A 243,793-nucleotide genomic window follows, 5' to 3' on the forward strand; every position below is an offset into this window, starting at 1 on the left:
GTAACCATATTTCTTTTGCAGTGCAGTGGACAGTCGACACCGTAATCTTGAAGTGGCGTGATTTTGAAATATCGAAAGGCATTCTGCTCGCACAGTTTGACATCGAGCTTGCAGAGATGTCCAACTGCACCAGAGAATTCGAAGTGGGTACGTAGAAACTAAGTGAACAGGTTTACTGATTTAATTTTGTGCAGAAACATTCGATTTCAGCAGTTCTTGCGAGCACCCGAATTATTATGGACTCGAAGTCGTTAGTTATCGAATTTCTACCGAATACAGATATTCCCAAGTGGCCCAGTGAAACTACTTCCTGCTGTTTGTATTGATCTAAAAGCGTGCAATTATCTTGCTACAGCAGCACAAGAAATTAGTGGATTGTCTTGGGATATGATTGTATGATAGGAGCAAATTCACTGATACAGAGAAGCTGTATAGCTGTAAAGAAATTACACAAACATCAACATTAAGAAAGGTGGTTATATTTTTTCTCAGTTTCTCCATTCAATTTGCATTAAATATTAGCCTTTCTTGAACCGAAGACACCCTAGTTCTTCGTGCGAAATATATTAAAATATCCAGTTATCCTTTCCTAGTCTCTAAGATGTTTTCAATCTTAATTTTATCACACTGTAGACACCTGCGCAGCACTTTCTAGGCGCTTTTATAAATAAGTAAAGCGCTTTTTTGTTTATCTGGTCTGTCAGTCCATCTGTCTGTCTGTCTACACTTATAAACTCTATTTTCAATCGGAATTTTTATGAAATTGTAAATATTCATTTTATAAGACTGTAATGATGATATATTCCCTGACAAACTAACCTACGATTTTGCAACCGATGCGAAATAGCATACAACTCCCAATTGTCAAAACTCAAAGAGATCTGGGAACAATATTCGACAAGAAACTCACGTTTACAGCTTACAACATATTCAGATATGTTGTACCGTGCAGAATTGTGTGGCGTCGGTCACTTCTATCCACCTTAGGAAAATATACTCTGGAATTCTGGCAACTAAAGTGGGCAAAGAATAAGCACCATCTTCTCCACCAATTAAGGATCACAAAGCTTGCAGAACAACTTCAATTACAGCATTGTTGTTGTAAGATTTTACACGCATCAGCAACTTAGGCCATATTGTGCAGTATGTAATAGAATATGTCTGTAAGTTCGCGTGTTCTGTGGTCGATTTGTTGTTTGTTGGAATAAACACCGGAGTTTCGTTGAACAAACAACCATGCTATCATCGCCTGAGACCTAACTCAGCCACTTCGCGAAAAAGACCCATAAAAATTCCTCGCGTTATTGGCGGGATTTGAACTCAGATCTTTTCCATCCGGTGTAGAGACAGTGGCGCGTTATACCTTCATGGGGCCCAAGGTAAAATGGAATATGGGGCCTCATCCAAAGAAAAAACTAGTAAAGAACATTTTCAATTTCGTTTTATTGAAACAACAAAACATACAAATTGTATGACGTAAGAACTAAATATAAAATTTTATCAAAATCGGTAAAACCATTTTTGAAAAAAAACTTAATTTTCAAATTAATCTTCAAGTAAAGTTCATTGACCTTGGCAGGTAGAAAGCTTCCGATAAAAACCACTTAAAAATATTAGTAAAAAACAGCAATGAGTTTTTGAAACAGTGATTTTGGGCCCCACTCGGATCGGGGTCCTAGCTAGATGTTTATTGCCTGGGAACTTGTGGTAATATCAGTAAAGATGATGACTGGTATGATATATTATCACTGTGCTTCTGGCAGCTGTGTGAGTGGCTCATCCTGCCATCAGCCTTAAGGGATACAAAATCCCTGAGAATTAAAACCAACAGATTGAGGATAGCAGATAGGCTTATACTAGCCAGGGCCCTGAAGTCAATATTATTTTACAGGGCGATTTATGTGGTTCACGTGGACAATGGCGTGTAAGCATTGTGAGTTTTTAAACTTGTACTGTAGTTAATAGGAAAATTATTCCATTGTTCCTTTATCTATTTTGTTGCATATCAGTCCACTGGAATCTGCTGCGCGATGGTAATTTGTCTGTTACCAATGTGTATTTATCTTCTTATTTTTATTTTTGGTAGAATAAATAAAGAGTTATTATATGAGCCTTGTGGGAACATCAGTGGGGCCGCCCTAAACATTGAAGTATGTTTCTAATATTTGGGAATTGCTTGATAAGTAAACTTCAGATCTCACCGTATTTTCAATATGTTCTGTTAGTCTTTGGAAAGAAATTTAGGATCAATTTTAATTCAATAGCAGCCGAGTTCTCTCCCTTAGAGAAATCTTTATAGGTTTCCAACATTGAGCATTCGAGCACATGTAAGTATGAAGGAAATTAAAGTCGGATTGACACCATTTTTAGCCTGTTTCGTTAGTCACTCGGGACGTTTCAAATCCGATTCCATAATATTCCCACAATTCACCTCCTTCCCACCACCAAAGAAATCGCAAAAAAATCTGGAACAGAAGTTCCCATTTTTATTTCAAAATATTAGGAATTATAGTTTTGGGCCTGTGCACCAGAGCGCATCACCCTATGATACACGTGGTACAGCTGCACCATAGCTCTGGGTTCAAAAAGATAAGAGAAAAAGTTACATTTAAAAACAATAATTTATTAAAAATATTATTAGTACGCTTTTTTTTGCGAATCATGACAGTTTCTTCAATTGTTTTCTCCAAAGAGTTTTTAAATGTTTATTTTTTGTTGCTTACAAACACACCATTCTACCCTACCAAAAGTAATGGGACACGTAGTTCGGAACACAACGTAATTTATTAAGAAAATTAATACCTGAGTTGAGTTATTTTTGGTTGAGAGTGCGTGAAAATTGGCGGAATGCTTTCTGCCAATCGCTGGTAAAATGTGTATTGTTCCTTAAAAGTTGCAGTGAGTTCCAAAAATATAGAAGACCCTTCTTGTGCATTCCGAATCTGGACCTGTAATTCATATCACAGCTGCTTTATTGAATTGAGTTCGGAATCAGTGATGACCATGGCGTTATTTTGATGATAAGTTCCCAAACTGTGAGTCCAAAGGGTATTTGTGTGTCCCATTTCTTTTTAGTAGGGTAGAGTATATACATAAAGGACAATGCCTTCATATTTGTTGCATGTTTCTTAGGTACCTTCTCCTGCATTAACGGAGGTCTACGCCTGACAAGAAGACTCGGATATTTTATAATCAATTCTTACGTACCAACTTTTCTAATCGTGCTAATGTCCTTCATCAGTTTTTGGCTACCGGGTGAAGCGTATCCTGCTCGAGTAGCTCTTCCCGTGACCTCCCTGTTATCACTGGTGACCCAACTCCACCAAACATCTATGCCAGCAGTGTCGTATGTCATGGCAATCAACATCTGGATGTCCGTGTGCATTATCTTCATATTTCTGGTGTTGGTCGAATACGCCGTTGTTATCAAAATTATGGATATTCGAAAAGGACATGAACTTAGAGTTTTACGGGTAAGTAAAACTTTATTTAGTATTCTGATAGTGTCAAGCATCTTAATATGAGCGAGATGTAAAAGGATTCTTTTTAATATTAAAAGTATGTAGTAGGATAAACGAACGCCTACTGTTATGTAGGCGCTCTGAACAAGAACTTCCTTCTTGTTTTACAGAAAGAGAGACAAGATTTACTGCTTCTTTCTTTCCTTCCTTTTTGCTCCTCACGAAGATGAACTTCCTCGATGATCCTTGCTTTGTTTCGCTTGCCCTAAGGTCTTCAAGCAAAATCGCTTAGACCTTTAGTCCCATGCTAGGGACAGTGAACTTTTCGAGATGAATTCCTATAAACGTTAATGTTCCCAATAAATTTGTCTTATGTGCTACTTCAGGTCCATAAACAGCTTTGCTAAAAAAAATAATATTGAGAGAATAGCCACACTGTCCTTTCCAAAATTACGGTACAAACATCCCATGACTTTTTTTTTTCGGATTGTGTATGTGTTATGTAATGAAAAATGTCAAGTTAAAGGAATTTGCATTAACTACTGCTTTGTTCCAGGATTACTGGGTTGTTTAGAGTATCCGAAGTTGGTAATTTAGGTCGAAAGTCCCAGAAATAAAAGAAAGCGTGCCAAAAACAGCATCAGCTTTAAGGAGCTCTGATATCTTGTGTAGATAGAATGAAAAAGTGTTTCAAGCTTAACCCTCTATAAAGAAGAAGTTTGCTTTATCTGATCGTTATCTATTCGGATCCCACAGAAGCCGCTGCAGCCAAACTTTCCATGGTCTCTTCTTTCAACCAGAGGAAGATAGAAAGTTATCTTTGAATACAAAATTTTGTCCTTTCCGACTTCGGAAATTACTTGATCAGAAGTATTACTGGATCATGGTTAGGTTTGGATCTGAAAGTTTTGTCTTCCGGTAATCTATTATACCACACTAATTAAATGTATTGTTAAGTGAACTTTTATTCTGTTTAAAAATACAGTTTAATTAATTTCTCTCACAATGATAATGTATTTACTCCCTGTAGTATGCAAAGAGGAACAGCGAATTACATAGGAATATTCATAACGAGGAATTCGTCAGGACTGCGAGTTCAACCACATCGACTGAAGAGGTTCATATGAGCCACATAGACATCGATCACTTCGCCAGAATTTCTTTTCCAGCTTCATATATACTTTTTGTTTTCATCTACTTTTTAGTGTATGGTATATAGTTATATTAAAGTAAATGATACTCAGATACTGTGTGTTTATATTTATTTATTTTGAAATATCCTGCAAAGTTATGTTAAATGATCACACAAAATTTCAGTAATTAGCATTTCCTTCATTAAACGATTTCATGCGTTCAATTGTAAATGGATTTAACAACACTAGATTCTAAAATCATAATCCAGACTGTTTCATTGAAATATTCAACTATTATATAAATGAAATCTGATAGTTGAACATCGATGAGTTGTATATCTAGATGGGGTGTAATCCAAAGAAAGTTCGGAGACTGATTTGTGGCATCATAGCGATTTGCGACTTGTATAACATTCGGTAACTGATCTAGAAATAGTGATGCGTGAATCACCTGTTTATCTCCAATCAGTCAGTCTGCAGATAAACAGCTTATTATCTAGTGATAACTGTCTGTTTATTGAAAAGAAGGTGTTTAATGTGTTTCGTCGCATTTTCAAAGGAGTGATTTTACTGAGTAGTCAATTTGCATCAGATGTTGTTTAAAATTAGAGAAAGGTTCCAAATAAACCCAATAAATGTTAAAAACAGCTTTAAGAGAAGATGTATTTGTTGTTTAAAGACTTTTCGGTGGTTTCAAAAGTTTAAAGAGGGCCGCTGGTCCGTTGATGATGATCAATGATTCAATTGCTCGTGTTCGTTATCTCATCAGGGGTGACTGACATTTAACTGTCCCCGAAATTGCTAGTGAAATTGGTAGTTGTTACGGAAGTCCCATCCTGCTCGAGTAGCTTTCATTCGATCATAACCACTATACTACCGCTCGGACATTGCAATGCGTTTCAGCCAACTTTGTCCTCCATTTCCTCAATGTCCACGTGGGTAGTAAAGTGGTTATGATAACTGTCCTCCTCACACAGGTTGGAAAAGGCCCTCGTTCGAATCTTGTTAACGAAGTGAGGAACTTTTATGGGATTTTTTCACTCGTTGCTCAGTCGGTCTCAGGTGTAGCCAGCAAGGTTTCCCCCCCCATCTGAAACTGGTTTTTCGTCCAGAAAAACAGCCAAAGAGACTAGAGAACACGCGTAATTTATTGATATAATACATATCAATATGGGTAGATGACACTGTTCACAGTTGGCCCTAATATGACAGTTTTCCACATTTTAATTGATGATCACAGAGAGTGGCGAGTTTCTCGCATGTCAGGATCTTCGCCAACGTGCTTTTGCTAACCCATACATGGGTTAGCAAAAACTAACCGATGAGTGTATGGCAATGACCATAACAAAGGCCCAGTCCTCTGAATGGAAGATTCTGGCTTCTCCAAAACTCAAAAGAGCAAGATATCTTGGATTAAATATGAAGTTCATGCTTATTTTTTATTTATTTATTTTTTTTTTTGACTAACAGACAGAGCATTGTACATTATTACGAAATTACTTAAATCCTTGAAAAATAAAAGATTTGCAACGACTTAAGAAATTATTCCGAACGCGACACAGGAACTATCAGTAATTCCCGAATAAGCATCAGAAATACATCTAGAAGTTGCAGAAGTGTTGTAATCGGTGTATATAGTGTCAAGTAGACTACTTGAAGGAGATCGATTCGAATGTCCAGTCTGTTTCATAATTTTCCAAATATTTGGTCAGCCCTCCACCTTTTTATTTATTTTTTTGATCACATCTTGTATGTTTTCAAATGCTCTTCTTCCAACATGGCAGCTGTTTTCAATATTGACGGCAGTCCTCTCAGAAGTAAGGGAAATGAGCCTGGAGAGCGAAAACACGTTCTTATTTGTATCACAAACAAGCCGTGTGACCCTGAATGGTCTTTCAAGTGTGAGTACTCGACGAGGATAGGCGCTTAAGGTTATGCATTTCATCACTGATTGGTCTTTTAAGTCGGTGTACTCGACAAGTCCATTGGAAACAACGTCTAACTAAGGACATTTCAACGCTTGTGAAGATGACGCACTTGCAACAGATCCGTGTTCATCTTCTGACTACAATTTACTGATGAGAATACTTCCATGGTCTGACTGCAATTTACTTTGGGGAATACTTCCAGGATGTGGAATTCAGCTTTCCGGGTTATATTTCATTTATTAAGAAGACTTTTTTCCCAGACTGGACATTACATTGAAATTGTATGCACTGATTGCAATTTCTCATTAGCTGCTTTTCGTAGCAGGGACTCCAAATTCATTTTATATGAACTGCAACGTTTCAATGTCTTATAATGGTGCGGTTACACGAAGCGCAGAACTTCAATATCTTGTAATGGAGCGGGAATTAGTGCTTTAAGTCTGTAATTATCTGTACAGTACTGTGATTAGCGGCAGAAATGCCAGGAAAACTGGCTGGGACCGTCTAGTACAATAAATAAAGTCATTTGACAAGCGAAAAGTTATGCATTCAGACGTTTGGTGATACGATCATTAATTTCTTTACTTTCCAAATGCCTCTCGTATTTATTAGCCTTAATAAGATCTAAATGAACCAATTAGCTCTGAAAATAAACAACCCGACAAATAATTAAATATTCATCAATTTTTCATTAATATACTGTATGATCATTGAAGCAGCATTTTCAAAGTGAAATTAAGATGATTGTTAATTAAGCTGGCATTCCCATAACTGCCAGAACACTCCACGCGTCCAGCATTTCTCTGCCTATTGACGATTCATCCCACAAGAAAATAGTTGCCAAGGTGAGAAGTCTGTTATGATTTGCAGCTTGTTATTGTTTTAAATTTTCTAAATTTGCTTTATATCTGTTCTAAACTTGCTTAGATAGCAATAATAAATTTCCGTTGTTGTTTATTCAGCTCTATTTGAATAAAAACATAAATACTTCAGGTAATGCTTAAATTACCAATTGCACACCAACACTCAATTCGATCAATAAATTTTATTCAAGACCTCAACGCTTTTATAAATACTTTTTTTTTCTTTTCGTAAGCATCTAGATGAATGCATAACTTGAATAGAGCTGAATGTTGTTATGCTACATATTGCTTCCGTTGCATGTCATGTTAAGAGTAAAAATATATCATAAATGGGTGAGTTTCACATACCAGAACGCAACATGGCAGACTTTGAAAGACTTTTTAGTGTACCACGACTCATTACGCAGTTGCATTATACAAATATGGGTCCAGTATTTCATTGATAAAATTTTAAGAGTAAAATCCGTTTAGCTATAAGGGTACTTCTATTTTGTGTGCCTTCACGAGTATCAGAATCTGAATACGGCCGTTCTCCTTCCATACAATATAGAAGCAGCTTGGGTTCCAATCCTGTTAAAACGGGAGGAATTTTTATGGCCGAGTTAGTCGGTGTCGTACGACGTAGTAAAATAACTAACGAATATAATAGATATATAATACAATGCAGCCTCATGACCTTAGTTGCTTCTGCACGGATACAAAAGCAGCAACTTTGTTTACCTTCTGTATGAAAAGCTCGAGATTTCAGAAGAAGAACTCATGCAGTCTTCTTCCGAGACCGACTAACTAGGCCACATTGGTAAAAAACCACGACAACTCCTTTCGTCCTAACAGGTAATATTTCTCACCTTCGATTTTCCGCATGGTGCGAGAGAGCAGCAATACTATTCACTTCACTAATCGCTCGGGCAGTAATTACTCTGTAACAGTGCATATTTCAAAAAAGTACGAAATGTAAATGGACAAAGCAACTTTTATAGCAAAACAAAATTGTTATGATAAAAGAATACCGATGAAATAAATTATGATTTCATTTTTTAACAGATCCCAGCTGAAGCATGTCATTGACATAATTTTCTTTGCATGATATCCAAAGGAGACTTGAGTTTGACCAATACGAAACTTGGTTACCTATGTGCTAATATTCAGGTCCCACATGAAAGTGATCCTTGCAAATATTTTTCCATAATCCGATCATTCTATTGTATCCAAATCAGTTGTCTGTATCTTTCATTGGAGAGACTGTTAATAACCATGGATTTTGTCTTACTCCCATGTGTAAAGCCCAAAGTCAACAACACTACAACCTAGCACTCGTGAGGTGCACACGCACATTCGACCTGGGTGGGCAGCTCGCATAAACAGGGTTACAGGTGTTTACATTATCTCACAGAGAAATGTCCACATCTCTGTAGTACTGCTCAACACTAGATGGAAGGTGATTCTGTTCAGAGCAATTCATGTATAGAATACACACATTATATCTACTGACACCTCATAGCTTTACCTTCATCATAGAAAAAACTAAACTAATCAGTTGTTCTTAAAACCTGATGTCCAAAAGTTAACTACTCTTTTATGTTTATATTTTACATCTCTTGTTCCATTGTGCGTAAATTTGCCAATATCTAGTCGTTTCCTAAAAGGATAAAAAAAAAAAACAGGTTAGAGGTGGAGATGCTTGTACAATAGAGATAATTATAGGACAGTTAAGATATAATCAGAACCTGATTATACCTATCTTTTCTACCATCTCGGAGCAGCATGCATTAATGGCCCATGAGTCTCCCCTTATGAAGCTGCGCCTGAGGTTCGCATCACCCCGATCAAATGACTGCCTACCACTTCTGTCTTTTTCATACGGTGATGCAAAGCACACCACTATGATAGATTTTTAATGGCTTTATCTGCGTATCAACACACGATTCAGGCATGAATAGATCATTGTGGTATTAGTTTCGTATTGCCTACGAATACAAACAGGTACTATTCGTACACATCACGTGGGTGAGCACATTCCTGTACCACAAACACGTTTAGCTAACTTGATTCAGCAACAAGGAGACGGGGAAGGAAATTTGCTTTTATTTTCTTCTGTTATCGGTCAGAATTAAGAGGCGATATCGTTGATGGTAAAACTGACTAACTTAGGTCTATTTAGACTGCCCCAATAAACAAGGATTAATATTTATAAAGTAATAGTGTACTGTATTTTAATATCCTGGTTAATACCCCAGATATTCTTCTTCTTTCCATCTGAAAAAAATACTTATGACATGTTCAAGGGATGGTGTAATATTAAATGGATTTGTTGAACCATAGAAAAAGTGTAATTTCTGAAAAAGAGAAACCCAGTAATTTGTTGAACCATAGAAAAAGTGTAATTTCTGAAAAAGAGAAACCCAGTAATTTGTTGAACCATAGAAAAAGTGTAATTTCTGAAAAAGGGAAACCCAGTAATTTGTTGCATCTGTGCCTAGATTTCTTATTTGAAACAGTTAACTGTAAAATGCAATAGAATTATTTCCATCGAAGCGCCATCTACTTGGGATATTTGATCTGTTGACATTACTGTCTATTCAGTTGTTAGTAGACTCGTACTAGTGCCATATATTTATTTGTATTTTCGACTGGGCTTATGTAGAATCATAAGCTAATACTGATGTTTGAGAGTAGACATGAATTTATATTTTATAGTAGTGACGATTCTGCTCTTGTACCTAATTAAAAGAGCTATATGCGAACTTTCCTTGTTACTCCCACATGAGAAATGGTCTAAATCATCCTGTCAACCCCTGTTTAATTTATCTGAAGTGCAGCAAGCTGGGGAAGAGGGCCGTAAGATGTAAGTTCAGTTTAATACTTAGAAGTTGTTAAAGACAATTTATACGCCCTGTCGAAAAAATTTCCTATTATCTCATATGAAGACTTAACGATGAACTTTGATACTTAGACAGTGATACTATCTTTTTAGGGGGGGGGGGAGCCCCCCCCTAAATACAGATATTAGGCCTTTGCGAAATTAGGGTTTCTCAATGCCCATCCTGGTTAAGCTCTGTTATAAATGAATAAAAGTATGTTCTCAAATTTAGAGACCACTGGATGTTCAATCTCAGAAGGATGTATTTTCAAAACTAGCAAAGAGCCAATGCCCATCACCCCTTTTAAGTTTTGTTCGTGTATTTTTCACTAGGTTGTGCAGTGTACGAATATAAAACACTACACCGCAGGAGCTTAAGATTTTCTTTATTAACATCAGAAATTTGAGTTGTATAATTTCGAATCACCTCAGATTAAGGAGATTTCCTTTTAAATTCAAGAATGAGGTGTAACACGATAGGTGTTTTCAGTTAATCGTGATTCATTTCGACGTCTTGAGGCGAGAAACACTACAGAAATGCTTGGAAACTCGGGATTATCTCTTAGGCTAAACTATCTGAGAGACAGCGATAACTGTTAATTTAATTTTAATCATAATTGAATTTGAATATATCAAATTGCAGAATTCCATAAAAACATAATGGAGTATTTCATCGTTTTTATCTGTATTTTATTTTGATTATCAAAGCTGTGTATTCCTGTGAAATTTCTGCGCACGTTCCTGGACCAAAGTGACAATTTCAATTTGGCAATAAAATTTAAAGCTCTCTTAAATATGAGAAATAAGATCCTCCAGAACATTTCATGTTATACCTAACGGTTGCATATGGAAATCCATGATTAAGGAGAGTCCTGCAATCCGAGGGAATTCTGTGCACTGACTTCCCTCATACAAATTAAGGGATTCCCCCCTTCCCTTTAAATAGGCTGCTTCGCTCCCGAACCTCGAAATGGATCCTCCTTGAGGTGTGGGTTTTTCGTGGTTTATTTTATTTAACTACTTTAAAGTGCTGTATTAGCCGATAACATTTAACTATTTTTAAATTTAAAGTTATGTTGTGTAAAAATCTTTTTGGAGAGATTGAAGGATATTGCTGTACTTTTCCTTGCTCATTTTATGCAAGCCTCGCGATGTCACATTCGCGACCAGCTTGTAGCAGCTAGGTATGTACGCCTTCATTTCGTCTCGGTATATTTGGTTTTCAAACTACTTCTCCAGATGACATTTTTGTAACCAATTACCTTACCTACACTTATTATTTGTTAATCTTGTCTTTATTACAGGATAGCAATCTTGAGTTTCCACCCAAGTTGTCACTTATAGCCTTCTCGTGGTTGCTTCAAAAGTGCTCATTATTATAATGATACACATTTGGGAATGCCGACCATGACTCAAAGGCTGGAACTGAATAACACAAAGAGAAAAAAAATATATAGTATTTCGATTAAAAGGCACCAAGTCTGTTTCACATATTTCAGGTTATTTGTAGCCTTGTCCTCTTTTGGTTAAACTTCAGTATGTGAGGCTTGCCCATGGATCTGTGCGACAGCGGCTCCTGGCTACTTGTAGCTCCACCCACTACATAAGATTAATGCATTTTTTCTTCTTTTGCAAAATAAAACATGAGAAAAAAGAGCGGAAAATGATAGCGAATGAAACGTATTATAAAAAAAAAAGCGGAAATTAATAACCCATAAAACAAGCCTTGTCCTAACATTAAAAAAAAAACAGATATTACAGCGAAAAACGCATTACAAGCAAATACTAGTCACCAAGAAGCAGTGGGCAGAGCTACAAGTAGCCAGCAACCGTAGTCGCAAAGATCCATGGTTAAGTCTCACGGAGTTTAATCCCCTCCCCTCTTTTCCCTGTCCTATTTGGACCAAAAACTTCGTGAATTTAACATTAAAATTGCACCAAATATTGCCATCTATATTTTACGATTTATGAATTTAAATTTCGCTTAATCAACTGCGTTTTCATCAATTACCGATGCGTTTAGTATAAAAACACCACCGTTGTACTTTTGAAACAAACGTACACTGATTTTAGTACTGTATTAGTAATGGCCATATGGTGCAAGGCTGGAACGAGTACAGAGAAGGGCAACGAGATTGGGGAGTGAAACAAAAGGTTGGTGTTATCAAGAAAGGCTTAAGTTCCGTAAATTGCAGCTTCTGGAGACTAGGAACCTGCGAGATCTAATTGAGGTGTATAAGGCCTTGAATGGATTGATCAAGCTCAATGCTAATGGATTCTTCCTCTTGCTCAGATTACTCACCTGAGGGAGCATGAATTCAAATTGAGGAAAGACAGTTGTAGAATAGATGTGCGGAAATTCGCCTTTAGCCAGCGGTAGTAGTTGGAACAAACTTCCATCTGTTGTAGTGGAGGTCAGCAACTTAAATAATTACAGGGCAGAACTAGACAAACATTTGGAGTGAATGGAAGGGCGTTTTTTTTTTTTCTGATGCCATATAAGCTTGCATTCTTGCATCATATACCCTGCTAAGGCTTATGCTGCACCAGCAAAAAAATAATAATAAAATAAATATTGATAAATAATAATAAGAGAAAAGGAAATAGACAACCTATTAATTTCCCTCCTCCCATAGGTAACTTTGAAATTTGAATTTCCCCAAACAGTCAGGTCAGCCTCTACCACTAGGTAATTTGTAACTCTCTGGCTAAAATAAAACTTCCTGCAATTAAGTCTAAACATCGCTCTCCGTGACTTGAATTTATGGCCCCTAATTCTAGAATCATTTATAACCATGAAAATTTCATCCTCATTCATTTTAATATCGCCTCTGTGAGCCTTAAACACCTCAATCAAGTGGCCTCCAAGGTGCCTAATTTCAAAGTTGTCCAACCCACATATTCGAAGTCTTTCCTCATAAGGATGCCCTCTTGCCGATCTCACCAGGCAAGTTACCCACCTCTGAACCTTTTCAAGAAGCTCGATGCCTATTTTTAGGTGCAGCCTCCACACTTGAACACGGTATTCCAAGTGTGGTCTAACAATAGCCTCATATAATGGGATTATGACGTCCTTATCTCTACTAGCAATTGTTCGATAAATCATCAATAGGACACCATGGGCTTTCCCTGCACCCTGTCGACGATGCTAGGAGAACTTCATATCTGACCGTATCGTAACTCCCAGGTGCATTTCTTCCACTACTGACTTCAGTGATCCCAATTCTTTCATCAACCCAATCTGAGGAATAACCATTTATCACAACCCTCTGCCTCCTGCCCTGAAGCCATCCTGCTATCCATCTAAGGATTTTCCCCGTGGTTCCAACCTGTTCTAACTTATAAAGTAACCGCTCATGTGGGACTGAGTCAAATGCTTTGCTGAAATCCAAATAAACAATGTCGAAATTATTCCTCAAGTCCAGCTTGCGAGTGACCCTGTCAAAATAGCTAAGCAGATTTGTTAAATATGATTTTCTATTTACAAAACCATGCTGAGTATCCTTCAGAATTCCATTTCTATCTAAATGATCCTGAATTCCACCCTTGATCATTGCCTCCATGATTTTCCCTACTACTGAAGTTAGACTGACCGGTCGGTTAATGTCCCACTTCACTCTTAGAACCGCCCTTATGTATAGGAAATACATTGGCCGTTTTTCCAATCCAACGGTATTTCTCGTGAGTCCGGTGATGCTGCCATAATTAGCTTCAATGGTTCAATGCACTGACTTGCTGCCTCTTAAGATTATAGGGTTTATGCCATCGACCCCAGGAGCTTTACTGGCCTGTAGGCTCGAAAGTTTTTTTTCATTAAATAAATATGTGAAATTTCAATATCATTAATTGCATATTTTTCAACTTCACTCTCATAATTTCTCTTTGACATAAACAGTTTTTCTTCTGTAAATAGATGTAAAGTAATTGAGTTCATCTGCAACTTCAGCTGGGGTATCTAATACTATCCCACGTCCATTACATAACGGTCCAATCTGGTTTGTCCTTCTCTTTGTATTTATACACCGATGAACCAAAACATTATGACCACCTACCTAATATGATGTTGGTCCTCCACGTGCAGCCAAAACAGCTCGTACCCGGCGAGGCATGAAGACTACAAGATTTCTAAATGTCTTGCGGTATCTGGTACCAACACGTAATCAGCAGATCCTTTTAATTCCTGTAAGGTCCGCGGTTGAGACGTTGCAGATTGGAGTTGCTGTTCCAACACAAACCACAGATTTTCGATGGGATTGATGTCTGGGGAATTTAGAGGCCAGGGCAATACCTGGAAGTCTTCCTCGTGTTCCGCGAACCAGTCTCGAACAATCCGGGCGGTGTGGCATGGCGCATTATCCTGCTAAAATACGGCACCGCCAGAGCGGAAGACCGTTGCCATGAAAGGGTGTACCTTGTCAGCAATAATGTTTAGGTCAAGGTGTATTTGTTTAATTGCGGTCTCCAGGGTTCTCCTATATACCGCTGTAGCTTCTGAGATGGCAAAAGGCCAAGGCCGGCAAGTGTATGTATGTGTGTTGTGCGAAGTCCCCAGCTCCTGGCTACTTCAGAGCCAGATCACACTAGGTCCTCTGACTTCCAAAGCTGGCCACGAGAAGGCGCGCCAGGGTCTACTTTCAACCAAAGACACTTACTGGGGCTATCAGGCAAGCCTGGGAGCCCGAGTTTTCAATTGAAAGGAAGATAGGAAATAGAAGGTTTAGTTAGGGAGATAGGAGGGGAGGGAAAGCAAGAAGAAGACATCCCCGAAAATGAAGTTAAAAAAAAAGTTTTAAAGTGCAAAGTTTAAAGCCGTTAACATAAGCTAAACTTATAATCAATTATACAAAGGTTGCCGTGTGCTACTATCATTACTAAATAAAAACTTAAATTACAAATATACAGTGGTTGCCTGTATCAAAGCCATGGTAAATACAATTTAACAGCTGAACGGGAGAATTATCCTCTGCAATTAGAAACCCTCGTAATGTAAGCCGTTAAACAACAATGTCACACTTATAATAAAATAGACAGCAATTACAAAAACACATTTCAAGCTGAAACATCGACACAACTGTGAAGGGAGAACAATCCCAATATTTTAGGCAAGTATCAGTTCTAAACTAATACAGTCCAAAAACGGTGAGAGGGATGTCAACTAAAGATTCAAACTCATATGTATCTTACAATACATAAGTTACAATACTCGACAACAGAGTATCAAGTAAATAGGTCCTAAAAGAGGTTCATACTCATGGTCCTTACACATAACCAAACTGCCAAATAGTCTGCGTCAGTTTCCAAACTAAAACAGTCCAGAACCTCTAAGAGAAATACCCATTTACTATTCAACCTCACGCATAACATATAACTCTAATGCAGAGTAATAAGCTATGCGTGAGGCACAGTCTTTAATGCATAATACTAAGTATACAAATCCCAAATAGAGGATCTAACAGAAGACAAACAAGAGTGCTAGCATTCCAATCTATGTTAGCACAATAAAATACTCCTGCCTAAAGAACTTTAGGACAGGAAAAATCAACCAGAACAAGTTCAGGAGAAAATGAATTAGTACTAAAACTTATTATATTAATTTGTTCATGATCCAAAACAAGTAGCAACACAGAATTTTTATGCACCCCAAAAGGCAAGTTCAACCTATTTTAGATAGGTGGTAGATGTCAGAGTGCCCGGCACATGGATGATTGGACCCAAGATATCTCAGCTGAACATCGCCCAAAGCACGACACCACCGGCTTGTTTTTATCCCAAGGTGCATCCAGGTGCTATCACTTCCCCAGATAAACGACGTGCGCGTACCGGGCGTCCACATGGTGCAACAGGAAACGTGATTAATCGGACCAGACGACCTTCTTCCAATCACTCAAGGTACAGTTTCGATGCTCGCGTGCCCATTGTAGGCGCTGTCGCAGATGAACCGTGGTCAGCACGAGCACTCGGAGCGGCCTGCGGCTACGCATACCCATTTTCAGCAGGGTTGGATGTACAGTGTGTTGACACATTACTCCCGTCACCAGCATTCCAATTACCGGATAGTTACGCCACAGTTGCCCTTCTCTTGCTACGCACCATCCGGGAGAGCCTTCGCTCAAGTCGAGTATCGATGAGCCGTGGTCGTCCAACACCTCGCCAGCTTTCGTTGGTTTTCCGTCCTTGGACCACTTTTGGTAGATACTGACCACGGCTGACCGTGAGTATCCCACCAGCCGTGCCGTTTCGAATAGGTTCTGACCCAGTCGTCTGACCATTACAATTTGGCTTTTGTCAAACTCGCTTAAGTCCGCTGCCTTTCTCATCTGAAGAACAAGAGTAACACTGATTAACGGAACTCAGTATCAGGTGTTTTTATACCGGGTCCCGACCTGCGCACGCGACGTAGTTCACCTGCAGTTGCTTCGATTTGCTTTACGACTCACTGGTCAATGTTTTGGCTCATCAGTGTATATGCGAATTCCTCTTCGCTCTCTTTTCAGCGATTTCTCATAATCTGCCTTTGCCAGCTTTTTTTGAAGACAAAAAAATCTTCAAATAAGGCTTTGTCAGCCTTATTTGAAGAAATGATTCGGTTATGATAATTTATTCGATTAATCAAATTATTTTATTTTTAATGTATTGATTATATAATTTGAATGATTCATTCGATTATGGAAAATCATTCCATAATTCGAATAATTCATTAACTCGAAATAATTAAATGATTCTTCATGACAGAATAATTGGTTTTTCATAATAGTGATTTGTCATAGTCGAATGAATCGTCAGAATATGAGTAAAATCGAAAAATCAATTGACTTCTCGATTATGTCCATCACTACAATAAGATACTCAAGGAAGGCTACCATTATATTGACAGTATAGCGAATGAGTGGGCAACTGGTGCAGCAGTAGCAGAAATGTCTTTTCCAATCTTGTAGTATTTCTTAAGTTACTCATTAAAATCTTCTTTTCCAGACAAGAAGAGCTATGGAATAGTCTTGAACCTGAGTTGAAGGAACTCGGATTGTCTATTAAGCTTGACGATCCATTCTTCTACGTTGGATCGGAGTTCAGTCAAAGACCATTAACTAAAAATCTTTCTAAATTGGCAGTAATAACGGAAGCCACTGCTAAGATTCTCTTAAGAAAAAACTCATTGACCAAGCAGCAAATTGCTCAACTTCCGGAAGTGGATATCAGCAATACCTACATTGGTCAGAATTGTAAAAAAGAAGAGTATTCCTGCAAAACGAACTACAGAAGAGCGGATGGAAGTTGCAATAATATTATGCATCCCCAATTGGGTACGGCTTACAGCGGATACCTCAGATATCTTCCAGCCGAGTATGCTGATGGTAAGTGATTTGATTAACCAAAAAATTAAATCAATAAAATTTTTGGGTAATGGTTACTTATCTGGGAAGTACCAGAAAGCAACATTTTTATTCCTCCCAGTTTTCGGTTATAAGAGATTGTGATAGGAAAGGTTTACTCATTGGTAGAACGTTGGTATGTCATAAGAGCTACAGATTCGTTTCTTTGATTGGTGGCCGGTGATTTGGAATATTAGCACTTCAAAGAAAAACGCAGGCGGATTAAAACTGAAGGGAATTTATCCCAAACTTTCTTGTGCAGTCTTTATTTTAAAGATCTTTGAGTGATATGCAATAACTAATCGCCTAGTATCAGAAAACATGCTATGACCAATGAGTGAACATTGCTAGCATAATCAACAGTTTTTACGAATACCAAAAATTTGTTCCAGGTAGGTCCAAAATAAGTAACTATTGCCCATAGTTTGAACTTTGAAACATTAATGTGGTTCTTTTTCTATCAAGGAATTCAAAGTATAAGGAAAACTTTCCATGGGAACTCTCTACCAAACTCGCGCTTAATTAGCAAGGCTGTACTTACAACCCAACAAGTTCCTCCTAGTGGTATATCTCAGGTGGCTCTCCTCTGGGGAATAATGGTGTTCAATGACATCCGACACACAGCTCAGTGGAAAGGTAGGACGATTACGTTTTTTCTCCACCAATGTGTAATTATGATTGAAGATAATTTAAATGGCAGTAATAATATTAACAGGAAGGTATTCACGACAGCAGAACTTAAATCGCATAATAATTTAAGGGAAGAATGAAGTGGGGAAACAAGAAATCATTTCTACTTAAATGATCGGTTTTAACTTTTATTTATTTACAATTTGCAGAAATACTTAAGCATTATTTTTGCCACCATAATAATAGAAAGATGGCTCATGAAGATAAAGAAGTTACAAATCCCCCTGATTGAAAATGTTTAAGTATTTAAATGAGGTATAGTAGGTTTCTGTCTAAATTGAGGTCAAGACGTTGAGGTATATATATTTTAAAATATAGAAACTGATTATGAACGGAATTTTGGAGTTTACAGAATTGGGGCTCTGAAAAATCACTCCAGATTTTTTTCTTTTATTTTTCAACAAATCTAAATTATCTTAAATTAACCTGACATAAGCAAGTTGGGTTACATCACAGTAATGCCATTACTGTTGCTCTCGATAAGTGAATAATTGAGTTTAAACATTTACGCATCGTAGTTGTCAATCTGACTATTAATGAAATCGATAACTTTGATTGACAGGTCAAAGACGTATCGAAGAGTAACGGGAAAAATTGTTCTTGTAATGTAATATCGGCTATATTGACATTCATCTCCTTCAAAGACATGGGTCAGCTTTATTTTATTATAGAAATAACACTACTCTAAAATTTCTGTACGCAACATCCATCCTATTGACATTCCACCTCTTTTCTCCATGTCTTTAACGTCTTAGTGAAACCTCACCATGTTCTCACTAACACTTCCTACATTTTCTGGGAAGTAGTCGATGTGGGAGTGCAAAAAAATGTACCTTTGCATTCATGGTACAACCCAGCTTCTTGAAGTTTGCCAACATACTTTAAACTATATTCTTGTAGAATATAGATATCATTAAAGAACAGACCTGAAGTTAATCCATTCCTATTTATATTCATAATCCCATCAAAATCTTGGTCCCTCATCAGTTTACGAATTTGAAGTTCAACAAAAATACCTTGTTTTATCTTCTCTTGGGTGATTGGCGGGAATTTAATACAAAGTTATTGTAGCAGGAACCTTCCTAAGGTAAAGCTTTCATTCTTGTTCTCTATGTTCTTTGATGTTTCATTCTTGTTCACTGTGTTCTTTGATCCAGGCAACAAACTGCCTCTTTGTCCAGACCTTCTCAACCCAGTGCTTACTCCTTGCCCAACTGTCCCATTCATTCACACAAAAAGCAAAGCATTTTTGTGTAGTCAGATTGCTGTTCAAGTAACATGTCTATCACTTTAAAGTCAGTACAGACCAACCAACCAACCTTATTCTTCATACTTAATATTTGTCAACAACTTCAAGTTCTCATGTTTCTTTCAAATGCACAGAGTGCGCTACTGGAATTGACCCATATTTATTTCCATTGTGGAGCAACACACCTTTGAGATTCCTCTCTGATGAGTCAATAAAAAGTCTTTGCTGCGTAGGATTGTAACTATTTCCTAAATAGTTCATTAAGTCATTTATATTACTGTAAAAAAACAAAAAAAAAAAAAAACTAATTTGCTTCAGAAAAGTACGGGACTAGTTCTCGTTCTCTGGGTCTGTAACATAAGAAAAATGGCCCATGTGCTAGAAGATTTAAGTTAGGTCGAGAACCAAGGAGTTCTGGAGATTCCTTTGGTAAATTTAAATCTCATAATCAGATCATTGAGTTCATGCTGTGAAAACAGTTGAGGGCTGGACTCAATGTTTCCAGGTGTGTAGATTTCAGTTTCGTCTTCAGAAGCTTCACTTTCAGCACTCTTTGCTGATTCATACTGCAATATAAGTGGAGGGCATGGCATAGGCAGGTTATCTCCATGTGGGATTGGTCTAATGGCAGATGGAATATTAGGATACGTAATGTTCCTAAGTCCTGCCGAATCCAGGCAGGATCATTAGGCTTGTGGATCACGTATCATGACTCGTGACTCCAAATTACAGCTTCCGATTAGTGTACTGTGCAAGAACAGCAGGCCTTACACCAAGCTACACGATGTGATCTATCCAGTTATATTAAAGGAGGAAGCAAAGGAAGCAAGCAAACCCCTAGCCATAATTATGAGAGCTTCTTTGGACTCAGGGGAGGTACCCATGGACTGGAGATGTGCAAATGTAACCCCAATTCACAAAGGAGGATCAAAGGCTGACACAAGTAATTATAGACCTGTTAGTTTAACTTCGGTTCCAGGAAAATTAATGGAGGCACTGGTTAAAGAAGCACTGCAGGATCATCTGGACAAGAATTCAGTTATAGGTCAGACACAGCATGGTTTTGTTAAGGGCAGGTCTTGTCTGACCAATTTGATTGGATACTATGATGTAGTCACAAAAGAACTGGATGCAGGGAATAACTTTGATATTATATACTTGGATCTTAGAAAGGCTTTTGATACTGTTGCGCATGGAAGACTGCTGCACAGATTGGAGAAGTGTGGCATTGGAGGCAAATTGCTGCTATGGATAAAGGGATGGTTGAGTGGCAGAAGACAGAGAGTGGTAATCAATGGACACTGCTCAACGTGGACTAATGTTATTAGTGGAGTTCCTCAGGGTTCAGTGTTGGGTCCATTGTTGTTTTCTGTATTTATAAATGATATTGATGATGGTGTATCAGGCTTAATGTCCACGTTTGCAGACGATACCAAGGTTGGCAGGGTTGTTAAGGACACTACTGATACTATGCTGCTGCAACAGGATCTGGAAAGGTTGAGCAGATGGGCTGAGAGGTGGCAAATGAAGTTTAACATTGACAAATGTAAAGTACTACATATGGGAAACAGTAACCCCAGATCAACGTATCAACTCTGTGGTACTACGCTGACAAGTGGTAGAGAATGAAAAGGACCTGGGGGTAATTGTGCAGGCAGATATGAAGTTCTCTGAGCAGTGCAGACGAGCTGCAAGAGGAGCTCATGGTGTCTTGTCAATGATATACAGGAATTTTTCTAGCAGGGATAAGGATGTGATTATTCCCTTGTATAAGGCATTGGTCAGGCCACACCTTGAGTACTGTATACAGGTCTGGAGGCCTCATTTCAAGAAGGATGTAGAGCTGCTCGAACGAGTACAGAGAAGGGCAACAAGATTAGTGAATGGAACAAAGGGTTGCTCTTACGAAGAAAGGCTTAAGTTTTGCAAATTACAGAGCCTGGAGACGAGTCATCGGCGAGGTGATCTGATAGAGGTGTATAAGGCTTTGAATGGCTTGAGCATGCTCAATGCCGATGGGATTCTTGCTCAGAATAATCACCTGAGAGGGCATAAATTCAAATTGAGGAAGGACGGATGTCGGATAGATGTGCGGAAATTTGCCTTTAGCCAGCGGGCAGTTGGTTTGTGGAATAGACTCCCATCGCTTGTTGTTGAAGTTGATAGCCTAAATAAATTTAAGGCTCAGCTGGACAGGTATTTCGAACGAACGGAGGGGTGAAACGGGAGTAGTGGTTTTTCTTTTTTTTTTTGGCTGATGCTGAATAAGCTTGCTTTCTTGCATCATATGCCTCTACTAATGCTAATGTCTGACATTAGTGGGTACTCAATGTTTTGTGGAAGGCTGCTCAAACCTGTTTTTTTTTTTTTTGTAGTTGTTGGCGCATCGGCTTCTGTGGCCATAATGCAACTCCCAAGGTTTTTGCAGTACTTTGATCCAAGCCCGAGGCGGGATTCGAACCCACGACCTTTGGGTTGCCAGGCAGGCACTTTACCCACCCAGCTAGCCCGGTCGGCTCAAACCTGTTAATCCATATCTTGCGGTGTCTGTGCTGGTGCTGACGTGTGTTCCAGTTTTTCACTAATGGCTTGTGTATGCTGCGATAATTGTACTGCGTTCTGAGCAGACAATTCTTTTCAGAGATCTGCTGTTACATTTTATCATCCTTGGAGGTTTTGAGGGTTGTTTGGTGGCAGTTTCAGCACTACTTCGTTCCATTTGCAGATTCCATCACCAATCTTCGACCTATGGATCATCAGTGCCATTGAGATGCCACGTACAGATAGATTGCTAATATGAAACTATATTATCATTCCGTTCTGGAAGTCTAACTCCGTCGAAGGCGGCATCTTGCATTTACAATCCTGCTAACCTCGAAGGGCAACGAGCATATTTAAAGTTGTCTGATACATGATGCTTGGGACGGGGCCAACTATCAACGGAGGTGCATTCTGGATATTAATGGTAGGACAGTGTAGATCACAATAAGGACTGTATCCTCATGCCAAACCACATTGATACTAACAGTAGTAATTATCTTAACTTATACTTGAAGATCACGGAGATATCCTTGACAACAAGTGTGTTAATAAACTAACTGGTCACTCATTAACTCGCCCGATTCTTAGAAAGAAAGATTAAACTCCTGTTAAATTCTCATAGATGTAATAGTTGTATATATACCCCCAGCACCGTCATATGAAGCTATCCATTAAATATCAAATTGGATCATCAACCAGCTTCATCCTTCAGCCTTGCACTTTGTCTGTGGAGACTAAGCTTCCTTTCCAGCTAGCTAACCTTCTGTATACAATAAAGAGTTCTCAACCATAATATTTTTTTTCCTTTACCCCACTTTAAAATGAAATTAAGTCATAACAATCTTAACATTCTAGGGCCGGCCTAATATCTGATTTTCTGTGTTTCTTTCAGTATTCTTTTTGCTATATTATCCCCGTTAAAATAAGAGATTCGACAAATGTGCCATCTTTCGTATTTTGATATACCCTACAGTTTAAATCATTTCATCAATAAAAATATTAACTTCACTGAATTCTTGGTCATTTTCTAAATAATAATATCCATTTCTTTTTCAGGTTACCACGGAGACCGGATTATGTGCTGTTCTACTAGCTTTTCAGTGCAACATCCAGAGTGCTTGCCAATACTTCTCGACCATTCAGATGACTACTACTACAGCTACGATCATCGCTGTTTGGAGTATATTCGCTCGGTGCCCGCTTCCCGCGAGAACTGCTCTCTTGGAGCACGAGATCAGATGAATCAGGTGACACCATTCTTGGATGGGTCTACTTTGTATGGTTCTTCCGACTCGGAACTTGCTTCTCTGAGGTCTTTTAAAGATGGTCGTTTAAAAATCCAAAAGAACCCTGCAGGTGAAGAGATTCCTCCGGGTCAACCGCAGATAATGGAGTGTCGAAATACTAATAAAAGTCGACCATGCTTTCTGATGGGTGATCCCAGGATGAACTGGTTGACATCTCTTATGTTCTTGAATACCGTTCTGTTGAGAGAGCATAACAGGATTGCAAGAGAATTGCATGAAGCCAATCCAAAAGTGGAAGATGAAGCTCTTTTTCAAGAGACCAGGAAAATATTGGTAGCTGAGATCCAACACATTACGTACAATGAGTTACTACCTATTTTGCTGGGTTTGGATGGAATGCAAAGATATCGACTGAACCTTAAGCAGGATGGGTACTACAGTGGTTATAACAGTGAAGTTCAGCCGGGCATTGCGAACGTAGTTGGCTCTGCTGTCGCCGCGGCCCTTCTATCAGCGCTACCCAATGCTATGGAACTGGTCAGTTCCCATAATTTAATGAAAGTAGGGCAGTTTCTATTGAGGAGTTTAGTATACAGACCCAATGGGATTTATGATGTCAGCTTACTTCACTATTTAATCCAGGGGTCAGTTATGCAGCCTGCAGAAAAAATCGATACACATTTTAGCTCTCAGGTCACTCAAAGCATGTACACTTTCGGATCTCAGTGTAAGTATGTTGTATTTCGAAACTTGTTAAGTTCACAATAATGGTTTATTGAGGTAGGTCAGTCAATCTCTCATTAATATTTTAACATAATTTCTTTACAGTTCCCGGTGTCGATCTACCTGCCATAGTCAATCAGCAAACACGAGACCATGGAATTCCACCTTATGTAAAGTGGCGCCATCTGTGCGGTTTACAAGTCCCTCACACGTTTGCCGATTTGAATGATATAATTGTCAAAGACACGGCTGAGAGATTCAAATTATTATATTCTGACTTGAACGATATTGATCTGTTTCCAGCACTGTTAGCCGAAAAGCCAGTAGAGGGAGGTATGGTTGGTCCAACTATGGTTTGCCTGTTAGGTTATCAGTTCCACCATTTAAGGATATCTGATCGATATTGGTATGAAAATGACCTACCACCTTCTAGGTTTACAGAATATCAACTTGCAGAAATCCGCAAGGTCAAATTATCTCGACTTCTGTGCGACAACACCTTTCCTGAGCTGCGAATTCAACCAGATGCCATGTTAGTTCCAGATGAATATCTCAATTATCCCTTATCGTGTTCTGGTAATCATCTTTTAAAGATGGATTTATCCAGATGGCAAATTGAGATACCTAAAGAGGTGGTTCCAACTGACTTGCTCAACGATGTGTTGTCTACAGTGCAGGAAGAAAAATTATTGCTTAATTTTCCTAACCAGCAGGATGAGTCCACTTTATCAAAGAAGTCAGAAAGAGGACTTCTTCGAGCTACTGCGCAATCTGCATTAGTAAACCAGCAGGCTGTAACTCTGGAGGCATTCACAAGGACTTTAGTGGGAAAGTTGTTTCACAAAAGATTGGATAGTACCACGTAAGTAATATTTATCATTTGTAATGCACTTTGCAAGTGTCCTATGATTGACATTGAGCTTAATATATATGTATTAGATGCTACCATCCAATAGTTTAATTTTATAATGAATGAATATCATTAATCCAAGATAGACATATTTGAACATGTCTATGCAGGTAACCTGTTACAATAACATTTACTTCATGATTGTACCTTGTATTGTGAAACCCAAAGAGGTAGATTACGAGGGTGAATCAACTGTTTAATGTAATGCCCTGTAATTTGGAAATAGATCGAAACGGAATCAAAACAGGAGTTAGGCTTGACTAATATTTTTCTTTCTTCTTACAGACGTGATACTGTTCCGTTTCTGTCACGGCTTCCGTTGTCGCACTTTTCCGCTACATTTCGGGAACCAACTAGGTGTGAAGATGCAACTTATCCCTGTGACTACACAGCCCCTTATCGGACAGCATCGGGAAGTTGCAACAACTTGCTCCAACCATCCTATGGACGAACATCAACCACTTTCTTGAGACTTCTTCCTCCTAAATATGAAGATGGTATCTCGACTTCTCGTTCTAATAGCATTACTGGACGTCAACTACCTTCAGCACGTTTTATATCTTACGTAGTTCACCCCAATGCTAATGTTCCTCATGAGATCTACTCGCTGATGCTGATGCAGTTTGGACAACTGGTTGATCATGATCTGGCCCACACACCTGTGTTTGAAGGTATAATGGACTGTTTATTATTCTTGTAAACGTATTTCTATTACAAATAACGGGACATGTGTAACTTTCATTCCACAGACTGTAGAAAATGCCCTCTTGTAAGCGGAAAATTTACTTAAACACGAATCCACGATCTATTTGATGAAAACATGTATATGAAAATAATAGCGGGACATAAAGTTCACAGTGTATGTTCTGTTGGTCCCTGGCAAGGTGTTCAGCCCAATCTCGATTGCATAGCTCTCACATATGCACACAGAAACGTTACTATAAATTTCAACAGCAGCTCAGATCCTCTAAAATTTCATGAATTACGAGTATTTAGAATATTCTTTACCAAATTTCATATCATTTCTCTTGATTAACCCATTTCTCTTGTGCCCTCTCCCCCTTTATAAAATTCCATCTCACAGCTACCAGTTACTTAAATATCTGGTGCAGTTTTGGTAAACTCTTCTTGAATACAATATAGAAGTTTTTAAACTCAAAAGAGGTGGATTATTTGATAACGTGAAGTTAACATGATTGTGAATATCTAGCAAATTAAGAAAAATAAGAGGGGAGTTTGAAAAATTCGTTGCCTGAGTATGGAAGGGTAGTGGTGCAGTGCTAAAAATTTCTGTAGTTATCCAGGATTTGCGCACCATACCCCAATCTGTACAGTTGAATGCAATGGAAGAAGGTTAACATCACCTAGTGGAGTCTATATCCAGTGGAATCGTTGATATATTATTCCGTAGAATAACAGAATTTCATCAGAACTGCATTCTCCTCTAGGTGTGGTATTTCTAATAACTGAGTGTACAACCATCTTACACAAGTTTCAGTTGTTTTCGTTCTCACCATTAAAATTTTCTGAGTCTTACCACAAAAGTTTCATGTTTTTTCAAGTATTTTGTCTTTTCAATTCCTATCTATCTCTCTCTTAAATAGATGGCAACAACACTTCTTTTTATACATTCAGAATATTCTTAAATATAGCTGTTTGATAACGCATTCTGATTAGATCCTTAAACATTTTTGACCTTTTAGAATGAGTTTCTTGCGTCTTGGTATAACGCGAACCTCAATTTCCTCATAGGGCCCGACAGAGAGTTTCTGAACTGTTCGAGTTGCGATTCTCCCAGAACTGTACATCCTGAATGCTTACCAATTCCAGTGCCAGGCGGTGATCCGTATTTTCCTCTGGTTGAGAATCCTCATAAATCTAAGTGCTTAAGATTCACAAGGTCTATGGGAGGACAGAGAAGTCTTGGAGCGAGGCAACAAATCAACCAGGTAAGGATTAAATTTCGCTGTTAACTCCAGTGTAAGCCTTCAGTATCACACATCATTGTAATAAAATAATTTAGAAAATTTGATCTTATTTAAAAAATATTTAAGAACGTGTTTGGTAAATGTTATGATTTAGTACTGTAGTGTTTAGCATTCTTTAAAAAAAAAAAAATCCACATGCAAAGCAATACTTTAAATCTTGCTAAGCGGTACTCTGGGTTAGGTCAATTTGAATTGTATCTTTGCATAAGCGAAATATTTTAGCCCTGCACTGTTCAAAGAAACGCACCACAGTTAATTCCATACATATAAAGCGCTAAAAACAAAAGTTCCTATTTTTAAAAAAAGATTAAAATATACTTGTATTCCTGCTAATAATCGCGTATGGAAAAATACTCCGTGGGTATAATTTCTAGGTCTACCTTGACCATGCACAACTCTTTCCCCGCTCTAAAATTCCACAACGGGACACCACGCTTCTCTTCAAACTTTTTAGCTTTATATATTGATGCGTGATGTTCCATTGTGGTGTCCAAATAGGCATGCTGTACACAGAAATGCCTATTCTTGGGCGAGCTCACTGCACAAGCACATGTTGTTCTAGTAGGGTTTTAGGAGCATCAGCGACTAAGGCCATATCGCTCTGTATATTCTGTCAGTAAGTTGTGTGTATTCTGTGTGGTAAATTTTCTGTTTGCTAGATGAAGCCCGAATTTCCGGGAGAAAAAACTATTCTATCCTCGCCCATATAGTGTATATTCCTCACGTTATCGATAGAACTGGAACCCAGGTCTTTTCCACCCAGTATGGGGAGGACGGCGATTCTTTCAACTGCTGCACCAGTACATGAAAGAATAGTTGGGACTTGGTTACTTTAAGTAATGCAGCATCTAATCTTTGATGCAGGACTGATAAAATATCACTGATATAATGCCTCGTGAGACAGAGCGTGTGGATTATTTATAAGCTAAGATCTAATTTTTTCCATCGCGACCAGAGGGACCTCATGGTCGGTGGTCATCGTAATGGGTTAGCAGGAAACGACGCACAATATTCGCAGAAGTTAAACCCTAACTCTTTCACATGATGGGAGAGTCCTTGTGTATCAATAGCTAGCAGAGCGCTTCCACCATATCTTCGTGCGCTTATGACGTTTATTCTTTAGAATATACGGCGTACAAGTTGACCTGTTCAAAAACTCTTAAGTTTCTACCAAGTGATCAAGTAAGAATTAAGATTTTTCGAAATATCGAAAAATTAATTCTCGATGAACATCCTGAAGAAAAAGCCGCTGAAATTTATTGTAAAAGTTATTGAATCACCATTAAATGAGTTGTGCTTGCATGTTATGCATAGCCTGATTAGCATATTCCATAAGCAATTACTGAAAACTGAATATGATCCTCTCAATGTTCACTGGTTAGATGGAAGAAATCAGAAGAAAGCATCTGAAGGCAAAAACCGTTAATGCCATTTTTCTCGAATATATTAATATAATAATTTTATGATATATTTAAACCGTATTTTCTCTTTTGTAAATATTTCTTTCCTTTTTTAAAGCACACCAGCTTTGAAGCTGAAAAGAAAAGCCGGACTGTGTGTAAATAAATTTTGTATGCATATCAGTAGGTCATTGAACTAAAACATGGCATAGAAAAACAGTGCCCAAGCATGCCATCGTGTTTGTAAATATTTTTGTTTTACTAATTTGCGTTCATCTTTATCACGTGATAACTATATAGTTGGATAGTACAGTCATACCATTAGTGTACACTATATACTACGTAGCCTTAATGAGCACAGAATGCTGTGGTATGTTTGAAGTGGGATAATTTGGCTGGCACTAGTGGCTCTTGTGATTGTACCTCCGACTGCATTAATCTCTGCTGGTGTTATAATGGCATTTGAAATTATAGACTACTGTTGACAGTGCTTCTGAAACTTATTTTTTGCTTGTTTTATTCCGTTAACTTCAGTTTTGATCATCTACTTTTGCAGCAGTATCAGATTTATACAATTATTGTAAACACAGTAAATTCATTCATACTCTGGTGTTTCCGAACAAATTTTTTGTCTTCAATATTTGCACGGTTTTTTATTAAATAAATTAATCCACACTGGACCAACGTGACAGATTATGGTCCATTCCCTCAACATGAATCGTTGAGTAGACTTCCATCCTGCAGTCGGTTGATAAAGGCTGCAGTTTATTGTACAGTGTACCATAATTTAATATTATGGTCACAATATTAAGGGACAAGGATTAGACATCATAGGATATCATCAGGTTACCAGCAATTTATTGATGAACAACTCCATTAGGCATCATGATCTAAGGTTGTATCAGTCAGTGCATCTGGTTGGGCAGGAATGCTGTGATAATTTGGCTGAAAAGATCAATCGACGTGTTTTCCATAGCATTTTAAAATTATTTGAATTTAATGAATATCATTCTAATAGAACTTTTAAGATTCATTCTCCATGGCACCATGAAAATAAAAATGAAACTGATTTTACAGGTCACTGCATACTTAGATGGTTCAGCGATATACGGATCAGATGAATGCGAAGCTCGCGGACTGCGGACACTGCACGATGGTAAACTGGTGATGAAAACACATCCTGAAGATGCAGCCCATGGCGAGTTTCTACCCGAAGTTACAACTATTCATGATTGTGTTAGCCCCAATAAAATGTGCTTCATTGCAGGGGACCCAAGAGCCAGCGAACAACCTGGTTTAGCAGCCATACACACTATTTTCAGCAGGGAACACAATCGAGTTGTGGATCAGTTGAAAAGACTAAATTCTTCGTGGGATGATGAACGTCTATATCAGGAAGGTCGACGTATAGTCTCCGCTGAAATTCAACACATCACTTACAACGAATTCCTGCCAAGAGTCCTTGGCTGGGAAAACGTCGATAATTACCATCTGCGTCTTCTTCAAGAAGGCTACTATTACGAATATGACAGCAACTCCGAAACTGGCATCTTCAATGAATTTGCTGCTGTTGCTTTTAGGTTTGGGCACACCCTACTTCCATCATCGATTCCTAAATTGGATGCAACCAATGATATTCAGGGAAGAATCCATCTGAAAGGTGCTTTCTTCAGCAATGAAGCGATGAATGAAGGTAAGAAATGCAAAAATCTTAGTTTTAATGCGCTGTTATTGTATTAAATTCAGAATTTTAAAACTAATGATTAATGAAATCAGAATAAAGTTTCAATGTTTTCCAGGCACATTTCTGGATGATATTCTAAGGGGAATGTTGGCAACCCCCACAGAGAGCTATGATCGCTATGTTACAGACGCAGTCACCAAACATCTTTTCGAACGAGATCAGCTGCCGTTTTCGGGAGTAGATCTAATATCGCTGAACATTCAGAGAGCGAGGGATCATGGAATACCTCCATATAATGATTTCCGAGAGTTTTGTGGTCTAGCTCGTGTTAAATCCTTTATTGATCTTAGGAAGGAGATACCTCCGAAGGCTGTGGTACTTCTAGCCAGCATCTATGAGTAAGAACTTAGTTTTGCTTTTGAATTTGATCTTTATGATATTATGGTCAAAATTCATAATTACCCACTGTGATAACTTTTAGTTTTGCACTTCTGTCGTTTACGCTTTAATTAGTTTGCTAAAGGGGGTTAGGAAACTCAGAATTCTTAAACTCGTTACATTTCTGCTTGTTATCTATGAAAGCTGTGCATTGATTTTTTTTTTTTTCTTTTTTAAACGACTTCATAATAGGAAAACAATGTTTACGCCCTCTCTCCCCATTACAATTTGCCACCTTCCAACAGTCATAGTTAATATTTTTCAGGAGGGGACCATTCATCAATGATAGATGTAATAAAAAATGTATGCCCAACTAAATACGTAAATTACAATAGCTGTCGCTTTGTTTGTGACAGCTGCTCTGATAGTATTACAAGTCTTATATTATGGAGCAGACTTTTTGGGTTATTTCAGATATGCATTTTGTTAAAATAAAATTTTCTCCCAGCATTAATACATCAGTCCTATTGTCACTAGATGAGACACACACACCCTCGGTATGAATCTTGACAGTGAAATCGCGTGTGATGGTCTTCTTTCTGATCATAGAGTAAATCTGTTGACTTCCCGTCTTTTTTCAGACGATATAGTAGTTGCAAGGCGACCGGTCAGGGCTAAGGTTTGATGTGGCACCACTTTGCATCTGTACACCTGCAGCTGAGCCTCGATGTCAAAGGCTGTGAGGATTTTGTCGTCCTACAGGAACAGTATGCATTAAGTTTCCTAGCCACATTACCTTTATGATCTGCTGTAGCCATTATTTTGTGACACTATGAATACAACCAACTATCAGCCTGCAGTATGGCAGCACGATTCGTCACCATTTGGACTTGATTCGGATGCGAAAAGCTTAGGTAGACTGCAGACCTTGAGTTGGCTTTGGTATTGGAAGACCATGGCACTTTTAAAATGGTTCATGGAGAACCGTATTTTGATCATGCGTGGTTAAAAGTTCCCTTAACTCACTCAAAATATTTCAGCATGCTGGATGCATTTTGGACATATCTATGTTTTTTTCGTATCACTCATTCTACAGCAACCATTTTCCCCCTTCACACTGAGAATCTCATACTTGCATACCTGTCGTAGATATTATCTGTACTGCAAGTACGGCCATTCGTTCCCTGCACGTCGAAAAGTATTTTATTTGAACGGCCTTTAGGACAATAATATTTATAAATCTGTGTGATGGAGTAAACATTACTTAAACTTATTTAGCCACACTAGAATAACCAATCATTAATCCAAATTAATAAGTTGTTTCTCACTGCCAGCCTGAAGGGAATTTAGCATCAAAACCTAAGCTGTCTTCATTAGAAGCACTTTGGGCACCTTAGAGACCCACTAACACCATTATTGAAGTAAACAGTCTTCAATAATGCCTTGAAAAGCAGTTGTATGTATGGCTATGGGCTGTGTTCATTGGCACTACACTTAGGACACATTCTCTGGAATGTCAAATAAATAGTTAAATTTCGGTGGTCTTTACTTCTCCCTTTCGCAAATGTATATTGCAGTTGAAGTAAACAGTATGCCCAGAAGTTCCAATTATTATATTAAAGTTCTGTGACATCTTGATAACTGTAAAAATAGTCACCCACATATTTGACCATTCTTGTTATTGTTAAAATTTTCCAAATATTTTTGGAGAAGTGTATGTTTTGCTTTTTTTTTTTAATTTCAATTATATGCGCTGAACCAATGAAAGCTTCTCATTTTTTTAGACATGTAGATGACATAGATTTATTTTCTGGAGGTCTCTCGGAAGTGCCGATCCCTGGGGGAATGCTGGGTCCTACTTTTTCCTGCATCATCGGCCGACAGTTTTCTAGGTTAAGGAAAGGCGATCGGTTTTGGTACGAAACTGGAGATTCTTCAATAAGGTTCAAGGAAAAGCAGTTAAAGGAAATAAGAAAAGTTTCTTTAGCAAAGGTCATATGCGACAACTCTCGTCTAAGGAAAATAAATCGCAGAGCGATGGATGTTTATAATTATTTTTCGTAAGTTGTTTCACAAAGCTCGACTTCAGTGAGATTATTTTTAAAATTTTCTTAATTTTTATAATAATTACATTAATTTTATTTCAACGAATATAGCTGCATATCTTTTATTCAGAAATCCAAGGGTCCCTTGCAATAGCCTTCCAACTCTGGACTTTGCCGCTTGGAAAGAACCAACTTCATGTACAATAAAAGGCATAACAGTTGAGCTAGGAAAATCTCGTAGGGTGTCACCATGTACGTCGTGTACATGTACAAAGGATGGATCTATTTGCCAATCAGTAAAAGTACCTAACTGCCTTCTTCTTGTGTATACTTATCCAAAGTCAGAATTGTTAAAAGATCGTATTTGTGGTGTACAGTGTACTAATTTAATTAATATCAGGTCTAAAGCTAATTATTAAATATTACTATAAGGTGTTTCAACACACTTGTGCAATTATAGTCTAAATATACTGTATCTGTAAACTGGCTGAGCCAAGAGATAAATAAATCGCCGAAAAATGTTTTGAAAGTGTTAGCTAATCTTCAGTTGTATAACAGCGCCATCTGTTATCTGAAAAAGAAAGTAATATGAGGCATCTATACTGCAGCATATAAAAAAACAAGTTGAATATTTTAAAAATACATTTTATTTAACACAGTATTTCTGATAACAAGAAGTCTTTTTTTTGTATTAATTTTCAGAATAAGCAACAAATAAAGCAGTAAAAGTAATTAGCATATAATTACAACAAACAAAGCGGGTTCATCTTGCGTTTCCTTGTAGCATGTTTAGGAATAAACCATTTAGATATTAAAATAAAATCAATTTAAGATTCTATTCTGCGTATTTCCTTCCACACGCTTGCCTTTATTTCTCTTGGATGTAAGTTTAATTACACTACTAGAATGGTAATAAATATGTTTATTCATTTTCTGAACGTCACAAGTATGACTTCTTAATTAACGTATGTAATTCTTGTATTTTTTTTTTTTCGTTAAAGTTCCATATTTCTTATTCCTATCACTAGATGTCGCTGAAGTTTCTGGCTCCTTGTATACTAACATGAAAAACATTTTAATTGCATATGTACAGCAACTTATATTTAGTAAGATTAACCAGATAAAACAAATATACAATGATTTCTTTACAGATTAGTTATATGAATAACTTAATACCTAAATTAATTACTCATTCTTTCGTTGTAGAATAGTATTTTTCTAGCAAATCACGTGACTGTAATAAAAGGCTTTTTCTAGTTACGCCTTACCGGTAGAGGGCAGATGTTTTTTGAGATTTTAATTTCTTCAGATCTTGTGTTCGCTTCCATTTTACTAAATGGAATAAAAATAAATCGCACTCTAAAAATAACGGGGGAAAGATTGCGTGTTGTTAAAACTCATTCGTGCTAAAAATTAATTAATTTTACATAACTTCCTCCCAAGGAAATCCTGTACAATACATAAACAAGGGAACAAATTTATAATTCTGTTATTGGCGAAAAGGATACCCATGTTCCAATTCATTATCAATTTGTCAAATCCATTCCATATAAAAAAAATTAAAATTGCTTACTCCAAATTCAAAATCATTCCTCGTATTACCTGCAGAAGTTTTGGAACAACCTTCCTTCATACGTATTTCCTGAAAATTACAATCTACAGAAGTTAGTCAAATGTCAACAAATATCTTCTTTTTAAATGGTTATTTATCCACTTGAAATTAGTTGAAAAACTAATTCCAATTCTAACGTCAAGTTTCTTCAGCACTTGAGAAAGGTGAACTATTCGAAACGTTTTATACAATATGTGACCATTAAGTACAGGGTGTCTGAAGAGTCTGTAACCAATTGTAAAAATGTTTTTCTGTACAGGTGAAAGGGTGGAGATAGTCCTTAGTGGACTTTGCATTTTGGGAATTCCTGAAGGCACAAGTGTATGCTGTAAAACTCAGATCTTCGTCATCTTAGGGAGAGAATTACCGAAGTTTGTTGCTGTCGATCCCAATATACTGAGAAGAATCCAAACAAACATGGTACACTTGCTGAGAAAATGCGTGGAGAGTCAGGGTGGACGCATTGAGCACATATTGTAAATGAGCGTAAGCATACATAGTGTTAAGTCCCATTGGTTCCAGACTTTTCGGTCACCCTGTAGAATGAACTGTTCTTCATATCTCATGAAAATACATACGATTTTCGATTGAATGAGCAGTGAGTTTTCCAGGCATTGTCTTTCATTTCTAGTCTATTTGGAATATACAGTTCTCACGACTTTATATATTCATAATTCTATTGGGATATATACTAAGCTCTTTACCACTTCGGTTTAAATTGTTAAAAAATTTCATTTGTTTCGTACTTGTAGGAATAAAAAGTTCAAAATCTTATAAAAATTTCCTTGTGATTTTGATTCGTAGGAATATACAAATTTGTCTATAATTATGTTCAAAATTGTAGATAAAAATATAGCGTTATTGACTTACAAAACTAGACATTTCATCATAAAATATCAAAATTGTACTGGTTAATACCACTACATAGGCAACAGATAATAACTCTTAAAGAGTATTAGAAATGTCAGGAAGTTTAAGTGGAAAAGACCGACATTCGATTTGAATGCAAATTTACTAAACAGAACTACCACAGTCGATCGTGTGACATGTTTTTGGAATAATGTGTTCCTAGTAATCGGGGAAAGCTTTTGCTGAAGAATTTTACTTCCATTGGGCGTTAGGAATGCTCAAATTGGAGCACTTATCTTGATAAGACGGCCCTTTCCACAAGTCTTCTGTGTTGGATATCTGAGGACACTTGGGCAAGATTAGAAAAAAAAAAAAACTATTGCTTTTTATGCTATAGTTACTCCAAGTATTATTCCTAATATAACTCCAACGGTGACCACGGCCAAGATGATCCACAACACTATAAGATGACCTTTGCAGCACACTTGATCGACACTGTAAGGATCTTCCTCTTCTTTGGAATTAAATCCGGGTGGTGGTGTTCTCATTTTAAAGGGATCACGAACAGGTAAGGGTTCTGCGCCTGCTGGAATCACCATAGGTCGGGGTCGTAGCATAGGAGGAAGTAGGTGAGGAGGAATGTGAGAAGATGGTATTCCAGGAGGAGGTGGAGGCACAGGGAAGAGAGGCCCTGTCGGTAGCATTTGCAAGGAACCATGAAAAGATTTTTTATCCATCACAGAAGGCGGTGGTGGAGGGGCCATCATCGGATGAGGGTGATGGTGGTGGTGATGAGGAGGAGGAAATCCATTAGGATGATAATATCCTCCTCTGACGTCAAACATAGATCCATGTCGACGAAGTGTACCTCCATTCACTGGAATAGGCAGACCGTGCCCATGAACTGGACAGGGTTCTCCATCCCATGTGGCCAAAGCTAGAGCTGGAACACTGCGTGTTGACCTCAACGTACCATTCCGATAACCTCCGTTGCTGACTGGTCCAAGGGTGTAAGTGTCCATCGGTACAGCTGTGAACTGAGAGTGACCGTAAGTGCGGTCCATAGTACGCAGATGATCCCGACTCTGCGACCTGCGAGGAGGATGTCTCACCATGGGTACTTCTTCCCTTTCGTCAGTAGATGTTGAACTTACAGAAGGTGATGACGGTCTGTGAGATGGACGAGATGAATGGTGGTGAGGGTAGGGATGATGATTGTTGGTATAATTGGTATCTCTGTGACGCCAAGCCATGGGGCCACTATGGTCCCTGTAGTTGGTCCCTGTATTATTATGAGAATACTCCCTCATCGATTTGACTTCCGACCAAAAGCGGGTGAACAGAGTGTCCCCAGTCTGGAAAATAAAAACAACACAATTATTTAAAGCGAAATCTGAAAGACAAACTGAATAGAAATAGCTATTAGTTACAAAAAGTTAACTTAGTTATCAAGAAACAATATTTCTGAGCCTTGTATATGTCATAACATCTCATGATGTATATATATCAAATAAGGTCCCAATAATATGCCATTGCTGGTGCGCAAAATTATCGCAAAAATATTTGCACACCCCTATTTCCATAATCCGTGGGCCTTCTGAGTTAAAAAATGAAAATATAAGGCAGCGTATGACTTAGTTTAAAGATGGTATTATTGCTAGAAGTCATATTGCTTGCATGTCGAATCGTGCAATTTCTGACAGTCCATTCCATACCAATCAACCATCGTTCTGTAACACATGATTACCACGGAAACTCACTCTACGTGACCAGAAGTCGCTCACAAGGGTGGTATGACAACCTCATCACATGAACCTGCAAAACATTAACCAGAAGTTTAAGGCATCAACTGGAGTTGATGTCTGTATGAATGTGCTATGTATAGAGCTCCACAGCCACGGTTTTCATAGGAGAGCGGTGGCGCACAAACCAAATATCACCAACCACAAGCAGAGATTCCGCACTGCATGGTGCTACAAACGCAGAAACCAATCCAGAGAGGAGTGGAAATCGGTTGTATGGAGTGACCGATTATACGGACTATACCCCGATTAGATGAGCGGCTTTGAGTGTGTTGGACTCTTGGTGAACGTCTGTTGTCAGGGTGCATTTTGTTAGCAATGAAGTTCGAAAGAGGTGGAATTATGGTGTGGCCCTGTTTCTCATGGTATAGCCTGGAACTTTGGTGGTTGTAAGGAGTATCATGAACGTTGACGCCTGCCATGTTTTAGACAATTCCATACGCGATACAGCATGGCGCATCTTTAGAATAAGCTCATGTTTTTTTTTTTTTTTTTACAATGGGATAATGTCCCATGCTATACAGGCAGTGCTGTTTGAGAATGGCTCGTGGACATGAATCTACAAAGGTTGGAATGTCTCGATTTGAATCCTATGAGATGAACCTAAGTGATAAATTAGAACATGGGGCGAGGGACAGAACAACACATATTGATAATTCAAATGGTTTATCGTTCTACCGGAGGAATTGTGACTAGTACCCACTAATCTATCATCTCTCTTTGGCCACTGCTGAAGTTCATGTCAGGGATGTCAATATAAAACCGATGTGTCCAGATACTCTTTTGGAGGGTAGTGTGTTTGGTCGACACTGCCTATTACATTCCTAGTCTCAACTGAATTAATTTACTATAGAAATGAAACGGAATAATTTGAATGCTATTTTCTTTTCTTTCCAGGGTTAATCGAAGAACAATATTTACATAAGTTATGCATTTGGTAGAGAAAGAGCTGCAATGAAGTTGAACAGAACCAGTAAAATCTAAACTTATTTTCTAGGTATTGTCGCAACACTATTACCATACGCAATTAACAATAGTATTAGGTCAAAGCCAACTGTGGAATTTAACAAAAGATCAGAAGAATATTTTGCATATGCCATTGTGAATTAGCTTTTCTAGAACTATATGAGCAACACTTCCTTTGACCTAGTCTAGGTTTAAATGAAACCAGGTGTAAGTTTAGTGCAAGTGTGCTCACCGAAATTAGGACAGTTTTTTTTGATTGTGGAACTGGTTAATCTGGTATTCTATATTTGCAAAAAGATTTGACCTAAGAAGGTTATTAATATATCCAGCCTAGTAGTAAAGGAAAAGTCAAGATACTTTCCCGAGCAAAATACCTCCTTCAAACGAAAATCTGAATTGGTAGAAAGTACACTTTTTGGGTTCATACCATTGTTTTGATATAATAAGGATTCCTAATAAACTCTGTATGTTTAATATACAAAATATATACTAATTTGGATGGACTGGAAAACTTTAGCATTAGCATTAGTAGAGGCATTTGTGCAAGAAAGCAAGCTTATGCAGCATCAGCCATAAAAAAAAAAAAAAAAAAAAAACCCACTTCCACTTCACCCCTCTGTTCGTTCAAAATACCTGTCCAGCTGAGCCTTAAACTTATTTAGGCTATCAACCTCCACCACAAGGGATGGGAGTCTGTTCCACCAACCAACCACCCGCTGGCTAAAGGCAAATTTCCGCACGTCTATCCTACATCTGTCTTTCCTCAATTTGAATTTATGCCCTCTTAAGTGATTTTTCTGAGCTAGAAGAATCCCATCAGCTTTGAGCATGCTTAAACCATTCAAGGCTTTGTACACCTCTATCAGATCACCTCGCTGGTGCCTAGTCTCCAGACACTGTAATTTGCAAAACTTAAGCCTTTCTTCGTAAGAGCACCCCTTTGTTCCATTCACTAATCTTGTTGCCCTTCTCTGTACTCGTTCCAGCAGCTCTACATCCTTCTTGTAATGAGGCCTCCAGACCTGTATACAGTACTCTAGGTGTGGCCTGACCATTGCCTTATACAATGGAATAATCACCTCCTTATCTCTGCTGGAAAAATTCCTGTATATCATTGACAATACTCCATGAGCTACTCTTGCAGCCCGTCTGCACTGCTCAGAGAACTTCATATCTGTCTGCACAACCACCCCCAAGTCCCTTTCATTCTCTACCACTGTCAGTGTAGTACCACAGAGTTGATACGTTGCTCTGGGGTTGCTGTTTCCCATGTGTAGTACTTTACATTTGTCAATGTTAAACTTCATTTGCCACCTCTCAGCCCATCTGCTCAACCTTTCCAGATCCTGTTGCAGCAGCATAGTGTCAGTAGTGTCCTTAACAACCCTGCCAACCTTTGTATCATCTGCAAACTTGGACATTAAGCTTGATATACCATCATCAATATCATTTATAAATACAGAAAACAATAATGGACCCAACACTGAGCCCTGAGGGACTCCACTAATAACCTTAGTCCACGATGACCAGTGTCCATTGATTACCACTCTCTGTCTTCTCCCCCTCAACCACCCCTTTATCCATAGCAGCAATTTGCCTCCAATGTCACACTACTCCAATTTGTGTAGCAGTCTTCCATGTGCAACAGTATCAAAAGCCTTACTAAGATTCAAGTATATAATATCAAAGTTATTCCCTGCATCCAGTTCTTTTGTGACTGCATCATAGTATCCAATCAAGTTGGTCAGGCAAGACTTCCCCTTAACAAAACCATGCTGTGTCTGAGCTATAACTGAAGTCTTGTCTAAATGATCCTGCAGTGCTTCTTTAACCAGTGCCTCCATTAATTTTCCTGGAACAGAAGTTAAGCTCACAGGTCTATAATTACTTGTGTCAGCCTTTGATCCTCCTTTGTGAATTGGGGTCACATTTGCACATCTCCAGTCTGTGGGTACCTCCCCTGAGTCCAAGGAAGCTCTCATAATTATGGCTAAGGGTTTGCTTACTTCCTTTGCTGCCTCCTTTAATATAACTGGATAGATCCCATCCACCCCGGGTGCCTTTCTTGTGTTTATCTTCAACAGTTTCTCCTCCACTTTACTCCCAGTTATTTCAAGATTCTGTAGCTTACTGCTAGAGTTGAATTCACCTCTGGCATTCCCCTTCCTGAATAACTCCTCATGTGTGAATGTCGATGCAAAATATTCATTTAGTTTGTTAGCTACCCGAGCAGAATCATCAACAGTTGACCCATCAATATCAAGTGGACCAATCTGATTCATCCCCTTCCTTCTAGAGTTTACATAAGTAAAGAACTCTTTGCATGCCTTGACAAAGATTTCTCGTAATCTGCCTTCGCCTGCCTAACCTCCTTTGTAACTTGGTTGCATATCAACTTGTATCTATCATAGGCTTCTGTGTCATGTGTTAATTTGTATGTATCCCATGCATTTTTCTTCTCTGCCATATGCCTCATTAGTTCATCTGACATCCATTTTGGCCTAAACCTTGAACAATATTTCTTAGTTGGTATGTAAAGCCTAGTAGCTTCCAAGATAAGTTCTTTGAATGCTTCCCATTTTGAATTTGCTGTTGGTAACATCATCAGTTGGTCCCACTGTATAGAATTTAAATACTGTCTCAGTCCATCGTAGTCGCCTTTACGGAAGCAATAACCCTTCCCTTTACCCCTAATGGTAGTTACCTCTTTGAGTAAATCCCACTTCAGCACACTGTGATCACTGCCACCTAGTGGTTCATTTATCTGCAGATTCTTAATGCATGAAGAATCACTGCTGATAATAAAATCAAGAGTATTCCTCCCTCTCGTTGCCTCCCGAACATTCTGATGTAGAAAACAATCATCCAATAAATCTACAAAAGTCCTGCTAGTGTGTGAGTAACCAGCCCCCAAATTCCAGTCAATATCTGGGAAATTAAAATCTCCCATTATAAGACTCTCTGATTTACTGGCCCACTCTATTTCCCTGTACAGTTCCTTATTATACTCATCAGAGTCATTAGGCCTATAGCACACTCCTATTCTCAATTTTGATCTCCCAATGCTCATGTCACACCAAACTGACTCAACACTGCACTGTCCAGCGATGTCGACTGGCTTCACTTCCTTGGTTTTTATGTGTTTCTTAACTAATAGCATAACCCCTCCCCCCCCTTCCTATACTGTCTATCCTTTCTGTAGACGTTGTACTCCACAAATTGCAGTTCTGCATCCCTTATATCTGTGTGACACCATGTCTCTGATATCCCAACAATATCTGCCTTTGATGTTTTGAGCAATTACTCAAATTCATCAAATTTATTTACTAAACTCCTAGCATTGCTGTACACGCAAGTATACCTGCACCTGTTTCTATTCTTAGCTACCCTAACACAACCCATGTGTTTACTTGTACCGCAATGGCTCCCAGCAGTCTCTGAAATTCCATGCATCTTGTTTTTCAGGCTTCTGCTCATTCTAATAGAAGCAGTGCAAGAATCTCTTTCACCTCTGCCAGTGGCTACTGTCAATCTATTGGTCTTTGTCTCCCCCCAAGCTAGCAGTTTTCTGACCCACCTAACACTGCCTCGATAGCATCAGCAAATATTCTTGCACCCTTTCTATTTAAGTGTATCCCATCCCTGTAGAAGCAATCTCTCCTGTTATTCTTAACAGTCGAAGCTGAAAAAAATTCTACCCCTTGAGCCTTGCACAATCTTTCCAGGGCCGAATTGATCGACAAGGCTCTCATCATATACTCCCTCCTATCGTGTCTGGGCAGAATTGCAGACACTTTCAAATTCAACCCTAATTTTCGGCTTTTGTTCAACAGTGACCTGTACTTGTTAAGTAATTCTGCCGGTCTCCTACTCTTAATATTATTAGTGCCAACGTGTACAACTATATCACCTTTTGTGCCCTTAAAAGATGATATTTGCTCCACAACGTCATCAACCTTTGCCCCTGGCAGACATACCCTGGTCCTGTTCCACCTATCTTTTTTACAAAGCATGTTCCCCGTTTCCCTGACAATAGAGTCACCAACAACTACTAGTTCCTTCGGGACCAGCGCATTCTGCCTTGGGGGTTGTCTCTGTGTCACGCGAAGCCCAAGTGCAAGCTCTGGCGTTGATGTGGGCAGCTGAGAGCTTGATGAGCCCCTCAATTTAGTTTCTTCGAGGGCATCCACCCTGTCCTTCAAGCTCTTATATAGGCCCACAAGAACGCCGAGTTGTTGCCTGATATCGATACACTCCTTGCATCGCGCACACACAAAGACATCCCCCTTGGCAGTATCATGTCCCGTACCCGATTGCTCTGCAAACATCAAGCAAACAGTGCATTTTATAAGGCTGTGAGTCAGAGGACAACTGCCCCCCTCAGTTCTGCTCTGAGCCACAGCACTTCCATTAGCTTGAGCCTTTTAAAATATGAGGCGGTTCATACTCATCTTAAAGTTATGGTCTAAGTGAGAAATACAAATTTAAAGGTGTTCTGATGTAATTTTAAATTTAAAAAAATATTTAAAGCCTCTAACAATTAAACTACATTTTTCGGTTGCATAATTACATGGGCTAATCAAAGCTAAGAAATCCTTGAATGTGCGCACTGGATCTCTTTAAATCGAACTGAAATTTTGCACATGTGGTAAACCCAGTAATACCAATAAGGAATATGTAGTGTTAAATAGAACCGTCTGACTCTGCGTCACCCTGCTCGATTTGGCACACATGCCAAATATATTTGAGTAAGTTTCGTGGTGTAATGGCACAATACATGTTATATCCCTCAAAATAAGTATTATTTCAGTGTTCTAATTTAACGTTGCCGTTGTTGGAGGTTTTATGGAGCAAAAACTGCTTCAGTTATATTGCGCCTGTCCAATTTTTGATGTTACCGGTTGTGTTGTTACTGATGTTATTGTAAGAGATGCGGTTGGTAGTATTTATTAGTTTGAGGAGGGTTAAGAGTTCATTTACGCCTGTTTGGTCTCCCAGAATAAGTTGGAGTTAATGGTCAAATCGTGTGCGTGTAATTTGACAGATGATTGGCGTGATGTTTGGTAAGTTGGTCACTCTACGATTATGTGCTTTAGTGTGAGATGGAAATGATACTGAGGCTTTGTGAAGGATCATCTTTCATTAGGGCGCCTCCGTAGCCAGGTGGGAAGGAGCAGCAGTGCGTAGCACACGCTTCTTGATTAGACCGGGGTTCGAGCCCGTCACCACCAAATACGGAGGATGCGGAAAGGTCAGGGAATGACCACCGCATATCCCGGAGCAATATGGCCTTAGTTGCTAATGCTCCTAAAAACCAAATAACAAGAACAAGAACAATCTTTCATTAGGAGGTAAGAATGCGTCAAATATGTGTTAATTCAAAGCCGGGCGATTATAACCTCTTTGTCTGATCGAAAACTTTATTCAAAGCATTTCAGCTGCTGTTTGTTCTGTTTTAATTTGTTGCATGTTTGATATTGCCAGGTTTGGGTCCATGTATTCTCAGAGACTTTTCTAATGACATGGATCAAGTTGTATTGAATTTTATGCATGAAAGAGAAAGAGAAATCACATTTTAAGAATTTTTTTTTTTTTTTTTTTTTGTAGCTTGAATAGCATGTTCATTGCCCAGAATGTCCAGGAATCCAAGCGATTCTAATTGTTGTTTTGTCCTGAGGTTAGATAAGCAAGAAAGATTTTTTCCTAGATATGGAAGGGTAAGATGATCTTCTAGCTGCAAAGCATATATTGTACTTAATGGGTCTGTAAAAATAATACTCTGCAAGAGAAGTTTTGTCAATGTGATCTAGTACGATATCTGGCAAACAGTTCAGTACTGCATTTTATGGGAGGAGATTGAGAAATTATGCTGTTTGGCACGACCACTGATACAGCTACGTGTGGATCTGTTTTGGAGACATCGGTGTACAGATGAGTAGTCAGAGAATTGCTTTACATGAGGAGAATGTAGCTGTTTCATATGTTGGTTTGGGATGGCGTTGTTACCATTGTGCGAGATCCATTTCGCAATAGACCACACCGATTTCCTGCAGCGGGAGGGGCTGTGGGACTGTCTTGTCAGATTTTATCCACGCTTACGTTCCATTTCAAAATTATTCCTTTTAGTTGGATACCCGCTGGTTTACATATGCTAGATTTGTTATTATATAAAGTTTCCCATTTCGGATTATATGGATATTGCCATGTTGGATGTCCGGAAGGCTTTGGATTTTTGCAGCGTAGTTCAGCAGAAGAACTTGTCTACAGACTGAGCTGGAGTTCATGGCTATGTACACATGTGGATGTACAAAATGCTCCGGAAACAACACGTAAAGCGCTGTAATGATGATCAAACAAATTTAAGACACTTTCCTTCTTTAGAAGTAGATGAGGGAATCATAAGCTAATCTAGATCTTATCACTGCATGATAAACGTGCAGAAGTGAAGAAAGATCAGCTCCCATTCATGACGAATGTTGCTCGAAGAATGTTTAATTTATTTAGACAGACTATACGTAAATATTTTGTGTTCTAGGAAATTTGTTACCCATGATTAATTCAAGAAGTCTGATCTATGTTTATGATGGTTTGAGTGGGATTTGTTGATTGCTTATTCTTAGTTCTGGATCAGGATGCATCTTCGTTTTTGGAGAGGTGTATTGCCACTGTCTTTTGCACCGAGATTCGATATCCATTTTATTCTTGATTGGATATTTCAGACAGAATATGATGGTAACGGACTTAAAAGTTCTTTTACACATGAAGTTGTAGACGAATTTTGGTATATGTCCTCGCAATCACAGTTTCTGCAATTCATGCAGGATACCATAACTCCAGGTACCATCGAAAGCCTTCTCAATATCGAGACATATCACGACGAGCTGTTCGTTTCGGAGAAAAGCATTGCGTATATTTTCTTAGGCCTTGTCATTGTGTTTAGTTTTGATCTGTTTTTTCTGAAGACTATATTGACTTTGACTGAGAAGATTATGCGAATCAAGGAACCATGTTAACCGCTCGTTCTGCATCTTTTACAGTTTTACCAAAGCAGCTAGTGAAAACAACGGAGCGGTAGTTTTTGGATTTGAATGGTACTTCTCATTTTTTATTTATTATTTATTTATTTATTTTTGAAAAGTCATCACAAACGAGTGCTGCCAATACTCTGGATATAATCCTCAAGATGTATTATGTTATAAAGCAGCAAGAACATGTATAATTTCGCTCGCAAAAGATATCCAGGACTCTTTCTGACATTTCCACAATACGTAACGGACCTTTGCTCTGGCTTTCTTATATTTCATGAGATTGGTAGTCGTGGAGAACTTTTTTAATTGTCCAAGTCATAGTTTTTTTTTATTTATTTGCCTCAATACATTCTTCATTCCACCATTGTTTAATGTTTATGGTATGGACTGTGGGTGCCTTTGGTATTGGAATATTTCATGCAGAGATTTGTGATAAACACTTGCAGAATTGTAGATAGAAATGAGATCTTCGATATCTTTAAAGTCAATTTGAACACCACTGAGGTTACTGACCATTTCACTGAAGGAATGTACGCATTTTTGGACTTAATTATTGATTCGGATGATTTACGATGTATTGCCTGTTTGAACCAATTTGTTTTGACTCTTCTTTTTTCTAGGAAAAGTTGGTCGACTACCAGTGTCCATATTATCTGTTGCCTAAAGTTCCAGGATTGTTTCATCTTCTTGCTCCTTTTCATCAATTTCCATACAGTCAGTACATTATTTTTCTGTTTTATGTCTACAGGGTTGGTGGTTTTTACATTGCTTGTTGTTGATGTTGAGTCTTCAACATCTGGTGAGAAAAAAATGGGTATGCTATTTGCCTTGTCGACTTTTTGTTTCGTTTTGGAGAGGACTGTCCGCTATTGAGATGTCAGTTTGTGTTCCACTTGCTTTTGTTTTCTGTACTGCCATTGCTGCTGCACATGTTCTCATTGTTGGGTAAAGATATCTGCTTTTTAGCTTCCTGGTATCTGACCTTATATTCAGTTTTATATTTCTGAATTTGCTTGTGTCTTTTCTATATATTGCAATCTCTGGAAAAAAGCAGGGTAGTCTCTTTTGCAGTTCGGGCATCAAGAAGATTGTGTATTGCATTCATCATTACAATGTTCTTTTGAGCCACAAGTTGGCGAAAGCAGCTATCCATCTACATACTGTTTGGGAATGTATGACTTTACCTGGCAGTTCAGGTAGCCTGCTTTCACTGATGTGGTTGGAGTCGGGGTGTCAAAAGTAAGTATTATATCGCGAGTTGGTGTCAGTTTTCCATCTTTTTTTTTAATGAGAATTCTTTTGGCTTGTATGACATTTTGGTTTTGTATTTCTTGTATAATTTATTCTTTAGAGCTGTTTAGTTGTTATTTGTCCCATTCCACAACGATCCCTTTTGATGTATTTAAAATGGCACGCTGAGTGACTTTAATGGGAGTCCCACCAAAAGCTCTGGGTTTTTTTTTAAGAAGCAGCTCTAAATGTCGATGATTTGTAGTAGCCCTCATGGGTAGTAGTCAGTATAATCACCGTCCTCCCCACACCTGGATGGAAAAGACCTGAATTCGACACGAGGAATTTTTATTGATCTTTTTTCTCAACGTGGCTGAGTTATCAGTCTCAGGGGAGGGTAACATTTTTCTCCTGGAAACTCGGGCTTTTCGGCCAGCAAACAGTAAACCAACCACAGAACACAATTTACAGACAAATGGCGCAATATAGCCTAAGTTGCCAATGCTCCTAAAAGCCTACTACAACAAGTACTACTACAAGATTTGTCGTTTATACAAGCAGGTCACCTTACTTCAAACGGCGAATCATTTTTAGTGGATCAACTATATGTTCTAGACACCGTTGTATGATAAAGGGAGAAAGTTTACTAACAGGTCGATCTGCTAAAGAGTGGAAAATCAGGAAGTGTGAAGAGATGATTTGGTTTAAATCTCTTTTGTCTTTTGAAACCTGAAGGGGAAAAAAATAATCCTTTCAGGTTTCCGGCCCTGCTACTGGGAGGCAGGAGCGATGCCACCTAGTGACCATGCAGTTGGAGAGGTTAGTTGGCTAATAAACAAAAAGAAATAAGAGAAGATGGCCTTCCTTGAAATCAGTAAAGTAACATTCTTTGCTGTATAGTTAGAATGTATTGAAAGAATGTGTAGGTATAAACGCTTATAACTTCAAAAAGAAAATTAGAATATATACAAAATATAAGATCACCGATTTATCGCTTTTAGAAACGCTTGTATCATTAATCGCTTGCTACTCGGGGACTTAATTCAACATCTAGCAGTTCCAGCTACACAGGAATTTTAAACGGATGCACTGAAAAAAGATTTATGGATTATTTCTTATTCGAAATACGTTTTAACCTCAAATACTTCCTTGATAGACCTCCAGACACATTCACTAATGAAAGCTCCAAGAGCCTTCATAAATATCCAGTTCTCAACTAATTAATGCCACCCTAAAGTGGGTCAGTACTGACATATTTTTCATTCTGCGCCTTAGAACAAGAACGTAAGTCTTACTTTCTTCCTCTTTTAGCAAGAGTCGCTAATCCGGTCCCTCTCGTCAAACTTCTTTCAATGGCTCACATAAGTTTTATTGTTTTTAGTTGGATAACCTTGGCTTCTTTGCGGTTAATTTTGTCCGCCATCTGATACACTAACAAAACCTTGGATGATCCTTTATTTTTGGTTAAAACATATCGATGTACGGTTAAGAAAACATCCTCGGTGTTTCATCCCAGTAAGTGTGCAGAGAGAGGGGAAAAAAACGGGTTTTTTTTAAAATTAAAAGTTACAGCTTGACTTGGATTATAATATATTTTGCTATTTCTAAATATATTTGGCATGCTGCGCACATAGTGATAATCTCCATGAGAGGCACGTGAGACTATTTCTAGTTCCAGACAAAATACAGAGCAGCGTTATAAATCTGGAAATCTAGGGACATAGCACATGCCAGTCCGCCTATTTCCCCTCTGCCCTTGTACGATCAACCCTTCTAGACCTTACAGAAATATTCAAAATAGTGCCGGATTTTTGAGTGTCAGATTTACGAAGTTATTAATGAAAAAAAAAGTTATTTTACCATAGCAAGAGCTCCCTGAACGAATTTTTGAAAACAAAACTAATGCCCTTGTGAAGATGATAGCATAAAATACCAACTGGCATTCACGAGAACATAAAGTTTTATTGGACCTCCAGACAAAAACTGTCCAACATCGGAGATAGAATAGCTAATCTTTTAAATTTTTTGAAGTGATCAGTGAACAGTTCTCGTTTGATGTCGAAATTTTGGGAGGACGTTGTTGCAAGGTCATCGAGGTATGATGAACAGTACTGGGTCCAGAGACTGGTCCCGAGGCACTACAGACGTGATGGTGAAGCCATTTCCAGAACATTTACTTATAAAAAAAAAAAAAAGAAAAAAAAACGGATTAACTTTTGTAAAGATGTAAATGAACCATAAGCTAATAACCTAAAAGGTAAACTACACTGTGACCTTGAGTTACCCTATAACTATGCCTAAAAATAGAGAATCAATTTGATAGCCTTTGAGCCATATAAGATGACGGGGCATGAGTTTTGATAAATCGCTTGTGTAAGAATTCTTAGAATGGATTTTATGAGCCTTGTTAGACATCAAGTGAGGAAAAGCCTTCTCGCTCTGAAGAATTACGAGTTGATCCTTTAAATAATACAAACCTTTGCTCCCAAGTGTGTGAGGAATAGTGTATTGTGTTTGTAAATTGAGTGTAAGTACGACTGTATTAAAATTTTGGCCAATACGTTCATAAATGCGGTTTATCTTCCAGTAAATCTGGATTGAATTGATTTCGCAGATTCAAACCTTTAGTGCTAGATGGTTTGCACAAAGAACCAATAAAGAGAAATAGAATCGCCTGGGTTAACAAATTATCAAAGGATATACTGCACTTTTTCGTAATTTACGTTATGGAAGAATTTACTGAAATAACGAGGAATCTGTTAAAATTGTTAACATTCTTAAAACTACACCATTGAAAACAATACAACCCTCCCACCAAGCAAATCTCAATATATTTGCTCCATTTATGGTTTTGATTAAAAATTAACCTAACCTAAATAATATCTAAGTGCATGAACCTTGAAAAATTAAGCGGTATGTTTAGTCACAAGAGATTTATTAGCCATATGACACAACTCAACTTGAAGATTTGTTCCAACCCGAATTTGGTTTCACGTTGAGCAAATATGACGTTATACCGAATGTGTAAATAAGTAACCTGAGCGTATCTTAGGAGTCATGTCGTTAATTGACTGAGGTAGCATGTTTCAGTTGGTGGGAAGCTGCCTACTACTGAGCTGTGGAAGAATGTGAGGTAGGCTCAAAAACACTTCTAGGATTGGTTAAAATATCTATATATTTTAGAGGCGGACCAGATTTTTATAAAGGTTAAGAAAGGTTGATCACCTTTATCAAAAAATCACAACAGAATTGAAAAATCTTTATTGATATTTATGGCCTACATTGGCAACGTTAATTCTATAATTAGCTATCGGTCGAAAGGGTAATATTTCTTGAAGAATAACTTTTACAAAGAGGTAACATTCTCAAATTCTGCTACTCAATTATGATTAACGAGTTTCACCTGGGATTCACAGTTCGCGTGAAACTGTGGGTTCACATCGGAATACCCCATGCTATTGACGTGCGATTAATGCAGGGCACCTTTTCTGCGCTGAATAATTATCCAGTAGAGATAATGTACTTCATTACACAGAGTTTGTTTCCCGTTATGCCAACAACCTCCAACGGGTTTATTATTGCTATGTGGTCTGACTCCATCATTGATAACGCTTGACTTGGTTGCATCAGGAAATTCTCCAAAACAAGGTCACGCATATGGTTTTCCCTTGTGAGGGAGATGAATATTTGCTTCACATTTCACCCTCGACATTTGTTTTACGAACTTCCTTGTGGTAGATTCTGGGGGTTGTTCAGTAACTCTAATACCAGCAGAGACGCATGGAAATGAAGACAAAAATTAGTTTGTCCTTCTAATTCTCCACAAAACAAAAGGTGTCGTCTAGATGGTAGCTATTCCATAACCTGAAAACAACTTTAGCAGGTGCCACTGTCTTCATTTTGAAGATTGTTCGATGTTTCTGTAGATAACATTATTCTTAGTTTACTTATTTTTTTAAATAGAAGGCCAACGATGTTAGGAATGCCTTTTGGAGTAGGCTGCATTGGTGGAGAAATACAAGGCTTCGGTTTCCGCAGAATAGAGTTCCTCAAGGCTATGTCATACTGATTAGCAGAGCAGGTGGCAAAAACATTGACTCACATCACTTTATAACCTCCTTGGAATTTTTCTCTTCGAAACGACCAAGAACAGACCGCATTTTTCGGAACCTCACCTTTCATCACGTGACATAGTTGTAAGGAAGGTCGGGCAACCTGTTTACCTAGAAAATAGACCCGGTATGACGGGGGGAGGGCAAATTAGCAGACGTGCGTGGGAGCGACAACTAGCTTGGACACTGAAACTTCATCTTACGAAATAAGAGAATTTCTAGAACTGCAAACAATAATTTTGAATAGTTATAGTTTAATTTGAAATTTTGAAATGTTCACCCGATTTTCATTTAGCTCCGCGGATTTATTAAAAAACAATGAAATGTTCAGTTAAAGAATTGTATATTATTTATATCTTTGATGCCTGATTTCTGATAAACATTATACCAGAAACACAGGATGTAGCTTATTATAAATATCATGCAACCAGCGTTATAAACCTGGTTGTGCAATACACCTTCTTTTTGTTGAAAGGCTGATGAGACTGTAAATGTAAATTCCTGCCTAGATGAGTTCGTTTTTTTTTTCTGAAAATTCGTAATTATCTTTCTGAATTTTAAGGTTAAGAAATGGAGTACTAACCTCTTGCTCTAATTCTAAGATGTACTTTAAATGTTTGTGAGAATTGTTGATTTTAATTAAAAGGTCATCGATGGTTTGCAAATTCGAAATTAGCAGAACATTGTCTGCAAAACGAATGAATAGTATATGAGGCATATTAGAAGTAGATTCAAAACTGTATTCTCAATTGCTGAAAGGTATGCATACTTCCTTCAGCGTGTGATCTTGTGGATAGCACAGTTGGTAGAATCGCCGTCCTCTCCATACCGGTTGGAAAAGAAATGAGTTCGAATCCCGTCAAAGCAGGAATTTTTATGGGTCCTTTTCACAACGTGGCTCACTTAATCGGTTTAAGGCGAGTGTTGCATGGTTTTTCCAACAAACCAGCAAACACCAAATCAGCCGAAGAATACACTCAAACGTTATATATGGCGCGTTATGGTCTAAATTGCATATGAGCCTAAAGCCATACAACAACAACAAACCGTTTCATAGGATCAGCAACTATTCGATCCTCATAGGATCGAATAGTTGCTGATAAGTGCCTTTAATACCGAAAATGTCTAGTTTATACTAAAAATGTCACCAAATTTATAATGCTGTCTATTGAAAAAGATGTATATTGACAGGCAATAACTAATGTATGACTTATAAGATGTTCAGGTCAACGCATTTTCTGGCCAAAGCATAGTTGTAGGGTTTTAGGAGAATCAAAGACTACGGCCATATTGCTCCTTGGATAATGTCTGCAAATTGCGTGTGTTCTGTGGTCGATTTTCTGTTTGCTGGATGAAAAGACTGAGTTTCCGGGAGAAAGAACCATGCTATCCTCACCTGAGGGGGACTAACTTAGCCACGTTGTGAAAAGGCACAAAAATTCCTCACGCCATCGACGGCACTCGAACTCAGGTTTTTTCCGTCAATTGTGGGAAGGACGGCAGTTCTACCATCTGTGATATCCACGAGAGCAAACCAAGAGCGACCTGTCCATGAATTCTCCCCTCTATTTATTAGATATAGATGAACATGATTTTTTTCACATTCCCTTTGCACGAAATATGAGGAAATTTCTTTACAATTTGGAGAGCCAGAAAAAATCGAAGTAGCAAATCCAAGTTATGGCTAAATGGAGAATATAGGCTCCTCTCGTGAGCAAAATACTGTGCATTTTTTTTTTACTGCTACATGTTGATTAAACTTTAATGATTTTTCGGACAGTTCTTCAGTCCCCCTTTAGAAAATCGTGGAACCGCCACTGAAAATAATGAAGTATATTACAAAAGAAGGGCTTTGAAATTGCTTTCAACAGAATCACTGAGTTTGTTGTATGAAGTCTTGCAATCGAGGAAAGAGATTACAGATATGACATTGTTAATAAACTCGCACTGGATGTTTTTGCCTCACCTTAGGTGTCGTTAACTTTCATTGTCCTCATGGGCTTTTGAGGAAACTTCCTCTCCTCTTCCTTCTCAATAAGTTTACTAATTATACATCTTGACACCTTAATTAATAAGATGGAACTTATTATTCTAGACGAAATCTGAATTTCAGAGGAAAGAAGGAATTTCATGCATCTGTGAGGAGTCAGTTCAAGAAGAACTTTTATCGAAAGTTAAGTAAACAAAAATCAGTGAAAAGCTTTTTGATTTCCTTTTTAAATTACAAAATGTGCATTTTTTTCTGTTTTATATACAAAACTGGCAAAATTGTGAAATAAAAATGCTAAAAAGAATAAGATTAAATATTTCAGGATGGTGATTCTTGTCTCAAATCAACATATTTGATGCCGGGGTCAGCAACCTCAAGCAGTAATGACAAAGGCGCCAGCCGAGAGTGTCCCGAATGGCACCAAGAGACAGTTTCATTTAATTAAACCAACACGGCATTGCCACAAAAGACTCCACAAGGACAAACGGGTGTGCCCGTACTCCAATTAATTTCAAATGAAGCCTCCTGAGGCATTTCAATTCCATCCACCGCTTAATCTCTGTACACACATTTTTGAAAAATAACAGGTAAATTATTTTCACATAGTTCTTTTACTTCAAAAATTCACCAACAGAAGAACCCCTCTTCTCCACATACTGTAGTGAACAGAGCACATTATCGCATCATCAGTACATATTCGGTGTACAAACATAGTATTTTATCTTAATCAAAAAGTGTACTATCCGCATCAGCAAAAGATAATAGTAATTTTTGCTGCTGTTATTGGGTTTTAGGAGCATTGGCGACTAAGGTCATGTTGCTCCGTGTATATTGTCTGTAAATTGCGTGTGTTCTGAGGTTGATTTTCCCTTTTTATGGGTAAAAAACCCGAGTTTCCGGGCGAAAAAAAATCATACTATCCTCGCTTGAGTTTTATTAACTCAACCACGTTGTGAAAGAGACCCATAAAAATTCCTCCTTCATCGACGGGATTCGAACTTAGGTCTTTTCCACCCGTGGAGGGCTGTGATCCTACCAAATGTGCTACCCACGAGGGCAGAACAGTAGTAGTTTATACATTAAGAATGAATCACGTGAACGTATTACCATAAATATACCTTCCAAAATGAGGCTATATTTATGGTAATATGCGAGTGTATTCGAAACGTATGGACAACCAATCTGACATATATTGGATCAGTCTATTTTGCTGGACAATTTTTTGACAACCAATCAGGTAAACTATATAATTTAAGTCCTCTGTTTGATAAAGTTGAATAATGATTCTGAGGTCGATTTTCTGTTTGCTGGATGAAAAACCCGAGTTTTCAAGAGAAAAACTATGCTGTCCTCGCCTGACTAACTCGGCCACGTTGTAAAAAAAGGCCTATACGAACTCCTCCAGTCATGGATGGAACTTGAACTCATGTCTTTTCCACCCGGTGGGGGAGGATGGCGATCCTACCAATTGTTCTACCCACGAGCGCAATTTTATAAGATATACGCTTCTTAAATGCTTTACTACCTATGGAATTCAATGAAACGTAGAATATAAAATTCAACTGTTTTGGTGTTTGTGTTCTAGACATCTATGAATATGAAACGGCAGCGTATTGTACCTTCTTTTTTGGATGAAAAACCCAAGTTTCAGGGATAAAACAACAGAAATAACTACGTATTCCAAATGTAGTCTTTAAGGCAATTAATTAACTTCTTCATTATCAAAATCCTTGTGTAAATTTTTTAACCTTACTGAATATAATAAAAAAGATATTTAATTACAAAATTTAAGTTGTGACCAACCATCAAAGCCTTTGTGGGTAGCACAGTTGGTATAATCACCCTCCTCCTCCACCGAGTGGAAAAGATTCGAGTAAGAATTCCGTCAATTTGCGCCTGTTTTTCTTCACAACATACCTGAATTAGTCGGTCTCAGAGAAAAACAGTATGGTTTTCCCTCCCGGGAAATTGGGTTTTTTGTCCAGCAAACAGCAAATAGACCACAGAACACATTCAACTTACAGACAGTATAACGGCGCAATATGACCCAAGTTGTTGATGCGTCTAGAATCCTACAACAACCATTAATAACCTCTCTTTATCACCTTTGTTGATTCAGAACAAGTTGCAGTTTAAATTCATATGAGTTGTGTTTAAACCTCAAGAAATGCAAGGGTCCAGCTGCACATTTTTCAACTTCTCCTGTTAGAATTTCATGCATATATATTCCTTGAAGCGTGCAGTTATTTGAATGTCTGCAGACTGTGAAGTGCTTGCGCCTGTTCTTACGTACCAAGACTATTGACCAATAGCTGTTCTTCATTCCAGACATTACTAAATTACATTTATTCAAAATACGAGTTTTTAGCCCCCCTGACAACAGCTGATAACTCTACAATAGGGTTCTGTCAGTGTATTCAACACCCTAAACTCTGTCACACGTCAGTAATAATGACAGGAACAGAACTACGGAAGTTCTAGATGAGATCACAAAACTGAAATAATTATAGTCTTCACGTGTGACTGTTTTTCAACAAAATAATTCTTACAGTAGAGCTGCGTTAATTATCCGTGGAATTCTGGGAACCAAACAAGGCTGTAGGAACGAATTTGAAATCTTTCATTCTGGTACGAACTTGACCTTGACGAGGGAAAAAGGACACTCCCACGAGCCATGTAGGCACAAACGAAAATAAAATAAATTAGTTGAATGGCAGCTAATTTACATTTTCGATTTGTTGCAAGCTTTTTTCGTTTTAAGTTTTTCCATCTCAATTGAGTTGGCCTCGGGTGGTTTTAAAAGGACATTTAACGATCTAGACGCTTCGAACTAGTACACTTTCAGGAGGTGTAGGGTTTTCCCCTATGGCTTTTTCTTTTTTGTAAATCGGCCCATGAATATGTGGTTGTCCACACACTGTTAGAACTCAAGTGGGGATCAAGGCCGTTTAAAACAGAATCCTTCGAAAGTAACAAACAAAATGTGGTGATTAGGGAAGTGGGATCCAGGACCGTGTCAAGGTTGTTAAAGTCAGATATAGGATCATGCTTTTCGCAAGAGGAAAGAGCAGATGTTAATTCCCCCTCCAGGAAATCTGGAGTCTGCGATGAAAAACAGTTATACAGAAATACCTTGTATAGTGCCCTCGTGGGTAGTATAGTTGGTAGAATCGCGTCTTTCCCCGCACCGGGTGGAAAAAGACCTGAGTTCGAGTCCCGTAGATAACCAGAGAGAAATTTTATGGGCCTTTTTCACAACGTGGCTGAGTTAGTAAATCTCAGGAGAGGGTAGCATGGTTTTTACTCCTTGAAACTCTGGTTTTTCATCCAGCAAACAGAAAATTGACCACAGAACACAGGGATAAAATTACAGAATTTATAGACAGTATACACGGAGCAATATGGCCTTAGTCGCTGACGCCCCTAAAACCCTATTACAACAACCTTCTTTAACACGGGATTTCAACTTTGAAAACTATTTATCCTTTTAATGGAAAATCTATTGATCTGCACTCTGGTGAAATGAAAAATTAAAATACATTTAGGTGAGGGGATGGTCGTGTACAGATTATATCTAATTAATTACTTCCGCTTCGGAAATTTAGCTATTTTAGATAAACTACTTCATGCGAAAAAGCAGGACATTGATGGTAATCAAAGATTGAACCAGAAATAACTTGAGGAGATGCTATCGATCCCTTGGTACCTTACTTTCACTATGTCATATTTCAATGCACGAAGGACTGTTGCAATATTTACTCACGTATGTGTGTAGTTCAGCGATCCAAAGAGAGGAGGGAGTGGGGGGGTTATAAAGGTTCGTTGGTCGTTCAGTCGTTCTAACTAGCTAACCTCAATAGCTCCTTCCGGTTTGTATTGGAAGAATTGGAGACAGGATCCGGATGTTGGCATTGATTTTGTAGTTAAATTGTTAAAGCCTTCAGGGCCGGAACATTATTAAAATACAAAACTCGGTGTGTGAATGCGATGGGATGCGGACAATGTAATCTGAATGTCAGTATTTTCCCACTGCGTTCGAATAACGCGGATATTGTTTGCATCCTGTTTATGGATCATACGAAGAGGTCCTCAGTAGCCTTAAAGAATGGTACACACTAGAGAAATGCTGCTCATTTGTTTAGGATTTCATCTGGTTTTAAGTTTTGTTTTATGTTCGAATCGAACTCGTAAATTAAGAATTGTGACTCCCCCCCCCCATGCCACCCTAGGAAAAGGAGGAAAATTGAAGCTTGGCACACAGAAGGGTCGAAGTGGCGTCATGGGTAGATGTTTGTGCGCATAACGTGCAATAATTTTTGGGTTAAGGTCTACTGGATCTTTTTTTTTGAAGCTTCGCAATAATTGTAACCGAAGCCCAAATACACCTGTGTTGTCATGGCAACGGTGTAGCAATTACCCGCCCCCGACTATAAAATTGAAATGGTTAACTCGGCGCAATTTATTTATGATAGACAGAAATGTAACGCAATAGGGTCACTGCTTTGGATAACGAGGGACAAACTGCGCCGCTAACGACCAATTTCTTTCTATTTTTAAGATTAAATTACCCCCACTTATGTACGCTGTAATAGCTCGCGATGCATTCTACAACACATTCTTCTACTTTATCCATTGTTCTTATTTCCATTTTCGATTTTTTTTCTCTTCTTATTACAGAATCGTGTGGTGATCGGTGTAGATACAGGACAACAGAGCGGTTTCGATTTCAACACTTCGGTTGCCTTTAAACACTTTGTTTCTTTCTTCCACACTAAACTGTAGATAAGTTAAAAGCGAATAAGACGAGATTTAGAGAGAGAGAGAGAGAGAGAGAGAGAGACAGAAAGAAAACAAGACAGAGAGAGAGAGAGAAAGAAAGAGCAAAAAAGATAGAAAGAGTAAGAGAGAAAGAGAAAGAAAGATAGAGAGAGAGAGAGAGAGAGAGAGAGAGAGAGAGAAAGACAGAAAGAAAACAAGACAGAGAGAGAGAGAGAAAGAAAGAGCAAAAAAGATAGAAAGAGTAAGAGAGAGAGAGTGAGAGAGAGAGAGTGAGAGAGAGAGAGAGAGAGACAGAAAGAAAACAAGACAGAGAGAGAGAGAGAAAGAAAGAGCAAAAAAGATAGAAAGAGTAAGAGAGAGAGAGTGAGAGAGAGAGAGTGAGAGAGAGAGAGAGAGAGACAGAAAGAAAACAAGACAGAGAGAGAGAGAGAAAGAAAGAGCAAAAAAGATAGAAAGAGTAAGAGAGAAAGAGAAAGAAAGATAGATAGATAGAGAGAGAGAGAGAGAGAGAGAGAGAGAGAGAGAGAGAGAGAGAGACAGAAAGAAAACAAGGCAGAGAGAGAGAGAGAAAGAAAGAGCAAAAAAGATAGAAAGAGTAAGAGAGAGAGTGAGAGAGAGAGAGAGAGAGAGAGAGAGAGAGACAGAAAGAAAACAAGACAGAGAGAGAGAGAAAGAAAGAGCAAAAAAGATAGAAAGAGTAAGAGAGAAAGAGAAAGAAAGAGAGAGAGAGAGAGAGAGAGAGAGAGAGAGAGAGAGAGAGAGAGAGAGAGAGAAAGAAAACAAGGCAGAGAAAGAGAGAGAAAGAAAGAGCAAAAAAGATAGAAAGAGTAAGAGAGAGAGTGAGAGAGAGAGAGAGAGAGACAGAAAGAAAACAAGACAGAGAGAGAGAGAAAGAAAGAGCAAAAAAGATAGAAAGAGTAAGAGAGAAAGAGAAAGAAATATATAGAGAGAGAGAGTGAGGGAGACAGAAAGAAAACAAGACAGAGAGAGAGAGAGAGAAAAGCAAGACACAGAGAGAGAAAACGAGAGATCAAAAGAGAGAAAAAGCAAGACAGAGGGAGAAAACGGGAGAGAGAGCAAGAGAGAGAGAGAGAGAGAGAGAGAGAGAGAGAGAGAGAGAGAGAGAGAGAGAGAGAGAGAGAACGAGAAGGAGAGGGAGAGTAAGCGACAGAGAGAGAGAGAGAAAAAGCAAGACACAGAGAGAGAAAACAAAAGAGAGAGAGAGAAAACGGGAGAGAGTAAGAGAGAGAGAAAGAAAGCAAGCAAGAGAGGGAGCGAGAGAGAGAGAGAAAGAAAAACAAGACAGAGCGAGAGAGAGAGAGAGAGAGAGATAGCAATTGAGAGAAAGAAAGAAAGAGGAGAGTAATGTGAAAATAGCAAGAAAGAGAAAGAAAGGGAGAGAGAGAGAGAAAGAGAAAGGAAGCCAAAGAGAGAAAGAGAAAGAAAGAAAAAATAAGAGGAAATACAGAGAGAAAGAAAAATGAGAAAGTGACAGAAAGAAAGGACACGAAAGTACAGAGAGAGAGAGAGAGAGAGAGAAACAGAAATAAAGAATGAAAGCAAAGCGAAAATAGCAAGAAAGAAAGAGAGAAGAGGAAATCTGAATTTGCAAGAAGAAAGAAAAAAGGAAACAGGGAAAGAGAAAGAGAGATGAGAGAGAAGGCGCGAGAAAAGGAGAAAGAAAGAATGAGAGGAAGCCGAAAATAGCGAGTGGAAAAATGAAAGAAATAATGAAAGAGGGAGCCAAGACAGAAATAAACAAAAAAAAAGAGAAAGAATGAAAGAAACAGAGAGAGAGAACAAGCGAGAGGGGGGGAGCAGAACAAATAAATGTAATAAACAATATAAAAACGAAATAAAGGAACAGAAGAAACTGTAGGCAGGGGAAATTCAAAAAGTGATACTGTATTAACATGCATTTGTAGAAATTATATTTGAAAGGGAAAAAGAGAAATGAAACGAGTGATTGGGATGCGATCCCCAGGGGAGAAAAAGAAAGAAACAAATCAGTGAAATGGGAATACTGACAGAATGGAGAATAACTTATTACTATTTGAAGGGCGTTTAAAAGAGGACTCGTTTTACGCCTTTGGGGGGGGGGGGGGGTGGAGGAGGTGGAGGAGGAGGTGGCTGCTCGATAGAGACGTCTCACGCTCACAAACACCGCCTTCCGCTGTAATTTCAGCCGCTTTTAAGTAAGCGAAGACATTCCACGATGCGCATTCACTTTCGCGATCCGGATGGCCGCTTTCCAACGAACCTCCCGGAGCAAATCCGCTTGACCCGAGGGAGGAATGCGACACACACACACGCACGAGACGCCGCTCACAGACAGACGGTATACACCGCCGCTTCGATTTATACGACACCCACCGATATCCAAATACGTGGCGAAGTTTACGCGAGCATCCCTCCGCCCCCGGCGGGAGTCAAAAAACTGCGCACCCGCGGTACCATTAAACCGATGGCGTCGTGGTTTGTCGATTTTTCAGGGGTGGCCAAAATATCTCCGAGAAAGAGTCGGCGAAACAAGTTCGCTTATTCATATCGGCAGCGTGGCGGGCTCATCGGGAAAGTTGTTTAATCTATTCACCGCGGAAGTACACGCAGAACCTGCTTAACAAGTTCCCCAAGTGGACTTCTTTTTATTGATGCAGAAATAATCGAACGGTAAAGGGAATACCAGGGATAGACGAGGGCCCAGTCAGAGAGAGAGAGAGAGATTAGAACATTTTGCTTAAAACCATACTTTCATCAACATTTATGAATAATTCGATTTAAGGTACCACTACCGAATAATTTGCAATTATACTGAAATTAGTATTAGTAAGAAAGTAAGAATGTAAGAAAGCAAGCTTATACAGCATCAGCCAAAAAAAAACCCCTCCCATTTCACCCCTTCATTCGTTCCAAATGCCTGTCCAGCTCAGTCTCAAATTTTTTTTAGGATATCAACTTTCACAACAAAAGATGGAAGTTTCTTCCACCAACCGAATACCTGCTGGCTAAAGGAAAGTTCCCGCACATCTATTCTACAACTGTCTTTCCTAAATTTCAATTTATGTCTCCTGAGGCAACCAATCTGGGTAAGAGGAAGAATCCCATCAGCATTGAGCCTGCTGAAACCTATTCAAGACTTTATACACTTCAATCAGATCACCTCGCAGGTGCCTAGTTTCTAGACACTGCAATTTGCAGAAATTAAGCCTTGGCAACAGCAACCGTTTGTTCCATTCACCAATCTCGTTGCCCTTCTCTGTACTCATTCCAGCAGCTCTACATCCTTCTTAAAATGAGGCCTCCAGACCTGTATGCAGTACTCAAGGTGTGGCCTGACCATTGCCTTATACAAGGAGTTAATCTTCCTGGCAGAAAAAGTCTTGTATATCGTTCACAAGACCCCGTGGCCTGCTCTGGCAGGCTGTCTGCACTGCACAGAAAACTTCATATCTGACTGCACAATTACCCCCAGGTCTTTTTCATTCTCCATCTCCCTGAGTGTAGTACAACACAGTTGGTACGTTTCTCTTGGGTTACTTCTACCCATACGCAGTACTTTGCTTTTGTCAATGTTAAACTTCAGTTGCCACTTCTCAGCCCATCTGCCTAACTTTTCTAGATCCTGTTGCAGTAGCAAACTATCTTTACTGTCAACAGCCCTGCCAACCTTTTGTATCATCTGCAAATGTGAACACTAAGCCTGACATACCTTGATCAATATCGTTAAAAAATACAGAAAACAATGGGTCCAACACTGAACCCTGAAGACTCCATTAATAACATTAGTCCACGAAGAGCAGGGTCCATTGATTACCACTTTCCATCTTCTCCCACTCAACCATCCTTTTATCCATAGCAGTAACTTGTCCTTAATGCCATGCTGCTCAAACTTGTACAGCAGCCTTCCATATGCAACAGTATCAAAAGCTTTCCTAAAATCGAAATACAATAATATCAAAATAATAATACCGAATAATTTGCAATTCTACCGAAATAATTGCGCCATCTAGCGAAATAATTTGCAACTACAACTACACGCTATTTAAAATTTACTTTTCTCGAAAGGGCAATGAACCGAGCTGACACAAAAATATGAGCGTACGTCGAGGCGTCTCTACTTAAAAATTCTCGAGGAATTTCGCCTAATATTCGGCGTTTCTGTATCGGAAACGGTTCATCACCCGACAGTCATTTTATAATCGCTTTTCGCTTTCATTAAATGCTGCCAAAATACGCAGCATGCAAATCGGCCCGCTGTGTTACGAGTAACTGTACAGAAGTTTAAGCAAAGAAGGTTACGCCTCCTCCTTCGAGTCAGAAACGAGCGGACCTTAAAGACAGAGAGAGAGAGAGATGAACTAAAACCGGATGTAACCTTCTTACTCCAGGCACGTCCCTTGGTATGGGGGGAAGGGGAAGGGCATCGAAGCTAGAAACAGGAACAGGAAGGCATAATCGTGGTTTTGGAAGAACTCCACCGAAAGTATCTTTGGATTATCTTGCACGACAGGGACCTGAACCGATAACGAAGGAGGGTTTTGAGTCCGGTTCTAAAAGGTGGTTTAGTCAAAAGATAAAACTATAGAAGGGTTCACTTTAGAGGAAGCTATCAGCCCTGAATTGATCACGCTGATCTGTTAGGCCTAGTTCGACTTCTTTATGGATCAACTACCTTGTGGAGTATTCAGACGATCTCCTTAAGGGGGAAATATTTTTAGACCGTTCTCGTCTGATAACCTTGTTTTGGTGTTGGTACGATTTAATACACATCTGTACGCTCACCCCTTGGAAAAATGCAATGTTCCTCCGTTTATTCTGATTGATTGACATCCAATTTAAAGCGTTTGACAGGACCTTGTGAATAGTGAAGATTAATAAAAGATGGAGGCGAGAGAAATGACTTATCTGATTGTCACGTGTCTCTTTGACGTCTCCTAAGAATACCATACCGCCCAGGTATTCGGCTTTTGTATCTAACACAGCAGTGTCTTTAAGATATTAATATAGATTATTCTTTTTTGTAGTTTAACTAAAAATAATATGTTTGGAACGAGTGGGTTGAAAGAAAAAAAAGAGATAATGAAACGAAGATGGGATAAAAATGATGTCAGTAAAGAAAAGCGGAAAAAGGAGAAACAGAAATATAAAATACAAAAATAGGAAATAGAAAACAAATAGACAACATAAAAAAATAAATAGAAAATAGAATCAGAAATAGAAAATAGAATACAGAAATAGAAACTAGAAAAATAAAAAATAAAAAAACAGAAATAGAAAATACGAAAATAATAAATAGAAAACAGAAAAATAAGATATAGAAATAGGATATAGAAAAACATATTATTATTATTGCTGCTCTTATATTATTTCTCCCTGATTGGGGGATTCCACTCCATGACGGGTACTGCTACCAAATATACAAGGTGGTTCTAATGTCTGGTGTTACTGTTGGTCGAGGAACTCTCTGACTATCCTACAGGTGTTCAGGAATGCGATTCTGGAGTTCCTTGTAGGTATTGGCTGGGAGACCTATTGCTGCTAGGCTGTTATGTAAGGTTTGGCACCATACCTGTGGTTGACACGATGATCGGGATGGTCGTTACTTCTTGCATATGCCACATCTCCTTGACTTCATGTCTCAGGTTCGTGTACTTCCTAATTTTTTCCTCATTGGTTTTCTGGACATTGCTAGTGTTGGTCGCCGCTATGCCAATCAGGCAGGTAGCCTTTTCAATCGTGTCCACGAGGGTTATGTCCGGATCTGTTGTCCAGGATAGTCTTATCCATTATTATGGGGCGATCCCAGTACAGCTTGTGGGTTCGGGTGTCTAGTACTGCCTGGGGTTCCTACTTGAAGTACGGTACACTTTCTTTGATCAACTCGTATTTCCTTGCTAGCTTGTGATCCTGGCTACCTGGTCGTGTCTACGAGCGTACTCAGTCTGGGTGATCCAACACATCACCCCGTTGGATCGTTTCTGAGGCCAGGTGGCATCGTCGACATGTGTTATCACATTCCAGGCTCCTTTGCGATGTACACTGTGCTGCCACTTTATTAGATACACCTCTGCTGTGCAAACAAATGGTTGTCTCACAACGTTGCAAGTCACATGATCACAGTTGTGGATGTAAATGCAGCAGAACAACCTTTCTAGTATCAGTTAAGCGTACAAACTGCAGCAAGATTGGGAAAAAGGAGTGATCTAACGGACTTCGAACGTGGATTGGTAGTAGGTACAAGACGTGCTGGACAAAGCATCTTTGAAACGGCAGTTCTCCTGAAATTTTCACGCACCACAGTTTCAAGAATGTATCGAGAATGGTGCAACAAACAGAAAACATCCTCTCAACGGCGCTCCTGTGGAAGAAAATTGCTTGTTGATGAGAGAGGTCAGAGGAAGATGGCTAGAATTGTGCAAGCAAACAGAGGGGTCACAAGGGAGAGATCACTAGAAAATTTCTCCCCAACGTGGAGAAATTGCATCCGAAGGCCCCGCTGTGGTTCTCACCGGGCCTCTATACAACCTTTCTACTTACCGGACACGGAGCATTCAAGGCAAAACTCACAGCCCTGGGCATCACAGAGGACCCTGCCTGCTGCTGTGGAGAGTCTGAGAGCTGGCAGCATCTCATGTACGATTGCCGGCTCTACGATGACCTTCGCTGCCAGCTCATCTCCAGGATCACCTTCTTGCCCAGAGACAGAGAAAAGCACCTACTCGACAGTAAAGAGCAATACATTGCATTCTCCAAATTCGCAGAAGACCTCTACAAGAGGAGACGTACCCTCATCGTACAACAACCAAACCATGACCAACAGCAATAAAACTAATTCAAGCTGAGAATTAGTTTCTCATGACTGCCGCATCGTGGACCCTACAAGGAAACCGATTCTACTAAGAATAAAGGACACGGCTTACAACCATTAGAATGACCACAACCCTGGACTTGTCAAAGGAACACACCGACCTGGACCGTGCAGTTCGCTGCCACCAAGCCATATTGGCGAACAAAATCGAGCACCTGACTCGATTACTTTAAACCCAAACCCAGGCGGGAAGAGGGGAGACACCCTGTTCCCCCCCTCTCTCCGCCGACCCTCCTTTTCCTTCTGGTGAGGCATGGACATGCCTCACTGACCACCTGGGGACATCTACTCTGTCGCCCCCATACTTCTACCTTTCCCCCCCAGCCTTCTGCCTCTCCTCCCCCACTCTGCCTATACACGACGCAAACGCCCTACATCCTAAATTAATCAAATCCAAAATAATTTTCGCCCAGTCTCGGCCTATCACATGCATTGCCCTGCTTCTGCAGTTTGAATGCATGGACGCTATGCGCTGTATGCAAACATTCAAAAATAAATTACAACTTCAATTTTTTTTATTATTATTATTATTTTTTTATTATTATTATTTTTTTTAATTTTTTTTATTTATTTATTTTTTTATTTATTTTTTATTTATTTTTTATTTATTTATTTTTTATTTTTATTATTTATTTATTTTTTTATTTATTTTTTATTTTTATTATTTATTTATTTTTTTAAGGTCCTAGTCGCCGAAATCTCAGGAAATTAAGCGGCAGGACCTGCTAGAGTAACTTAAGTCAAGTGAGTTTCTGGTCTGCCTCCACGGGGCGAAAGTGGGGCAACGTTGGGCCTCAGCTGGGGTCCAGCGGCTAAATGACCAGATGAACAACGGTACATGACACCACACAAATACAATTCCCACACACTTTTAAATCTCTGGCTTTTCCAGTCAACTGGTTCACCCCAATGTAAACTACGCGGAGATGGGGGAAACCCCTGGTGCCGTTGGACCCTAAACACACTTTCACTTTCACTTTCACTGTCGCACATAACGTCAGAATACAACCTTGGTACGCAGAACGAAATATCACAACGGACCACTAGTCGCACTTTGTCGCGAATGGGCTACAACAGCCGACGGCCACATCACCTACCTTTGCTATCAATGAAGAATAAGAGAGCACGCCTCCAGTGGGCACAGCAACACCAGCACTGGACTATCGAGGATTGGAAAACAGTTGCTTGGTCTGACGAGTCGAAGTTCCTGGTGCATCATGTTTATGGAAGGCTCAGAATTTGGCGAAAACATGAATCCATGGACCCGTCATGTCTGACGACTACTGTGCAAGGTGGTGGGGGTAGTGTTATGGTGTGGGGGAGGTTTTCTTGGCACACGTTGGGTCCATTGATACCCATAGATTCACGTCTGAATGCCACATCATACCTAAACATCGTTGCTGACCAAGTGAATCCGTTCATGTTGACAGTTTATCTTCAGTCAGATGGTTACTTCTAGCAGGATAATGCACCGGAGCAGAAAACCCGTATCACTATGGAATGGTTCCAGGAACATGACAATGACTTTTATTTGCTGCAGTGGCCTGCTCAGTCCGCGGATTTTAATCCTATTGAACATCTTTGGGATGAGCTGGAAAGGGCTGTTCGCTGCAGGCATACACTCCGTCGAATCTCAAGGAACTGCGTGACACACTCATGTCTGCATAGTACTCCATTCCTGCACAACGTTTTCAGCATCTTGTTCAAGCTATGCCTAGACGAATTCAGACTGTTTTGAAGGCTAAAGGAGGCTCAACACGCTACTCGGTAGGTGTACCTAATAAAGTGGCAGCACAGTGTATATTCCGATGGAAAGTTTTTATAAATTTCAGCGAATCGGTCCACCTTTAGTTCTGAAAACAACCTGGATTCCTCGTGGCATGAACCCAACGAGGTGTTGAAAGCGTGTGTCATAGGGATGCTGGTGCATGTTCGCTCAACTGCTCCTCGCATTTTTTTTTTTTTTTTTATTTATCGGATTAAGCGGTTCCTGCCAAAATTTGGCAACACCATTGTTCAATCTACAGATAATTACTGTGTACTCTCCTCTGTTCTTGCCCAATTTCAGGGCGGGAAGACCCTCTAAAATGACACATTAAAGCAACACACTCACAAAAATTGACAGTTCAAAGTCCTGGTGTTGAAGATTCCAAGCCGGATTTAAAGTGTCCGAGTACAGATTATAAATAACTCTACTCATTTCATAGTCCACAACACCATCAATTAAGATGGCTACAGCAAACCACACCAAATCACAAATCAAAGAACGGTGAGTAAAGAGTTCTACAAGGATATACATCCCAGAGTCTGCAGGAACCAGGTAATCTGCTGAGAAAAGCCTGCACCACAAGTAGCTGTCTAGACCAGAACTGCCATGACAAGAAGCTTGAGCTCTACAGTGTCTCTAACCAGCACACAAGGAGCTGCCGTGACAATCATAAAAATGCTGATAACTTCCATGAACTGCCAGTGGATATCAAGAGGAAACAGAAGGTGCCCATTGTGTGGATGCAGAAGTTTTTGCAAATTGGATGGTACTGAGAACAGTGTCCATATGCTTCTGGTAAGGAATCCGTTACAAGATGTGTTGGTGTGTCCCGTAAGGATTTGTTTTTTGTATGACTTGCCAATGCATAGTTGCGCACGCCTATACGGGTCAAACCATGGAAATCCCTTCTCTCCTTAAGATGTAAACTTTGCAAGTTTACATCTTAAGGAGAGGAGGGGATTTCCATGGTATTTGGCTGAGTTCCTTGGTGGGAAGACCGCTTCCCATATGTTAGTATTAGTAGTTAAAAAATCATGAAAGGAAGCAAGCTTATACAGCATCACTCACTTAATTTTCCAATCTCTTCTAATAATGTTTTAAATCTTTCTGTTTTTTTTTTTTTTCAAATTTATTCAAACTACTCACAACACCAAATTGAAGTTTATTCCAATAATCAATTATTCTCAGCTGGAAACAAATCTTCCAACATCTGTCCTTCTTCAATTTAAGTGTATGTCCCTTTTTGTTTACCCAATCCATTTAAAGCTTTAAACGTTTAGACATAAAAGACTTTAAACATATAAATAAATAAAACGTTTAGCAGTCTTGGGCTTGAACCTCGATCACTCAAAGCACGAGTACTTAACCCTTCATCGACATCGTAAATAAATATTAAAAACAGTCAGGGGTATAGCACCGAACCATTCATAACATTAATCCACGAAGAGCAATGCCCATTGATAACCATCTCTCACTCAACCATCCCTTTATCCATAGCAATAACTTTCCCCAGTGCTGCACTACTCCAATTTGTACAATACTGTGGGACAATATAAAAAGCGTTACTGAAATCTAACTGTATTTTGTGAAAATTAATTTTTCAACCAGTTCTTTTGAGATATATCATAATACACTGCTCGAACAGAACAAATTGTTTTTCATGAATATTTTATTGTGAACAGTGTCGCTGAATTCCGAGTATCCAATAGAAATCGATCTACCACCTTACAGAGCCGCACATTATGCAAATTATCCATGCATATAAAAACAAGCGTGGTGATCACGTCACTTCATTCCCGTTTTTTTTTGGCTTGCTCAGTGGGACAGCCACATCTCCAGTACTCGGGATGGCAAGTCATCATCGTTTAGATGATTCTTTGAAATGGCGAGCCGTTGGACCAATTGAAGCCGGGCAGTCCCAGTTGGAGGTGGCACATTGACTTAATGTGTCACGCAGTGTTGTCTCGGCACTATGGAAGCAATTTCAAGAGGCAGGAACCATTACAAGAAGAGCTGGCCAAAGTTGCCTGAGGGTTACGTCAACCAGAACAGACCGCTATCAGGCTCTAATAGCAAGACGGAACCCCCTACGTTGTCTCGTCATCAAGCGTCTCTTGAGGTTGCTGCAGCCACACGTGAAAACATTTCCAACCGGACTGCGTTAAGGAAGCTCAATTCAAGTGGACTGTACGCAAGGATTCCAGTGGTTTGTATCTCCTTAACGCTAAACCACGGCAGAGCTCGTCAAATCTGGCGTCATGAACATGTGACTTGGAATCCTGACAAATGAAGTACAGTTCTGTTGTCTGATGAGTCACGCTTTAGACCATAAACAGATTCTAGATTTTAATTCATCTGGAGACAACGAGGATTGCGGTACCATCTCGCCAACGACAGAAAAAGGGACGCTAACGATGGAGGCGATGTTCTCGTGTGGGGCGGAATAATGAGCAACAGCCTCACCTGACTTCATGTTTTTGATAACTTCCTATGTGACTGTTAGGGGGTGCGGTTAACCCAGGTTTTCTTTTGATGCACGACAACGCCACTGCATATTGAGCTCAAGTGGTTGAGGAATATCTTGAAACTGAAGATATCCAACGACTGCCAAGACCAGCACGATCACAGACTTAAATCCGATCGAACATGTGTGGGACTCTTGAGCGTCGCATTGCACGCAAACAGCCAACTCCTCTGTCACTTGGTGAGCTAAGGTCTGCGCTGGTGGAAGAATGGGATTTGTTGCTGCAGAATCTTATAAACACCTTCATATCGAGCACAGTTCATTGCTATCAAGCCTGTTTAGCCGTTTGAAGAGATCATACGCCTTACTGATATCATGTGACCATATTTTCGAGCATCTTGTATTGACTTCTGCAATGTGACTTTTTTGGTAATTCTTATACAGCCCCTCTAAAATGTCCCTTATACCTGTCCAAAGTTTCTCGCTGTCTCCTCACTTCATCGTTATTCTATGGTACCGGTCATACCAAGTTTTGTCCAGCTTCATCTCAAGCTGCATGAGTAACACCACGTTTTCTACGTGTTCTGTTAATCTTGTCGAGCAGTTTGGCTAACCAGACTGGTCAAACAAGTGTGATATTAGGGGCCACCCCGAGAACTAACTAATCAACCCACACGTATCACGATGTGTTGTGTCCATAAATTATATGCGTTCCCTGGTCGTTTTGCTGGAGATTTTAACAAAACAGCTTCTTAAGCATATCCTAACATTAATCTTATCTTTCTGCATTTCATTATTAATAAACTGATAAAATAAACGTCTTTCATGAAATTTAAGGAGGGAAGCGGGCAGTAAAAAAAGCAAGGAGAGAGAGAGAGAGAGAGAGAGAGAGAGAGAGAGAGAGAGAGAGAGAGAGAAAAGAAGACAATTAAAGAGATATTAAAGTAAAAATAAATAAAAAAAAAAAGAAGGCGAGAGAAAGAGACAATACCTAGAGACGTTCCAGGTGGATGTTAAAGATGCTCCTTTGACTGAATTACAATGAACAATCTTTTGTTACTGAAGCGAGACAGTCTTCAATAAGGTCACACCCCTCCCCTCTAAGCAGTCCCTTCTTCGGGCATTCAAAAGCAACGCGCTCTATAATACCCTGTCAAAATATCCAGCTGACGTAATGAACGCAATTGTGCCGTTTCAAAGTCAGAGGGCATTTGTGACGGTGGCTACGACCTTTTTACGGTGGCTTTGATACTTGAGGGGTTATCTTCAACGACCTATCACGTGTGCACATTCTTTTCTTTTTGCCTGGTCTGACAGCATCTCCGTTACGAACGGTACCTTACATGTATTCTGACTTCCCCCACCACCACCACCCCATTTCCTCCAAAGATACACTCCGCTGGCCTCAAGATCCTGTTTGGCACTTACTGTAATCGGGTATCAGCGGGTCCCCAGACTGCACCAACCAGTTGCTTTCGGATACAAAAGTTGGTAGTTATTATTAGTGACAATATTAAAATTGATAAAATAAATCCTTAATTTGTTTAATTATGAACTTGTCGTAATACTGCGTAATTATTTTAATTTAGGTTACTAAGTGATTGTTTAACTTTTCTTTAAATTTATATCAACAGGATCCACTTGAAGAGCCCTCAAATGGAGCCCAAAGAAGTTGTAATCACCTAAACAACAGTTATATTCTGAATATAGTCCTCATATGCTGTTCATTCACATTGTATGCAAAAGACCTTGGTTCGAATCCTTGAAACTCTGAAGGAATTTTTATAACCTGCATATTCACCGTGGCTGAGTTAGTCAGTATCGGGCGAGACATTCCGCGCAGCTCCTTCATCACCGCCTCCACTGTCCCTTTCTCTTATGTTTGAGGGATGGTACCTCATTCCTCGCTGTCTCCAGATGAAATAACGTCTAGAATCTATTTGTAGGCTAAAGTGGGACTCGTTAGAGAACAGAACTACACCACGTTTTTTACGTGTTCTGTTAATTTTAGAAGCATTGGCAACTAAGGCCATTTTGCTCCGTGTATATTGTCTTTAAATTGTGTGTTTTGAGGTCGATTTTTTGTTTGCTGGACGAAAACCCTGAGCTTCCGGAAAGAAAAAATTATTCCACCCTCGCCTGAGGCCCACTAACTCAGCCACGTTGTGAAAAAGGCCCATAATGGTTCCTCACGTCATCGACAGCACTCAGATGTTTTCCACCCGGTGTGGGGAGGACGCCGATTCTACCAACTGTGTTACCCACGAGGTGTAGATGGAAGGTGGTATCCTTTCAAATTAGATTTTCAATTGCTCTTTGATAAAAAAAAAAAAAAGAAAAACTAATATATATTCAAAAATTACCTTGATAATGATACATTCCAGCCAGTCTAACTGAATAACAATTTTTCTTTCAACCACATTCAGCTTGAAAGAGAAAACTGAGTAAATTGAGGTTAAAAAAAAAAAAGCAGGAAAGACACGAAAACATGATGTCATGCATGTCTGAGTAGACAGATAAGGCGTGTCCTAATTACATTTCTTTTAAGATAAAAACGAATTCGTAAAAATCATGTAACAGTGGTCTCATATTTATGTGAAAGCAAAGTTTCCTCTAAACTTTCATTTGGAATCAGTAACGATTCAGCCTCATAAAAAAAAAAGTCAGCCTTTTTAGCGGCAAACAATAATTGTTTTGCGCTTTTAAAAATATAAAACAAACATAGGAAACAAACAATCACATGACTATCAGCCAGCTCTGATATTCAACTGCACGAGCGCCACCTTTAATAATTTTATTAAGCAGACTATCTTGTACAAGAAAAAGTATTAAAATTAAATTTGCAAAATAAAAATTAGAAGCTTTCAAAAATAATTTAATATGTATTCTTAGGTGACTTAAAATAAGCAAGTTTTTTTAAAAATGAAATATATTTAATTAAAACAGCATTAATGTGTCTACAAGAAGTTGAAATATGATTATGCACATAGGCTAAGCCACGAACAGAACAAACAATCACGTGACTACCAGCCAGCTCTTAAATTCAACTCCACGAGCGCCACCTTTAATAATTTTATTAAGCAGACTATCTTATACAAGAAAAGACATTAAAATAAATTTGCAAAATAAAAATTAATTTAATATTTATCATTCAAGTGACTTAAAATATGCAAAGTTTTTTTAAATAAAATATATTTAATTAAAACAGCGTTAATGCGTCTACAAGAAAATTACTAGACTGTTTATATTTATTAAATATTGAAATATGATTGTGCAGTCAGGACAGGCTAAGCCAATGGTTTCTTTTGCCACGTGATCTACCATTCTCATTGATTTCTCTCTTAAAATTTATTTATAGATTGTCATAAAGCTGAGGCATGAGATGTAAGTAATTCAGTCTAGAATGCCGTGAAAACACATCTACCTACAGTAGCAGATAAAAAAACGGAAAATAAAAGAAACATCAAAAGAAATTTCGCACGCAAACAAATACTTGACACGCATGAATTCGCTAGGAGAAGACATTCACCGAGATGGAACGAACATCTACTATAATTGATGTGTGATTATTTCTAAGTACACTGTTTTCGCGTCTTTACGGCTACAGGAATTGGGGATTACTGGTTTCTAGCGTGTGTATATTTAGAGACGTAAAGACATAGCAGGAGGAGAAAGAAACAAGAGCTGAACAGCTTCGCGGATCTGGTATTTGTAAGGGGGATGGATGTCTTACTGCTTGAATTATTGGGATAGTAGTGATTATTCGCTTTCAGGAAGACGGAAGAACGCTTTTTTCATTTCTTGAAAAGAGTGGTAAAAAGTACGTGTTGTAATTGGGGTTTACACCATAAGAGAATGTGGCATCTACTAGCGTTTAATATTACACTTTTCGATCATTAGACCTCATCAGGTTCAAATTGATTACGTCATCACTCAGTCGAAACTTGACAGACAAAGACCAGTTTTCAGTAAAATCTGAGGTGGTTCATTTTCATTTACGTATTTTGTTTTCATTCGAAGTAAATAAGCAAGCGCTTACATGAGCAGAAGTTGGTGTGGACGGCATTCACTCCGACTATACACGGTTCATTTACTCCAGAAAAGAAATTTTGCACGACTTTCATTCCCACGGTAATTTTCCGTCTTTCCAGTTTTTACCTTCCTCGCTTTTGATCCTTATAGGAACGTAATAGCTGTCTTTAAGATGCGCTCTCTCACCATTTAGTCTTATAACCTGTCTGGTTAATTTTCCGTGACCAACACACACACACACGAGGAAGAAAAGGGAATAATTTTTGGAGGGGAGGGAATTAGAATACTTTATCTCCTAAATAATTCTATTGTAAAATTTCCCACGTTTAGTCTTAGTTGGTAATTTAAATTCCAGAATAAGAAATCGCCTTCTGATATGATAATTTATTTGCAGCATAATGGAACGTATTTTAATCTTCTTTCAAGATGGATTAGCTAAATGAAAATGAAATCGTTAGAATATCACTGGATCCCCTTCCATGAACTGCAAAATTTCCTTTATGTGGAACTGTAAAAAAAAAGGAGTTCTAAATAGGAGACACTTAAATTTGAGTTTCGAAAATCTTTAAAAATTGAATGCAATCTTTTACTTCCTCTCATTATGATTCTAAAGAAGACAAACAGAACAATACCGGTATGTAACCGGAATACTGAGTTTTCGGATTACTGAAACCCTTCTGGGTACAACACATTATTTCAAGCTAGTTCTAACCAGTATGCGTGAACAGCGTTCCCATTTCTATTTGTTTATGCGTTACCTTCCATTTTTCAATTAGCTAGTAAGGACATAGCCGTCTTCGTTAATGGAGAATCAACTTCCTGGATCTAGTCATGTGTAATAATAATAAAATAAATAAATAGTTTCACACTCAGTAGAAATATTTAATGATGGATTAAATCCATATCATACAGTATAGTTGAAAACACAGATTTTTAATAATGGATAAAACCATTGGAAAAATTATATTAATAATTAAAACTAATTATTAATATAAATTTAATATATTTTATAATTTTATTTATCAATTAATATTATAAAATTCACTTGTAAAACGAGAACCGATTATAAAATCAGATCCTCTTTGATCACCCCATGAGAAAACCCCATGTACTGTCAGCAGAGAACTCTTCATATCTGATTGCACAATTACCCCCAGGTCTTTTACATTCTCCTAATATTATCCTGACTGTGGTACCACACAAGTTGGTACGTTAATCCGAGATTACTGGTCCAATATGAAGTACCTCGCAGTTATCAATGTTAAACTTCCATTGCCACTTCTCGGGCTATCTGCCTAATTTTTATAGACCATGTTCCATAGCATACCTTGATTACTGTGATTAACTATCCTGCCAACCTTTGTATCATCTGCAAACTTAGAATTAAGCCTGATATATCTATATCATAGATATATCTATATCATAAATAAATACTGTAAACAACAACGTTCCCAAAAACTGAACTCTGAGGTACCCTGCCAATATTATTACTCCACGAAGAGTAGTGCCCATTGATAACCACTCTTTGTCTCGACCATTTCTTTATCCAGAACATTCTTCCTCTTGCTCAGATTACAAACCTGATGGGGGATATATTCAAATTGAGGAAAGACAGTTGTAGAATAGATGTGTGGAAATTTGTCTTTAGCCAGCGGGTAGATGATTGCTGGAACTGACTTCCATCTATTGTTGTGGAAGTTGATAGCTTAAATAAATTCAAAGCAGAACTAAACAAACATTTGGAGTGAATGGATGAATGAAATGGGAAGGGTTTTTTTTTTTTTTTTTTTTTTTTGGCTGATGCTGTATAAGCTTGCTTTCTTGCGTCAGCTAATGCTAATGTAAGGAAAGTTAATGCTTTGGGTCAAAATTATTTTTTTTTTGCACCCATTCCATTGTTATTGTGTCATAGCATCCACTCAGATTGGTGAAACAAGACAGCCCTTAACAAATCCATGCTGTGACTGCAATATAATTGTATCCCTGTCTAGATGGTTCTGCATTACTTCTTTTAACAGGTGATTCCATTATTTTCCCTGGAGAATGGATCCTAGAACTTTATCCCCAATAACTGTGGTCAGTGGTTAATTAATGTTTAGAGGATCTGCTAAAGGTTTGATTTTCTGTATACTGTAATTTAATGTTTAAATTAGGTATTTAAGCTTGACGTTATTCGATTCCCTTATGTTCTGTTTTCTCCAATGCGTATTTAATCGGGAATGCGTAAAAGTAGCTGTTCTAATGCAACTGAGAATTAGTTCATAAAAACAGTATTAAATTACACCCCACCGATGTTTTCCGCGTTCTATCATTCAACTTTTTTTTATAATTTTACGATTACAAAAGTCGTAAACGCCAAAATCAAACATTTTTAAAAATAAACTTTCACTATTATCGTGGCTTTCGCCTTCCAATAATTTTAAATTTTGTTTTTTTCCTGTGAATATTATACTGATTAAAGCCATCAGCAGGAATGTCCTCACAAGTGAAAAGAAGGATATTTTCATCCCGCCTTATATCCCTCCATTTTATTCCTAAGTTTCGTTAAATAAAAAAAATGTTTTGCAAACAGATTGGAGTCTTAACATATCTCATCTATTTTCTATATATCATACATCTTTCTCACTCAACGTATACTGCCACTAAGACTTTACAATAAAAACCATGGCACAGCTGACCAGGCGTTAATCTTCATAGAATGTATGTAGAGTGGTCACATGACCTGGTTTTTAGAGAACCAGTTTCTCATGTACTTAGAGGCTATTGTTCTTAATTCTTCATTCAGCTATTCATTTTATTCGATGATGGGTGAAAATAACCAACAAAGAAACTGTAGGACTAAAGGATTCCCATTCTGCATTCTCAAGATTTTCAGCCCCTTTTTCATCAATGTACTCCTCCAATTTTTCAACAGAATTCTTCAATCAGCGTGCATTCATTAGCATTAGCATTAGTAGAGGTATGTGATGCAAAAAAGCAAACTTATACAGTATCATCCCCCCAAACCCCTTCCCATTTTATTTATCCATTCCCTACAAACCATTATCTGGTTCTTCCTTGAATTTCTTTCAGCTATCAACAGATGGAAGTTTGTTACACAGTCAACAACTCGCTGGCTAAAGGCAAATTTTCGCACATTTATTCTGCAATTGCCTTTTCTCTAATTGAATTTATGCCTCCTCAAGTGAGTAATCTGAGCAAGAAGAATAAGTACCATCAGCGCTCAACTTGCTCAAACCATTCAAAGCCTCAAACGCCTCAATCAGATCACCTCGCAAGTGCCTAGTCTCCAGGTGCTGTAATTTGCAGAAATTAAGCCGTTCTTGGTAAGAGCATCCCATTTGTTCCCCTCATCAATCTTGTTGTCCTTCTCTGCACTCGTTCCAGCAGCTCTACGTCCTTCCTAAAATGAGTTCTCCAGACTTGTATGCAGTATTCAACGTGTAGCCTGACTATTGCTAAAGTATAATCACTTTTTCTTGCTAGGAAATTTCCTGTATATCACTGACAAAAACCCAATGAACTGTCCTGGCAGCCAGTCTGCACTGCTCAGACAACGTCATATCTGAATGCATAATTATCCCCAGATCTTTTTCATTCTTCGCTACCGTGAGGGTAGTACCACACAGTTGGTACATTACGCTGGAATTTCTGCTAAGCATATGCAGTATCTTGCATTTGTCAATGTTAAACTTCAGTTGCCACCTCTCAGCCCACCTGCCCAACTTTTCTAGATCCTATTGCAGTAGGGTACTGTCATTAACAACCCTGTCAACCTTCGGATCGTCTGCAAACTTGGACATTAAGCCTGATATACCTTCGTCAATATCATTAATAAATACAGAAAAAAATGGACCCAATACCGAATCCTGGAGAACTCCACTAATAACATTAGCCCACGAAGAGAAATGTCGATTGATTACCACTCTCTGTCTCCTCCCACTCGACCATCCCCTTATCCATAACAGCAACTTGCCCTTAATGCCACTCTGCGCTATGTGCAACAGTATCAAAAGTTTTCCTGGAATCCAAGTATATCATATCAAAAATATTTTTTTGCATCTAGTTTTTTCTGACCACATCTTAGTATTCAAACAAATTGGTCAGACTAGATTTTAGCCTGACGTAGCCGAGCGGTCAGGATCGAGAGTGCATAGTACGCGTTCCTTGAGTGGACGGGGTTCAAGCCCGTGACTAATAAATACGATAAATATTTGTATTGACGATTTATTGTAAACTCTACTGACTTGGTTGTCGTGCCGGAGTATAAACAGAAAATTTATTTTATTTCTCTTTAACAAACTCATGCTATGTCTGAAATATAACTGCATCTCGTCTAGATGATCCTGCAATGCTTCTTTAACCAGTGGCTCCATTATTTTACCCGCAACAGAAGTAAAACTAATAATAGGTCTGTAATTATCATGTCACCCTTTGATACCGCAATTCCTTGGTACATTCGTACGTTTCCAGTCCGTGGGGACCAACCCTGAATCCAAGGGAATCAATGCTTGACAGCGTAAGACGTAGAGGGAGACAGGAGTCGGGGTGCTCCCCTCTTGCCCTCCTAGGGCCAGAGATTAATGTGGATACCGATGGAGCATCAATTCGCCTCGTTATATGCCGTGCAAGCCTGAGGACATTTTTTGTCATGATGATATGTCTCCAGGGAGTGGTGCCCAGATTTGCTTGTAGGATAGATCTGGAGATAGTTAGGGGGTGGCCTTCCACCCTGTTCATCCATCTAAGCAACCAGTACTCTAAACTGAGATACTTCTGAAGGTATGAGGCAGGGGCAGATGACCAAATTTCTGAAGCATAGAGAGGAATCGGCGTAATACACCTCAGGATGTGCCGAACAAGCAGCGCTGGCTGATGCACACCAACGAGCTCTTATATCTGTGTGATACCACGTTTCTGATATCCCAACAATATTCGCCTGTGATGTCTTGACCAGCACTTCAAATTCATCAAATTTATTTACTCTACTCCTAGCACTGGCATACATGCAAGTATGCATGCACCTATTCTTACTTTTAGTTACTCTTACACAGCCCATAATGTTCCATGATGACTCCCAGCAGTGCTGTTTGAAATCCCTGGCACCTTGCTTTCCAGCCTGCTGCTCGTTCCAATAGTAGTGCAATAATCACTTTCACCTCTGCCTGCGACTAGTCTGTAAATCCCCCCAAGCTAGCAGTTTTCCAACCCACCTAACACTGCGTCGATAGCATCAGCAAATATTCTTGCACCCTTTCTATTTAAGTGTATCCCATCCTTGTACTGTAAAAGCAATTTCTCCTGTTTTCATGCTAATTCTCCCCTTCCTTCTAGAGGTTACATAAGTAAAGAAGTCTTTGCTGTTTTTCTTTGCATGCTTTGCCAAAGATTTCTCCTAATCTGCCTTCCCTTGCCTAACCTCCTTTGTGATTTGATTACAGACTAGCTTATATCTACCATAGGCATCTGTGTCTCTTGATAATTTATATGCGTCCCATGCATTTTTCTTCTCTGCCGTGAGTCTCACTAGACCGTCTGACATCAATTTAGGCCTAAACCTTGAACAGTATTTCTTAGTTGGTATAAAAAGCCTAGTAGCGTCCAAGATTAATTCCGTGAATGCTTCCCATTTGCTGTTGGTAACATGATCAGTTGGTCCCCTTTATAGAATTTAAAACTGCCTGAGACCACTGTAGTCACCTTTACGAAAGCAAAAACCCTTCCCTTCCCTTACTCAAAGAGGTAACTCTGATGGGAGTTACCTCTTTGAGTAAATCCCACATCAGTACACTGTCATCACTGCCACTAGTGATGATAATGTACATCACGAGATCTGTGTCAGAAAATAAACAAAAATCGTATAAAATTTACAGGCCAATTCCAATTTCCATTCGATGTTATATTCATTTTTTAATCATTTTTCAAGAGCTGCAACGACCACTGTATCCGCCACAGGTCAAGTTACCTACATTGAATCTTGAAGGATAAATCGATAATTACCAACCTCACTTTGGTATGGTTCAAACCATTTGGAAAGATCCAAAGCGCATTAACAGAGCCAACAAATCAATGTCGTGATTCATCGACACCAAAGCAGCGTTCTGGATGACTGTTGCTGTCCTAGATATCTTAAGAAAATTGCTGATTAACCGAGAAATCCGCATAGCTCATGACGGAGGCTCCTACAATCTCACCGTGATAGAAGCTCGCTGGGGGTAGTCTTTCTGCCAGGAAGGGATTAAGGGCGTACCCAAAAGGGAATTTTGGGTACGCCCTTGATCTCTTCCTGTCTCTGCACAAACGCTTCATCTCCTATGCAGATGATCTGATGTTCGTCACCACACAGATGTTCGGAATCCTCCAAAATGCTTCTGTACAATTCTCGGAGTGACGAACATTAGGTCATCTTACATAGGACTGAAGTCCCAAGCATAACAGAGATGCTATCACACCCAGTGTGTTTTACACTCAGAAGTAATAACTGGCATCTTCAGTCCTAAGCAGCCCGACTTTAAGTGGCTTAAAAGAATACTACCAATTCTTTGACAAGCTGGACATTGTCAGCAGATGTGAGTACGCAGACAAGGACTACAGAAACGTTATTTCTAGGAACGTATCTCCTTTGCCAAGCCGTTCCAAGTTTTTCCTGTGTTCACAATCTTCAAGATCTCCTAAGTGGTATTGCTGGGAGTCACGATTGGAAACAGTTTGGTTGAGAAGATCTAGATTGATTCCTGAGTGCCTCTTTTTGCCTCGTTCCAGCTCAACACTTGACTTTATTTTTTTCGGTTCTCATAATCGGTTCACATTAGTTTTTGATATACTCCAAGTTCACTGAACTTGGAGTATATCAAAATGTAATTTCCTCATGTAAATAAGAAACTGCTGTTTCTGGGAGAAGTGTTTCCTTCAGATTGGTTTCTATATAAAAAGAGAAATATATTAATGAGTTTGGTAACGAAATAAAATCGCGTTTTATTTATTTCAGGCGTGAGCAAATAAGGAAGGGTATGCACTAAACACCCGGGAGAAACAGGCTAGAAATAGGTTAATTCGCTGGGTCAAAGACTAATTTTTAACCAAGTTGGCGCTTATGAAATATCGCCAAATAATAAAAAATATTTTGTCACTTTGATAAATGGAATTTAAATACCATTAAACGTCACTAAATAAAGTAACCTTTACTAAATAAAAGTTAGAACACAGTCGTATAATAACATGGCTTTAATATTTGGTAAAATTTCCCAAATTGAGAGCTAATTTAGTAATACAGTTAATTCTTAAAAAGGAAACTAATTCGTATATTACAGATTATACTATAATTTTTCATAACCCACTTTTGCTTTCAACCTCTATCTTGGAATCTAAGATGTAAAGAATTCCTTCTACCACTGTATAATTATCCGTTATATCTGAGGGAGGAAGCTTATTGTACTATTTTACCTTGTACAATTAAAATTGTGACCAAAATCGTAAAAATCACGTGGTGGCAAATCTCAGCTGTAAGCAAGACGTCTGAAAACCCTCCAGCGCATTTTTAAAGCAAGGTCGGATTCAGGATGGAAAAGTGTGGTCATTCTTTATCACGAAATAGGATGATTCCTTCTGTCACTTGAGTTTGAATAATGAGCGAATTCGAACTGCTGGTTAAAACAAGTAACGCGGACATAATAGGGCTTACGGAGACGTGGTGCCACCCGGAAATTGGGGATGATGAGTTTCAGTACGGCTTGTATAATGTATTTAGGAAGGATAGGTTAGATAGAAGGGGTGGTGGGGTATTGCTTCTTATCAGAAGCAGCCTGAGTGCGACGATAGCTTTCCCAGATTCAGACATTTCACATGCTAGTATAGAGTCTGTATGGTGTGAGATAGTTGGAAACAAAGGTACAATGCGAGTAGGCGTAATCTACAGACCAGGTGATTGTGAAGACTATGACAAAAGCCTCTACATGCAAATGGAATGGGCAAGTAAGCGTCAATGCCTTATTATGGGTGATTTCAATTTGCCTCTAATTGATTGGAGTAAATGGGAAGGAAACTCGACATGGGGAACAAAATTTTTAAATCAACTAGATGACTGTTATTTGTATCAACATGTCAGGGAAAGTACTAGAGAAAAGAATATCCTAGACCTCATCATCACACATGAATCAGATGGCATAACAGGGCTGACAGTAGAGGAACCAGTAGCAGGAAGTGATCACGGAGTTCTACGGTGGATGATGACGAGAGAGGTAGCAGAAGTAAAAGGCAAAGGAATGGGTTTTAATTTCAGAAAAGGAAATTACGATGCCTTAAGGTACTACATGGCCTCTATTAACTGGGTAGATATCGCGCAGAGAATGAATACATTTGAACTGTGGTACGCTTTTAAAACATTAATCACCGATGCCTTGAATGCGTATATACCATTAAAAAAATACTCCACGAGAAGGGTTCCAAGTTGGATGAATAGTGAAGTTGCCACGTTACTTGAGCAGAAAAAGGTGGCATGGAAACGTTACAGAGCAATAAAAAGTACTGAAGCCTATAACAGCTACAAGGTGATGTGTAATAGAGCCACAGAAAAGGTTCGACAGGCAAAGGCAGTTTATGAGAAATCACTAGCAAACAGAGCAAAGAGGGGGGATAAAGAATTCTTCACATATATAAATGCCAAGAAGAGCAGGACAAACCAGATCGGACCTTTACGTAAGGGAAAGGGGATAGTAATAAATACACCAGCTGCCGTTGCAGATGAACTCAACAGTTATTTTGCATCGATATTTACAAATGAAAAGCCTTTTGTGGCAATGGGAAATTGTGGGAGCGAAGTTAAAAAATATGTAATTAATGATATTGAAATTTCGCAAGATTATTTAATGAAAAAACTTTCAAGCCTACAGACTAGTAAGGCTCCTGGAGTTGATGGAATATACCCTATAATCTTGAGAGAGGCGGCAAGCGAGTGCATTGAACCACTGAGGCTGGTTATGCGAGCATCACTAGACTCTGGGGAGATTCCCTTGGATTGGAAAAGTGCAAATGTATCTCCCATACATAAGGGTGGCTCTAAAAGTGAAGTGGGAAATTATCGACCTGTCAGTCTGACTTCAGTAGTAGGGAAAATCATGGAGGCATTGATCAAGGGTGGAATTCAGGATCATTTGGATCGAATTGAAATTCTCAAGGATACTCAGCATGGTTTTGTAAAGGGAAAATCATGTTTAACAAATCTGGTTCGCTATTTCGAAAGGGTCACTCACGAGCTGGATTTAGGGAATAATTTCGACATTGTTTATTTAGATTTCAGCAAAGCTTTTGACTCAGTCCCACATGAGCGGTTGCTTTATAAGCTGGAACAGGTTGGAATCACTGGAAAAATCCTTAGATGGATAGAAGGATGGCTTCAGGGCAGGAGGCAGAGGGTTGTGATAAATGGCTATTCCTCGGATTGGGTTGATGTAAGAAGTGGGGTTCCCCAAGGATCAGTATTGGGACCACTGTTGTTTTTAATTTTCATAAACGACATTGATGAAGGGATAGAGGGCGTGATGTCTAAATTTGCAGATGATGTTAAAATTGGTAGAGTAGTTAATGATCACTGTCAAGCTGAGCTTCTTCAGAGAGACCTAGATAGACTTCAAGAATGGTCAGAAAAATGGCAGCTGTGCTTTAATCCAACAAAGTGTAAGGTATTACACCTGGGAAACAGTAATCCCAAAAACACTTATTCACTTGGTGGAGTTCAACTAAACCCAGTACTGGAGGAAAGGGACTTGGGTGTTACGATACGGTCAGACATGAAATTCTCTGAGCATTGTAAACAGGTTGCAAGGAAGGCCCATGGTGTCCTATCGATGATCTATCGAACTTTTGCAAGTAGAGATAGGGACGTGATAATCCCATTATATAAGGCCTATGTTAGACCACACTTGGAATACTGTGTTCAAGTATGGAGACCGCACCTAAAGAAAGACATCGAGATTCTTGAAAGGGTGCAAAGAAGGGTAACTCGCCTGGTGAGATCGGCAAAAGGGCGTCCGTATGAAGAAAGACTTCGAATATGTGGGTTGCAGAGTTTGGAAACTAGACACCTTAGGGGAGATTTGATTGAGGTGTTTAAGGCTCTGAGAGGCATCAGTAAAATGAATGAGGACAAAATTTTCAAGATTATAAATGATGCTAGAACTAGGGGACATAAATTCAAGTTACGCGGGGAAATGTTTAGATTGGACTGCAGGAAGTTTTATTTTAGCCAGCGAGTTATAAATTACTGGAATAAGTTGCCTTCATGGGTGGTAGAGGCCGACAGTTTGGGGAAATTCAAAGGTCATCTGGATAGTACTTTCGGGTAAGGGAAGCGCATAGGATGATAGGATTAATTTCCTTTTTATTTAATTTTTAATTTCATTTTATTATTTTTATTTATTTATTAATTATTATTATTTATTTATTTATTTAATTTTTGTTTTTATCATTGTTTTGTTCGGATTTTTTTTTTTTTTTTTTTTTTTTTGGCTGGTGCAGCATAAGCCATAGGCTTTCTTGCATCATACGGCCGTTACTAATACTAATACTAATACTAATACTGAGGCGCAAGTGTTAAGTTCCAGCGTATAATTTTAAGCTAATCTTGGAATCTACGAGAGTTCTTTGAAGTCTAACAGCAAAAAGACCACTGTGGTTGAAGAAAAGAGTCAACGTAATCTTTCTTGCAGAGATCTAAAGCACTGGTCCGTTTTTGGACACGCTGTCTACATGAAATTCCATTCAGAAAATTACATACACAACCGTAACAAAGAGAAAATGAAACGACAAAGAGAAAACATAATAAAAAATAATTATTTATGATATTTTATATAATATTTTATGATTTGTAATACCAATGCTAATACTAATTTAGATATTTCTATAATTACATTTTCGTGTACGTATACACTGATAATCGCATATATATTTCAGATAAGCACATTTTTCAATAGGAAAAAGAGTGAATCTATTCTGATTGGCAACTTTATTAGATACACCTATCTAATACTAGCGAGTAGGTCCCTCTTTAGCGGTATAACAGCCTGCATTCGTTATGCCTTGGTGTCGAAGCATGCCAAGGGCTCCTTAGACGAAAGATTTAAGACTCCTTTAATCTTTCGTCTTGCCTATTGTGGTACTTAAATGTACACATGCAGCATCCCTACGAGTCCACCTGCTTGATATTCCGTAGTATGAATAGTTGTTATTGAACTGCTCCATTTCATGAAAAGGGTAGGTGTACATAATAAAGTGGTCATTCAGTTTATTTTAAATATATCACTACGAAAATATTTGCAGCTTGGACATTTTATCTTATCTGGATACTTAGCAGTAACGCCTTTTATTGTTCTCTCATACGCACTTTGATTGTTCTGGCTTCCTTCCCATTCCACCTACTCAGAAGACCCGCCTATGCTAAAATGCCTGCACTATTTCTCGAATCCGGTTGTGTTCCGGTTACTAAAAGTAGAATAATCACAAAGTGTAACTATCCCTTCCCCCAGAGACAGAGAGAAAGAGAGGGAGAGATTTTCTTTCAAAGGTTTAAAAATCTATATCCATTTAAAAGAATTTGCATAAATTGATGGACCTATCAAGTATATTTAATGTTCAGAAGAGCAAAATTTTGAACTTATGTGCCTTCAAGCACGTATATTACCTCAGTTGGTTTCAATAAACATAACTGGTATTAGTATGAATAGTGGCAAATAATGCAAGGAAGCGGGCTTGTACAGCATCAACCAAAAAGGAAGTTCAACAGTTTCTATCCATCCCTCTAACAATTTGTGTAAATAACAAAATTTCAGCGCTTATCAATCCACTGCAGGATGGAAGCCGCTTCAACAAGTTATGTTGAGGGAAATGGACCATAATCTGCCATGTTGGTCCAGTGGGGGGTTAGCAGATCGACCGTATTTAGCAGTGAGGGGCTTGAACGCCGGTCTACTCAAAGAACGTGTGCTACTACACTCTCGCTTCTGACTACTCGGCTACGGAGACCTATTCAATTTGTATAATTCCTTCTTAAATTTATTCAAACTACCCACTTCTACAACACCAGATGGAAGTTTGTTCCACCAATCAACTATCCACTGGCTGGAAGCAAATTTCCATAGTCACAGCAAGAGGAAGGATGCCATCGGCATTTACGAGTGACTTACTCAATCTATGCAAAGCTTCAACCGTTACCATTTGTAGAAGCAAAATTAGATATAATGGCAATGAAGTTTACATTTGCTACTTGGTATTACCTATCATTCATGCGGTAGAACACAATGGTTATAATCAGTATCTTTCCCCACATTGGGTAGAAAAGGTCCAGGTTCGAATCCATCAATGACACGAGAATTTTTTGTTTGTTTGTTTGTTTTTTTGAACTCTGTGGCTGTGTTAGTTCGTCTCAGGTACTCTCATCTCTCAATTTGGTGTCCAAGTAATTTCCTGCATGTCATCTGTTCACCTGTGTATTTTAAAATAATAAATTTTTAAATAATTCTTTAATAAGCAGCGCAACTTCGAAATTAAAATGACATCCAATTATAGAAAAGCATTTTTATTTTCAAAATTAATAATACATTACGATCAAATATTATAACATGTCATATTACTAAATTAACTAGAAAAAAATTTAATATAAGTACCGTATTTATTTAATTCCCATTTAACTTAAATAACCAAAGTTTTTTATATATAAAAATCAGATAAAGTAGCCAAAATTCTTCAAATTAGAAATTAACTTTACAAACTAGCATTTGATTGTGACAAAAATAAAAGCAGTGAATTTATATTCAGTATTCTTTGACTTGCAGCGCCCCCTTTTGAATTTTAAACTTTAGCAGAATAAACGTTTATAATTATCAATCCATGCAATATTTATTCATGGTAAACGGAATAATTTTAAACAAATTGTTCAGTTAGATTAATAATTACATTAATTAATTAGACTGATTAATAATTACATTAATTAATTAGACTGATTAATAATTACATTAATTAATGATTTATGAAATATTTGCTATTCTGTCTGAGAGATATATTTTAATATACGATATTAATATTTCAAAATGGTGCCGAATACAGTTAGTAATAGAGACTAATATTTAATTAGGTACAACTTTTAGTTTTATAACTTTTACTGTGTGTACAGCTTTTCATAAATCTTGTCTATACCAGTTCATACCAGAAGTTCGAGTTATGAAGAGAGTTCCTGGAAAATTTTCCAGTTGAAATGCGATCGAAATGGAAGGTCATCAAACAGGTGTTCTGTCGTATAATTTCATACCAGTTAGTGAGGAATGCAAAGTGTACAACTAATTCCACGTCAAGTAAGCGAAATATATTGAATGAATACATATACATATTGATTTATTTGGAATAACACGTTTTGTATGATTTCCATATGTTGTTTGTCAGCAATTTTTAATGGAGATGGATTAGAAACTATTCTAATCTTTTGATCTCAGTTGACAGACTTTTTTTAAATATAGGAGGATACGAGAATTGAGAATGCCTTAGAAAAACATGCATGCGGCAAAGTAAAAACTTTAATTTCTAGTTGTGTACTAAGAAATGTAACTATTGAAGCTTCCTGTTAGACACACGCAATATATATACATATATGTATGTAGAGATAGAGAGAGAATTAAACTATTTCAGCTGCAATAGCCACAGTTAAAGGTACTCTTCACTTTCCAAATGGTGCAGCAGGTAGATCATCTGGAAAGGTCAATAAACTTAATATAATTACGAAAGAGAACTTGAGCACAGCAAACACTTCTTACCTGCTTCCAACACGATATCCAAGACAAGAGGAAAAACTATCAAAGACAAGCCCACTGGAAGCTACATGTTCGTAACGAGCACACAAAATTCAACTACACCGTCCTGTTTACACCAGGCCTTCAGCCGGGTCTGCCTCTACTAGAATACTTACTGCCCTCAGGTCCTCGTGAATACAGCTCTGTTCCGGTTGGTGGCCAGGTGCGCCTCTACAGCACGCTCTACGCATGCGTACAACAGGATAGGCTTTCATTTTTTTTCCATCATTCTCTCTATTAGCTTCTTTCACTCCCCCCAGTACTAAATCTTTCCTTAGGCTAACAAGAAACAGGGGGTGGGGAAAGAACTTGCCGGTACAATGACACTAGTGATCGCTGCACGTTCTGCGTGGTCAGCCTTGAGTGCATGCGCTGAAAAGTATGAGGAACGGGCAGAAAACGTGGGACAGAGAGAGAGAGAGAGAGAGAGAGAGAGAGAGAGAGAGAGAGAGAGAGACGTGGATTTTACGGTGAAACTTGTTTCGTCAGTCACCCCCAGCAGATTCGTGTCTTGGCTCTCCGGGAATGTCTTCTTGTAGGTTAGACAGGGATCCATATGTAGGCATGGTCACACTCGAACAACGTATATGGATTTTTTAAATATTATAAAATATTTTATTATTTAAAACCTGGAACTTTTAATTAATTATCAAATTACAATTTTAATATAAAGTAAATTAATTATAATTGCAGTTATTTTTAATTAACATTATTTTCGATAAACAGGAATCTTTCTGACAATACAATAGTCTGCAACTGTTGCTCTACCCCATCTGATTTTTTCTCTAATTACTTGTATACATTGTCAAGTCCATGGCGATTCTGTTTCCATTCCTTAAAAGATGTGGAGTGTGTTCTACGATTAAAAAGAAATCAGATCAGTACTGCTATTGGTACTACCCTTTTTAGCAAACTCAGTACTCAACATCAAAATATTCCCATTTGTATCTGTCTGGGTATAAGCATATCCAGATTATCTTTGACCAAAGTTAACTTTCTTTTAAGAATGTGAAATTATGTTATCCTTAGATTATAAAAGACTAGATTTAGATAGGCAAGTAAGTATTTTTGTTCCAAAATGCTTATCGGATATCAGGTATTAAATAAATAAACGAGTTAGCAGCATCTTCGATACTCCAAGGAACACGTGGAGCTGTCTCATTTATTAAGAAAACTTTTCCCAGAAGTGTAAAAATAAAAGACTTTACATTTTAAACGTGCATGGCCTCAATTTTGTTGATGGAAACTGGTCTTTATATTCTCTGAGCACGCCATCCTGATGTAAATGCGGTCAACTTAATTTCTTCCTCTCGTCACAGAACTGCAAAGCATTTTGATACTTAACAGTTACTAAACACGTTTATTCTTAAATGTCACCGTTGCAATGGCAGGGAAGATTTTTAATGGCTAAAAACTTCCACTCTCTCTACCAATTGAAGATGTATTTGATTGGCTTTAGCGATGATCATTAAAGCAGTGAAGCGGGGAGAGAGGAACAACTTCAAAAGCCGTTAGTTTTTGAGGAAATTACGGGCCAGCGTGTTTGACCTTCTGTGTAGGTAGATGTAGCGATTGTCCGACCTGAAACCAGTTTCGCTGTCAGCTCCTAAGTGGATATTACAACCTTGTCGCTGCACTTCCTCTACAGAATTAGACATACGGGTCTTTGTCATTAGCTTCGTATTCGAGTGCGTTGCTTTTGTGCCGACTTGCAATGTTCTGTTCAGGGATATGCGTGAGTAGTGTTTGGAAACCCTTGGAAACCCACATATCATTCATCAGAAAGAGAAAACACGTAAGGGGATTAAGCCATCGTCAATTCCTCTTTTGTGTTCCATTCTTTTTTTAATCCCCTTGTCCTACAGAAGTTTATTTATTTATACCAGGCATACAAAGGTTGTATAAGTTACTTCAAATGTAATAGTGCAGGATCAACGTGAACCAAAGATTAGAGTGTTAAAGCCGGTTTTGAGGTTTTTCATGCTGGCCACTTTCATCCAAAGCTACCAAAAACAAACGTTGCTGTCCACGATTTTGTATTGTGTTCCTGTCAGGTATTTGCTCAAGGTTGTAATCTACATGACTGTCCTCTTTTCGTTATATTAAAGCTCAAAAAAGTTTAGAAATAGCTGAAAACCTATTTTATAAATTGATGAAACAGACACACACACACACACATGCACGTGTTCAAATGAAAATCTGAGAACTCTTGTGCGTGCATTTTTAAATGTACAGAATCAAGCATGGAAATGTCTAAATTTCCACAAACGGCGTAATTCGGGACGTTGCCCGACTGAATTTCTTCAGAAAGGTGCAACAGCCAACGCTTAAGATTCTGCAACACCCTGAGACCTTTACAACAGACAATAAATGCCAGTTTATTATTTTTTTCCCACGAAATTACCTAGTCCCACAAAGAGGTAAACTTAAAACTGGTTTGAATAAGCAATTATAGAATCTATTGCCGTAATCTTAATCTATTCCCTTGTCATTTTCTTTCAACCTTTACGTTTTACCTCATTCTTGGATATACAGAGTGGAATGTTTCCACTGATTAGGGAATTCACCAAACAGAGGAAATTTTGAGAATCCATGATAAAGTCTGTGAACAGTGGAAATCTCAGGCTGGGACTAAAGGGGCTATATTCTTTCCCCCCCCCCCATGATCAAAATAATATTGATTGTTTTTTATTGCTACATGATGATTAAAGTTGAATGATTTCCCGAAACACGGCTTTGGAGAACAACCCACCACTCACCCGGCCAAACCGAATCAAAAGGCAGGGTTGGTGTGTTGTGGCGTGAAACCTTCAAAAGATTAAAGAAATGATTAAACAAGCCTTTTCCTAAAAACCTGTCACTCCTCCATCTTTAGCATCACTGGTTCCTAAGACTTCCCACTACATCAAGAGTTCACTTATCACTTTGTACTGGAACTTGCTTTGGTGATTGGGTTTTTCATAGTAAATTATTCATCCCGTGTAGTTTTGTACGATTTTCACTAAACTTTTTATTGGACTGTAAATGAGAATTAATTGTTAGGTTTTTCAGATGTCCGACTTCTGACCTTCACAAACTAAGAACCTGAAATATTTGGAACCACGTGGTACGAATTTTTAAAGTTCCCAATAAGTTTCCAAATTCATTCCTTATTTTGAGGGATGAAGACATTGTCCTTTCTCCAGTTTACCTGCCTCTGGTCACATGCAACAATTAGCGTTACAACCAGACTGTTAACATAATCAAACGGACACAAGAATGTCCACCATAATTATTGACATAATGAGATGCGGAAACATTAGCATAATTGGATATAGATAATAACGGCTTGTTATTATTCTTTACGCATGTCATTATCATAATAGGCGTAGATAAAATGGTCAGAGTTAGATGTGATTATTTTCAGTTTAACAATTTGCGCTCTGGTGGTGGAACAAGTCATTAATTTTCACTTTTGGCTCATCACGGTGCCATTCAAGCTGTTGGCGTTTCATTGTCATGCGGATGACCTTCAGAAATGCCCTCCGAGCAAGCTTTTGAAACATCTGCCTTGAATTCGTCGACAGGTGACCTATCTGCCCACGAGACGGCATAATGAGGGAAGATTGTAACACTCGGTGCCAACACATCCCTAAACTCGTGGGTGGTTGAGGGAGGGGCTGATGCGGCTGCTGCCTGGTGATTGCTTCTGTTAAAACAGGAGCAAAGGAAAGGAAATGAAGGTGATTTCTCCTTTCAGTTTAACAGTACGCTTTAAAATGATTGGTTTGGACATTGTCTGGTAATGGGTTTTAGGTGGAAATCCACCTGAATCTCCAAATGGAGTTTATACTAAATTCATCTAAACAGAATGGTTCCATACAGAATAGTCCCCCTTATGGTCTGACAATAATGTAAGTAAGTTAATTACAAATGTTATCAAACAGCAGTATCGCTGTCCTGCCTAAATTGGATATTTGTATTTCTCTAAAGAACACGTATTATGTTTCTTTATCTAGATATCGCATGGTCAGTGGCAGTTTGTAAACATGAATATCCATTGCTCATTATGGGGAAACTAGTTCACATCACACCACGAATGGTTTATGTATGCGAAAGGTGTAGTGGAAGAAATCAGGTCGCTACGGTGTGAACCAATATTAGACAACATAAGTTATCTCCAACTGGTCCCACATAGTTACTGTAACCAACGCGAATAAACATTTTATTAACCTTCTCACTGGGTAAAGTAATGGGTGCTAATCGTTAGGGTGTACGCAAGGAAGTGGTGGGGACTGGGAAGTATACACTTTCGCAAGAACTACTCCAGTTAGATAATTCGATCTTTACGACTTACATGACTCTTTCGAACTCAGAATTATTAGTCTGTTAAGTAAACCAGATACACATCCCTGAAGTCCCTGAAAGATTCTATAGAGATGCCACATTTTTTAATGTACAACTTGTTATAAAAGAGACATCACGCATGCCTTACAATGCGGAATTTTATGCTTGATTAATGTTCATCTACCTTCCCAAAATATTCGCTTTAGGGGATTACCAGAATGACAAATTTATTCTAGTAAATAGCTCCAAGAATATGAATTAGTTGAAGGAATCTAAAACTTCAGTATAATTCCATAAAATTGCACCAAACTTGCAACTTCAAATAACGATAACAGCTATAACCAGTCCAAAAATAATCCTCCCATGACAATAAATCAAGCAAGTTTGGTTTGTATTTTAGGCGCGTTCGATTTTTTATCTGATTTTTATTTATCTTCGATCAATGGAAGTGAAAAATAAATACCTAATTATATTGTTACCAGTTAATTACTAATTAATTAATGATATATAAAACAAGCATCTCAGATCGTAGATGTGGTCAACGTTTTTGTAATGTATTTTACTTATTTATCAACATGATCAAAAGCATTGGAAATGTTAAAAGAGACTGCTTGAATTTCTCTGAACTGAGTTAATCAGTATGAGTTGGAGGTTGAAGAATTGAACTATCAGTATGGAAACAACTGAGATAACAATGATACAATAATTGGAATGGAAGGATTTGCGGATAGAAATAAACTTGCATGCAGAAGGAAGAACATTAGTGGAATAAGAGGATGTAGAAGGTGACACAAAACAAGAGTTAACCGTAGAACACAGCTTATAAGAACAAGAGGAGAAATGCTAACAGAGCTTGAAGATTTCATGTAATGAAGGATTCTTGAAGAATTAATAAAGGATTCTTGGTCAGATCATTGATGAAACAGTTATCAAAATAAATTAAAATGCTAACGACTTTTTATTTTTTAAATGAGGATGCAATTAAACCATTTAAATGTAAATAGAGTTATGGATGGACAAATGTTGCTGCCAATCGTTTTGCAATGAGACCAGAAGGCTCGACTACAGTTTGGACAAGTAATAATGTTCCTGCCCTTAGGATTTTAAGAATCTAGTTTGGATTGATCAATGATAAGTCAATGGCAATATGGCATATTTTTTATTAATATTAGGGCATTTTTTGAAAATAATAGTTTAGATAAAGGAACGCACGTTTAGGATGGAATGAGAAATAAGGGATTTAATAATATGTTCTTCATTCACTTGATATTTTCTCTTAAAAATAAATGCAGTGTACTGTTATTTTTTTTTTATTAGCTTTTCAGTGGTTAACATTGTGGTGCAGATGTTCATAAACTTGAAATTTAGTATATCATTGATGAAACATTCCTGAAGAATTGTTAGCATTGGTCAACTCTGGTCAAATTTGAATTTTACACTCTGTTCTAATACAGCAGTAACTGTGCTATCAATCCCAACCGCTCCATTCAAGAACCAGAAGGGTTTCTTTAAAAATATATATATATATATAAAAAACTAACAAAATCTACTAAACCATTTTTTTTCTATTGAAATTCCAGTTTATCTAAGGCTAAGAATAGCCATTGAACTGAGACTCCAGTTGAGAAGAAACCATCGCCAATTTGTGATAGGTATCTGAGGATCACTAATATTAACCGTCTACTCTGTGCAAAGGTACTTGGGAGCCCGGATGCAAAAGGGATTAAGGGGCCTCCTTTATTTATATTGAGACTTTGATGGTTCGCTCGATTGAGGCTCCCTAGATCGGAAGCCCTTGTGAGGCGCATCCAATACACCCTCATTTGCATGGCCCTCTCTGGTATCCTAGTAGATAAATTAACAAGTTATGTGATATCATTAGTAATGGTAAGAGTATCATCATCCCCTCGTGGGTAGCACAGTTGGGATCCCGTTGGGACCTCAGTTAGAATCCCACCAATGACGCGAGGAATTTTTATGGGCCTTTTTCACAACGTGGCTGAGTTAATCGGTCTCAGGGGACCTGAGCATAGTTTGTACTCCCAGAAACTTGGGTTTTTTCGTCCAGCCAATAGCAAATTGACTACAGAACACATATAATATTAATAAAATAACAACAGTATATTACTAATAATATGTGAAGATGTGGATAAAACGATAGGTGATGGTACTGCCATCTGGTAGTCTAAAATAACATTATTTAAATATTCAAAACAAGTTGGGAGGAGAGCATTCATTTGAATTGATTATATTTATCGCTTTTAGAATAAATTCAATTCACTGGGAACTTTTACTTCAACAGTTGTTCTATACTTGAACAGGAAATTGTAGCAGAGTTTCTCTTTAAAAAGTTAATGAAAAACTTCAATAGAACACTATACTGATATTTTATTTTGTCAACGGTTATTCGTGTTTACAGATCGCGCCATCTAGTGTTCTATACATGAATTTTTCCTGGAATGCTATGCTCAAATGCGATTTATAAAATTAATATAGTCACATAAAATAATTTTATTTCAACTGAAAATCAAATATCACCTATAAACTCAATTATAATAATATTTTAAACCACAAATTATTAGTAAAATGTATTTAATTTGTTTAAAATTTATGGACATATATTTCAAAGCTTCGAGTTTATTAGAATAAACTCGCTCTGCAAAAATATTACAATTTTATATTAGAAATATTAGAATTTTTGTGATAAATTTCAAAAATGTGCGATTATGGTGTAGATTATAAGAATTTTCGAGAATAAACTAAGGTAGGTAGATGGTAGAGGAGGCTAAAAGTCATAAAAGAGTAAAGAAAAGTCAGCTCCCATGGGCCGGTCCTAAAATTCAAGGGTCCAGAGTGAAAGAATTAATTGGTTGGCTTCCCGGGTCTGAGGTCCTCCCATTGTTTGGATAAGGAGTCCTTTTCAAACTGAGGCCCGATTAGTTGCTCCTACTGCAAACATCTCCAAAAGGACCGACCCTGACAGCTGTGATTCAGACTACAATAAACTGGCAGAGAAAGGGGACAGCTTTGTGACACTCGAAATCATTCCATAAATATCCCAAATCTGCACTCATTACCACACACTCTTGAGTTCCTCCACTGTCATTTGGTTGATCTTTTCCCCACAGTGAGAAATCTTCAGAAAGTAGACTTCCGTCAGTATATCGAAATGCATCCGAGCCATTTTTCTGGAGGCCAATCCAAGCATGAGGGGCGGTTGCATATTTTAAGAGACTCTCAAGTTCCTTGTGAGCTTCCATGGTTTTCGGAGTGGCTAAGATGGCACCTTCCATCTCGCAAGCTGCTTTGGCCTCCGAGAAGTTTTTGTTAGGAGGAATAAACTTGTATTTTGCTGTAAAAGAGAAGAAAAATGTTAAATATTATCTTGATCTTTATCCCTTTTGGATAAGGTTAGAGGATTTTGGAGTAATATAGAACTAATAATTGGAATTTAGACTAGAGATTAATTTTAAGAATATATTCAAATAAAGGTTGATCCTTGAATTCATTCAAACTGTCAGCCTCAACCCGCGAGGGCAACTTGTTAAAAACCTCAGTCAGGTCCCCCTAAAGTGTTTGGTGGCCAAGCTCTGTAGCCCATATGATCGAAGTCTTTTCCTCGTAAGGTCGATTCCACCTTTGCCGATCCCACCATGCGAGTTGTTCTTCTTTGGAGCCTTTTAAGAAGGTCAATGTCTTTTTTCAAATGAGGCCTCGATACTTAGATACAGTATTCGAAATGCAGTCTTACAACTGCGTCTTATAAAGTGGATATTGTTCAATAAATCGTCGATAGGACACCATGAGCTTTCCTGGCCGCCGGATTACACTTCATATCTGCTCATATTGTAACTTCTAGATCCCTTTCTTCCTCTACTGTTTTTAATTCATCTCCACCAAGTGCATTCCCCAGGTGTAGGACTTTGCATTTTGCTGCATTAAAATCTTCCACTTTACTGACCAATCTTGAAGCACGTTCAAGTCATCCTGAAAGAGTGCTGCTTGGCACTGTGCATTAACTACTCTCCCAATCTTTACATTATCTGCAAATTTTGGCATCACGTTATTTATCCCTTCATCAATGTTGTTTATAAAAACCAGAAACAACTGTGGTCCAAGAACCAATCCTTGGGAGACCCCACTTCTGACGTTACACCAATCTGAAGAATATACATTAATTATGATGGTTATGTATCATATTATATAGAGGTCTTTCTAAAACATTAGTTCCAGGAAATATGACCAAGGCATCAATAGTATACCAATACGCTGGGTAGTTACCTAATAGCAATTATGTTCTTCCCACCCCCAATTCCTTCAGTCCTCAGAAAAGCGCATGGATTCATCGTGGAATGGCCTGCAGAAGGTGTGGAAATCATGCCACATGAATGCTGGTCCCTGGTGATTCAATCGTACAAGACACAGGTACGTCTACTGACACAAGATACTGGTGCGTCTGGCGCAGACTACCAAGCTAGATTTAAATTATTATTATTTTTTTTTTTCTTAGACCTTTGCAACGAGTTGCCTCTGTATGGTACTCTTAACTGTAGATGCTGTGGCCTAGACTCCAGCGACTGAAGCTTAATTTTAGATTCTTACCTGCCTTTGGACTCCCTGGAATCCTGGAATCCTTCCAGGATTCCAAGTTGTAAGGATTCTTGAAATACGTGTAAAGTTATTTAATAGCAGGACTACAATCAATTCTACAATTGATTTCAATATTGAAATTATGACATCTGAACATCCAGTCGTTAAAACCAGCATTTCATTCTGCCTCTTACATCAACACGTTCTCAAAAAACAGACCGCCGAAGCGGTCTGTTTTTTTGAGAACGTGTTGATGTAAGAGACCTGCCCTTACAGTTTAAATGTGTTTCAAGAAAAAGACTGAACCACATGACAGCGTCTCATGCGTGTGAACGCGTGTTTGGGCATGATACCGATTTAAGCTCAGCAAGACAGCTGTGTGAATAATTGGAAAGACGTATAAAGATTTGTCCACGAAGACCAACATCACTTTTTACATTAATTAAAACTGATGGAAGAATTGAGAAATAAAAGTATTTCCATCGAAACACATTATAAATTTCTCGAACCGGTTTCACAGACTACCTACAGATGAAAAGAAGCCGAACGTCGCGACATCTGTCCCAATATTTTGGTAACATATTGTATATACACTCAGTGATCACTGAATTATGACAGTCCCATTCCTAATGGCCTAGGTCGCATAGCTCGCAGTATAAAAAACTGAACAGCTTCGTACACTAGGGGAGTGGTAATTTGCATCTGGTCCTGCAAGATAAAGTAGCAATTGTGGGACAGTAAAAGATATCAGGAAATTTTAAAAGGGCATGATTGTACGATTGGCTTCCATATTGGAAACGGCTCGGTTGCTCACTGCTCACTATGGTTATGGTGTACAAAGAATGGTACCGAACGGGTCTAATCAGCTCCCACCAACAAAACTGTAAGGGATTGAGCAAGATGGATGTTCGTGGTGAGCGAAGGGTGCAGCGCGTTGTATCGGCTCGACGGCAGGCCATTGTGCGATAGTTGGCATCGCGATATAATATGGGCAATACAAAAATGATATCCCAAATAACGATGCACCACGCACTTAGACGTATGATGGTTCCATAGCAGATGACCAAGAGACGCCTTCTCTTCACTGATGATCATTATCGACGGCAAATGCTCTGTTGGAAACAACACGCTATTTAGATACTGAAGGACTGGGAACAAGAGTGCTGGTATGTGTTGCGCAAGCAACACGAGTCCCTGGACCTATCATGCATGGTGCCCACTACCACGGCAGGTGGCGGTGATTGCTTAACATGGGGCATGTTTTGCTGGCAAGAACTAGGACCCTTCGTGTGTATTGACCAACGTTTTGCTGGTGAGATTTGTCATTGTCATTTGGTGTCTGCACAAGTAACACAGTGGTATCGTCACCTTCACCCCCACACCGGGTGGAAAAGGCCCGGGTTCGAATCCCGTCGATGACGCGAGGAACTTTAATGGGCTTTTTGCATTCGTTGGCTGAGTTAGTCGGTCTCAGGTGTAGACAGCAAGGTTTTTCTCCCAGAAACTGGGGTTTTTCGTCCAGCAAAACAGACAAATCGACCAGAGAACACACGCAATTAACAGACATAAGATGCACAGCACAGAGATGAATTTAATTATTAGGGTGGCCTAAGAATAATAGTTTGGCTTTGTCCTAATTACCCAGCTGGCAGTTCCGCCCATATGCCGCTAGTTCTCAGCTTCAGTTGTATTTTAACCTTTGATGGTTAATATATAATAACTGAGAGCAAAGTGGAGGAGAAATTGTTGAAGTTAAACATAAGAAAAGCACCTGGGGTGGATGGGATCTATCCAGTTATATTAAAGGAGGCGGCAAAGCAACTAAGCAAACCCTTAGCCTTAATTATGAGAGCATCCTTGGACTCAGGGGAGGTTTCCACGGACTGAAGATGTGCAAATGTATCCCCAATTCACAAAGGGCTATCGAAGGGTGACACAAGTAATTACAGACCATTTAGGTTAACTTCTGTTCCGGGTAAAATAATGGAGTCGCTGGTTAAGGATGCATTGCAGGATCATCTAGACAAGACTGCAGCAATAATTCAGACACACCATGGGTTTGTTAAGGGAAAGTCTTGTCTGACAAATTTGATAGGATATTATGATGTGGTTACAAAGGAACTGGATGCGAAAAATAATTTTGATATCATATATTTGGATTTCAGGAAAGCTTTTGACACTGTTGCGCATGGAAGACTATTGTACAAATTGGAGCAGAATGGCATTAAGGGTAAGTTGCTACAATGGTTAAAAGGATGGTTAAGTGGGAGAAGACAGAGGGTGGTAATCAATGGGTGCTGCTCTTCTTGGACTAATGTTATAAGTGGAGTCCCACAGGGTTCGGTGTTAGGTCCACTGTTGTTTTGTATATTTATCAATGATATTGATGAAGGTATATCAGGCTTAATGTCGAAGTTTGCAGATGATACAAAGGTTGGCAGGGTTGTTAATGACAGCAATGGCAGTGTGCTACTGCAACAGGATCTAGATAATTTGGGCAGATGGACTAAGAAGTGGTAACTGAAATTTAACCTTGACAAATGCAAAGTACTGCATATGGGTAGAAGTAACCCCAGAGAAACGTACCAACTGTGTGGTACTACACTTAAGGTGGTAGAAAATGAAAAAGACCTGGGAGAAATTGTGCAGTCAGATATGACGTTTTCTGAGCAATGCAGACAGGCTGCCAGGGCAGGTCATGGGGTTTTGTCAATGATATATAGGAATTTTGCTAGCAGGGAAAAGGAGGTGATTATCCCTCTGTATAAGGCAATGGTCAGGCCACGCCTTGAGTACTGCATACAGGTCTGGAGGTCTCATTTTACGAAGGATGTAGATTTACCTGAGCGTGTACAGAGAAGGGCAACAAGATTAGTGAGGGGAATGAAGGGATCCTCTTACCAAGAGAGGCTTAAGTTCTGCAAATTGCAGTGACTGGAGACTAGGCACCTGCGCGGTGATCTGATTGAGGTCTATAAGGCCTTGAATGGGTTGAGCACGCTGAATTCTGATGGGATCCTTCCACTTGTTCAGATTACGAACCTAAGGGGGCATAAATTCAAATTAAGAAAAGACAGAGGTAGAATAGATGTGCGGACATTTGCCTTTAGCCGGCGGGTGGTTAATTGCTGGAACAAACTTCCATCTGTCGTTGTGGACGTTGAGAGTTTGAATAAATTTAAGTAGGAACTGGACAGGCATTTGGAGGGAATGGTGTGATTTTTTTTTTTTTTTTTTTTTGGCTGATGCTGCATAAGCTCATACACTTGCTTTCTTGCATCACATGCCACTACTGCTGCTACTACTACTACTATATCAAAGTTCAACAACATAACTTAATAAGAAGGACGCAACGACCTTTTGCCTTGCGGCGGGGATGGTGTCTGCGCTCCCACCACCAGGAGGTAGGTCGCCCCATCCAGGAAACCTCTTCCTAATCGATCAACAACTCGTTGATCAACTAAAAATTAACACTGTAATCCACCATTTCTGAACTGCTGGAGCGAGTATCCCTTACCCCAACCCCACTCCAGAGTCCAACTCAAGCTAGGTGGGAGAAGAGAGACTCGCTCTCTTCGGCATAAAACTTGGCAACTGCTATCTGCAATCACAGCATAATAACAGACTTGTTAACAATTCCTTTAATTTATAGGACATTTATAACTACGAACTATCTCGAGTTCATAGTACAATATTCGACAATTCCCATCATGGAAAGCCATCACCCGTTGTTCACATCAAAGTCCCACACTAGGCAAGGAACACCTCCGACACACAACCTAGCATTCAAAACTTAACAGCAGTCTAGGCTACCAGCAGGGGCAGCCACCCTTCAAATCATGCATGATATTAACACCTTTAGCCTTACCCTCCAGCACCAATCAAAGGTGGAGGTACTTCCGAGTAACAACCGCAGCTTCCATGTCTAATCATCATAATCAGTTCGTCTCTTTATGATGTCAATTGCCCTAAGATAATCAGGACATTTTTTATCCACTGCTGTGTGCTCTGAAGGACATTTTTTCCTCTAACAGTTGGCGTACTTTGGTGGCTCATCTCTCTTGCTGTATTCTTTGAATGCGTGGCCACGCCCCGCACAATGGCTACAAAACATGTCTGCCGTGCGTGCCTGGCCACATGGCCGAATGTCATACATCTATAACACTGCGTCGGCATCAGGAGATCCCTCACCCGATGCCATGGCCAGTCTATAAATCGATGCCATGACCCGATGCCATGACCAGTCCATGATTCTGCGAAACCCCGCATTCCACCAAATTTCTCTCAAAAAGCTCTTCAAGAAAATGTTCTTTAGTCACACTTTTCTCGATTTCAAACACTACAAGTTTCGGGCGTCTCCTGAGAGACGCCCGAAACTTGTAGTGTTTGAAATCGAGAAATCGAGAGGCCTCTCCACCTTCAGGCCTAGTTCCCTTACTTCTGGACATTCTGTTATCTGTGCCACATCGTGGTCCGACGCTGCTTCAGTAGCAACGCCTCGGTCTCTAATCGGTATACAGAGATTAGTTTTGTCTTTGGAAGAACAGGTCAAATACTCTCCAAAATCCATGCTTGATCTGATCACTGAAAGTACATCGTACAGATTTCGACTTCACTATGATTGTAGTAGTAGTAATAATTGAACCCATGTGATAGAAGGAAGCAAGCATATTAGCATAGCAGCATCAGTCAAAAAAAAAAAAAAAACAATTTCACACATCCACTTCCCTAAAAAAGTTTATCCAGTTCCTCGTTGACTTTATTCAACCTATCAACTTCCACAACGACAGATGGAAGTTTGTTCCAGCAATTAACCACCCGCTGGCTAAAGGCAAATTTCCGCACATCTATTCTACAACTGTCTTTCCTCAAATTGAATTTATGCCCCCTCAGGTTCGTAATCTGGGAAGAATCCTATCAGAATTCAGCTTGCTCAATCCATTCAAGGCCTTATACACCTCAAACGGATCACCTCGCAAGTGCCTAGTCTCCAGTCGCTGCAATTTTCCGAACTTAAGCCTTTCTTGGTAAGACCACCCTTTTTTCTTCTCACAAATCTTGTTGCCCTTCTCTATACTCGCACAGGCAACTAAACATCCTTCCTAAAATGAGGCCTCCAGATCTGTACGCAATACTGAAGGCGTGGCCTGAGGTGTTATCCCTTATACAAAGGGATAACACCCCTTTTGGTGTTATCCCTAATAACAAAGGGATAACACCCCTACTAGCAAACCTCCTGTATATCATTGACAAAACCCCATGACTTCATATCTGACTACACAATTACTCCCGGGTCTTTTTCATTTTCTACCACCTTAAGTGTAGCACAACACAATTAGTACGCTCCTCTGGGGTTACTTCTACCCATATGAAGTACTTTGCATTTATCAATGTTAAGTTTCAGTTGCCACTTCTCAGCCCATCTGTCCAACTTTTCCAGATCCTGTTGCAGCAGATACTGTCATTAACAACCCTGACAACCTTTGTATCATCTGCAAACTTTGACATTAAGCTTGTTATATCCCTCATCAATATCATTGATAAATATACAATACAGCAGTGGACCCAACACCGAAACCTGAGGGACTCCACTAATAACCTTAGTCCACGGAGAGCAGCGTCCATTGATTACCACTCTCTGTCTTCTCCCATTCAACCATCCCTTTATCCATTATCGCAACTTACCCTTAATACCACACTGCTCCAATTTATACAGCAGTCTTCCATGCGCAACAGCTTCAAAAGCTTTCCTGAAATCCAAATGTATGATATCAAAATTATGTTTTGGATCCAGTTCTTTTGTAACCACATCATAGTATCCAATTAGATTTGTCAGATAAGGCTTTCCCTTAAGGCGCCTCCGTGCAGGAGCAGCAGTGCGTAGCACACGCTCCTTGATTAAACCGGGGTTCGAGCCCGTGACCACCAAATTCGGAGGATGCGGAAAGGTCAGTGAATGACCACGGCATATCCTCGGAGCAATATGGCCTTAGTTGCTAATGATCCTAAAAACCAAATAACAAACAAACAACTTTCCCTTAACAAACCCATGCCGTGTCTGAATTATTGCTGCAGTCTTGTCTAGATGATCCTGCAATGCATCTTTAACCAGTGACTCCATTATTTTACCCGGAACAGAAGTTAAACTAACTGGTCTGCGATTACTCGTGTCACCCTTCGATCCCCCCTTTGTGAATTTGGGATACATTTGCACATCTTCAGTCCGTTGGTAATTCCCCTAAGTCCAAGGATGCTCTCATAAGTATGGCTAAGGGTTTGCTTAGTTGCTTTGCTGCCTTCTTTAATATAACTGGATAGATCCGATCAGCCTTTCTTCTGAGGAGCCTTTCTTATGTTTAACTTCAACAATTTCCCTTCCACTTTGCTCTCAGTTATTACAAAATCATTAAGCACCCTGTTAGAGTTTTATAAATTGCTTGCATTTTCCTCTCTTAACAACTCCTGATGTGTGAAAGTAGATGCAAAATACTCATTCAGATTATCAGCTATCTGAGCAGGATCAGCAACAGTCGATCAATCGATATTAATTGGACCAATCTGATTGAACCTCTTCCTTCTAGAGTTAAAGAAGTCCTTGCTGTTTTACTTAGCATGCTTTGCCAAAGAATTCTAGTCTTCGGCTTGTAAGATGTAGATCTTACAAATTAAAATAGAAATATTCATTTTGCTAAAATAAATCCAGGAAGGGCGATGGAAAGTGAGAATTAGTATTAATGTCCGAGTATTAATTTAAATATAGTAAATATTAAGTTTGAATATTTAGGTTGAATGTCATAAAAGTTAAAGTTGGAAAAACACTGGATTTAGGAATGGACAGTTTTAGATGTGTGAATTAAAATAGTGGCAAGGTAAACAAGTAATTTAAATAATAGAAGAGAACAAACAGAGAGAGCGCAATGACGATAGGCAGTGAAGGCGGTGGTTAAGTTTAAGGTTAATGCAAACATGCAAGAAAGAAAGCCTGGTCCAGCATCGGAAGGCAATGATATGGCCAGTTGTGCAGATATGTGAGCCCAAGAAAAGAAAGAAAGTCCGTCTGCCACTAAGGAAAGCAGAGTGCCCAAGAAATGGTAGAAAGCCTCTCTGCCAGGAAGGAAGCCTGAACGCAAGGAAATTGGTAGGCTGTTGCTGTTTTTTTTTCATGAATCCTGAACTCAAGGACTCATAACCTAGCTCTGTAAGGAACTGAGTGATAGTCCCTTTAAAAAAGGAACATTCCTGTTGTATTAGGCAAGTTAGTTACTAAGGTTGAGGCAATTTGTTATGAATGTTAATGATAATGAAATAACGAAGGTGTGGCAGAGGGGTAAATAAAGGAAAAGTAATAGTATAAAGGAATTAGTACAGAAATTATATTTATGGAGGTAGTATTGTAAGGATATGTTAATCTATATCATTAGTTTAGGCCAGGTGGCAACACAAGATGACATACCAGATGAGGTGTAAAGAGAAAGAAATTTTATTAATAGAGAAACCTCACGAGTAAAGAGGGATGGCTAAGATGGTAACTAGAGAGTAACGAAGGTAGAATGAGTGATTTATAGTGAACATTATTGAGGTAAGAGGATGCCAGTTGTAAAACACTTCATGTGTTAAAGGCTAGAAACAAATATACAAAAAGAGTAATAAGAGTTGAAATGAGTTTACTAATGTAAGAAAATGATTGAGTAATCATCGAGGATTCATATTAAGTAAAATACAGCTGATACAAACTGATGTTACTAATTCGTAAATTGAGAATAGTTGATGAGAGAGAGGTAGTGGATTGTACTGTAGTATGGTTCAAACATACAGAAATTGTTATGCATATATGTAATTATTTGTTTTTTTATGTAAATGCTGTATATAATACTCATTAAAGGTTTGTAAATTTATTGAGAAAATATGTGTCTTTAATGCTCTTCTAGAATCTAGAATTTTCTGTGAATTTCAGTCAGATTTGCGTAGTGTGGGGTGGGCTTGTGACTTCAGTAGGGTTCAAATACAAATTAAATCAAACAAAAAGAACCCCCACCGGCTTCTCCTCCGTCTGAAGTGTGGCCATTTCAGCATACATCTTGACTAGAGGTATTCCACATTCAGGTACTTCTACTCTAACTTCTAAGTCCTTGTTCTCTCCATGGACTTCCATTACTGCTTCCTCCATAATGTCCCAGAGAACCAGAACTAATCGGATCACCTTTTTTTTGGAAGGGCATATTCTTCATCTGTCAGGAGCTCTCTGAGCTTCCTTCTTATTTCTTTATTTATTCCAAGACCAATAAAGCCTTTCCTGATTCATTTGTCTGCGAAGCTTCCTCCACAAACATGGGCTTGTTCCTCTTCGGGTGCACAGCTCCAGCACAGGCTAGCAGTTCACCAGGAGCTTCCGCCGCCTTACCCTGAAACCTTAGCAAAGGCCAAAGTCGAGTAGCCCTCCTGGTCTGCTCATGCGAGCTAGACCTGGTGGCTCTACTCGAGGTCTCAGAATTCACCCGCATTCCTCGCATATCCTTCACTACCACTAGAGGAATATCCTTTTTCTGTTGAAGGCCTTCTTCGAAGCCTTCTGTTTGTATCTCTGACACTTCAGCCGAAGAATCGGAGGTCTTTCTCTCCTCCTTCTAGTCATAACACTATCTTAAATTAGTATAACTATTCTCTACTACTAAACTATTATTACTAACACAGAAAAAGTGATACAAAGGCTCAGACAAAATTAGCGCAAACCTAAAGAAATTTTGAGAACGAAAATAAACCAAAATTATCTCACTCTGCCGGCTGGGGATTCACCCCAGATGCCAGGCCCATGGTCTGGGCCTGCCATCTGGGCATAAATTACATTTTATTTTATTAATAAGATAGTTCAATTTAAAAAGAATAATATTAAAAGATCAAATATAATTATATCCTTCTCCACAGTGTTTCCATAAATGAGTTTATGAATGAGCCCATATGCAACAAAAGTTAAACTGAGGAATGGAGTTTGTAAGTTAAACTTACGACAGCTAGCAGAGCACATTCCTTTCTCTTGACACTGCTTTGACCTTCGGTAAGAATTCTGAAAATAAATAAATAATAATAATTATTAATTAATTATTTAATTATTATTTTCTCTTTGTAGTATGTTAGAATTGTTTTTATATGGAATTCTAAAATGATATTTAAGGAGTATTAGTGTAAAATTGCAACAGAATTTTAATAAAACTTTAAAATAACGTTTTAAAGTTTTATAAAATTCATGTAAAATTTTAAACAAAATTTTACATGAATTCCAAAGAGCGCTAAACATCCCGAAATAAAGTTGCTCTTTGTACTGGATATTTTCTTAAATATACAAATCATGGCATTATTTAATGACTTATATAAATCTTACCTCATCTCTTGGCGTGTCCAGTAAATCAAAATATTTAAATCCCACTTTATCTACCAGCTTATAATCCATCTCGGGTTCGCATAGAATTGTATTCAGCAAAAAGCAGCTGTTGTTTCCATAATTAAATGATCGGCAACGCATCTCTGTCATTCTCAGCTGAACACACCTAATTAGACAGTCTTTTATAGAAGCTTTTGGGACCGTTAAGATTGGAGTAACGTCCAACATCTTATTGGTGCGATAGACAGAAGATGCGTATTTCGAAATATTGGTGTGACTGAATCCATAACAACCTGAAGGAAGAATAAAACAGACTGTTATAAGCAAAATAATCGCGGCTATTCCTCTTTCATTTGACTTATTCATGACTGAAAGTATTTCGAAATATCTAGTAAAAGAAATGCACTCTCCTTCTTCCAAGAGTGGTTTCTCTTCTGTGGTAATTACGAGTTGAACATTAATGGTACGTAGTTGTTATTCACAATGCGCATGCGCCATGGATTTGCTGGGTGTTGAAGCAAAGAAGAGCTGGGGAACTGTCAAATAAATATTTGATGATTACGTTTCGAATAAATTGCAAATAATTAGAATTGAAAGTAATAAGAGAGATTATATGAACGAATTGAAGTTGAAAAAATATGTTATAGTGTAATAAGCGCGTAAATGAATTGAATGTATTTAAGAAAGAGTTTTTAAAGTATTTAGAGTAAGAACTTACCAAAGAAAAGAAGAAACTTAGATTAAAATTTGCATATAGACAAATATCTTTGCATTTAATATGTTTTGTTTTGCATTGCGTTTTTAAGCTTTCCTAAAACTGAGTATAGCTTTAACCACGTCTTTCTTTCAATGTATCGATAAAATATCTATATTATTACGATATATCGCAATAAAATTAAATTAATAATAACAAATATTAAATTAAAAAAATATATTTAATCTTAACTCCAAATAGTTCAAAATGTTATCATTAGCATTAGCATTTTTAGAAGCATATGATGCAAAAAAGCAAGCATATATAGAAACAACCAAAAAAAAAAACCTTGCTATTTCACCCATCCATTCGCTCCAAAAGTTTGTCCAGTGACTTCTACAATCACAGATGGAAGTTTGTTCCAGCAATCAACCACCATCTGGCTAAAGGCAAAGGCGATGAAACGGGACAAAATTTGGTATGGTGATGTACCATAGAATAACGATGAAGTGAGGAGACAGCGAGACATTTCGGAAAGGTATTAGGAACATTTATAGGGATTGTATAAGAATTACCAAAAAGGTCACATTACAGAAGTCGATACAAAGTACTCGAAAATGTCACATGATATCAGTACAGTCTATTGTCCCCCTTTAACGGCTAAATAGGTCTGACAGCGGTGAATACAAGAGTGTCTGTAAGATTCTGTGGCAACAAATCTCATTCTTCCACCAGCTCAGACCTCAGCTCACCGCATATGTGAAACCCACTTGGTCCCCACATATGTTTGATCGAATTTAAGTCACGGCATGTCCACGGCCACGGCCATGATGGCCACGGCAGTCGTTGGATATCTTCAGTTCCAAGATATTCATTCCTCCATCACTTGTTTCTATGTGCAGCTGCGTTATCGGGCATTAAAAGAAAATCTGGGCGAACTGTACCCCTAAAAAGTCGCGCATGGGGTTCGAGCGCAGTTATGGCACCCCTTAAAAACATGAAGAGGGGTGCGGCCATTGATCATTATTCCGCCCTACTTGAGAACGCTTCTTCCACCGTGTGTTACACTTTCTCTGATGTTGGAGGGATGGTACTGCATTCCTTTTTATCTCTAGATGAAATAACGTTTAGAATCTGTTTGTAGGCTAAAACGGGATTCTTGACACTGTTCACAATAAAATATTCATGAAAAACATTTTGTTCTCTTAATTTTGTCGAGCAGTGTACTTGCCCATTAAAGTAGGTATGGTACTTAACTATTTTGAAACAACGCTTCCTATTTCAACAGGAAAAATATTATTTAAGGTACTATCAGGGGTTCACATCTGATGAGTATGCGCTTGGCAAACCCAGGGTCTTGAGCTGGATATCATCATTCTTTTCTTTCTTGGTGATTCCATGATTCCTTTCTACTTCTGACACTCTCTCTCTCTCTGGGTAAAAAGGGAATTGGAAGCATAAACAGAAAGTCGGGCCACAGGTACCGGTAAAATAAATAAAAACAAATTTCGTCCCCTCTCTAAAACTTTAATCACCACCAGGTTACTACATGAAGTTTTCTATCTGTTTATTCAAAAGGTTTCAAAAGAAAATGGACAATTTGAAGATTATAGATGCAAAGTCCAGTAATTAAAGAAATGTTGCTTTTTAATTTTTATATAAAAATATAATAGTTTAAATATGTTCATTGAATAAAAGAAAAATAGAGAAAAAAAAACGAAGATGCTTTACAACATTTTAGTAACAGTAAATAGCGTGAATATAATAATTTTATTAAAGGAATATCTTTAATTATTCCTTTAAATTAAATTCTTAAAATTTAAAATCTTGTATTTATTATTTAAATAATTTAAGTAATTTAAGACAATGAAAAATTCAAGATTCAGCTCAAAAACTTCACTTCTACAACAGTATTCCAATGCCGATAGACAAAAAGGCTTTAAAACATTTTATCCATTGCCAAAGAGAAATAATTAAATAAAAATAAATAAATTAAAAATAATCTAAAAAATGGATAATATTTTTTAAAAAATTATTTTTAAATTTATTAAATAAATAAAAAAAATATCAGACACCATCTTACAAATAAAATCATTAAAGTACAAATTGCTGCTTTGCGCTTATAATAAGATTTTGCAAACATCTTTCGGAAATCTGGCAAAGATAACGAGCATTCTAAAGTCTTAGTTTCCAGCACTGTATATACACTAAGTGACCAATTTATTAGTTACACCTTCCTTTTTTATGAAATGTAGTGCTATTATATACTGATCATGTTCGAAGGGAACTTTATCCAGGAAGTTTTTGAATGAGCGCGTTAAGCTCAATATCAAATATTCAGTGTAATTCTTAACGACGTTTGTGGTTGAATAATCATGTAAAACTAATTGCTGCTTCCATAATGAAATTCTCAGTTTGTAGACACCCCTGGTTCGTGTTGCTACGCAACTGCGAATAGTCAACAAATGAAGGGAGGTTTGAATTTTATTATTAATTCGCTTCACAGTGGGTGAGCATTAGTTATGGATAAGAGGATGATCGTTTCGCCACAAGAAATGAATATTTAACTGTTGCTGTATATCGTGTGAGATTTTTCAATTCCAGCTGAGACTTGAATCAAAGTGCACCCACCATATATAGTTATGGAAATTTTTTTTTTCTTTTTTGGAGGTCATCGTAATTAAAAGTGCCAGTTAAAATCATTCTCTGTAATAGCAAAGACGCAGAGTTGCTGGAACTATAGTAAATTACGTTTAAAAGATATATCGAATGTGTTAGAACAGAAAGAAGAGGAAAAAATAAACAGAAATTAAAATTAAATCATACTAAAAAAAGTCATATTATTTTTAAGCCACCCGAATAATTAAATTCATCTGCTGTGCTATGTCTGCTAATTGCATGTGTTCTATGGTCGATTTGTCTGTTTTGCTGGACGAAAAACCCCACTTTCTGGAGGGAAAACCTTGCTATATACGCCTGAGACCGACTAATTCAGCCACGGAGTGAAAAAAAAGCCCACTAGTTCCTTGCGTCATCGACGGGATTCGAACCCGGGCCTTTTCCACCCGGTGTGGGGAAGATGGTGACGATACCACTGTGCTACCCACTCAGAACGCAATGTACTTGCCGTGGTACCTAGAAACAGCCAGTTCGAGTCCCGTCGATGACGTGACGAATTTTTATGGGGCTTTCTCACAGCGTGGCTGAGTTAGTCGGTCTCAGGCGAGGTAGCACGGTTTTTCCTCCCAGAAATTCAGGTTTTTCATCCAGCAAACAGAAAATCGACCACAGAACACGCGCAATTTACAGACCGTATACACCGAGCAATATGGCCTTAGTCACTGATGTTCCTAAAACCTTACAACAACAACAGCAGGGGCAAGAATCCATTAAATAGGCTGTAGAGTCCTAAGTCTTTGTGGATTGCCTTTCTTTAGAAAATTCTTGATTAATAATGGGCTTGAATTGGCAATTAGTATTATTATTAAGTATTAAAATGCTTAAATGTTGCAAGGAAGCAGACATTGTCAACGTCTATTTAAAAATTGGCAAAAAATCTCTTTTGAGATTCCTGTTGTCAAAAGGTGATCAACGAATTCCGTTTTGAACTTTACCAAACTCTTCGCCTCGATTGCAGCGGCAGGCAGTTCATTTAATTTATTCCAGACAGTTCGTTCTGGGCGATCTACATTACTCTGCCCGAAAGCAAACTTTATAAGATCCAGCCTTCTCTTACTCCTCTTATTCATTTTACTGATTTCCCTTATAAACCTATATCAGGTCACTCCAAAAATGTCTTTTTTGTCCTATACCACTTAAAATTCCATATCTTGAACTCCTGGATTGCTGTTTCTTGGGTGCAAACCTCACATTTATAAGCATTAACTTCAGTTCTCATTTGTGCAACCGATCTAAGTCATTTTGAAGCAGAATGACTCGGTTCTGCTCATTAACAACCTTTCCAACCTTTACACCAACTGAAAACTTCGACAACTTCCCCTGTACTCCTCCATCAAGATTATTAGGGAAGATGAAAAAGAAGTGGCCCCATCACTGATCCTTGAGGGACTCCACTTGCTACGCTGGAACATCCTGAGGAATGTACATTTATGAATTATCTAGAGCCAAACTTTAAGCCAGCCCCTGATTCTACGAGGGATGAAGTTATTCCAATTTTTCCAGTTTGTGTAAAATCCTTTCATGGGAAACTTTCCTTTCACAGAAAAGCTTTTCATCAAAAGCTTTATTGGAGTCAAAGTTTTTCTCGAATCTAACTGTTTTATGACTTCGTTATAATAATTAACTATATTGATCCTAATTAACTATATTAATCCTTGACTGGACAATTTTAATAGGAATGGTATCGTTACTGGAAAGGTTACGGAACCACAGATTCTTGTTTCTACTTTGGGAACCATCAGGTCAGAGTAGTTTACAATAAATCATGAATAAAATCGTTAACTATATCAGCAATCACACGGGCTTCAACCACAATCATTTAAAGAGCATGCACTATTACACTCTCGCTTCAGACCACTCGAAATTATAGGTCTATAATTGCCCATCACCTATTTTGCGCCTCCTTGTGGTTTGGGAAGACATCGCTTTCCTGTCTGGCGATTGTCCAAGAGTCTAATGTTTATCTCATTAGTATCCTCAATAGAATGAATGCACCCATGTTCAACGTTTTTAATATATTAAGATGTATTACTGTCTTATTTTTTGTATTCAAGTACAAAAATCATCCTCTGTGTCCATTTTTATCTCTCCTCGCTAGTGATTCCTCGTACTCAGCTTTTGCTTGTCTTAATTCATGACTAGTTTTGTTGCTTATGCCCTTATAAATCAGTATCTCGCGACAGTCTGTAACTGTCCCATGCTTTAATTAGTTTGCTCAATTAAACCCTTAACCGCACTTGTCATCCACATGGGCATCGTTCTTTTGCGGAACTTCTCCACTGGAACACATGCATTGTAGCTTCCAGGATACTTCCAGGATTGTAGCTTCCTTTGAATACTTCCCAAAAATTAAATTTGCATCTAACAGCGAGTAATTGTCGTTCCAGTTACTATAACCCAAGAAATACTAGAAAATATTTCAATCAATTTTAATTTCCTCTTTTGATATTGGAGCCCTTATCCGTTTCTTTCACCACAGAAATCTCTTTGTACATTATCCATTTTACGACTTTCTGGTCACTGCCTGCTGTTAGTTCCTGTACTGTCAAATAGTGAATATAGTTTTGATCGTCGATGAGAACATTAGCGCTCTTTGTACTTTCTCTGAAACGTTGGACAGAAATCTGTTTTTCTCATGGCGTATTGACAATCCATGATTTCCAAACTGTAAGAGGCAGGTTGAAGTCTCCCATAATGAGACAATTTTTGTCATACACCTCAGAGTCGTTTGGTTTGTAACATACCATGACTATCATCTTCCCTTTACCACAACTCACCTTGTACCACACAGACCCAGCATCTATTTGAATTTGATCTGACTCTGGGTACAGTCTTACAGCTTTCAGAGAGCTTTTGATAAGAAACATGACGCCCCTTCATTTAGACCATCTATATCCCTCTTGAACACCCTATACTCACCAGAATACAATTCATCTCCTAGCTCTGGATGGTACCTCGTCCCATTAGTCTTATTATATCGGCATGGATGAGTTAATCGAAAGCATAAATTCGTTTAATTTATACAAAATGCTCCTAGTATTAGACATCTAGACAAATTAAATTGTCAACAAAGACGCATCCATTATACAGTATTGTAATTCCTTAAAACAGTGGTATAACTATTGTCCTCCCCACACTGGGTGGAAAGACCTGAGTTTGAATTCCGTCTATAACGTTAAGAATTTTTTTGGGTCTTTTTAACCCCATGGTTGAGTCAGTCGGTATCAGGGGAGGGTGGCAAGATTTTTTTCTACCGGAAACTGTGATTTTTCATCCATCTTGCACAAATTAACCACATAACACTGCATACAGGTCTGCAGGCCTCATTTTAGGAAGGATGTAGAGCTGCTGGAGCGGATACAGAGAAGGGCAACGAGATTGTTGGGGGGAATAAACGGGTGCTCTTTCCAAGAAAAAGCTTCAATTCTGAAGACAAGACACTTGCGAGGCGATCTGATTGAAGTGTTTAAGGCTTTGAATGAATTTAGCAAGTTCAATGCTGATGGGATTCTTCCTCTTGCTCAGACTACGCACATGAAGGGATATAAATTCAAATTGAAGAAGGATGGTTGCAGAATAGATGTGTGGAAGTTTGCCTTTAGTCAATGGGTGGTTGATTGCGGGGACAAACATTCATCTGATGTTGTAGAAGTGGAGGTAGCCTGAATAAATTCTAGAAAAAGCTAGACAAGCTAATGGCGGTAATTGATAGGTGAAATGAACCAGTTTAAACATGTTTGCCTGGTGGTATGTGATTACGGTAACCATTAGTGATTTTGGATAATATTCTAAAGTCGGTAATGGCTCTTCTACCCTCCAACTGTTTCAAGTACAAATATTTACAGAAAGGTAAGTAGAAGCTTACCTCTCTATTTACCTCTCTATCTCTACCTCAAACAACTTGTAATCTAAATTATTAAAATTTATTGCCCAAATTGGTTGATCGATGTAATTTGTCTTGTAGAATATCAACAGTCGAAGTCTGCTAGCATTACGATCCTTTAAAGCATGGACCACCAACGTTTAGATCATGAACTACGTATATGGAGCCATTCTTAGTGGCTCGCAGGAACATCCGAAGCATTTCCTGAAAGCGTTTAGGGTTTTCCTAATGGCATTAATCCTCTTCTAGAAGGGAAGGGAAAAAATTGTCGCAGTGGAGTTTTAATTTCAGAAAGGCATGTACTGTTTTCTAAATACAAGATATCCTATTGAGTAGCAGTTGTGAAAGATAAAGAGAGAGTGGACTTTTAAAAAGTTCAAGAATATTATAATCACATCGATTGAAGTTTAAATAAAATAATATTTACAGTGAAATTTTAGTTCTAATTTTTATTTTAACGATCTTCTTGTAATTTATAGTATGTCCCCAGATATTTGGAAATTCGGTATGTATGGGGAAGCGATTTGTAGAAGAAAAAAAATTAGTTCAAATTTCCGCCATCAGAGGAGAAATTGGCACTTTAAACATGAGATTGAATAATTAACTTAGGATTAGATTTTAAAATCAGAACTTAGAAATCTTCAGATATTCTTCTATGTGCTTTCCTTCACTTGAGATGACATTCTGGAAACTGCGTGCGACACAGTTCCGGGTAGCATCTCATTGGGGATGTTGGCTACATGCTGTTTAATGCTTGCTTTCAAATCAACAGGCATCTGTATGCCGCCACGGTAAACTCTGTCTTTCAGGTATCCCCATAATCACAGGGATTGAGATCTGCTGATCGGGCTGGCCAGAACTGTGGAAAGTCGCTAGAAATGATGCGATCATTTCCGAATGTTGAACGGAGCCGTTCCTTCACTTGTCGACCAACGTGGGGAGGGGCACCATCTTGCATGAACACTACGGTCTCCGAGCATTGCATTTCTTGCAGAGCGGGAATCTCTTAGAAGAGCACAGTACACTTTACGAAGGGGGCCATGAAGCGTAGACTTCAAAGAAAAATGGACCGAATATTAACTCTGCTGTGGATAAGATTATTCGAAGCACTTTATGTACAGTAGACCAAGGAAGGTTCAAGTCTCTTGACACACCTCTGGCACTACTGATTTCTTCTTCAAATTTCTTTATTATTTTTCGAAGCCCCAATGACAAGGTCAAAGGTTCTTTACGCAAACCTTTTAAGTTTCCGATATTCACGTAGTGGTGCATTAGCGTTACTATTATTATAGTAGAACAGTTTTACTAAAAGAGCACGTTCCTTTATTGTAAGAGCCATAATGGTTATTGACGATGGCGTTGGCCTTTCTGCTTTTATCTAACAGAATGTCATTTGCATAAGCAGCGTGTCTTGAAGTAAGTGACAACTTTTACATATGTGCAGCGCCATTTTCCCCCGATGGCGGAAATTTGAACTAATTTTTTTTCTTCTACAAATCGCTTTCCCCTACCTAACGATCGTTGTGTATAATTTAATTTTTTTTTAATTTCTACATGTCATTTTGGATTTTTCACTCACTGGCCAAAAATTATGAAACCTCTTTCAATTGGCGTTAACAGATAATTGAAGAATGATCAAATATGGAGCTAGACTCACTCAGACACCTTTTCCACGAGTACGGAGTGTAACTCGGACAAGAAGTGACCCTACTAGATGTCGAATAAAGGTTTCTAATTTTTTGGCCAGTGAATACAGGAGACTACTTAATGCATACTCCTCAGAGATTATTTCTCTATTGTAATACGATATGAATCTTGTTGGTCTTATGTTCAGTATTCAATAAATTATCAGATGATAATAATAAACAGTTCTGATAATGATAATTAAATTGTTTAATTTTTTTAACTTAGTAGATCAATGCCTCAAATCGAATTCGATCAGCTCATTTTCACCAGCTGTCCAAATCCTTCTCGAATTAGAAAAAACTGGTCCTCGTATGGTTAAAGCAGGAATGTAAAAAGTTTATTTAGAGTAAAATTTTGTCAAGTATCAAGATATAAAGATTTATTTATTTATTTATTGATCTCTGCATGACTCTCCAGTAACTCCCCTTCCAGTAGACTGTTTCAGTTCACCTCCGAAAGATTCTCCTTTCTTCTTTCCATGCATTTAAGTTCAAATCAGGCAATTCGCTACAAGGCACCAGAGGATTTCTGAAAATGAGTTAAGCAATAATTGCATTATGACTGTAAATAACTTTTTTAAACTAGTTTATCCTAACAACAAGTTAAATATGTTAAAGAAGATGGCTTCTTCTTGCAGACAAGCAATCAGCGAATAAATTTTTCAGAATTAATGTCAGTGTAAGACTACCTTTTGCACGATGTTCTCATGCTCTGTCTTGCAATTACTCGAAGTTTGCTATTGCGACAAAGTATCCTTGACAAGCTTGTCTTTCTCAATTCACGCAACTGTGCTAAATAAGAAAAAAAAAACAATTATTGAACTTATTGGAAAGAAAAGTCGTATCAATCAAGAATTAGAAATATATAAAATTCTAGAGTCTGACGATAGATTGCGCCATCATACATTGACATTTCGCGGTACATTTAACACGTCATAGAACTGAGCGGATAGCTGAACATACCTGGTGTGAAAGAACCTCTTTGTACCCCATGCTCAAAATAGTAGATGTCTCCAAACTTCAGGTGATAAAACTGGATCGCGATGATGCATGCAAAGGTGGGTCCGACCACTCCTCCTCTTTGGGGTATTTCTGACAATCCACCGGAGAAAAAATCAATGTCGTGTACCGATCTGAAACCATAAAAAGCCTACAGAAATCTCAAACAAGTGACTTGAACTCAATGAAATCATTCAGACATATAGTCATATGTACCTGTACAGAATTTCCAACAGTTTTCTGTTTTCTGAGGACATCAGCTTTTCCAAATCTTGAAAAGTTTCGATATTTGGACCTTTACAAAGCTTGACGTATTTCGTATATCCCGGAAGACCATGATCTCTTCCTCTTTGAATATCAAAAGATGCTAGGTCGAGTCCATGAAAACTTCCTCTGACTTGATACAAATGGTTGGTAACGTCATCGATCATATTTCGGTCCATACTCTGCGAAGGATTCAGAAGGAATTGTCTTAGATGGGGTTCGATGCTGTGGTTGTATAGCTGGAATGGATAAAAGAAGACATCTCTCAATGGCTCTCTGAACTCCGTAGCTCTCTCTGCACTGTTAATATTTGAGTGTCCGAACCTGAAAGCTGCAGACGAAAATTCATTTAATATCGAAGGCTGGATGGATGCGTTGTATTTTGTAGTTCCTGATGAGCCAACCAAAAGGTTGTAAGCTGTAGCTGTCTTGTTGCCAAGGGTCAAAGGAAGAAATTCGTTGTAGGTAATCATTTGCATTTGAGCCCCTACGATCCTCCTGGAAAGATAGAAGGTTGGAAAAAAAATTGAAAATTATTGTTTTCTTCTGAAAAAGCCACAGGTTTTATCATATTATCCCTTACCTTACTTCCTGGAAGACACGGTCATCACTCCAGAATGGGTTAAGTGCTTTAAGATTCCTTGCCAACCGATTGTGGTGTCTCAAAAACACTGTGTGTAGGCTGGTGAGTGCCGGATGCTGATTAGCACGAATATCACCTGTAGTGGATAGAGATGAATGGTATGAGCTCAATTTCTTGGTTTTACAAGTTTGTTTTTTTGTGTGTGTGAAAAGGCAGATGTGTGCACATCAAACGTATTGTAGAAACTATGGTTGCATTTTTACCTGCAAGGAAACACCGCAAATTCTGTTCAGGAATGCTGCATTCATCTGAATGTGCGTTCGGACTTGGTGGAAGAAGATGTCCCAGACCTTCGTGGAAAGCGGTCCTCATGGTCCCTAAATATATTTAAACTTATAAAGATCAAATATGATATTATGAAGATTGAATAGTGACTAACTTAAGGAGGACAACACTTTAGTATCGCTATATGAGAAAAAAGAAAATCTGTCTGAATAAATTATTGACTTTATAGTTAATAGAATAAACTTACATTATATTATTCAATTAACTTTAAATATTTAAAGTTAATTTAAATATTAAATTTTAAATTAAATATTAAATTATTAAATTAAGTTAATTTAAATATTAAAATTGAACAATTAACTGTTCAATCTGTATGTCCGACATGATGCTTGCTTCAAAACGATCGTTAGTGACAACTTATACAGAGTCTGCTCAGTAGCGATCAGAGAGAGCGCCTCTAGCGACAGTTATGGAAAGTTCGCGCGATAAAATCTTGCACCAGTCCGCGATTTAAATGATCACCCTCGTACTTACCATTGCCATCGGTCGTGCGTAGTGTCATTGTCTCTTCTTTTGAATTACCATACACTTGCGATGCATCAATGAAAGCAGTTACCTGATTGGTCTGTTCACGAGCACCTGGAATAAAAGAAAGAACAATAATCACAAATTAGTCTGATAACCGAATGTAAGATAGAAAAGCGAAAGAAATTTTGCATAAATCTTTTTAACTATAATAAAAAATATGATAAAATTAAATGTTTAAAGGTTATAACGTTTGTAAAAATATTGTTTTTTTTTTTGTTTAAAATATATATTCCACAAATACACCAAATAATAAAAAATATATAGTTTCAACGGTAGGAGCATTGTTGTCATGGTAATTCACGATGTTTTCTTACTATTATGTTGTAACTTATGCATAGTGTGCATTGAGTTATGCACTGTACTGTAACTTCAAATTTTCCATGGAATTCTCATATTCTGAACTTGAACCAACATGTTACAACTACTTTAAGAAATATATCTGCAGACATCCGTTCGTCCGTCCTCATGTAACAACTAGACTCTCGGTCGATGAATTTTCATGAAATTTTATATTTGTCTCTGTTAGAACGATTTGTCAAGCCTTTCCAAACTTCATTAAAATTGGACCAATAGAAATCCAGCAATTATTATTATTATTATTATTTTTTTTTTTTTTTTTTCTGATTCTTGTGTGCAGTGGCGTTGTCGTGCATGAAAATAAAGTCTGGGTCCTAAAATATCGTACATAGGGTTCGAGGATCTGTTTCGGTACTTCTACTCAGTTACAGTAACCCTCTCAAAAACACAAAGAGGGCTAAGGGCGTTGATCTATATTCGGCCCGCAAGAGAACCCCTCCCCACCATAAATGTCCCTTTTTCTGATGTTGGAGGTATGGTACCGCATTCATTCTTCGTCGTCTCCAGATGAAATGACAACTAGAATCGGTTTGTAGGCTAAAACGGGGTTCATCAGAGAATAGAACTATACCACGAGTTACACCACATTTTCTAAGTGTTCTATTAATTTTGTTCAGCAGTGTATTATGAAAGTGTGGTAGTATAATTACTTACCAAGGGTACAACGAGGACAGAGCGAAGAGCGAACAAAGTTTAAACAAGTTTGTCCATGTTGGGAATAAAAGCTATCTTTTTTATCCACATGAATAGGATCACATTGAGGATGGCTTCTAGCACTTCTAGGACAGCACTGTATCATATTGTTGTCCACTGTAGATGAAAACGCAAAAGTTAAATTAAATACAGAAGTTATTTATTGTTTATATTTTATAATATATTATAAAATTACACATAAATTTTTAAATTATAATATACAAATTATAAAATAAAATGTTATTAATTACAATGTAGTAGTAGTGGCATATGATGCAAGAAAGCAAGTGAAAGCAAGTATGAGCTTATGCAGTATCAGCCAAAAAAAAAAAAAAAAATCACACCATTCCCTCCAAATGCCTGTCCAGTTCCTCCTTAAATTTATTCAACCTATCAACTTCCACAACGACAGATGGAAGTTTGTTCCAGCAATTAACCACCCGCTGGCTAAAGGCAAATTTCCGCACATCTATTCTACATCTGTCTTTTCTTAATTTGAATTTATGCCCCCTTAGGTTCGTAAGCTGAACAAGTGGAAGGATCCCATCAGAATTCAGCGTGCTCAACCCATTCAAGGCCTTATACACCTCGATCAGATCACCGCGCAGGTGCCTAGTCTCCGGCCACTGCAATTTGCAGAACTTAAGCCTCTCTTGGTAAGAGGATCCTTTCATTCCCCTCACCAATGTTGTTGCCCTTCTCTGTACACGCTCAAGTAAGTCTACATCCTTCCTAAAATGAGGCCTCCAGAACTGTACGCAGTACTCAAGGCATGGTCTGACCATTGCCTTATACAGAGGGATAATCACCTCCTTTTCCCTGCTAGCAAAATTCCTATATATCATTGACAAAACCCCATGACCTGCCCTGGCAGCCTGTCTGCATTGCTCAGAAAACTTCATATCTGACTGCACAATTACTCCCAGGGCTTTTTCATTTTCTACCACCCTAAGTGTAGTACCACACAGTTGGTACATTCCTTTGGGGTTACTTCTACCCATATGCAGTACTTTGCATTTGTCAAGGTTAAACTTCAGTTGCTACTCCCAGCCCATCTGTCCAAATTATCTAGATCCTGTTGCAGTAGCACACTGCCATTACTGTCATTAACAACCCTGCCAACCTTTGTATCATCTGCAAACATCGATACTAAGCCTGATATACCTTCATCAATATCATTGATAAATATATAAAAACAATAGAGGACACAACACCGAACCCTGTGGGACTCCACTAATAACATTAGTCCACGAAGAGCAGCACCCATTAATTACCACCCTCTGTCTACTCCCACTCAACCATCCTCCATCCTTTTATCCATTGTAGCAACTTACCCTTAATACCATTCTGCTCCAACTTGTGCAATAGTCTTCCATGCGCAACAGTGTCAAAAGCTTTCCTGAAATCCAAATATATGATATCAAAATTATTTTTTGCATCCAGTTCCTTTGTAACCACATCATAATAACCAATCAAATTTGTCAGACAAGACTTTCCCTTAACAAACCCATGCTGTGTTTGAATTATTGCTGCAGTCTTGTCTAGATGATCCTGCAATGCATCTTTAACCAGTGACTCCATTATTTTACCCGGAACAGAAGTTAAACTAACTGGTCTGTAATTACTCGTGTCACCCTTCGATCCCCCTTTGTGAATTGGGGATACCTTTGCACATCTCCAGTCCGTGGGAACCTCCCCTGAGTCCAAGGATGCTCTCATAATTATGGCTAAGGATTTGCTTAGTTGCTTTGCCGCCTCCTTTAATATAACTGGATAGATCCCATCCACCCCAGGTGCCTTTCTTATGTTTAACTTCAACAATTTCTCCTCCACTTTGCTCTCAGTTATTCCAAAATCATTAAGTATCCTGCTACAATTTGATAACCTTCTGCCATTTTCAAGCCTTAATAACTCCTCACGTGTGAATGTAGATGCAAAATACTCATTCAGTTTGTTTGCTATCTGAGCAGGATCATCAACAGTCGAACCATCGATGTCAAGTGGACCAATCAGATTCATCCCCTTCCTTTTAGAGTTTATATAAGTAAAGAAATCCTTGCTGTTTTTCTTAACATCTTTTGCCAACGATTTCTCTTATTATTTTTCATTTTTTGAGTGCATTAAAATGAGAAGAAGGAAAAATTAGCGATATGTTAATAATTAACCATGTGTTAATTATAAAATTACTATTTTATAAAACTATTTTTTTCTATTTAACTATACAGTATTTATAAAAAAAACCTATACCGTAGACTTTGACATGTTCAATAAATCTTCATTTGCCCTGTAGATGGCGCCACATTGGCTCTTCAATTTATCGTACTATATTTATTTATTATTGTATATTTGTATATTTTTATTTTTTGAACGCATTAAAATTAGAAGAAGGAAAAATTAGCCCTATGTTAATAATAATTAACCATGTGTTAATTATAATATTAACTATTTTATAAAACTGTTTTTACTATTTAACTATTAAGTATTTTTATAAAAAAAACCTATACCGAAGATTTTGATATGTTCACTAAATCCCAATAGATGGCGCCACATGGCACTTCATTATATGTTATTTATTTATAATTATTGTATACTGTGTATATTTTTATTTTTTGAGTGCATTAAATTAGAAGAAGTAAAAATTTACCATAATTTGAAATATTATGAAAATGTAGATTATTAAGCAACTCACTTGTTCTGCTGAGTGGCGTAAACGTAATATCATGTGCAAGAAATTGGCCCCATTGCATATACATGTTACTAAGCAGCTTTGATGGGATATCATTGTGGCCATGAACTTTTCTAGAGATCATCCTGGATGATGGTAATGGATAATCAAGACTGGATGCTCTAGGAGAGCAAATACCTGACAGAAAAACTTCAGTGTTAAATACTTCAGTGTCAAAAACTTCAAAAATTCAAATTCCTGTTTTAAAATAATGATTTTTATTACCGTTAGTTGGGCAACTAAAGATCTGGTTACAATCCGCACCACCTACCATACTTCATTTTTGAAGATTTAATTTTTAAAATCTCCCAAAATAATTAAAAATAACTTACCATCACCGTATTCTGCTGATAACAACCTCTGAAAACATGTAAACGAACGACCCCAAGATGGTTGATGAGGGTTATTACAACTACCATCCTGCGTCCTAAACTTGCTCTTTCGACAAGGAGTTACGAACTTAGCAGCGCATGCCTGGTTTTCTTTACGAGGTAGAAGTCCTCCAAGCTGTTGCCTCGATAGTTCATGTCTAACCTGATCAGCAGAAAGTCCAGCTCTGTTTTCGCAATGCAAAAAAAGTTTGTATGGATAAATCCTTAAACAGTATAAGTTAGGCACTTCTCTGAGATCATAAACACTCATGTCCGAAAGTTAAGTTACCCAATTATGCTTAAAAACAAGAAAAACTTAGTTGTAACATTTTTTTTTCCAAATTTTATGTAATTTAATTTGATAAATCCGAATATCACTCAAAATACGATTTTAAGCTCCAGCACATTTTTGGACACTAGTGTATATTTATAGTCTGATTGACATTGTACGAGAAAGACATTTAGATCAACAGTCAGACAAAAGTGAAACAAAATACTTACTTTTCGCTGATCGTTTTCGAGGCCTCTTCGAAGACCACGTGGATTCGTTCTAATTCTATGGCCTTAGGATGCGCAGTTAGGAACACCTGATGTCTACCTTCTGGAGTGATCGTTTGATAATTGAGTACCCTTCCTACATAAAAACAAGATATTTCTTGATCATACAAAAAGTAAATTTTTACTATATCAAAATATTAGAGAATATAGTTATCAGCGATTTTTTTCTCCTCTAGTAATAATGACAGAGATAATACTCCTCCAGTAGAAATGGAGAAGATTGTTGCCTCTCAGGTGTGGATAGTAAGCCTCCCCCACCCCGAAACTTGGGTCTTTTGTCCAGCAAACATGCAAATCGACCACAGAACAAACACAATTTATGCCAACAAAACATTCCCCATATCATGTAACCACCGTCAGATGATTGGGCTGTCTTGACAGAGTCCATCGCTCAATTTCTTCAATTCCTTGCTCGTGGGGTTGAAACTGAACAGTTCTGTGTTTGGTTGAATTCCGAGTTATTTGCTGCACACTGGATATCCTATTTTTCCGTACAGTCCTCCTTGGAGTACTATGCTTCGCTCTTGAAGTATTGTTTCTCTACCACATTTACGCCTTTGAGATGTGGAAGAACCGCTTTCTCAGTCATTAAAAACCATTGAGATGGATGTTTTTGAGAAACCAGTAATGTCTTTCGTTTCTTCATTTGTATCTCCTGCTAAACGTGCACCCAAGATAGTCCTCATTCTTTGCACTCTTAACAGGTGAATACTATATATATTCATCTTATTGCAAATATACTATACAATAATCTAACAGTTTGTTTTTATCATATAATTAGCCACTAATTTACACTGCCCTACCATTAATATCCGGATATCCCTCCATGGATGTGGAAAGAAGCTCTATGCATTCAACACGTCATAGAACCTGCTATAAATATGCACACTGGGCTTCGAACAGACAATTGCAAAAGTGGGCATGCAAGATGACATGTTCAACAGAATTACCTCAACAGTTCAACAGAATTGATTACCTCAACAAATGCTAGATGCCGATTAACATGGTGTAGGGAGCGCCAATCCTGGATTGTAGAGCAGTGGAAAAAAGTCCTATGGACAGACGAGTCGAGGTGCGCACTCTACCAGTCTGATGGCCGTTCCTAGGTGTGGCGAATGCCAGGGGAACAGTTGCTTCCTGATTGTATCCTCCCAACAATGAAGTTTGGTGGAGGCAGTGTCATGGTATGGGACTCCTTTCATGGTTTGGCTTGGGCCCATTAGTCGTTATCGAAAAAACTATGAATGCTATGTGATACCAGGACAACCTGGACAATTATGCACTTCGAACATTATGGTAATACTTCGGGGAAGGCCCTATATCAGCAAGACAACCGCCATGCCATACTGCTCGAGTCGTAACAGAGTGGTGTGAGGACATGGGTGTGGAAAAGTTGGATTGGGCAGCCCAGAGTACTGATCTGAACCCTATTGAGCATCTTTGGGATGTAGTGGATCTTCGGGTACGTGCACGTCGAGATCGCCCAAAGAACAAGGCCGAACTGGTGGCTGCTTTAAAGGCCGAGTGGAGGAACATATTACCTGACATTTATAAAAAGCTGGTTGAGAGTATGCAGCGAAGATTGAAAGCCATTATAAAAGCAAAAGGTTTCAGCACAAAATATTAAATGACACAATAAAAGCTCTTTTTTTTCTCTCTCTCTTTTTTTTTTTTGTCTAAAGGCAGGTATCCGGATATTAATGGTAGGGCAGTGTATGTGCATTCATAAATTTCTATATTTATTTTAATTATTAACTTTTGAGACTTTGGTTTGCTGATTTTAACTGGTTCGTTTATAATCGCAATATTATCTAGAGCAGCGTTTCTGAAAGTGGAATAAGCTGGAGATCCAAAAGATGGATCTGGAGATCCATAAAGATGCTCATGTCCGAAATTTGTTATGAATATTTAAAACTTGAAAAAATTTAGAGTATAGAAGCGTGGGAAGAATTTTAAAGCAACAACATTTCAGAACAGCTGATCTAGAGTCATTTCAAATTTCACACGATTATTGATCAACCACACTACAAATGATAAGCGTACATTGTTAATCAAAAAAAATTAAATTCTACCTTCTTTCACTAGCTGGCGCTCTAGTTGACTACGCTTATTTATTCGGATACGGGCTGTAGTAAAAGCTTTTTCAATGACATTTGTAGAAATCTGTAGTAGAGTTGAAGAAAACTCTTGCAGCTCTCTTGCCAATGGGAACTCATTGAACACGTTAAAAAGACTGCAGTCAGTAGAATGAGAAAGGACAATGACGCAAGAGACAAGCTGAAAAATTCACATGATTTAAAAAAAAAACAATGCATAACAAATACTTTGCAATGTGTACAGAGAAAGGAATAAATTTTGTATACTGAAAGTACACCTGAAAGCTTACCAACGTAGAATGGAACATCGTTAAAGAGCAGGGTGTGAACCAAGATTGTTACTCATCCCATGTACAGTAAACCAGTGGAGTAATCTTCAACATTCAAATGTTTTTATGAGAGATTAAATATCGTCTGTTTAGTTTTGAAACCACAGCATGAATTTGTGCCACATCATTATTCCTACTGCCCGAAGTTCGGGGTTATTTAACAGTGTGGTCGTGCTCTTCATTAAGAAACACAACTGACCTATTGCCACCTGCTGTGTTTACGTTCACAACTCATTTGATATACGTATCGTTGCAAGGTGATCGTGTTACGTGTTTTCATGCTTTTTGTTACCACTTTCCACAGTGATTACCGCTGGGAGGAAAACAAGAGCACAAAAATAAATAATTCTAATAAGAACAAACAGTTAATATATCCGGACAGCGCACGTATTATATACAAGCGCTTCCATGAACTGCATTAATATTCAAATCAGGATATCTCGGTAGTAGCTTTGTCGAGCAATTTTTAATTGTATCGTTTTATCAGCTGTTAACTACTTTACCTACCAAAAGTATTCGGAAACTATTTCGTTTGAAATAACGCGAGTTTTAATGAATAAACTGTAAGTCCGTTTTTGGTCCCAACAACAGCATCGATCCATCGTGAAATACATTTGTAGTGGGCATCAGGAATTGGTATCCATTCCTCCTACAGCGCAGTGGTCCTTGAGGCTGTCAGAGGCAATCTCTCAGATATCTCAAGCTGGGCTTGCTACTTGGGAGTCTACGAGTAATACGCTGATATTCGGGAGATACACAAGACAGGTAGACCTAATTTCGGCAAAGTCCGGTGGGTTTACCACAGTAAAATCCTCTGGCTGCATCTTCGTGATGGTGTGACTGTTAGTAACCCTGGATATAACACCTATGTGCAAGTCCTGAAATACGGCACCTGGTGTACTGGAGGTGACAAAAAAGTGCGAACCAAGGTAGGCAGGGGCCGAGGTGTGGTGTGGTGTCCATACCACACGGAGGAATGTCGTCCCTCTGTGTTACTAGACAATACTAGGTGGTAGATGACTCTCATCAACCGGTGCAATACCATCGATTTGCTAATTGGAGGATTGAAGAGTAGAAACCTATGTTTAGTCACCACTCCTACAACCCCCCCCCCTCACATATCTTCTACTATGCAGTACTACCATGGAATATTGTTCCCACCTCTGCGGCGGTGCCCCTAAAAACCTCTCTCAAGCTTCTAGATTCTATTCAAAAGAGGGTAGTTAGGTTAATTAACAACCCATCTCTAACAAAGTCTATCCACTCTGTCTCATAGACCTGTTTCTGCTGCATGCCTTTTCTATAGATACTTCCATGAGCACTGTTCTTCTGAATTGGTTTCTATAATTCCCCCTCTCCTTTCGAAACCAGTCCAAACATGTGCCAAACCAGCTAACGTTCGTTTACTGTCCAACTTGAAACTCACAGAACCAACTTTTCATCTTCCTCGTTTATTCATTCAACTTCCGTTTTTTGGAACAACCTTCATTCATACGTATTTCCTGAAAATTACAATCTACAGAAATTCAAGAGAAAGGCGTGTAGACAAAGCCATGGTTCGGTTTTCTGCTTCATCCCAAGTCCTGGCGGGTAGCATAGCTGAAAACTTAGGCCTTTCTCCAATGAGTTTTAATTAGTTAACCAATTTAATTTAGTATTATATTGGTATTAGTATTGGCAAATGATGTAAGAAAGCAAGCTTATAAAACATCAACCAAAATCATCACCAGTCCATTCCTTCCCCCCAATAATTTGCCTGATTCTTTCCTGAATTTATTCAAGCCACCCACTTCCACAACAGCAACAGATTGAAGTTTGTTCCAGCAATCAACTACCAATGGGCGAAAGATAAACTTCCGCACATCTATTCTGCAACCGTCCTTCCTCAATTTGAATTCATGCCCCCTCATGTGTGTATTCTGAGCAAGAGGAAGAATGCTATCAATACTGAGCTTGCTCAATCCATTCAAGGCCTTAAACACCTCAATCAGATCACCTTACAGGTGCCTAGTCCCCAGACGCTGCATTAGAAGTGAAGCCTTTATTGTTAAGAGCACCCTTTCGTTCCCTTTACCAACCTGGCTGTTCTTCTCTGCACCCTTTCCAGCAGATCTACATTAAATTAAATAGTTTTATTTAATTGGTAATTTTTTCTCATTAGCAACTGACAACCCGATTTTCAGTTGTAATATTAAAAGACATTTTTAAATCAAGAGAATTTTAATATGGATTTAAATCACGGTCACACAGACAAATTTCTGCTCCTTACCTATTTGAGAATTATCCACTCATAGAAATTCTTAAACTGGATCCATGTTTTAGCTCAATATAGTTGGCATTTTTCAGTATGAAAATTACTGATTGAGAAGGATACAGGCCAGTGTTGAGAGAAAAAATCTATGACAGGTGTGTAGGAAAAAAACTATATTTTTGGGAATATCTTTATGTTAATTTGTCTTTGGGGTTAGCAAGGGTGAACGACCTTTGTTCTGTAGTTCTATTTGCTGGTTTGTAATGCTGCTTGGATGAAATAAACTTTAAAATGTATACTTTATCAAGCTCGAAAAATAAAATGGGAGAACAAAAATGTGAACCAATGACGTTCAAGAAGCAACCGGATATTTCTGGAATATTGTCTGTTCTCTTTGAATTATTCATCCTTTCACGTGCACTTCTGATGGGCTAAAATCAAAATTTAGTTATTCGCACCCGGGTGGGCTTGAACCACCAACCTTTCGGTTAACAGCCGAACGCGCTAACCGATTGCGCCACGGAGGCTGCACTTTAAGTTCCCCTTTGTGCTTCTTTAACTATGACCTCCTTCAGAGAAGAAAGATAACTGTTATTTGGAGTCATTCTAAAGATATTCACCAGGTGGAAGCACAGTCAATTTTCATCTAGTGGTGGTCGATAATTGGTCGTAGGTGTCCATTATGTACACAGTACACGACTCAAAAATAAAATGAATTTTATTTTGAGTCGTGCCAACCCAGGTACTCACTTGTTTGATGTGCTAAATGACACGCTGGTACATTTACAATGAAATCGAAATTTCCAGTTACTACTGGGTGAGAGTAAAAAAAAAGGTAAAGTGCAGCCATTATCAACCCACTGCAGGATGAAAGCCTCCTCAATAATTCATGCTGAGGTAAAATGGACCATAATCTGCCACGCTGGTCCAGTGCGGGTTGGCAGATCGACCGTATTCAGCAGTCAGGGGCTTGAATCCCGGTCTACTCAAAGAGAGTGTGCTACTGCACTCCCGCTCCTGACCACTCGGCTACGGAGGCCAGTGTATAAATAAGAAACCGTCTGCCATCACCCACTAACCGCTCGGTAATGGTAGATAGCTCTGTCTTCTGACTTCCCCACCAATGCTGATATTCTCCAAGGTTCACTTCTTTCTCCCACTCTTTTCCTCTTGTATAATAATGATCTTCTTCCACTTCCGTAATAATGGCATCGTCCAAAAATTCTAGCAAAAGTTAGTTTTAATGATGATAGCAGATTGCATTCCAGTTTGAGAAACCTTGTCCTGAATTAAAAAATTGAATATCCACTAGGAATTCCTTAGTCGATTTCCAGGGAATTTTGCAGTCGGACGAAGAAACCTTAGTTGTCTTCAATCCTTCTAAAAGTCAGTGGTGTGGTATTTCTCGCAAATCAGAGTCTACTGCCCTATCTGACAGTGTATGACATATGACATTCAGATTTCTAGACAAAATCTGGTACAAATCTCAACTCCTGCATCAATTCCCACATCTGGGGAACAATAATCCATGGTGTTGCACCCATAACCTCTCTCAGGCTTCTTGACTCCATTTAAAACAGGATAGGTAAGTTAATTAATGACCCGTCCCTTACAAAGTCTCTCCACTGTATCTCAAGACGTCTTGCCAATTTTCTATCGCTAATTCCATGAACACTATTCTTCTGAATGGGCGTGTATAATTCCTTCTCTTTCTCTTTCAAACCAATCCGAACATGTGTTGCAAATCATTCACTGTCTACTTTTTCTCTTCCTCATTTATTCCTTCAATGAATTCCTTAATTTGAATTTCTTCCATACGTATTTCCTGAAAATTACAGTCTATAGAGATTCAAGTCTATATCAACAATTATTTTCTTTCATCTCAACCATCAACCTACGCACTGGTACCATAGATTCTAATACTTTTCGTGTTTGGGGTTTTCATAAAAAAATTGATTAAAAATAAAAAGACCACACACGTTATGGAACATATTCCTGGGTAACAATTTTTTCATTAGTCCCTTAATTAACTATCGAGTTCACGTTTTTATTTAATTACTCGTTAATACAATTGATATTAATTTATTAATTGTAATAAATGCAATCAAATGTAGTTTAATGCATGCATAATTTTTTTATTAATAAATCGGTCTTGTAAATTTAACTAAATAACTTCGTTTCGAGAAGTGCTGTTTAGTTTAAGTGCTTGACTGAGGCAAGTTGTCGTGACTTGCTTTACGACATAAATGTGATCAACCGTTTGGTTTTTTACTACGTACACAAAGCAACCCTCACGAGGGTTTGAATCTTTGCTCTCAACTTATGACGGAAAAGACGAACCTTTAATCGAATGATAACTCCTAAGACTCTAATATTTCTAATCACAATTAATTGAAGAACTGTCTATAAAATAGAGATTGAAACTATACTATTGAAATTTGTGAAAAGTGTCAGTTATTTTCACCTTTATTTGTTTATTTATTAATTTATAACACTTTTGATAACCCAAAGCAGAACTCCCCACAAAGAGACCAAACCTGTTCGTTAAATTTCAAAACTACTTTGAAGCTCAACCAACAGATGTACTTCAAACTAACCACAGCAAAATAAGCCCAAATGACATTCACTAAGAAAAAACAGAAGAATGGCATAACTATCAAATTGACAAAGTTCGAATTCACAAGCCAAATCCCATAAAGACTTTGGATCAATCTGAAATGTGAACCTAATTACTTTGCCATTTCAAAGAGACAAAAACCAAAATATTAGTAACAAAATGGGACATCGAATATAGTGTAATAAACAGTACCAAAACGAACATGTAGTGCACTCAGTAGTGCATTACACCAATTTTCATGTGTGCATTGGTAATATGGTCTTCTGCCCAACCTGACCATCTATCTTAAACAATGAATACTGGATTTTCCGATGGCTCAATAAAGTAACCACCAACCATCTCGATTCATGACACATGCGATGGACACTCCCGGTGATTCCAGGGTCCTGACTCAAGGTTACCGAGATAAGAACTCAATAACCTTGATGGCCTCAAACACTTCTTGAGGACTGATACAATTCTCCTATGCAACATACTTGGACTAGAAGTTGACTAGATATTATGACAACAATCCAAATTCCGTCCCAACCTTTCTCACACATCCGGTTCTAACGAAGAACTGCTATGGTCTTCGTTAGAACCGGATGTTTTCGTTCTTGGTTTACTTATCAGTTTAAAACCTTGTTTTAAACTGATAAGTAAAGTTATCAGTTTAAAACCTTGTTTTAAACTGATAACTAAACTAAGGATTTGAGGTATCAGTGAACTGTTCCTCTAAATAAAAAATTCGACTTTCCAGTGAAACAAATCGTGCGGCCCTACCTCGAGAGCGACCAAGTCGTCCCAACTGGGGAAAATCCATAAAAATTCTTCTTGTCAAAAGCAAGTTTGAATCCAGTTTCTTTCCACACGATAGAAGTGGATTAAAGTTAAAAGAATCGTATAATACACAAAGAAAGGAAGGAACTCTTTTTCTAATTACATAACCCTATATTCATTAGGTATGAATAATCCCAAAAATCGAGGCGTGCTAAATCCCTTGTCCCACGTTAATTACTTTCATTAGTTGATCTGCAGACGTGCCGGTGGTGTCAGTTTAAGTTACACATTTCAAGTTTCAGCACATATAAACAATACAGTAGCACGATAGTGTTTCCTCGAAACAGGAACTGAATTATCTTGTTAAACTTTGGCAGTGATGTAATATCTACCAAAGTTGCATCGTTCATTTTTGGTACGCATACTGTGACGAGGTGCATCTCTCGCTCAAGGTTTGGATAAAAAAAAAAGGTTAAGAAAATCGAGAGTTCTTAAAGGACATTCGGAAGGAATTATGTCCAGAGAAATTACACATTCATTAAAATATGAATTTTACTGAATGTAATTTCAATGATTGTATGGAAGTCCTACAGTCAGGGGGACCAGACACAGATCGAGTTGATTTATGTAGAAAGACAGCTCTGACCAAACTATCCATGGGAAGTTGAAGAATCTAGGATTTGGTAGTCGTGTGCCTATGCGAAAGACATTTCTTCCTGTAAATCTAAAAATTCGACTTGAAAAGTTTCACCCAAGCCAAAATTGGACTGTCACACAGTTGAAAAAAAAAAAAAAAAAACATACAATCTGACGAGTTTCGATTTACACATTTTAGCCCCAATGATAGGGTGAATGTCTGGCGTGAACCTCGTGAAGCCATGCATCCAGACTGTCTCGTGTCCACCATTCAAGCGGTCAGAGGTGGTAACATGATAAGGTGTACAGTCTGTTGATATAGTCTGGATCCTTCATACCGTTGGAAGGTCGCTTTACCTCCAATGAATATCTTTCAGTCGTATCGAAGGAACACTCTGCAATGATTCATTTTTATCCGGAATGCAATGGATTCTTTCAAGACGATAACGTAGCTAACCACCATGAATTGACAGACACTACACTATTGTATCACGTGGTAGATTAAGTTATTTAGTATCGTTATGATACAGCTCAAAGGAACTGAACCTCCTCAATGCCAAACACTTAATCTATTGATGCCTATATTTGGGGATATAATAGTGTAATGTCTATCAATTCATTAACGCAATTTCTGAATGGTTGGAGGAATATTGCCAAAATTTCCATCATCTACCCTGGCTACCTAATTCTCCAGATCTGAATCCAACTGAGAATGTTTGGGATGGCATTTGCTGTTAAGAGCAATTGGACTTTGTAGTTCTCTACCAATCACGATACAGCCAGCTGCTGCTGAAAAATATCTTAATGGATGAATCATCAAATCTGGAGTTAGATTCCCTTATTCAACCAGTGAAATCCGCGCCAAGGCTGCATGCTGTAATTAGAGAAGGCCCTACTAGATAGTGAATAAAAGTTTCTTATTTGTTGTCCAATGAGTGTATAAAACATGATGCTTATTTATATAAACATAATCCATATATTACATAATAAATACCGATATTGGTGAAGTAGTTAAGAAGTTTGGGAAGTCATATTCCTAGGATAATTTGTCTGTATACGAATGGAACTATAATTTCTTGGAAACTAAATCTACATTTCTTCCTGAGGCCAGCTAACAACGCGCTGACTCATATAATGAAATCTCGAATAATCAGTGCATTTTAAACTACTCTTGTTATATCGAGTAAATAATAATAAATAAAATGAAAGCTTTAAATTTTTACCGCTAGGAGATGTATGGTGCATCCAATACGAACATGGCGACAGTCAATAAATTCTTGAAACGGTAAAATGACAGCAGAAACAAGAATGAATAATGGATGGGCTTAAGTGCATTAATGAGACAGATTTATGGCAGTAGGTTCCCGTTTCCTGAAAGGCAAGTGGTGACTAAGAAGAACGATTCAACCACAATAGTAAGCATCTTCGGCTTACCATTATTCTTTCTCAACACATCTTTCAAGAATTCCTTAAGTACACGTAATAAGGGTATTTTTCCCACATTCATGATCACGTGATCGACAAGCACCGCTACCACTTTTGGTGATTGGATTTACACTTCCAGCAACTCGTGGTTTTATCCTCCTGGCAGTCCTATATCAAACAACCTTTTTTCTTAATACGCTCAGCAATAGGCCATCTAAATCTGTTACACTACGAATTGTCTTCAGTAATTGGGTGTAATATACGGATTAATACAAATCTGAAATGATAAAAATTCGAAAATACACTGAAATCAATAAGTTGGAGTAGAAAATTCGATTTAATAAGAGCTAAACGAGTAAAAGGAAGTCATTATCTCTGATGAGATGCATTTCCTGGCAACTGGAAGGTGGCTTAAGACTATCTTTATCTCTAGTACATTGCAGTTAGGCGCAGGCTTTTCGGCTTGCCGGTACACAACTCTGTCGCTATAGCGACAACCGTTTACAAAGCCATGTTGCATATTAACTTCATTCTTCTGCTTGTAAGCTGGTGTAGCGGATGACTTCGACCCACACTGGTGTACGGTTTGCGAATTTTATCTTTCACTCTTGTCTTGGGGATTACTAAGAGGTGTAAAGTCGATGGCTTAGCGAATTGGGAACACGTTTTATTGGGTTACAGTTCACGACCATTGGAATTACTGTGCATCAGCGGTAAAGTTCAATGACTTGTATCAGCCGAGTGAAATGTGTGGTGAGTTTGCATTGTGCGATTTATGCGTCGCATTTTAGCATGATCTGCCCGATAATACTTCTCATTTTAATTTAATAAAATATATTTTTAATTGAAGACTGTCATGTGGAGAGAATTATTTTTATTTAGTGGTATTTTGGTATAGAAATGCTGGCATTTTATTTTATATGGATCTGACTGGTCCAATTACAGTTATTAGGTCACTATCTCCTTAATCTTTTGCGATGACATGTATTGCAGATTCGTTTAATAACGTATGATTATGTTTTTGCCCATACATGATCCTAATAAATAAGCATGTATAAACAAAGGCATCCTTAATGAACTGACCCGAGAGACAACTGGCAGTAGGCTACGCTAGGACCAACAACCATTAGAAAAAGATTTTCATAGAAGTGTCTGTGCAATACTCGTTGAGTGTTTTCTTCCTGGTCAACGTCTTAACGCTCATTCAAATGTTGACACAATGTCGCGTATAAAAAAGAAAGTTCCTAAAGCTCTTTGGTCCTGAGGCTGGATGGTGCTTCAGCATCCTCCAGGAAGATTTATGATATTTCATTACTTATATACTAGCTTTGCACTGGTTGCAGTAAGTAACCAAATTTATATTTTTGGTGTGACCACCTGTGTGATTCAAAGCTGTACACAAGTAAATTCTGTACCGCAGTATTTATCAACACAAAAAGGTAATGAACGTTAAAAATGTAAATGTACATATTAAGAAAACTTAAACAGGAAAGAAAGTATTTTTACACTTATTTTACAACAGTGTTGGGCAATACTTTTTAACGTAGAACTTCCGTGTTGAAAATGTTGATTAGTAAGGCCAAATGATTTATGGAAATGATTATGGGAGCGGGAAAGGAGCCTCCCCGAGACCGGAGGATTCATGTTCGCCATCCAAGACCACGTAATCAACCAATAACTACAAGAAATATATCGCCAAGGACCTCGAAATGACAGATGACACCTTGTTCCAGAAACAATCCAGCATACGACATGTAGGAATGTATGTAGGGCGACTCCAAAACTCAATATTCAACTACCAGCATGATGCCAAAGATCCTCAATAAGAACCTAGCACCAAGGGACCTTACAGAAAACACTTACAGTCCAGCACCACGGTAATCACCCAGATGGAGTACACTCACAGACATCACCAGGTTGCCAGGATAATACATCAGTAGCTAGCGCAAAAATACCAGTTGATCAAAGAACGTGTACCATATTACACGTACGAACCCAAGGCCGTAATAGAAACCCCTACTCACAAACTATATTGAGGCCGCGCCATAATAACAGACAAGACGATCCCGCACAGCAGACCAGACATAACTCTCATCGACAAGAAGGAAATGACCACCTACCCGAGCGACATAGTGGTAACCGAACCAGCACCATCCATATTGTAACACCTTTAATCCAGATAACGTTATTTATTTTTTGAGCATCCTTATCTTTTTGTTTAGGCTGGCTTACCTACCTATCATTAAGCTATCCACGGTGCTAGATTACTACTAACTTCTTTCAATAAAAAGTATAGCGGGGATTGCCCAACTTCAGAAGATGAGCATTACCCAGCCGGCATTCATTAATGATCTCTACTTTGGTGTCTGGAACAACTCCCCCATAATGTATATTTCCTAAAAAAAATGCAACTCACAGAAGTGAAAGTAAATTGCGAACAAGGTTCTTTAATATCCCAATCTTTACCCTGCCCGTGGCACTTTAATCGTGATCCCTCTTATATGCCAGCATTTTTGGTCCCCTTAGATTTAGAAGCATTAAACTTTAGTTGCCGTTTTTCGGACCATACGTTCAACCGATCCAAGTTTTTTTGAAGTAATATGGCTTAGCTGGAATTGTTAACCACCAGATTAACCACTTCAAAATCATCACCCGACATTGATGGGTTATCTTGAATATCATTTATGAGAATTAGAAATAGGAAGGGGAACCAACAACGATCCCTGACGGACCATACTTGTTACACTGGTCCAAACTGAAGACTGATCATTTATGAACCTTCTGTCTCCTATCTTTTAGCAAGACTATTATCCAGAGTAAGATCTTACCAAAACTCTAATTTTCCAGTTTATATAGCAGCCTTCCACGAGGGACGGCATCAAAAGATAAAATTGTTACCTGCGCCCAACCCCATAATGACTACCAATTTACAAAAATGATCATGTATGATCTCTTCTTAACGAACCCATGCCGTGTTCTATTCCGGATACCATTTTCATAGAGATGGTCCTGAATCTCATTCGTGACCATAGTATCTATGATCTTCCCTATCACAGAAGTAAAAATTACTGGCCTATAGTTACCTACCACCTCTTTCTCACCATCTTTATGGTTTGAAGAGACATTAGCTCTTCTCCAGTCTAAGCGAATTTTCCGCGAGTCTAATGACTCTCTCGTTTAAAAATTCCCAGCGGTCTGATACACTCATATGCAGACTATTTAATTACAATTGAATATATACCAACTTTCAATGAAGCCTTGCCCTCCTTTAATCTTAATACCTTTTCGAATAAACTTCTCTGTTTTTTGCATGTTAAGCACCAAAGCAACTAAATCTGTCGGGCTTCAATACGTTGGGTCTGTAAGTTGTTTGTATTCTGTGTTTCTCGTAGATAAAACCACCATGCAATCCTGGCTTGAGACCGATTAATTTCCCCTCGTAGGTAAAACAGTTGGTATAATCACCGTCCTCCATACCCCGAGTGGAAAAGACCTGAGTTTGAATCCCTTGAATGACGCGAATAATTTTTATGGACCTTTTCACAACGTGGCTGAGTTAGTTAGTTTCTTCTCCGGAAAATTTGGGTTATTCGTCCAGCGAACAACAAATTGACCACAGAACACACGCATTTTACAGACATATACTGTTCAATATGGCCTGAGTTGCTAATACATCTAAAACACTACAGCAACGACAATTATAGTCTCCTTGCTTGAAATTGAAACTCTTGTCTTTACCTTCGACCAAACACATGTCTTTAGATACAACCCATTTTATGGTAGTGTGGTTACTACCTGCTATTGGTTCCCCTACTTTCAAATTTTTGATATAGGTAGGCTAGTTAGCTTGAGAGTCTTGGCTGTTGCAGAGTTTAACTAACTCAGCCACCTTGTGAAAAAGGCCTATAAAAACGTGGCGTCATTGACGAGATTCGAACTCAAGTCTTTTCCATCAGGTGTGGGAGGAAGATGTTGATACCAACTGTGCTGTCAACAAGGACTTTGGTATTTTGTGATTTTCCTGACTTTATAATGATCTTCTTCGAAAACATCTTCTTTGAAAGTTGTTTTCAATATTTTATGACTTTCTGTTGCACTTTTCCTAATTTGAAACAAAATTTTATGCAAATTAACTCATTTTAAAATGCGACTAAACACATAAAACACCTTATTTTTAGCGACAAATAATTCAAATTTACTGCAGATAATCTTGTGAGTCATGCGATGCTGTTTAGATGAGTCATCGAAAATGTGATGTTGCTGTTCTTGTAGTAGGATTTTAGGAGCATCAGCGACTAAGGCCATATTGCTCCGTGTATATTGTCTGTAAATTGCTTGTGTTCTGAGGTTGATTTTCTGTTTGCTGGAGGAAAAACCCGAGTTTCCGAGAGAAAAAGCCATTCTACCCTCGCCTGAGACACTCTATCTCAGCCAAGTTGTGAAAAAGACCCAATAAAAATTCCTCAAGTCTTCGACGGGACTGGAACTCAGATCTTTTCCACCTGGAAGGACAGCGATCCACGAGGACAACATGTTGTGACAGGTCAAAACTTGATACACTACCACAGTTTGAAGATTAAAAGTCAAGCACCAAACTAGACAGTTACGTCTTACTCAATGCATCGATGATCCAATATATTTTGCCCATATTCTCTTTCTATCGTTAATAATTGACAGCTGAATTTATCCCTCGTGAAGGACCAAGCGAATAATTTGGATACATTTAACTATTTTCATCCAGAAAAAATGTTCCTCTCATAATATCTAGGAGAGGAAGATTTATTCGAACCTTAACAGCTTTGCTTAAAATTGCTCTGTTGTCACTCTTTTCCTTATAATATTTCTAATCTCGATTCTCTGGCAGTTGAATTTTAGAGGACGTTGCTCGAGTGCAGCTCAAGGTTCGAAGCACGAGAAATGTATGTATTGTGACGGTGAGAATGTGTGTTGTAACCTTGACTGTTTCGTGGCATTGGCACCAATTGCTGATCTTGGAGAATGACGTGCAAACAATAATTTCTTAAGCACAAACAATTGAAACACAAGATGGTGAAGTGTTGGAAAATGTGTGAACATGTAAGAACAATCACGCGAAAAAATAATCAAAATTTCCTTGGCTATTGAGACCAGTGGAAAAAACACTGCATCAATTAACAGGAATTTCTTTTTTTATCAGAGCTCTTCACACAGGACTCGTCGAAGCGCCATCTCAAGGCTCTCTTTGCAATTATTACAAGACTGCAGTCTCACAGATAGGGTGTTACTACTTCAACTTCCCATTTGAGAAGATCGTACAGGGAGTGGACAAAATAATGGAAACATCTGATTTGAAAGTAGTAGTTTTTGTAATGGCTGTGTGACGTGTTTATGAACGTGCTGTGGCTTTTTTTTTTCTTACAGTTACTACTGTGAAGGAAAGGCGACAAAAACTGATGGTTATTCAGAGATGGTATAAAAAGGTACGTGAGGAAAATAACCAACACGTCGAATTCCAAAGAGGTTAAATTTTTGGTGCACATTTAGCACGGACATTGGTGATTAAAACTTCTGATTTGTTTAATTTATACACAGCAACTGTATCGAAATTGATGTCTGCATTCTTCAAGTATGGTCCATCGGACACTGAAAAGGTTTGTAGCCCGAAAACATGAAGGGTCTGCCTCAAAAATAACTGGAAAACTTAATATCAGTCTCAGCAATCCAGTTTCTAGAAACACAGTTCCGCGAGAACTTAATAAAGCTGAAATTTATGGCAGAGGATGAAATGGTGAAAGGGGCACGAAACCTGGACACTTGATGATTGGAAACATATCATATTTTCAGGGGAAGCATCATTCGCACCTTTTCCAACATGCGCTTCCTTTGGCATTTGCCAAAGGAAGCGCATCATCCTGACTGTCTTGTGCCAATCGTCAAACATGGAGGAGGATCAGGATCAACTATGGTTGGGGTAGCAGTATCTTGGTGTTTTTTAGGTCCTACCATCACTGGTTACCATGATATTCTGAGTGACTAGATTCATCCCATGGTGCAAACATCGTTTCCCACGGACGATGCCATGTTTTAAGGATGATAATGCTCCAATACAGAAGCCAGATGTGTCCAATCTTGGTTTGAGGAGCATGAAACTGAGGTTAGGCATCTCCAATGGACTGCACAATCACCAGACTTGAACGTTATTGGTCCAATGGGCATATTTGGAGAAGAGAGTGAGAAGCAGATTTCCTCCACCTTCATCACTCAAGGAGCTCGAAAAGTTCCTTCTTGAAGGATGCTCCAATATCCCTCTGAAGACAGTTCAAGATTTATTTGAAACTATTCCACGTAGAGTGCAAGTTGTTTTAAAAGTAAAGGGTGTCCTAACGCCATTTTAATGCATACTTGTAACTCTTATCACAAGTGTTTTTTTTTATTATAAGATGTTTTCTTAATCTTATTCATAAATGGTTGCATACAGATAACTTATTAAAATAGGTAGAGAAGAAAAAAAATCTTGAATATGTTTTACAAACCTAATTCAATCATACACTGGTGTGCAAAACTTAAGGACCAGCACTATTTCTAAAGGTTACAACCACAAAATCTTTACTTAAGGTACTCTTTACTGATGAGAGTAGATTCAGTCTGAGCAACGATTCTGGACGTCAGCTAATCTGGAGAGAGGTTGGCACACGGTATCACCTCGCAAACATCACTGAAAGGGATTGACATGGCGGTCGAGGTGTTCTCGTCTGGGGAGGCGTTATCTTGGATGGACGTACACAATTCCAGATACTGGAAGGCGCTACTGTAACCTGTGCACGCTACTGTACTGAGGTAATCCTTCCCCATGTGCGTCTGTTCCTAGGTGCCATTGGCCTCTAGTTCGTGTTTATGGATGATAACGCCACACTCCATTGCACTGCAACTTTTGATATGCTTTTGGAAAGTGAGGACATTGTTCCTATGGATTGGCCTGCCCGTTTCATCGATCTAAATCCCATAGAACACATATGGAATGCTCTGGGGAGACGCCTAGCGGCACGTTCACACCCACTAGAAAATGTTCACCAGCTGAAGATGGCACTGAAAGAGGAATGGACGATGTTACCCCAAGAACTTATCAACAACATTGTTCTAAGTATGGACAGGCGGCGCAAAGCCTGCATCGACATTAGGGGTGGCCATATCTCCTACTGAGGACCTACTCTTTTCCCTTTGTTCCATTTTTGGCAGTGATGCATCTGTATCATGGCAGCCAGTGCTATGTTACCATTTTTGAATAAAGTCCCTCTGTACCGTTTTGTTTCCTTCATCATTTCTGTACCTCACGAGGTTCCTATGGTATGCTTTTCCCATACCAGGCCATTCCTATGAGAAGCTACAGGTGAAAACCTGACTGGTCCTTAAATTTTGCACACCAGTGTATATTTCAACGGAGACAAGTTTACATTTTTTGTTCTTCATTCGTTTGTAAGTTGAAATATCAGCTTTGCCATTTCGTTGTACACTAAATATACGTGACGTGTTTATATGATTCACTATAGAATGAATTAATCGATATATGCTAACCGAGACGCTTATTACGAGCGTTGTGTGGTACCTTTACAGCAATATTCACTTTCTCTTTCTGTCGTTTAAACGATTTCTAAGTTGAATTTCATATGCAATTTATTCTCAATTGCTTTGTCAATAAAATATTATTCTATGTCAAGTTTCTTTTTTGACTAGAGAATCTTTCAAATGTGTGTGAGGAGAATGCTAATTTTACTTTCTTCCCCCCCCTAAAAAGTTAATGTACATTTCCAAATTGATTCACTTTGTCAACATGCTTTAATTTCAGAATTGTGAAGTCGTCTTTAGAGATATTAAGTATACTCACCGTGCGCCACCTATATTCCCAGATTAATTATTCTGGTTTATATTTAAATAAATATTTATTTTATTTTTCGGAGTAAAATGTAATTTTTTTTATAAAATCAATCAATATTACTATCAATTTCTAAACAAAAAAATATTATAATAATTTAAAAAATAATTTAGTTATTAAAACAATTTATAAAATGATTTTAAGAAGTGATGCATCCTATATTGTCGAATTTAGAATATTATGCTTATTAATCTTTTCATTATAATTACATTTGCTATTGGCTAATTACAATCTGTCATTATCGATATATAAACCTCGCGGGTAGCACAGTGGATATAATCGCCGTCCTAGGAGGGAAGAGAAGAATATAAGAATAATTGGCATTGCAAAGTGGACCACTCGAGGTATTAGTGCAGTCTGCATCAAAGGGATCACTAAAACAACACTCACCACGAATAGCCTGTTTCAGGACTAGCTTCCCCCTCATTAGAATGATCTCTAGTGATAATAAGTGGTAAAAAAGTACGATGGACGTTTGAAAAGTTCTTGGCCTGAATGTGAAGAGTTTATTTGAGGAGTCTGGTAACGTGTTACTTTTAATCACAGACCCCTTTGGAGGCAATACAGTTTTGCCATAGATGCTGCAATGGGTTGATTCCAGCTGCGAAGAAAGTTTTCTCTTGGACCTCCAAGAATGCATCTATTTCAGTGCAGAAATGGCAGTGTCAGACTTATGAGCAGGCGTGTTGTCCTGGTGGACATTGTTCGTATGGATTGGCCTGCCCGTTTCACCGATCTAAATCCCATAGAACACATATGGAACGCTCTGGGGAGCGTTCTATCGCATCCATCAGCTTGAAATAGGGATCATTTACGTCCATATATGCCACAGCCCTGAGTGAAAAATTTCAAGCAAATTCGACCATTTTGGTTAATTTCAATGAAGAGCAATGTAGTTTTACAAGACAGGGGACAATACATCGATTCACCCAAGGGAAAAAAAAAACTGAAACTATCGTACTATTATATTTCAAGTTTCAACCATCAGAAAAGTGATTAACCTAATGGTAGACATTCAAATATTCACCAGCCATACACCATATCGACACCAAATAAGCTATTAAAGAGCAGATGTAGTGTTTTATGTAGGACATCGTGCTCTCCTTCCCCTCTCAGCATTAATAAATTAAAAGCAACAGAAGAGCTCTTATGTTTCAGATCTTGCAAAATGCAATCATTATTGGATTCGTATTGGGATATCCAACCTACTTCTCCTTAGTGCGTAGACAATTTATCCGATAGATGGCTGTAATGGTAAATTTATTATTCTCGCTATTAGAGGATGGATGCCGCTGCCATCGTATTCTTCGTCATTAGGGATTAATCTCCGCAATAATTGGAAAAACGGCTGGTTATCCTGAATTCAGTCATCATATACTCAACTGATAACTTCCTATTTCGTGGATGAGAAGTTTGAATAAGTTTGTTAAACACTGCACTTGAATTTGTGAAGGTCTCATTTTAAATTAGATACATTTTCAATCCATAAGAAATTGAATAACTCTACACATATACTATACTGTCAAAAGTATTTGTATTATTACATGTAATTTTAAAGAATCAAGGTTAGGTTATGTTATGTTATGTTACTTTCTTCTTTAATCTTCATTTATGGGATGATGCAATGGTACAAGTAGAATTTCTACAGCCACATTCGACCTTTTGGGCTAATAGAGCGCAGAATGTCATTCCACAATAATTCCTTTCATCATACCAAAGTTCAAGAGCAATGGTCAATGATCCACAACAAGCAATGCTTGTCGTCATTATGTTGGGTTTATGAACTGCAGGGCTACCATGGAAACGAAACCTGTCCAACTCCCTAAGGACAGAAGAGGCACGCAAACACCCGATTCTTGCGTAGTCCTTTTATCTAGGGATTGCGGCTACCTTTCCATGTGCTCTTGGCCTCTTTGATTATTTCTGGTTAGATGACCACTTCATTTCATTGTATTTGTAATGCATTTTGTAGACAGTTCTTCCACCCAGAAAATTTTATTAACGAGTTATCCTTTGATTAAACCTTCATCCATCCCCTCGTATTAACGTTTTAATATCTCTAACTGTCCCAGCGTCTAGGACTGGTTGGTTATCCATCTTTAAGAGTGAAAAAGCAATTATTATTTGGTTTATTTGGTCCTTTCGTCTATGAATACAGCGATCGATTCAGCTGTTGACTGTGGGCATGTTCATCTCATCCAAAGCCGATGTTCCAGCACATCCCAAATGTGTTCAGCGAGGTTAAGGTTATGAGCAGACTGACGAAGCTTTTGCACGCCCAGTCTTCATACGAAAACATAACTTCTACCGGCTGTGCAGTATGAGATGGTATTGCCATGCTGAAACTGAAGAGGATCTTCTCCATACTGATGCCACAATGTAGAAAGAGCAGAAATGTGCACGATGCCAAGGTATTGATGACAATTGTCCACGATGCCAATGCATTCAATTGTTCAAGGAAGAAAGATCAATAGTCCAATCCCAAACCACTAGAAAGAACCCAGATGGTGACAGCACCTCCGTTAAACTTCACAGTTTGGACATCTTCTGGTAAATAACATTCTGCCAGCATCCACCAGAATGACTATGAGACCGGAAAACCGTGTGCTGTGATTCATCACTCCATAACACAGCCTCTCAACATTCATTTACAATGGGTGCACCAAGAATAGTAGTAGTAGTAGTAGTAGTAGTAGTAGTAGTAGTGGCATGTGATGCAAGAAAGCATGTGTATTAGCATATGCAGCATCAGCCAAAAAAAAAAAAATCACACCATTCCCTCCAAATGCCTGTCCAGTTCCTCCTTAAATTTATTCAACCTATCAACTTCCACAACGACAGATGGAAGTTTGTTCCAGCAATTAACCACCCGCTGGCTAAAGGCAAATTTCCGCACATCCAATCTACATCTGTCTTTTCTTAATTTGAATTTATGCCCCCTTAGGTTCGTAATCTGAACAAGTGGAAGGATCCCATCAGAATTCAGCGTGCTCAACCCATTCAAGGCCTCATACACCTCAATCAGATCACCGCGCAGGTGCCTAGTCTCTAGCCACTGCAATTTGCAGAACTTAAGTCTCTCTTGATAAGAGGATCCCTTCATTCCCCTCACTAATCTTGTTGCCCTTCTCTGTTCACGCTCAAGTAAGTCGACATCCTTCCTAAAATGAGGCCTCCAGACCTGTACGCAGTACTCAAGGCGTGGCCTGACCATTGCCTTATACAGAGGGATAATCACCTCTTTTTCCCTGCTAGCAAAATTCCTATATATCATTGACAAAACCGCATGACCTGCCCTGGCAGCCTGTCTGCATTGCTCAGAAAACTTCATATCTGCCTGCACAATTACTCCCAGGTCTTTTTCATTTTCTACCGCCTTAAGTGTAGTACCACACAGTTGGTACGTTTCTCTGGGGTTACTTCTACCCATATGCAGTACTTTGCATTTGTCAAGGTTAAACTTCAGTTGCCACTTCTTAGCCCATCTGCCCAAATTATCTAGATCCTGTTGCAGTAGCAGACTGCCATTACTGTCATTAACAACCCTGCCAACCTTTGTATCATCTGCAAACTTCGACACTAAGCCTGATATACCTTCATCAATATCATTGATAAATATACAAAACAACAGTGGACCTAACACCGAACCCTGTGGGACTCCACTGATAACATTAGTCCAAGAAGAGCAGCACCCATTGATTTCCACCCTCTGTCTTCTCCCACTTAACCATCCTTTTATCCATTGTAACAACTTACCCTTAATACCATTCTGCTCCAATTTGTATAATAGTCTTCCATGCGCAACAGTGTCAAAAGCTTTCCTGAAATCCAAATATATGATATCAAAATTATTTTTTGCCTCCAGTTCCTTTGTAACCACATCATAATATCCTATCAAATTTGCCAGACAAGACTTTCCCTTAACAAACCCATGCTGTGTCTGAATTATTGCTGCAGTCTTGTCTAGATGATCCAGCAACGCATCTTTAACCAGTGACTCCATTATTTTACCGGGAACAGAAGTTAAACTAACTGGTCTGTAATTACTCGTGTCACCCTTCGATCCCGCTTTGTGAATTGGGGATATATTTCCACATCTCCAGTCCGTGGGGACCTCCCCTGAGTCCAAGGATGCTCTCATAATTATGGCTAGGGGTTTGCTTAGTTGCTTTGCCGCCTCCTTTAATATAACTGGATAGATCCCATCCACCCCAGGTATTATGTTTAACTTCAACAATGTCTCTTCCACATTGCTCTCAGTTATTACAAAATCATTAAGCACACTGCTACAATTTGATAACCTTCTGCCATTTTCAAACCTTAATAATTCCTCACGTGTGTCCGAATACCAAGGGTGTCCGAATACGTTTGGTAATTATAGTGTATGCTGATCTCTCTCTCTCTCTCGCTCGCTCTTAATCCTGGATTTTGTCTTTAGTTAAAGTATAAATAAAAATGTAACATTTTTGTGGAATCCTACCGAACTCGTGATGGTTCTGTAAGCTGAGCATGCGTACTTTGTATGAAACCATAAATTTGCATTAATTTTTTTCTGGTATTTTTTTGTCGTTTGGCATATTTAAAGAAAACGTTTAACGTGACACACGATGTAAGCAGACGACCGAAGCTCTTTTCTCGAAGTAGACCAATAAAGAAACTCGTTTTCGAATTAGACATAACCCTTATCATTTTCCTTCCCGTCCATCTTGATCGATGGCATCTGGCCAGAAAGTGTTGACAAAATCGATGAGCGCAACAGACGTGGAAAGAAATCCGTGCATTTTTGGAGTGGTGCCACGGGAAGACAATTTCCACCCGTTTTATATGCTAAACAACTAAGATGTCGGTTTAATTATAGATGACTTTTTTAATAGGGAGGACTGTGGCGCTGTGTGCACTCCAAGAGCTCGTGAACCATCCCAGACTCGATCATTAAACTCGCTCACCCACAGAACAAAAATATGTTATCAGCTGTTCAGTACTGTTTCATGTGGAAGTTGAAGGTTGCTATGGTAGCACTAGTGGTAAACAAATGGACTTTTCAGCACCTCGTGCTATTCAGAACAAACAATACTCTCTCTCTTTCTCTCTATTTATTCATTTCACCCTCTCTTTCTCTCTCTCACTCGCTCTCTCTCTTTCTTTATTCATTTCACCCCACTCTCTTTCTTCTTCTTTATTTCACCCCTCTCTCTTTATTCATTTCACCCTCTCTCTTTCTTCTTCTTTATTTCACCCTCTCTTTCTTCCTCTTTCTCTCTTTTATCCGTTCTTTCTTTCAAAAGGGAAGAAAGAAAAAGTAAAAGAGAAAAACAGAAAGAAATTTCCCTCTTTCATTCTTCTGTTTTTTATTTTTCCTCTTTTCTTTCCTTCTTTCTATCTCGCCTTCCTTTCTTCTTCCCTTAATTTATTCTTTGTTTTGATTTCTTTCTTTTTTTTTCTATTTCTTCCTTTCACTCTTCTTTCTTACCATTTCTCTCTTTTACCCTTCCTTTCTTTTTCTCTCTTTCACCCTTTCTTTCTTTTTCTATTTCCTTCTCTCCTCTCTCTTTCCTTCTTTCTTTCTTTCTTTCTTCCTCTCTCTTTCCTTTTTCTTTCTTTTCTCTTTCTTTTTTCTTTCTATTTCTCTCTTTTAGCCCTTCTTTCTTGCTCTGTATTTCTCTCTTTTATCCTTTATTTGTATTTTTCTCTTTTATTCTTTCTTTAAAATTCTCACTTTTAGTCTTTCTTTCTTCTTTCTATTTTTACCCTTATTTCTTACTATTTCTCTCTTTTATCCTTTCTTTTTTCTCTCTTTCACCTTTCTTTCCTTTTCTCTCTTTCACCCTTTTTTCTTTCTTTCTCTCTCTCTCTTCTCTTTCCTTCGATTTCTCTCTCTTTCTCTCTCTCTCTCTCTCTCTTTTTTCTCTTCTTTCTTTCTTTAGTTTTGTTATTCATATTGTATATACATTATAAAGAAACCAGAAGTTTTTGCTACACTAGCTAAAAATATAATCGAAACTCTAGTTATGTGTTTACCCTCTTCCCTTAGGTACCTATCCAGAAAGCCTCTGAATTTCGCCAAACCATCGGCCTCAACCACCCATGGAAGAAACTTATTCCAATGATTTACAACTCACTAGATGAAAGAAAACTTCCTGTAATTCAATCTGTAATTCTTCCACTCCACTTTGAATTTATGCCTTTTCGTTCTATTGTTACTTAATTACCTTGGAAATTTCTATTTCATTTTACCATCCCCTTTCAGAGCCTTATGGACTTCAATTCGATCCCGTATAAGGTGTATAGTTGCCACGCTCTCTAGTCTACATATTTGAAATCTCTGTTCAATGTGGGCGCCCTTTCTCATCTCAACAGAAGTGGTTCCCGTCTTTGGATTCTTTCAAAAAGTTCCATGTCTTTTTTTAGGTAGAATCTGTACAAGAACAAAATATTGCAAGTGTGGGCTTACAATTGCTTTATGGAGTGAGATTATGACTTCCTTATCTCCACATCCAGTTATTTGATAAATCATTATCGAATTATCGAGCCACAGAAAATTTGAAGTCGGCCTACATTTAGATCTCCAAATTCTTTCCATTTTCCACCGTTTAATCATTCCGGAGCTGTAATTGAGGCTTGTCCAATCTCTCAAAGTTCAAACCACCTGCAATACACATAAAGTCCTGTACCCTTTCGTCCGTACTTCTGACTCTTCGTGAATGTCTGCGCTCCTCTTTCTCATTAAAAAAATATCAGAAACAGAAGCTGACCAACCAGCGATCCCTGATTGACCCCACTTCTAACTGCAGCCACTCTGAAACGTAATCGTTAATTATAACCCTTTTCCCTCCGGCGTGAAGCCATAGTCCTTTGGTGGCAACTTAGTCGCCAAGATACATCGCCATCAGCCAATCATTTGGAGACGACCGAGTTCGAGTCCCGGTCTTACCTTTCAGTTTGCTGAAGCTTGTACAACAATCTCTCTCTTATTGGACCAAATCAAATCCTTTGCTAAAATCCAAATAAATAACTTTTCTGATGAACGGTTTGAAAGCGTATCCATCTCGTAAGAAGTCCTTATTGACAATTGAGTAATGGGAATCAATAATATTCTATGGTGAATCCAAATTTAACCTCCACGAATCGGATGGTAAACTACATTCGGCTTAGATCTAACGAATCCTAATACCCTGATTGTATTCAATCAACTAGCAAATGCATAATTTTGCATCGGTGTATGACAAATTTGAGGCTTGAATCCCTTCAATGGCAGGTTTCTCATGTCAGTGAAGGGATTTTTATTACCAAAGATCGATTCGAAAATTCTCGTACCCATTGAGTTCATGAGCGATATCAGCATGGTTGTCATTGACTTTCAAAAGCCATTACATAAGGGACTTTATCTCACTATCTTTATCCCTTACAAAACTTTGACCAACATTTAACTATTTGATCAATGCTCTTTTTGTGTCTGGTGGGTTGGTTACTTAAAACCCTATTAATATCACTTACATGAATAGGTGGTGTGTTTCATTTGCACTATTAAGCTTCAGTAATCTCCTTTTATCAAGTGCGTGACGAACTTCATTATACACGAGCACACACATTTGGGGCTTCGTGTGTCGTCAGGACCTGGTCGATAGCTCCATCGTTGTTTCAGCTTGTCAACAGCGTCTCCCTGAAGGAGTCTTAATGTCTGAGACACTTAAGAACTCAATGCACGTAATGTAAATGAAGATAAAAATATCCATACAAGTTTTTCATCCGTTATCATCACTAACCTTTAGAAGATAATACATCAATACAGATATACTCTTGATTAATCATGTATGCGCAATATCTTACACAGTGGCTATACACTCACTTGTCAAAAAATTAGAAACCTTTGGTCAAAATTCCACCAGTCCCAGAGAGAAACTTGGCCTTGTCCAGACGGTGTGGGAATCTGTACATACTTGAGGAGATTATGCAATAGTCCAGTTTCCCAAAGGATTAGAACACGTTAGTCAATACAAGATCTTTATGAAGTCCGAGCACACTCCTAAATCTTAATAACTTTGTATTACCACGTAACTTTGCAATCAGAGGCCGAGTAATTGATTCACTCTGCTTTATTCTACTTTTCTGGGAAGGTGTATCTCAGTAACCATATCACGTTCAATGGCTGGTGGTGGCACGAAACACTATCTTGATAAAACGTACTACTAGAAGGATTTTATGTTCAAGGACGAAGAATTCTTTAAATACTGTAAGGTAAGTTATTTACTGTTCCGTAGTGAAAACACGTGTCCTCCATGAGAATACTGTGATTACGAAAAGTTCTTCCCCTTTGGGAAGGTCTGGGTTGAACTCCCATTGCCAAACCGGATTTATTCTTTTCTTGAACGCACGAACTTTCCAAGGTATTTTCAAGCGTTTTTTTATGAGAGTTCTATGTTTTATGAGCATGTATATACGTATACGTACGTGTATACCAAGCGCCTATTGTCTTATCTTCGGCTGTCTGTCCATCAGTCCGTCCATCCGTCCGCATGTAACAGTCCAATTCTCAATGGATGGATTCCTTGAAATTTATGTTTAGACCATATAGAAAGATTTGTTGAGCCATCCTAAATTTCACTAAATCAGACAAATAGAAATCCGGCAATTATTATTTCTTTCTTTCTTCCAAACAATTTGCATGGAAGAAAGAAATTCATAGATTATATATTTTAATGCAGTATTGTTAGCTTTGTGGATTAACTCAAGACTTCAAAGTGTCTAAAAAGCTGTAGGGAGAGAAATTTTTATCACCATGGTCCACACTTGTAGGTAGAAGAAATCTATTTTGTACAGACGGTGTTTATTTGAATAAAGATGGTGCAAGAACTTTTGCCAGTATCATTTAGGGTCAGGAAAATTGGCAGTTGGAGGTGAAGGGTACTATAACCTCGCGTTTATCTGATGATACGGGTCAAAGTAATACCAGCATTCAATCTCAAGAACTTTTTTTTGTTGCCACAACAGCCGATGTTGGCAAGATGTTCTGAGGGTGGCAACGTTTCAAATGAGCAGGAAGATGAAGCTAGGAAAACAAGACTCAATAACTACAAGGGGTGTGTGTAGTAAACTATAGAAGAATACTTGGTCTTAACTGTGTCTACAGTAATATCAGGAGCGTTGTCGATAAAATGGGTGAATTCAAACTCCTGGTTAGGACACTAATGCTGACATACTGTAATAGGGCGAATAGAAACATGGTGCCACTTGGAATTTGGCAATGAAGAGTTCCATTATGCCATGTATAATGTATTTAGGAAAGATAGGGAAGATAGAAGGGGTAGCGGATTTATGTTTCTTGTCAAAAGAAACCTCAACAAGAAAATAGCTTTGGCTAAATCAGGAATTACATCGGCCAGCATAGAATCTGTGGTGTGAACTAGTTGGAAACAAAGATATAATGAGAATGGGAGTAATCTTCAGGCGAGAAGATTGCGAAGAGTATTATGAGACTCTCCAAATACGGGTGGAAAGGCAAGTGTGAATGTCTTATTATGGGTGACTTCAGACAGCTCCTGGAGAATTATGGCCCAGCTGCCTTGCGCCATTAAGCCCAAATAAATAATAATAACAACAACTGCCCTTAATTGTTTTGGATTGAGAGGGAAAGAAACTTACCATGACGAAACTTTTTTTAAATAAACTAGATCATTATTTTTACCAGCGTTTTAGAGAACATACTAGGATGAAAGATATTCTTGACCTCATCATCGGATGATATCACAGGGTTTAAAGTACAAGAACCATTGTCAGGAAGTGATCATGCAGTCGTTAGTTGGAAGATGAGGAATGATGTTGCAGTAGGTATTGATAAAGGAGCATCAAGTTTAATTTCAGAAAAGGGGGGGCTATGGGACTTTACGGCGCTACATGGCATCTATTAATTGGTTGGAGTGCAGAAAATTAGGGAATACCAATAAGCAATAAGAACAGAAGCCATGAGCGCATAAACACCATTAAGAAAATACTGTATTGCACGAGGAAGATGACGAGATGGATCAATAAGGAGTTGACCTGTCTAATACAGCAAAAAGCAAAACCAAAACACAGCATGGGAAGTGAGAGAGCAATGAAAAGTACTGAGGCCTACAATAGCTGCAATTTGATCTATAATTGTACCAAAGATAAGGTTAGAGAGGCCAAGGTGGAGTATGAGAAAGCACCGGCTGAGAGAACAAAGAATGTGGATGAGGGGTTTTTCATGTAGTAAGCACATAGAAGAAAATGAATCAGCTCTGGTTCTAGTGTGCAGGTTCTACATCGCCCTTTACTGCCAAAAGACTCTTTATGCTGAGGAGGAGCTGTGCGAATGAGGATGAGCCATTTGAAGTTAGCGATTTCGAAATTATAGATCCCTGGTGCAAGATCCTAACTGTCATCATCTGAATCTTCTGTGGATTTCTCCTTCTCGAAATACTCTCCCTTGAACTTTACACACTTTCATGGCTTTCTTCAGACGTGGAAACAAGAAGAAATCACACGGGGCTAAGTCCGATGAATAAGGGGGATGTGGCAGAACTCGGCATCTATGACAGTGATCACTACCTGCACAATATTAGCCGTATGGCATTGTCTTGATCGAGAAACCACTTCACACCCGAATCTGGCCCTCCTACCAAGACCCTCATTACCATCCTCTTCATTCATCTCTTTAACTGTTTCCGATGCATTTAAGCCCCGTTTGACACAATAACGACACATTTCGCTGTTCAATCTGTATGTCCGACATGATACTTGCTTCAAAACGATCGTCAGTGACACGTGGCTGAAAAAACTCTTCAAGCTTGCTCAGTATCCATCAGGGACAGCGCATGTAGCGGCAATTATGGAATGTTCGCGAGGTAAACATAAAAACTTGCACCAATCCGCGAATTAAATGATCACCCCTCTTATTTTGACGCAGTTACTTATGAGCTGGATGTAGGGAACAATGTTGACATAGTTTATTTGTAGTTTGCGCAAGGCATATGACTCCGTCGCTCATGAGAGGCTATCGTAGCCCCACCATTTCGGGAACACTGGAAAGATCCTAAGAGTGGATGAAGGGTTGCTTCAGGCCGAAGGCAGAAGGTTGTGATTAATGGATATTCTTCAGATTGTTTTAGTGCAGCAAAATGCAAAGTCTTGCACTTGGGGAATAGCCACCCAAAAATAACTTATACACATGGTGGGGTTTAATTGAAAAACAGTAGAGGAAGAAAGGGATTTGTGATTTAAGATATGAGCAATGTAAATAGGCAGCCAGGAAAGCCCATGCCCCATCGACAATTTATCGAACATTGTCCTGTAGAGAACAGGGAAATCATAATCCCTCTGTACCACGCTTGGAATACTGTTTTTGAAAAAAAGCATTGAGTTTCTTGAAAGGGACCAAGGTTGAGAAACTCGCATGGTAAGATTTGCAAAGAGGAGACCATATAAGGAAAGAACTTGATTATGTGGCTCTTGGCACGAGGCACCTTAATGGGAACCCGAACAGTGAACCCGATCACACACAGGCACAGTTTATATACACGATGAATTGACGCATTGTGGCTTAGGATTTGGGAACCAAGACCTAGGATCTAGGAACCAAGACCATGGCTTCTGCAATCATTTTATAGTATTATTCCTTCCATTGACACTGCAATTTCCCCCTCCCCCTCCCCCTTGTAGCCTCAAAATGAGCGGTTGACAATGAAAGTTATCAGTTGCCGTGGAAATGCCACTTGACAATACACTGAAGTAAATAAACAGGCACGAGGAAAAAATTATTTTCCTCTTTAGAACGTGGTAATCAATGGGCTGTTCCAGTTTTTCCAAATTTGCTCATCCATTTAATTGTGTGCCCTAATTACAATACTGAGATCATTGCCTTAATAGGGTACGTTTCTATTGATTATCGATACATCTTTGGCCCCTCATGAATTATTTGAATAAATCTGTAATTTCCGATTGAAATTTTCTCAATCTTGTATATTATTCAAACACACAATAAGCACCAGGAGGAGCTCCTTCGGGATGACTTGGACAAGCTTCCAGGTTGGTCAGAAAATGGTAGCTATGTTTAAATCCATCTTTTGCCTGAAACAACCCATGCAAGTCGTAGCATGGATTCCACTAGATATCTAAGGGAATCTAGGAACAGATTTGACCATTCTTCCATTCGTATATTTGACAGTTGCTCTATTGTTGTCGGTAGAGAACCGCGAAGCCGACATGTACTTCCAACATTTCCGAGACATTCCTAAATTGATTCAGAGCTGGAGAATTAAGTGGCCCGGACAGACGCTGGAAGTCTTGGGAATATTTTTGAACTATTCATAGTTTTTGCAAGTTGGCGATTTGCGTTGTTGTCTTGAAAGAATCCGTCTCAATCCGCATAAAACGAAACATTGCAGGGTGAAGTTGGTCCGATATGACAGAAAGGTATTCAGTACAGGTAACGCGACCATCTAACGGTATGAGCGTAACCATTCCGTATCAAGAGTGGTGGACATGAGACAGGATGCATTGGCTTCATGAGGTTCAAGCCCCACTTTCACCCTACTATTGGTGCAAAAAATTGCAAATCGGGACTCGTCAGACCACGCGATATTTTTTCACACTTCCACACTCCACTTGAGCTTGGCGACACCACTCTTGTCGAATCTTTCAATTTTTTACAGAATGAAGTATCTTTCGCATAGGCATGCGACTATCAAATCAGTTTCTTCAACTCCCTCCTTATAGATCCATTAGAAATGGGTCTTTCTTTGCCAAAATTGAATTTTTCAGTTGTTTGCTGCAAACTGGACCTTCTATTCTGATTCACAATTCGCTTTAAATTCCTGTAGTCCCATTCTTGAAGAGCACGAAGGACCTTTTTTTTTTCTTTTTGAACTTTCAGTTTTTTTGTAAATTTATTCTCAGGGTTCTAAACTTTATTTATTTTTATCCCCCTCTTCTTCCTCATTTGCTCATTCAACTTCTGTTTGCTGGAACAACTTTCCTTCCTATCTATTTCCTGAAAATTACAATCTGCATAAATTCAAGTCTAATATCAACAAATATCTTCTTTCATGTCCTCAACGTTCAACTCATGCACGGTACTAAGTACTATAGGTTCTAATACCTCTCGTGCTTGGGGTTTTTTCAAACCAATACGATGTAGGATCATACTTTGGTAGGACCATAGACGTGACATTACTGCTTCATGCCGAGCAAAAGACTTAATTAGGGTTAGAAGTAACATTTCCTATTACTGCGTGTGGACTGCCGAAATCTCAGTGAAATTACACGGAGGTATCGGAGAAGTCTTCGAGAAAGGGTTTGCATGTTTTGGAACTGATTCGACAATCCTCTGACGTTTCATAGCTTTAGTTTTTCTGGTTGAAAAATAAACCAAGCAACTTGTCCTTCTTCCTATTGACCCTCACTTCAAATAATCAACTGAATGGTGTCTTTGTGACTTTTTTTTAATGATGGCTATCTTGAAATCGGTAATGATCATCATCCGTAATTCAGTCTTGTGGCTGATCAATATCTCTGATGAGCTGTCGCCATCTTTGTCTCTCCTGTGCCGTTTGTTTTAGTTCCTCAAAATTTCGAAGTCCTGCTTCATCCAGTAACGTCCCGATGAAGGTCTTTTTGGTCTTCCTCTAGGGCGTTTTCCCTCCACAGTCCCCATCAAGAAGCAACCCACCATGTCAAATCGATAATCAGTGCGATTAATTCATGTTTCATCTGATTACGTGATTTGCATGTGGTAACAGATATCCTCAGGCATCCTAGCGTTGGACTTTGTTTACTATAGCAGAATAGGTCGTATTGTTTCATAAATCAACAAATATTGGTTCTGTTTCTCTATATTTATAAGTATATTCACGTTTTGTGTTTGTTCTTTGAGTCGAAGCATTTAAAATGACCGAGCACGTCCTCAATGAATACAGTTATTGTGCGTGTCGGGCACAGTCTCTTTCTGTACATAGATACTTAGTGCATCGATCTCAAACGGTAGAAATACTTCACTACGAGTTGTCGGGCATTGCACTATCCTAAATAAAAGGCACTACTTCAAATTAAGAAGTAGACCAGGGTAATGCCTACCTCCCACCATGACTCTAATCAGCGTCCAATTTCGTGTATGGTCAGAAGAATACGCTTTAAATAAAAATCAATACACATTCATGAATCAAAACATTATGACCACTTATCTAGTAGCGTGTTTGGCCACCTTGCACCATCATAATCGATTGCATTCAGGGTGCCATCACCTCCATGTGACCGCAGACAATGTCCAGAAGGAAGCCCTGGAGTTCGTCAACGGAGCAAGGCACTGGGGTGGACTGTCGAATTCTGCGTTCCACCGTATCCCACAAATGTTCGGTTGGATTGATGTCATGGGAACTTGGCGACCAGGGAGCACACGAAATGCTTGTACATGATCCTCGAACCATTCCTGTACAATGCGAGCCTTATTACTTTGGTATTACTTTGGACACAAGTTAAATTTCAACGCATGTCTAAACAATCTGTCTTTTAAGACCAGAAGCTTTTCTCGTGACCATATGGATTTATGTTCATGTAGAGAAAAAGAAGACTGGAAACTCATCTTATACAACTGCAATTTATAGTGATTTGACAGCATCGTTAAGCTCTTGATTGCAAACTTTGCTCCTGGTAGCGAGAATATCTCTTTTTGCAAATGATCAGATCTTCATTATCAGCCCTTTCAACTCCTACATGATTTTGCAACAAATCTATTCAGTCAACGACTATTCTGTACACTACAATAAATCAGCCACTTGTTTAATCAAAGCAATCCCTATTACATTGGACTAACAGACTGATCTTCACGATTTCAACAAACGTTTTTGGCCTGTTAAACATTATTGGATTAGCTTTGGGGGAACTGGACAAGTCTATCTTTAGGGTTTATTCTGCTGTTCCTTTCTGCACATAACCTGAGCAGACTGCATTAGGAAGTCCTTGCTGTTCGTAACAGAACGTGATCCTCTACCACTTTTTTGGCACCCTAGAGTGGGGAACTCTCTGGTGCGAGATTGCTGGAAAATGATCTTCCAGCAGCCAGACCTTTGCTCACCAAGTGATCGAGGAGTTAGCTGAAATGCAACACCCAACGGCGTCACTTGTTCGATCGGATTTAAGTTTGTTAATCGTGCTGGCCACGGCAGTCGTTGGATATCTTCAGTTTCAAGATATTTCTCCACCACTTGAGCTCTCAAATAAAATCTGGGCTAACTCCACCCCTAAAAAGTCGCACTTAGGGTTCGAGGATCTGTTCTAGGTACCTCTGCGCAGTTACAGTACCCCTATAAAAAACATGAAGTGGTATGCGTCCGTTGATCATTATTCCGTCCCTCACGAGAACGCTGCCTCCACCGTAAGCGTCCCTTTCTCTGATGTTGGAGGAATGTACCACATTCTTCGTTGTCTCCAAATGAAATAATGTCTAGATTCTGTTTGTAAGCTAAAACGGGACTCCTATTTTATTGTGAGCAGTGTCTTCGGCGACACTTTTCACAATAAAATATATTCACAATAAAGAAATATAAAAAAATATATTCACAATAAAGAAATATAAAAAAATATATTCACAATAAAGTATATGCATGAAAAACATTTTGTTCTGTTAATTTTGTCGAGCAGTGTATGTACAGAAAGAGGACATATCTTATACACTGGTGTGCAAAACTTAAGGACCATTTCTAAAGGTTACAGCCACAAAACCTTTACTTAAGGTACTTTTTACTGATGAGAGAATATTCAGTCTCAGCAGCGATTCTGGACGTCAGCTAATCTGGCGAAAGGTTGGCACACGGTATCACCCCGCAAAAATCACTGAAAGGGATCGATATGGCGGTCGAGGTGTTCTCGTCTGGGGAGGCGTTATCTTGGATGGACGTACACAACTCCAGATACTGGAAGGCAGGACTGTAACCTGTGCACGCTACTGTACTGAGGTAATCCTTCCACATGTGTGTCTGTTCCGAGGTACCATTGACCCCGTGTTCGTGTTTATGGATGATAACGCCACATCCCATCGCACTGAAGCTGTTGATGTGCTTTTGGAATGTGAGGACATTGTTCGTATGGATTGGCCTGCCCGTTCGGCGATCTAAATCCCATCGAACACATATGGGACGTTCTGGGGAGACGCCTAGCGCGGCACGTCCACACCCACCAGAAAATGTTCACCAGCTGAAGAGGCGCTGACAAGAACTTTTCAAAAACAGTGTTCTAAGTATGGACAGGCGGTGCAAAGCCTGCATCGACATTAGGGGTGGTCATATCTCCAGTTCCTCCTTAAATAAATTTAAGGAGGAACTGGATAGGCATTTGAAGGGAATGGTGTGATATATATATATATATATATATATATATATATATTTTTTTTTTGCCTGATGCTGCATAAGCTCATTCACTTGCTTTCTTGCATCACATGCCACTACTCCTACTACTACGTGTCTGAATTAGTCGTTCTCAGGCAGAGGCAGCATGGTTTTTTCTCCCGGAAACTCGGATTTCTCGTTCAGGAAATATACGAGGCAAATTGGCCTAAATTTTGATTCGCCTAAAACCCTATTACAACTAACCATAATTTGTAGTCATCTAGAATTCTCTACATGCTAGAGCTCCCAACACTTAACAATAGATTTCCTTGTACACTGCTTTTCCAAAAGTATCTGTACACACATACAGTTGCAAAAAATTTTAATTTAATAACTTCTGGTAGGCATCAGCTGGGATTCTCCTACGTTCTTAAAAGCAGCTGCCACAGCCGGTTTAGAAGGAGACCATTTTGTTCTTGTCTTAATCTTGCGTTGCACTTCGTCTCAAAGGTGTTCAATGCTGCTGAGGTCTAGATTTTGAGCTGATCAATAAAAGTTATCGATCTTGCTTTAGGTTATGTGTATGGTAAGCGTTCAAAGCATCTAAGGCTTTGAGGTATCAGAATATTATGCCTGTGATTGAGTATTTTCTTCAGTCAGTTTGTCTCTTTGCAGACTAAAAATCAGAGTTTCTGGAAGATAAAACTGTGCTACTATCTTTCAAGACTGAAAGATGGCCACGTTATGAAAAAAGCCAATAAAAGTTTCTACCATTGAGACGGGATTCGAACCAAGGCCTTCAGACAGTACGATTTGAAAGAAGGCCCATGGTATTGCCACTATGTAGGTAGCGCATAATCGTCCAATGTGGCATCCAGCCACCATCCCACATTGAAAGTCTGCAAGTTCTGATCCGCGACTGATTTCTAACGTACTGCTACTGCGCAGATAGACCCATGAGATTTGTACTCATGCCCAAGGGATTTGTGGTACTGCCCACAAAATTCGTGGAAGGGTATCTGAATTTCCACGTTAGTACAGGATGATCACTCTGTTTTGGTGGTTCTTTTATTTCAAGGTTCTCACATATCTTATGAAATGGTCGCACTATGTCCACACTACTGTTTTCCTTTTTGGTGTTGCCAACATGAGGACACGCAAAAATAACAAAATTCGTTTATTGTTTTTAGTTTCTCCAACATCAGATCAAATCTGCGTACAAATTAGAGATAATACAAGAACATTTCCGTATTTAGCAGTCACGTGAGGCTTGAACCGCGATCAATTAGAGCGAGTAGTTCAGTCAGTCCTTAATGTTTCCAGAAAGGTCCATTAGATATGAGGTACAAAAAAAAAAACGTTCACTATTGAGCATTGACGTTGCCATGTAAGAAAATTCACTTCGATCGATAGTGGATGCAGAGCCACAAAGAAAACGCATCATTAGACATAGTTAATAGTTGGATCATCCAACTGTCCCTTGCGTTTAGGACTTTAACTCAAAAACTATTGATTCCAGAGTTACGTAAAATACTTTTTTTTTTTTAATTTTTCACATGCAAGCGCACGTCAGCTCTGCTGGCATATTGTATGCAATACACTGGTATTCGATTCTATTTGTGGACATACTAACATCAAATGGGAGGGTTGAGAATAATATAATGAAAGAGACAGAGAAACACCCAAGTACAAAAATGGCCTCCGTCGTGATGTAAACAAATAATGGACTGTAAGGTAATGGGTACTATGGATGAAAGGACTGTTATACGAGTGCATTGCTAATAGTCTAAGAAAACACAAGAAAGTTTTCTGTCTAGGAGAAGAAAGATATATCTTGTGTTCATGGATCTACCAATTCTCATTGTCTGTTGTTTGACATCTGTCCTTTTCAAAAGAAGTCTGCTTGAAGGGCGACTCGTCATTAAGGAGTTCGCAATACCAAATGTTCTGTAATGATGTCTTAAATGCAAACTATGTTCTCTTAAAACAATTTAGCTATCTTTCAGAGACGTCGTGTGCTAAATTTTTGCATAAGCGTGTACATGTTTATATCCGTTTTGGTGTTTCCAGAGAACTCTGATAAAATTCAACAACCGGGACATATGAGACTTTTTCTATTGAGGAATTCTTTTTTGTTTTTTTTTTATGGGGTGGAGGGACACTTACCTTTTAACCAGTAAGGGTTCTACCGAAATACTTCAACAGCCTCTATCCAAAACCGCTTTGAGACAGACATATAGAGAGAATAGACAGGTTGAAGGAGAGAGAGAGAGAGAGAGAGAGAGAGAGAGAGAGAGAGAGGTTCTTGTAGCAAATCATTTGCTGTTTGTCATCATCATGGCCAGGGTAATGCATGTGAGATAAATGCAGCTGTATCTGGTGGTGCGCCAGTAGGTGATGTCATTTTACCTCATGAAAATTCAACTTGCATTTGCCACAGATGAATATTTATTGTTAACACTCAAAGGATTTCGAATTTTCTAGCAAGGGAGCTGGATTATTACGATAAAACATAAAAGTACATCGTTCAACGAATGTTTGGGTCTTCCTACAAAATATCGATTCCTTCCCCTCAGATGTCTAATTACATATTTTGTGGAATGATTTCGATGGTCCCGATGTCTCCCAAGTACTTAGAAGTTTTGTAGTACGATAAAATTGATGCCACTGTATAAAATTCTAATTATAAAATATATTTTTGTTAATCAGAACGTTTCGCCATTTCAACAATCCATTAATTCCTTTAAACCAACTTTCCAACGCTGTAATGAGATCAAAATTTGGTCATCATATGCAAAACAACGGTGCCTTTTTAAGGCGCATTAGTCCCTTAATGCGAAATGCCATTATTTATCTTCATCGTATCAGTCCATCCTCATATAATAACTCGTCTCCAAGTGGATAGATTTTCATTACATTTTATATTTGGACATTTTAGAAACGTCTGTACAGTCATCTTAAATTTTATTAAAATCCCACCAACAGAAATCCGACAATGATTCATGGAGTCTTGCCAATGATATATAGGAATTTTGCTAGCAGGGACAAGGTGGTGATTATCCCTTTACAAGGCAATAGTCAGGTCACACCTTGAATACTGTGTACTGGTCTGGAGGCCTCATTTTAGGAAGGATGTAGTGTTGCTAGAACGAGTGCAGAGAAGGGCAACAAGATTGGTGAGGGGAATAAAGGGGTGTTCGTACCAAGATAGGCTTAAGTTCTGCGAATTGCAGCGCCTGGAGACTAGGCGCCTGCGAGGTGAGCTGATTGAGATGTATAAGGCTTTGAATGATTAAGCAAGCTAAATGCTGATGGGACTCTTCTTACTCAGATTAAGAACCTGAAGGGGCATAGATTCAAATTGAGGAAAGACAGTTGTAGGATAGATATGCGGAAATAGCCAGCGGGTAGTTGATTGGTGGAACAGACTTCCATCTCTTGTTGTGAAAGTTGATAGCTTAAATAAATTTAAGGTTGAGCTGGACAGGCATTTGGAACGAATGGAAGGGTGAAATGGAGGGGTGTTTTTGGCGGATGCTGCACAAGCTTGCTGAAGCACTGGATATTATGTTTGTTGTCAGAGAACATCCGATCTTTAATTGGACAGCAATATCATTGAAGAGACAGTCTGGGCAGTGGCATCTGCTCTTAAGTGCACCACAAAATATTTCACTTTTGTAAAGTGCTGTTTATTTGAAAATAGTGCAATACCGGGACAAGTTATTGAAAAAAAAGTGGTGTAAGTTCAGCTCATGAGAAACAAAATTCATGGGGTAGAGTAGAGACTTCTAATACGTTCGCATAGCCTTAATACTATTCCCAGTGACCAAGGACATAGGGTTGGAACTGGTGCCCTAGATAAACACAGCGTGGACACGAGGAAAGTTGTATTTTCATTCTGTGGTAACTATGCACATTTTGTATATTGAAAAACAAAAAGGTGTTAACCCAATTGTTTTTACAGATTTCTGACATATAAGGATAAAAAAAAACTGTTCGTGTGACATAGTTTACTACCCTTAATGATGTTTATAAGTAAGGTTGGTTTTGTTTTTATTGAGAACCTCTGCTTTCATTTATAAAAGTTTACTAAACTTCAGATATTCGTTCTAATTTCAAAAATCTCTCTCTTATTGGCAACTTTAATCATTTTATGACAAAACTGAATTAATAAAATAATTATAATAAAATTAATTAACTAAATAAACATTTTATGAATCGATTTTGATTAGTCATTGATAATTTTTATTTGCGCATGCGTCAGAGGCCAGCCATAACTGCCCTCTGACGGCTACTGAGTCTAATGAAGTTCGTGTGACTTTAAATTAGTATTTAAATATAATTTAAAGTAATTTGACCTCAATTTAAATGAATTTAACCTGACTTATAGCAATTTATTAGTATTTAAATTAGTATTTTAACATAATAAAAAATATCGATCTGCGCATGCTTTTTCTGAAAAACTGATTTACATTGTTCATTATTATTTTTTTATGAAACAAAAATAATTATTTAAAAAAGGAATCTCTCTTTCTTTTGTCACGTGAGTAGTGATTGAGAACTGGTTTTCAAAGTGACAGGGCTCGTTGCATGCTATTTACTATGAGAATACACCGGCCAGCGACAAGAGCAACAAGGGTAAATGACAAACACAGAAGCTAAAAGAACGAACGCAATAGTGTTGCTAAGAAACACAGATAGATAAAAACAGCCGATTGGATATCGCTGTTTGAAAGCGAGGTTTCTAACTGGCTACTTTATTCTGCGAAAAGTTAAGCACCAATTCTAGGAAACCATATGGAAGTCAGTGAGTTACTGAGACAGATCGAACCGGAAAAAATCAATCAATCAATCAAAAAGACTTCCCGCCCCTTCTCTTTAAGTTCGTCATTTCAACTTCCCCCCCTCTCTCTTGTAAACTGGACCTGTAGAACAAAATATTTTTCTAGGAAACAGACAGACCAAGAAAGAAATGAGGGCAGAATTGTAGCAGTGTTGTAAACACTTCAGCCATTTTGTGTGAAATATTTTAAGTACGTTTCCAGTTAGATTGGCGACTCCTTCGTTTATATTTGATTTGTCTGGTAGTTGATAAAGTCCATCTACTACCAGTGGATTTTGAAAGTTATCTAATTTCCAAAATATATAACTTCCAGGACACTGACCAAGCAATAGACAAAAATAAATCGTGTAACTCCTTGGCCCCTAAACGCTTTCGACCCATTTTCATTTACTCCCTCATTGATCCAAGACGTTGTTATCAACCTATTAATAGGTTGGTACAAGACCGGGGTGTTTTTTTTTTATTTAGTGTTCCAATACATGTTAGATGATATTCAAATTCAAATTATTATTTTAATACCATACAAGCTTCTTACTCACATCCATGTCTATTGAAATGTGTGATTTCAGGCCAATACTCTCTTCCCAAAATTGGATAACTAAGCTTCGATTGCACAGACATTAGATATTCCTCCAGCCAGAATCAGATCCAGACGTTTACAAAAAGTAGACAGTGACGAATTGTTACGGCTAAGCTGCCAAAGACACATTTTATAAGATAGGATACCATGAGTGGCTACTTTATTAGGTACATCTGTCTAACAGCGAGTAGGTTTATTTATTTATTTGACTTAGGCACAATACACATGTAGTATTCTTTAACAGTGTGCCACGTCTCTCCCTTTAGCTCTTAGAGCAGCTGGTATTCGTCCTACCATGGACTCACCGAGGTATCGAAAGTGAGCTTGGAACACGAACGTGCTCCATTTCATCGCACCAGATGTTTTAACGATTTAGATTTGTTGGGAGAGGCCACAACAATAGTCTGAATTCACTAACGTGTTCCTGCAATCAGCTGTGTACAATTCTAGCATTTTACATGTCGAATTATAGAATCCCATCACGGAATTCATTCGCAGACACTACAACCAGGAAGGAAGCAGTTTTCAGATAACCACTGGCCTCCAAATAAACACACCATACACCATTATACCATCATCCTGTACTAGTTGGCACTACGCAGGATGGTTACACAGACTTCGGTTGTTTTTGCCGTATTCTGGTCCTCCCATCAGCGTGAAACAGTGGAACTGGGAAGCATTAGACCTGTAAATGTTTCTACAGTCCTCCACTATCGACTGTTAGTGTTTCTGAGACCATAGTAACCACTTTCATGACAATTTTTATGACCTTTCTGTTCTCTTGCACAAGTCCAATGAGCCTCCACTGGTCTCTCGTATCAACAAACTGTTCCCGATCATTGGAATGCTGTTGGTTGGAGTAATTAGTATTGGTAAGGCCAGATGATGCAATAAGCGGACTTTTTTGTGTATCAGCCAAAATAAAATAATAAAATAAATCAGAATTATTCATTCTGTTCCTATTTCCATAAAGTAGCCATCCAATTACGCTTTGAACTTAACCAGACCCATTGCCTCTCCTACGTTGGAGAGGAATTCAAATATTCAACAAACCACTGTCCATTGGTGAACTTCATTAGATCCCTAGGTCTTCCCTTAACCATTCTTCTAACCTTAAACTCATTGGCAAGTTTTGACAGCTTCTCTTAGATATCCTATCCTCATCATTTATGAAAACTATAAAGAGAAGGGATTCAACATGGAACTCTGAGGGACCTCGCTTGTCACACTGATCCACTCTGAAGACTGAAAATTTACGAGAACCCTCTGTTTCTTATATATTAGCCAGCCTGCCACCAAGCGTACAATCTTACTAGTACCTCCAACTTTATTCAGTTCATATAGCAGCCTTCTATGAGGGATGTGTCAAAAACTTCACCTGCATTCAACTTAAATGACTACATCATAGTATTTTATCACAATATATATATTCACATTTTACCAGAATATGTCATACACTGCCCTACCATTAATATCCGGACAGCTCTTCGTGGATGGGGAAACAGGTCCTATGCATGCAACACGTCACAGAACTTGTTATTAATATGGACACTGGGCTTCGAACAGACAATTGCAAAAGTGGGCATGCAAGATGACACGTTCAACAGAATTACTTCAACAGTTCAACAGAATTGATTGCCTCAACAAATGCTAGACGCCCATTAACATGGTGTAAGAAGCTCGAATACTGGACTGTAGAAAGCAGTGGAAAACAGTCCTATGGACAGACGAGTCGAGGTTCGCACTCTGATGACCGTTCCTGGGTGGGGCGAATGCCAGGGGAACAGTTCCTTCCTGATTGTATCCTCCCAACAATGAAGTTTGGTGGAGGTAGTGTCATGGTATCGGGCTTCTTTCATGGTTGGGCTTGGGCCCATTAGTCGTTATCGAGAAAATCACGAATGCTGTTATTAGCAAGACAACGCGGCATGCTATACTGCTCGGGTCGTAACAGAGTGGTTTGAGGATATGGGTGGAGAGTGATTGGATCGGCCAGCCCAGATGCCTGATCTGAACCCTATCGAGCATCTTTGGGATATATTGGATCGTCGAGATGGCCCAAAGAACAAGGCCGAACTGGTAGCTGCGTTAAAGGCCGAGTGGAGGAACATATCACGTGACATTTATAAAAAGCTGGTTAAGAGTATGTCGCGAAGATTGAAAGCCGTCATAAAAGCAAAAGGTTTCAGCACAAAATATTAAATGGCACAATAAAAGCTCTTTTTTCGTCTAAAGGAAGGTGTTCGGATATTAATGGTAGGGCAGTGTATATCCCTTAGGCATGATGGTACAAGATTTAAAATATTTTCAATTAATATTCTTAATCGCATTATTTTTTTTTATTCGAATATGTTTTCCTTTTTGAAATGTTTTGAAGATAATTTTCATTTGACTTTCTTTCCACAGAAAAGTCAGAATAAGTGAAAATGTCTCGAAAATGGAGAAAGTTCAGAGAACGAAGGACCAGCAAGAAATATGTAAGTATTTTATCGATAACTGGAAATAATTTTAATTAAATTTGAACAAATTCAGACATGTACCGATAGGTGGCGCATTTTGAATGAAGTTCATTCGCCCTTGATAAGTTTTAACAATTGCAAGTATATCTCCAATTAAAATCGCTAATGGAATTAAATTTTTATTTATTAGTAATAATGCGAAATTTCAGAGATGTTAATTATTATTAGTAATAATAATTAAGTTTAAAGAAATATATTTGAATAGTTTAAGAATATTAAAAACCATGAATTAAGAATCATTTACAGGTTAATTAAAATAAGCTTAATAATTCAGAAAATATACGCTTTGATACGAAAATGACTTTCTCTGTTGCTATGGAAACGAAAGATTTATTGGGATGAGCAAACTTGAACTGCTCGAAATCTATTTAAAGATTTTGTAAACGCAATTCTTGAATTTCTTAGGATGAAGAATGAACCCTGACCTTGAGACTGCCCTTCCGCCAGTGACGATCGTAGGACATCATGCCGTTACCTTCGGCGACACCCCATCAGCTCGGTAAGTGTAGCAACAGTTTCCTGTCACTAAGTGCGCTGCCAACTTCTCCGCATATTGATCGGGCTCGGCAGGGAAGCTGGGTGTCACGTACGGGGATGTTCGCGTAGAGTGAGCGATGTTTCCGTTGGGGTAGCCGTGCATGGATGAATGTGCGCCGCAAACGAGAAATGAAAGCGAACAGTTGGTATGTAGATATTGTTTTGTAAGGTCAATCGGCTGCGAGTCGTTTACGGAGAGCGTCGATGTACTTTTGGTAAGAAAGTGTCTTTCGTTAATTGGCAGTTTCGGGGAGGGGGGACATGGAAAGTGTATTTTTTAAGCCCCTTTTTTGATTCACTACGGGGGGGGGGCAGATGTCGATAAAGAGCTTAGGATTGTAAAGCTAATTTGTCGCTCTTTTTACTTTTATTTTTTAGTTTAATTATTCTTCTATCTTTCTTTCTTTCCCGCGGGTAGCTGTCTGCATTTATCTTGTTTGATCTCGGAGGAATAATGAGGGGGGGGGGGTGTTTAGAATACTTATGTGTGTGTGTGCGTGCATGGCTGTTATGCGATAGACTTGTTGCAGTTATTAAGCGTAAGCTTGAAGTGTGAGTGATGCATCTCTTTCCTTAGGTATGGCAAGCTCTCAGAGAAAATTCGTCAGACTGCCCCAGGTGACATTCAGTGCTCGATGTTCTGTGGGGGAAAGAAATGCAAGTACGAAGGAGCAACTGGCTGGGAAAACGCGGATATGGCCATTAATGGAATCTACTCGCACTGGTAGGTCTCTCTGTTTTTTCTCTTTCTCGTTTTTCTTTCATTCTCTCTCTCTCTCATTTTCTTTCTTTCTGTTTCTCACTTCCTACCATTCTGTCTCTTTCCTTATTTTTTTATTCTCTGCATCTTTCCTTCTTTCATTCTCTCTCTTTCTTTCTTTTTTTATTCTCTGTCTCTTTCCTCCTTTCACTCTCTGTATCTTTTCTTCTTTCATTCTCCATCTTTCTTTCTTTCTTTTATTCCCTGTCTTTTCCACTGTTCATTTTCTGTATCTTTCTTTCTTTCTTTCTCTTGTTTCTTTTCTCCTTTCACTCTCTGTATCTTTTCTTCTTTAATTCTCCCTCTCCCTCTCTTTAATTCTCCCTCTCTTTCTTTCATTCTCTATCTCTTCCTCTTTGTCTTCTCCTTTCTCTCTTTCTGTATCCTATTTTTCCTTTCATTCTATCGTCGTCTCGTTCTCTGTCTTTTGCTTTCTGTTTCCCACTTTCTTTTCTTCCCTCTCCTAACTCTCTCTCTCTCTCTCTGCTTCCCTATTTTCCTCTCATTTTCTCCCTCTCTATCTATCTCTGTGTTCCCCCGCATCTTGTTTACGATTTTTCTTTGCATTCTCTTTCTTTCTTTCTCTTTCTCTCTTTGTTTTATTCATTCTCTCTCTATCTCTTTCCCTCTGTTTATTTTATCAATTTTATTTTTTCAATCAATGTTTTTCCTTCTGTTTTTCACTTTTATTTCCATTCCATCTTTCTCCATCTATCTATCTACCTCTCTTTCTCTTTCTTTCTTTCTTCCTTTCTGTTTACTATTTTTCTTTTCATTCTAGCACTCTCTCTCTCTCTCTCTCTCTCTCTCTTTCTTTCTGCTTCTTTATTTTCCTTTCATTTTCTCTCTCTCTCTCTCTCTGTTCTACCCCTCTTGTTTACCACTTTTCTTTTCATTCTCTCCATCTCTCTCTCTCCCGTTCTTTCTTTCATTCTCTTTCTCTCTTTATTTTATTCATTCTCTCTTTCTATTTCTTTCTCCCTCTGTGTTATCATTTTTCTCCCTTTAATGTTTTTTTTCTGTTTTTCGCTTTTTTTCATTCCAATTTCGCTCTCTGTTTCTCTCTTTCTTTATTTATTTTTTTCTATTTCCCATTTTTATTTCCAATATATCTCTCTTTCTCTTTCCTTCATTATTTCTTTCTGTCTCCTATTTTTTTCTTTTTATTCTCTCTCTCTCTCTCTCTCTCTCTCTCTCTCTCTCTCTCTCTCTCTCTCTCTCTCTCTCTTTCCCTCCAACGTTGCTCAGACTATGAACAATTAACAAAATACATTTGATTAATTTGTACAACGCCCCCAAACACCTTGTCGACAAACTAAAAACTATCAGCATGACCTTCTGAGGATGTTCACATCATTAATTCTATTTTGATAGCAAATTTCTTAATATCTCCAGTACGTTTCGAGATTCATTCATCAGTGATTGATCTACTTCTCCAACTCGTATAAAAAGTTCTTGTTTAAATATGGGGTGTTAGCCAAAAGTTGTGAGGATGGTCTCGTACCAACATTGCCGATAATAACAGTTCCAACTCGAGCTTGGCACTCTTAAAAAGAAACATTTTGCGTCAAATTTTGTTTTAAGTGTGTAAAAACAACTTTAGAAATATATCGTCGCATCTTTTGGGTAACACCTCCTACTGTAACAAAACGCATTGGATTCTTTTAAAACGTCTTCATTCTTATAGGATTACTGAAGACATTATTGCCATGGCCCGACCAAGTACAGAAACTATAGCCAAATTTCAGGTCCTTCACCAACTAAAAGAGTAAGTACCAAATATTTCAATAAACTTCTATATATGCCAAAAAATATTAGTTAATTATTATTTCGATTTAAGAGGAACTTTGCTGTCCATACCTGAGACCGACTAAGTCAGCCACGAAATGGAAAAGGTCATAAACGTTCCACGCATCATTGAAAAGATTCGAACTCAGATCTTTTCCACAAGCATGGAGCATGGAGAGGACGGTGATCATAACCACTGCGCTACTCTCCAGAGTATGTTCTTATTAATACCAACTCGGTGGAAAAAATAGCCATAAAATTCATCCTTTTTTGGTGAGATTCAAAACCAGGTGTTTTCCACACTTTATGGAAGGACAGTGATCGAAACTAGTGCGAGACCAAATGAGAGAGTAATGGTGATTGTGGATTCAACCAGATTTTTATGAGTTTTCTTCGCACGTACTTTGAAATCCTAAAGAAATGTAGGCTAATCATCGCAACATGCAGTATTTATGGATCCTTGTTCAAACGACAGTATGCCTGTATCGAAGAATGTCTAACATCCTTTGTACTTGTACATCGCGTGCGACTGTGACAACAGGCGCTACAGCTTTTCCTAGAAGTGGCACACAATTCACGAAACCAAAACTAAACAAGCGGGTAAGCGAAGACATAGATGCAAATACTTATTATTCAATAGATGGACGATGCTTGCATGTAGATGGGAGGAATGGATATTTTGTCTGTCTATTCAATAGCGAGCCTACACATATCGACAATATACCATGGAGCGCTAATAAATTTTCCTTGTAAACCTACGCACCATGCATGTATTATGAATATTTCAATGTTTCACATTCTGTTTAAATCTACTGACATTTTATCCAACCATGGAGCTAGTTCTTTGATCCCTGTTTCAAAAATTGGTATCGATCTGATAGATGTCACAGTTCTCTTCAATTATTATTTAGAAAATATTTACCTACAAAAGATGTTTCTTCATTGGACAGTAAATGGAACTCAAAATCGATTAATGATATCGAAACCACCAATCAAAGAACATGGAATTCATTGCTTGTGTTAGTCGTAAAAGGAATTAACCATGTTGGCCTACTTCATATCAGTGGTAACGGTGTCGATGATCTTGAAGTGGCAATTGATAAATATTTTGCACTGATACTTATAGGTGAGGAAGTTTTTAAGTTTCTTGGTCCATTATTGTTTCTAATATTAATTAATGATATTGATGTAGATAATTCAAGTTTAATGTCGGTTTGGTGATGACACAAAAGTGGACAGGGGAGTTAATTACATTAATCAGCGTATGGTACTTCAACAAGACATAAATTATTTTGATTGGCTTAGAAATGGCAGCAATACTGAAAAATACGAGGTCTTGCATTGCATCTGGGTGGCCGTAATTCTAGAGTAATATACCATTTCGAATTCAAGATAGTTGATAGCAAAAATTCCTGGACAGCTCATGGGGTTCTGTCAATGATATTTTATAACTCTGTCAGCAAAACAGGGATAATTATTTTATTATATGAAGAAGTGTGTAGACTACATCTTAAATATTGCATAGGCTTGGAGATCCTGTCTTAGGAAGGATGTAGTCGTTGTAGTAGAAGGGGCATTAGCGACTAAGGCCATGTTGCTTCATGTATATTGTCTGTAAATTGCATGTTTTCTGAGGTCGATTTTTTGTTTGCTGGACAAAATAGTTTCCGGGAGAAAAAACTATGCTACCCTCTCCTGAGACCGACTAACTCGGCCACGTTGTGAAAATGGCTCATTAAAAATTCCTCATCTTATCAACAGGACTAGAACTCAAGTCTTTTCCACCCGGTATGTGGAGGACGGTTGATCCTCCCAACTGTGCTACCACGAGGGCAAGGGTGTAGCCTTGTTGGAGAGGATACTGAAAAGAATTACGAGACTGGTTAAGGTCACAAGATGTATTGTTATGAAAAGAGACTTGAACTTTGTAAGTTCAAATGTTTGGAAACTAGGCGTCTGTGGGGTGAACTTGATCGAGTTGTTGAAGGTCGTGAAAGATTCAATCCAAGGTGAGGGCATTTTAACCCTTAATGATGCGATATACAAGACATATTTGAAAGAGATAATTGCTTAAGTAAACTGATTTTTAAGTGAATTTTTTTTAATTTTAATGTTTTGATAGTATTTACTGATTTTATACTCCATATTATGCTTACACTGTAATTTTATATCGTGAAATGTTTTTCGCAATATGAAAAACCCCCAAAAATTCGCTGAAAATGTCCCCTAAAGACGATAATATTCTATACTGGATATTGTATTACTTCTGAAATTTTACCTAAGATTATTATCTCAAATAAACGGACTTTATAAACTTTACATATTTAAAGATTATTTATTTATGAAATTCAATGCAAATCTTGAAATTATAACAATTTTTAGATATTTTTCAGCTATAAATCACAAACGAGACAGTTTTGAAGCAACAAGGTGCATGCGCAGAAAACAAATTCTCTTAAGTGCTGCGCATATTAAAACAGTTGCGTTATGAATAGCTTGTTTTTCGGTAGAAATTTATTAATTCTCTTATTTCAATTTTAATTAAAATCTGGAATAAATAAATAAAATATTATAAAAATTTAAGCGAATATTACTTGTAACGTAATATTCGCTTAAATTGAACAGAATTTATTTTGTATATTATTGGTTAATTAATTAGCAATTAATTTATAAAAAAAACTAATTAGGTATTTGTTTTTCATTTCTGTTAATGATAAAGTGATATTTAATTTTAAATATCGAATGCGCCTGCAATGCAATGGGAACAACCTTTCTTGTTTGGTTTTATAAATATGTATCAATAATTTTTGAAATTCTTTCTAAATAATTTAAAATGGATTAGCACAGCTTATGAAATATAAGCTGTGCTAATCCATTTTAAAGATATATATATTTATATAACTATTATGTACTTACGTACTGTAGAATAAGAGATTACTCATGACCACTTTGTACACGCGTTGGCGTGTACAAAGTGGAATTTTCCAAAGGATGCAGCTGGTCGCCATTTCGTATCACAGTGGTATAAAAAAAAAAAGCATGAGAAAAGTGGCCGTTAAAATGCCAGGCAGTGGCTTATCTGTTCATCAACAGCCAATGCTATGTTTTGTTTTTATTGCTGGTTGTTTACAAACTCTTCAAATAGGTTGGATCCTTGGAGTAACCCAAAAGTTGGTCTTTTCCAGGGGAGTACACAAAATTGAAAAACACGAACAAAGTGATACACACAGAAAAGCAGAAAAGGATTTCTTTCTAAGAAAATTTTGCTTATTCCGTGATCAAACTGTCTTCGCTAATCTTGTGACAGCAGATAAGAAAGAAATAGAAACGAAGGGACTGATTTTAGCAAGTATCATTGATTGATGCAGTTCTGATTTTGGGAAAACAAGGCTTAGCATTTCGTGGTCATCGGGAATGAAGCAAGTTAGAATTTCTAGCAAGAGAATATACCAATGTCCTTGATGACCAAAGTGAAATTATTCAGGAATACTTTTCCATTAGAGCCCTGATGAAAGAGATGATGAGTAGTGAAACAAATTTTGGAGAACTTACCATCACAGCAATGTTTAAATTTATGACTACCAATGATTTGATCTCAAATTATCCAAATGTAACCACACTATATCAAATACTGTATTTTACTCCATATCCATAAGCAGAAAAATCTTTTAGCCGTCTAAAACTGATTAAGAATTACTTACGATCTACTATGACAGAAGAAGACTCTGGGGATTACCGAGCCTGTCCATTGAAAAGGAATTAGCAAGCAAGGTTGACTACAGCAGTGTGGTAGATCATTTCGTGACAATGAAGCCAAGACGCAAGAAATTTCTCTAAGACTCAAGTCTGTAACTTTTAACTGACGATTTGTTCGACTGTATAACATATTACATGCGTTTTGTGAGCCAAGGCTATTTATTTATTTATGTTATTTATTTTTTTGGTGTTGAATGTAACAACAGGGAAATTTCTCAAACAAACATAAACTCATATATATGTATGTGTTTTGTTAGCCTTAACTAAAGCGTATTTTTTGTGTTGAATAAAGCAACATTATATATATTGCATGTTAAATCGATGCGCTTTTGAAAACGCATGTGGTCTTAAAAAAGCGTTGTTCGTGTGAAATGGCTGTGAAATAATCCTTTGATCTTTGTATGGCGCCTACTTTGTCACCTTTTCTCCCCTCAAGGAAAAATCTGGGTACGTCACTGATTAGGTCACCTCTGAGGTGCCTGGTTGCCAAGCTCTGTAGCCCACATAATCTTTCCTCATACAGTCGTCCTACTGCCGATCTCCCTCACCATTCGAGTTGCCCTTATTTGGACCCTTTAAAGAAGCTCGATGTCTTTTTTCAGATTTGATCTCCACACTTGGACACAGTATTCCAAATATGGTATTAAAATTGCCTTATACAGTGGATTGCAAAAATCATCACTAGAACACCATGGGCTTCCCTGGATGTCTACACCATTCAGAAAACCATCTCTTCCCGTATTTTAACTCCATTATTTTTAATTCAACCACACCAAGTGTATAATTTATTTCGGGATTGCTGTTCCCCAAGTGTAAGGAACTTCGTCGATGCCATTTATGAAAATAAGAAACAACAGTTGTACAAGAACTGATCCTTGAGAGACTCCACTCCTGACGTTACGCAAATCTAAAGAATATCCATTAGCCTGCCTTCTGCCCTTCAGCAACCCTGCGATATATCTTAGAATCTTATCAGTAATCATAACCTGTTCAAGCTTATACAGTAAGTTTGAACAGGTTGGGATCTTCCTGAGATGTAACAGGAAAGTAAGGGTAATTGAGCATGAATTCACAAAACACGGCCAAATGTACGAGTGACATTCAGGGAGCTTTTCTTAGGAAGATAAACAGCAACGAATATTCTATAGATGATTCATAAACCTGCCAAAAGCTACCTTATGACTAGTGTGGGAAGCAAAGGTTTCAAATCGTCTATTGTTGAGATATTTGGATGATCAATTAGTGCTTGGAGCCAACTCAATTTTTAATAGGCAAGAACAAGATTTTTTCATGATAATTTTTAAGGGAAGATCCCTGGTGCTCATTGACAAGAAACATTATAACCTATAACTATACAGTTTCAAACTTCCAGTATTTATTTTTAGAGATATTAAAAGCAATCAACAAACTGCTGTTTACAATACCCGGAAAGAAACAGCTTATGGGTACAGTTAATGAGGTGTTACTAACACACCCCACACAAATTGACTACCTCTCCACGTTTTCACGTTTTCAAGAATGTGTACCTAGAGGGTGCGAACTGTCTCCAAATGTCAACGATGATATATCTTGTTGCCACCATAATGACTGCATTAATGTGAACTTGAGCGAAAAGTAGGGCATGACAAATGTCATCAACCACTGAACAAACTTTGCCTCTACGAAGAGTTTCCCTGGTATTGCAAAGCTTTTAAACATTTGACACTAGTGGTAGTGCAACTAGCTGATTAACCTTTTAGAGATACACCACCATAACCAAAAGGTTAATCTGTTATTTAGCCGATGTCTCATCTTATAAATGAATGGTAGATTAACCTTTAAAAAATTAATTAAATAAAATAACATTGCAAAAAGGATGGCATTTGTTTAAAAGTGGTGCGATACCGGTGCAACTCGTTATGAAAGCAAAGTTTATTTTGCTATCAGAATTAAGATTGATAGTCATGGCTTAATCAATTGGGAAGTAGATAATTTGTAATGACTGCACTAATCAAATAACATGACGTGATCCATCCTTAACCATCAGTGGTTTTTGCATGCCACGGGCATTTGATCTTTCGCCAAATATGCTATTTTTTTTGCACATTTATTTGGTGCCAAACTAATTAATACTAATGCCCTCGAGTTGTGTGTTAAGATTACGTAACAGAGGCATATGATGCAAAAAAGCAGGCTTTTGTAGCATCAGCCAAAAAAAAATTCACACATCCATCTCCTTTAAACGTTTGTCCAGTTCCTCCTTGAATTTATTTAAGCTCTCAATTTCCATAACGACAGATGGAAGTTTGTTCCAACAACCAACTATCCTCAGGCTAAGGGCAATTTCTGCACATCTATTCTACAACTGTCTTTCCTTAATTTGATTTATGATCCCTCAGGTTTGTAATCTGAGCAAGCGGAAGTATCCCATCAGCATTGAGCTTGCTCAAACCATTCAAGGCACCTCAGTCAGATCACATCGCAGGTGCCTAGTCTCCATACGCTGCAATTTGTAGAACTTAAGCCTTTCTTGGTAAGAGGACCCCTTCCTTCTCCTCACCAATCTTATAGCACTTCTCTGTATTCGCTGAAGCAACTCTACATCCTTCCTAAAATAAGGCCTCAAGACCTGTACGCAGTACTCAAGGCATGCCCTGACCATTGCCTTATACAAAGGGATAATCACCTCCTTTTCCCTACTAGCAAAATTCCTGTATATCATTGACAACACCCCATGACCAGCTCTGGCAGCCTGTCTGCATTGCTCAGAAAACTTCATATCTGACTGCACAATTACTCCCAGGTCTTTTTCGTTTTCTACCACCCTAAGTGTAGTACCACACAGTTGGTACATTTCTCTGGGGTTACTTCTACCCATATGCAGTACTTTGAATTTGTCAATATTAAATTACAGTTGCCACTTTCAGGCCATCTGCTCAATGTTTCTAGATCCTGTTGCAGTAGCATACTATCATTAACAACCCTGCCAACCTTTGTATCATCTGCATACTTAGACTTTAAGCCTGATAATGTTGAGGGCATTTTAACGCTTAGTCATGTGACATCGACAAAAAGGTATTTTTGAGCAAGACAATTTTTTAACTGTGTATTTTTTTTTTTTATTTGAAAGTTTAGTGTACATTTTGATCTGCAAATTATGATTGCCGTGTAGTTTTATCCTGTGAAATGTTTTTCGCAATATGAAAACCTCCCACACTTTGCTATTCGCTGAAAAATGTCCAAAATAAACTTTAAATGTATAAAGATTATTTATTTATTTATATAACTTTATAAAATTCAAAGCAAATCTTGAAATGTTTGACAATTTTTAAATAGTGGTTAGCTATAAATCACACAAACCAGACATTTCGTATAAACTGTAATTAATTCTTAGACTTGTTCAAAAATTCGGAAGAATGAAGCAACATGGCGGATGCGCAGAAAAGATAAATTCTCCAAGTACTGCGCATATCAAAATGGTTGCTTTATGAAAACGGTAGCTCGTTTTTAGTTAAAAATGAATTAAATATACCAATAATAATTTATTATTATTATTGGAATTCTTATTATTGAATTCTTATTATTGAATTATTATTGAATTGGAATTATTATTATTGAAATTCGTAAAATTATCGTATTTCAATTTTAATTAAAATCTGGAAGAAATATGTAAAATATTATAAAAATTTAATCGAATGTGAAGTGAACAGAATTAATTTCATATATTATCATTTAATTAATTAGCAATTAATTTATAAAAAAACTGATTAGCTATTTATTTTTAATTTCTGCTAACGATAAACTGAAAACATTCATTTAATTTTAAATATCGAATGCTCCTGCAATGCAATGGGAACAACCTTTCTTCTTTGGTTTTATAAATATGTACCAATAAAGTTTTTAAAAAAACTGTAGCCAGGAAGTTCCAATTTTTGTTTTAATAATGATCCCGATATTGTAAGCATTGCTTAAAAGAAAAATAAATATATATGAGATTATTTCTAAGATGAAAATTTCGAATAAAATCTTTGAAACTGTAAATCATGTGCATATGCGTATCAGCCAGTGCAATCACGGCAGGAAATGCGGTACACAAATCTGCAGTAGGGGGGGAACTGGTGTCTTAACCCTCGAAACGAGGTTTAAGACACAAACTTTCTCCCTGGAAGTTGTAAACACTTTATCCCATTAGCCTGTAAGATCCTAGAAATTTGTTGCGACAGGTTGGTGTATAAATGTGGTTGAGGTGGGGTCTTCACTGCGCGGAGCCCTGCGGTTGGTAGCGTGGTCACGGACCTCTAAATCGCATCTATCCAGGGCACTGGTAGGGTCTCCACACTTTGCCAAATCTACCTTAAACTTAGTAATCTCGGTGCGCCTCTCATCCTCAGAACTAGAGTGGGTCCAGTCGCAGGTTATTAGGGTTCGCGCCGTGCCAAGAAGATGGCTGCGTGCATGAGCTCAGATTATCAGCTTTCTGAGCAGGATCGTCAACAGTCGAACCATCGATATCAAGTGGATAAATCTGATTTAACCCCTTTCTTCTAGAGTTTATATAAGTAAAGAAGTCTTTGCTGTTTTTCTTTGCATCCTTTGCCAAAGATGTCTCGTAATCTGCCTTCACTTGCTTAACCTCCTTTGTGACTTCATTACTTAGCTTATATCTTCCATAGGCTTCTGTGTCTCCTGATAATTTATATGCACCCCATGCATTTTTCTTCTCTGCTACGAGTCTCCTTAGTACATCTGACAACCATTTAGGCCTAAACCTTGAACAATATTTCTTAATCAGTAGGAAAAGCCTAGTAGCTTCCACGATCAATTCCTTCAATGCATCCTACTTAGAATTTGCTGTTGGTAACATCATCAGTTGATCCCACTGTACAGAATTTAAAAACTGTCTGAGACCACTGTAGTCACTTTTACTGAAGCAAAAATCCTTTTCCTTACCCCTGATGGTAATTAAATCTTTAAGTAAATCCCACATCAGTACACTGTGATCACTACCACCTAGTGGTTCCTTTATCTACAAATTCTTTATACATCAAGAATCACTGCTGATAATCAGATCAAGAGTGTTACTCCTTCTGGTTGTCCCTCGAACATGCTGATGTAGAAAACAATCCTCCAATAAATCCACAAAAGTGTTACTAGTGTGCGAGTGACCAAAGCACAAGTTCCAGTCAATATCTGAGAAGTTAAAATCGCCCATTATAAGACGCTCTGATTTACTGGTCCACTCTATTTCTCTGCACAATTGCTCGTTGTACTCATGAGAGTCATTAGGCCTATAACACCTATGACCCCAGGGGCTCACATCTGGTGAGTATGGGCTTGGCACACCTAGGGTCCTGAGCTGGATATCATCATTCTTCCCTTTCTTGGTGATTCCCTTCTTCTTCTTCTTCTCTCTCTCTCTCTCTCTCTCTCTCTCTCTCTCTCTCTCTCTCTCTCTCTCTCTCTCTCTCTCTTCTTTCTTTCTCGGGGTAATTCAGATTTTTTTTTTTTTTTTTTGGCTGGTGCAGCATAAGCCACAGGCTTCCTTGCATCATACAGCTAATAATAATAATAATAATAATAATAATAATAATAATAATAATAATAATAATAATAATAATAACACACTCCTACTCTCATTTTCCCTTTCGCAGTGTTTATGTCACACCAAACAGAGTCAACATTGCATTGTACACCCGTGTCAACTGGATGCACTTCCTTATATTTTATTTGTTTCTTAACTAACAGCATAACCCCTCCGCCCTTCCTATCTTCTCTATCCTTCCTGTACACATTGCACTCCCTAAATTCCAATTATGCATCCCTTATATCTGAGTGGCACCACGTCTCTGATATCCCAACAATATCCGTCTTTTATGTCTTGACCAGCACTTAAAATTCATCAAATTTATTTACTATACTTCTAGCATTGATGTACGTGCAATTATACATGCACCTATTGTTATTCTTAGTTACCCTAACACAACCCATGTATAATTGTTTGAAGCACGCGATTTTCACCACTCATAACCACCATAGAATGCACATGATATTCTGTATTTTTACAATAACAACTAAAGAAGGACATCCTCCTTCCGAAAGCTTTTAGTGTTTATTACTTGTTTTTTGTTCCTAACCTGTTTATTAAACGAATTTTAACTCAGCCCGTTTATTCATCTGTTTTTCCCAGTGGTGAAACATTGTTTCTCAATCATGAATCCTGGGTATTTAGGCCTTTTTTATGTATATATAATTGTTATGTACTTATTCACTGAGGAATAGGTGCCCATGATTAGTTCGTACACGTGAGGTTTCCTTGCACCATATAGCAACTTTATAATAATAATAATAATAATAACAAAGTTAAAAGGAATTTTACATAACATTTTCCCAGAAATAAAATGCGTCTTATGGTCTGAAAACTATGGTAAATATTGAAAATAAATATTCCAAACAACTGTATCCATTATGATACGTTTGATAAACCGAAACTTATTGCCTTCTGCTTTTATAGCAACAGGAATCGCCATACCAGGGCATCACGTAACTATCGAGTTGACCTTTGAACGTATTCAAACTGTCATCCTCAACTACATGCGAGGGAAACTTTTTCCATCTAGCAACGATTCGCTCGCTAAAAGAAAACTTTCTACAAATCTAAACCTCAAGCTCTGTAATTTGAACATATGATCCCTAGTTCTCGAATTCCAACTGTCTCGAAATGTCAACGGTGATATATCCTCTTGCCACTGTAATGACTCCATTAATGGGAACTTGAATGGTAAGTAGGTAATTGACAAATGCTATCTCAACCACTGAATAAACTTTGCCTCCACAAAGAGTTTTCCGGTATTGCACTGCTTTTAAACATTTGAAACCAGTGGGTAGTGAAACGAGCAGATCAGCCTTTTAGAGATGCAGAGCCATAACCAAAAGGTTAATCTGTTATTTAGCCGATGGCTCATCTTTTAAATGAATGGAACATTAACCTTTCAAAAAAAAAACAAACAAACTTCGTGATTTCATTTGTTTGAAAGTAGTGCAATACCAGTGCAACTCGTTATGAATTCGAAGTTTGTTCTGCTGTCAGCATTAAGATTGATAGTCGAGACTTGGGAAGTAGATGAATCTGTAATGAATGCCCTAATCGATCAGCATGACGTAATCCATTATTAACCGCCACTGGCTGTTGCATGTCACGTGCATTTGATCTTTTGCTAAATATGCTATAGCACATTTATTTTGCCCCAGACAAATTAATGTGGATTCAGATTATGTATAATAGAAGGGACCTTCAAAGAATCATCCATCGCCCTCGTGGGTAGCACACAGTTGGTAGGATGAGCGTCTTCCCCACCACGAGTGGAAAAGACTTGAGTTCGAGTCCCGTCGATGAGTGAGAAATTTCTGTAGGTCATAAGCTGTATTCAGAAATTTCTATAAAATAAATACAACAGCGACTTAAGACGCGCCAAATCATAAGGCAAAAAAAAAGAGAGAGAGAAATAGAAAAAAAGGAAGAAAAATCTACACATTCTGACCAATAAAGTGCAAAGGAATTTTACATATTTTTTTCCCAGAAAAAAGTGAATCTTACGGTCTGAAAAATACGGTAAACATTGAAAAAATAAAATAAAAGAAAGAAAGAAATATTCCGAAAGTGGGAAAAAAACAGTAGATAAGAAAATACAAATTATATGCTTCTGCAATTGACCTTCCTCCCTCCTCCCATATCCAGTTGACCTTTGAATTTATTCAAACCGTCAGCCTCGACTATCTGAGAGGACAGCTTGTTGCAGCAATCAACGACTCGCTGGCTAAAAGAAAACTTCCTAACATTCAAACCTAAATCTCAATCTCTGTAATTTGAATTTATGACCCCTAGTTCTGGAATTCTTTAGAACGGTGAGGAATCTACCTTCATTCATTTTACTAATCCCTCACATAGCTTTGAAAACTTCAATCAGGTCACCTTTGAGGTGTCTGGTTACCAAGCTCTGTAGCCCACATAATCGGAGTCTTTTCTCATACGGTCGTTTTACTGCCGATCTCACCATTCCAACTGCCCATCTTTGAACTCTTTCAAGAAGCTCAATGTCTTTTTTTCAGATGAGGTCACCATACTTGAACACAGTATTCCAAATGTGGTCTTATAATTGTCTTATACAGTGGGATTATGACCACCCTATCTCTACATGGTAGCGTTTGATAAATCATCGAACGAACACCATGGGCTTTCCTGGCTGTCTACACCCTTCAGAAAACAATACCTGCCCGTATCGTAACCCCCCAGACTCCTAACCTCCTCGACTGTTTTTAATTCAACTCCACCAAGGGTAGAATTTATTTGTTGGTTGCTATTCCCAGAGAGTAAGACCTTGCATTTAACAGCAATAAAACATAGCTGCCACTATTTCTCTGACCATCTTTGAACTCTGTTCAAATCATCCTGAAGAAGCGCTTCTTGCCATTGGTCATTAACGACTCTGCCAAACCTTACGTCATCTGCAACTTCTGACATCACCCCTTCTATCTATTCGTCGATATCATTTATGAAAATGAGAAACAACAGGGGTCCAAGAACCAATCCTTGACAGGTCCTTCTCATGATGTTACGCCTATCTGAAGAACACCTGCTCAACTCATTCAAGGCCTTATACACATGACTCAGATCACCTCGCAGGTGCCTAGTCTCCAGACTCTGCAATTTGCAGTACTTAAGCCATTTTTGGTAAGAGGACCCATTCCTTCCTCTCACCAACCTTATAGCCCTTCTCTGTATTCGCTGAAGAAACTCTAGATCCTTCCTAAAATGAGGCCTCCAGACCTGTACGCAGTACTCAAGGTGTGGCCTGACCATTGCCTTATACAAAGGGATAGTCACCTCCTTTTCACTTCTAGTAAAATTCCTGTATATCATTGACAATACCCCATTACCTGCTCTGGCAGCCTGTCTGCACTGCTGAGAAAACTTCATATCTGACTGCACAATTACCCCTAGGTCTCTTTCATTCTCCACTACCCTGAGTGTAACACCACCCAGTTATTACGTTTCTCTGGGGTTACTTCTACTCATATGCAGTACTTTGCATTTGTCGATGTTAAACTTCAGTTGCCACTTCTCCGCCCATTTGCCCAACTTTCCTAGATCCTGTTGTAGTAGCCCACTACCAGTACTATCATTAACAACCCTGCCAACCTTTGTATCATCTGCATACTTGGACATGAAGCCTGATATATTTTCATCAATATCATTGATAAATGAACAAAGCAACAGTGGGCTGAACACCGAACCCTGGGGGACTCCACTGTACAAAGGGTACTAGGAAAGTTTTGCAATATGACGCAACAATGAACCACAGGAAGCTGCTTGTTGCTGCATGTTGAGACATGTTCATACGTGCATAGTAGCCGCCGCGCCAAGTCGATGGGCTCAGTTATTCATTAGTAGTGAGAGTGTAAAGTGCTTGCGATGGCATCGTGGTCACGAAATGAGATAAGGACAGTTTTGCGGTATAATTTCGTGCGTGGTTTAACCATAGACCAGTGCTTAGAAGAAATGACTCTTGCACTAGATGATGATTGTCCACATCGTACAACGATATTCAGGTGGTATAGAGAATTCCAAAGGGGAAATTTCACTCTGGAGGGAGGATTCTGAGAGGCCGGGAAGGCCACGAACGTCAGTTACGGAGGAAAACGTTACTGCTGTGAGGAAAATGCTTGACGAAAACAGGCGAGTGACCTACCAACAGATAGAGGATACTTTGGGCCTAAATGCACCAGCAATTCGTTCGATTCTGCAAGATCATTTGCAAGGTTCAAAACAAAGGCTCAAAACAAAGTTCGGGTCTGATGATGATGACGACACACCCGTAATTGTCAGAAAATCCCCATCTGTAAAGAAGAAAATGATAGCTGTATTTTTCAAATCGAGTGGAATTGTGGAACGTGTCATTTTGGACACGCAGAAGACAGTCACAGCTAAGTGGTATACTGAACAATGCCTGCCTAAAGTCATTGGATCTATGAAGAACCTGCGGCCAAAGTCAAGAATGGACACCTGGTACCTCCATCACGATAATGCTCGAGCTCACCGCGCCAAAGCCTGCACCGAATATTTGACCACGACAGGACTGAAACTTCTCGAGCACCCTCCCTACAGTCCAGACCTTGCTCCCTGCGACTTTGCACTGTTCCCGCATGTGAAAATGAAGCTAAAAGGGAGGCGGTTTTCCAGTGATGAGGACCTTCTACGGGCTTGGGACAACGAGTGTGCTTTACTCCCTAGTGAAACTTGGCAGAACTGGTTTAAAGATTGGTTTCCGAGGATGGAGAGGTGTATTGAATGTAGAGGAAATTACTTTGAAAAAATTAAATAAACAAAGCTGTATTGCAAAACTTTCCTAGTACCCTTTGTAGTAATATTTTGCCAACTTTACCTAAGTTTATTGCAACAAATAAACGAGAAGTTTATAAACGTTGCATATATAAAGATTATTTATTTATTTATTTATAAAACGCGTTCATACCTCAGGGTTTCACATCTGGTGAGTATGGGCTTGGCACACCCAGGGTCCTCAGCTAGATATCATCATTCTTCTCTTTCTTGGTGATTCCTTTCTACTTCTCTCTCTCTCTCTCTCTCTCTCTCAGGGTAATTTGTTTTTGGCTGTTGCAGCAAAAGCCTCAGGCTTCCTTGCACCATATAGCTAATAATAATAATAATAATAAATTCGGAAGAATGAAGCAACATGGCGGATGCGCAGAAAAGATGAATTCTCTAAGTACTGCGCATATCAAAATGGCTGCTTTACGAAGAGCTTGTTTTTCGTTAGATTTTTATTAAATACACAAATAATAATTTATTATTATTATTATTTTAACCTATCAGTCGCCGAAATTCTTAAAATTCTCGTATTTTAATTAAAATCTGGAATAAATAAGTAAAATATTATAAAAATGTAAGCGAATATTACTTATAAGGTACATCCAGTGAAGTGAACAAAATTAGTTTTATATATTATTAGTTAATTAATTAGCAATTAATTGTTAAAAAGGTAATTAGCTGTTAAAGTGAAAACATTCGTTTAATTTTAAACCTCGAGTGCGCCTGCAATAAAATGGGAACAACCTTTCTTGTTTGGTTTTATACGTTCAATATATTTTTTTAAAAAACTGTAGACGAGACGTTTCGATACTTTGTAATAACAACCGATATTGTAAGCTAAGCTTAAAATAAAAATAAATAAATATAAGATCGTTTAGAAAATAAAAATTTCCAACAAAAAGTTTGAAAGTCGTGCTAAATAATTTAAAATTGATTAGTAAACTTTATGGAAAATATATATGCTATACTATATCTATATATAACTGTTATGTAAGTGATTATTGATGATCGCTTGGTATACGTCAACGCGTGTACTGCTATATACCGGATGGTTTGTCTTCTTGGATTCAAAATATAAAGAAAAATCTACACGTTATGACAATAAGGTGCAAAGGAATTTTACATAAATTTTCCCCAGAAAAAAATTGCGTCTTATGGTCCGTAAAATATGGTAAATATGAAATGGTAAATATTGAAAATAAAAAATAAATAAATATTCCGCAATTTAAAAACTGGAACCATTACAATACTTTTGATTAACCAGAACGCATAGTAATGGTATTAGCCATAAGAAAATACAAACTACTGTATACATTTCACTCTTCCAGTTGACCTTCCTCACTCCTCCAGTATCCAGTTCACCTTTGAATTTATTCATACTGTCAGCCTCAACTACCTGCGAGGACAACTTCTTCAGCAATCAACGATTTGCTGGTTAAAAGAAAACTTCCTACAAATCTAAACCTCAAGTCCTGTAATTTGAATTTATGATCCCTAGTTCTGGAATTGCTTAGAACAGTGAGAATACCACCTTCATTCATTTTACTAATCCCTTTTAGAGCTTTATTAACCTCAATTAGGCAACCTCTATGGTGCCTGATTGCCAAGCTCTGTAGCCCACATAATCGGAGTCTTTCCTCTTACGGTCGTCCATCTCACCAATAGAACTGCCCATCTTTGATCTCTTTCAAGAAGATCAATGGTCATCAGCAAATTTTGACATCACGCTTTCTATACCTTCGTCGATATCATTTATGAAAAGGAGAAACAACAGTGGTCCAAGAACCGAACCTTGATGGACCCCTTTCGTGACTTTACACCAATCTGAAAAACACCCATTAATCACAGCCCTCTGCCTTTTGCCCTGCACCCATCTAGCAATCCATCTTAGAATCTTTCTTGTAATTCCAACACGTTCAAGGTTGTACAGTAAGCTTGTGTCCGGTGTGGAAAGAGAATGCTTCAAATCACCTATTGCAGAGATATTTGGGTGATCAATTAGTGCTTGCAGCCGACTAAATTTTTAATAGCCAAGAACAAGATTTTTACAATACTCGAAAAGAAAGAGCTTATGGGCAGAGCTAAGGTAGTGTTACCAACAACCCACCCCACCCCACCTCAACAGACTTTACTAACTCTCCACGGTTTCCAGAATGTGTCCTTGGAGGATGCGAACTGTCTCAAAATGTGTGAACTTGAGTGGTAAGTTGGACATGATAAATGCCATCAACCACTGAACAAACTTTTCTGGTATTGCATTGTTTTCATAGTATTTAAACTTTTGGAACTAGTAGACAACGCAACTAGCAGATTAACCTTTCAGAGATACTCCATCATACCAAAAGGTTAATCTGTTGTTTATCCGATGTCTCATCTTTTAAATGAATGGTAGATTATCCTTTCAAAAAAATAACATCACAAAAAGAAAGTCATTTTATTTAAAAGTAGTACAATATCAATGCAACTCGTTATGAAGGCAAAGTTTGTTCTTCTATAAGCATTAAGATTGATGGTTGCAGCTTAATAAATTGGGAAGTGGATGAATCTGTAATGACTGCACTAATTGATCAGTGTGACGCGACCTATCCTTAACTGTCACTGGCTGTTGCATGTCACGAGCATTTGATTTTTCTCCAAATATGCTATAGTACATTTATTTGGTACCTAACTAATTAATTTTAATGCCCTGTAGTCAAGGGTTGGGATTATGTATAATAAAAGAGGTCTGTAAAAAATCAACAGTCGTAACGCAGGTCAACGTTGTCGCAGCACACGCACAGGCCTGCAATCAGACGATTGGGACACATGTTAGCATCAATGCACTACGTAGGCGGCTACATGTATGGTTTAACACGATAATGCACCCCCAGGTCTTTTTCATTTTTCCACCCTGAGTGCATTATTGAACTGTTGATACGTTACTCTGGGGTTAGTGCTACCCATATGCAGTATTTTGCATTTCTCGATGTTAAACTTCAGTTTCCACCTCTCAGCCAATCTGCCCAACTTTTATAGATCCTGTTGCGGTAGCGTACTATCATTACTGTCATTAACAACCCTGCCAATCTTCTGGAAACTTGGACATTAATCCTGAAATATGTTCATCAATATCATTGATAAATATACAAAACAACAATGGGCCCAATACCGAACCCTGGGGGACTTCACTAATAGCATTAGTCCATGAAGAACGGTGTCCATTGATTATCACTCTCTATCCTCTCCCAATTCAGCCATTTCTTTACCCATAGCAACAACTTGGAGTGATATTTCAAAAAATTAAAACATTTCTTTCGTTACAGCCTTTAAGTTGTTCAATTATTGCTCTGAATGTCTTCTGATTCAAAATTTTGAAAACACAAAAAGTCACATGGGAAGATATCAGGGAAATACAATCGACACCTCAACAATAGTCACTTAAAATTATTGAAAATTTAAAAAAAAGAATGAAAAATCGTGAGCCGAACTCAGTCGCTGGATGACAAAGATAAGTTGGTTTTAAACATAAAAAAAAAAAATGTTATGTTATTAATATTACTATAAATTTGACTTCGGGCTGTTTGCTTGCCAATAATTTTAGTAGTTGATTATTTTTGCTAAACATCTTTTCAATAATTTAATTAAGAGTTATATTAATTTAGGGTAACAGTACTGTTTTTGAGGAAATGCTCCATTTCCCTGTTTTTGGTGTTTTCGAAATGTAGTCTTTGGGTACGAGAGCACACGTGAACTGCTCCAGCTAATAGAGAAGTTTCTTAAATTTTTTATTGACTTAGATTGGCATAGCGTAACTCGGAGATAATATTCGATACTGAAATACACTGTGCTGCCACTTTATTAGGTACACTCCTGCTGTGCACACAAATGGTTTGTCCCACAACGTTGCAAGTCACAGTTGTGGACATAAATGCAGCAGAACAACAGTTCTAGTATCAGTTAAGCGTGCAAACCGTAGCAAGAATGGGGAAAAGGAGTGATCTAACGGACTTCGAACGTGGCATGGTAGTAGGTGTAAGACGTGCTGGACAAAGCATCTTTGAAACGGCAGTTCTCCTGAACTTTTCACGCACCACAGTTTCAAGGGTGTATCGAGAATGGTGCAACGAACAGAAAATATCCTCTCAACGGCACTCTTGTGGAAGAAAATCGTTTGTTGATGAGAGTGTAGAGTGTAGAGTGTAGAGTGTATTTAGTGTCAAGCGGCACCAGGAGTTTCCCCCATCTCCGCATTGCTTTCATTGTAGGTGTGCCAGTTCACTGGAAGGCCAGAGATTTAAAAGTGTATGGATATTGTATGAGTGTAGTGTCGTGTACCGTTGTTCTTCTGGCCATTTAGCCGCTGGACCCCTGCTGAGGCCCAACGTTGTCCACACTCAGCCCCGTGGAGGCAGGCCAGGTATATCAGCATTATAATTAATTTCTCTGGCAGGTCCTGCCACCTAATTTCCTGAGATTTCAGTGGTTAGGACCTATTAAAAAAAAAAAAAAAAAAAAAAAATTTTTTTGATCTTTCGCGTGGCGGGGTAAGAGTGCTAGGATTTGAAAGGCCGAAACTATTGGCAAACAGTAATTTGGACATGATTAAATTTGGACGTGTAGGGCAATCGCTTGTGTACAGATAGAGTAGGGAAGGGAGACTGAAGACTGGGGGGGAGAGACAGAAATATGGAGTCAATAGGGAAGGCGACCCCAATAGGTGTCAGTGGGGCATGCCCATGCCCCACCAGAAGGAAAATTGGGGGTGGCGAGGAAGGGAGGAGACAAGAGGACAGGCACCTTCCCCCCCTGCCAGGGAAGTGGAGTGGAAAGAAAGCCAGGAAAGAGTGCCCAGCTCGGTCGCCAAATGGCGCACTGGCAGCAAATCTGCTGTTCAAGGTGGGGAAAAAGATATGGGTCCAACGAAGCAGTCGGAACCAGTTCCCCGATGTCATTCATTGGCTATGTGTCCATCCAGGTAGGTTGAGGTCAGTCACATTTATGGGTTATATACACAACCAGGGTAGTCTCGTGGAGTGTCTCTTTTGCATCCCGGATGGGTCTGGTCCGTTGATCCTGTTTCCATCATCAGGAAGGGTGGTCTAATGCTGCTTATAGTCCGCTGTTGTGGAAGTTTAATGTCTGCTACAAGGCGTACTGTGCCCTTAGTTCCTGATCGCAGAACAGGTTCTTCTTCTGGCAAAGAGTTCCTGTGCAAATCTGGTGAGGTTCTTATATTCTTCGCTTGTGTCCAAGAGATGATGCTCCTGGCCTCGCGGCACGTAGGTTAATCTTGTTATTAGATTTCCACGTAGGTCCTCGTAGTTTGTACATTCGTGCATGAGGTGGGTCCAGCTTTCCGGTTCGCCACATGAACAGCTGGGGTCTTGGAGGTGAGAGAGGTCAGAGGAGGATGGCTAGAACTGTGCAAGCAAACAGACGAGCCACAATGTCGCATATCACGTCAGAATACAACCTTGGTGCGCAGAACAAGATATCGCAACGGACCACTAGTCGCACTTTGTCGCGAATGGGCTACAACAGCCGACGGTCACATCGCGTACCTTTGTTATCAATGAAGAACAAGAGAGCACGCCTCCTGTGGGCACAGCAACACCAGCACTGGATTATCGAGGATTGGAAAACAGTTGCTTGGTCTTACGAGTCGAGGTTGCTGGTGCATCATGATGATGGAAGGCTCAGAATTTGGCAAAAACAACATGAATCCATGGACCCGTCATGTCAGACGACAATTCTGCAAGGTGGTGGGGGCAGTGTTATGGTGTGGGGAATGTTTTCTTGGCACACGTTGGGTCCATTGATACCCATAGGTTCACGTCTGAATGCCACATTTCACCTAAACATCGTTGCTGACCAAGTGCATCCGTTCATGTTGACAGTTTATCCTCAGTCAGATGGTTACTTCCAGCAGAATAATGCGACGGTGCACAAAACCCGTATCACTATGGAATGGTTCCAGGAACATGACAATGACTTTTCTTTCTTGCAGTGGCCCGCGCAGTCCACTGATCTTAATTATATTGAACATCTTTGGGACTAACTGGAAAGGGCTGTTCGCTGCAGGCCTACACCTCCGTCGAATCTCAAGGAAGTGTGTGACATACTCATGTCTGCATTGTACTAAATTCCTGCACAACGTTTTCAGCAACTTGTTCAATCCATGCCTAGACGAATTCAGGTAGTTTTGAAGGATAAAGGAGGCTCAACACGCTACTAGGCAGGTGTACCTAATAAAGTGGCAGCACAGTGTACATTATATATATATAGTGTTATAACTGCATTGGAATATAAGTTTACGGTTATATTTTGTATTTGAATTTTATTTGAAATCGAATGGAAATGACTCAGACCAGAACAGCAAAGCAAAAGGCTCAAACTAATGGGAGTGCTGTGGCTTAGGGTAGAACTGAGGGGGGCGGTTGTCCTCCGAATCACCATTTTGAAATGCACTGCTTGTTTGATGTTTGTGGAACAATCAGGAACGGAACATGATATTGCTAAGGGGAATGTAGTAGTAGTAGTAGTAGTAGTGGCATGTGATGCAAGAAAGCAAGTGTATGAGCTTATGCATCAGCCAAAAAAAAAAAAAAAATAATAATCACACCATTCCCTCCAAATGCCTGTCCAGTTCCTCCTTGAATTTATTCAACCTATCAACGTCCACAACGACGGATGGAAGTTTGTTCCAGCAATTAACCACCTGCTGGCTAAAGGCAAATTTCTGCACATCTGTTCTACATCTGTCTTTTCTTAATTTGAGTTTATGCCCACTTAGGTTCGTAATCTGAACAAGGGGAAGGATCTCATTAGAATTCAGCGTGTTCAACCCATCCAAGGCCTTATACACCTCAATCAGATCACCGCGCAGGTGCCTAGTCTCCAGCCACTGCAATTTGCAGAACTTAAGCCTCTCTTGGAAAAATTGATATTGTTGTACATGTTGGCACTGAGGATATGAAGAGTAGGAGACCGGCGGAGTTACTTAACAAGTACAGGTCAAGTACAGGCAGAATTCAAAAAAAGTCGTGATTAAGAGTCGAATTTGAAAGTGTCTGCAATTCTGCCTAGACACCATAGGAGGCAGTATATGATGAGAGCTTTGTCGATCAATTCATCTCTGGAGAGATTGTGCAAGGCTCAAGAGGTAGAATATTTTTCAGCGTGGTCTGTGCTTGTTAACAGGAGAGACTGCTTCTACAGGGATGGGATACACTTAAATAGAAAGGGTGCAAGAATATTCTGATGCTATTGAGGCAGTGTTAGGTGGGTCGGAAAACTGCTAACTTGGGGGGAGACAAGGACTAATAGATTAACAGTAGCCGCTGGCAGGGGTGAAAGTGATTCTTGCACTGCTTCTATTGGAATGCAATTGAGCAGCAGCCTGGAAAGCAAGTCAATGGGGATTTCCAGGACTGCTGGGAGTCATAGTGGAACAAATAAAAACGTGGGCTGTGTTATGGTAGCGAAGAGTAGAGACAGGTGCAGGTATACTTGCATGTACACCAAAGCTAGGAGTAAAGTTAATAAATTTGATGAGCTTGAAGTGCTAGTCAAGATATCAAAGGCAGATATTGTTTGGATATCAGAAACGTGGTGTAACACAGACATAAGCAGTGCAGAATTGGAATTTGGGGAGTACAATGTGTACTGAAAGGATAGACAGGACAGGAAGGGAGGAGGCGTTATGCTGTTAGTTAAGAAACACATAAAATCTAAGGAAGTGCATCCAATTGATGTTGGTGGACAATGCAATATTGAGTCTGTTTTGTGCGACATAAGCACTGGGAAAGGAAAACTGAGAGTAGGTGTGTGTTATAGGCCTAATGAATCTGATGAGTATAATGAACAATTGTGCAGAGAAGTAGAGTGGACCAGTAAATAAGAATGCCTTAATGGGGATTTTAATTTCCCAGAGATTGACTTGAATTTGTGGGTTGGTCACTTACACACTAGCAAGGCTTTTGTGGATTTATTGGATGATTGTTTTCTACAGCAGCATGTTAGAGAGGCAACAAGAGGGAGTAATATTCTTGATCTGATTATCAGCAGTGATTATTCATGCATTAAGAATCTGCAGATACATGAACCACTAGGTGGCAGTGATCACAGTGTGCTGAAGTGAGATTTACTCAAAGATGTTATTGTTGTTTGTTATTTGGTTTTTATGAGCATTAGCAACTAAGGCCATATTGCTCCGGGATATGCGGTGGTCATTCCCTGACCTTTCCGCATCCTCCATATTTGGTGGTGACGGGCTCAAACCCCGGTTTAATCAAGAAACGTGTGCTACGCACTGCTGCTCCTTCCCACCTGGCTACGGAGGCGCCTTTTACTTTACTCAAAGAGGTAACTACCATCAGGGGTAAAGGAAAGGGTTTTTGCTTTCGTAAAGGCGACTACGATGGTCTGAGACAGTATTTAAATTCTATACAGTGGGACCAACTGATGATGTTAGCAACAGCAAATTCAAAATGGGAAGAATTCAAAGAATTAATCTTGGAAGCTACTAGGATTTTCATACCAACTAAGAAATATTGTTCAAGATTTAGGCCTAAATGGATGTCAGGTGAACTAATGAGACATATGGCAGAGAAGAAAAATGCATGGGATACATATAAATTATCAAGCGACTCAGAAGCCTATGATAGATATAAGCTGGTCTGTACCGAAATTACAAAGGAGGTTAGGCAGGCAAAGGCAGATTACGAGAAATCTTTGGCAAAGGATGCAAAGAAAAACAGCAAAGAGTTCTTTACTTATGTAAACTCTAGAAGGAAGGGGATGAATCAGATTGGTCCACTGGATATCGATGTTTCTACTGTTCATGATCCTGCTCAGGTAGCTAAAAACAAAATGAATATTTTGCATCTACATTTAGACATGACGAGTTATTCAAGGGAGGGAATGCCAAAGGTGACTTAAACTCTGGCAGTGAACTAGATAATGTTGTAATAACTGAGAGTAAAGTGAAAGAAAAATTGTTGAAGATAATCATAAGAAAGGACCTGGGGTGGATGGTCTCTATCCAGTTATATTAATGGAGGCAGCAGAGGAAGTAAGCAAACCCTTAGCCATAATTATGAGAGCTTTCTTGGACTCAGGGGAGGTACCCATGGACTGGAGGTGTGCAAATGTGACCCCAATCCACAAAGGATGATCAAAGGGAGACGTAATTTTAAACCTCTTAATTTAACTTCTGTTCCAGGAAAATTAATGAAGGCACTGGTTAAAGAAGCTCTTCAGAATCATATAGACAAGACTGCAGTAAACGTTAAGACACAGCATGGGTTTGTTAAAGGGAGGTCTTGTCTGACCAATTTGATTGCATACTATGATGTAGCCACAAAGGAACTGGATGCAAAGAATAATTTTGATATCATATATTTGGATCTTAGAAAGGCTTTTGATACTGTTGCACATGGAACATTGCTGCACAAATTGGAGCAGTGTGGCATTGGTGGCAAATTGTTGCTATGGATAAAGGGATGGTTGAGTGGGAGAAGACAGAGATTGGTAATCAATGGACACTGCTCTTCGTGCACTAATATTATTAGTGGAGTCCCCCAGGGTTCAGTGTTGGGTCCATTGTTTTCTGTATTCATTAATGATATTGATGATGGTATATCAGGCTTAGTGTCCACGTTTGCAGACCATACGAAGGTCGGCAGGGTTGTTAAGGACACTTCTGACGCTATGCTGCTGCAACAGAATCTAGAAAGTTGAGCAGATGGGCTGAGAGGCGGCAACTGAAGTTTATCATTGAGAAACGAAAAGTACTGCATATGGGAAGCAGTAACTCCAGAATAACGTATCAACTCTGTAGTACTACACTGACAGTGGTAGAGAATGAAGAGGACCTGGGGGTATTTATGCAGGCAGATATGAAGTTTCTTGAGCAGTGCAGACGGTCTGCAAAGGTAGCTCATGGTGTCTTGTCAATGATATACGGGAATATTTTTATCGGGAATAAGGAGGTGATTATCCCCTTCTATAAGACAATGGTCATGCCCCACCTTGAGTACTGCGTACAGGTATGGAGGCCTCATTTTAATAAGGATGTAGAGCTTTTGGAACGAGTACAGAGAAGGGCAACAAGATTAGTGAATGGAACAAAGGGTTGCTCTTACGAAGGAAGGCTTAAGTTTTGCAAAGTACAGTGTCTGGAGACTAGGCACCTGTGAGGTTATCTGATTGAGGTGTATAAAGCCGTGAATGGTTTGACCATGCTCAGTGCTGATGGGATGCTTCCTCTTGCTCAGAATAAAAACCTGAGAGGGCATAAATTCAAATTGAGGAAAGACAGTTGTAGATAGAGGTGCGGAAGTTTTCCTTTAGCCAGCGGGTGGTTGATTGCTGGAACAAACTTCCATCTGTCGTTGTAGAAGTTGATAGCTTAAACAGATTCAAGGCAGAACTTGACAAACATTTGGAGCGAGTGGATGGGGAAATGAGAAGTTGCGTATATGTGTTTTTTTTTTTTTTTTGTCTGATGCTATATAAGGTTGCTTTCTTGCATCATGTACCCTTGCTAATGGTAATGTATCCTGAAATACGGTCATTGAATAACACAAAATACAACAATGGGCGCAACACAGAACCCCATGTGGACATGCGTTTTTATAAAGGGCTCCTTGAACGTCAATTCATCTCCTCCTCGTATCTCTGTGAAGAACAGTATCAATGCAAATGGACCAGATGTGTGTGTGATTGAGGTTTGTGTGTTTTCTGTTCTGGCCACGTGGCTACCCAGAAGTATCACTCACCTGGACAGATGATTTTGAGTACTCGTCCACACCATGGGAAGGTGGGCCAGTCCCAATAGTGCTCGTGATGTCTCAATTCGAGTCTCTGACCCATCTTATGTTGCCAGAATGTGGGTCAGATTCCTCTGGGGGGCCCATTCCAGGGAAGGAAAAAAAGGGCAGGGAAGGGAGAGAGAAGGGTTCCCGCGGCGTATTAAAAAAATTAAAAGAAAAAAAAAAAGAGAGGTTCCTGTGTCGTATTAAAAGAGAGAGAGAGAGAGAAAGAGAGATTCTCTCTTCCCCTCCCTCTTTTTTAATATGCCTCGTATTAAAACAACAAAAAAAGTTGAGATTTACTCATCTACAGCAATCATACGGCAAAATCTGTTGTTCTATAAACTTGTGAGGGAGGACACAGCCAGAAAGTTGGTCATAAACATCACATTGCAAGTCAAGTTGGGTTAGGGTCAGAGGTATGAATAACTGCTGTCATCTGAGACTGTACAAGTCTTCTCATAAAAGCTTCTTTTGCAAAAGATTGCAACGCTCGGTAATTATCAGCATCCTGCACCAACACTGACTCTTGACCAGTGGAAATATTAGCCACTCCTTCCGTAAGCCTGGCCCTTGAATTCCTATAGTTTGGGCATGGGCACAGTACGTGTTGTCAGTCTTCAACCTCTCCACACTGACATAGATCTGTTGTTGACAACCTAAATTTATATAATTTCATGTTCATCGAACTGATCAGTCAGCAGGTATGAAGTAAATATATCCTTACTGAACCAGACATTCTTGTTCATCAATGTGTAGGCCTCGGGGAAGAATTTTCTCGTAACACAGCCAACTGATGAAGTGTCTCATCTACATTGCCAAAGGGTTATTAGTTCATTCCAAATTCTATTACGCTCATGTTTGACATCCGAGTCTAAATTAACTGTGATTCCAAAAAGGTTCCGAGGGAATTTTACGTTTTAGTCTGTAGGTCAATCCTCTGTAGATCATGTGTAAGTCTAGAGGCAGAAAACCGCGCCAGGACCAAATGCGGCCGTTGAGACTGTGCGGCAGGCTTTCAGAACACTTAGTAATATTATTCTCTGACGTGTCATCAATTTAGCTTTGAACTTTACAATTTTGACTCTATGGAACCATGCACCTGCATCATAGGCCAGCACAGGGACAAACACAGCTGTATAGTAGAGCCTCAAGAATCGTCTGGAGAAGTCCCACTCATTTCGAGAAACTCCAACTACAGCATTGGCAAAGCGTTTAAATTTTGCACCAAGGCTTGACAAATGCGCCCCAAAATTCAATTTATGGTCAATAATAACTCCCAGCAATTTAGTTTCCGTGACTATAGGGATTTGAGCATTGCCAATTTTACACGTAGGTGGACGCCGGATGTCAAGTTTACCCCCAAGAACCATTATCTTGGTCTTGGAAGGACTTATCTTCAATTTATTTTCGTGGGTCCAATTCTGTAGGTCTTCTAGGACTATTCTAGCTGATGCTTCCAAGGCAGATCTTGAGTTACCGCTAAGAAGTACTGTTAGATCATCCGCGTAATCCATTATCTTGGTATTTTCAAATGTTCTCTTTATCCAGTCCTGTAACACCACGTTCCAGAATAATGGTCCTAAGATGGATCCCTGAGGTAGAAAATACGCGGAGATGGGGGAACCACCAGGAGCCGTTAGACCCTCAACACACCTTACACCTTACACCCTGAGGACACCCTCTAGAAATTTGACGCAGAATCTGGTTATGCTTGGATCTGACTGTGACGAGTCGATTTGTAAAGTAGCTCTAGACAAGGAGATATAACCATTGAGGGCATTCTGCAGAACGTAGACGTTCGAGGTCGCTGTCCCACCAAAGGGAATCAAAGGCACCCTTGAAGTCTATGAATATAGCCAATGTGTATTTGAACGGAGAGTTTTCAACATGGTAAATAAAATCTACAAGGGCGTCCTCACAAGATCGGCCTGGAGAAAAACCATACTGGTTGGACGCAAGAAGATCTTTTTCAAGGAAAAGATAGTTCAACCTTAGGGCAACTAGGCGTTCCAACAATTTCCCCAATTTGGCCAGCAGTGCAATTGGCCGATAAAATCTAGGCTCGTCTGGGGATTATTGGGCCTTTTAATCAATCTCAGAAGAGCAGTTTTCCAGAGCTCCGGAAAGTGTGCTTTCCTCCAAGCATTTGTTAAATAACTGTAATAGAATTTCAGGTTTAAGATTTGCAGTCTCCACAATAAATATATTCTCCAGCATATCCATACCCAGACATTTTCTTATATTGATCTGCTTTATAACTGTCTCTAACTCCGCAGCAGTAAATGGTTCCGAATAAGAATTTGATATGTACAAGGAGTTTGCAGAGCTAATACCTCTATGAATTTCAGTATCACAACCACAGTCATCAATCGGAAACTCCGAACCCCTTTGGGGACTTGGAGAAGAAACTTCAAGAAGGAATTAAGAAAGAAAATGGTGAATACATTATTATGGACTGTGGTACTATATGGCTCAGCAACATGGACACTAGGAAGAGAGGAGATTAGACGGCTAGAAGATTTCGAGATGTGTGTGTGGAGGAGAATGGAAAGGGTGAAATGCGTGGACAGAGTGAGTAACGAGAACATTTTGAGGAAAGTAGGAGAAGAGAGAGAGAACATTAGCAAAAGAACTAAGAAGACAAAAGAACTCTATAGGGCATGTTTTGAGAAGAGAAAGCATGCTAAGGAAAGTGATTGAAGGGAAGGTGTATGGGAAGAGAGCTGTTGGGAGAAGGAGAATTGGAATGATGGATTGGATGGGAAGAGGAAATTATGCAGGAATTTAAAGGAAAGCACAAAATAGAGAAGAATGGTGCCAATGGAGCTCTGAACCTGCCTGAGGACAGAAAACTTGAAGAAGAAGAAGATGCCTAAATATCCCGACTTCGTTCATTCACCAGTCAGTAACTACGTTTTCAGAATTGTACTTTCTTGTTATAACTTGTTTCTACCACTATGTTTTCCACAGCCCTCATATGTCAATATGCAATTATTATTATTTTCATTTATTTGCTTTATTTTTGCTATTTCAGATTAGGGATAAAATCGATCATCAATCTACAGCAACCGGGAGAGCATCCAACTTGTGGAGAGCCACTGGAGTGTTCCGGATTCACTTATGACCCTCAAATTTTTATGGAGAAGAATGGTAAGTACAGATTACAATACTGCAAATACTATAATTATTGTTTGTGAATGAGCTTTGTGTCTATATTGGGGACTGAGTGTAAAGACAAGTTACGGATGGTATTATTGTTAGTGTTTAGGTGCATCCACAACTTAGGCACGTTGTGCCATTGTGCATTATGTCGGTACTCGTGTGAGTGTATTCAGGCCGATTTGCATGTGGTGAGGATAGAAACTTGGAATAACTCATAGATGAAACCCTCCTCCTGAGATAATTTGACTACAGCCCGATATAAAAATCTTTAGATATAGTTCCAGTCTCTGAGAGATGTGAGAGACAAATGACGAAACCTTGTCTCACTACCACACTCTATGCCACACAGGAATTCAGCAGAAATTGAATTCTGGTCTCTCAAAAAGGGAGTGAGGAGAATTTGTAAGCGAATGATCATCAGTTAACCTAATTGTTCTCTTTGAATAGATTCATGTAGTTTTAGCGAAGTTTCTGGGAGCACCTGCACACATTTTGAAAGAGTATGTCATGCAAAGACTTATTTCAGAATTGCTCTCGCTGGTAGCAGGTTGAATATAATAACCGTAACGTGTTTCTTTATCTGTGGATAATCACCACATAACCTCATTCCCAAATTAAGATCTAAAACATGAAAGAATTTTCGCTTGACCACGCCTAGTTGCACATTCCTGAAAGTTTTTGAGAAGACCATCCTGAACTTATTGACCAATACGGACGTCTGTCTATGCGCTGTTTTTCTTAGAAAACAATTAATTCAAAAGCAAAGTTTCATATAATTTTCCTGGATATAAAGCAAGATTTTAAGATACACAGTAAGGTTTCAGTTATGGCCTTACTAAAAATCCTGGAAAACTCCTTCAGAATCTCTGGTAATCTCCTTTTTGTATTTAAAAGATAACACACGTGAAAGAATTCTCCTTGTGGGTCACAAAGGATTCACATGGTCCTTTTCTATCTCAGGAGGATTTTCACAGGGTGATGTCTTATCCGTAGTACAATTTGCAAGCATTGATATCCCATCGGCAAAGTTCTAAAACATGACGTCGTAAAAACAATCCAAAAAGCTGAAGATCAAAAATAGAAACATGTTCCTTGATTCAATTAAACTAAGTACGAAATGCTGAAAAATCAACTGAGATTGAGTTTATCCTTCTCTCGAACAAGAGCAGGGTAAACTCAATGTATAACACAATCAACTTTAACAAAGATTTCAGGTTGGTCTGTCAAGGATAGGAAACTCTTTTTACGATGGCTTGAAGGAAATTCTTCGCTGCTCTCTGGTCTATATGAGAGGATCTATTCCGTTTCAGCAATACCAAACTTTCAGAAAATTTGTTCAAAGTGTAGTACCAGCACACTATGCATTGGGAATTTGATCATCTGTCCCACGTATACTACAGCTCTTTGGGATTCAGTTTGACTTTAAAGATCCCTTAATAAAACCACTGCAAACCTTCCCCTTAATTTTTTATGGATAGTCTCTACTCGTTATATGAATAAGAAACAGATGTCACCATTTAAAACAAAATTACCCTACCTATACAACCTATTTTGGAAAACTACACCCACTGCCCAAAAAAATTAGAAACCTTTTGCAACTGACGTCAAAAATAATTAAACGTACAGTATGCAAAAATAAGTTATCCCATGTTATTATTACAAGTTCCTTGGTATTAGATAAATACTTGTAATACTTTACGCTTTTCCAAAGCTTCTGGTCGATCCACCCATGGGATAGACAAGTGATCTCTCCGATTTTCAGAAAGGTGTTTTTGTGTAGAGCATGTTTCGCAGGAGCCATTCCTCCTGACTGCCTCATGTCCACCACTCAAAGCAACTGGAGGTGGTACATGATATGGAGAATGCTCTGTTGGTACGGAATATATGCCAATACCGTTAGAATGTCATATTACTACCAATGCATATCTTTCTGTTGTATCGGAAATCTGGAGCCAGATTCCCTCAGACACATATTGGAATCCATGCCATGAAGTACATGGGCTGTACTTTAGGCCAAAGGTGGTCCTACTAGGTACTGAATAAAGGTTGTAACCCTGCAACCTTCATATTTTATCCGGATTGTGAGGGACTCTTTCAAGACGACAGCGCAACTCTCCACCATGAAAAAATTGTATCTGGATGGTTGTAGGAACATTCCAAAGATTTCCAGTCCACCCTGACCGCATAATCCAGATCTGCAACCAACTGCGAACGTCTGAAATATGTTGGAAACTGCAGTTCGGCTTCTCAGTCCTCTACCTACCACAATATACGAGCTGACAAATATCCTGATGGAAAAATGGTCAAATCTGGAGCTAGACTCCCTCAGATACGTATTGGAATCCATGCCATGAAGTGTACGGGTAGTACTTTAGGGAAAAGGTGGCCCTATTGAATAAAAGTAATTTTTTTGACCAGTGAGTATAGATGCTCCAGAAATCCATAGCCTCAACTGCTTACAATTCAAACTTTTGTATTGTGTTGTTAAAAGGCTTTTTAGTAAAAATGAATGGAGAAAAAGAGAAAGATGTTTTATGGAAATTATAGACATTTTTCTCTTTCAAAACTGGACATCGATATCATTGAAGTTTTTCCAAGTCACGAGATTAATCCTAGTTGCTATAGCGTTGTATCGATCAGCAAGTTCGGTACGTGCGTGTTCCAAAGGGGTGTAGGACGTATGTGACCACTTACGTTTAGAATACAACGCATAATGAAGTAACCATTACTGCGAGTACAATCCGTGTACATGTGTGAAACCATAACGGCTGCTAACATTAATTCCAGTCACGCGCTTTAACGGCTCCACCATGCTGAAATTAGTGACGTGAGTCGCGCATCAACAACCCGCGACTCTAAGGGGTCCTTTAAAATCATAAAGGTAAATGAGTTATGATTGGTATAGCAATTTTCATGGAAAAAAAAGGGCAGGAGGAGTGCCCGGATATACAAGAGCCACATAGGCGTTCTAATTAGCGTTGAGTTTCCAATAATAGACTATTTGTAACACACGCGTAAAGCCAATTTCCTGGCAAATTTTGCTAAAGAAAAAGAACGCTACAAATTAGGCCCTCTCGCATGATTCGAAAGGTCAAAAGGTCGAGCAAGGTAATGAAACTTTGTCGACATTCATCTTGGCCTACATATTTCACCACAGATATTTGATATGGAGAAGCGAAGAAATGGTCCAGTAGCACGCAGCAATTATCTTCTTACATGAAGATAGTTCGCTTAATGGACTCTTCACGTCCATCAGTCTATTGCCTTGATGAGCGTGTTGCCTACCTGTTGTTCGTATTCCGAATAAACTTACTGTCACGTGCGATACGTGTTACAAGACTCCCGCGTGTTTAGCAATTTTCAAAGTCATCATTTACATGGCATGTTTTCCACCGTTAATGATACCACCCGATTATTGGTATATTAACTGTTCATCTGTCAAAATCCATACGGAAACTCTGCAAGTAGTTGTTTTTCCAGGGGCTCACATCTGGTGAGTATGGACTTTGCCCACTCGGGGTTCTGAGCTGGATATCATCATTCTTCTCTTTCTTGATGATTCCTTTCTACTTCTCTCTCTCTCTCTCTCTCTCTCTCTCTCTCTCTCTCTCTCTCTCTCTCTCTCTCTCTCTCTCTCTCTCTCTCTCTCTCTCTCTCTCAGGGTAATTCACAATTTTCTTTTGGCTGGTGCAGCATAAGCCTCAGGCTTCCTTGCACGATATGGCTAATAATAATAATATTCATTTAACTGGTAGTTCCTCTTTATGTCTTGCAGGTGGCAGCACGCGACAAACATGGCTGCGCTAGTTAAAAAAAAAAAAAAAGAAGCATTTTTTGTGTTCTCATTTCGTGAAATGAAATTCCCTTTTTCCAGAGAGCGTCGATACCAAAATTAAAACTACAAAATCGAAAACTTACATGAAGTTACATAAAAACTTACACACGTTATATCATGTGTATATGTATATACACATGATATAACGTGTATACAGTATGCATGTATATATGAGATTCTGCACATATGTACGCGACAATCCTGTATGTAAGCACAAGCAATCCTATATACATGCATATAGCAATCCTATATACATGCATATAGCAATCCTGTGTAATAATAATGTATTTTATATGTACACAACACACCTATATTTACGTTTACATATTTTATATGTACACTACAAACCGGTATTTTGTATACACCAATCCTGCATTTATAAATGTACACAACAATCCTGCATTTATAAATGTACACAACAATCCTGCATTTATAAATGTACACAACAATCCTTCATTTTAAAAGTGTACATAACAATCCTTTACTTTATAGACATACACAAGAACCTTGGGTATATATGCATATAGCAATCCTGTATATATGCACATGCAATCCTCTTTTATACTATCCTGTACCTTTTCAGGCATACAGCAATCCTGTATGTTATAAGGGTATACAGCAATACTGGGCACATGTATTTAGCAATCCTGCATTATATATGTGTACACAACAATCTTGTATTTTATAGACATACACAAGAACCGTGGATATATATATATATATATATATATGTTCATAGCAATCCTGTATTTTATAAGGGTACACAACAATCCTGGGCACATGTATTTAGCAATCCTGCATTATATATGTATACACAACGATCCTGTATTGTATAGACATACACAAGAACCTTGGGGATGCATGCATATAGAAATTCTGTATATATGTTCATAGCAATCCTGTATTATATTATCCTTTTCAGGCATACAACAATCCTGTGTATATGTATTTAGGAATCCTGTATGTTATAAGGGTACACAACAATCCTGGGCACATGTATTTAACAATCCTGCATTATATTTGTGTACACAGTAATCCTGTATTTTATAGACATACACAAGAACTTTGGGTATATATATACATACATAGCAATCCTGTATATATGTACATGCAATCCTGTATTATATTATCCTTTTCAAGCATACAACAACCCTGTGTATATGTATTTAGCAATCCTGTATGTTATAACGGTACACAACAATCCTGGGCACATGTATTTAGCAATTCTGCATTATATATGTGTACACAACGATCCTGTATTGTATAGACATAAATAAGAACCTTGGGATATATGCATATAGCAATTCTGTATATGTTTTCATAGCAGTCCTGTATATATGTACATGCAATCCTGTATTATACTCTCCTTTTCAGGCATACAACAATCCTGTGTATATGTATTTAGAAATCCTGTATTTTATAAACCTACACAAGAAACTTGGATATATACGCATATAGCAATCCTGTATTATAATATCCTGTACTTTTTTTAGGTATACAACAGTCCTGTATATAATAATCCTCCATTTTTTATAAGGATACATAACAGTCATGTATTTATTGAAATACTGTATATACTAATATAGATATACACAAAAATATTGTATACATGCAAATAGAAAATATATATTTGAACATATGTATATATTAATCCTGTATTTTTACAAATTTCCAATAATGTTTTTATTCTTTTACAGTTTTCTTCTACAATTTCAATTGGTAAGTCTTATTCTCTTAACTGAAGTCTTTTAAAATATTGTAAATAAATTACCTAATGTTCTACTATTCGATTTAAACATCTTAAATTATTAAAATTAACTTTTTTTAACCTTTCAACATAAGTTTCCATCAAAAAGTAACGCTTATCCTGTCAAGATTATGAAATACAAGTAATACTCCATTCTTGTTTTGAACAGGAAAGATTATGGGCCGATATCCAACATGGCTCTCCTGGACGTAGTCAAGGTGTTGGCATTTGCTGTATCCGAAGGCAAAGTGGCTGTCCACTGTCATTCTGGCCTGGGTCGAACCGGAGTTCTCTTAGCTTGCTACTTAATTTACACTTTAAGATGTAAACCAAATGACGCAATAGCGTACGTAAGAAAGAAGAGGTAAGAAATTAATTACTCTAATTCTGTTCTTATTAAGCTAAAGAACATTAGCGAATACATAATTAAAAATACACTATTCTCTGAAAAGTATTTGAACACCAGTAATATTTGAAAAAACGTGTTCTTACTGAGGTCTTGAAAAGTAGCTCCATTGGCACTTTACCGCAACTCATTCCGGTTGTTATTTTCTCCACGATTCTGTACCCTGAATTGTTTATTACTCAGAGGACAGTGTATGCAAATTAACTATTCTAATCAAATGTTTCAGTAAGGAATTTGTAAGATTATTTTCTCTTGTTTTTTGTTAGGCCATCTTCCATTCAAACAAAAAGCCAGGTGGAGTGTATTCAACAGTTTGCCCAGTTTATTCTCCCCATGTTTACAGTGTTCCCCCATGTGTAAGTATCTGGCCCCCAATTTTAATTCATCTCATTAATTATTAAAAAAATATTAAAGTACATTAAAGTATATCTTCTTTCTTGTGGCGTGTATTCTTCTTCGACAACAAATAGTTCATCGTTGAGGGTAATAAAGTCGTGAACACCTGATGAAGGAACTTACAACTGACTTTCAACGTTGTCTTTTATTAATTTGAAAGATTTTTTTTTTTTTAATAATAAAATGCCTTTTAAAATTCCTAAGGATGTCTACACTTTTCGAATTTCAGCAGAACGTGTTGAAACATGTTAGAATGAGCACTTTATATACAATGTTTTTAACCATGCTATTTTGGGATTTTGTAGTATGTAGACTGGCATTATTTAATATACAAAATAAAATGTGGATTGTTAATAGATTTTAATTTACAATTACTTTGTTTTCGGCAACGTCCAGTACGATTAGCGAGACGAAGCCAACTCGCAGAGGTATCCAAAGCAGAACGGCTAAGGTAACTTCCAACCAGCAGGTGGCGCCAAGGTAGGCTTTTGTAACAGAGGGGCATCGTAGCATGAATGTATAGTCGCAGTAGTAATTGTCGTTTAGTACACTGTGATCACAGTGATGCACCAGTATGTAGTCAATGTTGATGTTGTCGGCACCATTTGCACATCCACAAGAGGGCGTTTAGTAGCTGATCATAGAAATTTCTGTTCGATGTTCCTTTTATAATATTGTGTTCTTTAGTTAGATATTGCTTAAATGAATCTCCATAATAAGTTAATCACAAGCAAACATGTTCTTCCTCAAAGGAAACAATGTCGCTCTGAAGAAGAACATGTATAATCACCATTGAAACGTCAGTTTATTAATTTATTTGTTTCTTTTATCAAATGTATGTTCTGTTTTGTTTTGTTTTTTTAACTCAGAGTTCTTCTGAATTCTAACATAGATAAAGGTCTAGCTATCTACATAGATAGATCTTTATCTATGTACGGTTCAGTGCTGATCCTCTTCAGCCCTTATGGGTAGCACAGTTGGTAAATTCGCTGTCCTCACCACACCGGGTGGAAAAGACCTGAGTTCGAATCCCGTCCATGACGTGAGGAGTTTTTATTGATCTTTTCATAACGTGGCTGAGTTGGTCAGTCTCAGATAAGAGTAGCATGGTTTTTTCCTCAAGGACCTCGGTTTTTTCGTCCAGCAAACAGAGAATCGACCACAGAACACACGCAATTTACAGACAATATACGTGGAGCAATGTGGCCTTAGCTACTGATGCTCTTAAAATCCTACTACAGCGACCATTTAAAGCTTTAAATACTTCAGTCATGTCTCCTTACAGATTCCTAGTTTCAGACGCTGCAATTTGCAAAACTGGAGCCTTTCTTGCTAAGAGCCTTTTGCGCCTCTGACTACTTTACCATTACCCTGCTAGACACGTTGGTTGCAAATGACTCGCATATTTTGGCACCATGTTTGGAGTGAGATATAAATTCATTTGAAAATCGCTTACCATTGCTTTACTTTTATTTATTTTTATTCTTATTTATTTATTTTTTGATCAGAATCATGGTTTCTGCACTGGCAAGTCAGTGGTCACAAATTTGCTTCCTTTTTGGCAACACACCTCGTAAATTGCATCAACCACCTTCAGGTTAATGCAATTTACGCAGATACAAAGGCATTTGATGAAGTCCCGCACGAACAACTTCTGGAAAAACTTAAGCTATATGGTATCCGTGACCATTTGCTCTCATGGCTACACAGCTATATTACGCATCGTCCCTTGAGGGTTATCATCAATCAAGTGAACTTGGACCATTTCATACCACTAAGTGGAGTACCTCAAGGCTCCTCCTTAGGTCCTCTACTTTTCATTGTTTTCGTAAATTCCTTTCCAATGTTCAAGTTGCTCTCTATGCAGATGATCTTAAGATCTACTCAGCAGTGAAGGAGATAACCGATTCTCAACAGCTTCAATGCTCCCTCAATAAATGCTCTCTGTGGCTATCTCTGAATGGCTTGTCTGCTAACCCTGCAGATCTCCACAACTAATAAATACAGAGTGCACTATTAACTCTGTGGCCATCGAAAGTTGTGACCAAGTTAACGCCTTGGGGACTCTCTTCTCCAGCGCTAAATTTCATGCCCATGTCCTTAAAATAACCAGCAAAGCATTCAAAACCTGGGATTTATCAAACGGAAGTTCAAAAACTACAGTTTTTATATAATTTTATCCTTTATAAAACTATTGTTCTGCCAATCCTTGAACTTAGCTCACCCATCTGGACTTTAATTAATAAAACTGAAGCAGTGCAAAAGAATTTGTTTTACCGGTAACTTAATGCAATCCTCTTTTGTACATATGATTTTAATGTATATTATGAAATCCCAATTGTACTGTTATAAATTTATAGTTTATAGACTTAATAAAAATACTTCAATATTTAAATTAATACTAATTTAAACATTAATATTATAATCTTAAGTGAGAGCCAACAGTGTGATTTGTGTTTACAGAATACCTCGAGCTTACGGGTACACTCTGAATGGATACTTGAAGAGACAAAGTTACGTTCTGCATGGATACGAAGCCCGTTTGCTGAAATTTGTTCCAAAGGTAAGGGGGGTTGACCATCCTGGAATCCTACCATCACTTAAATACAACTTTAGTTTATATAATTTACTTTACAAATTACGAAGGTTGGTTATTCCAAAGGTAATCCACAAAAGTGGCTAATTTAATTGAATTTATTTTAAGACATAATTTAGATTAAAATCCCTTCAATGTGGTCTCCTTCACTCCTTGTCTGCTTCTCGACATGCAGATAATTTTTTGATGCCGTTTAAGTGTTTAATGGAGTTAAGCTGGCTGATGAATTGGGTCACGGATGCAATCAACGCTTCTAAAGACATAAATGCTAAAGACCACGCAACGGTTCCTTTAGCTTGAGGAATAATCGTCATTGCAAAGACTTGTATCAAGACTATAATGTGAGGAAGGAGTGCTTCCTCCTTGTAATCGGTAAAAAAAATCTGTACAGACTGTGATTCGAGTACATCCGTTATCATGGAGTACGAGCACATCAACCTCTAACATCTTTGGCCGCTTCTGGTGAATTTTAGGGGCATGATTTATAACGAAGTAATGTTGTTTAGTGGTGTTCAGTTACTGATCTTCCAAGTGGCACATGATCAGCGGCAATAATGTCCTCATAATCGTAGGCCATATTGACTATTCCTTTCAATTTTATTGTTGCTAACGACATTTAGAGTCGCGTGGCGAAGATGGATACTTCCACCGAGCTGATTGTGACTTCAGTTCAGGTTCAAAGTTGCGTGTCTATGTCTCATCAATAGTAACAAAGGGTTTAAAAACTATCGCATCGGTTTCTCTGTCTTCCTCCAAAATGGTGGTAATAATGACTGCTGATGTATTGTCTGTAGATGTTCTCGGTCTATCTGAGAGTTTCTTGTCATCAGTGGTGGTCTGACCTTAACGAAACATTTTAGACCAATATGAAACGTGCAACGATCTACTGGTGACGCACCACACACTTCTGCAAACGAAGGTGTAAGTTACTCCTAGACTTGTTCTGTCTCTAGACTTGTTTTCTGTGGATATTATACACAAGGGTCGACAAAATATTGGCAACGCCTGTGATAAGAGTTACAGGTATGAATTTATAGAGTATGGGTCACACTTTGCTTTAAAAACAGCTTGTATTCTACGTGGAGTAGATTCAAATAAATCTTGGACTTTACTGAGGAATATTGACTCCTTCTTCAGGTAGAAATGTTTCGAGATCCTTGAGTGATGAAAGTGAAGGAAATCTGCTTTTCACCCTCCTCTCCAAATGTACCCACAATGGCTCAATAACACTTAATTTTAGTGATTGGACACATCTGGCTGTCTGTATTGGAGCATTGTCATCTCGAAAGGTGGCATCGTTTTGCGATCATGTTTTGAAACGAGCCCACAAACCATTACGATGACTACTACTTTTGTTTGCACCATGGGGTGAACCCGGTCACTCAGAATATAAAGGTAAGCAGTGGCAATAATTCGCCCCTTAAGGGTGATGACAGGACCTAAAGAATACCAAGATACTGCTGCTCAAACCATTGTTGATCCTCCTCCTCCTCCTGTATGTTTAATGGTTGGCACATGACAGTCAAGGTGATGTGTTTCCCTTGGAATTCTCCAAACGGAAATTCTCCCTGATTTTCAAAAAAGGGTGAATGATGATTCGACATAAAGATTGTAGAAAATTTTACAATAAATTTCTTTTTAAAATCAGTGTCATTAATTTTGTGACAGACCACATCTGAAAATGAAAAAGAAATACAGAACACTTTAGTTTCATTGCTAAATACGTCCATTTAAATCTATATTATCGTACGCCTTCCGAACTCAATTTTCGATTTCTTTCCAGTTGGTGTTCGTCTCCTGCGAGAGGCTGCTTACTCTCATGGACAGCCACCGCTTGTCAGCGAGTTCCGGACTGAACGTTGCCTTTTCCGGCAACTCCGGTGGGTTCCTGAGTAGCTTCATCTCTTCCTGTTCGTCGTACCAGTGTTATCAGTTGCCCATGCCCCAGTGGACCCTGGGATTCAGTACCATGGACATGACTTCCAGCAATTCCACGCAGCGCTCCGCACCTTCGTCCATGGACCACGATCCACACAATTTCCATCGTAACTCGTCCGTCCATTTGTACCGCGGACGATTCAGTTCTTCGCACAGGAACGTCGGGTCCGCTTTCCACAATGAAGACGACATCCTCGAAGTGCCACTCTCCGACGAAGACGACTTCAGTCTGCTGTCCGATAACGGAGAAACCCCACCGTTGGATTCTTCCAAAGATGGGACTCATACTGCGAAGCCCAACTTGGAGGACATGAATTCCGAAGAGTGCAATGCGATCATTGACTCAATGTTGATGGACGAGAACACTATGAGCGGAGTGCAGGAGTCTGTGAGCCACAGTGATCTGTATACGCCCAAAGACGATAAAAAGCACCCTTCTGGGATTAGTGAAATAACTGAACACTCCCAGCACAGGACGTTTAATAATACCGACATAGCAGACGCTCTCCTAGCGGATCATTATGTGCTGGATACCAAGTTCACGAACTCTTTGAAGCATTTTCAGGTGAGTGCTTCTGCTGCCTTCTATCGGGGAAAAAACAAAGTATGTTTTATTACTATGTATAATTCTAAGCAGCCATTGATCTGAGCGTACCCAACTTGTTATTTCTAGGAATCTATTTACTGCTTTGATTAATTAATTGATTGCGCGTCCTTCTTTCTATATCGTGATCTAGATAACTAGATATTCTAAGCATGAATGTGCATCATCCTATGTCTCAAAATATTGACAATGCTGGTGTTTTTAAAACAGTCATTGATTTGGCTGTGGGCGTTGCAATGTTTTGCAATGGTTTACCTCACGTCAATCCAACAGCAGCTGACCTTCAGATATAAATGTCATCCACAGATAACAGTCAGAAGAATAACACCATAACAGCAGCTTCTCTCTCTCTCTCTCTCTCTATTCCTTTTTCCCCCTTTCTGGCAGGGATGGCCAAGTTGATGTATAGGGTGATTATAAAATCCTTTTCCACTTTTAAAAATTGGTCACGTATACTACAATTCCAAAAATTCGCTTAAAATTATTAAAAGTGGGAAAGGACTTTATAACCACTCTGTAATTATTATTAAATTATAAAATATATTATTTATTTATTTTTATTTTAACAACTTAATATATAACAGAGCGGACTCTCCATTGACAATGTATATTTATATAAGATTAATATTTGCAGATAAAATGCAGTAAGAATTTGTACAATGCGTATGAATATAAAAATGTTTATTTGCATTTTTAAGTTTTAAGCTGAAGAAGATTTATATTCACCCAGAAGCAGTGGTGATACAAGGTTGAAAGAAACATCAGTGTATTACACTTTTTCAACAGAGACACCAAACAAAATGACACATATTTGCCACATTCCTACAGACCAATTTGCAAATGTCCTTTGACTATTGATGGATGATGTTCCCCGCAGACCCTACGCTAATTTGAAGCTCTTCAGCTAATCCTTTGGTGCGCTAATTCTGCGATCTTCCAGGACTAATCCCTCAATTTTTGCAACCCTCTTTTTTGTTATAGCATTTGCTGGACGTCCTGCAATTCTTCATTATGCACTGAGGTTCTTACACATTGAATTGTTTATACCAATGTACAATAATACCTGGACAGTCTTCTCCATAAACAGCAACCATTTCTTCGTAGATTGTTTTGGGTGTTTTAATTTTCAGAAAGAGTAAGCGAATCACTGATCTGTATTCTACTTTATCCAGGGGCTTGAATCCCCAGTCTCCTCAAAGACTATCACAAACAGAAAATCGACCACAGAATACGCGCAGTTTATAGACAGTATATACGGAACAATATGACCATAATCGCTGATGCTCCTAAAATCCTATTACAACAACTCAAAAGTATAGAAGTAGTGGAAGACGAGAGGGGACTTCAGCTCTAAAAGGAAGAAATGCGGCAGAAAGTCAGTACTCTTAGAACGTGATCGCAGGAATTTAAAGTGAAGTGTGCGTGAGAATAGAAAGTCAGTGTGCAGCACATGACTTTAAAATTCGATTTAGGCAAAGAAGGGTGACAAGGTCCATTCCTAGACTGACCTTGAAACAGTGGAAAAAATATCATGTGCTTCGTATCGGGCCAAATTTACCCTGCAGTGCTTCAATTTCACCTGGATTGCCATGAATTCTATCAAGACGACAATATCCACGTACAAAAAATGTATCTGAATGGTTCGAAGAACATTCACAAGATTTCCAACGTGGAAATCATGCGAATGTTCTTGGAATATACCCCAGACATCCAGCCCTTTGGAACATACCCCCAGACATCCAACTGAGGATGTCTGAGGTATGTTGAAAAGGGCAGTTTGGAATTGCAGTTCTCTACCAACCATAATACAGCAGCTGGCAAATATCCTCTTGGAAGAATGGTCAAATGTGGAGCTAGACACCTAGTAGAATCCATGCAACGAAGTGTATGGACTGTAATTCGGACAAAAGGTGGCCTTACTCTATAGTGAATAAAGGTTTCTAATATTTTGGCCGATGATTGTACATTATAAGGTAGAATGCATAAGGCTTTTTGTAGATTACATAAGGCTTTTTGTAGACTGTACAAAATTTTGTAGATTGTTTTTTGTACAGTTTTAGGTGCATCAGTGACAAAGGCCATATTGTGTCATATTTATTGTCTGTAAATTGCATGGTCCATTTTTTGTTTGCTGGAGGAAATCGTTTGCCGCGCTGTATCTATGAACTGCGTGTCGTTTATGGTAGGTTTGATTTTTTATGGATAGAATATCTAGTTTCCACGAGAAGAATCGTGTAATCCTTGGTCGAGATTGACTAAATCTGCTATGCTTGTTTAAATTAAAAAAGATCATAAAAATGTTTCCTGCCTTTTCCACACGAAGAGGAAGGATGGATGTGATCGTGACTGCTCTCCTAACTGCAATACGGCCAGGTGTGTAGTAAAATGAATGAGGCGGGTACTCAATACAGCCATCCAATGTAGTCAAATGTAAATATTCATTAGGCTATTGACAGTCTCTCAGTGAACCATGGTAACAGTCGAAGAGGGTCGTTCTAGTCTCGGTGTAAGTCAACTACTTGAAGAGGTATTCTCTGGACTCTGTGATGGCAAAGTCAATTTTGTAACATCGTTTTACTTAAATGAAGGGAGTTGTTGTTTTATTGGGATTTTAGGAGCATCAGCAGCCATATTGCACCGTATATATACTGTCTGCAAATTACGTGTTTTTTGTGGTAGATTTTCTGTTTGCTGTACGAAAAACCCGAGTTTCCGGGATGGAAAAAACCATGCTGCACTCCCCAGAAAGCGACTAACTCAGCTACGTTGTGAAAAAGGCCCATAAAAATCCCTCACGTCATCGACGGGACTCGAACTCAGGTCTTTTCGACCCACTATGGGAAGGGTGGCTATCTTACCAACTGTGCTACACATGAGGGCACGAGGTGAGTACAAGCCTTTACGGGAGAGCGTCATTGCACCAAAAAATGCAAGGGCCAACGTAATAATGCTGAACAACTACATGGTATTAGTAGTAGTATTAGTAATGGCCGCATGGTGCAAGAAAGCTTATGCTGCACCAGTCAAAAAAAAAAAAAAAAAAAAAAAACCCGAATAAAACAATGATAAAAAAATAAATAATAAATAATAATAATTAATAAAAGAAAAGGAAATTAATCCTATCATCCTATGCGCTTCCCTCACCCGAAGGTTCTATCCAGATGACCTTTGAATTTCCCCAAACTGTCAGCCTCTACCACCCATGAAGGCAACTTATTCCAGTAATTTACAACTCGCTGGCTAAAATAAAACTTCGTGCAGTCCAATCTAAACATTTCCCCCCGTAACTTGAATTTATGTCCCCTAGTTCAAGCATCATTTATAATCTTGAAAATTTCGTCCTCATTCATTTTACTGATGCCTCTCAGAGCCTTAAACACCTCAATCAAATCTCCTCTAAGGTGTCTAGTTTCCAAACTCTGCAACCCACATATTCGAAGTCTTTCTTCATAAGGACGCCCTTTTGCCGATCTCACCAGGCGAGTTACCCGTCTTTGCACCCTTTCAAGAAGCACGATGTCTTTCTTTAGGTGCGGTCTCCATACTTGAACACAGTATTCCAAGTGTGGTCTAACATAAGCCTTATATAATGGGATTATCACGTCCCTGTCTCTACTTGCAAAAGTTCGATAGATCATCGATAGGACACCATGGGCCTTCCTTGTAACCTGTTTATAATGCTCAGAGAATTTCATGTCTGACCGTATCGTAACACCCAAGTCCCTTTCCTCCAGTACTGGGTTTAGTTGAACTCCACCAAGTGAATAAGTGTTTTTGGGATTACTGTTTCCCAGGTGTAATACCTTACACTTTGTTGGATTAAAGCATAGCTGCCATTTTTCTGACCATTCCTGAAGTCTATCTAGGTCTCTCTGAAGGAGCTCAGCTTGACAGTGATCATTAACTACTCTACCAATTTTAACATCATCTGCAAATTTAGACATCACGCCCTCTATCCCTTCATCGATGTCGTTTATGAAAATTAAAAACAACAGTGGCCCTAATACTGAAACTTGGGGAACCCCACTTCTTACATCAACCCAATCTGAGAAATAGCCATTTATCACAACCCTCTGCCTCCTGCCCTGAAGCCATCCTACTATCAATCTTCGGATTTTCCCAGTGATTCCAACCTGTTCCAGCTTATAAAGCAACCGCTCATGTGGGACTGAGTCAAAAGCTTTGCTGAAATCTAAATAAACAATGTCGAAATTATTCCCTAAATCCAGCTCGTGAGTGACCCTTTCAAAACAGCGAACCAGATTTGTTAAACATGATTTTCCCTTTATAAAACCATGCTGAGTATCCTTGAGAATTTCAATTCGATCCAAATGATCCTGAATTCCACCTTTGATTATTGCCTCCATGATTTTCCCTACCACTGAAGTCAGACTGACAGGTCGATAATCACCCATTGGCACTTTTCCAATCCAAGGGAATCTCCCCAGAGTCTAGTGATGCTCGCATAATTAGCCTCAATGCACTCACTTGCCGCCTCCCTTAAGATTATAGGATATATTCCATCAATTCCACGAGCTTTACTGGCCTCTGGCTCGAAAGTTTTTTCATTAAATAATCTTGCGAAATTTCAATATCATTAATTACATATTTTTCAACTTCGCTCCCACAATTTCCCATTGCCACAAAAGGCTTTTCATTTGTAAATATCGATGCAAAATAATTGTTGAGTTCATCTGCAACGGCAGCTGGTGTATTTATTACTATCCCCTTTCCCTTACGTAAAGGTCCGATCTGGTTTGTCCTGCTCTTCTTGGCATTTATATATGTGAAGAATTCTTTATCCCCCCTCTTTGCTCTGTTTGCTAGTGATTTCTCATAAACTGCCTTTGCCTGTCGAACCTTTTCTGTGGCTCTATTACACATCACCTTGTAGCTGTTTTCTGCTCAAGTAATGTGGCAACTTCACTATTCATCCAACTTGGAACCCTTCTCGTGGAGTATTTTTTTTATAGTATATACGCATTCAAGGCATCTGTGATTAATGTTTTAAAAGCATATCACAGTTCAAATGTATTCATTCTCAGCGCGATATCTACCCAGTTAATAGAGGCCATGTAGTACCTTAAGGCATCGTAATTTCCTTTTCTGAAATTAAAACCCATTCCTTTGCCTTTTACTTCTGCTACCTCTCTCGTCATCATCCACCGTAGAACTCCGTGATCACTTCCTGCTACTGGTTCCTCTACTGTCAGCCCTGTTATGTCATCTGATTCATGTGTGATGATGAGGTCTAGGATATTCTTTTCTCTAGTACTTTCCCTGACATGTTGATACAAATAACAGTCATCTAGTTGATTTAAAAATTTTGTTCCCCATGTCGAGTTTCCTTCCCATTTACTCCAATCAATTAGAGGCAAATTGAAATCACCCATAATAAGGCATTGACGCTTACTTGCCCATTCCATGTGCATGTAGAGGCTTTTGTCATAATCTTCACAATCACCTGGTCTGTAGATTACTCCTACTCGCATTATACCTTTGTTTCCAACTATCTCACACCATACAGACTCTATACTAGCATGTGGAATGTCTGAACCTGGGAAAGCTATCGTCGCACTCAGGCTGCTTCTGATAAGAAGCATTACCCCACCACCCCTTCTATCTACTCTATCCTTCCTAAATACATTATACAAGCCGTACTGAAACTCATCATCCCCAATTTCCGGGTGGCACCACGTCTCTGTAAGCCCTATTATGTCTGCGTTACTTGTTTTAACCAGCAGTTCGAATTCGCTCATTTTATTGACGACTCTTCTAACGTTACTGTATAAACAATTAAGATTTACTGTTCTTGTATATTTAACAACCTTAACACATCCCTTGAAGTTTTTTAGGCTCTCTTCCCTGATATTAGCTACCCGCTCACGTGAAACGTTTCTGCCCCGAGAACATCTAGATAATACGTCCAGTTGGGGTAACAGATAAGAACTCTTGAGGTATGTGCAAGAGTTACTTTGACCAATATTATCAGATAAACGCGTGTCAGTATTACCCATATCCCCCCTAACTAGCAGTCTCCCTGAACCTTTAAGGTATCCTCAATAATACTGGCAAAAACTTTTGCACCACCTTTGTTTAAGTGTATCCCGTCTCTACAAAACAAATTCTTCTACCTACAAGTGTGAGCCAAGCTGATAGAAATTCCCCCCAAAAACCTTGCAGAGTCTTTCAAGTCTTGAGTTAATCCACAAGGCTTTTAACATATAATCCCTCCTATCGTGTCTGGGCAGAATTGCAGACACATAGACATTGTGGCCTAGCTCGCGGCATTTCCTCAACATGGTCCTGTATTTGTCCAACAAATCGTCAGATCGTGTACGTTTAATGTCATTAGTCCCCACATGAATAATAATATGCTCTTTTATCCCCCTTAAAATCTGACAATGTGTTGGTGACATCATTAATAGTTACTCCTGGCAGACATACCCTGGTTCTACTCCAACTATCCTTATTACAAAAAATATTCCCCATTTCCCTGACAATGAAGTCTCCTAATAAAACAATCTTTTTAACCAGAGTAGTTTGCACTTGGTTTTTCTGTTTTGAGGCCCGAATCGGGTGTCCACTTGGTAGATTGCTGGAGTCTTGAGTCCCTGACGAGCTCCCAGATGCATTATTCTCGAGGGCAAGCACCCGTTTTTTCAGGGACTCAAATTGTTCCATCAGTGCACCAAATTGTAACTTAAGATCGGTGCACTCCTTACATCGATCACAAAGAAAAGAATCCCCAGGTGAGCTATGATTAGTCACCAGGTCGACCTTGGAAAACATTCCACAGGTTCCACAACGGATTAAATCATGACTCACCAGTAAATCGCCATCGGCTATTTCCGTGTGAGTCACGATACCCCGTGACGTATTTAAGGCAGATCTCGTAATTACCATTATAAAATTAGCTAAATATCAATGAAACTGGAAAACAGGAAAACCTATAACAAAATAATACAACAATATCTAAATAAATCAAATATTTAAAAGCAATAATGAACAGTAATCCAATCCACTTAACTGAGGAGCCCTGGCGAAGCGCGTCCGCTCACCTCGAATTACTACATAGCAGCGTGTAGCATGTCGTTGTTCCAAATATTATTCTGAGTTGGAAGCCCAGTGGTTAAATCACCGTTCTCCCTCATATCGGGTGGTGAAGGCCCGGATTCGAATCCCGTCAATGCCGCGATGAACTTTTATGGGCTTTTCTCAATCTGTGGCTCAGTTAATCAGTTTCGGAGATGGACAGCAAGAAACTATACTTCCATATTTAAGATTTTTGAAGCTGCGACCGATGGTTGTGGTGCGAATCACCATTTTATAAGAACCCCCTTCCATTGTCTTCATCAATGATAGGCAACACAACACAACATAACATTCCACTACACTATGAAAACTAAGCAAGTTCAACTCCCTTCAAACAGTGTTTTTTCATGTATACGCCAGGTTTGTACTGCTGATTATTTTCAGAAGGGTGTCCCAATACTTTTGGGAGTAAAAGAATACGGACTTTATCCAAATTCAGTATTTTATAAATTATAGATTTTTCCAAATGCTGTTGCCTTATAAGAAGGACAATGGCATTCTTTCCCTAGTAGCAAAGGTCCTATAAATCATGGACAGGATACTTGTCAATGATTTATAGGAATAAGTTCAAGTTCTTCTTGAACCACTTTTACCTCCTTTCCCCCTAACTTATACGTGACCTTACGATTTCTATTCCCCAAAGCATCGTTATCAGCCCTATCTATGAATTTCTTAGCGCAGGCTGATAACGAATTTATAACCAGTGTGATTAATTTTGCAGTTTCTTTGATTTTAGAAAAATTTGAATAATCGAGTGGCAGCCTGGGAAGAATTGTATAAAGAAACAGACCCTCTTCTTCTATCTGCATTAATGTGGAGCTGGTTGGACCATCTCAGGGTAAGTAGGGTTTTCCTCGATTTAATTCATTTTAAGCCGTTTTTTTTAATACGTGTCTAGTTAGGTCTTTGATAAACTCATGAACTATGGAAGACATCATAGACCTTGATGTAAAACGCTTTCAGAAAACTGACGATACTGAAACTGAGAAAAGCAAAGGAAATGCTGACTTAAAGTTAATGATTCTGAGAGGGCAGTCCAAATGTATCCAATTATATTCTCGCTGCTGATTCCGTCTAAGTAAAATCAGGTTGAGCTAGTGCACAACTGTTTTTCATATTCATGGACCTTCAGTTTTTGGACCCTAATTTTTACCATGAAAGAAGAGTTCGATGACAACTTTATCCAATGAATATCTCTTCTTTCTTCCACGGGATAATCGAGACTATCTTTGGATCTAAAATTTTAACTTCGGGTAGTGTAGAATGTAATGTGTAGCGTATAAGGATCCAGCAATCCAATGGATCATGTTTTGACGAAAAGCATTCTTATGTTTTAAAAATAATCAAAGATTTTATATATTACTCTCATGTAAGTTAAGGAATTACTCAAATAATTTTTTTTGTTGTTGTTGATTATTCAAATCGATATACGATGAGATACCCTGCCGTATCCGAACACCCCCTGTTGTTATAGTTCATTGGACCATAGTGGCATAGTGTTTGGGTAAGGAGCCACCAGTGGCTTCCCACATCTGCCCCATAGAACTCTTGTGATGCTAGTGCCTTCTCCAAAAGCCAGAAAAAGTGCAGTGCTTTGTATATGAAAAGAGGGGTGGCTACTTGGCCTCAGGGCCCCCTAATAGGACTCCACATTGCCCGCCATCACCACCACTGGGAAGTGAGCCAGGCTGTCCACAGTACTCTGGCTGCTCTTCGTCAGGGGGCAGCCTGAGCTTCCTAACTTAGAACAAAAAAAAAAAAAAAAACTAAACTGAGATGAATGGAGAATATAGTACGAGGGGTGAAATCAAAGTGGGAAAAAGGAGGAGGAGGATGAGGAAAGAAGGCATCCTTCGGCAAAGCAAAGATGTGGGGGAAAAGAAATGGGAATCATCCCTGGAAATGACAGCCCCCCTCATTGCCAGGGAAAAGAAGACAGTTTGCAGAACAAGGAAGGTCTGCAAAGAAGACCATCACGTTGGCATCCCACATCTGCCAAACCAGATGTCAGTGGCACCCGACCAACCCAAAGGTTTTCAGGTGCAAAGAGGTAGTGTCATCAATTAGATTGTCCTGGAATTGGTAATGTGAAATGGACCGTCCGGGATAAACAAGTCACTCAAACCGGTATGGGCTACACGAAATTGCCCATGGCAAAGAAATTTCATCGCGCTGACTATTTTTGAGAGTTTTTTTATTATCGGATAACATATTGCTGGCTCCTCGATTCGTCAACTGCCATCCAAAGTCGACCGTCATTGACACTATCTTGAAATGGAAGCGTTACGGTACCACCATTCTTAAGCAACCCAGAGGAAACCACTGAAGCTTATCCTGCCTGACCAGCGTCAATGCGACAATCTGCAAGACATCGACGCAGAGTTTACGATGTCAACAGGGTTGTTACGGTACAATATGGCCTAAGTTGCATAACAGCAACTTAGGCCATATTGTACTGTATGTAATGTCTGTAAACTGCATGTATCATGTGACGGATTTTCTCTTTGTTGGACGAAAAACCCGAGTTTCCGGGAGAAAAAACTATGCTGCCCTCGACTGAGACCGAAAAAAAGTCAATCACGTTGTGAAAAATGCCCATAAATATTCCTTTCATCATTCACAGGATTCAAACTCAGGTCTTTTCACCCAGTGTGGCGTGAACAGTGGTTATACCAACTGTGCCATCAACAGGGGTTGACATTTTTATGAACACAGCCTCTGTCTTCGCAGGACAGCGGAGGCGCAAAACAAACATTACGAACCACAATCAGCGGTGTTACCTTTCATGGTACAACGAACGTCATAATTAGTCGATTGAGCAGCAACAATCAGTTCTATGAAGTGAGGAATCTCGCTACACCATTTCCAATCAGGTGGACAGGTGTTGGTGTGGAGGATGCCTGGAGAATGTTTTCTGCCAAAGTTCATTATGACAACAGTGAATTCGGAGGAGGTAGGATTATCATGTGGGGGGCTGTTTCTCGTGGTCTGCTCTGGGTTCTCTGGTGCTTTTGAAGGGAATCATGAACGCTGACTCCTTTCTTAATATTTTGGACAATCCATGCTCCCTTACGATATGGCAGTCTTTTGACACAAACCCATTCAACACTAGCGGGGCTCTTTTTTTTCAATCCTATGGAACATCTGTGGGATGAAATGGAACGGTGGGTGAAGGCCAGACTACCACGTCCCACATCTATAACTCAACGCTACCCTGCAATAGGAACAGAAGACTATACAGTGCGATTAGACTTGCTACAGTAATCGTTCTTTGGTGAAAGGCGAACCCAAGTGGAACGTGGGTGATAACAGCCAAAGCGAGACCTATACAATATTGAAGTGAGTTGCACTGACGTCAGTGTGAAACCGATGTATGTCCGCATACTTGTTGGATGATAAATATGTTTCTGGGCTACTGAAGAATTGTTTTGAATTTCGCCTTGACAAGACGGATAGTAATTGAAAAATCGATGGTTTCTCAGTGGAAACGTTCTAGACACGAAACCATGGAATTAGCAGATCATTACAGATAGTCCCAGAACACAACTTTAGTGTATGTCTTCATTGAACATAAAGTTTATTTTCAGTGAACAGTTTTCAAACATTTCTTACATGTGAAAAGGTGCGTGAAAGTCTGCAAATAACATTGGATGGTAAAGTATCTCGTATAATAAAACTATAAATATTCTGTTTGTAGTCCGGAGTGTCTACATTAAGTTAAAGGATTTAACATATCCATATTTTTTTTTTTTTTTTTTTTATGAGAACCCCAAACACGAGAAGTATTAGAACCTATAGTACTTAGTACCGTGCTTGGGTTGGAGGTTGAGAAGACGAAACAAGATATTTGTTGATATTGGACTTGAACTTATGTAGATTGTAATTTTCAGGAAATACGTATGAAGGAAGGTTGTTCCAGAAAACGGCAGTTGAATGAATAAATGAGGAAGATGAAAAGTTGGTTCTGTGGGTTTGAGGTTGGACTATAAATGGATGTTGGCTGGTGGCAGCACGTGTTTGGACTGTTTTGAAAGAGAGAGCAGGAATTATAGAAGCCAATTCAGAAGAACAGTGCCCATGGAAGTATCTGTAGAAGAGGCATGCAGCAGAAACAGTGCGTCTATGAGAAAGCGAGTGGAGAGACTCTGTTAGAGATGAATCGTTAATTAACCTAACTGCCCTCTTCTGAATGGAATCAAGAAGCCTGAGAGAGGTTTTGGGGGCACCACCCCAGATGTGGGAACAATATTCCATGGCAGGGCGGATTTGCGATTTATACAGAGTGAGCAGCTGTTTGGAAGAAAAGTAACGCCGAGAGCGAAAGAGAAAACCAAGTTTTTTAGAGGCAGAGGAAGCAATATTTGTAATGTGCTTGTGCCAAGAGAGATTAGAAGTCAGGGTAATCCCCAAAAGAGATATATCCTTTTGCCTAGAAATTGGAGTGTCACTAAAGATAAGCATAGGAGCAGAAGAATCCTTTTTGCGAGATATAAGACAAGACTGAGTTTTAGAAGGGTTGAAATCAACTAAGTTGTCTTTGCCTCACTGGAGAATTACCTGAAGATCGGCATTTAAGGAATTGGTAGCAGATTTCCAAGAAGTTGAAGCTGATTGAGCAGGACAAGATTTCTCAAAACGGAAAGTTGAATGCAATGTGCTATCATCGGCAAAACTATGGATAGGATTTCCAGTCAATGGAAGAAGGTCATTGATATACAAGAGGAAAAGAGTGGGGGAAAGAACTGAACCTTGGGGGACACCGGCATTAGTGGAGAAGTTAGAAGACAGAGAGCCATCTACCATCACCCTCAGTGAGCGATCACAGAGAAAACTGGATAACCAATTACTAAAAACAGTTAGCAAACCATAAGATGGAAGCTTGTTTAGAAGACCTTTATGCCAAACACGATCAAAAGCCTTTGAGATGTCAAGAGCAACTACTTGTGTTTCACCGAACCTTTCCATCGAATTAGTCCATAAATGGGTAACATAAGCCAGAATATCACCAGTGGATCGACACTGACGGAATCGATACTGGCGATCGTTGATCAGATGGAAGGTTTCCAGGTAGTTTAAGAGTTGGCGGTTAATTGATTTCTCCATTACTTTAGAAAGAGTAGAAGTAATTGCAATGCGACGATAATTGGATGGGAGGGATTTGTCACCCTTTTTAGGAACTGGCTGGATATGAGCAAATTTCCAAGCAGAAGGAAAAACACCTTTGGAATAAGAAAGTGAAAAAAGGCGGCAAAGAATAGGAGTAAGTTCAGGAGCACAGGTTTTGAGAACAAGTGGAGAAATACCATCAGGACCTGGAGCTTTCTTAGCATCAAGATTCATCAAAATCCTTCTGATATCCTTTTGACGGAAGACCACAGGAGGCATTGAATGGAGCGTGTTAGGAATGGTGGGAGGTGTTTTACCAAGATCATTAATACATGAGCTGGAAGAAAAATGGGATGCTAGCAGGTCAGCTTTATCCTTGGCTGAAGTGACAACAGAACCATCCGGTTTGGACAGAGGTGGGAGCAGAGATGGGCAAAGGTTGCGGCCAATAGCTTTGGCAAGAGACCAGAATGCTCGGCTACCATTAGGGCAAGAAGCAAGTTTTCTACTCTTAGCCTGTTCAAACTCTAGTTTGGACTGATTAATAACTTCTTTACAATTGTTGCGAGCTTTGGTGTAGGCAGAAAATGAAACTGAAGAATTAGAAACAAGCCAATTACGATATGCAACATTCTTCTCTTGGACAGCCTTAGCACATTTATTGGAAAACCAAGGTTTAGATAAAGGACGAGATTTTAAAGTGGAGTGTGGGATAAAGGATTCCATTCCTGCAAGAATAATAAGGTATAAGGTATAAGGTATGTTAGTGTCTAACGGCTCCTGGGATTTCTCCCATCTCCGCGGGTGTACATTGTATCGGGGCGAGAGATTTGAAGTGTGTGGGGGTCATGTGCTGTATATTGCGTTGTGCCCTTTGTTCCTCCGGTCTATTAGCCGCCGAGCCCCTAGTGGGACCCGACGTTACCACACCATGCCACGGGGAGGCTGACCGGGTGTACCACTGTAGCTAGAGTACTCTGGCGGGTCCTGCCACCTACTTTCCTGGGATTTCAGTGGCTAGGACCAGATTTGAGAATGAGATGATCGCTGTTTCTTGAGCAACGGTTGTAATTTTAACAGAGCGTAGGGTTGTTCGCTGATAACTTGTTCTAGGGCCAAATAGGTCGGGCAGTAATTTTGATGTTTTTAGATTTAGACCTGTGGGGAATGCGTGTGTGTGTATATATAAATATATGTATATACACACACACGCACACATATATATATATATATAAACTAAATAAAAAAAAAAAAAAAAAAAACGTTGTGCAAGAGAAAAGTAAGGGAGGAAGGCAGAAGACTGGAGGGTAGGAAACAGAAGAAAGGGGCCAATAGGGAAGATCGCCCCTGATGACCATGTGGCATGCCCAGTGCCTCACCAGAGAGAGGAGTGAAAAAAAAATCATTCTGTAAGAGAAAAATAGGGGGGTGAGTAAAAGAACGGATGGCAGGAAACAGAAGAAAGAAGCCGAAAAAAAAATAAATAAATAAAAAAAAAATAAATAAATAAATAAATAAAAAATGAGAGAGAGATATACTCCGCAAGTTCAGGGTAGGTACAGCTAGCACGGCCAGTTAGTTGGAGCTGACAACTTGCTGGAAATCCAGCAGTGTGAGTGCTGCTATGGTGGATGGATCATGTTCAGTAAGGTCTAGTTCAGGTGCCGTCATTGGGGCTCCATTTGGTGAGTCTGTGCCGCATCCAGACTGAAGGCTGGTCCAGTAGTCCATCAGAACGAACAGTGGGGGTGGTCAAAACCGGGAGTCCAAGATTGATGGTCAAGTCCAGGGATCGATGCTAGGCCTCTTCTTGATGAAATGTGTCACATCTGGTCGAGAGAAGTTTGTCCAGAAATCAATGATGAGGAATTTGTCAAGGTATGTGCGGACCCTGTCTTTTATTGCACTGCTGGTCAAGTCTTGTGCAAGTTGGCCCAAGGCGTTAGCATCCATGGCTCAATGATGCGTAGCAACAATTGGCAGTCATAGTTGTTATGACCTATTGATTCGGATACTAAGGTGGTGGTAGCGCTTTCTGCCTGGTAAATAAGTCCATTGCAAATTGAGTCAGAGCTCGGTAAGTTTCTTCATTCTGTAGGGTGAGGTGTTCTTGATTTTGGTAGTTGAAGCGCAGTTTTGTTATTAGGATCCTCCTGAAGTCCTCGTAGATTTCACAGCTGTGGGCAAGGTGCTCCCACGTCTGATCCTCTCCACAGTGGCAGCGGGGTGAGTCTGAAATTCTGAAGTCATGTAGTTTTTTCTGGAAGGAGCCATGTCCAGTGAGGAGGTAGGTAGCATAGAGTCCTGGTGAAAACCAGACAGGTGTGAGGGGGTAGGAGGCCCTGATATCAGGGAGGAATCTTTTGGTGACAGCGCCTTTAGTTGATGCCTGCCATCTTTCTTGCCAGGTGTCTGTTAGATGTTCATTAAGTCTCTTCTTTTCAGCGTTTCTATTATTTGCTGGGTCAGTGGTGAAACCTGCACAAGTAACTGCTCTTCCTTTGGCTATTTGGTAGAGCAACCCATGACGAACAATCTCCAGGTCCAGTGGAAGAGATCCAGTGAGGACCTGGAGCGCATGGGTGCTGACAGTGCGACAGGCACGCGAGGACAGAAGGAGAAGAGAGCGCTGGATAGTTCCTAGGCGCGATCTGTTTACTACGGTATTGGCCTTCTTGTACCAGACTCCAGAAGCATAGGTTATAACCGGGATGAAAACTGCCTTATAGAAGAGTGACAGCGTTCTCTTCTTTAAGCCCCAGTCCTTCCGGGCAACTCTTGAGACTTGGGCAGCATACTTCCTGATCTTAATCCTGAGTTGGTCTAGATGAGGAGTGAAGGAAAGGTTTTTGTCTAAGATCAAACCTAGATATTTAAGCTCTGTTTTTAGTTTTACTGTAACACCATTGACCTTGATTTGGGGTGGTCTTCTCAAATCAAGGGTGCCTTTTAGTAGGATCGAATTGGTTTTCTCTGGGGAGATCTTTAGGTTGTTATGCTCTGCCCAAGCTTGAAGGGTGGAGATGGCCTGGTTGGCAGTTGCTTCTAGTTGGGTTCTGTTATTGGCAGAAAAGAGCATGACCAGGTCATCTGCATAGGCCTGGGTTTGTACATTGTTGAGTTTGGTGTTCAGGAAATCATCCAGCACCAGATTCCAGAGGAGAGGCCCCAGGACAGATCCCTGAGGGCATCCCCTGAAGACTGGTCTGGAGACACTGCAGTGGGGAGCAGACACGACAACTCGCCGGTCCTGGAGATAGGTCTTGATGCATCTATATAAGTTTTCTGGGACATGCGCTCTTCGGAGCCTGCCCAGGACGCTGGGCCACCAGAGGGAATCGAAGGCACCAGCAAAGTCAAAGGAGATTAGTAGAAAGTATTTGGAGTTGCAGTTGGTAGCAGCTTCATGCAAGAATAATTTCACTGACACGATCTGAGCAAACGTTGACATCAGAAGTTTTGAAACAGTAATTAGACCAAGGAAAAGAAGAAAAGAAGTCTCGCAGGTCATCCCATTTTGCATTCTTGTAATGCCAAACAATACGAGGTTGGGAATAGCCATGAGATAAAGGTTCCATTGGAGAAGAGACAATCACCAAGTTGTGATCTGAAGTGCCTAATGGACCTCTCACTTCAACCTTATACTTAGAAGGGTTGTTTGTGAGAAAAAGATCAAGCGTATTGGCTGTATGATTAGGATTGTCCGGTATTCTTGTAGGTAAATGAACAATCTGTGCAAGGTCATTAGTAATTGCAAAAGCCTCAGCATCTCGACCTGCTGGGTCGGTGTGACTAGAAAATGGAAGCCATCTGGAGTTGTGAACGTTAAAATCACCAAGGAAAATTACCTCACTGTTAGGAAAGTTGGACTGGAGAAAGTCAAGTTGCAAAGAGAGGAAGTCAAAGAGCTCCAAGTGATTAGTGGAGTTGGGAGAACGGTAGAGACAACAGATGAATTTAGTAGTAATGTGGAGTAGAACCGTATACTTCTCTTATTTGGCTGCTCAACTATAGAAAATATTTTCACAATTCAAAAACTTAGCCATGTCAATGTAATGGATAGCTACCCTGGTTAACGAATGTTTTTGTAAAAGTCTGAGTTCGATACGCGTTGCAAAGTGGAAATCTCTAAAATATTTTAAATGGTTTTCTTTCTTTTGGGCTATATAATCATAATTATAATTAGTAATATCAATTTACTGCTGTATTCATCCCTCGACAACCAGTTGGCTTGGCGTGGTGGGTAAAATAACTGGCAAGTCCGTATCCGGTCAGGGAGTGCAGTAGCATACGCTCCTTGAGTAGACCGGGGTTCAAGCCTCTGACTGCTGAACACGGTCGATCTGCCAACTCGCACTGGACCACAGTGGCAGATTATGATTCATTTCCCACAACATGAATTGTTGAGGAGGCTCCTATCCTGCAGTGGATTGATAATGGCTGCTGCTTAGCCTTTTATGTCTTACTTTACAAACTTCTATAAACACTTTTGGGACAGATTCGTACACGAAGATTTCATCTGTTGTTGTTGTTGTTGTTGTTTGTAGGCTTTACGGCGCAAGGGCAGCAAAGGCCATAATGCGCCTCAAGATTTCATCTACTATAAATTCGAATTGTTTTTTAATTGCTTCGAATTGAGTGATTTATAATATGTTTATACAAGTTATTTTATGTACGATTTTCATACGTTTGTTACCATTGAATGTTATGAAAAATTATATTCTCTAAGCCCAAATGATCGAGTTTGAGCTAGAGAATCATAGATCCATCAAGGTGAAAGTGTGCTTCATCAGCCCATAGCTTCTTAAATAACGATTCTGGATCCTGTATAACCTTATCAATTATCCATTGGCGAACTCACGATGGCTTTAATAATGTTATAATTCCGATTGATGAAATGTTTGATTTTACAGGAAACGGGTGGAGGCCTACCCTTTAAACTCTATGCTTTGTGTTGCAGAGAATTCTATAACGAGCACTAGATCTCAACAATTTTACCAAACTTGTTATTTCGCTTCATAAATTCTTTGAATTACGTCTTATGATGCTGAGGCACGACTATTTCAAGGCTTAGGAATTATGTACTCCTCTTCGAAACATCTTACAGTATTAAAGAGGGACTGTTCTAGGAAAAGAAGACCTTCAGACATTTTTCTGCTTGATATGATCTGAGGGCAGTAATAACACTATCGCCATTCTTGTGTTAAAGCTAAGTTAAAAGCGCTTTACTTTTTGGAAACATTTTAAAACGAACTGGACTTGGACTGGAATGGATTGGTTGCTTAAGTTAGCCATCTAGTACATTTCTTCTTCCAGTGTCTTTTTATTTAAGACTTTTCACAATATATGGGGTGTGGGCTGATTTCTTGGAGATTATAAATTGCGAAGGTGTTACAGAGTTGGTTGCTTGTTGTTGGGTGTTTTTGGTGCATCACCATCTTAGGCCATATTGTGCCCTATATAACGTTAGTAAATTGAGTACTGTATATGATGTCTGTTCTGTGGTCGATTTGTTGTTTGCTGGACGAAAACACGACTTTCCAGGAGAAAAATATTCTACCCAATGCCTTATGGGTAGAACAGTTGGTAGGATCGCCGTTCTTCCTACACCGGGTGGAAAAGTGCTGAGTTCGAATCCCGTCAATAACGTCAGGAAGTTTTATGTGCATTTTTCATAGAGTGGCTGAGTTAGTCGGTCTCAGGCGAGGGTAGCATGATTTTTTCTCCCCGTAACTCGGGCTTTTCGTCCAGCAATCAGAAAATCGACCACAGAACACACGCAATTTACTGAAAATATACACAGCGCAATATGGCCTTAGTCGATAATGCTCCTAAAGCCTCACTACAACAACAAAAACCATTCTACCCTCGCCTGAGACCGAATAACTCAGCCGCATTGCGAAAATAACTCAATTCTTTGCGTCATTGATGGATTCAAACTCAGTTCTTTTCAACCGGGTTGGGGAGGACGGTGATTATACCAACTGTGCTACCCACGACGCTATAGAACTGTTCCTAAGTTATCAATTCTTGCTGTGTCCAGGAATTGACAGTCAGTGCGCTTAGGTTTTATTGAGATTATTAGTTGTTACCTGGAAGTGCTATTCTGATTAGAAAGCATGGCAGAATTGGAGACGATGAATAGTTCCTCATTCTATTCATCCATCTCTAAACCGGATATTGTAGTCCAGAAGAATGTTCAGATATAGGGTTGGGCAAAAGGCCTAAGAGATACATTGGGACCGGGGTGGAGCACTTTTGAATGCATTGAATCAACAGAATTGAGTTGTGTATCTCAAAGAGTTCCTAAATTATGGCAATGTGGCTGAGTACATCATGGCTTTTTTTTTTTTTTTTTTTTTTTTGCAAAATGCTTTGGGAAGGTTAAGCATTCGTTCCATATTCGGTTCAAGAGGTATGAGAAAGAACCTATCCCATTTGATGCTTGTATATTATTCCTTAATTTCTTGCTTGTTAGTGAGACTTGGGCTGACTTCGTTGAGCTCAGTTGCAAGCCTTTTGTTGACTTTTATTGTGTTTCCTCTGTTCAGCTTTCCTTTGAGCAAGTTTCTAGGTCTTTGATGGTATTTTTCGGTCAGGTAGGCCTTGATCTCCTTCTGCTATAATTTCTGAGCCTGCATCATCCCCAGGTTTTTGTAGGTCTCTTCCGCCCTTCGTCATGGTTTCGCTCTCTTTGCCAGTCTGCAGCAGGCCGTTTCTGGTGACTAATTTCCCCTGATGCAATCAGTGGGTGTTGGATTTGTCTAATCCATATTTCATCCTGTTATCATTCTTGAATTCCTCTGTCATCCAGAGTAACTGCTGGAGTTGCTTCTCGGTTGCCGTATAGAGCTACACGTCATCCATGTACATTAGGTGGGAGAAGGTGTGCAGGTTTTTCCTTCTTTCTTTCAATTTTTCTATGCTGAACAACAGCAATTATACCCTTGCTGCTGTTCAGCATGGTGGATAGCAGGTCGAGTGCTAGACAGAACCACACTGGGCTCAGGATGTCACCTTGAAAGATCCCTCTCCTGATGGGAATCGGTCTGGTTGTGATGTTGTCGACCTTGATGGTGGTACTGCTTTTGCCATGGTTGTTTCTAGGAACGTTGTTACTGTTGGATTGACTTTAGATTGACTTTATAGACCTTCATCGTCTCTTTTAGCCAGCTGTGAAGCATGGAGTCAAAGGACTGGCGGTAATCGATGTAAGCCATGTGTAAGTTAAGTTGCTTCTTGTAGGCTTGCTCTATAACCGTAGTATCATTGGTTAATTGCTCTTTGCATCCTTTGCTTGACCTCTTGAATTCCCTCTTGAATTGGTCTTGATGTTCTGGCTCTCCATATAGTCTGATATCTTCTTAGTATACTTCTCATATATTTTCTGAAGGTTGCTGGTGTTGGGCACCGCTATGTCGATCAGGTTGATAGCCATTTCCTTCTTGTCGATGAGGGTTACGTCTGGTGCGTTGTGCGAGACTGTCCTATCGGTAATTATGGCATAGTCCCAGTATACCCTTGCCGCTATTCAGCATGATCGATAGCAGGTTGAGTGTTAGACAGAACCACACTGAGCTCAGGATGTCACCCTGAAAGAACCCTGCCAAGCCAGAGTTCATAAACCTTGCCAGAGGAAGAGTTAGTCTATGAGTAGAGGTCTCTAGTGCAGCCTGAGGTTCTTACATGAAATACAGTAAACTTTCTTTGATCAGCAGGTATTTTTATGCTAATTCTGATGTGTTATACTAGCCACCTGGTCGTGTCTGTATTCTGTCTGGGTGATCACCCTACATCCTGCATTAATGTGTTGGATTGTTTCTGTGTTAGGTGTCATTGACGAAATGTGCCATCTGTCACACCGGGACCCTTGGGGATATATTTCCTGTAGTGCTTGGTGTTGATTACCTGGTTTTGGATGGCAAGCATGAATTGTTCAGTCTCGGTGTAGAGGTTTCCTTTCGTGACGCAGAATTTGGAAGCCACCTTGTCTATGTAGTCTTGATGGAGGCCATTGTAGTGTCTTCCAAGGAGTTACTTCTTGGCCCATCTTTCTATCTCTGTTTCTTCTGTCTGTGTGAGTGTGGTTTCCATGTTTCAGTTCAGCGTTTTGTGCATTTCTCTATGTTTCTTATGCCTTGGTAGATTGGTGCTGTATTTTCCTGGAATTAATACTGTAGGTTCTCAATTGCCTTCTTCTCTTGTTCAATGAGGTCACTTAATCCTACCCCCACTTTACTTCTTTATGGGCAATGGTCAGACTCTTGAAAGCCAACTTTGGTGTTGCTGGCTTTGGTGTCTCTCGATAGCTGTGGTGTTGGCGGCTCTTGGTCATCATTAGCCTGGTCGATCTATTAATCTCCTCCAGATCGATGTTAGTCAATTTACTGTCCTGAAGACTGCATTGCGTAAGTGTTTATGGCTGTGACCATGTTCCCATCATTCAGCTTTGATTTTAACAGCAGGCTTCTCAGTCAAGCGGGAGTTGATCTCCTTTTGATCTAACTGGTGTGATTGCACCATCCCCAGATATTTGTAAGTCTCTCTCTCTCTCTCATGGCTTCAATCTCTTCGCCAGTCTTCAGCTGGAAGTTTTGTTCGACTAGATGTTCTTAATGCCATCCATTAGTCTTGCATTTTTCTAGGCTAAATTGCGTCCTGGACTCTTACTGTACTGAACTCTTTGGTGATCTGTACAAACTGTTGGAGTTGATTCTCAATTGCGGCATAAAGTTTAATGTCATCCATGTACGTCAGGTGAGAGAAGGTGTACAGATTCTTCCTCCCTTCTTTCAGAGTTATCCGTACTTGCTGTTATTGTTATTGAGCATGGAGGACAGTGGTTTGATTGCTAGGCAGAACTACGCTGAACTCAGGACAACTCCCTGGACGAGTCGTCTTCTGGTGGGTATTGGTCTGGTAGTGATATTCTCAGCGTTGATGATGGTTCTCCATTTTATCATGGTTGTTTCTAGGAAGTGTTTCTGTGTCGGAGTGACTTAATAGATCTTCAGCATCTGTATCTGCCAGCTATTGGACACGGAGTCGACGTTTTGCTGTAGTCGATGTAGGCCGTGTAAAGGTTGGGTTGTTTCTTGTAGGTTTGCTTCATAACTGCAGCAACGATAGTCAATTGCTCCATTCATTCCTTTTGGAGCTCGGCCATGATGTTCTGGCTCTTCAAGTGGTCTAATATCTTCTTAGTTACGCAGATGTCAGGATCTTGTACATCGTTGAGAGACAAGTGATTGGTCTGTACTTTGCTAGGTTTGTGGTGTCTTTGTCCTTAGCTTTCCGGTAGGTGATTCCCTGAGTCAGAGACTCTGGGATTGTGTCAGGGTGCCTTATTATCTTGGTGAACTGCTCCCGTATGTGCCTCTGTGTGCAGCTGAACTTCTTGTACCAGTAGTTGTGGGACTTCCTGATCAACTGTTGTACTTCTTTCGAATTTCACGTTCCATCATTTCTTTTAGGTTCCTGGTTTTCTTCCTTTATAGATCTATCCAGGGCACACGGTCGTTATGGCTAACTTTGATGCTCCACAAGTTACCTCAGAAATCCTCCAATGTTTGAAGTTTCCATTGCCTTCTTTCTCCTCTTGTCCGATTTTTCCTGAAGAAGGTTCTATGGTATTCATCAAATGTCCTGTTGCCTATTTTCCGGTGGACACTCTTCCTGTATTGGCGAAATCTCGTGCTGAGTGCCAGGAGTTTCTTCTTGCGTTGTTAAGCTATTCTTTGATCCTGTGATCATAGGTCTCAGGTTTTCTGTGGACGTTGTTGTCTTTCTTGAGGATGACCTTTACTTTTCTGATCAGCTTCTTACTTTTGTACTTTTGTTATCTAGTTTCCTTTCTGTGCATACTGGTGGTTGCTACAGAGGCACAGTAAATGGCTATGCAGATGGTGTCAAGTATTACTTCGTTGTTGCTGAGATAATCTAGTATTATTCGACTACTGAGGAAGTCTGTGACTCGCAACAGGATTCTGTTGGATCTCTGCTTTGGTATGGTGTGGGTCTTTGTAGGGGTCCATTCCCTCGAATTCTGCTAGCGCTTTCTTCTACTCTTCTATTCTGGGTATCGCAATCTTGTCTGTTTGCACTTCGGTTGCTCTGGGTTGTAGTTATTGTTCTTGCTATTCCTTCTCCAGTTCTGGTTCCATTGTATCTGTATTCGTTGTTGTTTGTAGCTCATATCCTGCTTGATTTTTTTCACAAGTTGTGGGAACTGCGAAAAGATCTAAAGGTTCGGTGAAACAGAAGTAGTTCCTCTTGACATCTCAAAGGCATTCGATCGTGTTTGGCATAAAGGTTTTCTAAACAAGCTTCCATCTTATTGTTTTCCAACTGTTTTTAGTAATTGGTTATCCAGGTTTCTCTCTGATCGCTCACTGAGGGTTATTGTAGATGGCTCTCTGTCTTCTAACTTCTCCACTAATGCCAGTGTCCGAAGGTTCAGTTCTTTCCCCCACTCTTTTCCTCTTGTATATTAATGACCTTCTTTCATTGCCTGGAAATCCTATCCATAGTTTTGCCGAAGATAGCACATTGCATTCTCCTTTCCATTTTGAGAAACTTTGCCCTGCTCAATCAGCTTCAAATTCTCGAAAATCTGCTACCAATTCCTTAAATGCCGATCTTCAGGTAATTCTCCAGTGGGGCAAAGGCAACTTAGTCGATTTCAATCCTTCTAAAACTCAGTCTTGTCTTATATCTCGCAAAAAGGATTCTTCTGCTTCTATGCTTATCTTTAGTGACACTTCAATTTCTAGGCAAAATGATATATCTCTTTTGGGGATTACCCTGACTTCTAATCTCTCTTGGCACAAGCAAAGTACAAATATTGCTTCCTCTGCATATAAAAAACTTGGTTTTCTCTTTCGCTCTCGGCGTTACTTTTCTTCCAAACAGCTGCTCACTCGCAAATCCACCCTGCCATGGAATATTGTTCCTACATCTGGGGTGGTACCCGCAAATCCTCTCTCAGGCTTCTTGATTCCATTCAGAAGAGGGCAGTTAGGTTAATTAATGACTCATCCCTAACAGAGTCTCTCCACTCGCTGTCTCATAGACGTACTGTTTCTGCTGCATGCCTCTTCAACAGATACTTCTATGGGCACTGTTCTTCTGAATTGGCTTCTATAATTCCCGCTATCTCTCTTTCAAAACAGTCCGAACACGTGCCGCCACCAGCCAACATCCATTTACTGTCCAACTTCAAACCCACAGAACCAATTTTCATCTTCCTCGTTTATTCATTCAACTGCCGTTTTCTTGAATAACCTTCCTTCATACGTATTTCCTGAAAATTACAATCTACAGAAGTTCAAGTTCAACGTTAACAAATATCGTCCTTCGTCTTCTCAACCTCCTACCCAAGCACGGTTCTCAGTACTATAGGTTCTGATACCTCTCGTGTTTGGGGTCTACATAAAAAAAAAAAAAAAAAACTATCAGGTTCATCTTGACGATGGTCCATCTCTGTTAAGCTATTCACTGTTTGGAGATCTGAACAGTCGAGAAGAGCCATTCCTGTAGAAAAGGATGAAACTACACACCAAGTGTGTAGTTTCGTCCTGTACATTGTCGTATCTGTATCTAGATTCGTTACTTCGTAGTATTCTTCCATGATGAACGTATTCATTGTTCTGCCCAATTTCATGCATTGGCTTCTTCTTCCTTCCTGAGTGGTCTCTAGTGCAGGATGCATTTCGAGATAGTTGAGCTGGGTGGTCTTGCTGTTTAGTTGTGGTAGCCATATGGGAGACAGTGCCACATCTGCAGGAGACTGTCTCTGACTTTTCAAGCCGACCCCTCTGCCTAAGGCCTGAACGAGAGTAACTTTATCCTGCGTCACGCTTGATGCCGTATGTTAATTTTTTTACTTCTAATCGTCATCCAGTTCTTTAGGCAGACCTGTTTTGACTTTGGCATCCGGTAGTGTGTTAGTAGTTATGTGAGCGTCGCCAAATGGAGCTACACTCTACCCCAGCTGTCACTTCGGTCTTAGGAATGTAGGTTCGCTGAAGCGACTTTCGCAATTGTTTTTCGCCGCAGATTTTCTTTTTTTATCTTTATGGTACGATTCGAACCTGGGTCCAAGATATTGTCGGTCTGGTGTCGTAACCACTGGGCTAATGGCGCTCTCTCTTTATTTCTTGATAATATGAAAAGCTGTTTCTAATTTCAACGATGCCAACTGTGCGTTTTTCGGTTGTAGAGTCTGGAAACGTTTATCATCATCAAAGCAGCATTTACATTGTCGAGTAAAATGTGACTGAAAAGAAATGATTTGAACTAGGAACTTATTTACTAACCTAAGTATGGGTGTATATATGGCATGTGCGTGATAAGTGTGCTCTATCAAAGAAACTCTTTCTTAATAATAATAATAAAAAAAATAAAATTAAAATGTATATAATTGATGATGTTTCCAAAAATAATTTATTTAATCCATAATTCATTTTAATGAATTATGGATTAAATGAATTATTTTTGGAAACATCGATCCTTTCAGTACGATGGCCACAGAGAAAAATATCGTAATCAATACAACTGCATGCATAGAAAAAATTAATAGAATTTTCTGCCATGATTCATCATAACCAACTTTCACACAAATAGAAAATTTGAAGTTTAATATAAGTAAGGAATACCAAAAAAAATAAATTCACAAATGCAGCCATTAGAGACAACTTTATCCGTTAATTTTCCCACGTACGTTGCGGTTCACTTTTAAACAAAAATGACAAAATGACGTCATTCAATTTATTTCCATCTTGGGAATGATAGAAATAAGAAATCCTTTTTATTTATGCAACCGTCAATATTTTTCTAAACCTCACTATTATATTTCCGATGGACACAGCAAAATATAGAACAGAGAGCGCTGCTATCATGATTGCTATTATTATTTTTCCAATAGACAGCGCTTGACGTCAATGTTTATTTGTTGCTTGGAGACAGGAAAGATCTATTATACAATGAAACCTTCTTAAAACGGACACTTCTTGCTGTAGTCACTCAGGCTAGGGACCCAGCTACAAGTATTAGAAATTTCCAGTTTAAACGGCTTCAGCCAAAATTGACACGCTCCATTACGAACGCGAAGACTTTAATAGGTGTCTGGTGTTTAATAGGTGTATTTTTAATCTCCCCTACCGCATTCTTTCAAGGGGAACATTTTATATCTTCACTGATGGTAACACACACACGTTTTTGTGTGTGTTACCATCAATGGGCATTTTCCAAGGAGGCAAGGTCAAGGTCATTACAGTAACACTGTTTCACTCTTAACACTTCTTTGGATTTCTCCATTGTATCAACGGTTATCTAACTTTTATTATTATTTTTTTATTTTATTATTATTATATTTTTTTACATTTTAATTTTGTTCCTCCACTCTCTTCTGCCCTCCCAGTTTCCATTCTTCAATTTCCTCTTTTTCATAGTCGTCCTCACTCCCTCTATCCATGTGCTTCTAGGTCTTCCTCTCCTTTTCCTTCTGGGAGGTGGGGTGTCCATTCCATTGCTTTTTCAGGTAGTCTTTCTTCCCCCATTCTCATAACATGTCCATACCATTCTAATCTTTTCTTGTTCTATTTTGTCAACGATGTTTATTTGAACACCCATTGTCTTCATTCCTAAGTTTTTCTAATTTAGATTTTCAGGCTGATCTTCTCCAAAAATCCATCTCTATAGCTAGAAGTTTCTTCCTTTGCCTTTCTTTTGTAGTCCAAATCTCAGATCCATATAGTAAGATACTCTGAAAATCTGCATTGTATATTAATCGTTTGGTTTTTGGGAGAATATTATTGCTCCATAATATTGGATTCAGCATTCCCAAGCATCATTCTTCTCTCATTAATTCTTCTTGCAATCACATCTTCAGATGAACCACATGATCAGGATGTCAGCTGAAATAAATGTTGATACATGATCAGGTATTTCATGAAATACCTGATCATGTATCAATTTCATGAAATACCTGATCATGTATCAATATTTATTTCAGCTGACATCAGATCAAGCATTTTTTGCATTACCTATATTAGGCCACTTACTAAATATGTTCCCCAGATATCTAATGACAGCTATACCATTTTCATTTTATTTTTAATATCTAATGACAGCTATACCATTTTCATTTTATTTTTATTTTATTTTATTAGTATTTTGTACTAATTTTACTTTACAGTTCCCCCACTTTATATTGGCTTGACAATTCAGCCCATAATTTACTTAATTCATCATAACCTCTAGGATATTAACATTCTTTCACCTTTCACTAATCTACTACTCTTCTTTTTCTACTTTCATCACCCGTTTCCTCACTGGCACCTTGTGTAACTTTCACATCCATTTATGCATAATTAATTAAATGAATATTATTACAACTTTTATATATATATACACCGATGAGCCAAAACGTTATGACCAGCGAGTCATTATGAAAATCGAAGCAACTGCAGGTGAACTACGGCACGTGCGCGGGTGGGGACACGGTATAAAAAACACCTGATACTGAGCTCCGTTAATCAATGTTACTCTTGTTCTTCAGATGAGAAAGGCAGTGGATTTAAACGAGTATGACAAAGGCCAAATTGTAATGGCCACACAACTGGATCAGAGCATATCCGAAACGGCACAACTGGTGGGATGCTCACGGTCAGCCATGGTAAGTACTTACCGAAAGTGATCCGAGTACCGGCGAGGTGTTGGACGACCACGACTCCTCGATGCTCAAGGTGAGCGAAGGCGCTCCCGGATAGTACGTGGCAATAGAAAGGCGATTGTGGTGCAACTTTCTGGTCATTGGAATGCTGGTGACAGGAGTAATGTGTCACAATACACAGTACATCGAACCCTGCTGAAAATAGGGCTGCATAGCTGCAGGCTGATCTGAGTGCCCATGCTAACCACGGTTCACCGGCGACAGCACCTACAATGGGCACGTGAGCATCGAAACTGGATCTTGAGTGATTGGAAGAAGGTCGTCTGGTCCACTGAATCACGTTTCTTATTGCACCATGTGGATGGCCGGGTATATGTGCATTGTTTATCTGGGGAAGTGATGGCACCTGGATGCACCGTGGGACAAAAACAAGCCAGAGACGGCGGTGTCATGCTTTGGGCGATGTTCTGCTGGGATACTCTGGGTCCAGTCATTCATGTGCCAGGCACTCCGACATCTACCACCTACCTAAAGATCATTGTTGACCAGGTACACCCTTTCATGGCAATGGTCTTCCCCTCTGGTGGTGCCATCTTTCAGCAGGATAATGCACCATGCCACACTGCCCAGATTGTTTGAGACTGGTTCGCAGAACATGAGGAAGACTTCCAGGATTGCCCTGCACTCCAACTTCCCCAGACATCAATCCCTTTGAGCATCTGTGGTTTGTGTTGGAACAGCAACTTCGTTCTGTGGCATCTCAACCAAACAATGGGTTTGGTTGAGACGCCATGTAAACAGAAGTTAAAGGATCTGCTGGTTACGTGTTGGTACCAGATACTACAAGACACATTTAGAAATCTTATAGAATCCGTGCCTCGCCGGGTACAAGCTGTTTTGGCTGCACGTGGAGGATTAACATCATATTAGGTAAGTGGTCATAACGTTTTGGCTCATCGGTGTATATATAAACATTGTAAAATATAAACATTATTACAATCATAATTACTGAAACATTATATAAACATATTTATATAAATATAAATAAAGGTGCATAAATATGACGATGAAAAGATAAGTACTGCACCCTGGTGGAGGATAATAGATTAATACCCTTTTTTAGATTATTATTATTATTAACTACATGGGTCAAGGAAGCCCGAGGCTTATTCTACACCAGCCAAAAAAATTTCTGAGTTACGCTGAGAGAGAGAGAGAGAGAGAGAGAGAGAGAGAGAGTGTTTCAGAAGTAAAGGGAATCACCAAGAAAGAGAAGAATGATGATATCCAGCTGAGGACCCTAGGTGTACCAAGCCCATATGCACCAGATGTGAGCCCCTTATTCCCAACATTTGTACCAAATATCATGTCAATGCATGAAGGGATTTTTCCTGTGAAGCCTTTCCTTCCCCCCCACAAAAAAAAACCTACTATACCATTCTTACCTTTTCAGGCATGTCACTAGATAATTGAATGCTCCTGAAATATAACAATGCATACATTATCTAACTTGTTTAGTGTTACTGTGACAGAGCTAGACACGACTGAGAAATGCTAATAAACAGTGAAAGGTGGGAGCCAGTTTTAATTACTAGGAAGGGTGAAAAATTCTTTTTTTTTTGCTCAATATCTGCAACTTATGGTGTTCTCTAGATTCATAAGTTTTTTACTGACTCAGGCAAACATTCTGCGGTATCACATTTACTCTGATCTCCAACCTCAAGGCTGTGCAAATGGTGGGTGCATTGGATGTGCCGCACCAGGACTCCCAATTTTGGGGCCCAATCAAGGGAGCCATCATAGTCCCAATATAAATAAACAAGGCCCCTTAACCCCTTTTTGCATCTGGCCCCCAGGTATTGCACTGATTGATGAGACTCATCTACCACCTAGTATTGCCTGGTAACACAGAGGGGCAACATTCATCTGAGTGGTGTAGATGCCACACCTTGACACTGTTTATGTTGGTTTACACCTCCAGTAAACTAGGTACCATATTTCAGAACTTGCATACTTGGGGGTCTATATGGAGGATTACTAACATCCCTACCAACATGGAAGTGCAAGAAGAGGATTTTGTTGTTGCAGAACAAACGGATTTCACCAAAATTCAGTCCACTTGACTCAAGTTCACTTGAACATCAATGCCATCAGCATTTTAGACTCCCAGGCAGTAATGTAGCTACCCTTTTTCGGGCCCAGAGGCAAAGAACATGTTCGGGCCCCTACTTAATTAATGAAAATTGCAAAAAGAGGAGACAGCCAAAGACGCCAGGGCCCGGAGGCAATTGCCTTGCCTGCCTACATGGTAGCTACGCCACTGCTCCCAGGTAGCAAGCCCAACCTTGTCATAACAGAGAGAGAGAGAGAATGTCTGTGACAAGCCTAAAGTAACAAGTGAATCTTGAATCATCACACTGTTGGTTTAAACAGATAGTATTTTGAGAGAACTGTATATGATTAATTTATTTGTTTTAAATAAGTTTTGTTATTGAAGCTTTTGACCATAGCACATATCTAGAGTGGGGAAACAGACCAACCAAACTCTGAAGTCAGATGAACAATTAGGAGAATAGTCTCAATTAACCAAGATTTACAGGATTGAGGGTATTGGATAAATAAGGTGAGCTGCAGTTCACAATTTAAGAAGCATAAGCTGCAGTGGCAAAACTACCATACTGCCAGTTCCACCACAGGATACTAAGGAACCAGTAATCTCAATGACTGGTTCTGTATGGTTGTTAAACATCATGTGGGGGCCATTGGCAATCTTGCACAGATCCAGAATTGTCGTTTTGCCTCTACTAAAGGGATGACATAATTATAAACGTTATAAACTGTATAGGTCTTAATATTAAATGAAAACAGAATACTTACTATTGTCTAAAAGTTGCAACCATTTTATTTTAACCATTCAGGAACCTGTGCTGAATAGGCAGGATCTTTCCTATATAGTTATCAGGGCAGAAAAACCTGTGGACTGTCTTTCAAGACTGGACAATGTGAGTATCTTCTAGTTGAACTCTTTCTCCCCATTTTTATTTATTATGTGTTAATGTTGATAAGATATTATTATTATTATTACTGCTCTTATATTATTTCTCCTTTACTGGGTGTTCCACCCCATGATGGGTACTGCTACCAAGTACACAGGATGGTTGTTATGTCTGGTGTTACTGTTGGTCAAGGAACTCTCTGACTATCCTACAGGTGTTCAGATTGGTGACTTTCTGGAGTCCCTTGTAAGTGTTCTTTGGAAGACCTATTGCAGCTGGACTGTTATGTAGGGTCTTTGGCACCATACTGGTGGTTGACATGATGATTGGGATGGTCATTACTTGTTGCATATGCCACATCACTTTGATTTCCTGTCTTAGGTTCGTGTACTTCCTGATCTTTTCCTCATGGGCTTTCTGGAGATTTCCAGTGTTGGGCACTGCTATATCAATCAGATAGGTATCCTTTTCCTTCTTGTCGACAAGGGTTATGTCTGGTCTGTTGTGTGGGATTGTCCTATCCATTGTTATGGTACGATCCCAGTTCAGCTTGTGGGTTGGGGTCTCTAGTACTGCCTGGGGTTCATACTTGCAATACAGAACACTTTCTTTGATCAACTGGTATTGCCTTTCTAGCTTCTGATATATTATTATTATTATTATTATTAGCCATATGGTGCAAGGAAGCCTGAGGCTTATGCCGCACCAGGCAAAAAAAAAAATAAATAAAAATTTCTGAATTACCCTGAGAGAGAGAGAGAAGTAGAAGGGAATCACCAAGAAAGAGAAGAATGATGATATCCAGCTCAGGACCCTGGGTGTGCCAAGCCCATACTCACCAGATGTGAGCCCCTGGGGCTACCTGGTTGTGTCTGTGAGTGTATTCAGTTGCATCTTGCGGTGATGTGCTGGATCATTTCTGAGGCGAGGTGGCATCGTCTACCTGTGTCATCTGACACTCCACGGCAATGTATTTTCTATAGTTTCTGGTATTGATGATATTATTATTATTGTTGTTGCTCTTATATTATTTCTCCCTTATTATTATTATTATTTACACTACACAGCTATAATACACTATATGACAAAAACTATTACATCTCTTCATGAATATTGTGTAGCATGCCAGAAGTGGGTGCGTCATGCATGTATTGCTCAGAGTGCCAATATAAATTGTGTGGGTCTGCCTATACATAGTGGTATTCAGTGGTGCCACTTTCTGTGTGTTCAACTGCAACTTGTTTCCACAGTAGCAGATGTTATTCAAAGGCGGAAAACTGTATATGATATCCCAAAGAAAAATGTTATCAGGCTTTTAATGAAAAAGAGATCTAGATGGCTTAGTAACTCACAGGACCATAAAGGAACTTCAGTAGGCCAATCATCCATAGGGAGTTGCATGATCTTGGGTTCAATGGTAGAGCAAGTGCACATAAGTACAATATTGTGTTCACCAGTGTGAAACAGCATTTTGAGTTGGGTTGTTCCAGATGTTCACTGACTCTAGAACAGTGGCAATAGGTGCTATGTTGTGAAGAATCTCATTATAGAATATTTAGTTCTGATGTGGAGATTACCTGGAGAACTTCCTGTGTGCAGTATCATCTTACAATGGAATTTGGTGGAGGAGGGGTATGAGGCTGTGTCAGAAATTTGGACTTGGTTCATTAGTGGTACTACCTGAAATCATGGAGTCCATTACCTACGAGTACCTACTTAGACATTTTGAACAATTATGCACTACCTAGTGTGACAATACTACAGAAATCTGCCCTGTCAATGTTAGCATGACAATGCACCACAAAAAAAAAGCTGGTACTTAAATACTTTTGATAATAGTGATGAAAATTATACTATAAAGAAACAATTTGTATATGTGGAAACTTCTCAACAACAGCAATTTGCAAGGTTCAACTCATTTGTATATGAGTATTGGGCTGCTCCAAAATAGCTCTGTCAATTGCTCTGCTGGAGAAATATGAAGTGAATTCCAGACAAACACTTAGCAGAAGTTGGCAGAAAGTATACACAGGAGGGTTGAGGCCGCCATACTGCCATAGTTAGCATTTTGAATCCATGAGCACTAAATACGGTAATGATAATATTCTTTAAAATGCCTCTGACCCCATCATCATCATGTAGAGTATAATTAGAAAATTTTTTTGGTTTGTTATTGCTGAAAGTAATAAAAAAAGTATAAGCCACAAAAGGCAGCTTTGTAGCTTATAGTTTTAAAACTACTTAAACAAATTAAATTAGTGATTTCCATTATTAATACTTCCTGTTTTCAGGTAATTGAGACCTAGACTTTTTTCATACTATGTAGGATAGTTGTGTGACCTACATTGATGTTAATGGGAGGCAGAGGCGGATTTAACGGCGGGCGCACCGGGCATTCACCCTGGGCCCGACTTCTGAAGGGCCCATGAAAAACCCCAACAAATTAGTTGAACATATTAGTTCAACTAATATGTTCAACTATTAGTTCAAAACTTTGTGATTATTATTATGCTATTATTAATTATATTATATATATATTATATTCAAATTTTATTGGAAATAAAACATTAATAGTACATAATATTTTTTATTTATTTAAAAAAATGGTTAACATGTATTTTTATTTTCCCTGTCTCTCTCTTTTTTTTTAAGGGGCCCAATATTTTCTTCTGCGCCTGGGGCCTCAACCGACCTTAATCCGCTCCTGATGGGAGGTGGCTCTATTTTCCTAGAACAACATAAATAAAGTGTCCATCTTATTCTGAAAAAGAATATCCATCTGTTACTTAAAAGCCATTTTTACCTCTGCTGAAAGAATATATCCACCAGAAACATTGTAATCTCCATATTGGTGGATAGATGCTCCATCATAACAACGTGCAGCCTTTTGCATTGCTGTAGTTATTATGGAGTTCTCGGCTTTCCCCACTGTAAAATATACTGCCCTACCAAAAGTATTTGATATCATCACATTTGTAGAAATACAAGCTTTAGTGAAAACATTAAAGAGATGGTGGGTCACCTTTTTTTCCCAGTAACATTATCAATCTGTCACACAAATACCTAAATGAAATTCTTCCAACATAATATTTTTTTATGTCCTCACTGGTTGAAAGTGTTCTGTGAATTCATTCTTACTGTATTGAAGGAAGAATGAATTTGTGTCCATTCTTTAGCATTAGCATTAGCATTAGCATTAGCATTAGCATTAGTAGAGGCATTTGATGCAAGAAAGCAAGCTTATGCAGCATCAGCCAAAAAAAAAAAAAAAAAAACCCACTTCCACTTCACCCCTCTGTTCGTTCAAAATACCTGTCCAGCTGAGCCTTAAACTTATTTAGGCTATCAACTTCCACGACAAGGGATGGAAGTCTGTTCCACCCACCAACCACCCGCTGGCTAAAGGCAAATTTCCGCACATCTATCCTACATCTGTCTTTCCTCAATTTGAATTTATGCCCTCTCAGGTGATTTTTCTGAGCTAGAGGAAGAATCCCATCAGCATTGAGCATGCTCAAACCATTCAAGGCTTTGTACACCTCTATCAGATCACCCCGCTGGTACCTAGTTTCCAGACACTGTAATTTGCAAAACTTAAGCCTTTCTTCGTAAGAGAACCCCTTTGTCCCATTCACCAATCTAGTTGCCCTTCTCTGTACTCGTTCCAGCAGCTCTACATCCTTCCTGAAATGAGGCCTCCAGGCCTGTATACAGTACTCTAGGTGTGGCCTGACCATTGCCTTATAGAAGGGAATAATCACCTCCTTATCCCTGCTAGAAAAATTCCTATATATCATTGACAATACACCATGAGCTACTCTTGCAGCTCGTCTGCACTGCTCAGAGAACTTCATATCTGCCTGCACCACCACCCCCAGGTCCCTTTCATTCTCTACCACTGTCAGTGTAGTACCACAGAGTTGATACGTTGCTCTGGGGTTGCTGTTTCCCATATGTAGTACTTTACATTTGTCAATGTTAAACTTCATTTGCCACCTCGAAGCCCATCTGCTCAACCTTTCCAAATCCTGTTGCAGCAGCATAGTGTCAGTAGTGTCCTTGACAACCCTGCCAACCTTCGTATCGTCTGCAAACTTGGACATTAAGCCTGATATACCATCATCAATATCATTTATAAATACAGAAAACAATAAAGGCCCCAATACTGAACCCTGAGGGACTCCACTAATAACATTAGTCCACGATGAGCAGTGTCCATTGATTACCACTCTCTGTCTTCTCCCCCTCAACCACCCCTTTATCCATAGCAGCAACTTGCCTCCAATGCCACACTGCTCCAATTTGTGCAGCAGTCTTCCATGTGCAACAGTATCAAAAGCCTTTCTAAGATCCAAGTATATAATATCAAAGTTATTCCCTGCATCCAGTTCTTTTGTGACTGCATCATAGTATCCAATCAAATTGGTCAGGCAAGACTTCCCCTTAACAAAACCATGCTGTGTCCTAGCTATAACTGAAGTCTTGTCTAGATGATCCTGCAGTGCTTCTTTCACCAGTGCCTCCATTAATTTTCCGGGAACAGAAGTTAAACTCACAGGTCTATAATTACTTGTGTCAGCCTTTGATCCCCCTTTGTGAATTGGGGTCACATTTGCACATCTCCAGTCAATGGGTACCTCCCCTGAGTCCAAGGAAGCTCTCATAATTATGGCTAAGGGTTTGCTTACCTCCTTTGCTGCCTCCTTTAATATAACTGGATAGATCCCATCCACCCCAGGTGCCTTTCTTGTGTTTATCTTCAACATTTTCTCCTCCACTTTGCTCTCAGTTATTACAAGATTCTCTAGCTTACTGCTAGAGTTGAATACACCTCTGGCATTCCCCTCGCTGAATAACTCCTCATGTGTGAATGTCGATGCAAAATATTCATTTAGTTTGTTAGCTACCCGAGCAGGGTCATCAACAGTTGACCCATCGATCTCAAGTGGACCAATCTGATTCATCCCCTTCCTTCTAGAGTTTACATAAGTAAAGAACTCTTTGCTGTTTTTCTTCGCATCCCTTGCCAAGGATCTCTCGTAATCTGCCTTCGCCTGCCTAACCTCCTTTGTAACTTGGTTACAGATCAACTTGTATCTATCATAGGCTTCCATGTCACCCATTAATTTATATGTATCCCATGCATTTTTCTTCTCTGCCACATGTCTCATTAGTTCATCTGACAACCATTTAGGCCTAAACCTTGAACAATATTTCTTAGTTGGTATGTAAAGCCTAGTAGCTTCCACAATAAGTTCTTTGAATGCTTCCCATTTTGAATTTGCTGTTGGCAATATCATCAGTTGATCCCACTGTATAGAATTTAAATACTGTCTCAGTCCATTGTAGTCGCCTTTACGAAAGCAATACCCCTTCCCTTTACCCCTAATGGTAGTTACCTCTTTGAGTAACTCCCACTTCAGCACACTGTGATCACTGCCACCAAGTGGTTCATTTATCTGCAGATTCTTAATGCATGAAGAATCACTACTGATAATCAAATCAAGAGTATTACTCCCTCTAGTTGCCTCCCGAACATGCTGATGTAGAAAACAATCATCCAATAAATCCACAAAAGCCTTGCTACTGTGTGAGTGACCAGCCCCCAAATTCCAGTCAATATCTGGGAAATTAAAATCCCCCATTATAAGACTCTCTGATTTACTGGCCCACTCTATTTCTCCGAACAGTTTCTTATTATACTCATCAGAGTCATTAGGCCTATAGCACACTCCTACTCTCAATTTTGATCTCCCAATGCTTATGTCACACCAAACTGACTCGACACTGCACTGTCCAGCGATGTCGACTGGCTTCACTTCCTTGGATTTTATGTGTTTTTTAACTAATAGCATAACCCCTCCTCCCTTCCTATCCTGTCTATCCTTTCTGTAGACATTGTACTCCCCAAATTCCAGTTCTGCATTTCTTATATCTGTGTGACACCACGTCTCTGAAATCCCCACAATATCTGCCTTTGATGTTTTGAGCAATACCTCAAATTCATCAAATTTATTTACTAAACTCCTAGCATTGGTGTACACACAAGTATACATGCACCTGTTCTTTTTCTTAGCTACCCTAACACAACCCATGTGTTTACTTGTACCCCAATGATTCCCAGCAGTCTCTGAAATATCCTGCATCTTATTTTCCAGGCTGCGGCTCATTCCAATAGAAGCAGTGCAAGAATCACTTTCACCTCTGCCAGTGGCTACTGTTAATCTATTAGTCCTTGTATCCCCCCAATCTAGCAGTTTTCCGACCCACCTAACATTGCCTCGATAGCATCAGCAATCTTCCTTCAGTACAATTATCAGCTCAGCTATAGAAGAGGGGTTTATTGTCTGCACACTGATTTGGCATTCCTGGCTTGAACTCTGGGCTGACCAGATGAGTTATTGCACTTTATTTCCTCAAACACTGCTTATTCTATGGAATGGTGCATTATTATGCTAGAATATGGAGGACCTATTTCCATAAAACTATCATAGTGTGGGTGCTTTTGGAATTTTTCTTGACATCCACATATGGCTTGGCAATTTTTCCCACTTTGACCAATGGTCCAATTCCAAACCACGTGAGAAGTAGCCACACCATAACTCCTTTGAATTTCACTGTGGGCCATATGGAATGTGGTATATGAAGTTCCCTACATATTCTCCACTGCACTGTTATCTGATTTGAAGTACACAGTGACACTCATCACTAAGTAGGACCTCTTTCTACTGTTCTGTGGACAACAGGCTAGGTGCTACTCCAAATGGTATCTGGTTTCATTGTGGGGTTTGTTAGCAGTAAGAGTGATTTGAGGTCTACTGTATGTGTAACTAGAATCTCGGTATTTGGGATTAGATAGTTTGCATTCAAATATCACTACTGTGTTTTGCAAATATTAAGCAGTGGCAAAACTACCATACCACCAGGTCCACCACCACAAAGGGCCAGGAGGCCCAATAACTGATTTGGTGTAGTTGTTAAAGATCACAGGGATCCACCCCAAAATTTATAGTTTTACAACTTGAGTTTGCCCATTTTGCATGGTGAAAATTCAGAGTTTATAGCTGAAAAATTTTATGTAAACAATGCCTGAGATTGCCAACCTTCCCTTTTGTTTAAAAAATGCTCATAAAAGTTCTCCAATATGGTATGTAAAGAACAGCAGTTATAATTAGTGTTGGTCACAAAAACTTATGAAGAAGAGGTTGCTTTGTACAGTGTTTATAATATATCTTTGCTGAAAAGATATTAAGTGGTGTATTTTAAAATTTGTTGAGCTAAGTAACATTACCAAAAATATTTTATTGCATGAAAATACCTATTCTTCCTTCATTCCTAACGTTATGAGAATAATTTACATCTTCTCTGAAGTTTTGCACACGATAAAATATTTAAATGAAATAATTATAAGTATATCCTACTAAAAGCATTAGGATATTAGTTGGAGATTTTAATACTTATAGGTTTCCACATAAATTCTTGCATTTTTAAAATATATATATATATTTTTTTGTGTTTGAACATCTAGGCTTTATTGTTTCTACACTCTTTCTATTTTAAACCCTTTTTTTCTTAGGGGACCAGATATACAACAGAATATCTTGTTCGATTCTTAGCAGAACTACACCCTAAATCTCCAAAGCTTCGAGAAGACCTATTTCGTCGACTTGTAGCATCACTCACTCATCAGTGTCTTGGTATTAAGGGAACTTTACGACCACTCGGTGTCCAGTGGACAAAAATGCGTCAGGGCACCACAAAACAAGTAATGCTGTTCATTGAAAAACTATTTGATTTGGTTACTGGTGAACCTGCAAAAACATTTTGATTCTGCAATGAAAGTGAACATGTGACCATCCAGGAGTCTTAATTTCCATAAAAATTCTGTTCAGCTTGGATGCATTTTAAAAGACTGAAATTCCAGTTCTGTAAATCATTCTTGTTATTAGTTTTTCCAGTTTAAAAAAAATGGCAAATCTTCCTAAGAAAGACCACTCATTCTATGTGCCTACACTTCAAGAACATCACATTGTATTAAGTGTAGTCTTGTAGCCTTCCAGATTTTAAACTTGTATAAAAATTGTATAGTCTGTATTGCAAAATTTTTTATACAAATCATCCTTGTTATTGTTTACTATATGTAAGTGACCAAAATAATAGTAACTAGTACAACCTAAATTCATTAAAATTTGCTGAAGATAACAAAAATATCCCCCCCACTTGTTTTTGAAGCAGTTACATGGAATATTTCACATATACTTAAAAAAATCAGAAATACAATAAACAGCACTTTGAGATAAAAAAAAAAAAAATTTTTTTAAGCATTTTATTAACCTGCTTATAAAAATATATTCTTCCCACTCTTGATGTTCCTTTATCACAAACTAATACTTATCTTCACAAAAGATCAGTTTATTATAAATTGATCTGTTGTGAAGATAAGCACTCAATGCTGTCAGGATAACAAAGAGAAGATAAA

The 243,793-nt window shown here is 38.8% G+C and overlaps 7 protein-coding genes across 7 annotated transcripts; 4 read left to right on the forward strand and 3 right to left on the reverse strand.

Moving 5' to 3' along the window:
- Positions 1–3,314: 3,314 nt before the first annotated feature.
- On the forward strand, positions 3,315–4,680 carry LOC150090298 (uncharacterized). The gene is made up of 2 exons (XM_090390250.1): positions 3,315–3,473; positions 4,492–4,680. Exons 1-2 carry the CDS (start codon positions 3,333–3,335, stop codon positions 4,678–4,680), a joined length of 330 nt encoding a protein of 109 aa, XP_090246376.1. The 5' UTR covers positions 3,315–3,332.
- Positions 4,681–10,008: 5,328 nt separating this feature from the next.
- LOC150090299 (salivary peroxidase/catechol oxidase-like) lies at positions 10,009–24,931 on the forward strand. Its single transcript, XM_090390251.1, has 5 exons — positions 10,009–10,230; positions 17,218–17,597; positions 18,081–18,251; positions 23,152–24,069; positions 24,171–24,931. Exons 1-5 carry the CDS (start codon positions 10,064–10,066, stop codon positions 24,929–24,931), a joined length of 2,397 nt encoding a protein of 798 aa, XP_090246377.1. The 5' UTR covers positions 10,009–10,063.
- Positions 24,932–25,073: 142 nt separating this feature from the next.
- On the forward strand, positions 25,074–32,889 carry LOC150090300 (salivary peroxidase/catechol oxidase-like). Its single transcript, XM_090390252.1, has 7 exons — positions 25,074–25,085; positions 25,202–25,646; positions 26,728–26,924; positions 29,441–30,056; positions 30,163–30,445; positions 32,210–32,485; positions 32,601–32,889. The coding sequence occupies exons 1-7, from the start codon at positions 25,074–25,076 to the stop codon at positions 32,887–32,889; spliced, it is 2,118 nt and encodes a 705-aa protein (XP_090246378.1).
- Positions 32,890–34,947: 2,058 nt separating this feature from the next.
- LOC150090301 (uncharacterized) lies at positions 34,948–85,900 on the reverse strand. The gene is made up of 2 exons (XM_090369069.1): positions 85,767–85,900; positions 34,948–36,286 (listed from the first exon to the last, which is right to left on the reverse strand). The coding sequence occupies exon 2, from the start codon at positions 36,239–36,241 to the stop codon at positions 35,318–35,320; it is 924 nt and encodes a 307-aa protein (XP_090225195.1). The 5' UTR covers positions 36,242–36,286; positions 85,767–85,900; the 3' UTR covers positions 34,948–35,317.
- A 6,998-nt stretch (positions 85,901–92,898) lies between these two features.
- Positions 92,899–104,496, reverse strand: LOC150090302 (C-type isolectin Sp-CL4-like). The gene is made up of 3 exons (XM_090369071.1): positions 104,095–104,496; positions 103,722–103,779; positions 92,899–93,480 (listed from the first exon to the last, which is right to left on the reverse strand). Exons 1-3 carry the CDS (start codon positions 104,458–104,460, stop codon positions 93,119–93,121), a joined length of 786 nt encoding a protein of 261 aa, XP_090225197.1. The 5' UTR covers positions 104,461–104,496; the 3' UTR covers positions 92,899–93,118.
- An 8,986-nt stretch (positions 104,497–113,482) lies between these two features.
- On the reverse strand, positions 113,483–149,202 carry LOC150090303 (chorion peroxidase-like). Its single transcript, XM_090390254.1, has 11 exons — positions 149,118–149,202; positions 120,402–120,534; positions 119,862–120,085; positions 116,766–116,921; positions 115,701–115,805; positions 115,145–115,258; positions 114,882–115,017; positions 114,251–114,796; positions 113,999–114,168; positions 113,725–113,827; positions 113,483–113,564 (listed from the first exon to the last, which is right to left on the reverse strand). Exons 1-11 carry the CDS (start codon positions 149,200–149,202, stop codon positions 113,483–113,485), a joined length of 1,854 nt encoding a protein of 617 aa, XP_090246380.1.
- A 14,247-nt stretch (positions 149,203–163,449) lies between these two features.
- On the forward strand, positions 163,450–243,142 carry LOC150090304 (protein tyrosine phosphatase domain-containing protein 1-like). Its single transcript, XM_090390255.1, has 12 exons — positions 163,450–163,508; positions 163,871–164,017; positions 165,741–165,821; positions 193,794–193,909; positions 199,454–199,475; positions 199,673–199,867; positions 200,176–200,265; positions 202,769–202,868; positions 204,685–205,404; positions 213,275–213,376; positions 235,237–235,320; positions 242,891–243,142. The coding sequence occupies exons 1-12, from the start codon at positions 163,498–163,500 to the stop codon at positions 243,140–243,142; spliced, it is 1,920 nt and encodes a 639-aa protein (XP_090246381.1). The 5' UTR covers positions 163,450–163,497.
- Positions 243,143–243,793: the final 651 nt, after the last annotated feature.

Source organism: Mastigoproctus giganteus, chromosome 2, assembly GCF_048544385.1.
Source record: "Mastigoproctus giganteus isolate SK-2022 chromosome 2, ASM4854438v1, whole genome shotgun sequence".
Classification (NCBI taxonomy): domain Eukaryota; kingdom Metazoa; phylum Arthropoda; class Arachnida; order Uropygi; family Thelyphonidae; genus Mastigoproctus; species Mastigoproctus giganteus.

Excerpts from the sequence above, each read along its gene's own strand:
- LOC150090298 (XM_090390250.1), top strand. The coding sequence starts at position 3,333 with ATGCCAGCAGTGTCGTATGTCATGGCAATCAACATCTGGATGTCCGTG. Across the intron at positions 3,474-4,491 it reads ATGAACTTAGAGTTTTACGG|TATGCAAAGAGGAACAGCGA; the intron begins GTAAGTAAAACT and ends TACTCCCTGTAG.
- LOC150090299 (XM_090390251.1), top strand. The coding sequence starts at position 10,064 with ATGAATTTATATTTTATAGTAGTGACGATTCTGCTCTTGTACCTAATT. Across the intron at positions 17,598-18,080 it reads TCCAGCCGAGTATGCTGATG|GAATTCAAAGTATAAGGAAA; the intron begins GTAAGTGATTTG and ends TTTTCTATCAAG. Across the intron at positions 24,070-24,170 it reads GTACACTTTCGGATCTCAGT|TTCCCGGTGTCGATCTACCT; the intron begins GTAAGTATGTTG and ends ATTTCTTTACAG.
- LOC150090300 (XM_090390252.1), top strand. Across the intron at positions 25,647-26,727 it reads CCACACACCTGTGTTTGAAG|GGCCCGACAGAGAGTTTCTG; the intron begins GTATAATGGACT and ends ATTTCCTCATAG. Across the intron at positions 30,057-30,162 it reads CAATGAAGCGATGAATGAAG|GCACATTTCTGGATGATATT; the intron begins GTAAGAAATGCA and ends AATGTTTTCCAG.
- LOC150090301 (XM_090369069.1), bottom strand. The coding sequence starts at position 36,241 with ATGAGGGAGTATTCTCATAATAATACAGGGACCAACTACAGGGACCAT.
- LOC150090302 (XM_090369071.1), bottom strand. The coding sequence starts at position 104,460 with ATGAATAAGTCAAATGAAAGAGGAATAGCCGCGATTATTTTGCTTATA. Across the intron at positions 103,780-104,094 it reads TGGACACGCCAAGAGATGAG|AATTCTTACCGAAGGTCAAA; the intron begins GTAAGATTTATA and ends ATTTATTTTCAG. Across the intron at positions 93,481-103,721 it reads AATGTGCTCTGCTAGCTGTC|CAAAATACAAGTTTATTCCT; the intron begins GTAAGTTTAACT and ends TCTCTTTTACAG.
- LOC150090303 (XM_090390254.1), bottom strand. The coding sequence starts at position 149,202 with ATGTGTCGTTATTGTGTCAAACGGGGCTTAAATGCATCGGAAACAGTT. Across the intron at positions 116,922-119,861 it reads ATCAGCAGAATACGGTGATG|TGGACAACAATATGATACAG; the intron begins GTAAGTTATTTT and ends TTTCATCTACAG. Across the intron at positions 113,565-113,724 it reads ATGAGAACATCGTGCAAAAG|AAATCCTCTGGTGCCTTGTA; the intron begins GTAGTCTTACAC and ends ACTCATTTTCAG.
- LOC150090304 (XM_090390255.1), top strand. Across the intron at positions 205,405-213,274 it reads ACTCTTTGAAGCATTTTCAG|AAAAATTTGAATAATCGAGT; the intron begins GTGAGTGCTTCT and ends CTTTGATTTTAG. Across the intron at positions 213,377-235,236 it reads GCTGGTTGGACCATCTCAGG|GAACCTGTGCTGAATAGGCA; the intron begins GTAAGTAGGGTT and ends TTAACCATTCAG.